Genomic DNA, 288,358 nt, shown 5'->3' on the forward strand with positions numbered 1-288,358 from the left:
TCCTAGCTATGTTGTTAAAAATTATTCTCTCTCTCTCTCTCTCTCTCTCTCTCTCTCACACACACACACACACACACACACACACACACACACACACACACACACACACACACACACACACACACACACACACACACACACACACACACACACACACACACACACACACACACATGCCTTGGGATAAATCTAGAACATCTACATGTTTTCCAAATACGTGTAGCTCAAGTAGTCAGAGGTAGTGGCTCCTAGAAGATAAAACAACACTCCTAGCCATTGAAGAAGCCCAAATGCATCCAATGCTAGGACACTCTGCATTCTTGGATCCCCAATTAAGGTCTTGTATTCACCATTACAAGAAAAGGACCCAATTTGAATTTTTGCTTCAATTGCTACATCACCACCATAACCTGCATATAAATATCTATCCATCGTTTACACGTTGTTGGAAAAGGCTGGATTTGCACACACACATACACACATAGGTTGTTCGACATCCAATTTTGACTATTACAGGTCATTGGGAAAGGATGGAGTTGTATAGAATCTAAACTAATTGATGCAATTTTGGAAAGCTCTCTAACGCGACTATGGAAAGGAGGACAACCCAACTGGGACTCAGTAGCTCAATTTTGACTTTGATCCAACAGGCCATACAAATCAACCAAAAGGTGATGCGTGGAGGACCTCTCCTTCCTCTAGTTTTTCAAGCTCCATTATGGACAGTATAGATAGCGGACTATAGAATAATAGAAACAAACTATTGTGTACCTGAGTGCTCGAGAAAAACCTAGGTTTAGTGTAACCCCACCTACAAATTTTCTCGACTATATCTAACGCACCTTGGAGGCCCCTAGTATGTGACATACGGAAAGGGCTTGAAAGGGGGCTAGGAGTTGGAGACCAAGGCAAAGAAAGAAAGAGAGTGGATTGAGCACCAAGAAAAGGGACTGTGTGTGTGTGTGTATGTGTGTGTGTGTAAAATGGATCACACACTTGTAAGATTAATTTAATTTGAAGATTAGGACACCCTCAACAATCACTACAAGAGGTGCTAAAGCCTTGTGTTGCTGTAACGATGGAAATAAATTAGGACAAATGTATCCCTAGTGTCGCTAAGAGCGTCAAAAAGAAAACGCCACTATAAGCATTGCTATCTACATTGTACGACTCTGCAGATCCATAACAACAACGTGGCAGAGTCTTAAATAGTGATGTCTATAGCGATGCCTGAGAGTAAAAAAATTGTTGGAAGGGCAAACAATGCCCTACCACCTAATCAACCATATATATTGTACACAAAACAAAAGCATAGAATTGACCAAAGCAGTGTGAGGTGATAAAAACATAGAATTGACAAAAGCAGTGTTAATTGATAAAAACATAGAATTGACAAAATCATAGTAAATTGACAACAGCACTGTGGAATCAAACAATTCACAAAAAGTATTGTCGAACCAAATTACAATGTTGTTCACAATTTACAAAAACTGTAGGACCAAAAGTCATTATGAAAAACTGTAGAACCAATTTACATTTTTGTTCACAATCTACAAAATTTACGTATATACACCATCTACTAATATACATGCTCTATAGAAGTAAAAATAGCTAGTCCTAGCTAGGGCTAGTCTAATGTTGTATAATCCAACGTCTCATTGTGGGATCTCAGTTTTGGCATTCTCGGGTATTTTTTAACCCACTGTCGGCGTAGCTATATAGCGATGCCTATAGCGACACTGCTAGTATTAAGGGTCCCACAATGAGCATCACTAAGAATAAGAGGCTCTTGTAGTGAATTGGAGTAAAAAACCTAGATTTAGTATAATTTCACCCATAAATTTTGAGATTTACCTCTAATTTTTAAAAAACTTTTTTTTTTACTAGCATTACTCATTGAGTTGTAATGAATTAAAAACATAAAAAAATACAGTATCCCCATGCTCCAAAGAGCCATTGGTTGCAAAAAGAATAACAAATTTTTATTAGAAAAAAAATTTAACAACTTAGCATCAAAACCTTAAATTTCAAATTGACGATCAAAATATCTCAAAATCCAAATTTCAAAGAACCTAATTTAAAATTTATAGAATCTACATAGTGTACAAAATTTTAGTGCAAAAATCTTAAAATATAGTAAATTTGCCTTTAAATTTTTTGGAAAAAAATCATAATGCAGAATGGTCGAAAAATCCTTGGTCTAGTATAACCCCATCTATAGATTTTGAAATTTATCTTTAAATTCTAGATTTGAAGGTGAGGAAACCTATAAAGTATAGAGAAATTGAGTGTAAAAGACTTCAAATATAATAAAGTTGCCCCTAAAATTTCTCATACTTAAGTTTTGCAAGTTTTTGGGAGAAAGCACTATGCTTCAACTGATTTAGTGTAACCCCCCTTACAAAATTTTGAGATTTGTCTTAAAAATTCTAATTTGCATTTAAGCCCTCAAAAATACATAGGCTTAGTGTAATCCCACCTACTAATTCCAAGTCAACCCGAAGGTGAGGAAACCTACGAAGCTCAAAGAAATCTAGCATAAAAACCTTCAAAAATAGCAGAGAGTTGTGAAAGTTGCCTCCCATCGTTCAACTTTGTTCTTAGTTGAGGTCCGCTCCTGCTTTGGGCGTGTACACCTTCTATCTTGGATTCGATAGTTTGAACTTTCCCAAATATGTTAATTCTTGTTTTTTTTAATTCTCAATTCCATAGATATCGATGTCGATTGTCAGTTTCTGATTCTTGATTATAGATTTCGTCAATCGTCGCTTAAGTTGATTGCTGATTGTAAGACCAATGCTTATTCTCCCTCCCATGTCTCTCGTGTTGGTGTGAGTCTCTCTCTCTCTCTCTCTCTCTCTCTCTCTCTCTCTCTCTCTCTCTCTCTCTCTCACACACACACACACACACACACACACACACACACACACACACACACACACACACACACACACACACACACACAAAGACACACACACACACTCACATAGGATGTAGCGAATGGTGCTCTCTCTTACTCACACATACGTTCTCTCTCTCTCTCTCTCTCTCTCTCTCTCTCTCTCTCTCTCTCTCTCTCTCTCTCTCGTAAAGAGGGATCTGCGACCTATGAGGCCGAGTTACAATTGAAAATATGCTTTTGGAGTTGTAATGGATACCCATGGAAAGCGAGGGCTGGCATTGATGAGCTAACCAGCAAAGCCAAGGTTGTACTTCTTGTTGAAACTTGGGAGCATGATACACAAAGGATTAACGACTTGGAGGATTACAATGTACATTCATTGATGTGATCAAAGAATCTCAAGCAGCATATTGGATCTAGGAATAGCATGTCTGCACCAGAAATATTTGATGGTGATTGATACAAGACATGTAATCTCATGTGGATATTACGTTGCTCTAGTGCTGGGGAGGTTCCTTCTTATCCCATTTTATCCTGGGGCTACTGAAGTGCAGGCTGTAGATTCTAAGGATATCAATTATTTTCTTGTAGCCGGTTGCTTAGCACTAGGTTTTGTTTTGAGATTTATGCTATGTAGGGAAGATTTTTTTGTTATGTGGTCAGTAAGTTTACATGGCTAGCTTCCATTTGACTTTTTTGGACAATTGATGAAGTAACTTCACATCTTTTGGGTTGGTTCCATTGCCAAAACTTGAAGGACTTGACGGCCATTTCGTGTGCAAATTGACGAAGGCATACTTGATCTTGACAAAGTTCCCTAAATCAAGCTTGATGGTCAAGACATGTGCACAATTAACTGGAGCTACTTGAGTTTGGCGGGGTACACCATATAGGGTTTTCCATAATTAAGAGTGTTGGAGATACATCAAATATGGTTCAAAGATTTGTGATGGGGCAGCTACCACACAATAAAGTTAGACCATTGGTGACAGGAGTTAGAACTTTTTTTTTTGCATGTACTTACCAGTTATGTGAGCTTGATGGAAAAGAGCTTAAGATGCTTATAGCAGATGCAAATTGAAGACCGGTTGGCACATACCGTAGGTTGTGCAGGTTCAGAGGGGGCGGATGTTGTGATGCTCCACTTCCATGATGGGAAAAAGAGAAAAGGGATTCAGACAAAGTCTATTTGAAGCTTATACATTTATTGAGTAGTGACCAAGGCTCGATAATAAGAGGTAAGGTTCAATGCTAAATGTATGCCAGATGTGGTTTGTTTGGCAATGTTTGATTGATAAGTATGTCAAATGTGGTGTGATTTGGAAAGCACAAACGTTTTCAGGAACATTGATTATGAGATTATGCCAAATAGGGCAATAAGTGGTCAAGGAGAATCATGTTCGGAATGGCATCTCTTGTAGTGCATTGATAGCTGGGTATGCTTGATTGTAATTTAGCTCGGCACTAGTTTAGTCGATATACATGCCAAATCGAGCAACGGCAAGAGAGGGGGTGGCTTGGAAACTGGATCCGGGCAAAGTATGATTCCCTTGTGAAAGCACATAAAGTTATTAATGAGCTTTAAAGAAAATGTCATCCATTGGAACACGTTTATTGCCAATTGAATGAGAAGGGAAGGCCTTCTAAAAAATGCAATCACCTATACTTGCATCTTGAGGGCATGTGGAAATATCCAAGATATCGATATGGGAAATTAAATTCATGATGGTATTGTGAGTCATGGGTTGTTGAAAATGCATGGCAATGCTTGGTCGATATATATGCCAAGTATGGTGGCAACCAATGTCTGCCCACTATGGCAACCAGTGTGCCGCCCAAGGAAGCAATGACCACCCAAAGGCACAAAAAGGGTGGCCCCCCATTTAATAAAAGAGAGAGTTAATGTGAAAATAAAGTAAAAAAGGAAGAGAAGCAACAACGTAGGCAACGAACGACATAGAGAGGGGGAGAGAATTGCTTGCATTGGTCGATTATGACCTCAAAAGACCACGACCATGAAGCAAAAATCAAAGAACATGCCATGGCACTGCCGTTTGGCGCCAGGAGAGGAGGATTGGTGGAGGTTTGAGTTTGGCTTGCCACATCATCAAGAGGTTATGCCTGTCCTGCACCACCGCTAGTGGTAGGGAGGGGGCAATTTTGGCTAAATTTAGGACGTGGCAGATAATGCATGCAAAGGGAGGAGAATTCTATAAGAAGAAGTATAAGCTCCATATTAAAAAAAAAATCCTCTCTCAAATTTTGGGGCCATAGGCTTTTCATATCTCTCTCTTGACTGGAAGCTCCCATAATCAAGCTCATATAGTTAAAGAGCCATAGCCATTTCTCTCTTTCTCGTGGCTTCTAGAGTTGTAATCTCCTTCTCACCATCATAGCCGAGCTCCCATAGCCCTATGCTTTCATATCTTTCTCTCATCGACATTTTAACCAAACAATCATATCATAATCTCTCTCAATCACCTTTGTAATCCTAAACTACCATAATCAAGCCATGATGTTTTCATCTCTCGACAATAAAGAGAGAAACAAGGAGCACAAAAAGGGAGGCATAAAGAAGGACTGTAAGCAGGGAAATAAGAAGAGGATCGGGAGGAGAATTGAATTGAGGAGAAGAGAGCTCTTGGCAATTGCGGCAGAGGAGAGCTCCATTGTCATCAACACCATCATCATCAAGATCATCAATGTTTTTTTTCTATTAATCACAATGATAAATGAGGTTAACCTATTGTGAGGAGCTTAAACTCCTTAGCCCTAATGTAATCCAAGTTATGGTGTTGTTAGTGGATGCTTTGATTATTAATTAAGCTTTACTCATGATCTATTTATGCTCGTGGTGGTTGTTGAAGTTATCTATGTATGTTGTTCTCTCTCTCACACACACACATCTCTCACAGCCAGAGGCCTCGTGCCTTCCTGGCTCACCTTTCAAACACAAATCCCCCGACATTCTTGGTGAACCCGATGCGAAAGGAGACAAGGTGGGAGGTGAAGATGGAGATGCCAGAACAATTGATGCAACTTATTAAAGATTTAAATTCAAAAGGATTTGATGGGAACCAATGAGTTCCAGATGTGCTAAAAATGATGCAATTAGTTCAGGAATGTTTTCTCAAAGTGAAAGCCATGAAGATGAAAAAATAAATTGACGATGTGGTGGAGATGGCAATTTATGTCTTATGGGATCAATGTGGTGTTTTTCAAGGGCATAATCCAGATGGACTCCTTGAATGCTATAAAGTGGTTATGAAGACCCAAGGAGTTCCAGAAGATCTGATGATTGCAGCTTTTAAAGAAGTTGTAAGATCCGAGTTTAAAGATAAGGTTTGAGAGCTTGTAGAAACATATCCCACACATTGGGACTATTTTGCAGATCGATTTGTTCATGAAATTTCAAGGATTATTGAATTAGGAATGAAGAAAATTATTGAACAAAGCCAGATTGTCTTCACTAAAGCTGAAGGGGATCAAATGCAATTCCTCACCTACGATGAATTTTGGGAAACATTTTTGCAAGAAGTAAAGCCAAGGAAAATATGGCTTTTGAAGTAGCAAATTTAGTCTCAGAAGACCATATTTTGAGCAACCTAGCAAAGGTAAATAATGAATTTATTGTTGAAATAGAAATATATGAAAATTTCTCAAAGATCGCTCTCATGGAAGTTACCTCCAATAATGGTTCCGGTGAAGACGTAGACTGTACAACAAGCTAATGATCTTGGCATGAGATGTTCTCAAGGAGTTCATCAAGAAGATGAGCCTCTATAGGATACTAATGGATCTATCACAGCACTATAGTCGAGCAGGACAACAGGTTTACTGCAGATGATTGCATCATTAAAGCTATTATATACACAGTACTTGAAAAAGTGCAAGAGGTTCAATAGCCGCCACAGGATATTCTTGAGGGTATCCCTTCAGAGGGGCTGCCAAATAAACCTTTACAATGTTATAATGGGTTTTTAAGTAGCATGGATGCAGATGAGAAAGCAGAGCATGACATTGAAGAGTATGAAGACTGTCTAGATCATGTTGATTGTGAACATGTTATCTAGCGAAATTTTGCTTCTATACGTATGCATGGTTTGCATGAGGGGGCAACTCCTACGCTTTTGATGAATGCTAAGACTTTGAAGGGTGGTTATCTTAACGGTGTTATGGATGAAGATTTACAGGCTAAAGTTGTTGTGCATGATCAAGCTAGAATCCCAAGCAAATGTCTCCAATACTATAGGTACAGGTTGTTCAGAGATTTGTGACGGCTATGAAGCTAGAGGGGGTGATGATGCTAAATCATCATTGATACTACAAAAAGTGTGCAATTTTCTTCATTTCCTTGGACAATACACCAGTTATGGTTGGGTTTGGATGCTATTTCTAATGATGCTTATGTCAGTGATGTTTTTGATGCTAATAAAAGGGAGTCGATGTTCTTTAATGCTGACCGATAACGAGCAAAATCTGACAAAAGTTTATGGGATGTGGGTGTTGCGCTATGCTTCAGGTGATGCTCTAGTATATTGTGAGGCCCATCAATTCTATGTTCTCTTAATGGGATTTGATCCAGATACTAAGGATCTTCCAAAGGAGGTTCAATATGAATGGGTACTTTTGGGTACACATTGTAGTTCATTTTTATTTGATCTAGGAATAGCATGTCTGCACCAAAAATATTTTGATGGTGATTGATACCGGAAATATATGCTCATGTGAATATTATGTTGCTCGAGTGCTGGGGAAATTCCTTCTTATCCCACTTGATCCAGGAGGCTATTGAAATGCGGGTTGTAGATTCTAAGGATATCAGTTATTTTCTTGTAGGAGGTTGCTTAGCACTAGGTTTTGTTTTGAGATTTATGCTTTGTAGGGAAGAATTTGTTGTTTTATGGTTAGTAAGTTTGCATGGCTAGATTCCATTTGATTTCTTTGGACAATTGATGAACTTCACATCTTTTGGGTTGGCTCCATTATCGAAACTTGAAGCAAAGGACTTGACGCCATTCCTTGTGCAGACAGACTCAAGCATACTTGAGCATGACAGAGTTCCCTAAATCAAGGTTGATGGTCAAGACATGTGCACAATTAACTGGAGCTACTTGAGTTTGGCGGGGTTCACTATATAGAGTTTTCCATAATTTAGAGTGTTGGAGATACAGCAAATATGGTTCAAATATTTGTGATGGGGCAGCTACCAAATAATAAAGTTAGATCATTGGTGACAGGAATTAGATCTTTTTTTTTTGCATGTACTTACTAGCTATGTGAGCTTGATGGCAAAGAGCTTAAGGTGCTTATAGTAGATGCAAATTGAAGACCAATTGGCACATATCATATTTTGTGCAGGTTTAGAGGGCGTGGATGTCATGCTGCTTCGCTTCCATGATGGGAAAAGAGAAAAGGGATTTAGATAAAGTTTATTTGAAGCTTATACATTTATTGAGCAGTGATCAGGGCTCAAGAATAGGCAAGGTTCAATGCTAAATGTATGCCAGATGTGATGTGTTTGGTAGTGTTTGATTGATAAGTATGTCAAATGTGGTGTGCTTTGGAAATCACAAATGTTCTCAAGAGCATTGATTGCGACATTATGCCAAATAGGGCAATAAGTGGTCAAGGAGCATCCTGTCCAGAATGTCACCTCTTACAGTGCATTGATAGCTAGGTATGCTCGGTTGTAATTCAGCTCGTCACTAGTTTAGTCAACATACATGCCAAATAGGGCAATGGCAAGAGAGGGGATGGCTTGGCACTGGATCCGGGCAAAGTGTGGCTCCCTTGTGAAAGCACATAAAGTTATCAATGAGATTTAAAACAAATGTCATCCATTGGAACACGTTGATTGCCAATTGAATGAGAAGGGAATGCCATCTACAAAATGCAATCACCTATACTTGCATCTTGATGGCATTGTGGAACTTTCCAAGATATCAATATGGGCAATGAAATTCACGATGGTATTGTGAGTCATGGGCTGCTGAAAATGCAAGGCAATTCCCGGTCGATATATATGCCAAGTATGGTTGAAACCAATGGCCACCCAAGGAGGCAATGACCACCCAAGGCATAGAAAGGGTGGCTGTCCGTTTAATAAAAGAGAGAGTTAATGTGAAAATAAAGAAAAAAAGAAAGGGAAGCAACAACGCAGGCAATGAACGACATAGAGAGGGGGAGAGAATTGCACATAACGATCGCTAGGGGCCTCAAAAGACGACGACCATGAAGCAAAAAGCAAAGAACATGCCATGGCACTATCATTGGACACCAGTAGAGTAGGATTTGGTGGAGGTCGAAGTTCGGCTTGCTACGCCATCAAGAGGTTGTGCCCGCCATGCACTACGTAAGGCGCTAGTGGTAGGGAGGGGGAAATTTTGGCTAAATTTAGGACGTGGCAGATAATGCATGCAAAGGGAGGAGAAGTCTATAAGAATAAGTATAAGCTCCATATATTAAAAAACCCTCTCTCAGATTTTGGGGCCATAAGCTTTTCATATCTCTCTCTCTTGAGTGGAAGCTCACATAATTTAGCTCATATAATTGAAGAGCCATAACCATTTCTCTCTTTCTCGTGGCTTCTAAAGTTGTAATCTCCCTCTTACCATCATAGCCAAGCTCCCATAGCCCTGTTGGGGTAAAGGTGATGTGCCTCACCCCGGGCTGGGCGCCCAGTGCTCGGCCGCTCACTGACACTGACCACTCACACTAACCCTCATCTTATTCTTATGTACATATAGAGAATAAGGGGCTAGAGGGTATTGCCTCTGAGATCTCCACCACATATTGTCTCCCTTGCACCTCACACTCTCACGCTTGCAATCACCTCTCTCACACGCACGCTTCGCGCACCACACGTGCACTCTACAAGCCCTATGCTTTCATATCTTTCTCTCACCGACATTTTAACCAAACAATCATAGCATAATCTCTCTCAATCACCTTTGTAATCCTAAACTGCCATAATCAAGCCATGATGTTTTCATGTCTTGACAATAAAGAGAGAAACAAGGAGAGCTAAAAGGGAGGCATAAAGAAGGACTGTAAGCAGGGAAATAAGAAGAGGATCGAGAGGAGAATTGAATAGAGGAGGAGAGAGCTCTTGGCGATTGCGACAGATGAGAGCTCCATCGTCATCAACACCATCATCATCAAAATTATCAAAGTTTTTTTTCTATAATCACAGTGATAAATTAGATTAACCCATTGTGAGGAGATTAAACTCCTTAGCCCTAATGTATCCAAGTTATGGTGTTGTTAGCGGATGCTTTGATTATTAATTAAGCTTTGATCATGATCTATTTATGCTCGTGGTGGTGGTTGAAGTTATCTATGTACGTTGTTCTCTCTCTCACACACACATCTCTCACAGCCAGAGGCCTCGTGCCTTCCCGACTCACCTTTCAAACAAAAATCCCCCGACATTCTTGGTGAACCTGATGCGAAAGGAGACAAGGTGGGAGGTGAAGATGGAGATGCTTGAACAATTGGTGCAACTTATTGAAGATTCAAATTCAAAAGGATTTGATGGGAACCAATGAGTTCCAGATGTGCCAAAAATGATGTAATTAGTTCAGGAATGTTTTCTCAAAGTGAAAGCCTTGAAGATGAAGAAGTAAATTGACGACGAGGTGGAGATGGCACTTGATCCCGTATGGGAACAGTGTGGTGTTTTTCAAGGGCATGATCCAGATGGACTCTTTGCATGCTATAAAGTGGTTATGAAGGCCAGAGGAGTTCCATAAGATCCTATGATTGCAGATTTTGAAGAAGTTGTAACCTCCGAGTTTAAAGATAAGGTTAGAGAGCTTGCTGAAACATATCCCACACAGTGGGACTATTTTGCAGATGGATTTGTTCATGAAAGCTCAAGGATTATCGAATTGGAAATGAAGAAAATTATTGAACAAAGTCAGATTGTCTTCAGTAAAGCTGAAGGGGATCAAATGCAGTTCCTCAACTATGATGAGTTTTGGGAACACATTTCTGCAAGAAGTAAAGCCAAGGCAGATACGGATTTGGAAGTAGAAGATTTAGGCTCATATGACCATATTATGAGCAGCCTAGCAAAGGTAAACAATAAATTTAATGTTGAAATAGAAATAGATGAAATTGTTTTAAACATTGCTCGCATGGAAGGTACCTCCAATAATGGTTCCGATGAAGACATAGACTGCACATCAAGTGTTGCATAAGCTCATGACCTTGGCATGGGATTTTCTCAAGGAGTTCATCAAGAAGATGAGCCTCTACATGATACTAATGGATCTATCAGCACTATAACCAAGTGGGACAATAGGTTTATTACAGATGATTGCATCATATACACAATACTTGAAAAAGTGCAGGAGGTTCAATAGCCGACACAAGATATGCTTGAGGGTATCCCTTATGAGGGGGTTCCAGATGAACTTTGCAGTGTTATGTGTTGGAATTAGGGTTGCAGAGAAACACACACAGCTTGGAGAAGACGAAGGAAGCTCAAGGCACACAATAGAGAGTGTGTTACTTAGTGTGCAATGGAAAGATAGATAGCCCTAGAGTGATGGGCGTATATACAATGCACGGGGGAAAAAACCTCCTAAAGAGGGAAAAAATGCCCCGGCGGTCCTAGTGTGTTCACACACATCACTACCACATGTATATGGTAACAAATCCCCCCTGGAGTGATGCGGTGAACGAGAGCTGGCACATGAGTAAAGGGAAGTGCCATGCCCTGAGGACAGGATCAGTCCACAAAGGGGAGTAAGCCCAAAGCTTTGTGGAAAGCTTCAAGCTTCTCACGAGACAATGCCTTTGTGAAAAGATCTGCAAGGTTGTCCTGTGTTGGCACATAAGCCAAGCTGATCTCTCCTGCTGAGAGCCTCTCCCTGACATAGTGGTAATGCACCTCAATGTGCTTTGTGCGAGCATGAAAAACTGGGTTCCTCGCAACTGCCAATGCGCTCTGACTGTCAGTGTAGATAGTGTTGGCAGTGTCCTGTCCAACACCCAAGTCAGCCATAAGGCGTCTGAGCCATACACACTCAACCGTAGCTGTGAAGACTGCCCTGTACTCAGCCTCACAACTCGAAGTGGCCACAGTAGGTTGCTTCTTGCTCAACCATGATATACATGAACTGCCAAGCATGAAACAAAAACCACTTGTGGACACTCGCGTGTCAAAACAACCAGCCCAATCTGAGTCCAAAAAAGCATGTAAGTCTGGCGGCAATGATCCCCCCTTGGGATAAAACAAGCCAAGATGTAAAGTGCCACTAAGGTAGCGGAAAATCCTCTTGACAGCCTGCCAATGCTTAGACCCTGGGCTATGCATAAATCTGCTGACCTGCGAGACTGCAAATTGAATATCTGGCCTCGTGTTGCATACATAAATGAGGCAGCCAACAGCAGTTTGGTAAAGAGTGACATCAGCAGGATCGCCAGCATCATGTAGACTCAACTTCAAACCTGTTTCCATGGGAGTGGCAATAGGTTTGCAATCCTCAAGTCCAAACTTACATAGCAATGTCTCTATGTAACTTTTCTGACACAAGGCAATACCACCATCACACTGCTTAAACTGTATACCCAAGTAATGATGCAACAGCCCCAAATCTTTCATCTTGAAAGTAGCATTCAAATCAGCCTTAAATTCAGCAATATGTCTCTCATTTGGTCCAGTGATCAGCAAATCATCAACATAAAGAACCACAATGAGAAATACATCATCCTCACGCTTTACATACAATGTGCTTTCTGTTGGACTGTTACGAAAGCCTCGTTTAACCAAATGAGTGTCAGCTTTCTCATACCAAGCACGAGGAGATTGCTTCAACCCATACAAAGCCTTCTTACATTTGCACACTTTGTCCTCTTGTCCTTTTATGACAAAACCGCGAGGCTGCGTTACATAAACTTCCTCAAATATGTCACCATTCAAGAAAGCAGTAACAATGTCTGATTGATGTACATCCCAACCAAAATGAGCTGCCAATGCACATAGAAAACGCACAGTAGTCATACGACAAGTGGGAGCAAAAGTCTCTTCATAATCTATGCCTTTTTGTTGTGCATAACCCTTTGCAACAAGTCGAGCCTTATGGCGATCGATCTCACCATCCGGCTTGCGTTTCAACTTGTAAACCCACTTCGTACCAATGGCCTTTTTGCCAGGAGGCAAATCACATAAAGTCCATGTGTCATTCTCTATAAGTGCATCATATTCTGATTTCATGGCAGCAATCCAATTTTCTGAATTCTGTGCTTCATCAAAAGACAGAGGCTCCTCAACATCATGTAAACTAGACACAGCCAAAGCATAACAATCTGATGCATAAGATGCATGGCGAGAGCCTGAACGAGTACGACTAGATAAAGGTGCATCCAATTTACTGTCACGCAAAGTGTGCACCAGCCATTTTGGCATACCTCTAGCCTGCTCATTTTCAGCCCTTTCCTCATCAAGTACATCATGTACATCTGCATCAGTAATAGGCTGTTCTAAAACATTTTCAGAAACCCCCATAGGCTGTACATTTGCCTCATTGGAACTTACATTCGTATTTCCACCACTGAAAAGAGGCAACAAAGTGTCATAAATGTCCTGTGAGCTTACATTACTGTCTCTAGTACATGACAGCAAGGGTTGAACAGAATCTTCCACAAACACTACATCCCGTGAAACCAAAATACGTTTTGTTTGCGGATGATACAACCTGTAACCTTTGCTTTCAGCACTATAACCAACAAAAATACATTTGACAGCCTTATCATCCAATTTTCTGCGCTGCACTTGTGGCACCAAAGCATATGCCAAACAGCCAAAAACACGCATGTGCTCAATAGAAGGTTTTCTATCATGCCATGCTTCATATGGAGTAATAGACTGCAAAGCTTTCGTAGGACACCTGTTAAGTACATAAGTGGCACACATGATGGCCTCAAGCCAAAAAGAATGCGGCAAAGCTTGACTTTTGACCATACATCGTGCCATTTCCGTTAGTGACCTGTTTTTCCTCTCAGCAACACCATTTTGCTGAGGTGTATAAGGCACTGTACATTGGTGTTTTATCCCACGACTAGCCAGAAATGCATTAAATTCATGAGACATATACTCCCCCCCTCGATCGGAACGGAGGGTGCCCATAGTACATTTTGAGACATTTTCAGCCATAGCCAAAAATTGTTTGAAGCACATAAAAACTTCGGACTTCGCTTTAAGCGGAAATACCCACGCATGCCTGGAGTAATCATCAATGAAAGTCACGAAGTACAGGTAATTGCCCAAGGACGGAGTTTGCATGGGCCCACAAACGTCACTATGCACAAGCTGCAACCTGCATGTGGCCCTAACTGAACCATCCTTTGGAAACTTAGAACGCTGCATTTTACCCAGAATACAGCCTTCACAAACATGTTTGATAGGTGCTTCAAGAGGCGGCAAAGAAGCAACCATATCAGATTTCTGCAAACGCAGCAAACTGGCAAAATTCAGATGACCAAAACGTGCATGCCAAAGTTTTGCATCTGAAATAGCCCTTGAATCTGCAACAACATTTGCAAAATTTTGTCCACACTTGTCATACAAAGTGAGCTTATACAGCCCACGGCACAAAAGCCCAGATGCAACAATTTCATCACCAAAACTGAGATCATGAACTGTACATCTGTCATCCACAAATTTGACTACAAGTCCAAGTCTAGCAAGTGCGGATACAGACAAGAGATTCTTCTTGATCCCAGGTACATAAAGTGCATCAACAAGTGTGAAGGAACTGCCATTAGCAGCAGTGAGCACAATCTTTCCAACTCCCTGAACTGGATAAGAGGCGTTGTTGGCACAAGTGACTGAATTCCCATGAGGGACAGACTCGAGAGAGGTAAACAATTCACGATGTGAGGTAATGTGCTTTGTAGCACCACTGTCGAAATACCACACATGTGAATCTGCAGCAACTGACAAGCATGCATCATGGACAGCAGGATTGTAAGTGCACTCTGCGCTAAAAGCCCATTCTGCATCAACATCAGCATCACAATCTCCTTTCACAGAAGACTCAACAATGGCTGCATTTGTAGTGGAACCAGCATTTGCAGTGGAACCACCCTCTTTCTTCTTAGCCTCTTTGGCCTTCAACTTAGGACACGACTTGATCAAGTGATCATTGGCTTTACAATAATGGCAACGCATCTTCTTTTTGCCCTTATCACCAAAATTGCCAGACGAAGTGCTGCCAGCAGAAGCATTAGGAACAGAATTTTTGCCACTCGCAGCAGAACCATAAGAAGTGGCTGCATTACTGTTACCACCCTTTCTTTGAGAAGCAATAAAAGCCTGTTCAACTGCACGCTGCCTAGTCCTGTTTTTTCTAGAAAGTGACTCTTGCAACAGCAATGTGCATAATGCATCAAACTTGACAACTTCAGGATTTCCTTGGGTCATCAGTCTCCAAGTACTAGCAAAAGTCTGGTAGGAATCTGGTAAGGCATCAAGAACAGTCTGCACAAGGGAACTGTCAGAAATGACTTCACCTGCAGAAATGAGTTGCTCATTGATATCCTTGACACTAGCAAGGAAAGTGTCCATATCATCTTCCTCATGCATAATCTTCGACTCTAGCTCTTTACGCAGCAAAGCAATTTTAGCCTCATTGCGGCTTGCATAAAGACCTGCTAGAATATCCCAAGCCTGTTTTGCAGATTTTGCTGAACGGATGTGAGGAATAATGGTGCGCTTCACAGACAACGCAATCAATGCATGAGCCTGCGCATCCTTAACATCCCAACGAGCTTGTTCTGCTGTAGGCAAAACAACTCTAACAGCTGCAATCCTTGCAGCAAGACCTGCAACATCCTCAATATCGCCTACATCTTCAGAACCAGGACGTACATCAATGCCCTGCACAATGTTCCAGACACCTTTTGACACAAGAACATGTTGCATCATATAAGCCCACATAGGGTAGTTGTCCCCATCCAACCTGTCCTCAGCAGCAAACATCTTGAACACATCTGTGTTGTTGTTGTCAGCCATGGTAAATGCTGCACCTGATGTGAAAACTGCCCGAAAATAGGAGAAATGGAGCGGGAACAACTTGTGCTATATAGCACAAACCGTAGAAGACTATAAGGCACCTGTTATGCAGAAAACGGCACTGACAGAAAATCTGCACTAAATGACGAAATAACCTGTGCAGTACTGCCCGTAGTGGAAACAGAGGCCGAAATGAGCCCAAATCAAAAAATTCTGAGCAGACCAAGCTCTTCGAGCTCTCCCAAAATATTTGTCGACCTGCGAACGCTTGCCAAAGCTCACTGAAATCGGAGAAAGTGAGCAGGCGTGTGCTGGAGCAGCTGGCGATTAAGCCCGGGAGGACGTGACCTGCTCTGATACCAATTGTTGGAATTAGGGTTGCAGAGAAACACACACAGCTTGGAGAAGACGAAGGAAGCTCAAGGCACACAATAGAGAGTGTGTTACTTAGTGTGCAATGGAAAGATAGATAGCCCTAGAGTGATGGGCGTATATACAATGCACGGGGGGAAAAACCTCCTAAAGAGGGAAAAAATGCCCCGGCGGTCCTAGTGTGTTCACACACATCACTACCACATGTATATGGTAACATTATGATGGGTTGTTAAGTAGCATGGATGCAGATGAGGAAGCACAGCATGACATTGAAGAGTATGAAGATTGTCTAGATCATGCTGATTGTGAATAGGTTATCTAGGGAAATTTTGCTTCTATACTTATGTATGGGTTGCATGAGGCGGCAATTCCTACGCTTCTGATGAATGCTAAGGCTTTGAAGGGTAGTTTTCCTAACGGTGTTGTGGATGAAGATTTACAGGCTAAAGTTTTTTTCCATGATCAAGCTAGAATCCCAAGCACAAATGTCTCCAATACTATAGGTACAAATTGTTCAAAGACTTGTGACGGCTATGAAGCTAGAGGGGGTGATGATGCTAAATCATCATTGGTACTACAAAAAGTGCACAATTTTCTTCATTTCCTTAGACAATACACCAGCTATGGTTGGGTTTGGATGCTATTTCTAATGATGCTTATATCAGTGATGTTCTGGATGCTAAAAGGGAGTCGGTGTTCTCTAATGATTGTTGATAACGAGCGACATTTGACAAAAATGGGATTTGATCCAGGAGATACTAAGGATCTTCCAAACGAGGTTCAATACAAATGGGTACTTTTGGGTACACATTCTGGCTGCTTTTTATTGGATCCAGGAATAGCATGTCTGCACCAAAAATATTTGATGGTAATTGATACAAGAAATGTATGCTCATGTGGATATTATGTTGCTCAAGTGCTAGGAAAATTTGTTCTTATCCCATTTGATCCAGGGGGCAATAGAAATGCAAGCTGCAAATTCTAAGGATATCAGTCATTGTCTTGTAGCACGTTGCTTAGCACTAGGTTTTGTTTTGAGATTTATGCTATATAGGGAAGAAATTTTGGTTTTGTGGCTAGTAAATTTACATGGCTAGCTTCCATTTGACTTCTTTGGACAATTGATGAAGTAACCTCACATCTTTTGGGTTGGTTCCATTGATAAAACTTGATGTGAAGGACTTGACACCATTCCGTGTGCAAACAGACTAAGGCATACTTGCTAACCCACCGGCATCCACTTCTAGTAGTCATGGGCCGGGCTTGTCGGTCCAATAGGAAAAGGGGGGTAAGAGTGATCACCGATGAGAGGTGCACTCTAACTATTACATTCAAGGGTTAGTTGGCTAAGCATGTGCACCCAAGTGTGAATGGGCAAGCTCATATAAACTTCACCTAACCTAAAAATCACTCATTCTCTAATTTGTGCAATTGAGGAGTGCTCTTGCTCCATCTCCATCTTCTTCTTCATCTCCTTGTGTATGTGTGTGTGTGTGTGTGTGTGTGTGTGTGTGTGTGTGTGTGTGTGTGTGTGTGTGTGTGTGTGTGTGTGTGTGTTTAAGTACGAAAAATCCCCTCTTAATTGAACCATACCTAGACAATTGTATTAAATAACACTAATTTAAAAACAAGATATCATAAATCTTAATTATCATTTCATATACACCAATACATCATTCTGTATCTAATGGATAATACAATCATTTAGATCAAAAATTTGATCTTTGATCACTACAATAATATCTTAGTGTTGTATCTTATGTGCCCATCCTTTGGGATGAGATTCCACTACATCTACATGTAGAAGGATCCAGCTGGTACATTGGACGATCTTTCGTTACTGCTGCAGTTTTCGTTGTAATCGCAAGGAAAGAATCTCTTACCTGTCACCATCCAAGAAACACAAGCTTGTCAGAACTGGCATTACTTGGGAAGACAGGTGTCAACGACTCCCTCCCCTTGTTATTGGTGTCAAAATTTATAACAAAATCTAACACCATAACATAGATCAAATATTAAGTTTAAAGAGTGAGTCCTTAATTTACGATAATGTTTTCATCTTTTAATTCGGACAACATTTCCTTTGTATTTAGAACTAATTTTCAAAAGTGCAGTCCACTGCCATCTCATCCGAGACCCTCACGTGAGGATTAAGGCACTATAGAAAACCTTGGAGTATGTTCAAAGTACTAACACTAAATTCAAAAGTTATACATCTATTCAATCAAGGAGAGAATGTTTTCAACCTATCAAGCTCAAAGGTTTACGACATACATTTGTAACAAACCTGATTAGCTCGGAGAGACAACACATCAGTATTAACCATTAAAAAACCAGAATTTAATGAGTAGGTTTCTCGACAACATAGCCAAATTAACCATCTAAGCCTAATCTCTTGAAACTATTTTGACTGTAAATGAAGAAATGTAATATGCAATAAGCCTGCACAAATGTATCCCATCAGAAAGTCTAATGTATATTCTGTCTCTTCTTACTTCTATGTTATGAGGTGTTCTTATCAGCCAAAGTCCCCATATCAGGAGAATGTTAAGACTTTACCTACACATCTGTGTTATTCCATCTTGTTTATCGATCTCTAAAAAGTAGAAATTTGGGCATCATTTCCGTCGTACAACGGACAATTTCTCAAATATCCAATCTATGCCATCTCTGTTGAGACCCTCACATGAGGTTTAAGGATTTTCACAGCCAATCCAAAGCTAAAATATTCAAAGGTGAAACAATGTAACTATGTTACTTTCAAGTCACAAACCATCAAGCTAACACTCAAGTCAAAATGCTGAAGCTAACACTTATGCATAGCAATTACAATCTGTCAACATGTTTTTCACATTTTTTGTTAGGTTCAACACTAATGTAGTGTATACAAGATCCAATAAAGGATTATGTCTAGATTTGGTTTTTTGTAAGTGTGCACCTATCCAATTTTCAAAATTTTGCCAGCATCCTGTTTGCATTGTGATAGCTTTTTTTATAAAAAAATCCCAGTGTTTGCCATCTCTCCTCACATGAGGTTAACGGAGTCAAAAAAGGAAGAAAATCAAGTAACTTGCCAGCATCTTGTTTGCATTGTGATACTTTTTATAAAAAAAATCCAATGTTTGCCATTTCTTTTGAGACCCTCACATGAGGTTAACGGAGTCAAAAAAGGAAGAAAATCAAGTAGCTTCAATCAATACATCATGTCAAAATGTATGCAGTTTTATTCTTTCGAAGTAAATACCCTGCATTTGTTAAAACTTAACATTACCAATTCAACAATCATCTGATTGACTAATGAAAAAAGTTTATTGCCAAGATCTCCCAGCAAAAACCACTATGTCTAAATAACAATATTCAAGCATGCAAAATCTGCAAAAGCCATCGTGCATATGTTTATGTACAAGGCTATAGTATGCCAAAAAAACCCGACCAAATCATAAAAAATTAATCGTAGTAGATCTCTCATAATGAGCTTTAAACTAACAACAACAACTATATTTCCCAATATATACTGAGTAGGTGCCAATGCACCTACCTGCTTGATGAGGCATATGTTTCCCATGGTCGATGAAGCATGAGGGTTTGAAGCTTTTTAGTAGAGCCTGGTTGATCCACCAGCAATCATGTGTGTGCCTGATTGTGAACATACGAGGAGAGACCAGCCTTCCATGATGTTGTACACGGATCGCTCCCGATCAGTATAGGTTTTTTGACATTCAAGTGCTTGCCTCATATTGTGCAAGGGCGAGAGGGTGTGTGTGTATGTGTAAGCGCATGCATATCTGCTCGGCTCTAGCATAAGCGTGTGTGTGTGTGTGTAAGAGAGAGAGAGAGAGAGAGAGAGAGAGAGAGAGAGAGAGAGAGAGAGAGAGAAGAGCCATACAGGTTGTGTATGAAGTTACGATTCTCTGCAAAAAGGATGAGCCTTTTATGGAGTTTGATTCTCAACAGAGACTACTAAAGATCGTTGCACTTGCATGTGGTGCAAGTATAAAGACACTATATCACTAGTATTTGTAAATACCCTATTTTAAAAGGGGTTTGTGCTCACCACCTGTTTTTTGAAGTGCTGCCACATTGTGCGGGTCCTAGCCATGTGCTTGTGCCCCGTGTGGATGTATATAAAGTGTTCTTACTTGATTGCAGCTCCTTGCATAATGCCAGATTCCATATCAAGAGATCATAGTTGGATTGTAAATCATAGCAATTGGTAGCACGCATATGTGTGTGTGTGTGTGTGTAAGAATCTATTTATTGTTTCCAATGTTTTTGAGCTGAGAAGGGCGAGCACACCTTATGCAAGAACATGATGCTACTAGAAGGATGAGCATGCATAGCCAAGGACAAAACTTGCTCCTGGTAGGGCTTACAATATAGAGATGTGTGAGTTCCAATTTTTAATTCCTCCTTGCGAGCCATGTGAGAGTGTGTATGTGTGTGCAGATGCATGCACATAAGAAGTCAATGTGTCCTTGTTTTTATCTGCCAAGTGCTAAAAATTGCCTTATACAAGTAGGGTTGAAGGGGTAGGTGAGGTAGTTGCAATCAAAAATCACTTCTCATTGTAGGGGTATGTGCAAGCCAAATATACATAGTATAAATGACATCTAAGATTCACTTCCGAGTAAATGTGTGTGCACGTATAAGTACGAAGGATGAGGCTCTTTGCCCAAAAACAGACCAATTCTCTAAACCTTGAAAATTATGTGCATAGCCGAGGCCATTCTAAAAGATGTAGGCATGAACCCATGTCCAAGACTGACATTGGCCTAAAGCACCCAAGAGGGAGGCAGTCAGCCAAGGGTTAGCCAAAGAATTTTCTGCTAGATAAGTGTGTGTGTGTGTGTGTGTGTGTGTGTGTGTGTGAGAGAGAGAGAGAGAGAGAGAGAGAGAGAGAGAGAGAGAGAGAGAGAAAGAGAGAGAGAGAGAGAGAGAGAGTGATCGAGCATTGTGACGATGGCATAGCAGCGGCGAGGCGGTTGAGCGCGGCACAGCTGTAGCTCCTTCTTCTTCGCGGCGAGGAATCCTCCACGAAGGTGAGCATAGGGTGGTGAGTGACACACCCTTGCTCTCTTGAGCTTGCTAGATTAGTCTGGTTGTGTGCTTGCAGCCATTTGTGGCTTGCACATAGTGTACGACAAGTCCCTTGCATTGACACGTGCGACAGACGCACAAATTTTGGGAGCCACTGTCGGGGAAATACCCTGCATTAAGCTTGAGTAGCACTCTATGGTGCTTTGTGGTGCATTATGAAATGTAGGAAAGGTAGAGAAAGAAGGTGTATGGCTTGTTGAGAAGGATTTGGTTTTGCTATAGTGTACTATTTTTGTAATAAGGTGTTACAATATACTGTGTTTTCTGTTTATAAGGTGTTAGAATTAAGGTAGTAGAGTTATAATGTTAGTTCTGTAAGGTAAAGCATAGATCTGTTAGTTAATTAGTTGTTGTAGTATTGTGTTAGTGTGTAACAGTAGCTATGTTAGTTGTAAGTAGGTAGGTTAGGTGTGTGTACTCGTGTGCAGCGGCGCGGCCGCGGCGACCTTATCCAAAAAAATAAAAATAAAAATAATAAAGGTAGGACCGGGCTCAAAAATATTTCCGAGGCCCAAGCCCAAGTCCAATCCCAACCCCACGCACAGGCTCAGACCTCAATCTAAAATTACTTGTTTTAGCCTCACACGTCAGTAAAATTTGACCCTTTTGAGGACCAATGGAGCTTCGAGAAACTGAACGCTGTGCTATAAGCACACCACAACTTCCTGAGCAATACGCTCGTTTTGAGCTATCTAATCCAAAAACTGATCATTAAAAAATATTCAAAATAATTAAAAAATATCAAAAAACGAGTGAAAATGGGGTGCAAAATGCCTAAAAAATTAAGCCGTTAACCTTTGAGGTTATTTGTCGATGCTTGTAGGGTGCCAAAGGCACATGCATCTATGCTCTGCTCGTGTGCTAGAGATTGAGCAACTAGCAAGCATTTTAACTTATGCTAGTTCTCAATACCCATCTACCTTAGGCTCTAGGCCCTCAACGGGAACCCAAGGTAGTATTACTCAGGACCCGCATATTGCGTCCAGTGACTCTTCCTCTGACTATGATGTCATGGAGCGTTACCCAATGCCTAATTCTATTAGCTCAAGCCAAGACATGCATGCCACGGGCCCACGATCCAGGCCGAGAGTTCTTAGCCGCTTGAAGGAAACCTTATTAAAAGCCACTCGCTCCGAACATGGAGCTAACAATGTAAATGAGGGGGGTGGGGAAGTAAATTCTCCATTCATGACCAACGTAGATCCTATGCCAGAGTCTGCATGTAAATACTCCATTCACAGCACCCCCTGACTCTTTAGAGCTATTCCCCACCGAGGTTATATTACCTGATAGTAGAAGCCTTGCCGAAGTACAAGAAGTTGAGCGGTATATCATTACGACTAGGAAAAATAAAATTGAGAGCTTACGCAAGGCAGAGGAACGAAGAGAGTTAAAAATGAAAGCCCCTATGTCAATATCATTGCTAGGAGAGCAATCAAGTGCTCCTGAATTAGCGACCACTAAGGGTCACCCCATAGAGAGCCACATTGCATCTAGTCCAAAGGACATCCCTAGCACCTCAATCCTAGATGGAGCGTTCTTAAATGAGAACTGGGAGCATGAACTACAAACAAAACTCTAACCGACCTATAGATAGGTCACACATATCACGTGGGTTGGTTAGATGTGTACAATCCACAACGGGTGCTACTAGTGTGGAGGATCAACAACAAAGAGTTTGTGAGGTCATTCATAGGGTTATTGAGCTAGAGAGACAGAACAAGGGGATCCACATGCCTTCAATGGGTCTCATGAGATTCTTGGATACAGGGAAGGCTAAACAACCAACCTTATCGAAAATGGAGACTTCCTCAGTAAGTCCGATTGATCCTCCATATGTTGTTTCGCCAGGGGTCTCAGTGCAATCTGAGCCCTCAAGTGATAGCATTACTTTTCCAAGTCTAGCTCATCTTTCCCTTGATGACACCATGGCTACCATGAGGCACCCCAATGATGGGCATGCCAAGAAACACTCCATGGATCTCATTTGTTAGTAAAGCACCGCTACATGGAAGCTCAATGCCGACAAGCGCCTCTAAAAATTGTATCAATCGTATGCACCTATGGGTCCTTGTACTCATGTAATTCCTACCCCTCCCATTGTTTCAACAACCTATGCTCCACAACCATAACACCCAAGCTCTTATTTCCATGGGACCATACCGGCTAGCATTAGCATGTCACATCCGATGTTCGCTATGCCTAGGGCCACACATATGAACTTTGGGCTGCCACATGGCACAACATTGTACCAAACATGGAACCCAAGGGCTTCCTATGCACCAAGCCCAATGCCAATACCTACTCCACATGTAGTCTCTGGAGCAACTTCACCCACGGTCCCAACTCACTTAGGTGACCTGGCAACATTTGCTTAAGCTATCGATCGATCTATTGCTGAGAATATGCGTAACATGCCTGATAGAGAACCTAGAAGTAAGGCAGTACAAACAGCCAAGCTCACACAAAAATTTAGTGGAGTCGGGGATGTGAGAAAGCATATTGAAGTGTTTGAACAAATATGCGGTTCTCTAGGAGAACACAATGATCTGCATAAGAGTCATGATTTAAGCCTAACCTTAAGTGGGAAGGTAGGGGATTGGTATAGAACCCTAAGGGTGGAAGAAAAAATGATTTACCCTACTCTTAGGAGACTATTCTTGAAGGAATACATACAAGAGGGAGTGTTTTGGGGTGTAGCCTCTCAGCTCTAGAAAGCCCAACAAGAGGAAGGAGAGTCGATGAGAGACTTTATCGCTTAAAGCATTTGAATTCTCATTGTAATCCAAATACGTGCTTCAATAATAATCAATTGCTGGATAGATTCATTAGCGGATGATGACATGAGGATATCTACAATGGCCTAGTCATTAAAGGTATCACCACTTGGGAAGCAGTCACCACCAATGCGATCCAATTGGAGGATAATTTAATGATTCAAGGAGAAAGAGTGTCTGTTGAGCCTAAATCTATTAGCTCGCAAGCATGGGGGCATCAACCAATGACCCTAAAGCCTATTGCTAAGGAGCCAAAGATATCTGAGGTGACTTTAGAAAATCTCACCAAGGCCATTCAAGAGAGTCTTAGAGACAATCGTGCTCCACAAAACAATCATATGTATCCAAGAAGGGAGCAACAATGGTACTCAGTATGCTATGATCCGCATAATACCAGTGAATGCCCTACTTTTAGAGTAAAATTCAATGGGAATTGCAATGCCTGTGGGAGGTATGATAATCAAGATAAGGATTGCAATAGACCAGCCTTAGCATGGACAGACACACCTCAAGTGCCTGCATTGATGTCGGCCCCACCTCTTGAACAAACGTCACAACACATGGTCCCTAGGGCCCAAAATGTTGTTCAAACAACACCCTTACCATCTCCAGTGCTAGGACTGCAACCACCACATCCGAGAACCACTTCTGTGAATCAAGTGGGTTGTGAGTCATCTATTACTTGTTTGGAAGGCTGTGAGGAAGATATAGACCCTAATATTTCCTATGGATTGATGCGCTTGAAGAAAGTCCACAATACTATATGGAGGACTCTTGGGGACAAGTCAAACCTATCTATCAAGTAGTTTCCCTTGCTGCAAGAGGCCAAAATATCAATTACACTGCTAAGAGACCACCTCTTCAATGCTATGAGTGTGGAGGTCCACATCATGTGGCTGAGTGTCCTATTAGGCTACAAAAGAATGCCACACTAATGCAAACGAATCAAGCGAGCACGTCTACAATGTCGATACTCATGTGTAATTGATGTGGCATAGATCATTTGATTGCCCAATGTCCAAATAATCCAAATGCACCGAAGATCACGCCATTAAACTTAATTGAGGTTACCAAGGAGCCATACAAAATACACCTATGGTACTAGTAAATGTACTCACACAATAGATGCTCCAAAAACCAAATTATATTCTTGAAGAAAGAGACACGGCATCAATTGCCAAATCTCAAAAAAGGAAGAAAACACGAAGGAAGAGATCGCAAAAAGCAGCGAAGTCAGACCCCAATTCAAAGACCAACATAGGGACTGGTGACAACCCCGTATATATGAACGACACTGAAGAGGATTTTGATTCAGGTGAAACCATGGAGAGCAAAACGACCACTAGGAAAGAAACCAACAAGGAAGATCTTCCATGAGCCACAATGGCCAGGATCCAAGAAGAAGATACGAACTTATCCAAAGCCTACAAAGGAGATTGAGCGGGTCAAGAAATTGAGTTTGGTAGAAGATACCCAAAGGGATCTAGAGCCAACACCTAGGCATATCCAGATTACAGACACAATGTTCCCTATGCAACAACCTCAAAAAGTCCATAGACCCCTAGCCATACCTAGTGTCATCCAAGAAGAAAGTGACTTAAATTCATGGGAAAGTGGGCGTACTCACTTCTTGTTGGAAAGAATGTTTACAAACGGACTACCTGACCCTATCAAAGAAATGGAGATCCCATCTTCCCCACGTCAAGGGACTGAAGCCCAAAAGATGCCGTTAAATATTGCCAAATTGATGGATTTCATGGCTTCCGAAGTTGGAACCACTGTCATGTCCAAACTATATGGAGACCCTGAGCTATTCTTAGCTCTTCCAGCTTTCCTCAGTGGAGAACCGAAGGTTGGGCTACCAGAATTTGCACAAATGGATAGAGTTAGGGAGATGCCAATAGAGGAAGAACACTTAGATCGACAACCCAACCTAGATGAGAACCTTGTTGTAGAAATACATGTTAACAAGTTGGGACAATACTTTGAGGGCGATGAATCCAATGTGACCATACCAATCACTACCAAGGGATTAACTTTGAAGGGAATCCTTGATGGCGGCGGAGGGGTTAGCATCGTGGCTAAAAATTGTTGGGAAGCTATGGGAAGACCTCACCTTGGAACCACAACCATAGTAGTAAAGATGGCCAATGGGTCTATTGTTAAACCTATTGGGATGCTAGAAGACCTCAAGATAAAGATCTTTGGACATAAAATAAAGAATACCTTCATTGTTACGGATTTCGCCAAGCACACTATGGCATCTGAGATGATCTTAGGACGTCCTTTCATGAGGGAAGAAAAAATGGTCCATCACTGGTCTAAAAACCATGTCTACTTGCAATTCCAAGATTCTCTCATTTGAGTGGATCTTGTAACTGATCAAGCACATCCTTTAGGAAACAGGTTTATAATTGATTATAGATGTGACATGTGTGCGTATGTCGCACGTGTCAATGCAAGGAACTTGCCGATACACTGTGTGCGAGCCACAAATGGCTCCAATCACACAACAAACCTAAACTAGTAAGCTCAAAGATGGTGATGGTGTGTCACTCACCGCTCTACACTTGCTATCGTGGAGGAATCCTCGCCGCGAAGAAGAAGGAGCCGCCACCGCGCTCAACCACTTTGCCACCGCCATGCTGTTGTCCCAATCCTCGTTCGCACTCTCTCTCTCTCTCTCTCTCTCTCTCTCTCTCTCTCTCTCTCTCTCTCTCTCTCTCTCTCTCTCTCTCACGCATACACACATACACAAAGAGGTGAAGAAGAAGAAGATGGAGATGGAGCAAGAGCACTCTTCAATTGCACAAATGAAAGAATGAGGTTTTTTAGGTTTAGATTGACTTTTATATGGGCTTGCCCGTTCACATTTGGGCGCTCACAGTTAGCCAATCTTACCCAAACGTTATACGTTCATGTTTTAGAGTGCGCCTCTCATCGGCGATCACTCTTAACCATTCCTATTGGACCGACAAGCCCGGTACCTGACTCTACCAAGTAAATAGTACAACGTCTATCGTAGGTGATGGGGTGTTCGTGAGCCGTGAGGGTTAACATGCCCCCCTTCGTGATTTAGATTCCATCCTCGGAAGCTATTGAGTTGAAGCTCGTTCGTCGAGGTGGAAGAGCCTTTGCGATGAATGTCCTTAGCCTTCTTAAGTCACTGCAAAAATCAAACAACATTGGCACAGTAATTGCATTCTCATATACAATTAAAAAGCATATGCAATTGTAGGCAAACAATTTGATTGGTAACAAAATTTTAAACCATTTGTCAGCCATAAACATTAAATTACAATATAATCAAACACATAAACAGTTGTAAAGGTAAAAAATTAAACAAGTCTGGGGTCGCTAATTTAACGATCGAAAGGTACTAAAGATCGACTATTAATACCATGGGCAAGCTTCTCAATTTTCTCTGGTTAATTAAGTTGTTTAATCGCGAGAGCCAAGTATTTCATGTCCGAGGGCTGACTAGAGGCTATCCCTAGAAGACCTTGTAGTTAAGCTACGATAAAAGGAATTTCTCATGAAATCATCGCCTGACTGATTACCTTTTCTTTGACCCCCCAAAGTCTTTTCACAGTGATTCAATTTTGATGTGTATGCTTATTTTGTATGCCTTGGGTTTTTTGCTTTTCAAGGAAAAGCGCCCACACTGGGAACATCTAGGGCTCTAGTACCATAGGCGATACATGTGAGTGAAGTACCAAATCAAGCTGAGATTTCTCTTTCCGCTTTAGATTTTACATTGTGGCACTTTGATTTTTTTTTCCTGATTTGTTCGTTGTCAGTATTTTAATTTTGTAACTTTGTGGGGTCATATAACATTGTTACCCTCCCCAGGCTCATCACACTAGTAAACTCTCTTTATAATACTTAGGCTAAAGGTCAATATGGACTAAGCCCACTAGAAAGCCCTAGTACATTTCACACAATGCTGCCTAAATCGGACTAAGAACCTAAGTAACCATTGATTATTATGAAGGCATTCCCCATGGTATTAAGAGAAGATCTCTAACTTGGTCAAACTAGCTTAGTTGGACTGCTTGATTTTTAAACCTAGACAAGTGATTATGACAAAAATTACATTGAATTTAATGTTTGATATTAAACAAAGGCGCTGAATATTTTGTTACAAATCACAATCAAAGTAGACAAACATGGATGCACAAAAGATAAGGGGCAATGCTAATGGACAAGAAACACCTGTTTGGGTTGATAATTGCACTTGATTTGAAGAGTGGGTCAAGATAAAGATTCCATGAAGGTCCAAATCCTAACATTAGTAACACGCTCCTGTACACACTAGGAAACACAAAGAATACCTCTAGGAGGCACATCAGTGGGAAAAGGTACCAACACTTATTGAACACAATTAAAAAACATAAGGAACCCTAACCTAATTATTTGCACTCCCCTTAGAGAGTCAAGGGAATAGGATATTGTAGAGATTAGGGGGGAAACCCTAAGGCTAAACCCCTATCTTCGTCCTCGAGATAAACAAAGTCATCATCCATGAGACCATATGTGCCATCTGTGTAGTCATGTAAATCTTCTTCTTCATCATAGGTACCCATGTTTACTAACAAGGTCACTAGACACCTATAGTCATCTTGGTCAATAGGGTAGGCTTGTGCAATGGGAGAAATGCTCTCTACTAAGTATGGATCAGACGTGGTCAAGAGACGTATCAGCCATTCTAACTCCTCGAAATTCCTCTCACATGCTAGCGTACCTATCAAATCCCATTCATCGGCAAGCACCGAAAAGACCATGTGAAACATTTGTGAAAAGTAACGAGGGTACCTCTCACCCAAGGCAGGAGTGGATGACTTTAGCGTACTAGCCATATATGTGCATGCAAATAGATGATGGTTAGAGTGCAAATATTACAAGGGTCGTGTTCTTGTGCATAATGTGTTTTTATGATTTTGTGTTATGGCTCTTGCTCTTTTACTTTTTTATCTTGTTTTTGTGAGTATAAAGCTTTATATATACATCCCCTAAGATTGGGAGATTGAGAGGTCAGGGAGGAAGGTTGAGAGGGAAGCAAGTGAATGATGGATGTCAGCAAACACTCCCCCCTTCCTTCCTTGGGTAGATCATATCGTTTGAAATGTGCTCGTCACCCGTTGAAACCAATTGTTCCAATTGGTAATAGTTGAGGATTTTTGCCATTAGTTTTCTATTACCTTAGGTGCCTCGTCGAGTTGCAAGGGTGGTAAGGTACTCTCCCAGGATCGAACTTGAAGAGGTTCATCATCCACTCATGTCTAAAATTAACCGTCCATTCAATCATTTTAGGCTTGATAACTTGAAGATCTCCCGCTTTGCAAGTGGCCAACTTTTCAAGCACATTGTATACATACTCAATACTAAAAAAAGAGGGCATACATGGGAGTGGACCATAAACTGGCATTTTCCCAGTATTTGGTTATTCATATAGCTGCCTACAATGCATGTACATATCCACAAGACTCAAGTTACCAAAACTTTCAACCTGCTTGCCCCTCAAGTTTCTCCAAAATCTTCCATATGCAAGTTTTTTTTTTTGGACTTGAAAAAATTGTTATGTTACTTCCCATCTTCTTCTCTTCTTTTGAATCAATGCCTTCTATATATGCAAATGACCTTGATACTTTTGTTTGTTCAAAGTTGCATCAAGCTTTATCAAGGACTTTTGATTATCTTGACATTCCTCATCAAACCACCTTTTGTGTGATCTATCTTTGTTGATACCATGGACATGCTTTATGGAAAACCATTCTTCAGCACAAGAACAAATAAGATTCCCATTTAATTTCCAATGATATGTCATATTGAAGCTTTTTCATCCATAATTTTGCTCAACCATTTCAATGTACGTAGGTGCCCGTTTGGAATCCATACATAGTGATAACTTCTCTTCCCTTTGGTTGAGATTGTTATGCTTAGTTGCTTCCCCACATGCAAAGTCAATGCATAAGGTTCGATGATCTAATTTTAGGGTCCATTGGTCAAGTGTAAAACTCTTTATGCTATACATGATGGCTTTGAAGAGTAGCATATAGTCAGTTACACTATCCCCATTATGTTTTCTACATGTAAATCCATTTGTTCAACTCCACAAAGATAAACCATTGGCAATGAGCATAATCGTGCTATTACACATGTAAAAGTAACTAGAAAGAGAAAAACATTTGTGAGCGGTAACAGAAGTAGGAATGCACACAAAAATGGTTTATTGGTAATATGCATGGTAATCGGTGCGGCAATATATCTGTGACTATTATCGCATCTATTATCGTGCACATTACCCATATAATATCATTACAAACACCATATTAGAGAGTTTGACACTTTAGAGAAAATTTGGGACTCACCAATCTCCTGAAGATTTGGCCATATGGACAAATCTCAAACCATTGTTTAAGGAAAAAGCCTTTCACAAGGTAGAACTAAAGAAGCTCTTCCGAGCCATGCTCTCAAAAATTTGGTTGAGATTTGACCATGTGGTCAAATCTTAAGCTTGTTTTGAAAGTGGGAATTGGAAAATTCTTAAATTCATTAATATGGTGTTTGCACGGCTTTTCAAAAATAAAGATGGTGTTTTGGGCCACCCAATTTGAGTGTCTTTATTTTTCACCTACATGAAACACATGAAATATCAATTGTATTTTGAAAAGTGTAAAAGAAAAAATCAAACTTGAAAATTACAACCCATACCTTACCTTTATAAATTGAGGCAAAAAAGAAAAAACTTTAAAATTTTTACAAATGAAGTCAAATTTTCAATTGAGTTTTATATACAAAATATGAGGGTTTTTTGTGCCACATTTGCACTTGTAGAAGAGGAGTACATGAAAATATATATCTATCTTAATCCTCTTTGTTATCCTCATTGTCCTTGTCCTCAATTGCATACTTTGGATCTCTTTGACTCTACACCACTCAAAAATAAATTAGATAAATCAATAACCCAAATTAACTAGTAATACAATATTCATTGTTTACACTTATCGCTTGTAGAGTTCCGATCACTAAGTCAACTTGCTCACGAGAGATATGATGGTTTCTCAATACTTGACCATCTCTCTAGTTGGACTTCTCAAGGTGATGTTTGCCTAAGTTAACAATAACCCAGAAAGTTTCATAAGCTAAAACACCTTCTTATCCAAACTTGCACACTAGAAAATACCTTACATACTTATCTTTCCAAGCCGCTTTGCCTCCCGAACCATAGTGTGTGGGAGTTTGCATGGCTGAGCTTTGTGTTATTGACTATGGGATGAGCCCGTTGCATCTTGCTCGCTCTTTTCTTGCATTGGCCACTCCCACTCTGCATCTACCATTTTGCCACCATGATAGCTCATATCTAGATTTGCAACCTTGTTGGCTGCTGCACATTGTACACTTGGTTACTTGTTTTTTTTAAATGTTTTCATATACCCCACTAATCACTATGCCAAGAAACACTGATTGGGGACATTAAACAATAGAGCTTGCAACGCGTCCTCAATGTAGTGTGCATGACTGTGCACTTGTTCTTGGAATTATATATAACAATTCTCATACGTTGAGTGTATAAAAATCTGCAGGATGGCACCAAGATGCTCTGCCTTGTGCAATCCCAAAGTCAACCTCCCCACCATACTTTACCCTATAGGAGTGTCCATGCATGTTTGGCACGCACTTGTTAGTGTCCTCATTCTCTACTGCTAGAGTAGTATGCTTCAAAACAAGTGAGATCGTACCTTCTCCACCACCAAAACAAGCATCCCAATAGGAGCCCCGTGGCTCTGCCTATCGTGATGCTTGCTACCCTGGAGACGAGTGCCATTGTGCACTCCTATAAGAGACTTGTCGACCACCTATGGACTGCCAACGAGGCTCAAGCAAAGGAGGAGTCAAATGGAAAGGTGTGGAGCCCTATGATGCAAGGGGGGTGGGTCCCTATGATGGAAAGAGTGTTGGTCAATAAGAAGGTATGATAGAAGTTGGTGCCGTCCTTGCAAGAATATGGACGTATGGAGTCCCTCCCTGACTCCCTCATGGCGTAGTCTATTGTGAAAGATCATAGGCCGCAAGGTGATGTGGACTGTAGTGGCCAAACAATTCTTGCATCAAATGCGGGTACTCCTCACATAAGGATATTCCACGCTGCATATCCGGATCTACCACTAGTTGAGGAATCTTTGTAGATGCACGTGAATTTCTAAATGCCGTAAGAGAGCCATGTTTGCAAAAAAGTAAATATTTCTACGCTCATGCTAAAAAAAAACTAGCTATGTAGATAAACCTAAATCCATTGTAAACTAGCTATGTAGATAAACCTAAATCCATTGTTTAGATGTACCGCTTCAAAGCTCGGGTCCACTAGAGGTGATGTCCACCCTGGATGGACGCCCACCTGGGATGTGAACCATCCAAAGGAAGAGCGCGATGAATGCTTGCCACAAAATGGTCTCTCATCTGACATTTATAAGAGATACATTGGAAGTATTAGGACTTAGCCGATTTTTACTCTCCCTATACCTCATCTACATACCTCTACATGTCTACACCCAATTGTTAGCAGCTGGACACACTCAACAGAGAATAATTGCCTGGCGGGATACTAATTTACTTTGAAATCATTCCTTAATTGAGAAGAAACCGTCATTTCACCTTTGTAAATAGTGGGGCTTGCGGAAGCTTCCAAATCGTATCCCATTTTTGACATTTAGACTTAGTAAATGGTTAAATTGGAACATTAGGGTTTGAGATTGTAAGGTATTTATACCACTTTTGACCTTAATGCAAAGGACCTTTTGTCATTTTTCATAAGTTTGTCTGTGTGAGTTGAGCATACTCTGTGTACGAGAGAGAGTGAGAGTTTATCTTGATGCTATGCGCACACTAGTGGTTGGAATCGAGTGCGGAGAAGTGTAGCATGTTGCCCCCGGAGAGAGCTACACGTCAACACCTACATTGCGCGTGTACGGCTCGGCCTCGGGAGATTGACCCGCAAGCTATTTCTGGTGATTCGGTGAGCATATGATGTCTGTTTTTGCATTTCAACATACCCATGTGTTCACAATGAGTAGAGCTACGCATTAGGCATGCTAGTTTCAAAAACATCGACCTGTAAATTTTGACCAAACATCCTACGCGATTCTGCAACGGGTGTTTAGGGTTGGGGTTTTGGGTCAAGGACCTTAGGGAGAGCGACCTATTGGTGTTAATAGGATTTCCCTCAAGTTCTGTAGTGTTTCGAGAACGTTTGATGGGTATTTGGCTCTTGAAAGCATTGCAGGAAATCTCCTCTTGTGTACTCTTGAAGGCTGTAACTTAGACATTGGGTAGAGACCTCTGTAGGAAGTAGTCAACAGTCGGTTGAGTATAGGTTGACACCCTATGCTTGCTTCCACGCACCTGCTAGTGGAGCTTCATCCTTAGCTGAAAAATCTTGTTAGGTGAGTTCTCGTTGTGCTGACGTCCGTTGCGGCGTATCCGCCAACATTGGCGCCGCTGCCGGGGACAAAAACCCTAGGTACGTGATCGAGACTAGTCCTTGAGGATAAGGATTCTTTGGCTTGCCAGAGTCTTATTCTACATTTAGATAGGAATAGAGGGTGGTGGACTCTCTAGGTCTTAGGAGGAGTCTAGGGAGCGTGTGCCTGGCCTAGATCTTCTGACATAGGTAGTTTTAGGTATTAGTTAAGTTGTGGTGTAGAGAGTAGGAGTTAGGGTGGTAGAGGTGGTGAAAGGATAGCTTGAGAGTCCGGGGAGGCCAGGAAGCAATCGAGACACCAAAATCACCATCTCACATGATGTGTAGGAGTAGGGTAAGTAGGACATCATGATTTATGATCTGGAGCACTTCATGCATGTTATATTTGTTGTTAGGCTCATCAAAGAGCTGTAAAAGACGAAAAAGAGTGTTTAGAAGCTGAATTGAAGTTCAAAAGTTTCTGTGAGTATTTCTAAGAGAGCTGCAGAGCATAGGGAGTACTTCTGTCAGAAAAAATTTAAATTTTAAGATAGTAGACATCCTACACGTAGCATGTTTCCAAGGGGTTTCTGGCAGGGAATTTGGGGAAACTAAGGTCACTTGTGTGTTTAGAGGGTGGGTTTCACCCTAGTAACATATAGACTTGAGTGATTTTCCCTTATTGGATTGCCCAAAAGCTAAAAGGCGGACTTAGAAAACGTAAAAGTTCAAAAAAGGTTTAAATTGAGAGAAATTTGCATATTTTTGCACTTGTAAGGCATATTGGCACAAGCATGAGAGCATAGGGAAGGCAAAGTAGCACTTTAGTATGAGAAAAGGAGCAATAGACATCCTACGCATAGGATGTCTACAAGGTGTTCTGGTGAGAATTTTAAAAATTTGAGTTGACCAGTGTGTTTAGAAGGTAGCAATTACCCTATATTCATTTGGAAGGGGGAACTTGACCATATCTTGATAGGATAAGGCCAAAAGAAAGGAATTGCCAGACATCCTATCCAAATTGTGCCAAGGCATTATTTTAAGACCAAAACCATAGGATGTCTTCATGACCATGATCTACATGATTTATTGAGTGCATGATAAAGGTTTCATCTCAATTGGGTGAGAAAATTGGGTTTTAAGCAAACTTTAGCATTTTTTACTGAAAAAGCCTAGAATAGCTAAATTTGGGGTCTTTTGAAATCCAAACTAAAATCTAAGCATAGCATTGGGTTGCTGACATCAAGGGGAAGCTGTGGCTCAAGTTTGGAGTCAAACAGAGCACTTAGACATCCTACGCGTAGGATGTTCTCACAATGATTTAGCACTCCAAATCCAACTGTGAGCATACCAGAGTGATCAGCACCTTAAGAGGAGTCTGTGTTTTGAATTTGGAGCAATTTTCAGCAGTTAGATATGCTACGCGTAGTATGTCTAAGGCATGATGTTGAAGTCAAAATCTGACTGTGGACATAGAGTGATGTTCCAATTGACTTAACACTAGAATGGTAACCTAACAAGACATAAAAGTGTCCTTTCAAGGTTTTGGGAAAAAATTCCAAAACCATAGTAGATCCACTTATTTCGAAAAATCCTTTCATGAGCTTATAGTTCAATAACTACTACATATGGAAAAAATGAGAAACTTGTAATTTTTCTCAACCCTTGGTCACTACAAGCCTCCAAAGTTGATGGACCGATGCATTTTGCCCAAAACAGCAATTTCTTATGGTTGATTGCATATAAATAAGAGTGTGGATTTTTGTAGGACATGAGATAAAATGCCCCGTTAACTTCAATGGGTTGGTGACCAAAACATACGGTTGCTTTTACCTCACTATTTTTTTTTTGGGCAAAAAAAAAGGTACAAAAAAGTTGCATTTTTGTCATTCTGTGGACCTATCATCAAAGTTTCTATAGTCACGCTCAATACAGATACTGTATACATGTTTTCTTAGTTTCCTTTGGGCCTTTGGATTCAAAAGGAGCCATGGAGCATGTCAAAAGGGTAATGGATCTCTTACAATTGGAACCTTGGGGACAATGATAAAGTGCTAAATACAGCAAACATGAAAAAACTAGGTTTAGCATTATGACCTCTAGAAACCCATAGAAACTACTCAATATCTAGCCAAGTTTGTAGTCTATGATTAGATATGGTTACTACCTACAAAATACACACAATTGGCCTAAGAAACTAGCAATATTGAGAAAGTTATACTTGCTACTCTAAAATGTATCGTATTCTTCAGCAATCAAAAAACTCAACCATCATCATATACTATGCTATATAGCATATTAGGTCCCCCAAAACTCAAGGAAGATTAGCTTTATGTTATACATTACACTTATACAATCAAAATTGAATTTGGATATCAAGAAAGCCACCAAAAAAATCATAAAAGTGCTAATTTTGGCCAAAAAACACGATTATGCAATTCTTGTAAATTGGTCATAACTTTCAATTTCAACACTTAGCCTCCCTACAAGCATCAAAACATATTGAGAACTATGAAGGCCTAACCTCTAGCCATCTAAACCTCACAAACATGAAGTTTAGAGTGGTATAGTTGCCAATTTTTTTAAAAAAAAGCCAATTACAGGACCCGTTTTTTCACACAGTTTAGGTTCAAAAATGTTGTGCGAGAGTAAGGTTAATGGTGAGATCGATACTCAAAAAAAAAAGCTAAGTTTTTCTCAGATCATAAGGCAACTTTGTGGATATATAGCACCTAGAAATTCATTTTCATACTCTTCAAATAATTCAAGCAAAATGGTCACTTAACAGGACACAAAAGTGTCCAAGGACATAAAAGTGTCATGTTATCATTCTAGTGTTAAGAGTTCCAGAACTTCTTTCAAAAGTGAAATTGGACCTTGTTTGACCTTTTGATGGAGCAAAGACGGAATTAAGACTTTACCTCTATACTGACAAACACTCGGGTAAAGTACAGTTCCAGATTAGCAGACCTAATCAAGAACATCCGATGTGTATAGAGTACAATAGTGGTTGAGGTTCACCCTCCAGTTATACCAATCATTACTAAGACCATCTCTAGTGGTTAAATGCTTTGATTCGATTATCGAAATTAAACTCTTGTGTACAGGTATATTCAACGGCAAGGCAATAAGTTGTGTGGAAATTGATCCCTTGCTAGGTGAGTGGTTGGATTTGTGATAAATTTCATTGTTAAGTTTGATGAATTTAAGATCAGGAAGACACATTCCTAGAGACCAAAAAGTGGCAGGTGATCAAGGTAGCTTAGTTTCCACTGAGGAGAGTGTAACTCAGGCAAGGCTAGATCCATTAGCACCGATCGTTGAGGAGGGTAGTGATACTGACACTTCATCAGATAAGTCCTTCTTCATGATGGGTAGTCAACAGCCAAGAGATTTCTCCGGTGAAGGACCAATGCTAGGAGGAAGTACCTCTCAAAACCCTTTGAAAGATGCCAAGTTCACTATAATCTTCTTAGAAGGAACAAACTCTAGGGGAGCCCTAGTTTATTCTGACTATCGGGGACGCAAGTGTATTTGTATAGAGGAAAGACCTTCTCAGAGACTGGAGATAATTCGAGTCTCTGATGATGGAGATAGATTCCGAGACGAAAAGGGGAACCACTATCTGATAGTTAGTAACCCTGAGGATTACAACAAATATGGAGATAATGTGGCAAAAGGAAAAATGGTCTCAGAGGCTCAAGAGCCGCCTCCAAAAATTGATCGACCTGGAGCCCTTTTTATGTATGATAAAAAAACAACCAGGGTCTCTACCTATAATGAGAATGTGGGAATTTACAAGCATGAGAGCGAGGGAGTAGTCTCTTATTTTTGATGCAAAGAACCTTACCCAAATGAATTAAGCAAAGACAAGGTTCTTTACTTATTCTCTTATGAAATTGCTATGGGGAAGGCAACAGTTACAGAAACATCAACATATGTCCCCGAAGAAGTACCAAGGTCCACCTATACCCCTAGTAAGTCAACAAATCCATTTTCAGAAGAGTACGACGCAACATCACATTCTAATCCACAACAAACGTTCAACTACCAGAACCAACAAGCAACCCAACCGTCATTGCAGGCATGGTTTCAACAAAGTGCCACATTAGAACAAGACCAAAACAGACATGGTTATCCAGCCGCAAGAGGGTTAAGATATTTACAAGAACCACCACTCTATTCACAGTATCAAGGCGAGAGTAAGCCAAAAACTGAAGAGTCGACAGAGCCTCAAAGAAAACCCATAGAACGAGTTAGAAGATATGAACGACCTCTTGCAAGAACCATCAGAAATTATGGCTTAGGGGCACCTCTGGGAGAGGAACCCTCCCACTACCGAAGGCCAGAGGAGGTATATCGAGTAGGACGAGGAGAACCAATCATGAGATTTGTAGACCATCGTAGAATTAGACCTTCTCAGGTGCAAAAATGGGTAAACAAGAAATACATGGGAAACAGAGATCCTAGGGATCATGTACAGCCTTTGTGCGTGTAATTAGAGCTGAAGAAGTTTTGGACTTCCCTACTCAATTTGCAAGGTTTGGATTTACCCTAGAAGAGGATGCCGCTACTTGGTTTGACTCTGTGGAGCATAGAGATTTCGAGTCTATGGAGGAGGTTTTTGACGAGTTTATTGAGGAATTCTCACAAAGGGGGATAGCTCATAATACAGTCTCACAAATCCATAAATTCAAATAGAAAGAAGGGGAATCTATGCGAAAGGCAGCCCTACGACTAAAAAGATATGTGAAGTTTTTCCCTGTGGAAGACCTGCCAACTCAGTCCAGACTTATGATTATATTTATTCAAGAACTAAGGAACGCAGATCTCCAGAAGGACTTACATATGAAGAGGAGCACGACGTTAAATGAGTTAACTAAGGAGGCTCTTTACCTTGTAGACAATTGTGCTGTCTACAAGGAGGGTGAATTCAAGGATCTTGATGATAATTCATCCTCACAACAAAGTGGAAGCAAGTCCGCTAAGACAGCACCGAAAGGGGAAGTAGCTGTAAGCCAGGAGCAGCTTGTGGAGGAAGTGCTAAAAAAAATTAATATGTATGCCAAGCCTCGGGCTAAGCAGCCGAAGTGGTGTGCTATTGAACAAAAATGGACAAACCATGTGACGGAGGAATGTTATTATAACAAGGGATATGTGAGAGAGCGACCTTATGCTCCCCAAGCTCAGGTAGCATCTCCTCAACTTCCACCGATGCCTAGGTATCAAGCAGGCAACCTACCAGGACCTGTAGGTGTTGAAAGACCAGAACCAGTATTGGGGCAACAACCACCCCTACCAGGATTACGACCGGTCGGCATAAGACACACACCAATGGTAAGCGAACCAGAAGAGAAGGCTTTGGTACCTATGCATGCATATTACAAAGATTCCAATGGATATGCAGCAAATCCTGTCTATTATCCACCGGAAGAACCCCCTACGCCAGAACCTTAGAGCATGATTGGAAGTACAGGACCACCAACAGCTGCACAGGCAGCAGGAGAAGGAAGATACAGCTTGGATGAACGAACACTGTTTTTCATAGCCAACGAAGGCATGGGCGGGTAGAGGCATGTGTACCAACAAAAAGGAGCTCAAGGAGCACCTCAATAGCCTAAGGGACCCTGCTACAAGTGTGGTGAAGATCATTGGCTAAGGGATTGTCCTCACAATGAAATCATCAGAGTCAACGCGTATTGCACCGAGTGTGGAATTACTCATTTGATTCTTGATTGCCCTAAGAACCCGAGCAAAGGAGCAAAAACTACTTTGAGCATGCTGGAAGCAGTGCCTTCCAGTGGAGGGTCAAAAAACGAGACAGTAATACCTATTCAGGCAGTGACACGAGCACAAGCTCAACGAACGACAAAAAAACCCATAATTGAAGAGCCAAAGATCGATACCCCAAGTGCAGAAATGAAAAATTAGAGAAGCCCTTGGAAGGCTAGAAAGGCGCGTATGAAATCCAAGAGAGAACGAGAGCAAACGGCTCTATCCGAGGAGTTAAAACACACAAAGGATAGATTGGAGCGGTTAGAGGATCTAACTAGTTTAAGTTCACACGCTACTACAACAACCAAAGGAGCCAAGGAAATATTAGAACCCAAAAGTGCAGGATCAAGAGGATCAGCGCTGGTAGAAAAAGTAAATGAGCAGCTGGATGCAGTTTTAAAAGCATACGAAGCCAGACTCAAAAACAACCAAACCCAAGAGCAAAGGTGGATGACTTATCCATATGCAGAAATAGAAAAATAGAGGTTAGAAATGTGTTGAAAGATGATTGAAACAGCCCAATCCTTGATAGAAAATCCGCTTGGTAAACCTATAAGTTGGCACGAGGTACCAGCTCCAACCCCTATCAAACCAACTCTAGAGAAACAAGTAGACACGAAGAAGAGACTCACGACTGCCTCTGAGTCTAGGAGAGAACCTATCATAATTCCAAATACAACAGATGAGACAATTGATGGTTTCCAACCTAAAACATTGGTAGAAATGGGTAAGGATTGTAACAGTCTAGATGACCTGTGGAAGCAAATCCGGGAAGCAAATGAAGCTATCAGGGTGAACCACCAAATAAAGAGCACTAGAAAAGGAGGAAAATGAGATCTTACCTCCCATTGAAGAGTTTGAGGCAAGATCACAAATGAACTTTGATATGCATTCACAAGGGGGGGACCAGGGTTCAATTAGTTCAGGGCACAGCCAACCAGACTTGCTAAAAACTCTACCCTCCTACCTAGAGGAGTATGAAGCTAAGTCTGAGGTGAGAGCAATCCCATCTCAAAGACTTTCTTCCAACAGAGTGATGGATTCACAAGGGTTGATTGAGTTATTGTCCACTCCTGTGGCATGCACAATCACGTTAGCCGAACTCCTGAGGTTACGACCAAACATGTGGACCACTGTAGGCAAATGCTTAGAAAAAAATTTGGAGTAAAAGACCCTACCTTGAAGCTTCAAGAAGGGATCAGAGAATTGGACAAGCCTCAACTAAACACTAGGCCAATACCTTTAAACAAGGTTGGAGAATATTGCGAGGGAGAAGATGAAATACCACACTACCAGTAGAATTTCAAGGAGTAGTATCCAAAGCTATTCTTGACAGTGGAGTGGGAGTCACTATCGCCACCAAAGAAATCTAGAAAAAATGGGGAAAACCGGCTTTGAAAGCTACCATAATGAAATTGCAACTGGTAGATGGGTTCATGGAAAAGCCTCTAGGACTTTTAGAAAAAGTAATTGTCACCTCTTGCGGAATCGAGTATGAACATACATTTGCAATAGTTGATTTCGACAAAAAGAACAATTACGAGATCATCTTGGGAAGACCATTCATGAGACAATTAAACATGGTCCAGGATTGGGGTTACGACCACATATACCTCAGACGTGGGGAGACTACAACCAAAATATACCTAAAAGACCATAGTTACAAGGATGTGAACCAGACACCAGTGGAACAGTTTGATTTAGCTCCATTGACAGGGTCCGAACTCCCAGCATGGTTAGGGCAGGAAAAAGAGCTATGGATGTGCGGAGCTTCACATTGTGGGAGCTTAAAAAGAGAGGAATGCATCTTAGAAAGAGCTATTGAGGACAAGGATTACATTCCAGAACCTTTTCCCGAAGATTCCTTAGAACCTCTGGAATGGAAACACATACTAGCAACATTGGATGTCTGTACCATTACAGTTAGCCCAAAGACAAAATTTTGCGATAAGGAGGCTATTGTAAGATCTCCAAACCCGCCAACACCAAAGCGGGATGGTACCATTGACAGGTCTCTAGGCCTACTAAAGTCAAAGTCTTTAAACAAGAAAAATTCCAGGGAATTCACCCTTACCATTGGCAATGGTTTAGGTTTATAGCCCTAGAAGAGACCTAGTCTTGTCTCGCAGTGGAAACGGGACCCTTAAAAAAAATTTCCGGCCCTAAATCTTCATCCTTTAGATTAAGGTTTCCTTAGCCAACGCTTTTTTCCCTCTAACATATGTGAGGGCACAGCCGCTGGTGGATTCCTCGTCCAAGTGAAGAAGTTTCTAAACGTTTTAGTGCGCGGGAATGGATAGTTACCTGACTAATCAGGTCCACCCGTCCATGATTGACAACCTTAGTCAATCCCCACTTACCACCCCGCACTCACACATGATTCTATTGTTGTTTAATTACTACCACATTCTTTCCACAATTAAAATAATGATTCCTTTTTAACTTTTCAAACTGCATTTCCTTAAGACAACCTTTGAAAACAGCATTGAAGACATTCTTTCAGAAAACATACATCTTTAAACTTAAGACAAGGTACTGTCATTTTAAGGTATCACTGACCAGTACTAACTTGTCTCAAGACCACCTATACAAGGGTGAAAAACGGCACCCATTCCTTATTTATATAACCGGGGTGGAAAAAGTCTTCACCCAAAGTCCGGGCGCCCATACGCCAAAGCCAGTTGCCCATACAACCGGGCGGTTCCTCTAGGATAAACTTAAAAGTACTATCCATAAACATAAACAAGCACGGGGTAAAAACTCCACACGTGCAGAGGTAACCGACTCCTCCATGATGGTATCTCCATCATTACTCATTACCTGGAGTAAAATATTTTCAAGGAATCAGAGGTGTCTTGAGACAAGCTGTCTTAAGGATGGTCAAACATTTCCTTCCTATTTCAACCAGTAATAACCCAATCATTCCTTTCCTAATTACAATCATTGATCGTGGTTTCGTGGAAGTTACCTTCCATTTACAGCCAGTTTTTTCCTTCCTAACCTTACGGATGCAATGCTTAACTTAAAATGAACTCTAAAAACTATTAATGGCATAATTGAAATCCACCTGGGACTGGTCGTCCATCTGCTGCGGGGCAGATGCCCGTAGACTCTCCTCTGTTGGCCTATGGCTAGGCCCTGCTTCATGGTCATTACTTGCTTTGTTGCGTTTGTTACTAACATCTTCATCTTCTGTCAAAGGATTTCCTCGGGTTCTCTTGGGAGCCATTTCGGCAGCCGTTAGGGTTAATCAATTAGAGATTAAACTCTAATGATTTCTGCGTAGTGTTTCTCCCTAGATGAGAGAGAAATTCTCAAGGCTCCGAGTCTAACAAAATATGAAGAGAAAGGTCCTATTTATAGCTTTTTCTGGGCATCTGGCAGATTTTGGAAGCTTTCCCCTAGTCCAAGCAGCCCCCTAGCTTGAAATTTGCGCCATTTTCAGCCATCACTGCTCCTGGCAAGTTTCCCCAGCTTCCACACTCACCCCATACCTTCCAGAATTTGCCTGGTTGATTTTTGCAGATCTTTAATGATGAAATTTGGAATTTTCTATCTAACTCTAGAACCTTAGTGTAAAGAAATCTTTGCTAATGATTAATAATAAAACCATCCAATTTTTGTTATTAATTGAATTTCTATGGTAATTTTCCAGGACCCGTAACTATTCCCGTTTTTATCGGAATCAGATTCTGAAAACTTCTAAACATAGTAAAGCTCTGCTTATGATTCCAATAATACCAAAATTAATAATGTTTGGAGTCCTACAATAGTGTTTTCCATTAAGTTTTGCAAGCTAGTGAAATTTTTAAGGTTTCGAAAACTAGAAACCTTACAATCACCCCAACTTAATAATTTTGAGATGTCCTCATCTCAACCAAAATTGGGAAAATCCTTTGTGAAGGGATACTTCATCCTCCTAGGTGGCATCCTCGATAGGGGTAGTCCTTCCATTTGACTAAATTTTCTCTGATAACTCTGTTTCTTAGACTCCTTTCCCTGGTGTCGAGAATACAATCTGGTTGGAGTTCAAGAATTCCTTGCTTCTGCATTACAATTTGTTCGTCATCTAGAGTATGATTTGGATTTGGGATGTAAGGTTTTAGAAGACTGATATAGAAAACATTATGGACCTTGAGATGCTCAGGCAATTTTAGTTTATAAGCTTGATCACTGATTACTTTAATCACTTCATACGATCCACAATATCTGGGGCTTAGTTTTTTGTATTTTCCCAAGGATAGAGTGCTTCTTTTTGGCCGAACCCTTAGGAATACTTTATCTCCTTGTTTGAAAACTCGATCAGACCGGTTTTGATCAGCATACTGTTTTTGGCGATCCTTGGCTGCCTGAATGTCTTGCCTTATGGCTTTGGTTTGGGCTTCCATCTCCTCCAACATTTGCTTTGAAGCTTCTACCCTTGTAGTAGGGTCAGAAAAATTTAGGGGTGAGATACACTCATGTCCATAAACAGCATTGAACGGTGACATCCCAATGCTTTGATGAAAGGAAGAGTTATAGGCGAATTCCACCAGAGGAAGAAATTGGATCCATTTCCGGGGTTCCCTACCACAATAGGCTCTAAGGATGTCTTCAATGACTTGGTTTACTCTTTCTGTCTGGCCGTCTGTCTGGGGGTGATAGGATGTACTGAAACATAACTGAGTTCCTAAGGATTCAAATAAAGCTTTCCAGAATTTTGAAGTGAATTTTGCATCTCTGTCACTGACTATCCTCTTAGGAAGCCCGTGCAATCTGAAGATCTCTTTGATAAAGAGACGGTTTATGTCTGATGCAGTATAAGTTGTTTTTACAGGCATCAAGTGGGAGACTTTAGTCAACATATCCACTACCACCATAATGGAGTCGTAACCCCCTTGAACAGTGGGAAGGCCTGTTACAAAGTCCATGCTAATGAGTTCCCACTTCATCTGAGGAATGTCCAGCGGTTGAAGTTTTCCTGGCATCATTACTTGTTCAGCCTTAATCCTTTGACAGGAAAGACATTGTCTGATGTAGCGAAGTATATCTCCTTTCATTCCTGGCTAGAAATAGCTTTTCCTTATGGCATTAAGGGTCTTTGCATAGCCGGGATGGCCGGCAACTGGAGCATTATGTCCTTCATAAAGGATTAACTCCTTTAATGTTGGATTTTTAGGAATGTAAAGCCGATACTTATAATAGAGAAGCCCCTCTTCAAGTGAATAATCCTTGATTTTGTCTCTCTCTTTTTCTTTTGGGTCCTGCTGATTTATAACCTATAGAAGTTTTTGATAATCCTTATCTTCCAGGGAAGCTTCCTTAACCTTGTAGAGGATTGGATTGTCAACTGTGGAAATAGCCCCGAGAAAAACCTTACGGCTAAGAGCGTCAACAACCACATTCTCTTTCCCTGGTTTATACTTTATCTCAAAGTCATATTCCTGTAAAAGTTCAATCCATCTTCTCTGCCTCATGTTGAGTGTTGCTTGTGAGAAAATCCATTTTAAACTCTGATGATCGGTGATCAATTGAAATTTTCCTCCTAGAAGGTAGTGCCTCCAGAGTTTTAGAGCATGGATGACAGCTAGAAGTTCCAAATCATGAGTTGGATGATTCAACTCATGGATTCTTAATTTTCGCGAAGTAAAGGCGACTGGTCTACCTTCTTGGTTTAAGACTCCTCCTATAGCAAGACCGCTGGCATGTGTTACTACTTCAAACTCTTATGTGAAGTCAGGAAGTTTGAGTACGGGAGCTGATGTGAGATTTTGTTTTAGTTTGAAGAAACAATCTTCCTGTTCTTTCCCCTAGGTAAGTTTGGCTGACTTTTTAACTAGCTGTGTCAAGGGGGCGACGATAACTGCATAATCTTTGACAAAGATTCTATACCATCCTGTAATGCCCAAAAATCCTCTAATCTCATTGACTGTTTTGGGTTGTGGCCAGTCTATTATATCTTTAACCTTTGCGGGGTCTACTGAAATTCCTTCAGGGTTTATTATAAAACCAAGATAACTAACTTCTAGTGTGGAGAACACACATTTACTCATCTTGGCATATAACTGATGTTGGCGTAGAAGATGGAGTACTTTACGTACATGGTCTTCATGCTCTTTTTCATCCTTAGAATATACCAGGATATCATCGAAAAACACTAACACAAAATCATCCAGATATTCTCTGAATATATCCTGCATGAGACGGTTAAAAGTGGTTGGAGCATTCGTAAGACCAAAGGGCATCACTATGAATTCATAGTGCCCATAGCGGGTGTTGAAAGCAGTTTTGTAAATATCTGCCTCCTTAATCCGGATTTGGTGGTATCCTGATCTGAGATCAATTTTTGTGAATACCTTGGCTCCATGTTGCATTTTTTGCTAGTCGTAGGATAAAAGACCAATGTACAGTTCCGTATGCACCTCAACAAGATGGTGTTGCTGAAAGAAAAAACAAGTTGCTTATGGAAATGGCACAATCTATGGTTAAAAGTCAAGCTTTTCCACGTTCATTTTTGCCCTGAGGCTATCATGTGTGCCACTTATGTATTTAATTATTTCCTACAAAAGCTTTGCAATATATGACTCCTTATAAATCATGGCATGATAGAAAGTCGTCTATTGATCACATACACATTTTTGGTTGTTTGAGTTATACTTTGGTGCCTCAAAAGCAGCACAAAAATTTGGATGATAATGCTATCAAATGCATTTTTGTTGGTTACAGTACTGAAAGTAAAGGTTACAGGTTGTACCATCCACAAACAAAGTGTATCTTGGTTTCACAAGATGTGTTTGTAAAAGATTCTATTTAGCCCTTATTGACATGTACTAGAGACAATAATGTAAGCTCACAAGACATTTATGATAGTTTATTGCCTCTTTTCAGTGGTGGAAACTTGAATGTAAATTCCAATGAGGCAAATGTACAGCTTGTGGGGGTTAAAGAAAATGCTACGATCAATCTATTACTTTTGCAGATGTACATGATGTACTTGATGTGGAAAGGGCTAAGAATGAGTAGGCTAGAGGTACGCCAAAATCGTTCGTGCATACTTTGTATGATAGTAAATTGGATGCACCTTTATCTAGTCGTACCTTTCTAATGATGTTGAATGACATACCACATGCCATGAAAGCCTTAATCCATTTTAGGTGCCATGCATATAGGTCTTGCTTTTGGAACACTACGTGCAAATTTTGTGGTGTGGTTGGCCTACTTTGTACACTTGGACTCACTTCTAGTGATCCTTCGACACTTGAAATATGCACCTTTAAACACTAACCTCTTCACACTCGGGTACTTATGTTGCCATCTTCAATGCATGCATGCATCACAAAAGCATACCAAGTTTCTTCTTGCAAGGGTAGTTGGATCATGCGACTTGTGACCCAGGAAACCATGTAGAGAGAGAGAGAGATTTTGCCACGATAGCACAATTCCACTTGACTTCCCCCTTCACATCCTCCTCTTTAACCTCCCAAATCACACTGGCACATTCCCTTTCTTTTGAAGGATATGATGCAAGGAGAATTCAGGTTTTCACCATGCATCTTATGCATCAGATTGTTATGATTTGGTTGTTTCTAGTTTATGTGATGTTGACAAACAGAAGTCTATTGATGAAGCAAAGAATTCAAAAAACTGGATGGCCTCTCTGCAATCAAAGTATGATGCACTTATAGAAAATGGCATGTGGACTTTACGTGATTTTCCTCCTGGCAAAATGTCCATTGGTACAAAGTGGGTTTACAAGTTGAAACGTAAGCGAGATAGTTAAATTGATCGCTATAAGGCTTGACCCGTTGCAAAAGGTTATACACAGCAGATAGGCATAGGTTATGAAGAGACTTTTTGCTCTCACTTGTCATATGACTACTGTGTTTTCTCTATGTGCATTGACAACTCAATTTGGATGGGATGTACATCAATCAGATAATGTTATTGCTTTCTTGAATGGTGACATATTTGAGGAAGTCTATGTAACTTAGCCTCATGGTTTTGTCATTAAAAGGCAAGAAGATAAAGTATGAAAATGTAAGAAGGCTTTGTAAGCTAACACTCATTTGGTTAAACAAGGCTTTCATAATAATCCTACATAAAGAACTTTGTATGTAAAGCGTGAGGGCAAAGTACTTCTAATTGTTGTTCTATATGTGGATGATTTGCTGATGAGTCGCCCAAATGAGAAACATATTGTTGAATTTAAGGCTGATTTGAAAGTTACTTTCAGGATGAAATATTTGGGGTTGTTGCATCATTACTAGGGCATACAGTTAAGCAGTGTGATGGTGGTATTGCCTTGTGTCAAACAAGTTACACAGAGACATTTCTATGTCAGGTTGGACTTGAGGATTGCAAACCTATTTCCACTCCCATGGAAACAGGTTTGAAATTGAGGCTTCATGATGTTGGTGATCATGTCACCCTTGATGCCTTATTTATGTATGCAATACGAGCCCGAATATTCACTTTTGCAGTCTCACATGTCAACAAATTTATGCATAGCCCACAGTCTCATTGGTAGGTTGTCAAGAGGATTTTTGACTACTTGAGTGGCACTTTACATCTAGGCTTGTTTTATCCCAAGGGGGGATCATTGCCGCAAGATTTACATGCTTTTTCGGACTCGGATTGGGCTGGTTGTTATGACACACGAGTGTCCACGAGTGGTTTTTGTTTCATGCTCGAGGGTTCATGTATATTGTGGTTAAGCAAGAAGCATCCAATTGTGAGGCTGAGTACATGGTAGTCTTCACAGCTACAACTGAGTGTGTATGGCTCAAGCCCCTTATGGTTGATTTGGGTCTTGGACAAGACATTGCCAACATCATCTACACAGATAGTCAAAGTGCATTGGCAATTGCGAGGAACCTAGTTTTTTATTGTTGTGTGCCTTGAGCATCTTCGTCTTCTCCAAGCTATGTGTGTTTCCCTGCAACCCTATTTTCCAACATAATGCACTTCAGTCATTTCAGAATTGTGATGCACACAAAGAATTTCGTCCATACAATCTTCCTACATTTCATCATCCTCCGCTACTTCATTCTCTTATGTTGCATGCGCTTCTATGGCACCCAAAAATCCATTATTACCCTGTGGAGGTTCTTCTTGCACCCACTCTGAATAGGTACTTACATCAAAAAATCCATTCATAATGTTCTGTTCATACATACCACTATGTGCCAAGAAAACATCAACAACGGAATCCTCTTCTCTCAATTTTGGTAAAGAAGTATCAAGGATAGTATCTTCATATTTCTCTGTGACATTAGTATGTGAAAGCATGCCGTGAGCAACAATTATACATTCATTTATACCCTCAGGCACACCTTGTGTTATCTCCATGAATTTTTGTACTTCATCAATTCGTATAAATGGACTTATCTATGCAATTGTATTCAGCGAACCTGTTGTTCTATTTGGCCTCACATGCTTCTATGGAGCTAAAAGATCCAATAATATCCTATAAAGGCTTGTCTTGCACTCCTTGTGAACAATCCATGCAAAGGTCACTAGCATCACAATTTCTACCTTCATCTAAACCTTCGTTGGAACCAATGATGGAGGTAACTACCATGCGAGAAATCTTTGAAAAATTGAAATCAATTTTAGTTTTAGCATCAGATTACTTGTTTACATGTGTAAATTTTCCAAAACATGATCCTCTGGGACTAAATATGCTACTTCTAAATCTGCATATGCTTTAGCTTTACTTCTTGCATAAATTTGTTCCCAAAATTTATCATAGTTAAGTATGATCCCCATCACCTTTGCTAAACGTAATCTAGTTCTTCTTAGTAATCTGCTTTATTTCTAAGTCCATATACTAGTCACCCACCTATACAACTGATGCTTCAAATTTTGCCCAGCTATCCCCATACGTGCCAATAAGTTCTTGAACTTGATCGTGCCAATTTGGAGCTATTAATTGCTTAAATTCCTTGATCATTTACTCAATCAAAATCCCTGTAAGTTCCATCTCTAACCTCTAGCATACAAGGTAGCCTCTTTCCGCATAAACTTTATTTAAAGCTTCATCCACCGCTTTGCCCATTTCTGCTTACTTCATATGGGCTTCATCTACTTCTTGCATATTCACTAAACTGTACAAATTCTTTGAAATTTTTTTTAAACATGGGATCTTTAAAAACCTACCTAGTGGATTATCTCCTCACAATCTCTGCATGTACATGTCCATCCATATCAAAGTGCATATGTTGCTACTATTGCTGACAGAAAGCAACAAATAGCTCTATCATCTGCTGCAGTATCTGGTATGGCGGCATCGACATATTCTCAACCACGATATTTTCACCCCGACTTGTTTTGCGTCAGGTTCACCAAGGATAAGTTTTCATGCGGTGAGTCGAGTCAGCACTAGGCTGCTCACTGTGGAAAAAAGTGAGAGAGAAAATGCACAACACAAAGAAACTATGCACAACTAACACTTTGGGATGGAAATATATATTTCTATTGAATTTTGAAATTGAATACGAACTAAAATAGTGAATGCAACACTCTCTCTTATTTCTTACTTCATAACCGTGAGCAAAAGCGTGAGAAGTGATGCCTTTGGCAAATGAGAGCTCGAGAGAGGACGTCCTCATTGGCAAATGAGAGCTCAAGAGAGGACGTCCTCATTCTCTTCTCCCTTGCTCTTCCACTTTGCTTTAGCAATTACCTTTTTCTTCGTTTTCTCGTGCTATTTCTCTTGCTTGCTTTTCTTTGCTTATCCACTAATGCTCGTTAAAATCAATACCCTTTGACTCACCTTTAAAAATACCCTTTGCTAACTTGTTAACTCCTTGCTTGCTCCTTGCTTGTTAAAATTGCCTTGACTCCCCTTTAAAAATACCCTTTGCTAACTTGTTATCTCCTCACTTGCTCCTTGCTACAGCCCGATATCTCTTCGACTTGTTAAAATCTTCTCTTGACTGCCCAGAACAAACTCTCTTGTACTCTTTATGTCCTTGAAAGCTTGAAAGTTTGTTCGCTACCAATTCCCTCTTGACTCACCTAGTTAAGAAAATACCCCCTCCTCATAATCCTTTATCTCTTTTACAGCCTTTAATAGGTGTGTTTAATAGATTCATGGGTTGTTTTTAAATATTGTGATCGCGGGAAGTTACAATGATGATGTGTGTCTTTTCATCAAAATCCTCACTTCTAATGCTGATGAATAGCACCCAAAGTGCTTCGAGGCAAGCAAAAGAAAGCCTCCGATGGCGTTGACAACGAAATTCAAAATTTGTAGCACCGTCGGGGCCCAATGCAAGCAGTAGCCGATTTTCACTGAGGTTGCGTCCTGAACGGTGCTGATGACGCTCTTCTCCTAACAACCAATTCGTTGCTACTAAAAAACATTGCTGGCATTTTACACATACACTGCGTATCAAAAAACTTACAGGTTTACATTTTAAAAAAAGGGGTTTTATATCAAGAAACTTACAAATTCACATCGACAAATGGGGTTCTAAAATTTCTGGAAAAAACAAAATATAAGTTTTAAAGGAAGATGTGTCGTTCAGTTCATAAAAATATTTATGTGAAGAATGGTTATTTAAATGTTGTTGGAACTCGCATGATATAGAGGGTTTTTTTAACGTGGCAAAGAGAAAATGATAGGATAGAAGGTGCAACAAAATATTTCTTAGGTCATTAATGTTTAATGCAAAGAATTCCATATTTTCGAGAGTAAAGAATTATTCTCCCTTCTTTCAACAAGGGTTGCACATGCACGTGCACACACACAAGGGGGAAATCAATTCTAAACATAATGACTTTGCATTAAAAGTGTTTTCATGCCATGCCATTTATTCCAGGTCCCCCCCCCCCCCCCCCCCCCCGCGACACCCACCCACCCACCCACCCACCCACCCAATGTTGTAACTATCACCACCAAAAATTTGTGTGATGTGCTTTATTATGTGTTTAGCATAAGACAAATATTTAGGATGTTTGCACGTTTTATTGGGTGTTAAGTTGGCACATAGAAAATCTATCTTGCACGCTTGCTTTTGAGTGCTACATTAAGTGTTTAAGAAAGTGATGAAGATATGCCTTCCAAGGGCGTTGGGGGCATTTTGGACGTGATGACAATAATTCTCTGTAAAATTCTTTTACTTAAAACTGTTACAAATTCCTACTTGCCTCCAACATGATTCATTTTTGTTGTTAAGGATTCAATAGTGTAATTAAAAACCTTTTACTTAAGCCACATACTTCATGTTTTGGTATTCCCAAAGGAAGATACATTTATTCTCTATCATGAGTACTATGTTTTTATTGAATTGTGAGCACTCTTACAGATCGTGTACTCCACTTTCTCATTGACTTCTGTTCATAAAATGCTTTAGTGAGCCCATAAACATTCACAATCCTATGGATTTTTATTTTGAAAAGAAGAAATTGAGAGAACTATGATCTCTTGAATGTCTCGAGAGGCCGAGAGGATACTAAGGGGGGCATAATGGATGAAAGGACAGGATAGCTGCAAGGTAACAATTGTACGCTTTACAAGGTCTTAAGACTACGAAGCAAAAGGACCCAATTCCTCAACTAGGAGGAAACCCTCAAGAAGAATCAACTCCCACGCTAGAATTTGATCCATTCAACTATCGTGCAACAACCCAGGGGATCAATTGCTGAAAACTTACTGCACCATGTAAGTGCAAAGGAGGGGTTTTTTTTTTGCAAGACTTCAAAAGCATATAAGTTAGGGGCAAGAATATCTCTAACCAAATAAGGGAGCGGATTGAAGTATAAGATATGGGGTGGAGGTAGTGTAAGGTTGATGTATCGATAACACATGCTAACATAAGAAAAGACATTGACTAATACAACATCTCCTACATAATCACCATAGGTGTCACGAAAATGAACAAACGAGAATGGATTCCTAGCTAGATCTTACACAAGGCAGAAAATCTCAATCTTAGAAACTAGACCTCAAAAATTATGGCCGGGCATTCGACCCACAACACTTCAATGGTCCCTCATAACAACAATCGCAAAGTAGTTGCAGACTTGTGTGACATGGTTAAGAAAACCTTGTATTGATTTCAAATGGAAGGAAGACTCTTCTTCCGACCCGCCCAAGTAAAGAGACTATCATCCACACTCTTTTTGCAGATAGCCTCCTACAAAAGGTCCACCCCCAAGAAGCTATAGCATCTTCTTGTTTCCTAAAAAGTCTTCAAGATAAACAGTCTTTCAAAAATTCATAGTACAAAAAATATTGATCAGTATTGCTATAAATTTCAAGATTTTCATAGCACTAATTTCAAGATTTTCATAGCACTCAATCTAATAAAATCCCCTACTTGAAGATCAGAGTTCAGGGAAGCTCTTAACCATATTGCTTTTCCCCCAAGCTTTCCAGTCACTACAAGAGGCTTGGAAAAAAGAACACCCCGAAAAAATTGGTCGATGAAGCGGAAGTCTTGACACTAACACAAGGGCTTAAACGCCAGATCTCAAGGTCCAGTAAACTTCTGCTGATCACCAAATGCACCATAGCAATCTTTGTTGGAAAGAGGAAGTATTGGGTCGCACAGTGCAACAAACAGCATATAACTCTATGCAGCATAGTTCAAGCTTAAAGCACTTTCAATTTGGTGTCGTTTTTTCACAGGCTTTTAACCTTGCCAACCCCAATAGTTCAAAACCAAACCAAATTGCTCTCATTAAGAAAGCATCACCCCTCCCTAGATAAAGACTCAATTAGCATTTGAGATAAATGCAACCATAAGACTTGTTCAGCTGTCCAGTATAAGACTTGTTCAGCCCCAATTATGCAACCATAAGACTTGTTCATAAATGACAACAGGCTTACATTCATTCACACATTTTTGAAGTCCCACATCATACATTTTTGTCTCATCACTTCAGCATTAGCCGAAGCCAGAGTACATATATCTAAAACTGGCCTCATAAATAAGCTACAAAAATGGATAAGACACAAGACACATATAATTGGGGTTAACTTTTGCTTTGACCACAAACAAGACCTCTTTTTCTGTATGGCAATAAACAAGCCAGTATATTTGTTGTGATGGCATAAGGCATGCTAAGAAAACAGCAGATGATTTCTTTGAGCCCTCGATCGTTACGGCCACCGCCTTTGGCAGGAATGGTATTACATTGTTGCTACACCAGGATGGAGACAACATATATAAGGAGCCTTCTGTACACAGCTTGCGTCTCAAAATACAAGAAAATTTAAAAGTACAAAAACAAGAATCCCCCCGAATCCCTACCCCCCCCCCCACAAAAAAAAAAAAAAAGAGCAAAAAAAGCGAAAAAAAGTTTCTAAAAAAATGATCATCTGCAAATAGCCACACATGAGTAAGCAAATGCAAGGTTATTCCATATTTCAAGCTCATGGTCCCAGCATGCTACTGTCCATATTGGTTGAGACAGCAGGTGCATCCAGGAGAGGCTCCATTGCCTGCTGCACTGCTAGTCTCTGTATCTCTATCTCTTCCAAGACAACTTCCTGCGCATACTTACAAGTTCTTTCATCTGCAAATGCTAATGTCCACCTGCCATCTACCAAGCGCCTTGATCGAGGCCTCCCACCACTGCCAGCCCTGGGCATATCCGTGGTCGGTGGATGCGGAGATCGAATTCTCAAATGCAGCCACTTTGGGTGATCTCCATCCACTTTCGGCTACAAAAATTAGAGCCAAACAATTTGCAACTGTTAATGGACGTCGATCCCAGTGAAAATTAGCTTCACAAAACCTTCTTCATTTCAGAACAAGCCTTGACCAAAGGTTGAACCATACATTGGACCCTGCCAGGGCTGCAGTCACACGTATGATTCCTCTTCTTTGTTTGAGTGGAACATCTTCTGCCAGGAGCAACCATCCTCCCGTGCCTTTGGTGCAGGCAAGTAAATACACAGACCTCTCTTTTCCCTTCTCAAAGGCTATCCTGCACGGAACTGCGTCACCTGGAGCTGCACAATGGCCAAGAAGTGATGGTCTATGAGGCAAGTACAGATATGTACAAAAGGGATGTCTTGTCAGTACTTGACTACTTAATGGCGTGAACCATGGACCTAACATCATGCTCCTCATAACCTTCGTACTCTGCATACAGTGACTTCCAAACGTAGTAGCAATACTAAACATGTTAACATCTTCCATTTCTCCACCTTTCTTGTATGTCAGATTTAAGACAATTTTGTACACAATTTTTGATAGACAGATACTCTAAACCAAAAATCCTTCAATGATCATATATAAAGGGACAGTAACGCTTAGGGAGAGACACACAGAAAACCTCCTGGATTTTGGAGAGAGAGAGAGAGAGAGAGAGAGAGAGAGAGAGAGAGAGAGAGAGAGAGAGATTTTTAACGTCTGAGGCCGAAGTTGGCCGGCCTATGAGACAAATCAAGTATACAAGTGTGTATGTCTTCTGTCTATCGGAAAGACAAAATAGTTCAGACTGGTACAAAATAAAAGAGAGAAGGACGTCTGGTGGGTGATGAAATCTATGGGGATGTGTGGAGCACTAGTACTAGGGATATGTGCATGTCTATATGCTGAGGGTAGTACAACCATGCAAATGCATCAATCTAGCTGGCTCCATCTTGTGCTAATGGGGGGGGGGGGGGGGTAAAATGTAGTACATGGGAGGGTCGGGAGCAAGGGCTGCCCTGATGAACGCCTCTGGATGAGCCATTATTTGGGCTCGTCTCTCCTCGGCAGCTCGATGTGCTCGAGTCTGGATCTCCTCGATCTCTCTGCGGTAGAGTCATGGGGCCTGGCCTCTGGTAGCCCGCGGGCGTCGTCGTGCCCGGCTCGCCTCAGCCTGCTGAAGAGTCACTCCCCCCTGTGGGTCTGGGAGTGGAAGGGTGTAGCTCTCTGAAAGATGTGATTGTCCCCCCCCCCTGGGTTCTCTGTAGGTGGTTGTGGAAGTGTGTCACTATGCCTCTGTATCTCTAGCAAGTAGCGCCCCAGCTGTCTCTGATCTCGAGAGTGCATATGATATCTCGGAAGGTACTAGGTAGGCTGCCCTCTAAATAGGGGCTCGTATCGGCCTCTCATATCTGCATAAGCTCTGCATCTGCAAACAAAATGCTCCTGCTCTCCACTTCCTCTCTGCATACTCTACACACTCTTATCTCCATGGGAATGTCGTGAGCTCGCCCCACCTCGATCTCTAATCTGTGTGATGACACTCTGAGCTAACCAATTGCCACCAGTGAGCTGTGTGGCAAATAGGTGTCCATATAGCATGGTCGCTCTATGAACCCATCCTCCAATATGATAAGAAAATGATCTTTGCAGTCTAACATCTTCCGCCGGAGATGGGATGTGATCCAAGTCTATCTGATATAGAGCTGCCAGAGATCCTGTCGGATCACTATGTTTCTCACTTCATGAAAGATGAAGCTGGGGGAGTCGAGGTCGTACTGGAAAGGTGGCAAACTCTCCAGGTCAAGGCCGTGTGCTCCGAACCATGCTCTAATCTGTGTGTACCATGCTCTATCGTATCCGGTATCTGATATCTGTATAGCTGACTCAAATGCCAATCGTGTGAGTTTGTCGGTCGGGAGCTCTCGCACTCTCTGGACGAAGTAGACCATCTGGAAGAGTGCCTCCACTACCATGGGGGAGTGGCAAGCTCTGCCCTGATGATGTTTGGCGGCACTGTGTGCTTGCCTCGAAATAGGCGAGCAATCATATAGATCTGTGGTCTCTCAATCCGTTCCCATTGGCTATCTGTCAATCCGGGTGCCCACACTGCTACTACATACATCAGGGCTGGGGTGACTAGTGTGTCGAATAGCGAACCCTTTGTGCGAGGCTCCTGAAAGTGTGCCCAATGGCTGGTGAGTATCTCAGTGAGTGCCTATGCCATGGAGAAGGGCCCCTGTCTTCTAGTGAATGTGACTCCCAGGTAGATGTAGGAGGTGACCACCTCTATTGGTCCTCCTGCGACTGCTCTGGAGGTGTGGAAGATCATGAACTTGGTTTTCCCAAGATTCACTGTGAGTCCCCTTTTTGTGCAAAACTCATCCAAAGCACTCAGATGGCTCTGTAGACCCTTTGGTGACTCTGAAGTCAGTAAAATGTCACTAGCATGTAGAATAATGTGGATTGTGATACATGCTAGGTCTGCTCCTGCCCCTCCTGCTCGTAGGACGTAGTTGGAGATCTTGTCACAAGACGGGCACCACGTGCCAATAGAAAAGAATAGACTGAAGAGACTTTTAGGACTTCAATAATAACTGAACTGAAAGAGAGAGCACATGCGACACACAGTGGCGAAATTCCACCCTAGAGAGTACTGGCCCCAAACCTTGGCGCCCCTTTCGGTATTTCTTCATATTACTTGAGCTTGGTACAATGCCGGTACTCACGCTCTGCATCTTCACCCAAAAGTGTGTCAGAGAATGAGCCCTCTGCACATATTTAAAGGCCCTTGGCCTTGAAAAGCAGCTACATGAAAAGCATTCAAACTCAAAAGCATCTGGTCCAAAAGCAATGGCCAAAAGTTGTCAATGCGTTTTGCGGAAATCCATACAAATGCCACGTCATCAGGTCAACGTGAAATCCGGAAATCCGTACAGGCTACCATATCAACATGTCAACGCAAAATTCAGGCGTCCGTATTAGCTGCCACATCATCAATTTTTACGCTATTTTTTTGTTTGTGTGAGGATCCAGCTTTATTTTAATGCCTTTATGTTACTTCGATCCCATCTGACGGGGTCCCATGAGTTAGTGGAAACTCTTCTTTAAAAATAGGCCACATGGCAAGTCTTTATAAGTTGGTAAAACTTCTTCTAATGCTACTTCTTAGGATTTAGGCCCCTCGGCCGGGATTTGCATGTTGGCTCCGTTCTTCAGTGACTTGACGCGTCAGCAGTTTGTGACAGATCTCGTAGATGTAGAGTCCGAAGAGGGTTCGGGAGAGGGGGCATCCTTGCTTAACACCATTGGTGCTAGCAATAGACTTTGACATACCGCCTGGGCAACGAACTCTCCCAGTCACTCTCTAATAGAGAGCGCAGATCGCCCATATCATCTCCGAAGATATCCACAAACTTTGGAGTCGTCGAAAGAGCCTCTCCCGTGGGATGATGTCAAACGCTTTGCGGAAATCCACAAAGCAGCAGTAAAGCCTCTTCTTCCGCACCTTTGCCCCATCAATGAGGGAGCGCAGAACGAAGATATGGTTGATAGTAGAGAAGGTCCGCCTGAACCCTGCTTGGCCAAGAGCCCGTAGGCCCTCAGTCTCCCCGTAAGAACTAAGCTCAGCCTCAAGAAGTGCCCATATAGCTTGGCCATTGTATGCCCGATCATGATAGTCCTGTACTTCCCTGGGTGCAAAATGTCTCCAATCTTGTGGATTGATACAATGGTGTGTCTAGTCCACTCCTCTAGGAAGCCCTCCCCTATAGCCCAGTTGAATGCATGTGCAATCAACGGGACTATCGTGGTGGCTGCATAAATGAGGTGCTCACTCTGTAAACTTGTATGGTCTGACGATCGGCGGTGCTATAGTTAGTGGATGGCCTTCTTGACCATCTCCGTTGTGAAGGAGGAAGAGCTCGCGGATCGAGGCCCGAGAGGTTGTGGAATCGGAGGTTGGTTCGGCACCTCATAGAGTTTCTCTACGTAGTCGTGCTATACATGTGGATCCTCAATGGGGGTAGTCGGTCGTTGCTCCTGGAGGGTGCGCCATGTTGTGGCATTGTCCATGCTCATGAACAAGTGATATAGCTCTAGCTCATGTGCCTCTTCGAAAGCTCAAACCTCGCCGCTTTCGAGGTGTGAGTGTCTTCATCTAGCATCTCGCCTCTCGATCAGAGGTCTCTCCAAGAGTCAACCGTGCACGCAGCGAGCGGTAGAGATCTCTGCACTCATCATCGTACCGATGATTCTGAGGCATGGGCCCGGGGGGGGGGGGGAAGTGTGGCTTGTATGGGTGGTGTGGGAAAGAGCTGATGGCTGATGTTTGAAGAACAAATGTGATATGAGAGGCAAGCATAGGTAGTGGTGTAAACGGGTGGAGCAGGAGTCATCCCTTCTCGCCCTCTGCCAAGTATAAGGGGGCTAGCTCATGTGTCAAATGGATCGTGGTGTGTGGGATGTGGTGTCGCCAGTGAAGGAGAGTGCAAGATAGGTGTGGTCGGTTCCAATTGGTATGGATGGAATGGTGAAAGAGCTCTCTAGGTCCGATGATATAACCCACACTGCCCCCCCCCGGTATGGATGGAATGGTGAAAGAGCTCTCTAGGTCCGATGATGTAACCCACACTGCTCCCCTCCCGGCTACAAATCCATGTCATATGCATGTCAGTCCTCTTGAAGTAGGCCATTGTGACATCCTGTTATAAAGAACGAGGCAGTGATGGGAGCCTAATTTGAGCAAATGATGGCCGTCCTCTGTAGTGCGAGCTATCTGCTGACTCTCTCTCGGTGGCCTCCTCTTGTATGGCGAATAGTGCCACTGGGTCATCTGTGTCGTATGTCTCACACCGATTCCTACCTGTCCTGGCGTTGAAGTCTCCCAAAAGGAAGACTTCTAAAACGGGCCCATAGGGTGGTAGACTTTGGCTTTCACCCGAAACTTTGCTTTAGACTTCAGGACACAGAGAAACTTTGCAAATAAAACTTGTAACTGTCACATGACACATTCAACCCTATGTTTCCGTGGACAAGCTACAGCATGATCAGGGTTCAGTCAGTCCAGTCAGTCTAGATTAGAAGTGATCTGGAACTTTTGTGAGTCTATTTGTAGACCGTGCATGCCCAGTCACTTAGTGTAGATGCATATCCTTTGGTCGCACACAGCATGATCATAAGCATTCCCATCAGAATCCATCAGAATCAATCAGGGGAATTTTCCAATGCATTTAGCCTATTTTACCTATTTTTGGCAATTTTCACTTATTGATTTAAGTGACTTTCCGACAAAAGTAGGTAGGGCAATTTTGCTAAGTTTGTATATAAGTAAACTAGAGCTAGCACTATTTGGCAGAAGAGGCAACAGGAGCCAAGCTCAGCAAGCAACTTCTCATCAAGACCTTGGCGGTTTCCCCCACCAAGCAAGAAGAAACAGAACCTCCCCTAGCGTTTTCTCCAACAAGCCTTACCTAGCATTTTGCATCAGCATCCATCGCCAGAAGAAGCTCAAACACAGCTAGCGTTTTTGCAGAGAAATGCAGCCCTAGCGTTTTTTAAGATCTCAGCCTTTGCAGATTTTAGCCTTCGCCGATTTCAACAGTAGAAAGACCAGCAAGATTCAGCCCTAGAAGAGTAGCAGATTCAGCCCGGAAAGACCATCAGTATTCAGCCTTGAAGAACCTCAGTTTTCAGCCCTAAATCTGCAGAGTTTCAGCGACAAAGACCATCAAAAAACAGCCCCAAAATCAGAGTTTTACGACTAGCCGCAGATTTCAGCCCATACAACAACCTGTTGGCCCCAAAAATTGGCGCCCCTTTCGGTATTTCTTTATTCTTATTGCAAAAACAACTCTCACCAAGCTGCCCAAACCTGTCCATGGCTGTAATTCCGGGTTTTTGACCCAATCTCGCCAGCATAAAGGTGCAAAACCCCTGTAAGTCAAAAGTACACGTCAAGGACACTTTCCCTCGCGGTTTGTAAGCTTCCCAGTGAGCTGCAGGTCAATTTCAGCGTGCTGTAATTCCCTATTTTGTCATTGTCAGGTGCCCACAGCCTTGTTTACGCATCCCAAGGCTTACCCGAGGCTCCCCTGGCATTGTCCTGCAGTTTAGGTGCGAAATCCTAAACCTGCAAAAAAACACAACAGGCTGTAATTCTCTGTTTTGGATCATTTTGGGCGGAGCGAGCCTACGCGTGTCTCGGGTGCTCCCGCACACAATGGAACAGTTCCCCTTTGAAACGGACGAGTTTTCGCAATCCTCCGCGATGGAACTGTGCGTACCTGTGGGGAATTAGCAATCAGCTAATCCGATTCCTATTCAGAAGGCTCTTGCCTTGGCAAACGTGCATAAAACCCCCAAAATTGTACATGGTCATCTGAGGAGCCCAACTAGTGGGGCCTCACAATATATGCTAAGCGGAGAGAGAGATGCACGAGAGCAAATCATCGTGCTACATAGAGCAAGGAAGAAGGCAAGCTTTCCATTAAAGCTTCATCACTTGCACCAACTACTCACACACACACTATAGCACCTATGGGCAAAAATCAGCCCCCTCTCTCAAAATGGGCGCCCCTAGCTGGGGTGAGCTTGGCATGTGCACCTAGAGCCGCCAAGTGTCCACTTTGCCTCTTTTAAGTTAATTTCCTAGTACCCACCAACTTATAAGTGTAGCGAGGGACCTAAATGACTTTGAACTGAGCCTAGAAACCCTTTTACTGCTGGGATTTCAATGTCGACTAGCCCGACCATCTCGCGACAACCTGCCCTTCCCGATTGCGGGTGAAACTCTCAGCCATCGGCCATTTCATACTCGCCACACAATGTCCGTCCATTTGTGACTTCAAAAAGAGGGTCCCAAAAATCAAATAAAAATCATTGGAAAGAAACCAACTAAGGCTAGCAGTTGCCACGTCCTCGTGACAGCTTCCCCTAGTGTAGAGTACTCCATAATCTCATCTGACAAGCATGTGTATGGGGATAGTCTCTCCTCCCTCTGTTGTCTCTGTGGTACCAAACCTGGAGCCTGAGGGGGCGAAGTAGAAGAGGGCGATGTATATAGTCCTAGCCTGTGATAGCTCAAAACGGATCCAACGGTAACCGGCCTGTGGGTCTCGTGCAACAATCTGTATCCAGCTCCGAAACCCCTATCTGACGAGTATAGCCACCCCTCTTGACCCTCATGTGGTGTGCTGGCGGGTGCTCTCTCGATGTGAGGACTCCCACTGAAAGGCCTGAATCTTTGGTAGACTCTCGTCTGGACTCTCATGTGTCTCTGTCAGAAGAATGATGTCCCGTCCTCTCATCACCTCCTCAAGTCTCTCTGGGTGTGTCCATAGATCCCCGTTGCACTTCCAAACCGCGAGGTGGATCTCTTCATGTGTCCCATAGTCCGCGAGTCCCTATGCGATGGTCCTGCCATCAATGATGACCCTACCATCTCGGTATACCACCTTCTTTCCCCCCTTCTTTGCGAGCTTTCTTGACTCTAGGCATGCATGCTCGGCGGTGGTCCTGTTGCCTCTTGGTGAGGTCGTCGTCACATTAGATAGGGGGCCCCTCGAGCGCTCTCAGGATGACCCTCTTTCGGACGAAGGATGTTCGAGACTCCTCAGAGGTGAATTGGAGGATGAGGGCTCTTTTTTGTGGATCTTTGCCGGCTCTCCAAGCTTTGGAGAAGGGCGGCTCCTCGTCTTCTTTGTACCCAAGCTTCATGCATAGGGCTTTCCCATCACTCTCGGGTGTGGACCCCTCCTCATCTTTGATGCCAGTCACTCGTACATTGAGGCGGCGGTCTTGTCGCATCTTCTCTTCCTCAATGGTTGTGTATGATGAACACTTCATCTATTTGGGCTTCCACTTTTGCCTCCTTTTTTATGTTCTTGACTACTTCAACCCATCCTTCCTTGGTAGCCTCCAATTTGTCATCGATGCTTGCCATGAGAGCTTTGGTGATCTCCTCTTTGAGGGCTTCCTTGGCTTCCACTTTAATCTCTCCTTCTTCGGGAGGAGGGATGCGATAGAAGCATAGAGGAGGTCGATTTGCTCCTTAAGCTCTTCCTTTTCTTTCTTCCATTCTTCTTTCTCCTTCTCCCTCTTCTCCTCCCACTTCTCCTCCTTCCATGCTTCCTTCTCCTTGGCCAAGCCTTCAACCTCTTTCTCAAGCTTGTATGACCGATTAGTGAAGGCATCAAGGGTATCCGCGATGTAGGACGTCATCTTATCATCCGGCTTCTTCATCTCCAACGGCTTGGTCGTCTCCTTCTTCGAAGCGTTCTTCGGCATGTCGGCACTTTTGGGTGGGGGGTGGGGGGGGTTTGCTGGCGTAGAAGGGCAACAAGGGGGTAGTGTGCAGGTGCAACAGCAACAGCAAACAGCACGGCAGTGTAGCGCGCAGAGGGTTGCAGCACACACACACACACACACACACACACATAGAGAGAGAGAGAGAGAGAGAGAGAGAGAGAGAGAGAGAGAGAGAGAGATGATGAAATGAAATGAAATGAAACGAAATGTAATATTAACATCTTCAAAAGGCGAAAATGACCTATGAGACCAAAAGGTTACATGTGGTGAATCTAACACCAGGTCTGGGTACAAAAAGTACAAAGAACTGGAAAGAAAATAGTGGGTAGGGGTAGGGTGAAAGTTGATACAAAGGGAAGACAAAGTGTGAGCTGATACAATGGAGCTCTCTGACAGTTGAGGCAGCATATACATATACATCAGTATCCGAGACAGCTCCTATGTTGCGCCAGTATGGTATGGATCCTCTGTCGCAATCTGCGTCGATATCGAGAGGGCCCTCTCATCCGTGGGCGACGGGACCGCCCCAACTCTATCGCCTGATCAAGCAGTATGCCTCTGGTGCCCCTGGTGCCTCTGGTGTTGTTAGGTTGTGGGGGCTGCTCAAACACCTTTGTCTGTGACTGAAAGAAATCTGTGATCTTCCGTTGTCGCTGGATCTCTCATTCTGCCCCTCTTCAAGAGGTCCTCTCTGTGTATGCGAATCTCCAGTAAGTATAATCCGAGGCATCTCTGATCCTTATATCTCATGACTCTAGAAAGTGGCCCAAAACCCTCTCTGAATAGACAGTGAAAACCGCCTCGAGAGAAGAAGAAAAAAAGAGTATTGGGATTCGATACTTGATCTTTTTCGCGCTCGCTGCTGCTACCCGCACCACCCCTCGCCATCGCTGCATTCTCTGTCCTCGCGTAGCCTCTTCTAGCCCCACCTCTTGCGTGCAGCCATCCTGCCCGCCCCAGCGTGTTGTGCCCTGCACGTAACCCCCCGCCAGGCCTCGGCGTGCCCCCCCCCCCCCCCCCCCCCCCCCCCCCCCACCCTGCCCAGCACCTACACGTTGCTCTCCCGTCCAACACGTGCCCGCTGCCCCGCACTCTGCTCACTGTCGCCCCTTGCCCCCTGTTTCTCTTCATTGCCCACCTGCCCCGCCTCTATTCTGGTGGGCTGTTTACAGCCTAACGACGATGGTCTCGACACACTCGCCAAGCCTCACTCTGCTTCGCCTCGATAGTGAGGTTTCTTTGACATTACCCGTCGAAGCTTCTCAGAGGGTTGTCTTCACTCGGCCCCTTTTCATCATAGTAGCAAACACAGATGGAGGCTCATGCTCCACCCTAGAGGGACACTCAAGAAGCCCCCTCGCCCGACCTTGCAGAGCCCACCATCCGACTTGCTCTTTCGCCAACAGAGCAAGCGAGCCTCGCAGCAGAGGTGGAGCGCCTCTAGGCGACCTCCATCATCTGCAAGATCATCGGCACCCGCCCTGGCAAAGGAGAGGTGCGTGATCTCCTCTAGGTCCGCCTTTTAGCAGAGGTGGACAAGATCCTCGACGTTCAGCTTTTCCGGCATGGCTATTACCAGATAGAGTTTGAGACTTCCGAGATGGAGTCCAAGGTCATTGCGATGAGCCCCCTGGCCATCCGAGCAGTTTGAGCTCATTTTTGACAGTGGCGCCATGGTTTCGAACCAGCTACCAACGTTCTTGTCAAGGATGCAGACCTTCCCATCTCAGTTTGCTTCCCCGGCCTGAGGAGAGAGTACCTTCCACTCCTATCCAGGATAGGTTCAGAGATTGGGACTGTTCTGGAGACACCTTGCACGGCAGCCTCTCTAGCTGCCAAGGCAGTTGGCATTCCCACAGTACGTGTTTTGGTTCGGGACACCCACACCCTCCCGAAGGTCATTCTAATACCTCGGGTGAGTGGTGGTTGGCTCTGCCAGAGCGTGGAGTATTCGAGCCTCCCGAATCAGTGTTTCATTTGTCGTCAAATGGGCCATCTTGCAAAGGCCTGTCCACGGAGGAGGCCTCGACCTTCACCTCAGGTTCAGCCCCAACCTCCTAGGGCTGGCCAACAGCAACAGACCTAGTCACAAGGTACTCAGGCAGACTCACCCTCCAGGCTTGGGGCTCGGGTAGAGAAGGGTTGACAGCAGGTCCGTGGTAGACGTCGACAGGGGCCACCACGTCAGCCTCTCCCTCCAGGTGGTCGCTAGGCTCTAGGTGAGTAGCAGTGGGTTCCCACAGGGAACCGTTTAGACCCTCTTCAGCAAGAAAGGTCCCAACTCCACCCTCCACCTCAACCTCACCTTCAACAGTCCCTCTCCCCCCCCCCCCCCCCCCCCCCCGGCCTCGCCCCTCTCCTTTTGCCGCTCCTCGCCCCTCCACTCCTCCATCTCCCACTAGCCCCCCTGCTTCCACATCTCCTCCCGTTCCCACCCTGCAGCCGACCCATGGGGTAGGACCTTCCTTGGCTGCTAGGACTCCGGAGATCTCTTGGCAGCGCTTTTGCCACGAGTCACTTGGCGAGAGAGGGACGGCCCTTCTTGTGTACGAAAGTCAATGCGGGCTAGGAAGATTCTCGCAAATGACTCCACTTTAGGCAATGAGTTTCGGTGCTTCTCACTCCTAAGGCTTTGAAAAGGCTCAAGAAGATGAAGGTCAAAGAGTGCTTCTATCCAAAGCTTCCCACTAAATATTATGGTCCTTTTAACAGGTTGGAGGCAATAAAATACGTGCCTTAACCGTGAGATTTACCTTCCAGTCAAAGGATTAACCTCGCCATGGATGCAAAGTGGATGGCTGAGAGTGACTGCCCAAAAGTTCACCGGAAGTGCTGCATACCATGAGGGCTTTCCATAGAGCCAAACGTTTTTGGGGCTATGGCCAGTACAGGTCAGTAGGATCTGGAGCACCACCTCTTCCTCAAGAGGGGAGCCACAAAAGGGGACAACGAAACAGGATCGCATTTTCCAGATCTGTAATTGAAATACTACACTTGTACGTGCATTTTCCATTGATGAGATTTGAAGGCAATACCATTGCCTCGTCCAGAAGGGATTCAGACCTACTATGAAGGGTCATGGAGTTTTAGGATCAGAGATGCCTTCAGGTTCATCAAGCTTGAGCATAGCTATCTACGAGATATCATCCTGAAAGAAAAATCATTGTGTCAAAGAAACCTTGACTAACACAATTCATAGCCAGCAATTCCATGTCTACTCCTACAGCTACTACGCCTCCCCCGGGAGCAATTCACATGAATTGCCACGCTCTTGGGGAGTCACCTTGAACAAACCATCATACTATGTCGAGGGAGGCAGTCCAATGCTAGGACCATGTCCCCCAGGCATCCAGCATTGACTGATCAAGGCAATTACAAACTAGGCATTAATCAAAAGAGGCACCATGAAAGACCCTTCGAGGCCTCATGACAGAGATACTGAACTGAGCAGATCACACCAGTCAGTGGACCAGTCACACACTAGGTGCTTTGAATCCATTATCTCACGTTATACACTTCTCATTAACAACTATTATTTTGAACTTGTAGGCCCCTTTATCCTTTTGCGTACATGAATATAACTTCCTTTTGTTTCTACAAAGAGTAGAAAACCATCCGACACCTTCAGTAGAGAAACAGTTGCATCCAATACAACTTGCACAGACATATAAAGTTCCAGTGTTTGTCATAGTTCCTAACGCATTGGTCACAACTGCACACTTACTCAAATCTATCTCCATGTCTCGTTTGACTACTGTTAGCTGAATACCAGACCTCCCTGTCTTTGGCCTTGCAGCCGGTTCATTGGGCTGATTCAGGTTTGGAACATCTGGTATTGAACCTTCCACCACCAGAGTTCGAAGCTGATGAAGGATGACAAAAACCTGAGAGATACAAAACTCAGCCCCAGCATGCAGAGAGCTTGAAATCAAAATGCAAAATCTGAAAGAGTACCTTCACACTTGCTTGCATCCTCTCTCCGATATGAGACGAGGAAGTCTCACCTGGCAGATTATAGCAAAATTAATTAACAAGCCCTGTTATCAAAGTCATAAGAAAACATAACAAGAAACAAAGCCTACCACTTGGAAATGTAACTGCAGGACTTGGCCAGAGCACAAAAGAGGTATCCTTTTTCAAAGCTGACGTTTCTGATGCTGCTAGTCATAAAAACAGAAAACTACTCAGTAACTGTAACGTCATACGTCAAAAAAAAAAATACCAGTAAGCTTCAGATAGCAAAACATAAACCTTTCTTGCAAATCTTCCACTCTTCAACCATTAATGTTGGAACTAAGTCACACCAACAGTCTTTTACTTCAGCCATAAGATCCTCTTGAGCTGCTGTGTATGCTTTCTGCCAAATGTTATGAAGAATCTTGATCAGACGTTTCGTAAGGATTGAAAGGTAATTCTAATTTGCCATCAATCTGTTGACAAGCTGCCAAAATCAACATTAAGAACCTATGCCGAGAAAATGAAACTCACACTGAGCATACAGAGATGATAATCACGTAGTTTCTGCTCATGATAGGGTAAAAGCTGGCGTAACAACCAGCCTGTATGCCACAAAGCTTCTGCACAAGGAGGGGGCCTACGACAGAGGAGCCTCATCAAAGCATCCAAAACCTGAAAGTAGGTCTTAAATGAGACGCCGACGTACAAACGAAACAAACCATGAGTCCACAAAAAAATAGCTTCACTAGGAAGGTCTTAAAACATGCCTGATACCTGTTCCTCCTTGGACTCAGCTGACCAGCTCCAGTCCCAGTAGCAGGTTCACAACTATGAATCTAACAACAGGTTCAAAAAAATTTGAAGCATGTAAATTTTTTGTTTCACAGACAGAAAAAGTCTTGTATGAATTATGACCAAACTGGACATAGCAATGAAAAATAAGACACTTACATGATTTGTATTTGAGGATGATGGACTATGATCATTATCAGCCCTACAAATCAATTCTGCAGCCCCTTGCTGCTTCCTTGGCTACAAAACAGCCCAAATTTTGAGATGAAAATTTTGACAAAAATAGCTTGTGCCCCCATCTTAAAGGAAATAACCAGATAATCAATCAATTGCCATGTGTCACTTTTTTACATCTTTGTTTAACATTACTATCAATCATCGTACAAAATGCACTAATGCATAATGACTAACTTCTGCCAGTGCTCAATCATGATGGGGGCAGAATTGCTGCTCAGCTGAATCTCACTAGAGTCATTTTTGGGCTGCAACTCTAGAGTTGTCGTTTCTGCATTCTTATCCTTCCCAGCTTGGTAGAGGTGCGCAGTCTAGCAGCCAACCTGAGCGCTTGGAAGATTAGCCCTTTGGCCTTTTGGTCATATGTGGACACCCCTGTACCTGGCCCCTCTGTAAATCTGTCCACCGAGAACCTCAAAAACTAGTCTCTACAGTAACAGCATCTTCAGCAGAAGGTGCTGGCTGGTCCGCTTATTCTGTGTGACGATGTGAGGTGCGTGAAGGTTATACTGGAAAGGGGGGCAAGTGGTCTATGTCACGACCATATTGAGTGAATTACTGTCTCATTTCTGCATCCTATGATCCCCTCTACACTCTGTACGAGCTGTCTAGATGCCTCAAAATCCTATTACTCTCCCGAATTTTGTATAGAAGCCCTTGAACTTCCAGGTACATAAGGCGGTGGAACTGGTTGCATTATTCATGTAGTTCAGAAACTATTGAGATTCAGCAAGTGCGGTAAATTGCCTTAAGAATGCTTGGAAAGCAACTTCTGTAGTTCGTTGACGAGACACCTTGTGTAGTCTTCACACCTCAGTTGTAAATCTGTAAGTAGGACGGGCTAGCTTCGTGAAAAAGGAAACTGTTATGCTCTCTAATACCACTTAAACGAGGCTGCACCATGTGCCAACGGAAAAACCACTGGAACACACTTCAGAAACCGCAAACTCAAATTCCGAACACTTTTAGATCCAACCCTGAAGAGGGGAGTTTCCCTTCAGAGAGTGTTCGCCCCCAAATAGGTGCCCATGCCAGTATTTCTTTAATGTAACAATAACTATTAGATTACAACTGGAGTCTGCGAGACCACTCACCCAATATGATACAACTGAGGCAATCCACATTTTCAGATATTTAGGCAGTGAGCCCAAAAGCAACTTAAAAGTTAACCTTTACTAGTGCTTAAGAGCACTAAATTCATCTGATATCTTAAACTGATGCTCAAAAATCATCCGACAGCACCTATTACAATAATCTCGCGCCCAACAACACAATGTAGCACAAAAAATCAGCCATGTCACAAGATCCATGAGTGGTTTCACCTATGTCACAGGGACGGCACCACGTGCCAATGGAAAAGAACAGACTGAACAACTTTAAGCCCTTCAAATAACAACTAAACTAAAAGAGATGCACGACAGGAGACTTGAGTAGCAGAGTTCCACCCCAAGAGAGCACTGGCCCCAAACGTTGGCGCCCCTTTCGGTAGTTCTTTATATTGCTTGAATTCAGTACAACTCCAATGGCTCTGCTCTGCATCCCCCATGGGTAGACTCCCAAAGTGAGAGCCCATGGGTCATATTTAAAGGCCCTTGGCCTCTAAAAACAGTGTAATGAAAAGCGGTCAAACTCAAAAGCTTATGGTCCAAAAGTAACCAACACCAATTGCGAAAATCCATACAGCTGCCACGTTAGAAGCTGCAACGTAAAACACGGAATTCCGTACTTTCTACCACGTCAACGGGGGTTCCGTACAACTGCAAGTCATCAGTTTCTATGCAAGAGATTGTCTGTGTGTGTGTGTGTGTGGGCTGCTTTACTTTAGGCCCCATCAAATGGGAACCATAAGTTGGTTGGAACTTCTGATGCTGCTACTTCTCTCAGGGTTTAGGCCCCTCGACCGAATCTGCACGTTGGCTCCGTTCTTCAGTGGCTTGACATGCCAACAGTTTGTGACATCCCCCCTTCTTGATAAAAGTAATCGTCCGTGATTACAGCATATCTGCAAAACAACTCAAGTTAATCAAAAAATTCCAAGGGTCATTTATGTTGATATACTTGCAATGCCCACCTCTCTCAGTTTTGGCACCACAATATATGTTGCACAGTTTGTAAGGCCCCCATATGAGGAGAAGCCATTATTGCACATATATTTGGATTTGGAGGATTCCAGCTTTGCACGCTAATGAGATCTTTATTTGTGATCGTGGATGGTACGGAATATTCCTTTTCACCGAAATATCTTGGCTACATGGCAACCGGAAGACAATCGGAAAACGGCCGTCCGGTGGCCGGTGGTCTTTAGCTGATGGCAGGATTTTAACAGTCGGTGACAAAATTCTAGGCGGACTCGTCTACCCAAAAGCGGCTACATATGGGCGCATGGGAGAGTCTTACTTGGTGTAAGGTGCAGCGGAATGAATGTTTGAACTTTGCTCGAGATGAGTGCCCTGAACTGTGCTCAAGGTTCCTTTTGTTCTTATGGCAGGGAAAGCCTTCCGTTCTAAATGAGGGAGTGCTATGATCACAGACAAAGTGAATGGACACTGTGTGTGCAAGTGTATGAGACTGAGAGATAGAGAGAGAAGAGAATACGACACCAGAGACGTTGTAAAACCCTCCTCCGAAGGCCGCACTCTCGTCGGCGAGAGTGGTCTACTACTGATTACACAAACTGGTACAATGTGGATGCATGTGACTGATGCAAGTCTAGGTTAGGTCGATGACGACGATGGAAATGGCGAGACCGACGCTATGGCTGAAATCTACTACTCTTTATCTGTTGTCCCAAAAACGCTAATGGCTGAGTTTGCTAAGACCAAAAACGCTACTGTGGGCTGAATTCTACCTGCTGAAAATCTGCTGTTGTGGGCGATCAAAGCATGCTGAAAAACGCTGGATACTGTGGACTCACTGCTGAAAATCTGATGGTTCTTTAGGGCTGGAATCTACTGGTCTTTGTCTGCTGAAAACGCCAGGGTTGAGGGCGATCCTGATAAACGTCAGCAAAGGGGGTAGTCTATGGCGATAGTTCCTTGGAGGGAAAACGCTAGGGGCTGGGACTGCCTAGCGATGAAGCTAGGATGAAAAACGCTGGGGCTGAGGCTGCAAATCTGGAAACGCTAGGGCTTCTAGCAACAGATTTGCTGAGCTTGATGACCATGATCTGCTAAGTGTTGGAAACGCCAATGCTTGGGATCTGTGGTGAAGGTTGCTTGCATGAAAAACACTAGGGACTAAAGTTCTTGCATGGAGGCGAAAAACGCCACCAAGAGAGGTTCTTGCTGAGAAGTTGCCTGTTGAGCGATGGAGCTCCTACTGCCTCTTCTGCCAGAAAGTGCTAGTCTAAGTTTGCTTATATACAAACTTACTCAATTTGCCCTACCTACTTTCCAACAAAAGTCACTTAAAAATAATAAGGGAAAAATGTCAAAAATAGGTAAAATAGGCTAAATGCACTGGAAAATTCCCCTGAAGGATTCTGATGGATTCTCATGGGAATGCTTATGATCATGTTGTGTGTAACCAGAGGATATGCATCTATACTAAGTGTCTGGGCATGCACGGTCTGCGAACAGACTCACAAAAGTGCCAAATCACTTCTAATCTAGACTGACTGGACTGACGGAACCCTTGTTATGCTGTAGCTTGTCCACGGACACATAGGGTTGGATGCGTCACGTGACACCCCCTCCTTTGCAAAGTGAGGTACTGGTACCGAACTGTATGGCGTCGAAGGAGATCGCCAATAGCATCCGGAGTCCTGAAAGGGACTCTTCGCCGGCCCACTCTGATGTGTGGGTCGTCCGGTAGTTGAACTTCATAAAGGTCTGCAACGCTTGCTTCTTTGGGCCGCGCCGAAAGCGACACAAAGTCTCATGTGGCTCCTTCAATGCTTTAACTTCGTCTAGAGGCCTCCTTCGTTCGTCTTCAAGAATCTCCATGGCTGAAAATTCCTGAAACCATTTCCAACACAAAACCATGAACATACCTATTCCATGTAAAGTGACTGGAAAAAATCTCATGTTCCTCAAAGGCTCTGCATGCAATGTAGATGAACAAATCGACGGAGTGCCAAACGGTTCACCACACACACACAAACAATGAGATCAAATCTTTCTCTTCTAATCTAAATCAATCAACTGTGGCAAAACACAATGGAAATGCCCATGCTTGGTGCTCATTCTTTCTTGTGCTCTTTCTACAACTGTGTCATGCCAAGAAAGAGACATGGAATGTGACTTCCTTGAATGCATACTTTTCAGCTTTTCATGAACAATCCGCATACATTCGTGCTCATTCATGAGTGAAACGTGCTCAACGTACAATATGTCATGCCTAAGAAAAGGGATCACATAAAGACGCTGACTAAAATATAGGAAACGATCACGAATGTAACACTCGTACAATGCGTGCTGACTAATCATGCGAACACATAATACTTCCTCAGGGTTCTTTGGACCTAGGCTCGAGAGCCAAGATCGGTTCTTCTTGAGGGGGTTCTTTGAACCTCGACTCAAGAGCCAAGATCGGTTCTTCGTGATTGATTGAATCTGTAATGAGGTTAGCTTCACTAGAGAAAGCATCCACTAACACATCCTCCTTGTGAACAATCACGTCATCGTCATGCAAATCATCATGCTTGTGAGAAATCACATCTTGATCATGCAAATCATCATGCTTGTCAGTGTCATCCAAATCATCATGCTCATCATTATCATGCAAATCATGTATGTCATGCTTGGGAGAAGAAGAGATTGAGAGAGTCTCCTTCTCCTGAATCCGTTCAATCTTCGCCTGCACATTAGCAATGAGAGAAGGAGAATGAACAACTTCCTCTCCACGAATGACAATGGAGAGCCACTTTTGGCATTGAGAGTGAACGTATTTTCCGCCCAATCAATGAGAGGGTTATACTCACGAAACCATCGAATGCCCAAAATCATATCACATCTTGAGAGAGAAGAGACAAAAAAATTTCTAAGGAAAGCAACTTGTTGAACTGTGAACAACACACCAAGACACTCTTTCGTGATGAGAGAGTCCATACTAGGAGCAAAGCCAAAGACCTCGAGAGGAGATTTCTGACTAAATTCTAGGCGGGCTTTCTCAACATGAGAGGAACTGATCACATCATGCATACTACCTGGGTCAAACAATATGACAAAACGTTGCCCCGTCATATGACCATAACATTTAATGAGAATCATCAATGGGAGGGTCAGGAGAAACTTGGGGCACCCTTGTGTTATCATTAATTGCATTGACAGAGGAAGTGGGTTCTATGGATTCTTTAGATTCATTCGATTCAAGCTTAGGACATGTTCTTTTTATGTGACCCTTAATGTGACAATGAAAACAACGACCTTCCTCAGAATAAATGATGTGCTCTTCCGACGTGATGTATCCTCCTAAAATTCCTTGTGCTACCTTTTCATCTCGAGTGAGCTTAGGTTTAGCAATTGTGTTAGCCTTACCCTTAGGTTCACTTTGAGAGTTCTTTTCTGAGAGACTATTGGAAGATTGGTTAGAAGAGTTACCGTTCTTACCGTTCAGAGGGTTTTGAGAAGTCGGAGAGGTACTTGTAGACGTCTTGTTCTCCTTAGGCTTTCCCTTGTTGTGTTTCATCTCCTGTGCGAGAGCAATCGCTACCGCCTTGTTGAGATCGATTGGATCGAGCACCTCGACATCGTACTTCATATACTCGTCCAATCCGTAAAGGAATGCCTCTTTGCGCTCATCATCCGACTTGCATAATTGGGTACCTAGCTACTAACACGATTAGAAAAAGACATAACCGGCATACCACTTTGTTTGAGAGCGTACCAAATCGTCCTTCAATCGTGCGAGGTACTGAGGTGGCATAAACCACGCCTTGAGCTTGTCTTGGAAATCAGCCGAATGGAAGGAAAGGGGCGTGAATTAGTCGGCTTCCTCTAGGTGCGCAGTTAACTGTGCCTCTTGCCATGCGTGGTACCAATTGATGGCATCACCGGTAAGGTACATAGCTGCCGTCAAAACCTTGCTATTTCCTGTCTTCTTAGTTGTCGCAAAATAAGGATTAAATTGATGCAACCAAGAATGAATAACCGTAACATCCATCTTACCATCATACTTACTGAAAGTCAATTTCTTTGTGACTGGGTTGTTGGAGTCCGAATCTCGGCTTGCGCCACTTGATGAACTACCAACCTCTTTGGCTGGTTCAGACTTCGAGGCAAGTACTTGTCGAACCAATTCTTGCGTGCGGAGGTCTCGTTGAGCCTCACGCTCGGTCTCCAAGGCCGCTCTTTGAACCTCACGATCGACCTCCAAGGCCACTCGTCTTGCTTCGGCTTCCTCCTTTCTTTGTGCTTTTCTTTCTTTTCGTTCGTCGCGCTCGTGTTCCAAAGCAAGGTGAGTCGCTTCTTGCTGTGCCAGCGCAACGCGAGTCGCTTCTTGATTCACTTCTTGTTATTGTGCCATTATGTCCATCATCGACTTGACCATCGCCTCCATAGGATATGGTACAACTCGTTGCGTGGATGGAGAAGGGGGAGGGTCGGGAAAAACTCCTCGTGGGGAAAACTCTTCTTCGCCACTCTCATGCTCATCACCTGTATGCGAAGTATCCATTCCGCTTCGGGTGATGACCATGCATTGTGATCTTGGGTTCTTAAATTCACGAGGAACTTGGATTCTTGTGGGTCTTGGGATTTTGGGTTCTTGAGGGTCTTGAGATCTTGAGGTTCTTGGATTCTTGAGGGTCTTGAGGTTTTCTTTCGCTTGCAATCTGTATTTGAGAAGGATCTTCTCTTCACCCGAGTTCTGCTCTTTTCCGCGGGCGCACCCCTTGGCGGCCTTGCGCTCACACCAAGGTTGCTTTTTTCCACCTCACGTCCATTGGCCAGCCGCTAAGTGCACAGTCCACTCTCAATGAGTGAAAAGAGGCACAAAGGGATGCTGGACAAGCCCTTCTTTCCTGGGATTCCTATCACTCTTCAAAAACACGATTAGGAATCAACACGCCCAAGAGAACTTGGGTTCGTGAGACCGCAACAAGCAAAAAATTCTTCTGATTCTTGTGGTTCTTTCCTTGAGTGATATAGAACACTGCCAAAGCTCTGATACCAATGTAAGGTGCAACAGAATGAATGTTTGAACTTTGCTCAAGATGAGTGCTCCGAACTGTGCTCAAGGTTCTTTTTGTTCTTATGGAAATGTGAGCCTTCCGTTCTTAATGAGAGAGTGCTATGATCACACACAAAGTGAACGGACACTGCGTGCAAGTGTATGAGACTGAGAGATAGAGAGAGAAGAGAATACGGCACCAGAGACGACGTAAAACCCTCCTCCGAAGGCCCCACTCTCGTCGGCGAGAGTGGTCTACTATTGATTGCACAAACTGGTACAAAGTGGATGCATGTGACTGATGCAAGTCTAGGTTAGGTCGATGACGACGATGGAAATGGTGAGACCGACGCTATGGCTGAAATCTGCTACTCTTTATCTGCTGTCCCAAAAACGCTAATGGCTGAATTTTGCTAAGACCAAAAACGCTGCTGTGGGCTGAATTCTACCTGCTGAAAATCTGCTGTTTTGGGGCGATCAAAGCATGCTGAAAAACGCTGGATCTGTGGACTCACTACTGAAAATCTGATGGTTCTTTAGGGCTGGAATCTGCTGGTCTTTGTCTGCTGAAAACGCCAGGGTTGAGGGCGATCCTGATATGCTGAAAACGCCAGCAAAGGGGGTAGTCTATGGCGATAGTTCCTTGGAGGAAAAACGCTAGGGGCTGGGACTGCCTGGCGATGAAGCTAGGATGAAAAACGCTAGGGCTAACGCTGCAAATCTGGAAACGCTAGGGCTTCTGGCGACAGATTTGCTGAGCTTGATGACGATGGTCTGCTGAGTGCCGGAAACGCCAATGCTTGGGATCTGTGGCGAAGGTTGCTTGCATGAAAAACGCTAGGGACTAAAGTTCTTGCTTGGAGGAGAAAAAATGCCACCAAGAGAGGTTCTTGCTGAGAAGTTGCGTGTTGAGCGATGGAGCTCCTACTACCTCTTCTGCCAGAAAGTGCTAGTCTAGGTTTGCTTATATACAAACTTACTCAATTTTCCCTACCTACTTTCCAACAAAAGTCACTTAAAAATAATAAGTGAAAAACGTCAAAAGTAGGTAAAATAGGCTAAATGCACTAGAAAATTCCTCTGAAGGATTCTGATGAATTTTGATGGGAATGCTTATGATCATGCTGTGTGCAACCAGAGGATATGCATCTATACTAAGTGTCTGAGCATGCACGGTCTGCGAACAGACTCACAAAAGTGCCAGATCACTTCTAATCTAGACTGACTGGACTGACGGAACCCTTGTTATGTTGTAGCTTGTCCACGGACACATAGGGTTGGATGTATCACGTGACACTTGGACTTGGCTATCTAAGGGTGACTACACATGGGCGTTTAGAGGCTCCCTTACATCTATATAAGGAGGCTCTCCATGAGTATTTTAAGCACTACACACTAGAGGTGTGCACACTTGACACACACACGCACATCCTTGTTGAAGGATTGTTAGCCCCTTGTATTTCCTACTTGCTCTAGCTATCTAAATCGCCATCTAAGCTCTACCTTGAGAGAGCATGGGTGGATGACGCCATCAATTTGTAATAGTGTGCTAATCTAAAGGTTTTGATTTGCCACTAACCTACTTTGCATCATATCTCTCTATACTCTCCTTGCTACTAGATCCTTATTGTATTTGAGGGACAATCAGTTTTCTCATTCCAAATTTTGAAGTCGATAACGAGGTTCTATGGATCTAGATCGACGACAATGACGACGACGAAGACGACGAGGAGGCTACAGCTGAATGCCGGAATCTGCTAGCAGTGTCGATGGTAAGGGTCTGCAACCATGACGAGGCTAGGGCTGGGATATACAAGTGCTCCAAACTGAAAAACGTTGGCTGAAAAACGCTGATCATGAAGGTTAAAAACGTTGTTCTGCTACCAATGCATCAGGGCTTATTAATAAAATGGCTTAAGAGGCGGTTCACATGCAGTAAAATGCCTATATGCTGAATATTGTCCTGTGCAAGAGAGGGTATGCAACTATGATCGACCTGGACATGCACATCCTGCTAGAGGCTCAGAAAGTGCCAAGCTAGGTCCTAAGCTAGACGACTGATGCTAGACTGTAGCAGAAACATGTCCACGAAGCGCAAGTCAAGTCCGCACATGACATCCCCCCTTGTTGAAGGTGAGGCACAACTGCCGAACTTCTGTTCATTGATTCTTTCTGGACTTCTGATGTTGATTGCTTCTGATGCCTATAAATGCATCACAAATGAACTCCTCCAAACTAGAGGATATTGCGGATGTAGATCTGGTGCGATGTAAACACCAACCAAACGAGTTACCAAGTAGCCTTACTATTGTCGCAGAATACCAGCCTTCGTGTTAGCTCTACCTTGCGAGCAAGTACTACCACCCGAATAGTCCTGTCCTGAAAACATTGCGGGTGAAGCTGAAAAGTAAGGGTGCTTGGAGGTATTTCCAAGGGTTTCTTGTCAACAGAAGTCCATCCAGACTACATGGATGCCATTGGCCAATGCAGAAGAGGGTTAGGGATCCTGTCTCCAACTCCTTCAATAGCCGCATCAGAGGCAAGTAAATCTTGGTACTCAAGATCTTGGTTTTCGTGTATCCGATGTCGATCTTCCTTCAAAGACATGGCAATGAAGATGGGAGCTAATAAGTCCATGGTCGAGACTCGAAGATTCTTCAGGGAAAAAAATTGAGAGAGGTGCTTTGGATTCTTTGGGTTCTTGGTGGTTCTTTAGTTCTTGAGTTCTTGAGGTTCTTGGTTCTTTCCTTGGGTTCACGAAGCCGAAGCACGCACAGAGCTTTGATACCAATGTCAGGTGCAGCGGAAGTGTTTTAAGGATTTAGCTAGGATCTAATACTCCGCACAAACGCAAGGGACACTTTACTTCACTTGAAAGAACTGAAGAAAGAGAGAGACACGAGAGATAGCGAGAGAGAGAGAGAGAGAGAGAGAGAGAGAGAGAGAGAGAGAGAGAGAGAGAGAGAGAGAACATCGAATGTCGGGTCCAAAACCCACAAAGAGCCCCTTGCTCTATTGCCAAAGCAAGTACTTTCTTTATTCTTGGACAATGCTAATACAATGACTAAATGCTCAGATGTTGATGCTACAAGGTACTGATGCTACTGAAGGTACTACACGTACTGAGAGGTTCTATGTCGACGTGATGGGTACTACGTGATGGGTACTGTTGGGTCTATGTCGACAACGATGATGACGACAACGAGGAAATAATGGAGTCTATGTCGACAACAGTGATGTCGACGACGAGAAACTGATGGGGTCTATGTCGACGACGAGGTATTGATGGGGTCTTTGTGGACGACAATGATGTTGACGACGAGGTTCTGTGGATCTATGTCGGCGAAGATGATGGCGATGACGAGGTTCTTGATGGGTCTGTGTCGACGACGAGGTACTGATGGGTCTGTGTCGATGACAATGATGTCGACGACAAGGTACTGACGTCTATGTCGACGACGACGAGGTCTATGTCGACAACGATTGTCGACAACGAGGTTCCTTGGATCTAGGTCGCAAAGAATGACGATGATGTCGACGACGACGCCACGGCTGAATGTTGAATCTACTAGCGCTGTCACAAGAGGGGCACCACATGCCAATAGAAGAGAACAGATTGAACAGACTTTTAGCACTTCATTAACAACTGAACTGAGAGAGAAAATGAAATGAAATGAAATGATATATTAACGTCTACAAGAGGCCAAAATGACCTATGAGACCAACTGATTACAATGATGAGTCTAGTACCAAGTCTGGGTACAAACAAGAAAACTACAAACAAAGAAATGATAGGAGTGCTACCGAGAGAGAGAGAGAGAGACGACACGCAACACGGAGGGCGGAATTCCACTCCAGAGAGTATTGGCCCCAAACCTTGGTGCCCCTTTCGATATTTCTTTATATTGCATCAACACAGTACAAGCCGGTACTCCAGCCTCTGCACCTTCTCCAGGAAGCATGTCAGAGAATGAGCCCTAGCCTCATATTTAAAGGCCCTTGGCCTGAAAAGCAATTACAGTGAAAAGCTTCAAACTAAAAAGCAACTGTCCCAAAAGCATTGTCAACGCGTTTTGCCACGTCAGCATTGTCACGTCACAACTGCCACGTCAGCATTGTTAGCGCGTTTTGCGGAAATCTGCCACGTCAGCACTTTCAACGAAAAATCTGGGTTGTCCGTACGACTGCCACGTCATCAATTTATGGGCAGGTATGTGTGTGTGAGGGTCCAGCTTCATTATAATTCCTTTGTCACTTGGGCCCCATCGGACGGGGTCCCCATAAGTTGGTAGGACTTCTTCTTCTGTTGTTACTTGTTCTTCTTAGGGTTTAGACCCTTTGGCCAGGACCTACAAGTCGGCTCTGTTCTTCAGTGGCTTGACACGTCAGCAATTCGTAACATCCCCCCTTCTTGAAAGAAAGTAATCGTCCACGATTACAGCATATCTGCAAAACAACTCAAGTTAGCTCAAATATTTCCGAGGGACGATCCGAGGGACAATCAGTTTGCTCTTTTTTTTTTTTTTGTTAAGGAGTTGGCTTCTCCTTTCGGTTCTATCAAGGAGTTCGCTTCTCCTTTCGACTCTTTTGATCAAGGAGTTGGCTTCTCCTTTTGTCCAGATCGGAACTCTTGATATTCCGGCGTAGTAAAATTAGCCATCACACCCAGACCGCACTGATCTTCCACGGATGTCTTGATGCACTAAAATTACATACCCAAACAATCTCATCCAATTAGGAAGATTCAGCGGTTGGCACATCACAATGCAACACAAATGCTCACATATGTATATGTTACAAGACAACAAACAGCTACTCAACGACTACCTCGTTGTCACAAAGTGATGACGTGGCGGACAGAAGAAACCCTAATTTCTGCCAAAAACCATAAAAATCCTGCAAACCCTAATTTTTGCCAGAAACCCTAATTTCCGGAAATCGCGGAGGCTGAAATTTTTATTTTATTTTTTTATTTTTTTAAAAAAAAATTTGGAAAATGATGAGCGACGCAAATTTCACTTTTTCTCTACTTAAATGAGAAAGAGAGAGAGAATGCTTTTGCTTTCATGTTTTGACTCTCTGTGAGAGAGAGAGAGAGCAATTGCTTTTGATTTGAAGCTTTTGGGGCTCTGCTTTTGGGCATCCCTTGTAACCTTTAAATTAGTGGTGAGGGCCTCACTTCTCAGAGCATCTGGACGTAGAGTCTGAGAGTGAAACCCTAACCGCTCTCTTGTACTTTGATGATTGATTAATATAAAAAGAAATACCGAAAGGGGCGCCAGTCTTTGGGGCCAATATCTCTAGGCACGGAACTCCGCCGGGCCAGTGCAAATCTATTGTGATTTGTGAATTGTTTTGAAGTGGCTATTTGGTGCTGTCGCGGTTGATTCTTGACTTGGAGTGTCCAAGTCTGTTACACTCGTCACTCCCCCCGCAAATAACCTAAAAAGTCTGGGTGCGGTCTTGATGCAAGAAGGCCATGTCATAGCTTACGAGAACCGTTTGTTCTCTAGGCCGGAGATGAGAGCACAGATCTATGGGAAAGAGCTTTTGGCGGTTATCCACGCTCTTACTCAGTGGCGGCATTACCTACTCGGAGCGGATTTTACTGTCTTTACAGACCATCAGAGTTTGCGCTACTTCTTGTCACACAAGTAGCTTTCGGAAAAGCAGATGCGGTGGGTGAACATCTTGTCACAGTTCCACTTCCGGATTGTCCATGTGCAGGGACAGAAGAATGTGGTGGCAGATGCTTTGTCTCGAAAACCGTTGGTTCTGGCTATTTCCGCGATACATCATAGGAGCTTCGAGGATATGGTCAATCAGTATGCCACAGATACAGATTTTGCTGATATTTTCACACGGATACGAGATGGGGAGACAGTAGCGGGATACTCCCTTCGGGAAGGCTACTTGATGAAAAAGACTATGTTGTGCGTTACACAACCGTTGAGGGAAAAGCTTATGACTGATTGCCACTGTCCACCTTTTACGGGTCACCGCGGCATTGCTACCACCATGAAAGGGGTAGAGAGATATTTCTTTTGGCGGAGACTGAAGAAGGATGTGGAAGAGTTTGTGCGCAGTTGCTTGGTATGCCAGAAGGTCAAGTTTGACAGGCATAAGGGACAGGGATTGTTACAGCCTTTACCCATTCCCACCCGCCCCTGGGAAAATATTGAAATGGATTTCATTTTTTTGATCTCCCGAGAATACAGAATGATCACGATGATTTTCCGATTACATGGCACGTCTGAGACGATTCTCTCCGACAGAGACCCCAGATTTATGACTTGGTTTTGGAAGGCAATTTGGGAGAACATTGGCACGCAGTTGCAATTCTCGTCATCGTTCCACTTGCAGACTGACGGGCAATTTGAGATTGCCAATTAAGTGATTTTAGATTTATTGAACTCTTGTATCTCGGATCAGAAGACTCAATGGGAAAAGAACTTACCTTTGGTGGAATTTGCCTATAGTAACACGATATACTCTTCGACGGGGAAGACGCCATGTGAGATTGTTGAAAGTGCTGCGAAGGTTCCATCCTTCCTGAGCACGAAAGATTAGAAATTTGAAGCGGATGAATATTCGCAAGATTTGGATACGGCTTTTACCAAGGTTCGCGAGACTTTGCAGGAGTCTCAAGAACGACAGAAAAAGGCAGCGGATCGCCATCGTCGCAACTTGAAACTGAAGGAGGATGATTGGGTGCTCTTACTTTTGAGAAGGCACGCCTAAGAAAGAAGAAGGGAAAGAAGAGGCTTTTTCCAAAGCTTAGTATGTGATACTACGGACCTTTCCAGATTACTGACAAGATAAATGATGTCTCCTTCCGATTGAAACTGCCAGATACTTGGAGGATTCACAATGCATTGCATGTGAGTCTCTTGAACCCTGTTAAGGGTGATGTGCCTGATGATGGGGAGCCTGATGAGCAACCCAAAGGGGAAGAAAACGAGGAGATCCTTGTTCCTGAATAGATTTTGGCACATAATGATATGAAGAATAAGGGTAAAGTCCGAAGGCGGTTCTTGGTTAAGTTCAAGAACTTTCCTGCATTTGATGCGAAGTGGATGGAGGAGGAGGACCTAGCAGATACTCCTCGGATTGTGAAACTTTACCTCGATGTTTTGGTTTAGCATAGTCTACTCCAAACGGAACCCAGAACTCAGCTTGGCCGAAGCTCTGGTGCAGTGGGATGTCAATCAGTATGCCACAGATACAGATTTTGCTGATATTTTCACACGGATACGAGATGGGGAGACAGTAGCGGGATACTCCCTTCGGGAAGGCTACTTGATGAAAAAGACTATGTTGTGCGTTACACAACCGTTGAGGGAAAAGCTTATGACTGATTGCCACTGTCCACCTTTTACGGGTCACCGCGGCATTGCTACCACCATGAAAGGGGTAGAGAGATATTTCTTTTGGAGGAAACTCATGAGGCTGTGGAAGAGTTTGTGCGCAGTTGCTTGGTATGCCAGAAGTTCAAGTTTGACAGGCATAAGGCACAGGGATTGTTAGAGCCTTTACCCATACCCACCCACCCCTCGGAAAATATTGAAATGGATTTCATTTTTTTGATCTCCCGAGAATACAGAATGATCACGATGATTTTCCGATTACATGGCACGTCTGAGACGATTCTCTCCGACAGACACCCCAGATTTCTTGGTTTTGGAAGGCAATTTGGGAGAACATTGGCACGCAGTTGCAATTCTCGTCATCGTTCCACTTGCAGACTGACGGGCAATTTGAGATTGCCAATTAAGTGATTTTAGATTTATTGAACTCTTGTATCTCGGATCAGAAGACTCAATGGGAAAAGAACTTACCTTTGGTGGAATTTGCCTATAGTAACACGATATACTCTTCGACGGGGAAGACGCCATGTGAGATTGTTGAAAGTGCTGCGAAGGTTCCATCCTTCCTGAGCACGAAAGATTAGAAATTTGAAGCGGATGAATATTCGCAAGATTTGGATACGGCTTTTGCCAAGGTTCGCGAGACTTTGCAGGAGTCCCAAGAACGACAGAAAAAGGCAGCGGATCGCCATCGTCGCGACTGGAAACTGAAGGAGGATGATTGGGTGCTCTTACTTTTGAGAAGGCACGCCTAAGAAAGAAAAAGGGAAAGGAGAGGCTTTTTCCAAAGCTTAGTATGTGATACTACGGACCTTTCCAGATTACTGACAAGATAAATGATGTCTCCTTCCGATTGAAACTGCCAGATACTTTGAGGATTCACAATGCATTGCATGTGAGTCTCTTGAAACTTGTTAAGGATGATGTGCCTGATGATGGGGAGCCTGATGAGCAACCCAAAGTGGAAGAAAACGAGGAGATCCTTGTTCGTGAACAGATTTTGGCACATAATGATACGAAGAAAGGTAAAGTCCGAAGGCGGGTTCTTGGTTAAGTTCAAGAACTTTCCTGCATTTGATGCGAAGTGGATGGAGGAGGAGGACCTAGCAGATACTCCTCGGATTGTGAAACTTTACCTCGATGTTTTGGTTTAGCATAGTCTACTCCAAACGGAACCCAGAAATTCAGCTTGGCCGAAGATCTGGTGCAGTGGGATGCACAAGAGGGGAGTTACTCCGCTCCTTTGTCAATAGATGCCTTGATTTTGATACTAAAGTCACTGATGTCTCTTTGAGCTTCAAGGATACTGAGAGCTGACAGTATTTTGCTCGATGACTTTATGAAATGGAATTCTTGATTATGATACTGATTTGTTCTGGACTTCTTGTGAGTGCAGGAACTGATAGACGAAATGACTGCAGCATTTTGGTTTACTTGATCTCGAATAGACATGGTTGCAATAGGGGTTAGTCAATCGGACATCGATGAGGTCCCGATTGGACCTAGATGTGATTGCTAGCTACATTGCCGATAAATCATGGTCTAAGATCCGAATGAATGTTGAATGTCATGTGATGTCCTGTGATGTCTGGTGATGTCCTGTGATGTCGTGTGATGTGACTGTCGATTTTGTACATGTGCTAGATGTGTGTTCCTAGTACGTAGGTACTAACAGTCAGTGTCTGCTAAGACGGTTTATGGCTTTTGTTGGTTTTGCAGGCGTAATCGCGGTCGATTACAATGCTTTTAAGAGGGGGGTATGTCACAAAGTGATGACGTGGCGGATAGCAAAAACCCTAATTTCTGCCAAAAACCCTAAAATTTCTGCAAACCCTAATTTCTGCCAGAAACCCTAATTTCCGGAAATCGCGGAGGCTGAAATTTATTTTTTATTTTTATTTTTTTTTAATTTGGAAAATGATGAGCAACGCAAATTTCGCTTTTTCTCTACTTAAATGAGAAAGAGAGAGAGAGAATGCTTTTGCTTTCATGTTTTGACTCTCTGTGAGAGAGAGAGAGCAATTGCTTTTGATTTGAAGCTTTTGGGGCTCTGCTTTTGGGCATCCCTTGTAACCTTTAAATTAGTGGTGAGGGCCTCACTTCTCAGAGCATCTGGACGCAAAGTCTGAGAGTGAAACCCTAACCGCTCTCTTGTACTTTGATGATTGATTAATATAAAAAGAAATACCGAAAGGGGCGCCAGTCTTTGGAGCCAATATCTCTAGGCACGGAATTCCGCCGGGCTAGTGCAAATCTATTGTGATTTGTGAATTGTTTTGAAGTGGTTATTTGGTGCTGTCGCGGTTGATTCTTGACTTGGAGTGTCCAAGTCTGTTACACTCGTCACTCCCCCCGCAAATAACCTAAAAAGGTCCGAGCCATGAGCTCAGAGGACTGTACAACCAAACGCTCCCCAGACAGTAGTCTGCGTCGCTTGGAGGTTCAAGCATACAACCAAACGCTCCCCAAACATCGGCCTGCCTCGTTCGGAGGTTTTTTAGCATACAACGAAACGCTCCCCAGGCATTGGCTTGCATCGTTCCGAGGTTTTGAAACATACAACAAAACGCTCCCCAAGCATCGGCTTGTGTCGTTCCGAGGTTCAAACAATACCAAAATAGTATTTCTCACTACTCCACCCGGGAGTAAAATCACCAATCAATAAAACCAGTATTAAAACTAGAGTCAAACATTTCAAATGGGCACTAAAAACAGGTTCAAAACAGATACCATCCATTTCAAACAAATTTCAAACAGGATCACCAACAAGTTCTCAAACTTAATAAGAAATCTCGACATCAACCGAGCTCGAAAAGTCGACTGACTTTCCATCCTCAAACCTACAACAAGAATTAGGGTTAGGCTCCTTCCATAAGGTCGTAGCCGACCGCAGCATGGTCCATCAGCTCTTGGACAGGCACTGTTCCTCTGGCGACAATGGTAGTCCCAAGACATAGTAATCACACTGGACCAAGGTTATCAGCTCGAGAAGAGACACCTACTAAGAGATGTCTAGAGATTTCAAGTTATAATCTACTAGAGTTTCCATGGCAAGCATTTCAGGATACCCCACTCTTCCAGAAGTTGCACTCCGAAGGAAGATGTCAGTAACCATATAATTTCCGGCAAAAATTTCCTTGAAAGCTTGCCAATGTCCTTGGAGTGTGCGGCTTGGTAGCTATAGACATCCATCACTGTAAGGCACTCCATCGGAGAAAAACCAACAGCTCGAAACAAATCTTGGATCCTTCTCTTGCAAGTGATCTTTTTGGCTTATGCCCTGTAAGACATGAATGATGAAGACAGGAGCGCGCCCGATGCGCGATGAAGTAAGGGTGGGAGTGGCTAATAAGTCCGGGGTCGGGGCACGAAGCTTCTTCAAATAAAATTCCAATATGTCTTTGGTTTGCTCTGTCTGCTCTTTTGTAGGACCGGAATGCTTTCAGAAAAGCACACGCCTAATGCTCTGATACCATTGTCACAAGACGGACACCACCTGCCAATACAAAAGAACAGACTGAACAAACTTTAGCACTTCAATAACAACTGAACTGAGAGAGAGAGAGAGAGAGAGAGAGAGATGACACGGAGTGGCGAAATTCCACCCCAGAGAGTATTGGCGCCAAACCTTGGCGCCCCTTTCGGTATTTCTTTATATTGCATCAACACACTACAAGCCAGTACTCCAGACTCTGCACCTTCTCCAGGAAGCATGCCAGAGAATGAGCCCTAGCCTCATATTTAAAGGCCCTTGGCCTGAAAAGCAATTACAGTGAAAATCTTCAAACTTATAAGCAACTGGTCCAAAAGCAATGCCCAAAATTTGCCAACACCTTTTGCGGAAATCCGTACAACTGCCACGTCAACACTGTCATCGTGTACTGCCGAAATTTGCCACGTCAGCACTATCAACGGAAAATCCAGGTTGTCCGTACAACTGCCACGTCATCAGTTTCTACGCAATTGTGTGTGTGAGGGTCCAGCTTTATTTTAATTCCTTAGTCACTTGGGCCCTATCGGACAGGGTCCCCATAAGTTGGTAGGACTTCTTCTTCTGTTGTTGCTTGTTCTTCTTAGGGTTTAGGCCCTTTGGCCGGGACCTGCAAGTCGGCTCCGTTCTTCAGTGGCTTGACATGTCAGCAGTTTGTGACAAGCAGTGTCGATGGTCAGGGGTCCGCAACCACGATGAGGCTAGGGCTAGGATCTGCAAGCGCTCCAAACTGAAAAACACTGGCTGTCTGGCTGAAAGACGCTGATCGTGAAGGCTGGAAACGTTGGTCTTCTATTGATGAAAAACTCTAGGCATCAGGGCTTAAAACACTGATGGAGAAAGGGGTTGAACCGTTGGTGCTGGCCTCCGTTCCCAAATCTGCAGACTCTCCTTCTGGTTGCTGCCTCTTCTGCTATCTAGCGGCTGTATTTATAAGTTCTTTAGCCATTTGTCCTACCTACATTCCAACAAGAGTAAATGAAAAGTCACTTATTAATAAAATGGCTTAAGAGGCCGTTCACACGCGGTAAAATGTCTAAATGCTGAAATGTTGTCATCTGCAAGAGAGGCTAAGCAACTATGACCAGCCTAGACATGCACGTCCTGCTAGAGGCTAACAAAGTGCCAGGCTAGGTCCTAAGCTAGACGAGAGACGCTAGACTGTAGCAAAAACATGTCCACATAGCGCAAGTGAATTGCGCAAGTGACATCCCCCCCTGTTGAAGGTGAGGCACAACTGCCAAACTTCTATTCGTGGATTCTTTTTGGACTACTGATGTTGACTGCTTCTAATGCTTGTGGATGCATCACCAATGAAAAGCCTCCAAATTGGTGGATACTGCGGATGTCCATACGGACATAGACACAGCAGTTTCCATCGTCATCGTCGACATAAAACCTCTCAGTACCCATAGTACCTTCAGTAGCATTAGTACCTAGTAGCATCAGCTTCTCAACATTCAGTCATTGTATCAGCATTGTGCAAGAATAAAGAGACTTGCTATGGTCACAGAGCAAGGGGGCCCTTGAGGGTTTGGGACCCGACATTCGGTGGCATCACTTCTCTCTCTCTCTCTCTCTCTCTCTCTCTCTCTCTCTCTCTCTCTCTCTCTCTCTCTCTCTCTCTCTCTCTCCAGTTCAGTTCTTTCAAGTGAAGTAAAGTGTCCCTTGTGTTTGTGCAAAGTACTAGATCCGAGCCATTGGTATCAGAGCTCTATGCATGCTTCGGCCTGGTGAACTAAAGGGAAGAACCAAGAACCTCAAGAACTCAAGAGCCACCAAGAACCCAAAGAACCCCTCTCAGTTTTTTTTCCTCAAGAATCTTCGAGTCTCCCATCTTCATTGCCATGTCTTTGAAGGAAGATCGATATCGGATACATAAAAACCCAAATCTTGAGTACAAAGATCTACTTGTCTCTGATGCAGATATGGAAGGGGTTGGAGACAGGATCCCTAACTCTCTTCTGCATTTGCATTTGTATTCGCATGTAGCGTGCATCCACTTCCGCCGACAAGAAACCCTTGGAAATACCTCCGGGCACCCTTACCTTTCAACTTCACCGGCAATGTTTTCACGAGAGGACTATGTGGGTGGTGGTACTTGCTCGCAAGGCACAGTCAACACAAAGGCTGGTATTCTGCGGCAGAAGTAAGGCTACCTGATAATTGACGCCGATGATGACAACGAGGAGGTACTAATAGAACGACAGTGATGCCAACGAGGAGGTACAAATGGGGTCTATGTCGACGCTGATGATGTTGACGACGAGGTTATGTGGATAAGTGTTCTCTTGGGGTGCAATTCCGCCATTCCCAACGTCTCTCTCTCTCTCTCTCTCTCTCTCTCTCTCTCTCTCTCTCTCTCTCTCTCTCTCTTCAATTGTTATTTTAATAGCTTAAAGTTGGTCAGTCTGTTCTTTTCCATTGGCATGTGGTGCTCGTTTCCGTGACAGTTACAATGATCATGATTCTCATCTAAGATCTCAATGGGGATAGTGATGTGAATGTTCAGTGATTGTCATCTTCATGCAAGTGTTGGCTATATGTGGTCTAGTACGTCGGTGCTAAGAGTCAATGTCTACCCAACTAGTTTTTGTCCTGTGTTTGTTTTGCAGGCGTAATCGAGGGCGATTACAATTCTTTCAACAAGGGGGTATGTCACAAAGTGATGATGTGACATGGCCTAAATCCTAGCAGAAGAGGCAAAAGAAGTTTTACCAACTTGCATGTTCCTATCAAGGGACCCAAAGGGGTTAAGATTTAAAAACTAATCAACCTGTTACCTAACTTATGGAACCCGACCGAGGGACCTAAAACCTTTTTAAATAAACCATGGACCCAAAATTAGGTAGACCCGGCTGACGTGGCAGTACTACACAGATTTCCGTATTTGCCGTGTTGACTGTTGAATGACATTATACGGATGCCAGTGTTTTATTTTACGGAATTGGCTAGCAGTGCTAACTTTTGGGTTTGAGAGCTTTTGAGGACCAGAGCTTTTCATGTAACTACTTTTGAATTGGCTAGGGGCCTTTATAAGTGCGCCACGGCCTCCTCTTCTAGCAGATTTGCTTGGGAGCACAGCAGAGAGAGAGAGAGAAGACCCTCAGACATTGTTTTTGTTGAAGCATAATAATAAAGACATACCGAAAAGGGGCGTCAATCTTTGGGGGCAGTACCTCTAGGCACAAAACTCCGCCGTGCCGTGTTGTCTCTCTCTCAGTTTTGTTCAGTTATTTCAGTTTCTGTCATGTGCGTTGCATTAGATCATTGGCTCGGGGTGTCCAAGTCTATTACACAAGACCTCCCTGGAAGCTCTAATTTAGTACTCCCCATGGTCCTTACTCTTGACTTCCCTTAGTAGGTTTCTTGATGATGCCAAATGCCTCTTCTCAATCATCTTCATCGTTGCTTGTTATCTCTACTTTGTTCCTCATCAGGTCCATGGTTGCACATGCTGCTAGTTGGTGGGCTTTCACCCGACATTGAGCAGCAGCTACCTTTGGCAGCGCTGATACTACTGATGGCTATCTGGTTATCTTGGATTTAGAGTATAGCGGTTGGAATCACTTTTAGTGGGAAGTACCTATCTTTCACAGGCAGTTGTCATCCTCTCACTTTTTACTCTCTTTAGGTTTTCCCATGGCCTTTTTAGTTCATTCAGTTTTCAGTTTTTATCCATGGGCTCGTTGTATATGGCCTGTCAGATGTCACCTTCAGACATGCTTTGTACTTCCGTCATGAACTTACCCTCAGAACCAGTACAATTTGGGTGTTCGAAGGGAGAAGAGAAGAAGAAGAAGAGAATTTTGACGTCGTAGGAAACTATCCCAAGTGACCTTAAAGATCTATCCGACGAGGAGAGTTGAACTCAAGACCTCTTATTCAAGAGGGAAATGGCATAACCAATTTACCACACTTGGGTGATAGAAAGGTTATACCATTTTCCTCTTCTTATTAGCGCGCGCACACACACACCCGAGAAGAAGAGAATTTTAACGTCAACGTCTTCAAAAGGCCAAAATGACCTATGAGACCAAACTGATACAATCCTAGTGGATTTAATCCAATGTCTGGGTACGACAATAAAAAAACTTAAAATAAACTAATTCATCAATGCTTAGAACTAACTTTCGAGATTTGAAACAAAAGAAAGTCCAAAATCAAAGAGGCAAGCACAGCACCTACATACAACTGTGTATGAGCGCACATGCACACGCACACATATGTATACAAGTGCGTCCGGTATGAACAAAGACTAACCAGGGAAAAGGAGGGGGTCAAAGGTGGACATGCTTTAATTCACAGCGAGAGGATGGAACGTGCACAAAAACATGCAAGCTCAACTTTATTGAAGTCGAAAGGATGGAACAAGCAAAACTCACCATCACAAAAGACACTGCCATGCTATCTAAATCCACATGATCTTCGCCTTCCATGACTGGTAGGGGTGAGAACAGCACCTCATCATCAGCATTGTTACCCACCAAAGCTTGCTGCGAACCAAAAACTCCACTTTCACACAAAATGCAACCATGTGCTACAAAAAACTAGAACCTTGATGACAACTGAGAAAGCAAAGCTCTATAACCATGGAGAAGAAAAAATAATTCAAAATAACAATTCGCGATACCAGGCATTATAAATAGTAACACCCAGTGAAGTAAAACTACCAGAAGCAGTTTCTTGTACCGCTTTCGTTGAGGAAGAATCCCTAGAGCATCCAGCAGTGTTTCGTTTAAAACTGCTCGTTTGAAATAGAAACAATCAATTCTTTGTACATTAACTTACAAGAAACAGCAAAAAGATGACACATATGTTATCCTTTGCAAACCTCACCTTTGTTCTGAAGCATGGCAACTAGTACATTCAAAGAGGCTAAAACGAGCTTGTCATTTTCGCAGAAAAGGTAAGAAAGCAGCAACTCTCTGCATAGTAGAATCAAACGTTATGGTAAACTAAATTGAATGTAAAAATAGGCCAGAAAACCACCATAATAGAATAAAAAGCCTAACAAAAAGAAAAGCTGGTATGGTAAATACGTTGAAATGAACGTATAAACACCTTGAGCTTTCATAAATTATCTTCTCCTCTTTAATTTGAGGTGTTGAATCTGCTGCGATCAGTTGCACATCAGAAACCATTCCATCTCTGCTGCAACTTTTCTTAAGTAGCTCTAACCCAATCCTATTGACCAAATCTCTTTGCTTCACTACTTGCAAGATGCAAGAAAGCAAATACAAGGATGACAACTCTCTGCTTTGCATTTCCTGAAAAAACCAGCCCACTAATGCATTGCTCTTTGACCTGTGACGAAAATACCAAAGCATACGCAGAGCTTACAGTCTCATGAGCAGGACGAAGAGAAGGTATCAAAACAGGAATCACAAGCAGATCCAGAATGTGTTGGGTCATCAATCTGCTAAGCTCTGCAATATCCGCATTGATGATGTCATTGCAATAGAAAAGAAGGTCTCCTGTCTCTGCGACGGCTTCCTCCAGCTTGGCCATAATTGGCAAAGAATCAGGATTTCTGAGAAAAAAATATTAGTGAAGCAATCAGTGTGACAAAAAAATCCAGTAGATAAGAAAAAACTGCAACAAGGCACGAAGGGAATCCTAACTTGGCAGCTTCTGTGACAAGGTCAACAACTCGAAAGGTTTGCTGCCTCAAGGACGTCACCAGCTCCAGAAAATAACCAACTAAATCAGGACTCATGATAAATGCCCGAATGGCTTTGTCATCAACTGCAGGTACAAACTTATGCAAACATCAATTGCATGGATTTAACATCTCTGCTTCTCTCCTAGAATTCTGGAAAAACTATCATTCACAATCAAAATGGCATACTGTTGTATATATGCAGAGTAAGTGTTCGAACAGCGATTCGCACCATACTCTCTTCATGGCGAGCAAATTTGATTGCCTCTGTGTACAAAGGAAAGCTCACTACTTCTTCCTGCATCAAAAACGAAGGTGAGAAAAAAGCACAATTATCTTTATCAAGTTCACGAAACTCGAGAAAAGCTTAGCCATACATTATCTGTTTTCACAAAAAATGAGACTGTGTTGGTATCAAGCTTTGTGCTTATAGTCCTGCATGCAATCATGTCACTGAAATTTTGACGCTTGACAACAATCACAATTCTCAAAAAGGTAAGACCTTAAGATTTGTAACCTCAAGAAGGATATAAAGTAAGCAACCAACTCCTCGTTTTGAAAGTCAAAGGGGAACGTAATGACATTATTAAGGTACTCATTGCTGAACAGATAATCTGCATCCAGTTATCAAAATTTCAGTGGCATGAACTTGGGCATACAATTGACCAGCGTCTAAAGAATGCCAACTTACAGATCGCTTGCTCGCTGCGCATGCTCTGCAGTAATATGTTTAATGTCTGCAGCAGCTGAACAGTCACACTTACACTTCTGGAGTTTTTCAAAATTCGTATAAATTGAGCCATCACCTGTTTCTCCATGAAAAGCCTATAACACAGACCCAAGAAAACAAAGAAGAATTGACTACCACGTTTTAAGACAAACTTGTAACAAAATTCTAGTCAAAACCAAAACTTTAGTAAATCAAAGCTTACTCAAAAAACGATGGATCATGTTGATCTCCCCAGATCAAGAGTTCTGCCATTGACCTAAGCGTTTCAATAACAAAATCCTGAGAAAGTGACAAAAACAATATTCGTCAAGGCAATATTTACACTCTACCACAATAAAATAACCCATATCACCAAGATAAATCAAATTTACTTCCATCCACTCTATTTGAGACTACAATAGCCCCACTAACATCATCAATGCCCCATCAGGTGCGTACTCCTATGGACTTCCATCTCCACTTGCGGGAGGCTGCCTTGTGTATCATCCCCACTTTGATGCTCTCCATCAAAAGTCTCCTATTTTGAGATCTCCATTGTTGGCTGCAGCACAGCCTTTGTTTTAAAACTTGTGGCAAGAGGGTAATCCCCTTAGGGCTGTTAATTCGTTCAACCCTTTTTCATAGCAGGTATCTCCTATAATTTTCACAAGGAGTCTGTAACTGACTTGGACACTCCCAGTCAAGAATCAACCGCGATAGCACCAAATAACCACTTCAAAACAATTCACAGATCACAAAAGATTTGCACTGGCCCGGCGGAGTTCCGTGCCTAGAGATATTGGCCCCAAAGACAGGCGCCCCTTTCGTTATTTCTTTTTATATTAATCAGTTCAAAGTACAAGAGAGTGGGTCGGGATTCACTCTCAGACTCTGCGTCCAGATGCTCTGAGAAGTGAAGCCCTCACCACTTATTTAAAGATACAAGGGATGCCCAAAAGCAGAGCCCCAAAACCTTTTAAAATAAACAGCATTAGTTCTCTCTCTCTTAGAGAGTCTTTTCTCTTTTTTTTATAAAAAAAAGCAAAATTCGCGTCGCTCATCATTTTATTTTTTTTAAGTTTTTTATTTTTTTTCTTAAAAGCCTCTGCGATTTCCAGAAATTAGGGTTTTTTGGCAAAAATTAGGGTTTGCAAGAATTTTAGGGTTTCTGTTATCCGCCACGTCATCACTTTGTGACATACCCCCCTCTTGAAAGCAATGTAATCAACCGCGATTACGCCTGCAAAACCGACAAAAGCCATAAACCATCTTAGCAGACACTGACTGTTAGTACCTACGTACTAGGGATACACATCGAGCACATGTACCAAATCGACAGTCACATCACACGACATCACAGGACATCACCAGACATCACAGGACATCACATGACATTCAACATTCATTCGGATCTTAGACCATGATTTATCGGCAATGTAGCTAGCAATCACATCTAGGTCCAATCGGGACCTCATCGATGTCCGATTGACTAACCCCTATTGCAACCATGTCTATTCGAGATCAAGTAAACCAAAATGCTGCAGTCATTTCGTCTATCAGTTCCTGCACTCACAAGAAGTCCAGAACAAATCAGTATCATAATCAAGAATTCCATTTCATAAAGTCATCGAGCAAAATACTGTCAGCTCTCAGTATCCTTGAAGCTCAAAGAGACATCAGTGACTTTAGTATCAAAATCAAGGCATCTATTGACAAAGGAGCGGAGTAACTCCCCTCTTGTGCATCCCACTGCACCAGATCTTCGGCCAAGCTGAATTTCTGGGTTCCGTTTGGAGTAGACTATGCTAAACCAAAACATCGAGGTAAAGTTTCACAATCCGAGGAGTATCTGCTAGGTCCTCCTCCTCCATCCACTTCGCATCAAATGCAGGAAAGTTCTTGAACTTAACCAAGAACCCGCCTTCGGACTTTACCTTTCTTCGTATCGTTATGTGCCAAAATCTGTTCACGAACAAGGATCTCCTCATTTTCTTCCACTTCGGGTTGCTCATCAGGCTCCCCATCATCAGGCACATCATCCTTAACAAGTTTCAAGAGACTCACATGCAATGCATTGTGAATCCTCCAAGTATCTGGCAGTTTCAATCGGAAGGAGACATCATTTATCTTGTCAGTGATCTGGAAAGGTCCGTAGTATCGCATACTACGCTTTGGAAAAAAGCCTCTCTTTTCCCTTTTTCTTTCGTAGGCGTGCCTTCTCAAAACGTAAGAGCACCCAATCATCCTCCGTAAATTTCAAGTCGCGACGATGGCGATCCGCTGCCTTTTTCTGTCATTCTTGAGACTCCTACAAAGTCTCGCGAACCTTGGCAATAGCCGTATCCAAATCTCGCGAATATTCATCCACTTCAAATATCTAATCTTTCGTGCTCAGGAAGGATGGAACCTTCGCAGCACTTTCAACAATCTCACATGGCGTCTTCCCCGTCGAAGAGTGTATCGTGTTATTGTAGGCAAATTCCAAAAAAGGTAAGTTCTTTTCCCATTGAGTCTTCTGATCCGAGATACAAGACTTCAATAAATCTAAAACCATTGAATTGGCAATCTCAGATTGCCCGTCAGTCTGCAAGTGGAACGATGACGAGAACTGCAACCGCATGCCAATGTTCTCCCAAATTGCCTTCCAAAACAAACGCATAAATCTGGGGTCTCTGTCGGAGACAATCGTCTCAGACGGGCCATGTAATCGGAAAATCATCATGATCATTCTGTGTAATCGGGAGATCAAAAATGAAATTCATTTCAATACTTTCCGAGGGGCGGGTGGGTATGGGTAAAAGGGTGTAAGAATCCCTGTGTCTTATGCCTGTCAAACTTGACCTTCTGGCATACTGCGCACAACTCTTCCACGTCCTTTTTGAGTCACGGCCAAAAGAAGTATCTCTCTACCCCTTTCATGGTGGTAGCAATGCCGCGGTGACCCGTAAAAGGTGGACAGTGGCATTCAGTCATAACCTTTTCCCTCAACGGCTGTGTAACGCACAACATAGTCTTTCTCATCAAGTAGCCTTCCCGAAGAGAGTATCCCGCTACTGTCTCCCCATCCCGTATCCGTGTGAAAATATCTGCAAAAACTGTATCTGTGGCATACTGATCGACCATATCCTCGAAGCTCCTATGGTCTATCGCGGAAATACCCAGAACCAACGGTTTCTGAGACAAAGCATCTGCCACCACATTCTTCTGTCCCTGCACATGGACAATCTAGAAGAGGAACTGTGACAAGATGTTCGCCCACCGCATCTGCTTTTCCGAAAGCTGCTTCTGTGACAAGAAGTAGCGCAAACTCTGATGGTCTGTAAAGACAGTAAAATCCGCTCCGAGTAGGTAATGCCGCCACTGAGTAAGAGCATGGATAACCGCCAAAAGCTCTTTCTCATAGATCTGTGCTGTCATCTCCGGCCTAGAGAACAAACGGCTCTCGTAAGCTATGACATGGCCTTCTTCCATCAAAACCGCACCCAGACTACGACCACAAGCATCACAATATACTTCAAATGACTTCTGCAAGTCCGGCAAAGTCAAAATAGGTCCCGTAGTCAATTTCTCTTTCAATGTCCGACAAGCAGTCACCTCTGTGGGTCTCCACGAAAAAGGTACTCCTTTCTGTGTCAAGGTATGCAAAGGGGAAGCAACCTCTGCAAACTTTCGTATGAACCGCCTGTAGTACGAACACAATCCCAAGAAGCTTCTAACTTCATGGACATTCCTCAAATCAGGCCAATCACGGATAGTCTCTATCTTGGCCGGGTCCATTTGCACTCTTGCTGCTGCTGACACAATGTGTCCCAAAAAGTGTATCTCTGGTTGCAAAAATTCACTTTTTTTTGCATTAATCACTAACGTGTGATCTCGTAATGCCTGAAAGACTTGAAGCAGATGATCTTTGTGTTCTACCTCATTCTTGGAGAAAACAATGATGTCGTCAAAGAAGGTGTCAACAAATAGCCTGTACTCTCGAAAAATCCTGTCCATCATCCGGTTAAATGTCGCAGGAGCATTGGTTAAGCCAAAAGGCATCACCAAAAACTCAAATAACCCAAAAGTCGTCCAAAAAGCTGTCTTGTAGACATCTCTCAGCGCTATCCTGATCTGATGATATCCACTCTTCAAGTCAATCCTGCTAAAGCACGAGGATCCCTGTAACCTGTCGAGTATATCATCGATCCTAGGAATCGAAAATCTGTTCTTGATGGTGATTTCGTTGAGAGTGCTATAATCGATGCACATTCTCCAAGATCCGTCTTTCTTCAAAACGAACAACACTGGAGAGCAATACGGTGAAGTACTAGGCTGGACAAGACCCTTTTCCAAGAGGTCTTTCACTGAGTTCATAATCTTTTCATTCTGTACTCGGCTCACACGGTAAGGTGGCCGATTCGGTGGCGTGCTTCCAGGTATCAGATCAATGGTTTGATCTTCAGGCCCTCTAAAAAGCAATCGGCATGAGTGTGGAGAAAAATCTTGGCGTTCTTTTGATCAAGTCAAAACATATTCAATCTTTATCCATCGTTCAGTTCTCTCCCAAAAGAATGAGTAAGAAACTGAAGTTCATCAAGTACAATCTCTAAGCCCTTCATTTATCAAAGTCGCTTTCTCGGCCCGGTAGTCAACCACGTCGTAGTTCTTGTGGTACCAAGGGATCCTGAGTAGAACGTCACTTGCGTGCCCTAAACACCCCCGGCATTGCAAACGAAGTTTGCCAATGCTCTGTGTAATGGCAACATCCCATCCGGGTGCCAGTCGAACTACCTCCGCCTGTGGCGTCAGTCTGTCGGGCGTAATTCCAAATCGAGCCGCCAATTCCAAGTGAAAAGAAGTTGACCTTGGCTCCTTCAAAAGAGCTTCCTGATCCTTCACTTTGCCCCAAGAGCGGCAAAGTTTGTACTTCCATTCATTAGATTCGGTGCAGGTTCCACGCCATGTGCTACCAGTTTTGCTTTTCTATCTGCCTTTTCTGCCACGTTCCTCAGCTGCTCTCGAACTCTCAAGCCTGTCGTCGTCTTTATCATTATGTTCTTTCTGTGCCTTTTTAGGACACTTCGCGGAGATATGTCCATGTTCCCCGCATCCAAAGCACTTCCCCTCTCTGATGAAGCGAGCTCTCTCCTCGGGAGTAAGCTTGGGTCGTGCATCCTTTTTCTCTGGGTTGCTCTTTTTCTTTCTACTTTCATTCCCAGAAGTCTGTTCGGCTCGTTGTGTCATGGCCTCATCTGTGGGGTAGGTCAGACTGCCAGAGTGAATGGCAAAGCCCCGCTTCGCATGACTCATCAACTCCTAAATAGAAGCTGACTTCTGTTCCAAGCAATGATCTTGGATCTCTGTAGGTAGACCCAAGGTAAACCGCTCAATCTGTTCTCTGAACGAGATCTTCTTAAATGAAGAGGCGGGTAGAAAAGAAGTCCAGAATCTTTCACAGTAAGAATTCATTGTATCGCTCTTGGTCATCCGGAGATGGTTCCAAGCTGCTCGTATATCTAGCTCATCAACCAAGAAGAAATAAAAAGCCTCTTGAATTTCAGCCATGTAACTGGCACAGTCTTGCTTAATAGAAGCGTGGACCACCAAGTACGAGCATTCCCCTTAAAGTAAGAGGCAGCTCTCCGAATCTTGGAGTGCTCAGAATAGCGTCCTCCCGCAAAAGCGATGTCAAACTGCTGTATAAAAGACAAAGCCTTCGAAGCATCTAAGTATCCTGAAAAAGTATCAAACTTGATCGAGTGGCCACCTTCCTTAAACTCTCGGACTTTCTTGCTTTTATCTTCGAGAAAGTCATACTGGTTGGCTTTGTAAAAATTCTTCTTGTTCGCATAAAAGTTTCCGTTGTCAGAGTCTGAACTGTCCGTAGACGAGTCCTCTCTAGAAGTGTCACTCACTGGGCAAGACTTAGACTTCCTTGCCTTTCTCTTGCCCTTTCCGAAGCGTTGTTTCTTGCTTCGCTTTTTGCTTTTCCTGTCTTCTTCGCTCAAGTCTGAAGAGCTAGAAGAACTGTCAGAAGAAGAAGAAGAAGAAGACCTGGGTAAGCCTTCAAACTTGACACGCTTCTTCAGTTTCTTTGCCTTGTCCAATGTCGACCGACGACCCAAATATCCCGGGAAGTCAGTGCCTTTATTTTGCTTTTTGCCGTGCTTTTTGTCTTTCTTTAGCACGTCGAAAAGCTGAGCAATCCGTGCATCAACCACGTTGTCCAGTTCCTTCTCCGTATATTTCTTGGAGGCAGAAGGTTTCTTGAGAGCGGGTTTCGGGAGTGGTGTTGTGGTTCTCTGCCACTCCGTCTGTACCTCTTCCAAAGAGGTCTGGTTCATATATTTTGCCATCTTCGGGTCCTTGGCAAAATTGAGCATCATCTTTGTTGCATCACCAATCAATTGACGACGCTCCATCTCTCTTTGCTCCGCTTGAGTAGGCCGAGGCGGGCCATACTCTCTGTCTGAATCTTCGTTGTGATCCCAGCCTGCATCTCCAGATGCAGAGGGAGTCGACTGATCATTGCCTGAAGCCATAGGTGCAACGGAAAAAAAAAATCGAGGATCGGATTTCCCGTAGAAGAGAAATCGGTTGTGCTCCGATACCACTGTAACTGACTTGGACACTCCAAGTCAAGAATCAACCGCGACAGCACCAAATAACCACTTCAAAACAATTCACAGATCACAAAAGATTTGCACTGGCCCGGCGGAGTTCCATGCCTAGAGATATTGGCCCCAAAGACTGGCGCCCCTTTCGGTATTTCTTTTTATATTAATCAGTTCAAAGTACAGGAGAGTGGGTCGGGATTCACTCTCAGACTCTGCGTCCAGATGCTCTGAGAAGTGAAGCCCTCACCACTTATTTAAAGATACAAGGGATGCCCAAAAGCAGAGCCCCAAAAGCTTTTAAAATAAAAAGCATCAGTTCTCTCTCTCTCTCTTAGAGAGTCTTTTCTCTTTTTTTATAAAAAAAAACAAAATTCGCGTCGCTCATCATTTCATTTTTTAAAAAAAAGTTTTTTTTTTTCTTAAAAGCCTCTGCGATTTCCAGAAATTAGGGTTTTTTGGCAAAAATTAGGTTTGCAGGAATTTTAGGGTTTCTGGCAGAAATTAGGGTTTCTGCTGTCCGCCACGTCATCACTTTGTGACAGAGTCGCTCTCTCATTTTCTCTGCATTCCTCTCTTCCCCCTCTCAATTCTTGTTGTCACAAAGTGCATGACCGTTCTGTCAAAGGTGGCAACGGAAGATGCAATGAAGACAAGAACTGGCTCGTGATCCGGTGGGTACCTCGACTCCGATCTAGAACACCTGCAATGCCAAATACATGAACAAGGCACATCTGTGGAGAAGAGAGATCACTGAGGTAGAAAGAGACCGGAAATCTAAGAATGAGAGAGAGAGAGAGATCTGGGAAAGGCTCTCCATGCTGATAACAATCTACTCATACAAGTGACCAAACGTGCCCCGGCATAGAACTGACATGCCCAATGGATGGACCCGAGGTACACACAATTGCGACTGCTACTGACAGTGCCAACTGCTCTTGCACACGAGACCATTGATACGGTCTCCACATGGGCATCACCCACAACATGCTCTGTGAGCATAGATCTGGTGCATCTCCTCTTGGCTAGATCTAGATGTGGATCTAGATCTCGGTCGAGGAAACCTGCCACTACATGGTCGCAAGGGCCACTGCTAGGTTGCCTTCAGATGGTAATGCACCGTAGAGATGATCTCCGAGCACTGCTACTGCTGCCCACTAAAAATGCTAGGGCTGAGTGCTGCCCTCTGGCCGGGAGAAAAAAACGCTGGGCTGCATGGGAAAAACGCCAGGGTTTCATGCGCCCTGTGCCCACTGCACCTCCTAGGGCTGCCCCCTAGGGGCACCCTGTGCTCCCCCAAAGCTTGCACACACTGCTCTCCCCATGTGCTGCTACCCTCACCTATATACCCAACAAGGGTCAGGTCGGCCAGCAAGCCAGCCATCACGATCAGGTAATAAATGGGGAGATAGGGAAAATGTCACAAGACGGGCACCACGGGCCAATAGAAAAGAACAGACTGAACAAACTTTTAGCACTTCAATAACAACTGAACTGAGAGAGAGAAAGAGAGACGACACGTGACATGGAGTGGCGGAATTCCACCCCAGAGAGTATTGGCCCCAAACCTTGGTGCCCCTTTCGGTATTTCTTTATATTGCATCAACACAGTACAAGCTGGTACTCCAGATCTGCACCTTCTCCGGGAAGCATGCCAGAGAATGAGCCCATGGCCTCATATTTAAAGGCCCTAGGCCCCAAAAGCAGTTCACATGAAAAGCCTTCAAACTCAAAAGCTTCTCGTCCAAAAGCAATGCCAAAAAGTTGCCAGCGTAAATCATGGAATTCCCTACAACTGCCACGTCAGCAGTCAGCACAAAACGCGAAAATCCGTACAATCTGCCACGTCATCATGTCAGTGCAATTTTCGGGTTTATTTTTCGTACAGATGCCACGTCATCAGCTGCTACGCAAGTCTTTCAGTGTGTGTGTGTGTGTGTGTGTGGGTCCTGCTTTATTTTTGTCCTTTATGTCACTTGGGTCCCATCAGACGGGGTCCCATAAGTTGGTAAGACTTCTTCTTTTCTTATGTTGTTGCTTGCTCTTCTTAGGGTTTAGGCCCCTCGACAGTGATCTGAAGGTTTGCTCTGTTCTTCACTGACTTGACACATTAGCAGTTTGTGACATCTCCCCTTCTTGGAAGAGAGTAATTGTCTGCGATTACAGCATATCTACAAAACAACTGAAGTTAGCTCAAAAGTTTCCAAGGGACAATCAATTTGCTCTTTTTTTTTTTTTTGTTAAGGAGTTAGCTTCTTCTCTTCACTCTTTTGTTAAGGAGTTAGCTTCTCCTTTCGGCTCTATTGTTAAGGAGTTGGCTTCTCCTTTCTGCTCTTTTGTTAAGGAGTTGGCTTCTCCTTTCATCCAGATTGGAACTCTTGATATTCCAACGTAGTAAAATTAGCCATCACACCCAGACCGTACTGATCTTCCCACGGGTGTGTTGATGCACTTAGATTACATACACAGGCAATCTCATCCAATTAGGAATATTCAGTAGTTGGCACATCACAAATCAACACAAATGCTCACATATGCCTGTTACAAGATACAACAAACAGCGTCGCTGAGCACTCCCCCGAGACAAACGATCTACGGAATGAAGCTACTCAACGACTACCTCGTCACTCCCCCCACAAATAACCTAAAAAGGTCCGGGCCATGAGCTCAGAGGACGGTACAACCAAACGCTCCCCAGACTGCAGTCTGCGGTCGCTTGGAGGCTCAAGCATACAACCGAATGCTCCCCAGACATCAGCCTGCATCATTCGGAGGTTTTCTAGCATACAACGGAATGCTCCCCAAACATCGGCCTGCGTCATTCCGAGGTTCAAACAATAACAAAACAGTATTTCTCACTTCTCCACCCAAGAGTAAAATCAGCATTCAATGAAACCAGTATTAAAACCAGAGTCAAACATTTCAAATCGGCACCAAAACAGGTTCAAAACAGATACCATCCATTTCAAACAAATTCCAAACAGTATCAACAAACAACGTCAAACAAAACTCGAACTTAAAAAGCAATCTCGACATCAGCCAAGCTCGAAAAGTTGACTGACTTTCCATCCTGAAACCTGCACCAAAAATTAGAATTAGATTTCTTCCATAAGGTCGTAGCCGAGCACAGCATGGTCCATCAGCTCTTGGACAGACAGTGTCCCTCTGGCGGCGATGGTAGTCCCAAGACATAGCAATCACACCGAACCTCCAACGTTTTTAGCTCGAAAAGAGACACCTACTGAGAGATATCAAGAAATTTCAAGTTATAATATGCTAGGGTGTCCATGGCAAGCATTTCAGGATACGCCACTCTACCAAAAGTTGCACTCCGGAGGAAGATGTTAACCATATAACTTCGGGCAACAATTTTCTTGAAAGCTTGCCAAGTCCTTCGAGTGTGCGGCTTGGTAGCTATAGACAACAACACCTGCATGGCACTGCTTTTGAGAAAAATAGTGACTCGAAACAAATCTTGGATCCTTCTCTTGCAAGTGATCTTTATGGCTTATGCCCTGTAAGACATGAGCGGTGAAGACGGGAGCGCGCCCGATGTGCGATGTATGAAGGGTGGGAGTAACTAATAAGTCCAGGGTCGGGACCCGAAGATACTTCAAATAAAATTCGACTGCACTTTAGGAAGCACCGGTTTGCTATGTCTCTTTTGTAGGACCAATATGCTTTCAGAAGAGCAACAGACTGAACAGACTTTTAGCACTTCAATAACAACTGAACTGAGAGAGAGAGAGAGAGAGAGAGAGAGAGAGAGAGAGAGAGAAAAGAGAGAGAGAGAGAGAGAGAGAGAGAGAGAGAGAGAGATGACACACGACATGAAGTGGCAGAATTCCACCGAGAGAGTATTGGCCCCAAACCTTGGCGCCCCTTTCGATATTTCTTTATATTGCATCAACACATTACAAGCCGGTACTCCAGACTCTGCACCTTCTCCAGGAAGCATGTCAGAGAATGAGCCCATGGCCTCATATTTAAGGGCCCTAGGCCCCAAAAGCAGTTTACATGAAAAGCCTTCAAACTCAAAACCTTCTAGTCCAAAAGCAATGCCAAAAAGCTGCCAGCATAAATTACAGAATTCCGTACAACTGCCATGTCAGCAATCAACGCAAAACGCGGAAATCCGTACAGTCTGCCACGTCATCATGTCAGCGCAATTTCCGGGTTTTTTTCCCGTACAGTTGCCACGTCATCAACTACTACACAAGTCTTTCAGTGTGTGTGTGTGTGGGTCCTGCTTTATTTTAGTTCTTTATGTCACTTGGGCCCCATCGAACGGGGTCCCATAAGTTGGTAGGACTACTTCTGCTATTGCTTGCTCTTCTTAGAGTTTAGGCCCCTCGGCCGTGATCTAAAGGTTTGCTCTGTTCTTCACTGACTTGACACGTCAGTAGCTTGTGACAGAAAAATAAGGTGGAAAGGCAGCAGATGCCCAGGGAAAAATACCAGCAGAGATGGGAAAAATACTCCCACCTGCAGAAGCCTAATGCCCATGGAACCGAGCCAAAACCCAAGGATAAGCATGACTAGACACAACCCGACACAACAAACCTACCTCACACTGGCCCGGCAGAGCCACAAAACAACCCTCACTCCCTAATACATGTCCCTGGGGAAACTGGGACCGACTGGATGAATCCATGAACTCTAGCACCCCCCTCAGCTCCTAGAAAGGAAGTCAAACCAGGGAGTTGGAGTGAGCAATCTGCAATTGTAAAGAGAGCATTTCGCGGACGAGGATATCTGCTACAAAACTGTGGGGTCGAATCAATACACATCCTTTCTATCATCCAACCACTACCCCCAAAAGACGTCCAGGAAGTACAATGTTGTGTGCTGAAAGTAAATCGAGCTCTATCAAGAATCTCAACCCTCCAACTAATTCGCAAGTCGCACAACAAGCATCTGTAGAAAGTACTGCTGCTAACCGCTCCAAGAGTATGCATCAAAATTGAGGGTAAAGGCATAAACTGCGGGTATCCGAATCATTTTCCAACTCTAAAGTGCTCCACCCTATAGGAAAGAGTCGAAAATATCAAGGCCACTAAGGAACTACATGTCCGATGACGGAGATCCAAAGAACTGCACCAACCACCATATAAAATGATGAACTGCAAACTGTATCTTAAGAAACTTCATCGGAACTGAGGGTGAAACGGTAACTGATCGTCAACTGTCTAGAACACATCTTGAGGGAGTATCACCCCATTCTCAGAGTGAATCGAAAACAAACATCCAGAAAGAAACACACATCAATATTGAGAATGCAGCTGAAACAGCGAGATCAAAAGACCCTACATCCAAGCTCTGCAAGAGAAGGACAAGGTGCTATAGAAAGCCTCCAAATAGACTGTCAATCCTCTCCGCTGCACAAGGAACCACAAGAATTATATGGAAGTAGTGTGCACAAATTGACTCCCAAGATAGCTCCATATCCCCCTCTGAAGAGAGAACACCCGAACCATGGATAACTGTCATAATTCTCCAACAGTCTCTACCTATGTAGTTGGATCACCCGTGGTAGGTGAATCCAAAAGAAAAAATAATATACGTGTGGAACCTGGAACCAAATCTGGAAGAACCAAGAAATTTGTCTTCCAATCATGAAGAATGCTAGAGCTAACTGTAATTGGTTCCTAGTCCAAGGACCACTATCCACTTGTACAAAAGATAACATGTCAATTTAAGAATAAGGGAAGCAGGTGTGTCCTATATATTACAATCTCCAAGGATCAACCTGGAAGACGAGGCATAGGAACTACTACTCATGCACTGGGAAGTGTCAGAAAGTGATGACGTGGCATGACCATCTGGCAAAGAAATGGCCAAGTGGACAAGAGAAACTAAGTGGACTAACTTGAAGAGTTTATGAAGCACCGGCTGTGGAGCTCGAAACCTAAAAGACAAAAGCTTGAACCCTGAAAGGGACTTCCGTAAAATGCGTTGGCATGCTGACGTTGTAACCAACTTGAATTCGAGACGACACGGCCCGGCATAGTTCCGTGCCCAGAGGTATTGGCCCCAAACTTCAAAGACAGGCGCCCCTTTCGGTATTTCTTTTATATTAATGCTTGATCAAAGTTACAACTCCCACGGGTCCTCGGCTCTCAAACTTTGCTTTCAGATGATCTAAAGAGTGAGGCCCCTAGGGCTCTTTTATTCTTCCAAGGGATGCCAAAAGCAGAGCCCAAAAGCAATCAAACTCAAAAGCAATTGATTCTTAAAGCAATGGTCCCAAAAGCAACTGTTTCCAAAATCTCCAAGCAAAAAGCACCATCGCAATTTGCGGAAATCCGTACAGGCTGCCACGTCAATACTGTCAGCGCAAAATCAGGGGACTCTGTACAACCTGCCACGTCAATGTCCGTATCCGTACAGAATTGCTTGCGTGGCGGACTATTCCATTCGGGATAGCTACTTGATGAAGAAAACCATGTTGTTCATTATACAACCGTTGAGGGAAAAGGTTCTAACAGAATGCCACTGTCCGCCTTTTACAATGACCGCGGCATGGCTACCACCTTGAAAGGGGTAGAGAGATACTTCTTTTGGCCGAGACTCAAGAAGGATGTGGACGAGTTTGTACGCAGTTGCTTGGTATGCCAAAAGGTCAAGTTTGACAGGCATAAAGCACACGGATTGGTACAGCCTTTTTATCCATACCCACCCACCCCTGGGAAAGTATTGCAATGGATTTCATCTCTCGAGACCACAGCGTGGACACGGCTGTTTATTGCCCAGGTCTTCAGATTACATGGCATGCCTGAGACGATTGTCTCTGACAAGGACCCCAGGTTCACGAGTTTGTTTCGTACGGCTATTTGGGAGAACATAGGCACACGGTTGCAATTCTCGTCATCGTTCCACCCGCAGACTGACGGGCAATCAATGATTGCTAATTCATTAGTATTGGATTTGTTGAAGTCTTCTTTGTTGAATCAGAAGACTACTTGGGAAAGGTTTTTACCTTTGGTGGAATATGCCTACAGAAACACGATTAACTCTTTGATGGAGAAGGTGCCATTTGAGATTCTTGAATTTGCTATGAAGGTTCTGATGAGCGCGAGGCGGTGTGTGCAAGTGAAAGAGCACGCGAGAGTGTGCGGGGTGTGTGCTTTGCAGAGGAGGCAGAGGCTTGCAGATAGGTAGCGCTAACAGAACGATGGAGCAGAGAGAGAGAGCGCTCATTTTTTCTCAACGGGATAAGTGAGTGAGTTAATTAAAACTCGCTTACCCTTTATTATTTGTATAGGACCAATTTATAAGTTAGTGGCCAAGTTCAATGTGAACTTGGCCAAAGGTTAGTAACCTTTAAAATATACATTAAAGGGGGCCATTTGGGCCTTTAACCCAACAACCTCCCACTTAAAGGCATAAATGGCTCCTTTAAGCTACGTGACTCCCACCATCTCTATGCATAGATGATGTTGTGCTTTGGGTAAGCACTTAGTGAGAGCATCTGTTGGATTTTGTGATGTATGGCCCTTAACCAATGTAATAAGGCCATCCTCAAGCACTTCACGTATGAAGTGATACCGCACATCAATATGCTTTGTGTGTGCATGAAACATGGCGTTCTTTGCCAGACATATGGCACTCTGGCTATCACAACCAAGCATAGGTGCCTTGGCAGGCAAACCAAACTCACTGCATAGGCGTGCTAACCAAATAGCTTCTTTGGAAGCCTCAGTAGCTGAAATATATTCAGCCTCTGTCGTAGACAATGCAACAATCTTTTGCAATCTAGGATACCATGAAACAGCACCTCCCGCAAGAGTAAATACATAGCCACTTGTGGATTTTCGTGTATCCACATCACCAGCCATGTCACAGTCACAAAATCCCTTTAATTCCATTGGTCCCTTACCATAGCAGAGGCATTTGTTTTTAGTCCCTTTCAAGTACCTCATAATGGACTTCACTGCATCCCAATGCAACCTGCCTGGATTAGCCATAAACCGGCTCACAACTCCCACTGCATGGGTTATGTCAGGCCTAGTAGCAACCATAACATACATAAGTGAACCACAAGCTGAAGCATAAGGCACACTTTGCATGTCATTGGCTTCTTCCTTTGACTTAGTACAATCATCCTTGGAGATTTTGACATATGGCTATAATGGCACACCAAGAGGCTTTGCTTCAACCATGTTAAATCTGTCCAGCACCTTTTCAATGTACTTTTCTTGCGACAAAGACAATAGGCGCTTGTCTCTTTGCCGTGTAACACGCACTCCAAGTATATGTTCAGTTGCCCCAAGGTCTTTCATTGAAAACGCAGATTTCAGCTGCCCTTTAAGAGCATCAACAGTGCTTCTTTTCTTTGCAGCTATCAACATATCGTCTACATAGAGCACAAGAATGATAGGGCTGCCATCCTCACCACGTTTGGTATACAAACAATGGTCTGCATGGCTTCTTTTGTAACCATGTTTAAGCATGAAGCGATCAAACTTCTTGTACCACTGTCTACATGACAGTTTCAGCCCATACAAGCTTCTATTGAGCATACATACCAAATGTTCCTTGCCAGGGATGATAAAACCCTCGGGTTGCTTCATGTAAAGCTCTTCTTCCACATTACCATGCAAGAAAGCGGTATGTACATCCATTTGGTCCATTTCCAAATCAAGAGCAGCCACGATGGCAAACAATACACGCAACGTGGTCATATTCACAACAGGAGAGAACAGTTCCTGAAAGTCTATGCCCTTGGTTTGTACATATCCCTTTGCAACAAGCCTTGCCTTATACTTGGGTTTTGCATCAACAGTCTTGATTTTATACACCCATTTGTTAGGAATAGCCTTCCTTCCTTTGGGCAATTCAACCAAATCCCAAGTATGATTAGCATGCAAAGCTTTAATCTCTTCTTGCATAGCAAGCTCCCACTTGTCGTTGTGCTCACATGTCTTTGCCTCTTTATACGTAAGAGGCTCTCCCTCATCTGTCAACATAATGTAATGCAAAGAGGGGTCATATCGACTCACAGGCCGTCTTTGACGAGTAGACCGCCTCACCCAATGATCCACATTATCCGGCAATGGGTTTGCATCAGGTGGCACGATAAAATCATCGACAATGGGCTGTTGTACATCATTTTCAGCATGGTTTCTTGGCTGCAAATGCCCTTCAGGAGCCACAATTTGCTGTCCAACATCATCTAGCTCAAACACCACTCGATCATCTACATTTTCAGCCATTTGTGGTGCATCCTGAGGGTCAAAAATAGGCTTAACAGGTGGCTGGTCATGCTGAAATTTCACCCTTTTATGGTCATGCTTTGAGGCACAATTGTTTTGAAGCAGCCTTGCCTCATTAAAAACAACATCCCGGCTGCGTACAACCCTTTTGAGCTGAGGTAACCAAATCCTGTAACCCATTTCGCCTTCTTCACCATATCCCATGAAGAGGCCTTTAATGGACTTCGCATCTAGTTTACTCCTCAACTCAGGTCTAACATGCACAAAAGCTTCACAACCAAAAATACGTAAGTGATAATATGAAGCAGGCTTGCCAGACCAAACCTCTTCAAGGATGTCACCTATCAAAGACATGTGAGGGGATCGATTGCATATATGCACTGCAGTTTTCAAAGCTTCTGTCCAAAATCCATGAGAGAGATTAGTTGTGGACAGCATGCATCTCACCCTCTCACAAAGTGTCCTATTGAATCTTTCAGCCACACCATTAGAAGAGGGGTTGTATGGCACAGTAAGCTCCCTCTTAATGCCCAAATTTTCACAAAACTTGTTAAATTCAGCACTTGTGTACTCCCCCCCATTGTCTGTACGCAAGCATTTTAGCTTTCTACCTGTTTGGGTGGTCACAAATGCATGAAATCTCTTAAACGCAGCAAAGGATTCATCCTTAGACTTAAGCAAATAAACCCAAATTTTCCTAGAATGATCATCAACAAAGGAGACAAAATAACATGCACCACCCATAGACTTAGTAGGCATGCTACATACATCAGAATGTACAAGATCAAGCACACAAGATTTACGAGAGACACCAGAGTAATAAGAACGCTTTACTTGCTTGCCATATTGACATTCATTACAAAAGTCAAGCTTTGTGCCTTTAGCATCAAGCTTGTTCAAAGTACAAAGCTTAGAAAGGCCCTTTGGGCTCATATGGCCAAGCCTCTTGTGCCACAACTCCATGTGAGAGTTAATTTCAACCAATGCAATAAACTTGCTCAACACGGCCTTTCCATGCATGCAGTAAAGTGTCCCTTTCTTTGTGCCCTTTACAATCAGCCTTGAGCCTTTGATCATTTTCCATGATCCTCTCTCAAACAAGATGCTGTAACCATACATATCCATCTGACCAACAGAAGCAGACTCTTCTTGATTCCTGGCACATATCTAACATCATGCAAGACAAGCTCATTTGTGCCATCTATGGAGAGATGCACAGTGCCAATACCCTCAATGGAACATGCATGATTGTTTCCAAGGTATACATGGCCACGCTTGCCTACATCAAAAGTAGAGAAACACTCCTTGATAGGAGTCACATGAAATGAAGCACCGGAATCAACAATCCAAGTCTGGGACAATGCATCATTGACAGTCAACAAAGCATCAATAAGATCACTCTTGGTGATCTGCATGTCTTGTGAATGAACATTTAGAGAGGCATCAAAGTCATAAGCATCATCATCTGACAAAGTGGCACACAAGATGTCCTCTACATCTGACAGCTCCTCAATCACGACACTAGAAGCCACATTGGCCTTCTCTTTGTCCTTTGAGCTATCCTGTGCATCTGCCTTGACTTCCTTCTTCTCTTTCTTTTTGTCTCCGCCATTCTTTTTCCTTTCTAACTCAGCTTTACAGTACCTGCAATCGGGTTTCTTGTGACCTTTCCTACCACATTGATAGCAAGTCACATCACCCTTGCCTTTGCTGGCATTTCCCCTTTCTTTACTCTTACTCTTACTCCTTTGTGCATAAACATTCTTCTTTTCTGTCCTGCCTCTAACCATGTTGGCAAAGCTGCCTCCCTCTCCACTTGCTTTCCTCCTGATTTCTTCATTCAAGATAGAACCCCTAACACCATCAAAGTTCAAATTGGGGTTATTGGACAACGAAACCACCAAAGTTTCCCATGACTCAGGTAAGGTCATAAGCAAGAAGATAGCTTTCAGCTTATCATCAAAAGGAGGCAAGCCAGAATCCTGTAACTGCGACAAAGTACCTGCGAACAATGACAAGTGCTCTGCCGCGCTCTTGGACTCATCTAGTTGCATGCCAACAAGTTTTCGCATCAAGTGCACCTGGTTGACAGGCGTTGTATTTTAATTTTTCATACATTCCCTTTAACTTCTCCCACACATCAAAAGCAGTCGTGAGACCTTTCACATCAATGACGATCTCATCGGTCATGGCCATTTTAATGTATGTAACGGCCTTCCTGTTCATGCTAACCCATGCTTCATCCGTCATATTCTGTGGCTTTACCTGTTCAAGTGCCCCTTCGCAATCCTTAAGAAATAGGATTCCCTGAATCCTGTCTTTCCAAAGATCAAAACCTGTTCCATCGAACCTCCTAATCTCGAAGAGGTTCTTCACATCCGAAGAAGATGAGGCCATAGTTGCACGAAATAAGAGGGATAATACGCTGAATTTTTGGGCAAAATGCACAAAAATCGGGGTATAGCCTCACAGAGATGTGCACTACAACTCCAAATGGTCACAGGAGCAATTTGGGGCAAAATAGGTCGATTTGGACACAAAAATCAATTTCTGAAATTTATGCGCAGGAAATTTCAGCGAGCGAATTTGTGCTCGAAAACAACAAATTTAGTTGTTTTTAGCCTCACAGGACATACATAAAGCTAATACATAGCCTTTAGAAGCATGTAAGAGCAAAAGCCCCAATTTGTAGCATCAAAATTGCATGAAATTGAGACACAAATGGTCATACATTGCCAAAATTTGTCAAATGTGCGTGGATTGCATCAATTTGCACTTCCCCCAATGTAATCGCACCATAAAAACACTTGCAAAAAGCTGCGCAAATCTGGAATTTGTTTAAAACACCTGTTTTAGGGCTTGTTTTTCGGCAATTTCAGTGTTTTCAGGTAGCGGGGACTTAGTAAAAGTATTCCCACACCTTAATACATCATTTGCAAAACCTTTATTTTGCTGTCATAACCTGTAATTTGCTGTTTTTGACCTAATTTCAACCTGTTTTGGGTCAATTTGGGTTGTCGGGAGCTCTCTAGTGTCCCGGGATGAGTCCTTTGGCGACGAAATTGCAAAATTTGGCGTGAAAGTTGACCTTCTTGGCTGAAATTCAGCGTTTGCAGGTTTGGGGGCAAACCCTAATCATGCTCTGATACCAATTGATGAGCACACGGCGGTGTGTGCAAGTGAAAGAGCACGCGAGAGTGTGCGGGGTGTGTGCTCTGCAGAGGAGGCAGAAGCTTGCAGATAGGTAGCGCTAGCAGAACGATGGAGCAGAGAGAGAGAGCGCTCATTTTTTCTCAAGGAGATAAGTGAGTGAGTTAATTAAAACTCACTTACCCTTTATTATTTGTATAGGACCCATTTATAAGTTAGTGGCCAAGTTCAATGTGAACTTGGCAAAAGGTTAGTAACCTTTAAAATATACATTAAAGGGGGCCATTTGGGCCTTTAACCCAACAGGTTCCACCCTTTCTTAGCACGAAAGATAAGATTTTTCTTTAAAGCCGAGCAGTTCACGAGGGAGTTGGTCTGGAAGGCTTTGCAGAAATTTTACGAAAGACAGGAAAAGGCAGCAGATCGCCATTGACACGATTTGAAATTGAAGGAGAATGATTGGGTGCTCTTACATTATGGGAAGGCACTCTCGAGAAAGAAAAAAAGGGAAAGGAGCGGCTTCTTTGAAAGATTAGCATAAGATAGTGTGGATCTTTCCAGATTTTCCAAAAAGCTAAATGATATCTCCTTTGAACTAAAGCTGCTAGAATACTTGGAGGATCCACAATGTTTTTCATGTGAGTCTCTTAAAGCCTTTTGAAGGCGATGTACCCGATGATGGGAAGCCAGATGTGCAACCCGAATTGGACGAAAACGAGCAGATACTCGTTCCCGAACAGAAATTGGCACAGAAAGAAAGTAAGAAGGTAAAGCGAACTGATGGTTCTTGGTTGAATTCAGGACCTACTTTGCATTGGATGTGAAGCAAATGGAGGAGGAAGACCTAGTAGATATTCCTCGGAATGTGAATCTTTATCTTGAAGCTTTTGGTTTAGCATAGTCTACTCCAAATGGAACCCAGAATTCAGCTTGGCCGTAGATCTGGTGCAGTGGGTTTGCACAAGAGGGGAGTTACTCCGCTCCTTTGTCAACAGATGCCTCGATTTTTTAATATTAGAGTCACTGATGTCTCTTTGAGCTTAAGGGATACTAAGAGCTAACACTATTCTGCTGGATGACTCTATGAAATGGAATTCCGGAATATGAAACTGATTTGTTCTTGACTTGTTTTTAAGTGCAAGAACTGATAGACGAAACGATTGCAGCATTTTGGTCTAAATGATCTCGAATAGACATGGTTGCAATAGGGGTTAGTCAATCGGGCATCTATGAGGTCCCAAATGAATCTAGATGCGATTGCTAGCTACATTGCCAATAAATCATGGTCTAAGATCCGAAGGAATGTTGAATGTCATGCGATGTCTGTGATGTCTAGTGATGTCCTGTGACGTTGTGTGATGTGACTGTCGATTGGTACATGTGCTAGATGTGTGGTCCTAGTGCGTAGGTACTAACAGTCAGTGTGTGCTAAGACAGTTTATGGCTTCTATCTGTTTTGCAGGCGTAATCGAGGGCGATTACAATGCTTTCAAGAGGGGTGTATGTCACTAACTGGCGACATACACAGAAAGGAGTCCCTTTCTCGTGGGGACCCATAGAGGTGACTGCCTTTCAGACATTGAAAGAGAAATTGACTACAGGACTAGTTTTGAATTTGCCGGATTTGCAAAAGTCATTTGAAGTATATTGTGATGCTTGTGGTCGTAGTCTGGGTGCGGTCTTAATGCAAGAAGGCCATGTCATTGCCTACGAGAGCCGATTGTTCTCAAGGCCGGAATTGACAGCACAGATTTATGGGAAAGAGCTTTTGGCGGTTATCCATGCTCTTACTTAGTGGCGACATTACCTACTTGGAGCCGATCACCAGAGTTTACGCTACTTCTTGTCACAGAAGCAGCTATCGAAAAAGCAGATGCGGTGGGCGAACATCTTGTCACAGTTTCACTTCGAGATTCTCCATGTTCAGGGACAGAAGAGCTTGGTGGCAGATGCTTTGTCTTGGAAGCCGTTGGTTTTGGCTATTTCCACGATACATCATAGGAGCTTCGAGGAATGGTCGACTAATATGCCACAGATCCAAATTTTGCAGATATTTTCACTCGGATACGGGAGGGGGAGACATTAGCGGGATATTCCATTCGGGATGGCTACTTGATGAGAAAAACCATGTTGTGCGTTACATAGCCGTTGAGGGATTAGGTTCTAACCGAATGCCACTGTCCACCTTTTATGGGTCACCGTGGCATTGCTACCACCTTGAGAGGTGTGGAGAGATACTTCTTTTGGCCGAGACTCAAGAAGGACGTGGACGATTTTGTACGCAGTTGCTTGGTATGCCAGAAGGTCAAGTTTGACAAGCATAAAGAACAGGGATTGTTACAGCCTTTACCCATATCCACCCGCCCCTGGGAAAGTATTGCAATGGATTTCATTTTTGATCTCCCAAGAACACAGAGTGGGCACGATGGTATCTAGACTGTTATTGACAGATTTAGCAAGCAAGCTCATTTCATTCCAGTGAAGAAGACAGTCAAGTCAGATCACTTAGCGAGACTGTTTGTGGCCCAGATCTTCGGATTACATGGCATGCCTGAGACAATTGTCTCCGACAGAGACCCCAGATTTACGAGTTTGTTTTGGAGGGCTATTTGGGAGAACATTGGCACGCGGTTGCAGTTCTCGTCATTGTTCCACCCGCAGACTGACGGTCAATCAAAGATTGTTAATTCATTGGTACTAGATTTATTAAAGTCTTACATTTCCAATCAGAAGACTCAATGGAAAAAGTATTTACCTTTGGTGGAATTGGCCTACAATAACACGATACACTCTTTGACGGGGAAGGCGCCATTTGAGATTATTGAAGGTGCTACGAAGGTTCCACCCTTCCTAAGCACGAAAGATAAGATTTTTGAAGCTGACGAGTATACACGAGACTTGGACATGGCTGTTGCCAAGGTTCGGGAGGCTTTGCAGAAATCTCAAGAAAGACACAAAAAGGCAGCAAATCGACATCCTCGCGATTTGAAATTAAAGGAGAACGATTGGGTGCTCTTACGTTTTGAGAAGGTACGCCTAAGAAAGAAAAAGGGAAAGATGCGGCTTTTTCCAAAGCTTATCATGAGATACTATGGACCTTTCCAGATTTCTGAAAAGACAAATGATGTCTTCTTTAGACTGAAGCTGCCCGATACTTGGAGGATTCACAATGCTTTTCATGTGAGTCTCCTGAAGCCTTTTAAAGGCGATGTGCCCGATGATGGGGAGCCTGATGAGCAACCCGAAGTGGAGGAAAACGAGAAGATACTCATTCCAGAACAGATTTTGGCACATAAAGATAGAAAGGTAAAAGGTAAAATGATAAGGCGGTTCTTGGTTAAATTCAAGAACTATCCCGCATTGGATGCGAAGTGGATGGAGTAGGAGGACCTGGCAGATTGTGAACCTTTACCTTGAAGCATTTGGTTTAGCATAGTCTATTCCGAATTGAACCCCGAACTCAGCTAGGCGGAATTTGGTGCAGTGGATATGCACAAGAAGGGAGTCGCTCCACTCCTTTGTCAACAAATTGCCCCGATTTTTTATACTAAAGTCACTGATGTCTCTTTGCGTTTCAAGGATACTGTGAGCTGACAATATTTTATTGTATGACTTTATGAATTGGAATTCCCGATAATATGATATTGTTTTGTTGTGTCTGAGTAGAACTGCCACGTCATCAATTTGTGACATACCCCCCTCCTAAAAGATTTGTAATCGCCCTTGATTACGCCTGCAAAACAGACAGAGGCCATAAGCCAGTTCAATAGACACTGACTCTAAGTACCGACGCACTAGATACGACACCTCTAGTACTTGTACAAAGATGACGGTCACATCATTGCACATGCCATGACTGTCGGCAATGTATTTAGTAATCGCATCTAGATCCATCCTGGACCTCACTAATGTTGGATTAACTAATCCCATATTGCGATCATGTCTATAGAGATTTTCAACTCAAGCACTGGCGTATGCAAGTAGTCATTCGCCTCAAGCACTGTCGTGTGCGAGAATCATTTGCCTCGCACTGTCGTGTGCGAGAATCCATCACCAAGTTCATACTGGACAGAGTGGTCTAATCATTCAATTCCAGTTGTGTGGCGAACTCATCCCGAAGGAACTCTTGATGCACGTACGACAGTTCCATTGAATCGGTCATGATTTAATATTCATTATCAGGTTCATTCGAGAGCCTCACTGCTCCAAAATCATCATTCATCATCATCTCATTCTTGTTCTTGTTATCTATTCACAAATAGCAAGACCTTCCATAAAACATTAGTTTCATTCAAAATTCATGATATTTATCGGGTTCATTCTGGAGCAGTCATTACTCCCCGTTGCATTCATTATCATCGATTTCACCTATTATCTACACACAACTAGCAAGTCCTTACAGACAACAAATCATCTTTGGAAATTCCTATTTCAAAGTTCTTCATTCACACACTTAGTTCATACTGAACACAGTGTTTCAATCATCTAGTCATCTCATCCGTCCAAAAGTCTTGATGCACCTAGATCCCTGTGTAGCCATCTCATCCCGTAGGAACTCTTGATGTGCTCACCACAGTGTCCAGTCATCTCATTCATATGGGAATCTTGATGCACTAGAATCATTCAACATGCATCATCATTATGGGGACCCCGTCCGATGGGGCCCCAGTGACATAAAGGATTAAAATAAAGCAGGACCCCCGCACACACACACACACACACACACAAACTGAAGACATGGCAGATTTTCAAAAATTGCGTTGGCATGATGATGTGGCAGGCTGTACGGATTTTCGCGTTTTGTGTTGGTTGATGACGTGGCAACTGTACGGATTTTTGTAAATTACGTTAGCAGCTTTTTGGCATTGATTTTGGACCAGAAGCTTCTGAGTTTTGAAGGCTTTTCACTGTAACTGCTTTTCAGGCCAAGGGCCTTTAAATATGAGGTAGGGCTCATTCTCTGGCATGCTTCCTGAAGAAGGTGCAGAAGGTGCAGAGTCTGGAGTACCGGCTTGTACTGTGTTGATGCAATATAAAGAAATACCGAAAGGAGGGCCAAGATTTGGGGCCAATACTCTCTATGGTGGAATTCCGCCACTCCGTGTCGCGTGTCGTCTCTCTCTCTCAATTCTGTTTTTATTGAAGTGCTAAAAGTTTGTTCAGTCTGTTCTTTTCTATTGGCACGTGGTGCCCGTTTTGTGACAGTAACTCTTCAGGTGTTTCGCAAATCTCGGGTCCCTAGAGTACTTCATCAATCTTTTCACACCCATGTCAACCTGCAGTTCACGCTTGTAGTTCGCTCTAACGAACTTCTCCACCAAAAAAAACTTTGCCCAAATCTTCATTCTTTTCTTTAGTTCCCGGGCCTGATTTCAACTGGGAGGTGTTATCTTTGTCAAATTCTCCACGATAACCCATGTGTAAACTGGGATTTGGCTTTGTGTCATGTAAGACAGAGCGATGAAGACGGGAGCGCGCCCGATGCGCAATGAAGTAAGGGTGGGAGTGGCTAATAAGTCCGGGGTCGGGACACGTAGATTTGTAACAAACTTGGACACTGCAAGTCAAGATTCCACCGCGACACAACATAGATTCACTTCGAAACAGTTCACAGTTCACAATTGATTCGACACGGTCCGGCGGAGTTCCGTGCCTAGAGATATTGGCCCCAAAGACTGGTGCCCCTTTCCGTATTTCTTTTTGTATTAATCTGAGTTCCAAGTACAAGGGAGTGGGAGGGTTCTCACTCTCAGACTCTGCGTCCACATACTCTGAGAAGTGGGAGCCCAAGCCACTTATTTATTTGTTACAAGGGATCCGAAAAGCAGAGCCCCAAAAGCTGCCATATTTTAAAATCATTAGAAATAAAGCAACTACTCAAAAGCTCTCTCTCTCTCTCTCAAGCATTGCATAGGGGTTTGCGTAGCCAAAAAGATGAATCTCCGTATAGCTTTTTGCCACGTCAGCACTCCGTAAAATAAGCCGCAAATCACGCCGTAAATCACGGGGGTCCGTACATGCCACGTCAGCACTACAGCGCGAAATCCGGATTCTGCCAAGGTATGTGTGTACTGCTGGCCATGCTACGTCACCGGTTTGTGACATACCCCCCTCTTGAAAGCATTGTAATCGCCCTCGATTACTCCTGCAAAACAGACAGAGGCCATAAATTGTCTTAGCAGACACTCACTCTTAGTACCGACGCACTAGAAAAACACATCTAGCAGTTGTACCGATCGACAGTCACATCACAGGAGATCACAGGACATCACTTGACATCATAAACATCATATGACAAATCGCATTCAAAAATTCATTCGGATCTCAGACCATGATTAATGGGCAACGTATTTAGCAATCGCATCTAGATCCACTCGGGAGCTTATAGATGCCCGATTTACTAATCCTTATTGCAATCACGTCTATCTATATCTTTCAAACTAAAATGCTACAATCATTTCATCTATCAGTTCCTGCACTTAGACAAGTCAAGAGGAGATATGCCGAGTTTCCCCGCATCCAAAGCACTTCCCCTCCTTTATGTAGAGAGCCCTCTCTTGAGGGGTAAGCTTGGATCGTGCATCTGTCTTTTCTGGGTTGCTCTCTCTCTTTCTACTTTCATTTGTCGAAGTCTATTCAGCTCTTTGTGTCATGATCTCATCTGTGGGGTAGGTCAAACTGCCAGAGTGAATGGCAAAACCCCGTTTCGCATGACAACTCCTGAATGGAAACTGACTTCTGTTCTAAGCAGTGATCTCGGATCTCTGTCGAAAGACCCAAGGTAAACAGCTCAATCTGTTCTTTAAACGAGATCTTCCTAAATGAAGAGGCAGGTAGAAAAGATCCATAATCTCTCGCAATAAGCGTCCACTGTATCCTTCTTTGTCATCCGAAGATGGTTCCAAGTAGCTTGTATATCACGTTCATACTCTTGAGTCAGCCAAGAAGAAATAAAAAGCCTTTTGAATTTCAGCCATTTAACTGGCGCAGTCTTGTTTAATAGAAGCATGGACCACCAAGTTCGAGCATTCCCCTTAAAGTAAGAGGCAGCTATCCGAATCTTAGAGTGCTCTGAGTAACGCCCTAATGGGGTCCCAACCAACTCTCTCAAGGGCTATCATCAAATACGAATTAAACTGGAGGACGTTTCTGAAGTGGGTTTCCATACGCATTAAGATCATTATGAATTTTTGGTCTTACCTTTTGTTTTGACCAACGCTTCAACTACATTTCAGCAAATGATGAATGTTTTGCTAAGACAGTTTCTAGGTGACTTCGTTGTTGTATTTCTCGATGACATCTTGACTTACAACCGGTGTTTGTCCAAGCATCTTACACATATGCACGCTATTCTCGAGATACTGAAAGATGAAAAGCTTTATGCTAAAGCCTCTAAGTGCGAATTCATCAAGAAAGAGCTTATGTATTTGGGTCATATTATTACTCGCGACGGAATTCACATTGACCCCGAAAAGCAGGATAAAGTACGAAATTGGCCCATTTAGAAGAATATACGCCAAGTAAATCCTTTCTAGGCTTTACTAGATTCTTTCATAAATTTATCAAGGATTACTCTAAAGTTGTTGCTCCGCTTACGCAACTCTTAGAAGGAGGGGTGAAAGGACCAAAGATTTCGAGATCTCACCGTAAAGATAATCCCCCTATTGTCTGGAATGAGGGTATCGACGAGAGCTTTCGGACACTAAAGAACTTGGTGACTACTGCCGCAATATTGCATATTGTAGATCCTTGCAAGCCTTTTGTAGTTAAGCGGATGCTAGTGATTATGCGATTGGTGCAGCGCTAGGATGGACATCCTGTTGCGTTTGAAAGTATGCATTATTCAACGTATGAAAAAGAGCTTTGTGATCCACGCTTTGAGTTGCATGGACAGATCATCACTCTTTGCACTATGTCACTCTTTGCGCTATGTCTGCAATCAGGGTGACTTCAAAGGCCGTAAGGCTAGATGGGTTGAGCTTATGCAAGAGTTTAACTTTTAGATCCGTTACAGAAAAGGATCCAACAACCGAATTGCTGATGCATTCAGCCGGATTCCCGAGGTTAATGCCTTGTCTATGGCTGAAATCTCGACGGATTTCTATCTCTTTCTCCAAGGGTGTCACGTGACACATCCAACCCTATGTGTCCGTGGACAAGCTACAACATGACCAGGGTTCAGTTCAGTTCAGTCAAGTCAGTCTAGAATAGGAAGTGATCTGGCACTTTTGTGAGTCTGTTCGCACACCGTGCATGTCCAGACACTTAGATTAGATGCATATCCTCTGGTTGCACACAGCATGACCATCAGATTCCCATCAGATCCCATCAAGAGCATTTTTACAATGCATAGACCTATTTTCCCTATTTTTGACATTTTTCACTTATTATTTTTAAGTGACTTTTGTTGGAAAGTAGGTAGGGAATTTTTGCTAAGTTTGTATAAATAAAAACCTAATGCTAGCACTTTCTGGCAGAAGAGGCAGCAGGAGCATTGCTCACAGGCAACTTCTCAGCAGGACCCCAAGGACTTCTAGCGTTTTTTCTCCAAGCAGCTTGGCTAGCGTTTTTGGACAAGACCACAGCAGATCAACCAGCGTTTTGCTTTTGCATCAGCTTGGCGACAAGACTACAGCAGGTCAGCCTAGCGTTTTGCATTGCAAGGCCACCGGTGGCAGCAGAAGACAGTTTTCAGCCCTAGCATTTTTGGTTGCAGGTCAGCCTTAGCGTTTTGCAATTCCATCGCGACAGATTCAACCCTAGAACCAGCATTTTCAGTTATCAGCAGTCAGACGTCGCACAACAAGTCTCGAACCTCGCAGATCTCAATTCCAGCAGCAGATCCTCGCCGCGCGGTCAGATCCAGCGAAGTTTGCAGATTCAGCCCGGAAAACGCAGATTTCAGCATCTGCATTTTCAACGCGTCGTCGTCGCATCGTCATCATCGACATCGTCACCGACATAGAGTCAGAATTCAGCACATAAAGATTTGCAGATTTTAGCTGTTCGCCCTTTCAGATTTCAACCCGCCTCGTCGTCGTCCTCATCGTTGTCGACATAGTCGGCAAGTCCAAGCATTATAGAGATTTGTGCAATCATAAGTAGACCGCTCTCGCCATAGAGAGTCAGGCCTTCGAAGGAGGTTTTGACAACATCTCTGGTGTCATATTCTCTTCTCTCTCTATCTCTCGGTCTCATGCACCGTCATTTACAGTGTCCATTCACTTTGTTTGTGTCCATTGCACTCTCTCACTAAAGGAACAGAAGGCTCTTCCTTCCGTAAGTAAAAGGAATCCTTGAGCACAGTTCGGAGCACTCATCTTGAGCAAAGTTCAGCATTCATTCCACTGCACCTTACATTGGTATCAGAGCTTTGGCAGTGTTCTGTATCACTCAAGGAAAGAACCACAAGAACCACAAAAATTTTTTCCCTTGTTGAGGTCGCACGAACCCAAGTTCGCTTGGACGTGTCGATTCCTAATCGTGTTTTTGAAGAGTGACAGGAAACCCAAGAAAGAAGGGCTTGTCCAACCTCCCCTTGTGGCTCTTTTCACTCATTGAGAGTGGATCGTGCACTTAGCGGCCAGCCAATCGACGTGAGGTGGGAAAAAGCAACCTTGGAGTGAGCGAATGTAACAAACTTGGACACTCCAAGTCAAGAATCAACCGCGACAGCACCAAATAACCACTTCAAAACAATTCACAGATCACAATAGATTTGCACTGGCCCGGCGGAGTTCCGTGCCTAGAGATATTGGCCCCAAAGACTGGCGCCCCTTTTGGTATTTCTTTTTGTATTAATCAATCATCAAAGTACAAGAGAGCGGTTAGGGTTTCACTCTCAGACTCTGCGTCCAGATGCTCTGAGAAGTGAGGCCCTCACCACTAATTTAAAGGTTACAAGGGATGCCCAAAAGCAGAGCCCCAAAAGCTTTCAAAGTCAAAAGCATCAGTTCTCTCTCTCTCTTAGAGAGTCTTTTCTCTTTTTTTTTTAAAAAGCAAAAGCAAAATTCGCGTCGCTCATCATTTTCCCAAAAAAAAAAAAACAAAAAAAAAATAATCTACCTCCACGATTTCCGGAATTTAGGGTTTTTGGCAAAAATTAGGGTTTGCAAGAATTTTAGGGTTTCTGGCAGAAATTAGGGTTTCTGCTGTCCGCCACGTCATCACGTTGTGACATACCCCCCTCTTGAAAGCATTGTAATCGACCGCGATTACGCCTGCAAAACCGACAAAAGCCATAAACCGTCTTAGCAGACACTGACTGTTAGTACCTACGTACTAGGAACGCACATCTAGCACATGTACAAAATCGACAGTCACATCACACGACATCACAGGACATCACTAGAAATCACAGGACATCACATGACATTCAACATTCATTCGGATCTTAGACCATGATTTATCGGCAATGTAGCTAGCAATCACATCTAGGTCCAATCGGGACCTCATCGATGTCCGATTGACTAACCCCTATTGCAACCATGTCTATTCGAGATCAATCAGACCAAAATGCTGCAGTCATTTCGCTATCAGTTCCTGCACTCACAAGAAGTCAAGAACAAATCAGTATCATAATCAGGAATTCCATTTCATAAAGTCATCCAGCAGAATACTGTCAACTCTCAGTATCCCTGAAGCTCAAAGAGACATCAGTGACTTTAGTATCAAAATCGAGGCATCTGTTGACAAAGGAGTGGAGTAACTCCCCTCTTGTGCATCCCACTGCACCAGATCTTCGGCCAAGCTGAGTTCTGGGTTCCGTTTGGAGTAGACTATGCTAAACCAAAACATCGAGGTAAAGTTTCACAATCCGAGGAGTATCTGCTAGGTCCTCCTCCTCCATCCACTTCGCATCAAATGCAGGAAAGTTCTTGAACTTAACCAAGAACCGCCTTCGGACTTTACCCTTATTCTTCGTATCATTATGTGCCAAAATCTATTCAGGAACAAGGATCTCCTCGTTTTCTTCCCCTTTGGGTTGCTCATCAGGCTCCCCATCATCAGGCACATCACCCTTAACAGGGTTCAAGAGACTCACATGCAATGCATTGTGAATCCTCCAAGTATCTGGCAGTTTCAATCGGAAGGAGACATCATTTATCTTGTCAGTAATCTGGAAAGGTCCATAGTATCACATACTAAGCTTTGGAAAAAGCCTCTCCTTTCCCTTCTTCTTTCTTAGGCGTGCCTTCTCAAAAGTAAGAGCACCCAATCATCCTCCTTCAGTTTCAAGTTGCGACGATGGCGATCCGCTGCCTTTTTCTGTCGTTCTTGAGACTCCTGCAAAGTCTCGCGAACCTTGGCAAAAGCCGTATCCAAATCTTGCGAATATTCATCCGCTTCAAATTTCTAATCTTTCGTGCTCATGAAGGATGGAACCTTCGCAGCAGTTTCAACAATCTCTCATGGCGTCTTCCCCGTCGAAGAGTGTATCGTGTTATTGTAGGCAAATTCCACCAAAGGTAAGTTCTTTTCCCATTGAGTCTTCTGATGCGAGATACAAGACTTCAATAAATCTAAAATCACTGAATTGGCAATCTCAAATTGCCCGTCAGTCTGCAAGTGGAACGATGACGAGAACTGCAACCGCGTCCCAATGTTCTCCCAAATTGCCTTCCAAAACAAACTCATAAATCTAGGGTCTCTGTCGGAGACAATCGTCTCAGGCGTGCCATGTAATCGGAAAATCATCGTGATCATTTTGTATTCTCGGGAGATCAAAAAAAATGAAATCCATTTCAATATTTTCCCAGGGGCGGGTGGGAATGGGTAAAGGCTGTAACAATCCCTGTCCCTTATGCCTGTCAAACTTGACCTTCTGGCATACCAAGCAACTGCGCACAAACTCTTCCACATCCTTCTTCAGTCTCCGCCAAAAGAAATCTCTCTCTACCCCTTTCATGGTGGTAGCAATGCCGCGGTGACCTGTAAAAGGTGGACAGTCGCAATCAGTCATAACCTTTTCCCTCAACGGCTGTGTAACGCACAACATTGTCTTTTTCATCAAGTAGCTTTCCCGAAGGGAGTATCCAGCTACTGTCTCCCCATCCCGTATCCGTGTGAAAATATCTGCAAAATCTGTATCTGTGGCACATTGATCGACCATATCCTCGAAGCTTCTATGATGTATCGCAGAAATAGCCAGAACCAACGGTTTTCGAGACAAAGCATCTGCCACCACATTCTTCTGTCCTTGCACATGGACAATCTGGAAGTGGAACTGTGACAAGATGTTCGCCCACCGCATCTGTTTTTCCGAAAGCTGCTTCTGTGACAAGTAGCGCAAACTCTGATGGTCTGTAAAGACAGTAAAATCCGCTCCGAGTAGGTTATGCCGCCACTGAGTAAGAGCATGGATAACCGCCAAAAGCTCTTTCTCATAGATCTGTGCTGTCATCTCCGGCCTAGAGAACAAACGGCTCTCGTAAGCTATGACATGGCCTTCTTGCATCAAGACCGCACCCAGACTACGACCACAAGCATCACAAAATACTTCAAATGACTTCTGCAAGTCCGACAAAGTCAAATCTGGTCCTGTAGTCAATTTCTTTTTCAATGTCCGAAAGGCAGTCACCTCTGTGGGTCCCCACGAAAAACGTACTCCTTTCTGTGTCAAGGTATGCAAAGGGGAAGCAACCTCTGCAAACTTTCGTATGAACCGCCTGTAGTATGAACACAGTCCCAAGAAGCTTCTAACTTCATGGACATTCCTCCAATCGGGCCAATCACGGATAGTCACTATCTTGGCCGGGTTCATTTGCACTCCTGCTGTTGACACAATGTGTCCCAAAAAATGTATCTCTGGTAGGAGAAATTCACTTTTCTTAGCATTAATCACTAACTTGTGATCTCGTAATGCCTGAAAGACCTGAAGCAGATGATCTCTGTGTTCTGCCTCATTCTTGGAGAAAACAATGATGTCGTCAAAGAAAGTGCCAACAAATAGCCTGTACTCTCGAAAAATCCTATCCATCATCCAGTTAAATGTCGCAGGAGCATTGGTTAAGCCAAAAGGCATCACCAAAAACTCAAATAACCCAAAAGTCGTCCGAAAAGCTGTCTTGTAGACGTCTCCCGGTGCTATTCTGATCTGATGATATCCACTCTTCAAGTCAATCCTGCTAAAGCACGAGGATCCCTGTAACCTGTCGAGTATATCATCAATCCTAGGAATCGGAAATCTGTTCTTGATGGTGATTTCGTTGAGTGTGCTATAATCGATGCACATTCTCCAAGATCCGTCTTTCTTCAAAACCAACAACACTGGAGAGCAATACGGTGAAGTGCTAGGCTGGACAAGACCCTTTTCCAAGAGGTCTTTCACTGAGTTCATAATCTTTTCATTCTGTACTCGGCTCACACGATAAGGTGGCCGATTCGGTGGCGTGCTTCCAGATATCAGATCAATGGTATGATCTTCAGGTCCTCTCAAAAGTAATCGGCATGAGCGTGGAGAAAAAAAAATCTTGGCGTTCTTTTCTTCAGGTCAAAACATTTTCAACTTTTATCCATCATTCAGTTCTCCCAAAAGAATGAGTAAGAAAACTGAAGTTCATCAAGTACAATCTCTAAGCCCTTCATTTATCAAAGTCGCTTTCTCGGCCCGGTAGTCAACCACGGCGTAGTTCTTGCGGTACCAAGGGATCCCGAGTAGAACGTCACTCACGTGCCCTAAACACCCCTGTCATTGCAAACGAAGTTTGCCAATGCTCGATGTAATGGCAACATCCCATCCGGGTGCCAGTCGAACTACCTCCACCTGTGGCGTCAGTCTGTCGGGCGTAGTTCCAAATCGAGCCGCCAATTCCAAGTGAAAAGAAGTTGGCCTTGGCTCCTTCCAAAGAGCTTCCTGATCCTTCGCTTTGCCCCGAAAGCGACAAAGTTTGTACTTTCATTCATTAGATTCGGTGCAGGTCCCACGCCATGTGGTACCAGTTCTGCTTTTCTATCTACCTTTTCTGCCACATTCCTCAGCTGCTCTCGAACTCTCAGACTTGTCGTCGTCTTTATCATTCTGTTCTTTCTGTGCCTTATCAGGGCACTTCGCGGAAATATGTCCATGTTCCCCGCATCCAAAGCACCTCCCCTCTCTGATGAAGCGAGCTCTCTCCTCAGGAGTAAGCTTGGGTCGTGCATCCTTTTTTTTCCTCTGGATTGCTCTTTTTCATTCTACTTTCATTCCCAGAAGTCTGTTCGGCTCGTTGTGTCATGGCCTCATCTGTGGGGTAGGTCAGACTGCAAGAGTGAATGGCAAAGCCCCGCTTCGCATGACTCATCAACTCCTGAATAGAAGCTGACTTCTGTTCCAAGCAGTGATTTCGGATCTCTGTAGGTAGACCCAAGGTAAACCGCTCAATCTGTTCTCTGAACGAGATCTTCTTGAATGAAGAGGCGGGTAGAAAAGAGTTCCAGAATCTTTCACAATAAGCATTGATTGTATCTTTCTTGGTCATCCGGAGATGGTTCCAAGCAGCTCGTATATCTCGTTCAAACTCTTGCGTCAACCAAGAAGAAATAAAAAGCCTCTTGAATTTCAGCCATGTAACTGGCACAGTCTTGCTTAATAGAAGCGTGGACCACCAAGTACGAGCATTCCCCTCAGAGTAAGAGGCAGCTCTCCGAATCTTGGAGTGCTCTGAATAGCGTCCTCCCGCGAAAGCGATGTCAAACTGCTGTATAAAAGACAAAGCCTTCGAAGCATCTGAGTATCCTGAAAAGTATCAAACTTGATCGAGTGGCCACCTTCCTTAAACTCTCGGACTTTCTTGCTGTTATCTTCGAGAAAGTCATACTGGTTGGCTTTGTAAAAATTCTTCTTGTTCGCATAAAACTTTCCGTCATCGGAATCTGAGCTGTCTGTAGACGAGTCCTCAGTAGAACTGTCAGTCTCTGGGCGAGATGTAGCCTTCTTTGCCTTTTTCTTGCCCGTTCCGAAGCTTTGTGTCTTGCTTCGCTTTTTGCTTTTTTTCTGTCTTCTTCGCTCTAATCCGAGGAGCTAGAAGAACTGTCAGAAGAAGAAGAAGAAGAACTGGGTACTCCTTCAAATCGAACACGCTTCTTCCGTTTCTTTGCTTTGTCGAATGTCGACTAACGACCCAAATATCCCGGGAAGTCAGTACCTTTGTTCTGCTTTTTGCCGTGCTTTTTGCCTTTCTTTTGCACGTCGAAAAGCTGAGCAATCCGTGCATCAACCACGTTCTCCAGTTCCTTCTCCGTATATTTCTTGGAGGCAGAAGGTTTCTTGAGAGCGGGTTTCGGGAGTGGTGTTGTGGTTCTCTGCCACTCCATCTGTACCTCTTTCAAAGAGGTCTGGTTCATATATTTTACCATCTTCGGGTCCTTGGCAAAATTGAGCATCATCTTTGTTGCATCGCCAATCAATTGACGACGCTCCATCTCTGTTTGCTCCGCCTTAGTAGGCCGAGGCGGGCCATACTCTCTGTCTGAATCTTCGTTGTGATCCCAGCCCGCATCTCCAGATGCAGAGGGAGTCGACTGATCATTGCCTGAAGCCATAGGTGCCGCGGAAAAAAAATTCGGGGATCGGATTTCCCATAGAAGAGAAATCGGCCGTGCTCTGATACCACTGTAACAGACTTGGACACTCCAAGTCAAGAATCAACCGCGACAGCACCAAATAACCACTTCAAAACAATTCACAGATCACAATAGATTTGCACTGGCCCGGCGGAGTTCCGTGCCTAGAGATATTGGCCCCAAAGACTGGCGCCCCTTTCGGTATTTCTTTTTGTATTAATCAATCATCAAAGTACAAGAGAGCGGTTAGGGTTTCACTCTCAGACTCTGCGTCCAGATGCTCTGAGAAGTGAGGCCCTCACCACTAATTTAAAGGTTACAAGGGATGCCCAAAAGCAGAGCCCCAAAAGCTTTCAAAATCAAAAGCATCAGTTCTCTCTCTCTCTTAGAGAGTCTTTTCTCTTTTTTTTTTTTAAAAGCAAAAGCAAAATTCGCGTCGCTCATCATTTTCCCAAAAAAAAAAAAAAAAAAAAAAAATCATCTGCCTCCGCGATTTCCGGAATTTAGGGTTTTTGGCAAAAATTAGGGTTTGCAGGAATTTTAGGGTTTCTGGCAGAAATTAGGGTTTCTGTTGTCCGCCACGTCATCACTTTGTGACAGCGAAAGGCCGCCAAGGGGTGCGCCCGCGGAAAAGAGTAGAACTCGGGTGAAGAGAAGATCCTTCTCGAACACAGATTGCAAGCTAAAGAAGAACTCAAGACCCTCAAGACCCGCAAGAACCCAAGTTCCTCGTGAACTTAAGAACCCAAGAACCAAGACCCGCAAGAACCCAAGTTCCTCGTGAACTTAAGAACCCAAGACTTCAGTGGATGGTCATCACTCGAAGCGGAATGAATACTTCGCTTGGAAGTGATGAGCATGAGAGACGCGAAGAAGAATTTTCCCCACCAGGAGGTTTTTCCGACCCTCCCCCTTCCTCATCTACGCCAAGGATTGCACTAACGCCTATGGAGGAGTTGGAGCAGATGTTTATGAAAAGAAAGTTAAAACGCGAAGCAAGAAGAGTAGAAAGAAAAGCAGAAACGGATCGTAAACGCGCAGAAAGAAAAGCAGAAAGAGAAGCATAGAGAAAGGCAGCCATAGAGCGTGAGCATGAGCAAGCGCGACACATGCAAGAGTTCTTGCGACTCTTTTCAATTGTGCAAGCGCAGTTTGAGCAGAATCAGGAGAAGGAGACTCTCTCAATCTCGTCTTCTCCAAAGCATGACACACAGGATTTGCATGATGATAAGCATGATGAATTGCATGATAATGATACGCATGATGATTTGAATGACAATGACAAGCATGATGATTTGCATGATGATCAAGATGTGATTTGTCACAAGCATGATGATTTGCATAAAGATGACGTGATTGTTCACAAGGATGATGAGTTAGTTGATGCTTTTTCTAGCGATGCTAACCTCGTTGCAGATTCGATCAATCACGAAGGATCAATCTTGGCTCTCGAGCCTAGGTCTCAAGAACCCTCACAGGAAGTATTATGTGTTCGAATGATTAGTCAGCACGTATTGTTCGAGCGTTTCATTCGTGATCGTTTCCTGTATTTTAGTCAGCGTTTTTATGTGATCCCTTTTCCTAGGCATGACATATTGTACGTTGAGCACGTTTCTCTCATGAATGAGCACGGATGTATGCGGATTATTCATGAAAAGCTGAAAAGTATGCATTCAAGGAAGTCACATTCCATGTCTCTTCCTTGGCACGACACAGTTGTAGCAAGAGCACAAGCAAGTATGAGCACCAAGCATAGGCATTTCCGTTGTGAATTGCCACAGTTGATTGATTTAAATCAGAAGAGAAAGATTCGATCTCATTGTTTGCATCTGTGTGATGAATGGTTTGGCACTCAGTCTCTATGTTCATCTACATTGCATGCACAGTCTTTAGAGAAGACAAGATTTTTTCCAGTCACTTTACATGGAATGGGTTTGTTCATGCCTTTGTGTTGAAAGGGGTTTCACGAATTTTCAGCCTCGGAGATTCTTGAAGAAGAAAGAAGCATGACTCTAGATGAAGTTGAAGCATTGAAGGAGCCACAGAAGACTTTGTGTCATTTTCAGCGCGGAGCAAAGAAGCAAGCGTTGCAGACCTTTATGAAGTTCAAGTATCACACAACCCACACATTAGAGTGGGCCAACGAAGAGTCCCTTCCAGGATTCCGGATGCTATTGGCGATCTCCCTGGACGCCATACAGTTCGGTACCAGTACCTCACTTTGAAAAGGAGAGGATGTCACGTGACACATCCAACCCTCTGTGTCCATGGACAAGCTACAACATGACCAGGGTTCAGTTCAGTCAAGTCAGTCTAGAATAGGAAGTGATCTGGCACTTTTGTGAGTTTGTTCGCAGACCGTGCATGTCCAGACACTTAGATTAGATGCATATCCTCTAGTTGCACACAACTTGACCATCAGATCCCATCAAGAGCATTTTTACAGTGCATAGACCTATTTTTGACACTTTTAACTTATTATTTTTAAGTGACTTTTCTTGGAAAGAAGGTAGGGCAATTTTGCTAAGTTTGTATAAATAAAAACCTAGCGCTAGCACTTTCTGGCAGAAGAGGCAGTAGGAGCATTGCTCACAGGCAACTTCTTAACAGGACCCAGGACTTCTAGCGTTTTTGCTCCACAGCAGCTTGGCTAGCGTTTTTGGACAAGACCATAGCAGATCAACCAGCGTTTTGCTTTTGCATCAGCTTGGTGACAAGACTACAGCAGATCAGCCTAGCGTTTTGCATTGCAAGGCCACCGGCAGCAACAGAAGAAGTTTTCAGCCCTAGCGTTTTGGTTGTAGATCAGCCCTAGCGTTTTGCAATTCCATCGCGACAGATTCAGCCCTAGAACCAGCATTTTCAGTTTTCAGCAGTCTAACATCGCAGAACAAGACCCGAACCTCACAGATCTCACCTTCCCGCAGTAGATCCTCGCCGCACGCTTAGATCGAGCAAAGTTTGAAGATTCAGCCCGGAAAACGCAGATTTCAGCATCTGCGTTTTCAGCGCGTCGTCGTCGCATCATCATCATCGACATCATCACCGACATAGAGTCAGAATTCAGCAGATAAAGATTTTCAGATTTCAGCCCTTAGCGTTTTCAGATGTCAGATCGTCTTGTCGTCATCCTCATCGTCATCGACATCGTCGGCAAGTCCAAGCATTGTAGAGATTTGTGCAATCATAAGTAGACCTCTCTTGCCATAGAGAGTGGGGCCTTCGAAGGAGGGTTTGACAACATCTCTGGTGTCGTATTCTCTTCTCTCTCTGTCACAAGGACGTGGCAATTGCTAACCTTAGTTGTTGGTTTCTTTCCAATGATTTTTGCTTAATTTTTGAGACCCTCTTTTTGAAGTTGCAAATGGTCAGACATTGTATGGCCAATGTGAACGGTAGTTTCACCCGCAGACGGGAAGTTGGTCGGCACTGGAACTCGTAAAGTAAAAGGATGTCTAGGCTCAGTTCAAGATCATGTAGGTCCCCTCGTCGCACTTAGCAAGGGGGTGGATACTAGGAAGCGAACTCAATAAAGGCATTGGGATCACCAACAGAAAATATCCGACAATTGGGTCACATTGCACTTTTGGATGCAGTCCCAATGAGGATAGATGGTCAGATGACCAGTGGGAGCCCAACGGAAGCATCTCCTAAAATTTAGGGAACTGCTATTTTGGGCCGTGAAATGTGTTCGCGTCATTACCTTCGGTATGACCAGGGGAACATTTTATTACTCTGTTGCAAAGTCAACTAATGCACCAGTTGAGAGATTTTTAAGCGAGAAGCCCAATGCGAGGAAATTGCATGTATGAGTGCCAAGTGGCACTTTTTGGTCAATTTACCAAGTTTGGGAGAACAGAACTCGTGACTGACTTTTTGGAGCAGTTTTGGAGGCTGATAACTCTGATTTTCAGCCATTCCTCTGCATTTTTGAGCTTCCCATGGCTTAACCTAGGTCCACAGAGCTCATTTTCAGCATTGGAAGGCATCAGATGCGTGTTTGCAGGGCTGTTTTGCTGCGTTTTCAGCGATACGCAGGTTTTGGCAGCCATGGAAATCTTCCCCTTTTTGCATCTATTTGTTCACAGATGCATTACAGGTCAAGGGCAGCAGAGGGGGCGCTCGATTTATGCTGGGGGGGATGCTTCATTGAGAACCTGTCACAGGTTAAGAGCTATGGAGTGCTTTCTTTCCCTCTCATGTACAGTGTGGTGCTAAGAGTGATGCCCTGAACGCTACACACTGCTCTCTCTCCCCCCTACATGCAGTTATGTGATGCCCCACAAGAGGGCTCTTCATTTGCCTGATGTACAGCTGTGTGGGTTCATGCTTTTGTGCTGAGGCAAGAGCCTCCTTGAGCAGGAACAGGGGTAGCTAACTGCTACTCCAAAGCAGGTACCGGTGAGGGTCATAACCTCACCGTACAGGTGCATTTTCAGCGCTGTGTATGCGCTGTAAATTGACTGTTTTTCAGCCATACGGACGCCAGAACCATTGGGAATAGTGCCCCACTGGCAGAGGACAGTTAGGGGACTGTTTGGGGCTGAAAACAGGGCAAAAACCAGTAAATACAGCATGCTGAATTTACTATTTTTGGACAAGAATCAGAGGGTTTATGCCAGTGGAAGAGAGTTCCGGCAGGGGAATTGGATTCGCGCAAGTTTTGGGGCTGTTATGCTACCGAAATTTGGCTAAAGCAAGTGGTATCTAGCTTGATACAGATAAAGGATTCCCAGGACTCTTCTTTGTAATTTACCCTCCTAAAGAATAAAGAAATACCGAGAGGGGCGCCAATTTTGGGGTCTACAAGTTGTCGGCGTCTGCTTGGGGCATTCTAGCTTCCGAGCCGTGTACGTATTCAAGTGTTAATTCCTGTAGCAGGTTTCCTTTGCACGTTCTCTGTGTGTGTGTCTAAAGTAAAGAATTTCGGGTGAGAGCCAAAGCCTACCGCCCCACCACGGGCCGGTTTCACTCTCTATCTCTCAGTCTCATGCACCATCGTTCACAGTGTCCATTCATTTTGTTTGTGTCCATTGCACTCTCTCACTAAAGGAACGGAAGGCTCTCCCTTCCGTAAGTAAAAGGAATCCTTGAGCACAGTTCGGAGCACTCATCTTCAGCAAAGTTCAACATTCATTCCGCTGCACCTTACAGAGGGCTATGTTGTTCCGATAGCTATTTTGGCAAGATATGGAACGACGTCAAAGTGGGGTGTTGCTAAATTGGCTTTATCTACCAGAAAAATAATTCTAAACGAATTATTGGATTTATAAGTGAGAGGGTTTTCTCGCTTGGAACAAAAGGAAAAATAATTCTAAATGAATTATTGGAATTTTAAGTGAGAGGGTTTTTCTCACTAGAGACATCCGAGTACAGAGTATTCCTGGTGCGTCATTCAAAGTAATGACAAGAGCACTGTGAACAGGAATATCTGTAAGGCCACCAAGAACGGGTACTTCTGATGCGTCACATCGGATGGGTGACAGGGAGCATCGGAAAGAAGTATCCGACCATCCGGGAACGGACATCTCTGATGCGTCATAGGATAGGTGACATAGAGCATCGTGAAGGAGATTGTACCGTAAGTTCGCTAGGAAAGGACTAGGTGATGGGTATTCCTGATGCGTCACAAGGTGGGTGACGGGTACATCAAAAAGGGAATATCCATAGTCGGGAGGAAATTCCAAACTGTGTTAGAATTGTGCACAAGGAAAAGCAAGCACTTGAATGAAGATGGGTTCAGAGGAAACTTTGAGGAAAAACAGATGCTTTTTGAGAAAGCGGGATTGCTTTTCTGGAAAGCAGATGCTTTCCCGCGAGGAAGTTTATGTTTGCATTGCAATTGTGCATGTGATTGCATCCAAGGACGCCTGGGAAGTGCTGTGAAAGCATTGTTTTTAACTTATAAGGTTTTATTGAGTTTTTGGGCAGGTTCAGACTATTTTTAAAATACGCCAGCCGCCCACTTAATAAGTGGGCAGCCATCTGATAAATAAGGCAACAGATCAGCCAACGTTTTCTCTCTCTCTTTTTCTGGCAGAACGGGAAAAAAAAATGAAAAAAAAAAAATTGTAAAAAAAAAAAAAGGCCGCGATCTCTACGCGAGCAACTATTCGTGCCCGTGGCTAGGAGCTATAAAAGCATCACATGCCCTCACTCAGAGGGGAGGACCAATCTTTGCAACGAGGAGATGCTACTGCAGATTTCAGCCATAAAGAAGACGCTGCCAGTGATGCCCATGGCTGCCCCAAGTGTACCAGATGTCGCCAAGACCTAGTGCGCGAGTTCCCTCGCGAAGAAGTGCCTACGAAGCGTGTTTCCATCGCGACAAGTTGCTGTTTTTCTCTGTTTTCAGCCCATAAACATCGTAGACGGGGCTGATTTACGAGAAGGAACCCGAGAACACACCTCTTTTGTGTGTAGGATTGGAAGAGAGGATTTTTCTATGTAAAGATCTCTTCCGGCGAATTGCTTTTCGAGAACGGAGTTGCGTTTCGAGCGTCGAGACTTTGAAGGTAACGTTTTTCATGTTATGATCTTTGAGTATTTGATTGCAGGAGTACTTCCTCTTCGTGAGGGAGTAGAAGGAGAGGAAGGCATGAGCCTCTGCAGGAGAAAAGCGCTCTGAGGAACTAGAGCCAGATCAGCCCAAGGGTTTCGTACTCGAGTTTGGGAAGAAGATCCACGGATCGGAGAGAGGTAATCTCTCAAGTTGCGATCCGGAAGTTGGGATTCCCAAGTAAGGACTTCGTGTCCGGGAAAGCAGAGTTGTTTTGCGGGAAGAGGACTCTAGAAAGAGAGTTAGAAAGAGTTGCAGGGATGTCATGCCCTGAGTCTGGAAGGTGAGATCCAGAGGCGAGAACCTTGGTTCTCAAGGATTTGGAATAAGGAACGGAAGTTCCTTGGAATAGGGTTTTGCCCTAGGAATCGGAAGCTGAGGCTTCCGGGAACCATCAAGTCTTATTCTAGAACGAACGTGGTAATACGTTCGGTTCAAGTGCTTGTATGGACTTCTCCTCAGTAATAAAGATACTATTACGGGGGGGAACCAGCCCATCTTCTGGTCCCCAGTACTGTGTCGATCTTCTCACTCTCTATCTCTCTCTCTATTTATTTCTCTCTATATCCTCTGGCTTCAGTAATAAGTGATAAATCCTATTTATCCGAATGTATTTTATATTGTTATGCGCTCCCGTTTGTGACAGTGGTATCAGAGCATGGTCTCCTCTCTTTCTCTGTAAAGGAGGACGACTCTGGGAAGATACGGGAAGAAGCCATGACAAGCCAAGAGAGAAGTAAGCAGGCGGAACCCTAAGTCCTGCAAGGAAAAGCTCGCAGAGTTGGAATTTTTTAATTTTTTTTTCTCTCTGCAAGAAGTCGACACAAGGCTTGGGATTCTCTGAGAAGGCGACAAGAGCATGATGCTCAAGAACCTAGAGAATCCAAGGAGCGGAATGCTCAAGATTCTTCAGAATCCAGAAAATATCCATGAACGTCAATCCAGAACTATAGCCAAGAAATCCCGTCATATCGGGAAGGATATGAAGAAGGTCTCTAGACCTAGGAACACTCCAGTCAAGTTTGATACTTTTGACGGAAGGGAAGATGTCCTGAAAGCTACTGCTTTTATTCGACAGTTTGAAGTTGCCTTTGCAAACGGCAATTTTTGAGAAGTGTCGAAGGTGAGGCATGTGACCAAACACCTCAAGGGGATTGCAAGTACTTGGTGGTATACCAAAGCTCTGCAAGGAACTTACAACAAGACTTGGATTCAATTCAAGGCTGAATTTTTTGACAAATTTTTTTCCTCTATGCTTTGAAGAAGGCATCCAAGAAGATTGGGATCGGTTTGCCCAATAGGAACACGAGTGAGTCAAAGCAAGTAGTGGTTCACTCTTGCCAAGGTAGCTCCATTCTTGATCCTCTCTGAGGAAGGAAAGATGAACAAATTTAACGAAGGACTTTTGCCCGAATTTGTAAACCCATCTGCAAGATACTTTGCAGCAGATGGTGAAGTCAGCAATACAAAGCTGAAAGTGTACACCTTAGTGTACATAGAATCCAATCCCCGTGGTGGGACGGGAAACATTGAACACAGAAAGTTTGGAGTAAGGGAATTCAATCTAACTCTTGAGTTCTTAAATAGAAGACCCTCGAACTTTAAGTGAGAGAGCAGGTTTTCAATCAAAGTTACATCTTTGAGGAAATCATAAAGTGCATTGTGCTTGTTTGCTCTTTTGCACAAGATATGGTTATGTCTAACCTGGACTACCACTCTCGAGTGTTTATGAGAACAGGATCAAACTGAACCATTGTTTTGTCTTCTGAGATGAATTGGTTTGCTTAACTAGCCGAAAGGTCAACTATTGATCTGGTATCCGGTAATTCTCGAACAGATTACCTGCTACTGTGGGTAGGAAATTATGAAGGAAACATTCTGAGCTTTCAAGCAAAGAAAAGCTTTCATGAAGCTTGAGTACTCTTTAAGCCCACACCCCCTACACGGTAAGGGAAGATATGGTAGTGCTTTTTGCACAAGTGAATGAACACTCTTTAGGAGGGAAGGAACAAGCGACGACTACGGCCTGTGCTTGAGGAATCTAAGGATTAAAATCCTAGATTATTTGATGAGCGGGTTTTGCTCTAAGATCGAGCCAAGTGATCGTCAAGTTGAGCGTCTTCGCTCTAAGGATCTTACGAAGGGAAGGTAATTTCCCAGGTTCACCGAAACTTTAACACAGCTTAAGCATTATGTACACTTTTGAGTACATGGATAACACACGAAGATGCAGACCTATGCCAGGGAACTGGACGAGAGTTTGTTATACTCTCTTGAGCACCTTTTTGCGCCCAAGAATATTCCGACACGAGAATCTCTATTTGAGATGTGTTCGGTAGAAGGAATTTGAGTTTCTCTACGGAGAAGAGGTTTTCCGATGGTCGTTGATCATTGAGTACGCTATGTGCCTTCACCATTACAGTAGCAACTTTTGGTTGCGGTATATGTTTCTCCATGAGAAGGTCAAGTAGCATTTACACGCTGCTGGAATAAATTCGAACTATTATGTTCGTAAGAATATAGCTCGCCAACCGTTTCAAAATAGTAAGAATTACAAATGGGAGAATATCCCTGAGAATCAAAGAGGGTTCGCTCTATTGTGAACCGGGTTTGAACGTACGTTCAGAAAATGCTATGGCTAGAATCCTATCTGCCTGAGATTTTGCAAATCGTCATTGATGCTCGCAAGGTGAATCATTTTTTATGATTTTGTAGAGAAGAGACGCTAATGGGCGTCGGGAAATCACTGCTGGTGGTAATAACTCGCAGGAGGAAAAGATTGGAAGGAAGTGCCGCCGTGCACAAAGAATCTTCGGATTGGAACCGTCCGCCTACATTGAGTGACGGCCCGGAACAAGAACCTTCTTTAAGGTGATCACAAACTTTGTTTGTGAAGAAAGACATCGAGCTTAATGCTCTATGACTTTGGCATTCCCTATGTGGGAGGACACAAGAGGTTTAATACCCTCTAGACTAACAACGCAGGATTATGCGCAAGGACAGATACCTAGATTGATTTCTAGGAGGATTATTCTTTTCGGATTGAGAAGGTGGAATTGAGTTAACAGACTCTGGAATGAGGAAACTTCCGATCTGTTGGAAAGACGCGAATGACGAGTTCTTCCACGGCTCGTAAGTTTGATGATTGGTGAAGGATATCCTCAAGAGGAAGGACATGAATCGGTAAGCTAAGTATTGAATTATTAAATTTTTGAATTTTTGTTTAATTTAATTTTTAAGTTCTCTTTTGAGAAGGACTAGCTCAACTCACCATTGAGCAAGATCTGGAATATTTCCGGTTTCTCCCCGGGAGTTCAGTTGGACCTCTACAGTTGAGGACAACTGTTTATAAGTGAGAGGGATGTTGCTAAATTGGCTTTATCTATCAAAAAAATAATTCTAAACGAATTATTGGATTTATAAGTGAGAGGGTTTTCTCGCTTGGAACAAAAGGAAAAATAATTCTAAATGAATTATTGGAATTTTAAGTGAGATGGTTTTTCTCACTGGAGACATCCGAGTACAGAGTATTCCTAGTGCGTCATTCAAAGTAATGACGGGAGCACTGTGAACGGGAATATCTGTAAGGCCACCAAGAACGGGTACTTCTGATGCGTCACATCGGATGGGTGACAGGGAGCATCGGAAAGAAGTATCCGACCATCCGAGAACGAACATCTCTGATGCGTCATAGGATGGGTGACATAGAGCATCGTGAAGGAGATTGTACCGTAAGTTCGGTAGGAAAGGACTAGGTGATGGGTATTCCTGATGCGTCACAAGGTGGGCGACGGGTACATCAAAAAGGGAATATCCATAGTCGGGAGGAAATTCCAAACTGTGTTAGAATTGTGCACGAGGAAAAGCAAGCACTTGAATGAAGATGGGTTCAGAGGAAACTTTGAGGAAAAACAGATGCTTTTTGAGAAAGTGGGATTGCTTTTCCGGAAAGCAGATGCTTTCCCGCGAGGAAGTTTATGTTTGCATTGCAATTGTGCGTGTGATTGCATCCAGGGACGCCTGGGAAGTGCTGTGAAAGCATTGTTTTTAACTTATAAGGTTTCATTGACTTTTTGGGCAGGTTCAGACTATTTTTAAAATTCGCCGGCCGCCCACTTAATAAGTGGGCAGCCATCTGATAAATAAGGCAACAGATCAGCCAACGTTTTCTCTCTCTCTTTTTCTGGCAGAACGGGAAAAAAAAATGAAAAAAAGATTATTGAAAAAAAAAAAAAAAAAAGGGCCGCGATCTCTATGCGAGCAACTATTCGTGCCCGTGGCTAGGAGCTATAAAAGCATCACATGCCCTCACTCAGAGGGGAGGACCAATCTTTGCAACGAGGAGATGCTACTGCAGATTTCAGCCATAAAGAAGACGCTGCCAGTGATGCCCATGGCTGCCCCAAGTGTACCAGATGTCGCCAAGACCTAGTGCGCGAGTTCCCTCGCGAAGAAGTGCCTACGAAGCGTGTTTCCATCGCGACAAGTTGCTGTTTTTCTCTGTTTTCAGCCCATAAACGTCGTAGACGGGGCTGATTTACGAGAAGGAACCCGAGAACACACCTCTTTTGTGTGTAGGATTGGAAGAGAGGATTTTTCTATGTAAAGATCTCTTCCGGCGAATTGCTTTTCGAGAACGGAGTTGCGTTTCGAGCGTCGAGACTTTGAAGGTAACGTTTTTCATGTTATGATCTTTGAGTATTTGATTGCAGGTGTACTTCCTCTTCGTGAGAGAGTAGAAGCAGAGGAAGGCATGAGCCTCTGCAGGAGAAAAGCGCTCTAAGGAACTAGAGCCAGATCAGCCCAAGGGTTTCGTACTCGAGTTTGGGAAGAAGATCCACGGATCGGAGAGAGGTAATCTCTCACGTTGCGATCCGGAAGTTGGGATTCCCAAGTAAGGACTTCGTGTCCGGGAAAGCAGAGTTGTTCTGCGGGAAGAGGACTCTAGAAAGAGAGTTAGAAAGAGTTGCAGGGATGTCATGCCCTGAGTCTGGAAGGTGAGATCCAGAGGCGAGAACCTTGGTTCTCAAGGATTTGGAATAAGGAACGGAAGTTCCTTGGAATAGGGTTTTGCCCTAGGAATCGGAAGCTGAGGCTTCCGGGAACCATTAAGTCTTATTCTAGAACGAACGTGGTAATACGTTCGGTTCAAGTGCTTGTATAGACTTCTCCTCAGTAATAAAGATACTATTACGGGGGGGGACCAGCCCATCTTCTGGTCCCCAGTACTGTGTCGATCTTCTCACTCTCTCTCTCTCTCTCTATTTATTTCTCTCTATATCCTCTGGCTTCAGTAATAAGTGATAAATCCTATTTATCCGAATGTATTTTATATTGTTATGCGCTCCCGTTTGTGACATGGGGCATGACTCGCATACAAGCTTAGGTAATCCGGAGACCCAAGTGAGTCGTGCGAGAGAGTTGAGACGGCGACGATATTCCATTATAGGTGGACTATTATTTAGAAATGGAAAATTTTGCGTGTTGAAATCCAAGAGGTTCGGCAAAGGATTTTGTTCAAATGCCATGATATTCCTAGCGTTGGCACCCAAGCATCCAAAGAACTTTAGCATTGGTCGACCGATATTTCTACTGGCCAAGGATGCGCTCTTACATAGAGAGCTATGTGAAGAGATGCACTCAATGTTAGGTCAATAAGACAAAGCGCTCACCTTAGGAAAGCTGGCTTGCAACATCCATTGGATATCCCTGATGCAAAGTGGCAGAGTATTTCTATCCGCTTACAGGAGAGGGGATCTGGTCTAAGACACTGTCGGGATGGGCGTCCGGTGTCCGAACGAACGTAGTGTGAACACGGCCATTATGACCGGCCACTTTTATATAAGGGAGGCCAAGGCCTCATTTGTAGTTAACAACCCCCATTAGCAAGGATGCTCGGTCTTACAGATGCACGCCTACGTCCTTGGACGTTAGCCCCAGCATGGACGTGCTGTCGGATGGTGGCTATGGTCGGGTGGTTCGTTCGAGCGTGTCTATAGGCCGTCCGTGTCACAAATTGCTGACGTGTCAAGCCACTAAAGAACAGAGCCCACTTGCAGATTTCGGCTGAGGGGACTAAACCCTAGAAGAAGCAGAAGGATCAAAAGAAATTTCACAAACACACAGAATTGCATAAAGACTGATGATGTGGTAGAGCTGTACGGAATCCCGCATTTTACGCTAACATGATGACATGGCAACCATGGTGCCCGTCCCGGATTTCGCGCTGACAGGTGCTGACGTGGCAGTGTACGGATATCCACGTTTTGCACTGACATATGCTCACGTGGCACAGTACAGATTTCCGTAATTTACGTTGGGCAGCTTTTGGACAAGATGCTTTTGGACCAGTTGCTTTTGAGTTTGAAAAATTTTCATGTAATTGCTTTTTATGGCCAAGGGCCATTAAATATGAGCCAAGGGCTCATTCTCTGGCATGCTTCAGTACGAAGGTGCAGAGGGTGGAGTACCGGCATTGTACTGAGTTCAAGTAATATAAAGAAATACCGAAAGGGAAGCCAAGTCTGTTCTTTTCCGTTGGCACGTGGTGCCCGTCCCATGACAATGGTATCAGAGCTTCAGGCATGTGCACTATACTTTTCTCAAAGCATGCCAGACCTACCACAGAGCAAACAGAGAACTTTGGTGCGTTCAAAGTTTACTCGAAATTCCACTAAAGAATCTTCATGTCCCGACCCCAGACTTATTAGTCACTCCCACCCTCACTTCATAGCGCATCGGACACGCTCCCGTCTTCATCGCTCTGTCTTACAGGGAATAAGCCATAAAGATCACTTGCAAGAAAAGGATCCAAGATTTGTTTAGAGCTGCTGTTTTTCTCAGATGTAGTGCCATGTAGTGGTGGAAGTCTATAGATACCATGCAGCATGCTCCAAGGACTAGGAGTTATATGGTTTCTAGCAGCTTCTAGCAGAGTGGGGTATCCTGAAATGCTTGCCACACAAAATCTAGCAGATTACAACTTGCAATCTTTAGACGTATCTTAGCAAGTGTCTCTTATTGATAACCTTGGAGGTCCAGTGTGATTGCTATGTCTTGCGACTACCATCACTACTACAGGAGCACTGTCTGTCCAAGAGCTTACGGACCATGGTGCAGTCGGCTACAACTTTATGAAAGAAATCTAACCCTAATCTTGGTGCAGGTTTCGGGATGAAAAGCAAGTCGTCTCTTCGAGCTCGACTGATGTCGAGATTGCTTTTTAAGTTTTTTTTGAGAATTTGTTTGGTGATCCTGTTTGGAATTTGTTTGAAATGGATGGTATTTGTTTTGAACCTCTCTTGGTGCCGATTTGAAATGTGACTCGTTTTAATATTAGTTTCAATGATTGGTGATTTTACTCCCCGGTGGAGTAGTGAGAAATGTTGTTTTCGTATTATTTGAACCTTGGAACAACGCAACGGGATGTTTGGGGAGCCTTTCGTTGTATACTTAAAAACCTCGGAACGACGCAGACACGATGTCTGGGGAGCATTCCGTTGTATGCTGGAAAACCTCCGAACGACGCAAACGGGATGTCTGGGTGCATTTTGGTTGTATGCTTGAATCTCCAAGCGACGTAAGTTGCGGTCTGGGGAGCGTTTGGTTGTACTAGTCCTCTGGACTCATGGCGCGGGCCTTTTTAGGTTATTTGCAGGGAGAGTGACGAGGTAGTCCTTGAGTAGCTTCATACTACAAACCGTCTATCTCGCATGAGTGCTCAACGGCGTTGTTCATTGTCTTGCAACATGCATATGTGAGCATTTGTGTTACATTGTGATGTGCCAACCACTGGATATTCCTTATTGGATGAGATAATTATGGAATTCAACGACCCACGATATCAAGAGTTCCGATTTGGAATGAGACTCCTTATTGGATGAGATATTTCTAGGAAGTCAACGACCCAGGATATCAAGAGTTCCGATATGGAATGAAACTCCTTATTGAATGAGATTCTTCTGAGAAGCCAACGGCCCAGGAAATCAAGAGCTCCGATTTGGAATGAGAAAATTGATTGTTCGTCGGAATTTTTTGAGCTAACTTGAGTTGTTTTGCAGATATGCTGTAATCGCAGACGACTACTTTCTTTCAAGGAGGAGGGATGTCACAAATTACTGACGTGTCAAGCCACTAAAGAACGAAGCCCACTTGCAGATCCCGGTTGAGGGGACTAAACCCTAGCGGAAGCAGAAGCATCAGGAGAAGTCTCACCAACACACAGGCTTGCGTAAAGGCTGATGACGTGGTAGAGCTATACGGAATCCCGCATTTTACGCTAACATGATGACGTGGCAACCATGGTGCCCGTCCCAGAATTCGCGCTGACAGGTGCTGACGTGGCAATGTACGGATCTTCGCGTGTTGCGCAGACGTACTGACGTGGCACAGTATGGATATTCGTAATTTGCGTTGGGCAGCTTTTGGACAAGATGCTTTTGGATAAGTTGCTTTTGAGTTTGAAAGATTTTCATGTAATTGCTTTTTTATGGCCAAGGGCCTTTAAATATGAGCCAAGGACTCATTCTCTGGCATGCTTCAATACAAAGGTGCAGAGGGTGGAGTACCGGCATTATACTGAGTTCAAGTAATATAAAGAAATACCGAAAGGGGCGCCAAGTCTGTTCTTTTCCGTTGGCACGCTTTTGGACCAATTGCTTTTGAGTTCGAAAGATTTTCATGTAATTGCTTTTTATGGCCAAGGGCCTTTAAATATGAGCCAAGGGCTCATTCTCTGGCATGCTTCAGTACGAAGGTGCAGAGAGTGGAGTATCGACATTGTATTGAGTTCAAGTAATATAAAGAAATACCGAAAGGGGCACCAAGTCTGTCCTTTTCCCTGACATCCGTGTAGCCGGGAGATCCTCTCTGAGTGTTCGTTTCAATCAAGTAATAAAGAAGTACCACGAGGGGTACCTCACTTAGGGGCCAATATATCTAGGTGGAGCACTACGCTCCACCGTGTCGATTCATTACCTTGTCAATGAATTGCCGGCTACAATGGTATCAACGATTCAGTCAATTCTTCTCCTACGGAAGAAGATTCAATCCAACTTTTTGCAGTAGACGTGTCACAAGGTGATGATGTGGAAATCTCACTGAAGAGGGGAACTGTTATAAAGAAGCAAAACAACAAGATCATGCTGATGTGGCACTATACGGCCAACCTGCAAATGCGGAACTATATAGATGCTCCGCAAATTGCGTAAACAGCCCTTTGGGTGTTAGCTTTTCACATGTGAAGCTTTTGACGGCCAAGCTTTTCATATCTGATGCTTTGAGGGGTGAGAGATGAAAGTTGTGCATATGCTCTACGATTTTTTCCTAATGTGTTTGTGCTTTTTGCAAGTATAAATGTGCTACATTCTTGAAGACATTCTTCATTAATTGCTAAACAACATACTTGTAGCATGAGGCTCTACAGAAGACCGTGCTGTCTTTTCAAGCAGCAAATGGATAAACCATAATATAATTCATATGTTGGCCTCTATCAACTAAGATTAAAGACACTTGAGCTATATTCCGTTCTTGAGGGTATAAGAAGTTTCTGCTGCTTTAACTTGGCATCACAATGTGGTACACTTTTGTAATCTTTTTGCCATATCAGAGATTGGTCCTACATTTTTACTTTGTCTAATAAAGTATCTTATCTCTTGATGCATCATGTGGTTTAAAAGGAATTTTTTCCCATAATCTCATTGTATATTTTTAGAGCTTTTCTCATATTTCTTGTATATGGACCTATGGTCAATTTTATGTAATGCAAAGGGTGCAAGTCCCACTTTTTGCTCCCGAAAAAAAAAAAATACACGTGTATTTGTGCACACATGATAGAGAGACGAACCGACTGAAAAAGAATGAGGGGGGGGAAATGATTGTACACCATTGGGAACACTTGGAGACATGTAAGACCAAAATAAAATGTACATGTACTTTGTGTGTGTGTGTGTGTGTGTGTGTGTGGGTGTGTGTGTGTGAATGAGAAAGACAGAGAGAGGTATGTGGTGTGTGTACATGGGTGGTGGGTGCCTCTGTGTGTGTGTGTGTGTGTGTGTGTGTGTGTGTGTGTGTGTGTGTGTGTGAGAGAGAGAGAGAGAGAGATAACAAACCTTGTTGGAATCATTTATAATTGTAGCTCTTTGAAGTTGCTCATACAAATACCTGAACACACGATTTACATCTTAGCGCAGATGTTCAGCCATAACAAGAGGACATTCACACACATACACGCACACACCCAAACAAACTTACTTCAATTCTTCGAGAGAGAAGCGCTCCCTAGAACGCCAAAAGCTCCACATGGCTGCTTCTTCTCCCTATAAGCAAGGATCGTTGTGTAACATACTCAATGATGCAAGTTCCTTTGAGCATAAGAGCTCCAAGACACTTGTTAGCATCCTTGTTTCCACTTTCATGTTGTAGTAAATGCTAGCTTGTTAGTCTAAGCTGCCAAAAAAAAAAAAGGGGGATGAAATTCAATTCTGTTAGAAAATTCACAATTTGACATCAGGTAGACTTCAGAGCTTGTACAAAACAACAATCACAAATCCCAAGAAATCTGCCTAAAGAAAAAGAGGTTAGTACTACTCTGACGCTAATGCTCACCAATTGATCAAATAGAAACATGCAGCCAAGGGGAGCCATTGGTGCTCAACCGTGGTGATTGTTTTGATAAAAGTTAAAACACAAGCTTGCGTGACCCGCCTACGGCGGGTCTCGCTTGCTCTTACCAACGGGCCAATCCTGTGTAGTTTCTCAAGCTCACTCACCACATTGTTTGTCTTGCCAAATCACCTTGATAAATAGAAAATAACCCTCATTGAAGATGTATATGTATGTGTGCATGTCTATCTTTATACATCTCCCCACGACATGCATCACGTTCTCCCCATGCTTGAAAAGACCACCGGTTGCCTTGTGTCAAGCAAGAGGGAGTTTAGTGTAATCCCACCAACAAAGTTTTAATTAACCTCTATAATTTAGATTTGAAGGTGAGCAAATTTACAAAGTTTAAAGAAACAAGGTATAAAAACTTTCAAATACATGCAATATAACTCAAACTTTGCCTCTTGAGATTATCTACGTTTTTAGAAAAGGCGAGTCACTACTCTTTGGAAGAAAGGAAGCAGAAGGAAGAAGGTGGATATTACCACAACTTCAAGAAGAGAGATTGGCTAGATTGCTACTTTGTGTCAATTTGTGTCGATATCAACCACCTATAAGAATGTAATGCGGGCTTTGTACGAAAACATCATGACGCAAGAAGAGAGAAAGTCTATGGGCTTTCAAGCATTGCACGTTGCAAAGCTCTCTACAATTCTGCCTCACTCAATAGAGGAACTTCAGTTTTTTAAGGCCCCAAAAGCAGTTTCCAGTAAAAAGCATCTGGTCCAAAAGCAAAGACAAAAAGCTGCCAGCATAATTTACGAAAATCCCTACAGCCTGCCACGTCATCAGCCAACGCAAAACGCGGAAATCCGTACAGCCTGCCACATCATCAGTCAGCGTAATTTCCGAAACTTCCGTACAACTGCCACGTCATCAGTCTTGCGTGAGTGTGTGTCCTGCTTTTATTTTAATCCATTTTTGTCACTGGGGCCCCATCGAACGGGGTCCCCATAAGTTGGTAGGACTTCTTCTTCTTCTGCTACTTGTTCTTCTTAGGGTTTAGGCCCCTCGGCCGGCATCTATAAGTTGGCTCCATTCTTTAGGATTTGACACGTCAGCAGTTTGTTACGTCTCCCCTTCTTGAAAGAGAGTAATCATCCGCGATTACAGCATATCTGCAAAACAACTCAAGTTAGCTCAAAAATTTCCGAGGGTCATTCCGAGGGACAATTAGTTTGCTGTCACAAGACGGGCACCACCTGCCAATAGAAAAGAACAGACTGAACAGACTTTTAGCACTTCAATAACAACTGAACTGAAAGAGAGAGACGACACGCGACACGGAGTGTGGCAGAATTCGCGGAATTCCACCCCAAAGAGTAATGGCCCCAAACCTTGGAGCCCCTTTCGATATTTCTTTATATTGCATCAACACAATACAAGCCGATACTCAAGGAAGCATGCCAGAGAATGAGCCCTAACCTCATATTTAAAGGTCCTAGGCCCCAAAAGTAGTTTTACTTGAAAAGCCTTCGAACTCAACATCTTCTGGTCCAAAAGCAATGCCAAAAAGCTGCCATCGTAAATCACGGAAATCCGTACAGCTTGCCACGTCATCAACCAACGCAAAACACGAAAATCCGTACAACATGCCACGTCATCAGCCAGCGTGATTTTCGAAAATCTGCCACGTCATCAGCAGCTACGCAATTTCTAATGTGCGTGTGTGTGGGTCCTGCTTTATTTCCTTTATGTCACTTGGGGCCCCATGGGACAGGGTCCCCATAAGTTGGTAGGACTTCTTCTTCTGTTACTTGTTCTTCTTAGGGTTTAGGCCCCTGGGCCGGCATCTGTAAGTTGGCTCCATTCTTTAGGGTTTGACACGTCAGCAGTTTGTTACATTTCCCCTTCTTGAAAGAGAGTAATCATCCGCGATTACAACATATCTGCGAAACAACTCAAGTTAGCTCAAAAATTTCCGAGGGTCATTCCAAGGGACAATCAGTTTGCTCTTTTTGTTAAGGAGTTAGCTTCTCCTTTTGGATCTTTTGATTAAGGAGTTGGCTTCTCCTTTCGTCCAAATTGGAGCTCTTGATATTCCGGCGTAGTAAAATTAGCCATCACACCCAAACCGCACTGATCTTCCACGGGTGTCTTGATGCACTAAAATTACATACCCAGGCAATTCATCCAATTAGGAATATTCAGTGGTTGGCACATCACAATGCAACACAAATGCTCACATATGCATGTTACAAGACAGAAACATAAAGTCGCCGATGAATACTCCTCCCGCATAACCTAACAAAGTCTGGGCCGGGAGATATTCAACGACTCCCTCATCACTCCTCTTGCATAACCTAAAAAGGTCCGGGCCGGGAGATATAGAGGCCCTTTTACAACCAAACGCCCCCCAGACCGCAGCATGCGTCGTTTGGAGGTGCTGAGAGTAACCACTGCTCAGACTTCTTAATACTCCTCCCACATAACCATCCAGGTCCGGGCCGGGAGTCACAACAACAATTATTTTACAAGCATACAACCAAACGCTTTCCAGACATCTCGTCTGCGTCGTTCGGAGGTTCAAACAATAGCAAAACAACATTTCTCACTACTCCACCCGGGAGTAAAATCGCCAATCATTGAAACCAGAGTCAAACATTTCAAATCGGCACCAAGACAAGTTCAAAACAGATACCATCCATTTCAAACAAATTTCCAAACAATACTTTCTATCTATAAAGAAAAAAAAAACAAGTAGAGAGTTCATTCGAGGTTTTGTTCGGACAACCGAACTTTGAGGACGACTGGCTTGTCCTTGTGCATCATGGTGATGGTTCGGTTCCGAACCTGGAGAGTCGCATCATTCTTGTCGTGCCAAGGCATGCCCAAGAGAACGTCGCAATTGCCCAACTTCATGATGTGGAAATCAGCTTTTCCATGCTAATTTTGAATAGTCAATGGAAGAGCACCAATGAGCGGTACCACTTTTTGAGTTTGCTCTGTGGCTAGCTCAACTTCAATTTCTCCACCCTCTGCATCATAATCAAAGTGCATCTGCTTTAAGAATTCTAGATGAATGAAGTTCTCTGTAGCTCCGGGGTCAAAGAAAATAAGGGCTTTGAAGCCATTGACTTTGCCATATGCTCGACACAATTCATTTGTACTTTCAAGGCGTATGCCATAAATATCAGGAACTAGTCCGATAGCGGGTCTAGCTCTCTTAGCAGAAGGTGGCGCTGGGGTTCTGTCGACCGTTGGTGCGGGCGTCGGCTCCTCTGGTCTATCAGTGCGTTTGGGACAATTAGAATGATTATGCCCTGTTTGAAAGCATCCAAAGCATCGGCCTTCTTGTAGTAAGGTGTCTCGTTGTTGAAGCGTCAAACAAGGCCTTTGTGGTTGACTTTCACGAGACTCTCGAGAATTTGTTCTTTGTTGGCGAGAGTTGTGGTTCGTGGCCGGAGATTCTTCTATGGTAAACTCCAACTTTCCCTTCATCAGTTTGTAGCCGACCGCGGCATGGTCTATAAGTTCTTGCATGGTAGAGACTTGCTTGGATAGACAATATTCCTGCAATGGTGATGGTAGTCCAATGGTGTATCGCTCGCATTGGGCCTCCAAGGGAACAGATCTAAAGGACACCGGAAAGTACAAGTCGAGAAACCTTTGGTTATATTCATCCATGGTTTCGGTGGCAAGCATTTTCAAGTTGCCCCATTCTGCCAAAATGCGGACTTCAAACATAGAAGTCACGTAACTACGTGCAAAAACTGTCTTGAAAGCTTGCCATGTCCTTGGAGCATGCGGTTGTGTCGCGATTGAACTCCACCATTGCATAGCATTATCTTGCTGCTCGAGAAATCTTGGATTCTTCTGTATAGTTCCCTAAAGCATAGATGTTGTCGAATTGCTGTAGGAACTACAATGCTTTCTTGCAATCTTTCACCCTGGAAAAAGTGAAAAATTTGACTGTCGTGCCACCATCTTTGAAATCTTTGGGTTGGTTAGGCGCATATCCCGGGTATGGATAATAAGGGTATCCATATGGGCTCCAACCATTGTAGCCTGGTGGCAATGGCGGTGGCAAAAGCAGTTGCATTGGATTAGGGTCAGATGGCTGCACCATATTCCTGAAAACTCCCCCAATCGAAAAAGACGGCTGAGAAATTTGCCAGTTGAAAGCTCTCGTACTTTCTGATGTCAGAGGAGGAGGTACCACCTGGGGGCATCAAAGGGGGTAACATTTAGTTCAAAAATTGTTGAAAACTGTAAGGTGCAGCGGAATGAATATTTGCGCTTTGCTCAAGATGAGTGCTCCGAACTGTGCTCAAGGTCCCTTTTGTTCTTATGGAAGAAAGAGCCTTCCGTTCTTAATGAGAGAATGCTATGATCACAAACAAAGTGAATGGACACTGTGAGTGCAAGTGTATGAGACTGAGAGATAGAGAGAAAAGAGAGATACGACACCAGAGACGTTGTAAAACCCTCCTCCGAAGGCCCCACTCTCGTCGGTGAGAGTGGTCTACTTATGATTGCACAATCTGGTACAAATGGAATGCATGAGACTGATGCAAGTCTAGGCTATGTCGGCGATGTCGACGGTGATGACGAAGTCGACCTAAGGGCTGAAATCTGCAATCTTTCTACTGCTGTCCAAAAACGCTATGGGCTGAAATCTGCGACTAGTCCAAAAACACTGATTTGGGGGCTGTTTTCGGTGGGTTTTTGACGCTGAAAATCTGCAGGTTTAAGGCTGTAAATTGAGGTGTCTAAAGGCTGAAAACTGAGGGTCTTTCCTGCTGAATTTTGTTACTTCCTTATGGTATGGTCTTGATGGTCCCTTTAGGATGCAAGCACTGCATGCACCGGATCTGCAAGGCTGAGAATGGAATCCAAAAACGCTGATTTGTTATGCTCCAAAAACGCTAGACCTGCTGGTTTCCAAAACGCTAGGGAGCTTGTCAAAAACGGCAGATCTGATGCTCGCTAGGGCAATGACCTTCTTGCTGGAGAACGCTAGGCTGAGATGTTGTTGGCGATGGGAATCTGATGCAGAAACGCTAAGGAAGGGGGTGCTTGAGGGGTTCTTGCTCCTTGGAGGGGAAAGTCCACCAAGGTTCTTGTGAGAAGTTGCCTGCTGAGCTTGGCTCCTGTTGCCTCTTCTGCCATTTAGTGCTAACTTTGGTTTGCTTATATATTTTCTTACCCAAATTGCCCTACCTACTTTTGTTGGAAAGTCGCTTAAATTAATAAGTGAAAAATGTCAAAAATAGGGAAAATACGCTAAATGCACTGGAAAATTCCCTCGATGGAATCTGATGGGAATACTGATGATCATGCTGTGTGCAACCAGAGGATATGCATCTATACTAAGTGACTGGGCATGCACGGTCTACGAATAGACTCACAAAAGTGCCAGATCACTTCTAATCTAGACTGACTGGACTGACTGAACCCTGATCATGCTGTAGCTTGTCCACGGACAAATAGGGTTGGATGTGTCACATGACAAAAACTTTGCAGCATCGGAAGATTCTGCTGAGGATGCTGCGAAAGAATGTCGTGGAGTTCGTTGAGCAAAAACTGTAAATATTCTCCTGAATCCATGAATTTTAAGTCTTGGGTTCTTTATGGCTTATGCCATGTAAGACACAACGATGAAGACGGGAGCGCGCCCGATGCGCGATGAAGTAAGGGTGGGAGTGGCTAATAGTCCGGGTTGGAGGGCGAAGATACCTCGAATAAAGCTCCGTCTGCTCTTATGTGGGACCGGTATGCTTTCAGAAAAGCACACGCCTGATGCTCGGATACCATTGTCACAAGACGGGAACCACGTGCCAATAGAAAAGACCAAACTGAACTGACTTTTAGCACTTCAATAACAACTGAACTGAAAGAGAGAGACGACACGAGACACGGAGCGGCGGAATTCCACCCCAGAGAGTATTGGCCCCAAACCTTGGCGCCCCTTTCGGTATTTCTTTATATGGCATCAACTCAATACAAGCCAGTATTCCAGACTCTGCACCTTCTCCAGGAAGAATGCCAAAGAATGAGCCCTAACCTCATATTTAAAGGCTAGCCCCAAAAGCAATTTTACTTGAAAAGCCTTCAAACTCGAAAGCTTCTAGTCCAAAAGCAATGCCAAAAAGCTGCCAACGTAAATCACGGAAATCCGACCAACGCAAAACGCGAAAATCCGTACAGCATGCCACGTCATCAGCCAACGTGATTTTCGAAAATCTGCCACGTCATCAGGAGCTACGCAATTTCTGATGTGTGCGTGTGTGTGGGTCCTGCTTTATTTCCTTTATGTCACTTGGGGCCCATCGGACGGGGTCCCCATAAGTTGGTAGGACTTCTTCTTCTATTACTTGTTCTTCTTAGGGTTTAGGCCCCTCGGCCGGCATCTGTAAGTTGGCTCCATTCTTTAGGCTTTGACACGTCAACAGTTTGTTACATTTGCTCTTTTTGTTAAGGAGTTAGCTTCTCCTTTCGGCTCTTTTGATCAAGGGTTAGCCGCTCCTTTCGTCCAGATCTGAACTCTTGATATTCGGGCGTAGTAAAATTAGCCATCACACCCAGATCGTACTGATCTTCCACGGGTGTCTTGATGCACTAAAATTACATACCCAGGCAATCTCATCCAATTAGGAATATTCAGTGGTCGGCACATCACAATGCAACACAAATGCTCACATATGCATATTACAAGACATGGAAACAGAAAGCCGCTCATGAACATTCCCCCCCGCAAATAACCATCCAGGTCCGGGTCATGAGCTGTTCAACGACTCCCTCATCACTCCTCCCACAAATAACCTAAAAAGGTCCGGGCCATGAGATATAGAGGCCTTTTACAACCAAACGCCCCCCAAACCGCAGCCTGCGTCGTTTGGAGGTGCTGAGAGTAGCCACTACTCAAACTTTTTAATACTCCCCCCGTGAAACCCCTTGTAAATAACCACAAGGGTCGAGGCCATGAGTAAAAACAGCACTTTTCAATCATTCAATACTCCCCCCGTACATAACCACAAGGGTCCGGGCCATGAGTATGAACAAGCATTCTCAAACATTATTTCTCACTACTTCACCGGGGAGTAACAATCACCAATCATTGAAACCAGTATCAAAACCAAATTCAAACAATTCAAATCGGCACCAAGACAGGTTCAAAACAGATACCATCCATTTCAAACAAATTTGAAACAAGATTATCAGACAAGTTCTCAAACAGATTTCAAACTTAAAAAGCAATCTTGACATCAGTCAAGCTCAAAAAGTCGATTGGCTTTCCATCTTGAAACCTGCACCAAAAAATTAGGGTTAGGTTCATTCCATGAGGTCGTAGCCGAGCACAGCATGGTCCATCACCTTTTGGACAGAGAGTGTTTTCGTTGGCGACGATGGTAGTCCCAAGATAGCAATCGCACTGAATCTCCAAGGTCATCAACTTGTGAAGAGACATCTACAGAGAGATGTTGAGAAATTTCAAGTTATAATTTGCTAGGGTTTCCATGGCAAGCATTTCAAGATACCCGAGTCTGCCAAAAGTTGCACTCCGAAGGAAGATGTCAGAAACCATATAACTTCGGGCAAAATTTTTCTTGAAAGCTTGCCAAGTACTTGGAGTATGCTACTTGGTAGCTACCAACATCTGCATGGCATTGCCTCTGAGAAAAACAGCAGCTCGAAATAAATCTTGGATCCTTATCTTGTAAGTGATCTTAATGGCTTATGCCCTATAAGACATGAGCGGTGAAGATGGGAGCGCGCCCGATGCGCGATGAAGTAAGGGTGGGAGTGGCTAGTAAGTCCGGGTTAGAGGGCGAAGATATCTCAAATAAAATTCCAATAGCTCTGTCTACTCTTTTGTAGGACTGGTATGCTTTCAGAAAAGCACACACCTGATACTCTGACACAAGACGGGCACCACGTGCCAATAGAAAAGAACAGATTGAACAGACTTTTAGCACTTCAATAACAATTGAACTGAGAGAGAGAGAGAGAGAGAGAGAGAACACGCGACACGGTGGCGGAATTCCACCCCAGTGAGTATTGGCCCCACCTTGGCGCCCCTTTCGGTATTTCTTTATATTGCATCAACTCAGTACAAGCCGGTACTCCAGACTCTGCACCTTCTCCAGGAAGCATGCCAGAGAATGAACCCTAACCTCATATTTAAAGGCCCTAGGCCCCAAAAGCAGTTTACAGTAAAAAGCCTTCAAACTCAAAAGCATATGGTCCAAAAGCAAAGCCAAAAAGCTGTCAGCGTAATTTACGAAAATCCGTACAGCCTACCACGTCATCAACCAGCGTAATTTCCTGAACTTCCGTACAACTACCACGTCATCAGCTTTGCGTGAGTGTGTGTGTCCTGCTTTTATTTTAATCCCTTTTTGTCACTGGGGCCCCATCGGAAGGGGTCCCCATAAGTTGGTAGGACTTCTTCTTCTTCTGCTACTTGTTCTTCTTAGGGTTTAGGCCCCTCGGCCGACATCTGTAAGTTGGCTCCATTCTTTAGGATTTGACACGTCAGCAGTTTGTTACAAAAGTAAGAAAAGCCAAATTGGATTGTGAGCGCGAAGAAAGACAAGCGGACTTTGATCGCGAGAACAAAGCAAGAAAAGCAATGAGCGACCAACACATGACAGAGTTGTTGCGACTTTTTTGTAATGTGTAGGCACAGATTGAACAGAATCAGGAGAAGGAGACTCTCTTAGTCTTTTCTTCTCCAAAGAATGACACACAGGATTTGCATGATAATGATAAGCGAGATGATAAGCATGATGATTTGCATGATCAAGATGTGATTATTCACGAGCATGATGATTTGCAGGATAATGATGTAATTGTTCACAAGGATGAAGGGTTACAAGATGATGGGTTAGTTGATACTTTGTCTAGTGAAGCTAACCTCATTGCAGATTCGACCAATCATGAAGAACCGATCTTGGCTCTCGAGTCGAGGTCCAAAGAACCCCCACAAGAAGTATTCTGTGTTCGAATGATTAGTCACCGCGCATTGTTCGAGTGTTTCATTCGTGATGCTTTCCTGTATTTTAGTCACCCTCCTTATATGATCCCTTTTCACAGGCATGCCATATTGTACATTGAACACGATTCACTCATGAATGAGCACGGATGTATGCGGATGATTCATGAAAAGATGAAATGTTTGCACCCAAGGAATTCACATTCCACGTCTCTTCCTTGGCATGACATAGTTTCAGAAAGAGCACAAGAAAAATTGAGCATCAAGCATCAGCATTTCCATTGTGTTTTGCCACAGTTGATTGATTTAGATCGGAAAGTCGAGATTCGACCCCATTGTTTGCGTGTGTTTGATGAACGGTTTGGCACTTCGTCACTATGTTCATCTATATTGCATGCACAGTTTTTTCGAAGGAATAGTTTTTTTCCAGTCACTTTACATGGAATGGGTATGTTCATGTTTTTTGTGTTAGAAGTGGTTTCAGGAATTTTCATCCTTGGAGATTCTTGAAGAAGGTAGACGCATGACTCTAGACGAAGTTGACGCATTGAAGAAGCCTCAGATGACTGTCGCTTTCGGCGCGGCCCATAGTAGCAAGCGTTGCAGACCTTTATGAAGTTCAAGTATCGCATGACCCACGCATCAGAGTGGGCCGGCGAAGAGTATTTCCGAGGATTTCAAACGCTGTTGGCGATCTCCCTCGACACCATACGGTTCGGTACCAGTACCTCACTTTGAAAAGGAGGGGATGTCACATGCACATCCAACACTATGTGTACGTGGACAAGCTACTTCATGACATGGGTTCAGTTCAGTTAGATTAGGAAGTGATCTGGCACTTTTGTGAGTCTGTTCGCAGACCGTGCATGTCTAGACACTTAGAGTAGATGCATATCCTCTGATTGCACGCAACATGATCATCAGATTTCCATTAGAACCCATCAGGAGCATTTTTACCGTGCATAGACATATTTTCCCTATTTTTTTCCACTTATTATTTTTAAGTGACTTTTGTTGGGAACTGGGTAGGGCAATTTTACCAAGCAAGTACTTAAGAAACCTAGCGCTAGCACTTTCTGGCAGAAGAGGCAGCAGGAACTTTGCGTTCAACAGGCATCTTCTCAGCAAGACCACCTTCCCGCAACAGACCTAGAGTTTTCAGCCCATCTGAAAGCCTAGCGTTTTTGCATGACAGATCAACCCTGGCGTTTGCATTGCAGATCAGCCCTAGCGTTAGCAGATTTACACAACAAATCGGCCATAGCGTTATCAGATTTCCACAACAGATCAGAATTCAGCCCTAGCGTTTTTGCATCAACATGACCACTTAGCGTTTTGCAATATCTTCGGGCCCCGGCTTGGCCCCGGATTATTAGCCACTCCCACCCTTCATACATCGCGCATCGGGCATGCTCCCATCTTCACCGCTCATGTCTTACAGGGCATAAGCCAAAAAGATCACTTGCAAAAGAAGGATCCAAGATTTGTTTCGAGTCACTGTTTTTCTCAAAAGCAGTGCCATGCAGATGTTGATGTCTATAGCTACCAAGCCGCACACTTCCAAGGACTTGGCAAGCTTTCAAGAAAAATTTTGCCCGAAGCAGTGCCATGCAGATGTTGATGTCTATAGCTACCAAGCCGCACACTTCCAAGGACTTGGCAAGCTTTCAAGAAAAATTTTGCCCGAAGTTATATGGTTTCTGACATCTTCCTTCGGAGTGCAACTTCTGGAAGAGTGGGGTATCCTGAAATGCTTGCCATGGAAACCCTAGCAGATTCCAACTTGAAATTTCTCGACATCTCTCAATAGATGTCTCTTCACGAGCAGATGACCTTGGAGGTCCAGTGCGATTGCTATCTTGGGACTACCATCGCCGCCAAAGAAACACTGTCTGTCCAAGAGCTGATAGACCATGCTGTGCTCGGCTACGACATTATCGAATGAACCTAACCCTAATTTTTTATGTAGGTTTCAAGATGAAAAATGAGTCAACTTTTCGAGCTCGACTGATGTCGAGATTGCTTTTTAAGTTTGAACTCTGTTAGAGAACTTGTTTGGTGATCCTATTTGGAATTTGTTTGAAATGGATGGTAGCTGTTTTGAACCTGTTTTGGTGCCAATTTGAAATGTTTGACTCTGGTTTTAATACCGGTTTCAATGATTGGTGATTTTACTCCCGGGCCGGGTGAAGTAGTGAGAAATGATGTTTGAGAATGCTTGTTCATACTCATGGCCCGGACCCTTGTGGTTATTTGCGGAGGGAGTATTGAATGATTGAAAAGTGTTGTTTTTACTCATGGCCCGGACCCTTGTGGTTATTTACGGGGGGAGTATTGTTGTTGTGACTCCCAGCCAAGACCTGGATGGTTATACGGGAGGAGTATTAAGAAGTCTGAGCAGTGGTTACTCTCAGCACCTCCAAACGACGTAGGCTGCGTTCTGAGGGGCGTTTGGTTGTAAAAGGCCTCTATATCTCCCGGCCCGGACCTTTTTAGGTTATGTGGGAGGAGTGATGAGAAAGTCATTGAATATTTCCCGGCCCGGACCTTGTTAGGTTATACGGGAGGAGTGTTCATCGACAGCTTTATGTTTCTATGTCTTGTAACATGCATATGTGAGCATTTGTGTTGCTTTGTGATGTGCAGACCACTGAATTATTCCTCATTGGATGAGATTGCCTGGGTATGTAAATTTAGTGCATCAAGACACTCGTGGAAGATCAGTGTGGTCTGGGTGTGATGGCTAATTTTACTACGCCGGAATATCGAGAGTTCCGATCTGGACGAAAGGAGAAGCCAACTCCTTGATCAAAAGAGCCAAACGGAGAAGCTAACTCCTTAACCAAACGAGCAAACTAATTGTCCCTCGGAAATTTTTGAGCTAGCTTGAGTTGTTTTGCAGATATGCTATAATCGCGGACAATTACTCACTTTCAAGAAGGGGAGATGTCACAAACTGCTAACGTGTCAAAGCCTTGAAGAATGGAGCCAACTTGGAGATCCTGGCCAAGGGGACTAAACCCTAAGAACAAGTAGTAGACGAAGAAGTCCTATCAACTTATGGGGACCCCGTCCGATGGGGCCCCAAAGACATAAAAGACATTAAAATAAAGCAAGACCCACACAAAGACTTGCGCAACTGATGACGTGGCATTTGTACAAAAAATCTGAAAATTGCGCTGACATGATGACGTGGTAGACTGTACAAATTTACGCGTTTTGCGTTGGCAGTTATACGGAATTCCGTGATTTCCGTTGACAGCCTTTTAGCATTGCTCTTGGACCAGAAGCTTTTGAGTTTGAAGGCTTTTCATGTAAACTGCTTTCATAGGCCAAGGGTCTTTAAATATGGGCTAAGGGCTCATTCTTTGGCATGCTTCCTGGAGAAGGTGCAGAGTCTGGAGTACTGGCTTGTATTTTGATGATGCAATATAAAGAAATACAAAAAGAGGCACCAAGGTTTGGGGCCAATACTCTCTGGGGTGGAATTCACGTGTCGTCTCTCTCTCTCAGTTCAGTTGTTATTGAAGTGCTAAAAGTCTGTTCAGTCTGTTCTTTTCTACTGGCACGTAGTGCCCGTCTTGTGACACCTACGACGTTAAAATTCTCTTCTTCTTCTTCTTCTTCTTCTTCTTCTCACACACACACACACTAATCTCTCTCTCTCTCTCTCTCTCTCTCTCTCTCTCTCTCTCTCTCTCTCTCTCTCTCTCTCTCTCGCATGGCTACAACTTCATCTCACCTTTTCACCTTCAGCTCCTGACCCTTGCACGCATACCTTCCGGCTCATGAAGCCTAGCTCTCGCCTATTGTTTTCCGGCTCTTGACGGTGCCTTGTAAAAGCAATTTCGCATTTAGCGCCACATGGCACCACCTAAATTCCCTTCTCTGTAATAGAGTAAATAGATGCAACTAAGATTACTCGGGACAAGGAGAGCAAAAAGAAAAGAGAGAAAAGAACAAACTATCTTGGCTCAACCAGCAAGGTAAACAAAAGAACAACAGGGTAAACAAAACCTTTGAACAAACCACACAAGACAAAAATACAAATAGACCTATGTAAGTATTAGATGGGTGCCTCTGAAAAGGTTAAAATGAAAAGAAAATACAAAGCTACTATCACAAACTGGTGACGTGGCTGCTGCCCACTACACACATACCCGCCTTGCCCTGCTGTCTGATGACGTAGCTGTCCTGCCCTACTCCTGAAAACAGTCCAGCACACACACACCCCGCTGTAATGCTGACGTGGCAAGCAGCATACGGACCCTGCCGGATTTTGCGGCGCAGTGTACGAAAATGCTCACGTGGAACCGTACGGAAAAGCAGATGCGTGGGGTCTGTTTTTGGCTACGCAGTGCGTGAGAAAAAAAAAAGCTACGCAATGGCCTGCTTTAATTTACGCGAGAGAGAGAGAGAGAGAGAGAGAGAGAGAGAGAGAGAGAGAGAGTCCAGAATAAGCCCAGATTCACCCTTGAAGGAAAGTGCAAGGTATAGACCCATGGTAGTCAATCACAAGACAATATAACCATCAGCTTCATCAAGCATAGTATTGACTAGATACCATGACATCCCCACTAACATCGTCAGTGCCCAATAGTGGGTGTAGAACTAGGTACTAACATATGCTCCTCAACACAACACACGCCACACGCACACACACACACGAGCATACATCAACACAAAGTTCAGCGTACTGAGACTTGCTTTATTTTCTGAAGAGATTTTGATTTACCAGCTTTTGGGCTCTGCTTTTGGCATCCCTTGTAACCTTTAAATAAGTGGGCGGGCTTCCCACTTCTCAGAGCATCTGGATGCAGAGTCTGAGAGTGAGAGCCTCCCACTCGCTTGTACTTTTGCAACAGATTAATACAAAAAGAAATACCGAAAGGGGCACCAGTCTTTGGGGCCAATATCTCTAGGCACGGAACTCCGCGGGGCCAGTGTCGGATCAATTGTGAAATGTGAACTATTTTGAAGTGTGTTCTTGTGGTGTCGCGGTAGATTCTCGACTTGGAGTGTCCAAGTCTGTTACAAAAAGGAGTCCCTTTCTCGTGGGGACCCACAGAGGTGGCTTCCTTTCAAACATTAAAAGAGAAATTGACTACAGGACCAGTTTTGACTTTGTCGGACACTTGCAGAAGTCATTTGAAGTATATTGTGATGCTAGTGGTCATAGTCTAGGTGCAGTCTTAATGCAAGAAGGCCATGTCATTGCCTACGAGAGCCGACTGATCTCAAGGCTGGAATTGAGAGCACAGGTTCATGAGAAAGAGCTTTTGGCGGTTATCCATGCTCTTACTCAGTGGCGGCATTACCTACTCAGAGCAGATTTTACTGTCTTCACAGACCATCAGAGTTTACGCTACTTCTTGTCACATAAGCAGCTATCGGAAAAGCAAATGCGGTGGGCGAACATCTTGTCACAGTTTCACTTCCAAATTGTCCATGTGCAAGGACAGAAGAATTTGGTGGCGGATGCTTTGTCTCGGAAGCCGTTGGTTCTGGCTATTTCCGCGATACATCATAGGAGCTTCGAGGATATGGTCGATCAGTATGCCACGGATACAGATTTTGCAGACAATTTCACACGGATACGGGACGGGGAGACAGTCGCGGATATTCCATTCGGGATGGCTACTTGATGAGGAAAACCATGTTGTGCGTTACACAACCGATTGAGGGAAAAGGTTATGACCGAATGCCACTGTCCACCTTTTACGAGTCACCGCGGCATTGCTACCACCTTGAAAGGGGTAGAGAGATACTTCTTTCGGCCGAGACTCAAAAAGGATGTGGACTAGTTTGTACGCAGTTGCTTGGTATGCCAGAAGGTCAAGTTTGACAGGCATAAAGCACAGGGATTGTTACAGCCTTTGCCCATACCCACCCGCCCCTGGGAAAGTATTGCAATGGAATTTTTTTTTATCTCCCGAGAACACAGAGTGGTCACGATGGTATCTGGACCGTTATTGACAGATTTAGCAAGCACGCTCATTTCATTCCAGTGAAGAAAACAATCAAGCCGGATCACTTAGCGCGACTGTTTGTGGCCTAGATCTTCAGACACATGGCATGCCTGAGACGATTGTCTCCGACAGGGACCCCAAATTCACGAGTTTGTGATGTGGCTGTTGCCCGGTACACACATACCCACCCACCTTGCCCTACTATCTGATGATGTGGCTGTCCTGCCCTACTGCTGAAAACAGTCCAGCACACACACCCACCCCGATGTAATGTTGACGTGGCAGGCAGCGTAGCAGACCTTGCCGGATTTTGCGGCGCGGTATATGGAAATGCTCACGTGGCAACGTACGAAAATGCAGATGCGTAGGGTCTGTTTTTGGCTACGCATTGCGTGAGAAAAAAAGCAACGCAATGGCCTGCTTTAATTTACGCAAGAGAGAGAGAGAGAGAGAGACTTGCTTTATTTTCTGAAGAGCTTTTGATTTACCAGCTTTTGGGCTCTGCTTTTGGCATCCCTTGTAACCTTTAAATAAGTGGGCGGGCTTCCCACTTCTTAGAGCATCTGGACGTAGAGTCGAGGAGTGAGAGCCTCCCACTCGCTTGTACTTTTGCAACAGATTAATACAAAAAGAAATACCGAAAGGGGCGCCAGTCTTTGGGGCCAATATCTCTAGGCACAGAACTCCGCTGGGCCAGTGTCGAATCAATTGTGAACTGTGAACTGTATTGAAGTGTGTTCTTGCGGTGTCGCGGTAGATTCTCGACTTTGTGTCCCAAGTCTGTTACAACTACTGGTATAGTTAAAGATGGATCATGGAACACCATGAGGGTTGAACAAGTACAAGGCTAAAGCAGAGAATTTATACAATCGTGACGATAAAATGTAAGGGTTGGAGCTACAAGGTGGGCTGAACCAGCCTGTAAGTAAGGGCGTTGATCAAAATCTTTGTTGGTACAATGGTATGTGCGCAGTAGCCACAACATCGTGCTAATGTACAATTGTGCACTGAAACCACCCATAGCCACTAGACTCAAAATGCATCAAGATGCAACTTGGAACGGAACTCATATAAATATGCAAAAACTACTCACAATTGAAAAAAAAAACATAAAGATTGCATTAGAACGTATCTTATGCTAGCCTACAAACAACCTTAAACATTCTAAGCTCCAAGACGGTATACCATACCAAAAATGTAATAGGCTTACTGCAAACAACTGAACTAAACTGAAAAGAGAGGAAGAAAGAGAAGAGGAGAGTCGACATGGAACGGTGGATTTCCGTCCCCAGATGCACTAGCCCCAAAGACTCGCGCCCCTTCTGATATTTCTTTGTCATAGCTTCACAAGGTACAATGTCCGAGGGTCCTCTCTCCGTGATTGCTCCCAAGCTAATCTGCCTCAGAGAGAAGCCCTGGGAACTCTTACAAACAGTACAAGGGATGCCCAAAAGCTACTAAACCAAAAGCACTTGGTATCAAAAGCATCTACTCCCAAAATCTCATGCAAATCTGCTAAAAACCAGTTAAGAGTAATTTTCGGAAATCAGCTTGCCAAGTCCGCAAGTCAGCACGATTTATAAAAATCAGCCCCAGATCTTCATGTTTTTACTCTTTAGGTTTAAGGCCCCTCAGCCAGTGCTCTTCAAGGTTAGGTTTTTAAAACCAGAACTTCCTATCCTACCACGTCAGCATCTCCACGCAATTTGAGTCCTTGCTTTATTTATTAAGCCTCAGCCAAGTCCTGCAAGTAAGGAGGGTTAGTCTTTTAACCCTAACCCCCTTTATGGGCCACTCCACCAAATCCTGAAAGTTTGGCACAACTTCTTCAGCTTCTTTTCACTAGGGTTCACGTCCCTTGGCCAGTTCCTATCTAGGCCATGCCACGTCATCACATTGTGACATGAATAGATTCATGAATCATAACCATAACTTGAAAGCATGGAACTAGCTGGCTAAAATTTTGTGGGCGCCCAAAGGTTGGAGTATGCATATCAAGATTCATCTACAATGAAGCCTAGCAGAAAGCAAAAGTATACTATAAAAATTGAAAACCTCTAGACAACTGGATACTTGAAGATAACACCCTTATAGCAGCTTAAGTAGCAAATAGAAAAGTCAAATATTATCTTCCTATCTAAACCAGCTAAGCAGCAACCCCTAGCCATCAGCCAGAATTGATGACCAACATACTCGAGCTAACTATCCACTTGATGAGCACAGCATTTAAATGTTAAATGTGCAAATCGGTAAGTTGTTCAGGGACGTGTGGATGCAGAAAGATCACTTTGCTTACCAAGGGTATCACATAGAAGATCAGACTATGGGCGCAATGCAAGCAGGTGGCTCTGCCAACAATCATCTAAGGGCCCACTGGAATCACGTGCTTACAGCCATGTTAAAACTGACAGGCATGCTTACCCAATTCGGCGTTGATCACATCCTCTCTCTCTCTCTCTCTCTCTCTCTCTCTCTCTCTCTCTCTCTCTCTCTCTCTCTCTCTCTCTCTACACACACACAAAACGGATCATGTGCAACAAACACAGCACGAGGAGGTGAATATAGGGAGCTATAAGACAAGATAGACAGACCTGTAGATGGCAGACGCGGATGGCGATGGTGGCGATCTGCTTCTCCGTCTTCTCCTTCTGTCTTGTGAGAGACATGTGTAGCAGTGTTCCCGAAGAACAATTTTTTTCTAAACGGATGCTTTTTTTAACGAAATTATGGCTGTCCTTAAGAAGCAGGCTCTTTTATTATTATTAGTTCCTGATCTTTGGTGCACTTCTCATTGCTCTATCAAAAACCTTTCAAAAATGTACAATTTTGCTTCTCTCTTATATAATTCACCCGGCTTTTAAACTTTCTAATTTGATTTATTGATTGTGAGGTATGCCAATTTTTTGGCAAATGAAAAGCTCCCATAGCACTACTTTCCATATTATGGACCTGAGTATCAAAAATTGGTCTTGATTTACATTCAGCACTCCATGGAAACTTTGCCAATGCATCGTTCTCGTCACAGCAATCCAAATTTACCTCTTATTTCAGGCAACCCACCGAGGGAAGGTTTGTTGTACAAACATATTTTCACCTACATCTGTGTCTCAAGTGAAGGTATTGCATAAAGGGGAGGTTTGTTGTAGGCACATGTTGTTACTTACACCCTCGTTGTCAAAATTTCTTGAAGTGTTGGTATTTCTTCAAGTGAAGGCATTACACCTCTTTCTCCTACACCTTATTAAAATAGCTTTTTAGGAGGAGGAATCTCCTTCCTTTAAGGAGAGCATGACACCCTCATGAGGAGGAAGCCCACATCTCTAGAGTGTTAGCCTTGAGAGCCCACTTTAGGGGAGAGTTGTTGTGCATAAATGAGCACATGTAGGCCAACTTTAGACAAAAGGGTAACATCATACATTAATCTTGAAGATGTCTCTTAAACTCCCCCCCCCTCCGGGCCCCTTTCTGTCTTTGTCTATCTCTCTCTTCGTAGCTCTTTTATTGTGTATTTCTTGGCTTGGCTTTTAAAGGATCTAGACTACATACACACACACAATCTTCTTTGTATGATTATTTTTTGTTTTGGAGGTTTGCCATGGCCTCCATTGTTGCAATGGTATCAGAGTAAGTTATAGTGCTATGGAATGGAGAGGTGCTCCCCCAAATACTTCGAATCAATAGCTATGCTCCTCTTTTTCCTTCACAAAATACAATTCTTTTTGGACTACATAAGTAGTTCTTGATAAAGGGTTGGATTTGAGTACAATTCTATGGACCATTGGATAAAGCTTGCAAATTGCCACGTGGCAAGCTATTGATAATAAACTTTTTTTATATTATTTCTTTTAGGCCCTTGTGAGAGGGTGTTGACATTTGTATACCCTTTAAATAGCTTTATGTAGGCCATAGTGAATTTTCACCTTGGTTATTATATGATAACAATACATGAAGAAAACAACATATCACTAAAGACTCGATGCCTAGCAAAGGGCTAAATGGAGACCGTTGCGAGACCTATGGAGGAAGGCGACTCGGGATTCTTAACCCTGACACTCATGTAGAGACCCAGTGTACCAAGTTTGTGGTTACACTTGCAAATCAAGACCAGGCTTGGGCTATTATGGCTAAGGCTATGATTGAAAGCTCTAAATTACGCTCGAAAGGTGGCTAGTGAAAAGGGCTTGAAGTGTACGACAAGCTTCTTGCCCCTGGTTCCGCCATCCTGAAACTTGGGGATTTGACTGGCAAGCTCACTCAATAGGGCAACAGAGTCCTTGGAATGGAGAGAGTTGTCAAGACATTTTCACAATTCTATAACTCACTGGTCCCCTTCGCTCTCTAAGGTTGGAAGCATCCTTTTGACCCCTTTTTAGAGGGAAGTTTCTAGGAAGATTAATAATGAAGGTATTTAACGTCTAAGCCAGCTTTGGGATTACATCAATTATAACTTGAAAGGAACAAACCAACTAGCTCTCCATTATAATCTCAATGGCATTGAAAGATTATTGATCAATAGAGCCTTAGAACGGCTTAACAAGTGGTGTTTGTTGAACTGTGGATCCAAGTTCGAGTGGAAAGCTTGGCAGTGCCCGAAGAACAGACTTTTCCTTAAACCTCAAACTTAGGAAGTGTACTTAGCACTTATGTATTTGGAGGATTGGTTCTCTCTGTTTAACAAGCAGTGGGGCAAGCACTGGCCAGAGTCGAGATGGGAGACAATTGTGAAGAACATATGGTGCCCACAATGGCCGCATGGGATGAAGGTCTTTATATGGAAGGTTTTATGGGGAGCCTTTGTCGACTAGGGTGAAGGTTTTCACCAGGGGAATTGGTCCAGATAGATGTGCGCAATGCAGAACAGCTAGTGAAGACCTCCCTCACCTATTCAAGGAGTGCTCGGCGATTTGTGGCATGGCAGGGAAGATTTGCAAAGGGTTCAAAAGACTCTTGCTTTCGAATGTGAAACCGGCAACAATTACCATACGTTCTGCCCAATTAGTTGTGTATCTTGGTTGCACCATAAGATTGAAGATTAGAATAGGATTCTTCAAGAACGATCTCTTCTTGGGAGGGAAGGTTTTCAACAACCAAGCACTGCTTATCGCAACGCAAATCGTGAGATTTGTTACTTCAAATATATTTGGAAGATAAGGAACTATCGGATTTTTATAGAATGCCATGAAAATTGCTAAGTTTACGTAGATAATCTAAGAAAGCGGGAGGGGCAATCATCACCATTGGGAAATAGGGTAACTTTGACGAGTGGAAAAGGGCCTTGGACGCCACAATGACTAACGTGCATGGATAAAGGTTTGGGTTCACTCCTTATCATTATATCATTAGGTAGCTCCCTAATGATGGGCTTGCTTGAGTAAAGGTATGGGCTCATCCCTTGTCATGGGGTGGATCCCCTATCAGACGATGTAACTATGACCCCTCAAAGTTATCATGAGCATGGTAGAAACTTGTAATTGTTTGGTTATGATAATATAATCTACTCACAATTGTGTGTTTTGCAAAAAACAAAGAAGTATGTAAGGGGTAGTTTGTAACTTACGATACAATATTGATAATTTGAAGGTGTCTAGACTCCTTGTACTGAAGTAAGCTTTTTGGCTTGTAGAAGGCCATAGGGGGTGGTGGAACAAATGGTGCAATTTTTTAGTGTAGAGATTACCAATGGTGGGCATGTGTTCTCTTTGGTAAAAGGAAGGTATTGTAAAGATCATCATTGTAACTTGGCCTCTTCGTTTAAGGCTCATTTGACTTCTTTTTTTGACTTGTTAAAACAAGCCATGGAGGCCAAGTATGAAAGGTAGTACATCTCCTAGTGTTGGACATGTGTTCCTCGAGTGCGGCTTAACAGTACTAAAGACTATTTCATTTTCGAAAGGGTGGGGTCTAGACTTTAAGAGTTATCACCAAGGTTCCATTCACTTTTTGGAGCTTTCTTTGGTTTTACTTTAGTAAAACAGATATATATAAATAAACACACATTCCTTCACAGCTTCTATGTTTTTTTTTGCGATATGATGCTTCGTATCACCTAGTTCTTTGGGATTGTGCCCACACACCCTCACCTGCATGTTCTTTGTAATTTTTTATTTTTCCTAAGTTCACATGGCATAGTTTACTTTTTCTTCCATTGCTTAGATTTAGAATTGTGAAAATTATAAAGGGTAGAGTTGGAAGTTCAAAGACTCTTTTTGAGAGGCTTCCATGTTCTACCATGCCTATGTGATCTTCACCTTGTTTTGTCTTTGTTTAGTTTGTAAATGGATCCCTTTATTTAATAAATTAATGACTTCCTTTGCAACTTTTTGGTCTAAAATGTACTTTCTTAGTTATAAATCGTTCTTTCATTTAAGTGCCTCAAAAATTTCTATTCAACTTCTGGTTTTAATATGCAAATGTTAGCATTCACTTGTTACTTTATCCCAACATGTATCATCATTAGGGATTACGCTTAGATCTTCCTAAATTTGATAAAATAGTGAAATAACATTTTAAAGGGGAAACTCATATATACAGACCACAAGTAATACTTGATGAGGAGAATGTTGCAAGAAGGAAAACGCCATTAATTGGTGCCATATTCATTAAAAATTATTGTTGTTAATTTAGAGTTTCACACAAAATTACTTAGGCTCATCATTCCTTAGAAAATTTTCTACAATCATGTGATCAATGTCATTCAATCATACTTTGAACTCACTTCAATGTCGATATTAACTCTAGAATCCCACATTATATTGAAATAATCACATTGATTTCTTTAAATAGTTTAGTTGACATCTATTTCAAAAAACAACAAACTAAAACTTCAAATTGGTCCAAATTGTTGGAGATAGGGTTGCAGGGAAGCACACACAACTTGGAGAAAATGAAGCGGCTCAAGGCAAACAACAGAGAGTAGTAATACTTAGGAAAGATAAGTTAGCCCTAGAGTGATGGGCGTATATACAATGCACAGGGGGGAAAACCTCTTAATGAGGGAAAAAATGCCTCGGCGGTCCTAAGTGTGTTTACACACATCACTACCACATATGTATGGTGACAAATGGTGACAAATCCTTCCTCCTGGGAGTGATGTGGTGAACGAGAGCTAGCACATAGCGTATAGGGAAGTGCCATGCCATGAGTGCATGATCAATCCACAAAGGGGAGTAAGCCCAAAGCTTTGTGAAAAGCTTCGAACTTCTCACGAGGCAATTCCTTTGTGAGAACAGATTTGCAAGGTTGTCCTGTGTTGGCACATAAGCCAAGCTGATCTCTCCTACTGAGAGTCTCTCCCTGGTAATGCACCTCAATGTGCTTTGTGTGAGCATGAAAAACTAGGCTCCTCGCAACTACCAATGCACTCTGACTTTCAATGTGGATGATGTTGGTAGTGTCCTGTCCAACACCCTAATCAGCAATAAGGCGTGTGAGCCATACACATTCAACCATAGTTGTGAAAATTGCCATGTACTACTCAACCTCAAAACTAGAAGTGGCCATAGTAGGTTACTTCTTGTTCAATCATGATATGCATGAACTGCCCTGCATGAAACAAAAACCACTTGTGGACCCTCGTGTGTCAAAACAATCAGAGCGGTCTAAGTCCAAAAAAGTATGTAAATCTGGCAACAATGATTCCCCCTTGGGATAAAACAACCCAAGATACAGAGTGCCACTCAAGTAGCAAAAAATCCTATTGACAGCTTGTCAATACTTAGACGCTGGGCTATGCATCGATCTGCTGACATGTGAGACTGTAAAATGAATATCTAACCTTGTGTTGCATACATAAATAAGGCATCCAGCATCAGTTGGTAAAGAGTGACATTGGTAGGATCACCAACATCATGAAAAATCAATTTCAAACTTCTTTCCATGGGAGTAGGAATAGGTTTGCAGTCTCAAGTCCAAGCTTACATAGCAATGTATCTATGTAACTTGTCTGACACAAGGCTATACCACCATCACATTGCTTAAATTGTATACCCAAGTAATGATGCAACAACCCCAAGTCTTTCATCTTGAAATTAGCATTCAAAATAGCCTTAAATTCAATAGTATGTGTCTCATTTGGACCAGTGATCAGCAAATCATCCACGTATAGAACAACGATGAGAAGTACATCACCCTCACGCTTTACATACGAAGTGCTTTCTGTTGGACTATAAAATGAAAGCCTCATTTAACCAAATGAGTGCCATATTTCTCATACCAAGCACCCCCCAAGCATGAGGAGATTGCTCTAGCCCATACAAAGCTTTCTTACATTTTCACACTTTATCTTCTTGCCCTTTAATGACAAAAATGGGAGGTTGCGCTACATAAACTTCCTCATATATGTTACCATTCAAGAAATCAGTAACAATATCTGATTGATGTACATCCCATCCAAAATGAGCTACCAATGCACACAAAAAACGCACAATACTCATACGACAAGTGGGAGCAAAAGTCTCTTCATAATCTATGTCTTTTTGTTGTGCATAACTTTTTGCAAAATTTCACCACTTGACTTAAGTTTCAACTTGTAAATCCACTTTGTACCAATGTCCTTTTTGCCAAGAGGCAATCACATAAAGTCCATGTGTCATTTCTAAAAGTGCATCATATTCTGATTGCATGTCAATCATCCCAATTTCTTAATTCTATGCTTTATCAAGAGATAGAGGTTCCTATACATCACATAAACTAGAAACAGCCAAAGCATTGCAATTTGATGAATAAGATGCATGGCGAGAAGCTAAACAAGTATGATTAGATAAAGGTGCATCCAATTTATTGTCACGCAAAGTATGCACGAGCCATTTTAGTATACCTCTAGCATGCTTATTCTTAGTCATTTCCACATCAAGTACATCATGTACATCTGCATCAGTAATAGGCTGATCTATAACATTTTTAAAAACCCCCATAGACTCTACATTTTCCTGATTCAAATTTACATTCAAATTTCCACCACTGAAAAGTGGCAACAAACTGTCATAAATGTCCTATGAGCTTACATTAGTGTCTCTAGTACATGACAACAAGGGCTGAACAGAATCTTCCACAAACACAACATCCCGTGACACCAAGATACGTTTCATTTGTGAATGGTATAACCTGTAACCTTTGCTTTTAGAACTGTAACCAACAAAGATGTATTTAATAGTCTTATCATCCAAATTTTTGCGCAACGTTTATGGCACCAAAGCATAAGCCAAACAACCAAAAACGCGCATGTGATCAATAAATTTCTTTTTATCCCGCCATGCTTCATAAGGAGTCATAGACTGCAAAGTTTTTGTAGGACACTCGTTAAGTACATAAGTGGCACACATAATAGCCTTAAGCTAAAATAAACGTGGCAAAGCTTGAATTTTGACCATACATCGTGCCATTTCTATAAGAAACCTGTTTTTTCTTTCAACAACACCATTTTACTGAGGTTATATGGCACTGTACATTGGTGTTTTATCCCACGGCTAGCGAGAAATGCATTAAACTCATGAGACATATACTCCCCCCCTTGATCTAAACGGAGGGTGCCCATAGTACATTTAGAGACATGTTCAACAATCGTTAGGAATTGCTTGAAGCACATAAATAGTTTGGACTTAGCTTTAAGCGGATATACCTATGCATGCCTAGAGTAATCATCAATGAAAGTCAAGAAGTAAAGGTAATTGCCCAAGGACGGAGTTTGCATGGGACCACAAACATCATTATGCACAAGCTACAATTTCCATGTAGCCCTAACCAAACCATCCTTTGGAAACTTTGAACTTCAATACAGCCTTCACAAACACGCTTCAGAGGTTCTTAAAGAGGCGGCAATGAAGCAACCATATTAGTTTTTTGCAAACGTAGCAAACTGGCAAAATTCAGATGCCCAAAACGTGCATGCCAATGTTTTGCATCTGAAAGAGTCTTTGAATCCACAAGTGCATTTGCAAAATTTTGCCCACACTTGTCATACAAAGTGAGCTTATATAGCTCACAACATAAAATGCTAGATGCAACAATTTCATCACAAAAACTGAGATCATGAACTGTACATCTGTCATCCACAAATTTCACAACAAGACCAAGTCTAGCAAGCTCCCTTGATCGGATGAGAGGTATTGTTGGCACAAGTGACTGTATTCTCATGAGGGACATCCTTGAGAGAGGTAAACAAGTCACAATGATAGGTAATGTGCTTTGTAGTACCATTGTCAAAGTACCACACATGAGAATCTTCAGCAAGTGACATACAAGCATCATGGACAGAAGGATCATAAGTGCAGTCAGCACTTAATACCCACTCTCACAATCTCCTTTCATAGGAGTTTCATAGAATATTCTACAATTGTTGCACTTGTAGTGCAACTAGCCTCTTTCTTCTTAGCCTCTTTTGCCTTCAATTTATGACACTACTTAATCAAGTGATCATTGGCCTTGCAATAATGGCAACGCATCTTCTTTTTGCCCTTTTCACCAGAATTCCCAAGCAAAGTGCTGCCAAAAAAAGCATTAGGAATAGGTTCTTTAGCACTCACAGAAGAACCATGAGAAGTGGCTACATTGTTGTTACCACTTTTTCTTTGAGCGGCAATAAAGGCATGTTCAACTGCACCATGTTCTTTCTTGATAGTGACTCTTGCAACAACAATCTACATAATGCATCAAACTTGACAACATCAAGATTTCCTCGGGTCGTAATTCTCCAAGTACTAGCAAAAGTCTGGTAAGAACCTACGAAAGCATCAAGAATAGTTTGCACAAGGAAATTGTGAGAAATGACTTCGCTTGCAGAAATAAGTTGCTCATTAATATCCCTTAATACCAGTAAGGAAAGTTTCCATTTCATCTTCCTCATGCATAAGCTTGGACTCCAGCTCTTTATGCAGCAATGGAATTTTAGCCTCATTGTGACTTGCATAAAGACCAACCAGAATATCCCAAGCCTGTTTTGCAGATTTACCTGAACGAATGTGAGGAGTAATAGTGTGCTTCACAGATAATGCAATCAATGCATGGGCTTGCACATCTCTAGCATCCCAATGAGCCTGCTCAGCCATAGGCAAAACAACTCTAGCAGCGGTAATCTTGCCATCAAAACTAGCAACATCCTCAGTATCGCCTGTATCCACATAGCTAGGACATATATCAATGGCATGCACAACATTCCAAACACCCTTTGACACATGTTGCATCATGTAAGCCCACATCGGGTAATTTCCCCCATCCAACTTATCCTCAACAACAAACATCTTGAACACATTTGTGTTATTGTCAGCCATGGCGATTGCCTAAACTTGATGTGAAAACTTCTCAAAAAGAGGAGCAACAAAGCGGGATTGGCGCGTGCTATACAGCACAACCCAAAGAAGACTTTAAGGGATCTATTATGCAAAAAACAACACTAATAGAAATTTTGCACAAAAGGACAAAATTGACATCATAGTACTGCATGTAGTGGAAACAGAGGCCAAAATGAGCCCGAATGGAAAATCTGAGCAGACCGAGCTCATTGAACATGTTCGAAGTATTTGTCAACCTGATGGCACTCCCCAAAGCTCACCAAAATATGAGAAAGTGAGCAGGTGTGTGCTAGCCATGTTGGCGATTAAGCCCAAGAGCACAAAACCTGCTCTGATACCAATTCTTGGAATAGGGTTGCAAGGAAACACACATAGCTTGGAGAAGATAAATAAGCTCAAGGTACACAACAAAGAGAAGTAGTACTTAGTGTGCAATGGAAAGATAAGTTATCCCTAGAGTGATGGACGTATATACAATGCACATGGGAAAAAACCTCTTAATGAGGGGAAAAATGCATTGGCGGTCCTAAGTGTGTTCACACACATCACTACCACATATGTATGGTAACACAAATTTGGTCAACAAGAAACTTCTCCATGATTTTATCACTAAAGCAAACTTGATCTATTAGTCAACTTTTGCCTTATATCTATCACTTCCCTTATCATAGACTCTCTCTACAACCTTCCAAAATACATGTTGTAAATAAATAAAGTGATAACTTCTACAAACACAACCCTCGTCTACTTTTGTATTGCACTTCCCTAACATGCCATGGTGATCATCTTGTTTTTTTGGCTGGCGTTTTTCTATTTCAAAGAACCTAATTTAGCTATCTAAGTACCAATCAATATGAAAAGCAAGAATTTGATATTTTTTTTTCCAGTATAATGTCTTTCTTTTTATATCATAGAGTGCAGTCACTTATAACAAGCATAAAGATACAAATTAGGAAATAGCTCATAGTTAGTTATTATTGGAGCTTATTATGTACATATGTTCATATAGAATTGGGCCTATTTGAAATAAAGATAAGTGAAGAAGGGACCTTAGAAGGGACTTTAGATCTACTTTTTTTTCCGTATATGTTGCTTATCTATACACCGTCAGTGGTTGTCTCTTAACAAATAGCCTTATTACTTATACATGCTACATTGTCTTCTTAACTCGCTCACTTTATTCCATTTGATGAGGTCACTTTTATTGTGATTCTTAATTCATTGATTATATTATATGTTATGATGTCATTGTTTTTTTTTAAAGTTGATGGCATTTTGTGGTCTTGGCTTTGAAGGGTTTATAGCTATTTCAACTTTTATTATTTTAGGTGAAGATAAGTACAACATGTGTGCTTCTAACATGGGTATAAGAAATATACATATCATTCTCAAGGTAATGGACACATAACAGTAATATACAATTTCTTTGGAGATAAACACTTGGATAAGTCGTTATATATATATATATTTATTTAAAAAGTGTTATTTATAAAAGTTTTGGATGAAGATGTTGGAAATATGGCTTAGAAATTTACACAAAGATGGAGAAGATAAAGGGGAAGTTCAAACACACAATACTCAAAGTAGTATTACTTAGTGTGCTAATACAAAGATAAAGCTTATTTTAGTGTGATCTCCATGTATAGAATTTTGGGTTGGAACGGGGTGGGGGGACCTCCTAGCAAGGGAAAAAAGTGCCTCGACAGGCCTAAGTGTTTTCACACACGTCACTATCATAATATGGTAACAAATCCCCCTTGTGAGTGATGCTAGCACTCACGTATAGGGACATTTCAAACCCTTTGTGATCAATCTACCATCTCTAAGTCACTATGCAAGCCTTGCATGCACACTGTCGTCTCTTTATTTTTACACCCACCCACTTTGGACCTATACTCCCTGGTCTGAGACACAATGTCAACAGAGTATCATCAATTATGACCATAACCTTGGCAAAAGGTACTTGCACATGAGGCTACATTGAACGCAAAGGAACAATACATATGTTGTGGTGATGGTAGACATGATAACAAAAGTGCACAGGACAATCGTCACAATGGAAAAAATTGCACATGCAATGATGTATGATGAAGATTTGGGTATACGCTTTGCATTACAACAATGATGAATACAAAGACACACACTCTCACTCCCTCTCTTTTTACGAAAGCCTGATGGTTCATTTCAACAAGTTGTCATGACACACACAAAGTGTTCTCACTTTCTAGGTGACCTATTGGCTAGTAAGAGCAACCCATGCTACTCAAATTTTAGTTGTCATTTGAGAAATTGGTTCACAAAAAACAACACAAATTCCATGAGGCATATGTCAAAGCAGTATTTTTAGATGCATAGGGGCTTTGTTGGAGTGAAGGGCTGATAGTGGCTATCCATGACTTGCTGCAGGCGGAAGGATAGCGAACCTGCAAATATCCCAAATCTACGTACTAACATGACTAAATAAAAAACGTTGCATACCTGATACACCAGCTTTGCACATAATCAAGCAATACACAATAAGTGAGAGACAGAGAACGAGAGAGTGTAGGAGAGCGCGTGAAGTGCATCTCCTAAAGCAGAGTGCTACACTGGCACAACGATTGAGAAGAGAGGAGAGGAGAGAAGAATGGTCATAGGCACTGGGTGCAATCTCCCCCCGTGCAAGAGTGAGCATGTCCCTCTTGCACGTATTTTACTAGAAAAGTTCATGCTAGAAAATGAGGTACATCAGTTTGGACTTGGGCATAAAATAGTCATGGTTCGTAAAGATTTCAATATAACAATAAATAGCTGTCTACATATCAACTTATAAATGAACCATAAAATACTAATGATTGCCACGAAATCCAATGGTGGCAGTTTTATTCCGAATAACTGCTATCACCTTATTTTCCAACACCTACCAGTCTCACTGATCTGCTCACACAACACACGACAAGTGATCATACTCCACAGTTCAAATCAACATTGCAATGCTTCATCAAAATATCAAATATTTCACAATAAATTATTAAAATATGAACTCCATCACATACCCCGGGATTGAAAGACAATTGTCCTTAATTGTTACCAAAACAAAACTAGCAACAGTGGTTACCAGCCATTGGTATAGTGGTCTAGTAATTGGTGCTGCCTAAACCGGCGGATCTACACCAATGGACGTGCTGCATAAATTGGCAAATTTTCACTAATGTTGCTTAGATCGACGAGTTTGCATTTAATTTCGTGCTGCCTAAATCGACGAATCTGCACTAATGCTGCCTAGATCGGCAAATCTGCATTTTAAGTTGGTGTTGCCTAAATCGACGAATCTACACTAGTGCTACCTAAACCAACAAATCAGCACTTGAAAGACAGGCACTACCTAAATCGACAAATCTGTGTTTGTAGGTGTGTGATATGCAAGTGTCAAGTGATGGTAGTGCAGACACAACGATTGTTCAAAAATCCATTGACACTCTTCCAAAGAATGATTTTTATATTTTACCAAATATCTTATGTACTGGTTTCCTCTGTGGATAGTGGTCATGTCATGATCTAAAATTATTTCGGGAATCAGAATTTCTTCGTCGTCCTCAGTTAAGGGGGGGTCAAATGTGGAAGGAGTATCGAGAATAGGTCCCTTATGTGGTCTCAACAAACTAACTTGGAAGGAGTTGTGTATTTTCCAATGTGAGGGAATGCCCAAGCAGAACGCATTGTCATTGATCTTTTGAAGGATTTTGAATGGGCCATAAAATCTAGGGGCCAATTTTACTTTGGGATGTTTTTCTACGCTTTTCAAGCATCGTTTTTCTATTCTAAGCCAAACAAGGTCGTTTTCTTTAAAAGGTGCAGGTCTTCCTTTCTTCTTGGCTTGTGTAGTGTATCTTTGTTGTGTTTGTTTTTAATGCAAGTTGTGGCTTCTTGTAAAATGTGTGTGGTGTCTCTTGCTAAAGCGTCAGCCGTAGGAACATCAGTGCTAATAGTGGATACAGGGACAAGGAGTCTCTTCCCATAGACAATTTCAAAGGGTGCATGGTTTGTGGAGGAGTGAGGAGTGTTATTGTAAGAAAATTGAAGCATAGGGAGGTGTTGGTCCCAGTTTGCAGTATTTTCAATGGTATAAGATCTAAGGAGGTCCATAATGGTGTTGTTCGTGGCTTCTATTTGACCATTACTTTCAGGGTGAAATGCAGATGTGAAATCCATTGTAGAGCCTAAGTTTTTGGCTAGGGCAACCAAAAAGTGATTGCAGAAGCGGCCATCTCGGTTAGAGAGAATGACCTTGGGGAAGCCATGATAGGAAAGATGGTTTTGAGGAAAAGGTTTGCATCCTGTGATGCGGACAATGTCTTTTTGCAAGGTACAAAGTATGCTTGTTTGCTAAAACGGCCAACTATGGTCCATAACGTATCATTGTGTGAGGATGTGGTGGGAAGTCCTGTGATAAAATCCATGGAGATTTGTTCCCAAGGGCCAGCAAGATAGGGAGGGGCATTAAAAGACCATAAGACTTACCATGATGACGTTTAACTCTTTGACAAATCAATGAAGATGTTTAATGGCCTGTTGGTCCGTCTTGATTAGAACTTCAAAGCCCATAAGATAGTGTTTCCAAATGTCTAGAGCATGGACTACTGATAGTAGTTCTTTATCATATGTGTTGTATTTGGTTTCAGATGGTTTGAGTTTTGACTTTCAAAGGCACGTGGTGATCATTTTGCATTAAGACTGCGCCTAACCTGAGCCACTAGCATCTGTAACAACTACAAAGAAGGGTTGTGTGAAGTCGGGCATTTGTAAAATGAGGGCATGTGTGAGGAGATATTTGAGAGTGTCAAATGACTTTTGTTGTGTGGGACCCCAATTGAATGGTACTTTTTGACAAAGCAAAGTGGTCATCGGTGATGCAATGTGTGAGAAGTTTTTGACAAATTTCGACAGAAGCGTGCTAAGCCTAGAAAGGATTTGATGTCATGTATAGATTTGGGGGTAGGCCATCTTTTAATAGTGTCAATCTTTTGAGAGTTGACGGATATGCCTGTTTCAGAGATGATGTGGTCTGAATAATCAATGTGAGTTTGGAAAAATATACTTTTGTCAGAATTTGCAAACAAGTACTCACATAATAAGCTCAAAGACAATATGCAGGTGATTTTGTGCTCGTGCTCACCACGATTGAAAATCAAGATGTCGTCAAAGAACACAATAACAAAGTCTTGATAATCAAGAAATATTTTGTTCATCATCCTAGCAAATGTAGCAGGTGCATTTGTGAGACCAAACGGTAAAACAATAAACTCATAATGACCAGACTGTGTACGAAATGCAGTTTCAAAAATGTCATAAGGATGCATACGGATCTGATGGTATCTTGATTTTAGGTTGACTTTGCTAAAAAAATTGGCTCCTCATAGGCGATCTAGGAGGTCGTCTATACGTGGAATAGGATAGCGGTTTTTGATAGTGACCTTGTTTAATGCTTGGTAGTCTACGCACATGCAAAAAGTGTTGTTTTTCTTTTGGACTATAAGAACTGGGGCACCAAAAGGGGATGCACTAGGACGAATGAGGCCCTTGTCTAGGAGTTCGGTGATTTGTTTTTGTTGCTGGTGCAAGGGACTATGTCTATATGGTGCTCTGTGTGGAGGCTGTGAGCCTGGAAAAATTTCAATTTTATTACCTAATTCACCTCAAGGGGGTGGGAGGGAAGGGGGGTAATCATCCACAAAGCAATCATTATACTATGAGAGAAAATCATTATGTGTGTGAGAGATGAATGATTGTGTATGCTCCACTTTAGTAACAAATATCATATATGCTTTGTCATCCTTTCGTAGTGCACATTTTGCTTGTGTGTGTGATATCAAGGGGAACATAGCAAGTGATGCATCAACACTAAGCGAAATAGATTTGGCATTGAAAGTAAAATTCATTGTGTGTGTGTGATAATTAATTTGTAGATTATGTTGGTGATGGAAAGGCATGCCCAAGATGATGTTGGTGGATTGCAATGGTGCAGTTAAAAAATCACGTTGTTTGTATAATCACCAATAGTAACTGCGAGAGATTTAATTTCACGTGTGCCATTGTGCCTAGTTCTTTGATATGCACATTTTACTTTGTATGCAGATGATGTGGTGGTTAAATTCAATTTTCTAACCAATTTTTGAGAAATAAAATTGTGTGAACTACCATCATCGTGTAAAATAGACACACTTGAATCTCAAATTTTGCCCGCCTGACGGAGCAAGGCATGAATTGAAATTGGCTTACCTGGTACATAAGGTGGTGTTGTAGCTGTCCAATCAGCCATGGCACCGTCAGGGGTTCTAATTTGTCTTCAATGTTGTGTATTTGAGTTGTGGGTTGGCGGGGTCCGGGGTGGGCGATTGTTGGTGCAGTGGGCTTCAACATGGCCGTATTGGTAGCACTTGAAGCACCAAACACCATTGCGATGTGCAAGGGTATTGGGATGATGACGTGTGTTTGAATTTTGAGGTGCAGTGTGTGTGGGTGTAATGATGGAATTCTGTTGTGGGCGATGATTATTTTGGTGACTACGAGGAAAAGGGGGTCGACGATTTTGTGTGTAATTGTTTTTGCAAGGTTTTGAAGTATACCTATGAAATCGTTAACATTGCGATTGCGATTTTGATTGTTGTTACCCCATTGACAGCGGGGTTGAAAAGTGGGACGGCTGGGATTGGGCGTGTTGCGTACTTCATGTATGATAGAGTTGATTTCTTTCTCAACATCGTAGGCCAAGGAGATAGCTTTATAAAGAGACATCGATTTGAGAGAATTGAGCTTAGACTGTATGCCATTGGGGAGGCCATCTTCATATTTGCATTAGAGAGCGTCTACATGCACTTCTACCACCATATAGAGGAGTAGAAGGTGCTCCCAGAAACGATCACTGTAATGGGAAACATTATCATCTTGCATCCATGAAAACTTGGCTCAGGCAGGACGGGCGTAAAGACTGAATTGAGAGGGCAAAAAAGAATCTTTTACCCACTTTTGAAAGCCTTCCCAAGTTGATGGTTGTTCTGCTGTTTTGCGAAGCACTCTCCATAAGAGTGAAGCTTAACCAAAAAGGTGATTAGTAGCACATTTAATTGTATCTTTTTCAATAAAAGATTCGGCAGCAAAATAATCGTCGAATTGAGTAAACCAAGATAGCACTATTTTACCAATTTTGCGAACATCGAACTTGAGAAACGTGAAAGATTTTTGACTTATCTTTACGTCTTTGCTGGATTGTTGAGCTTCAAATGTGGCCTTCAAAATTTTGATCATACGTTCATCTTCATTGTCGTCTTCGCATGCTCTTTTTTGGTCCATTGCTACAAGGCGTTTACTTGAAATGTTTAATTCTTATTGCAACAAGAATACTTGTTGCTCTAGGGTTGGTGGCGGGAGAGGTGAATCTATAGTCCAATCAGAAGGGTTAATGGCGCCATTCGTGTCCATAACAAGGGGGAAAATTAATAATCAAGTTGATCTATTGCAAATCACGATCCAAATTTGAGAGTTTTTGTCGAATAAATTCGACGATATTGCTGCCACGTTGTCTGATGGAGTAAAAAGGCTCGTAAGCCCGCCACCAAGTGCCTTGGAGCTCCCTGTATTGAATCACATACGCGATGTTGTTGATGTAGAACCGTTGTAATTTTGTGAAGAGTTGTTGGTGTAGGGGTTGACAATCGATTACTGGTTGCTTATGGATGTGACATATTGGAGCTCTAATGTACGCGCGATAAGCAGGCCGAGATTAACGAAGAGCGTAGCTATTGCTGATGGCAATCAAGAGAGATGGAGTTCGTGAAGATTCAAGGCAAATGTTTTGTGAGCATAGCAAGGGGGTGTGTGTGTACAAATGCTTGAGTCATCATGAGGTTGTGTGTGTGTGCACAATTGCTTCACCATCACCATGTGTGTGTGTGTGCAGTTCCCTTAAGCCAGGTATCTGAGAAGTAAAAAGTGAGATGAGTTCCCTTTTGTTTTTCCCAAGGGTTATGTGTTTCTTAATGAAAGTAAAAAAATGAAGTGGTAAGGTTTCTAGTTTTTGAAACGAATGTGTGGGTAAAAGGGAAAAAATAAATTTAAAATTTTGATTTTAGTGGTGGTTAAAGAATTTTTGACGGTAGAATAAAAAAAGAGAGGGTGAATTAAAAAAAAACTTACAGCTGCATGTCAGTAGCGCCAAACTGTGTGATTTTGGTGGTTGCAGGCGGATGCGGAGTTGGTAGAGGATTGGTAGCTATGTAGAGAGAGAGAGAGAGAGAGAGAGAGAGAGAGAGAGAGAGAGAGAGAGAGAGAGAGAGAGAGAGAGAGAGAGAGAGAGAGAGAGAGAGAGAGAGTTGGTAGAGGATTGGTAGCTATGTAGAGAGAGAGAGAGAGAGAGAGAGAGAGAGAGAGAGAGAGAGAGAGAGAGTAGTGGGGTAAAAGGTTCTGCATGCAATAGTTACGCACCACAGCCTACAAGTCAAAATGTGTGTGTGTGTGTGTGTGTGGGTGTGTGGGCGAGCGGCTTGCGATGATTGGAGCCAAAACTAACTTAGGCTAAAGGTAATAAAAGAAATGGATGGCATAGAATTGGCGGCACCAGGTGTGCTCAGGTGTCTGAGGGCATCGTCATAGCAAAGATTGGGGTGGAGCAAGAATGGCATGCTAGGGTTGTGGGCATACATCACGTGCCATAGGGTCTGCACAAACATCGACATACTCCTGTGCGCCCGCCCCTTTTTTTGTAGCACTTTGATTCTCCCCTCGTGTTGTAGGCTCCCATGAAGGGAAGGGAGAGAACTATGAAGATCTTCTGATCTATGAGGGTGTTTTAATCCTCTCTTCCACCAACTTCTTCTTCTTCTCCCTTCGTCAAACACTAACATACACTGGGAATTATTCCTAGGATATTAGAATTGTTGCTTCTTCCCTACACATGCATACACAAACATACATATGTCTATATATAGATAAGATCCAATTGAGTGATTTCGTTAATTGTATGCATCGGCACTACCATATTAATGAGTTATAACAATATGATGAGAAATTAATTGCTATAACAGAATAATATTTAAGATTTTTACTTACGTAAAATATCATTATTCTTGTTGTCCTATGATGCTTTTTTTCTCATCACATATACATTAGAGATTACCATTAACATATCTCAAAATTTATTGGAGATATATAGCATTAGGAAAGGATTAACAACCTATAGAGAACAAAATAAAACAATACAATTGCACTTATTTCTGATATACAACCGCGAAGACCTATGCCGCTCAGAAGTAAATTCTGCACTTCGGGTGTTTGTTTTGTTACCAAGAATAGCACCTGGCTCTGATACCACTGCTCTGCAGACAAAAGGATAGCGAACCTATAAAATGTCCCAAATCTACGTACTAACATGAATAAATAAAAAATGTTGCATACCTAATACACCAACTTTGCACATAATCAAGCGATACACAATAAGTGAGAGACAGAGAACAAGTGAATGTAGGAGAGCGCATGCAAGTGCACCTCCTAAAGCAGAGTGCTACACTGGCATGACAAGAGATTAGAGAGGAGAGGAGAGAAGAATGGTCATAGGCGTTGGGTGCAATCTCCTCCCGTGCAAGAGTGAGCATGTCCCTCTTGCATGTATTTTATTTATTGAAAAGTTCATGCTAAAAAATGAGTTACATCAGTTCCCACTTGTATATAAAATAGTCATGGCTCGTAAAGAGCTCAATATAACAATAAATAGCTGTCTACATATGAACTTATAAATGAACTATAAAACACTAAGGATTGCCACGAAATCCAATGGTGGCAGTTTTATTCCGAATAACTGTTATCGCCTTATTGTCCAGCACGTGCCAGCCACTGATCTGCTCACACAAGACCTGACAAGTGATCATATTTCACAGTTCAAATCAACATTGCATTGCTTCATCAAAATATCAAATATTTCACAATTAAATCATCAAAATATCAGTTCCATTACATGACTAACCCTACACTAACTCACTCAATAATAACTCCTCTTCTTATATAGACAATAAAGGAATCGTTAGGCACTCTCTCTTAATAGTGTTGTTCCACCCCGTTGGTCTTTTCTCTTCCCTCTTCGTAAGCACGCATCAAGTACGAACACTTTCAATTGGTATTAGATCTCATGCATGGTGTGGTGCGATGGCTTTCAACTTGACGACTTGGGTTACACGACAACCTTTGGGAATGGTTCATGGATGATTAGGAAGGGAAATATTGTGATTCTTGGAGGGCATAAACATGGTACCTTGTACTCCATGTATGTGTCGTGTGTAAAAGAGGACTGTATATCCATAGGTAACCTTCTATCTAATGAGTTGTGGCCTAGCCGGTGTTGGGCAAAAGAAAACGAGGGACACCTCTATAGCTTTATAGCCCAAGAACGTTCAAAACTCAACCTCAACACCAAAAAATATACCAAAACTACTCTTAGGAAACCCCAACCAAACGGCCTATGCTCCCTTGGGAATTTACAAGCACACACCCACCCAAAGGACCATATCACATAGGAGCAAAACCCTATCAAAGCACGGATTTGTAGCACATACCAACCAATACATATGAAGACAAGGGACTCCGCTTTCACATTTGAACATTGAAAACCCACAATTTCAACATCAAATCCACAATTCATAGACCCAAGTCGGCAAGCTGATATGTGCCATTTAAAAATATGTTCAAGACCAAGAAAGGACCTTTCCACTTGATTGAAACTTCTTTTGAACAGCTTACTATTGTAAGGAAGCACCATGCCACCCTTCTTGATGTCTTTGTCCTTCACCTTGTCATTTGCTTTTGCCTGATTGCTCTTTAAAACCTGCTCATAATGCTCAAACTCGGGAGGGTCACATAGAAGTATATGTGCCTATCACATGCATTCAGAAGTAGGGATTATTTTCTACCAATTTCACATTTTCACATATAGAAGGGGATTGTTAAAAGGATCTTGGAAACAAATTTACACATTGCATAGAAAAAAGGTCCCTTTTATTCATTAAAAACTCACAGCTAAGGGGTTTTATAAATAGGCCGCCTTGAATGCATGTGACATATAGGTTTTACATACAGTGAACCCCCCGCGTGCTAAAAAACAAGCAACCTATCCAATTGTATACATTGCAAATATAGAAGCCTCTCCTTGGGTGCATCATTAGGCTCTTCTTCAAGCTTTAGCATCAACTTCAAAGCTGGTAACTCCACCTCAATAGGAAGTAAAGACTCTTTGCCAAAAACTAGATGGAAGGGAGAGAAACTAGTACCTAATTTGATGGCAGTCCTATAAGCCCATAGAGCACAAGGTAGCTCTAAATCCCAAGTCTTCACATTGTTTCTTGTCATCTTTGTAAGCATCTTTATGAGTTCTCCATTAAACCTCTCATTCATTCCATTGCACATGAATCTTCTCACATAGATAATCCACTAGCTCTCCCTTGAAACCTGGACACTTGTCAGAAAGTAACTCCAATGGCATCCCAATTTGCAGGAAATATCTTCATATACAAATTGGGAAACATCTTTACTCATGATTTTCTTAACAACTTTGGCTTCGACCCACCTGGATAGATAGTCAATAGCAATAAGTATGTAACATTTGCCTCTAGTTGTCATAGGTAGAGGACATATTACATCAATACCCCACTTCTCAAACACATCATAAGCCACAATGGTGCCTCTAATTTTCTATTTGAGAACCCTATTTGCCCTGATTTGGAACTCTTTACAAGACTTGCACCAATGTTTGAAAATAATTTAAATGTGATAAAATCCTCTCAAAAAACTTAGTGATGACTTCATACAATTTTGGATGGTAGGACATTGATGACAACCGATAAGTTCTTTGACACTTGTAATACGTATTCAAGGCTAGCAAATCCTGTTAACTTGTTTACATGGATGTAGGTGAGGACTCTATCTTTATTTAGGGTCTTTTTGGCTTAAAGCTGCACTGCCATTGGTGCACCTAAGCCTTTTTCAATTATAGATACCACTTCTTGACTATCCCAACCTGATTCTTGCTTAATACATGCAAATTCAATCACCCATGAGGTGTTTAGGGCTTTGGGATTGCGTTCAACAAAATTCTAGAGCTTTCATCTCTTCAATTTGTGTTGTTAGAAGTGCGATTAGCGAGTTGTATTGATCAAAAGCTCTTCTAAAGAAGAAGATATATATTAATACAAGCCCTCAAGAGGGGGGGTTGGCTCCAAAATGTCCAGCCCTCAACTAGCGTCGAATTCTCTTTCTCTCTCTTTCAGTTTTAGCCCATGTATGGGGTGTGATTTGAATCCAAGTTAATGCTTGCTTTGCAATTGGCATGCTCTATGCTACGCAATTGCTTAACTATTAAAATTAATTGTCAATTTTTTGTTGCTCTTATACCAATTCTCTGACAATGGTATCATAGCATATCTAGGCTATTTCTTTCTTTTTGAAGAAAGGATGGTACTAGGATTGGGTATGAAGAGTTGAGCCTTTTAATTAACCATTTTAAGTGAGTATTGGGATCTATCAACCCGTGCATTGTGCACCTTTAAGCCCTTGGGAGCTGTCGTATTCATAGTGGATCCTTATGGGGTATGGGGTCGTTACCTTTGGTTTTACCATTATTGAGTATATAGAAAGCTCGAAAGGATTTTGGTCACTCAAGACAGAATATGTTATGACCCTACTCTCTACTTTGATTAACTAAGAGAATTTAAACTATGTGAGTGTAAGATCCAAAGAGATTTATTTTAATTCACAAAGGGAATAACTATGATTATTCATGCAAAAAAATTATCTCTGACAAGGAACTTATGATTCACAAATCACCATCACCATGTCCGATCACAATCAAGAAGAGAAGAGAGTGATTGACTTTACTAGTTTGGATTTACACAATGCCACTACCACTCATGCTGGAGTTTGGGCAGTTGAATTTGTTGCATGTAGGTTGCAAGGGGCTATGGAAAATCCTGCTTTGTAGGCTATGGTCCAACTCGGGGTGGTCACTTAATAATTATGTCACTATCACGTGAGTGCAAAAAAAGGGGTTATTAAATTTAATTTTTTTTCACATTTTCACATATAGAATGGTACTATAAAATGGGCTTAAGAAAAAAATTTACACATTGAATAGGAAATGGGTGTATTTTATTTTTCTAAAATTCACAAGTAAGGAGTTTTTTTAATATACAAAATTTATACATAGTGACCCCCCTCGAGTGGTTGTAAAGAAACTTCAAAAAGAGGAAATTCTATGGAGCAAAAGTAACACTCATCTGCTACAAGAAGATGAAGAGGCCCTCAATGTGAGGTGAAGGGAAAGCAGAAACACAAAGATATAAGAGAGAAATCTCCTGTGAATGAAGAAGATAGCCCTGTGTCATTTGATGCAGATGTACACCCTAGGAGACGTGGAAGAACTCCCTCACCATCATCTCCTTTTGGGAGGAGATTTTCAAGCTCTCATTCCTCTCGTGGCTTAGAGGAGAGCCTTAACAGAAGTAGAGAAAGAAGAATCCATCCAACTCTTTGTTATGGGGAGTTCCTCCTATTTAGACAACAATTCTCTCAAGGCATGCAAATGAAGAAACCATCGATGCTCTCATGCAGCCTAGAAGAGATCATCTTGCCTAAGAAAGTTGAAGGAAGGGTGTAAAAGCATAACCTTCCTTCTAGAGTGAGCATTTTTTTAATATTCCTTGGATGCCATATTTTAGGAAAAAAGATGGCTCATGAAGTGATTGGAGCGAGCTATTTGATGAGAGTTTTTTTTAAAATAAATTTTTATCTAGCTCTCTCTCTCTCTTTGTGTGTGTGTGTGTGCATGTCTCTCATCTTTTTTATTGTTATCTAGCTCTCTCTCTCTCTCTCTCTCTCTCTCTCTCAAGTGTGTGTGTGTGTTTGTGCTAATAAAGAGAGAAAAATGGTATAACCTTTCTATCACCCCAAGTGTGATGGATTGGTTATGCAATTTCCCTCTTAAATAACAAGTCTTGAGTTCAACTCTCCTCGTTGAATAAATCTTTAACGTCTCTTGGGATAGTTTCCTATGATGTTAAAATGCTCTTCTTCTTCTTCTTCTTCTCTCTTCCTCCCTCCCCCCCCCCCCGTCTCTCTCTCTCTCTCTCTCTCTCTCTCTCTCTATATATATATATATATATGTGTGTGTGTGTGTGTGTGTGTGTATGTATATGTGTGTATATGTGTATATGTGTGTGTGTGTGTGTGTATATATATATATATATATACACACACACACACACACACACACACACACACACACACATATATATATATATATATGTCCACACACACACACATATATATACATACACACACACACACACACATATATATACACACACACATACACACACATACATACATACATATATATATATATATATATATATATATATATATATATATATACATACACACACACACACACACACACACACACACACATATACATGTACATATATATATACACACCGCACACACATATACATACATATATACACACCACACACACACACACACACACATACATGTACATATATACACACATATACATATACATATACATATACATACATATATATATATATATATATATATATATATATATATATATATATATATATATATATATACACACACACACACACACACACACACACACACACACACACACATATACATATACATATATATACATATCCTTATACATATATATACATATACATACACATATACGTATACACACATATATATAAGCTCACTCCAAAGCTCGCTCAAAAAGCTCACTCGAAACCTCAACTTATGATGGGCAAGTCTATGCTCCAAGGGAGAATCTCCGAAGACTTCGAAAACATGTCAAGTTGCTATCGTGAAGCAATTCTTATTTAGTGGGGCTTCCGACCAAGTGCTTATGGTGTGGTGAAGCCTAAACTTGATGATGGGGGGAACATGCAAAAATATGTGGAGAAGTTTTAAGTTCTACATCTCAAAGCTACGATGTACAAACACATCAACTTGAAGCATAATCGATAAATTTGTGTTGGGCTCCCTAAATGTTGGAGAGACTATATCAATGCACAAAGACCCCATACCATTTTAGAGGTTATCCACCATTAAATGGTAGCCTCTAGCATGAATTTTCAAGATTTGACAAGGGTTCAAAGATGAAGAATGGGAGCAACAAGCCGTAGAAGAATGGTAAAACCAAAATCAAAATGTTTGTACCAAAAGTGGGAAGCCTAAAGTCAAGTCTGGTTATCAAGCCCAGAATCAGATATAGAGTATTATTGTAAATATAACATGTTTTTTAAAATGCGACAAACAAGACCACTCTTACTATGCATGCCCTCAAAAGCATACAAAGGAGGAACCCCCTAGATCTGTAGTGGTATCTATTTAAGAAGAGGGTGATCTTCCACCTAGAAGTCCCTTATGCTATGCATGGGGCAAAGTGAGAGAGCACAATGCACTCATCATCTTTGATTCTAGTTCCACACACAACTATATATCTATGGGATTGGCACAAAAGCTAGGGATGCATGCTCATGAGATGAGACAAACATATGCTATTGAAGGACCCTTTGAAGGCTCATGCACTCTAGTCACACCTTTGATTGGAAAGCTAAGGCTTCACATGCAAGCATATGTATACAAATGATTTTCTCGTTTCTCTACTCAAGAATGAGGATGTGTTGCTTGGAGCACCTTGGTTCACAAAGAACATCTCAAGGCAGTGTTTCAAGCATTTCAATAGAATAAGCTATTTATTAATCACAAGAAGAGTGAATTATTGTTAGAAGATATTCAATATTTAGGCCATATTATCTCAAAGGATGGTATCAATATGGATCCGCAAAAGCTTGAGGTGATAAGAGAACAACAAGTGCTCATACCATAGAAGATTCATTGCAAAATTCTCTACCATAGCAAGACCAAGCTACCCTCTTATTGGTTAATCCATAATGCATTCCATGCAAGTCTAGTAAAGGGCTACAAGGGTGATCCTCCACAAGAGCGAGTAGTAGAAGATCCTTCAAAATTTGAAGGGGCTGAAGAGATATTGCAACCCAAGCATATTTTTGCCATGTAGACAAGGTGCTACTCAATGGGAAGGTACTACATAAGTATCTCATTTAGCTTGAAAACTATCCTTTTGAAGCTACTAAATGGATACAACAACCACAATTGAAGGATAGTATATCACTTGTAGACACCTACAATGAATTGCAAACAAACCCCTACGCTTGTTACATTGATGTATTCAAAGAAAATGCAATGAAGAATGTCATAATTCTCTCTTTTGTAATCTGTTGTTTTAAGTTCTTCACTAATGTTTAAATGTCATGTATACCAAAATTAGCGAGTGGACTTGCAATCTACTATGGAAAGGTGCTATTGCTAAATGGGTAGACACACTTGTGGCCGATTTTCTCCCAAGTGCCAAGTAGATTGGTCATCTACTTTTGAATGATGTCAAATATGCTAAACGTGGATCCTAAGCAAAAATCCAATGGACCAAAGAGATCTCTCTTGAATAGAAGCATAGTCAAGGATGACCATGATCTAAGGTCAGGTGGGTAATGTCACCAAATTTCATTTTTGGTCAACTTAAATGATTTTATCTTTCTAGAATAAAATAAAAATAGTAGAAAATCCAATTATGTACAAGGGCAAAGGAATGTGTTCACGAACTAGAGAGTTCTAGAATTTGAATGCAGTTTTTAAAAGTGCTGTCGAAATTCAAAAAGGGTTCAAATGAGACTTTGTTGGACTAGTATAGTAAGTTTCTATGGTCGTAATGGGTCTCCAATGCTTCCAAAAGCAAGCTAAATGGCCAATTGGAAAGCGAGAAGAGGGAAAATGGTGTGTGGGCATGGGGGACAGGATGTGTGGGGTGGCCAAGAGGTGTGAAGGAAAAAAAAAAGGCACCCTTTTCTCATGCAAGGCCATTTGGCCACATGCTCCTCTTCCCAAAGTGCAACTAGCCATGCAACTAGTCCTAGAATAGCTAGAGGACTCTCTCTCTCTCTCTCTCTCTCTCTCTCTCTCTCTCTCTCTCTCTCTCTCTCTCTCTCTCTCTCTCTCTCTCTCTCTCTCTCTCTCTCAAGTACAAACTTTATTTTTTTTGCAAATCCTGAATCCTCATCACTTGTAAACATCGGGTACCCTTTTGTGTAGTTAGAAGTGCAATTAACAAGTTGTATTGATCAAAAGCTCTTCTAAAGAAGAAGAGTTATTTTAATACAAGTCCTTTTGGAGGGGGCAACTCCAAAAATTTTGGTCCTCAATTGGTGTTTCTCTCTCTCTCTCTCTCTCTCTCTCTCTCTCTCTCTCTCTCTCTCTCTCTCTCTCTCTCTCTCTCAGTCTCAGTTTCAATACATGCGTGTGATATGTGATTTTAATTTAAGTTAATGCTTGCTTTGCAATTGTCATGTTCAAACATGCTTAATGTTACACAATTGATTAATTATTCTACTTAATGTTTGCTTTGCAATTGTCATGCTTGAATATGCTTAATGTTACATAATTGATTAATTATTCTAATTAATCAATTGGTTATTATTCAAATTAATCAATTGATTAGTTATTTTAATTAAATTGAAATTCTTGCTGCACTTTAACACCTATTCTCTGACACATTTGAGGAGTTTGCCTTAGATTCAATGAAAACTTAGAAGACTAGCGATGCACCTTCCACTAGCAATTCTCCAATTGATATGACAAAGAGTAACAGTTAGCCATTGAGACAATCTAGTAGATCCTCATATCCACTTGAGCAATTTTAGCGTGAGTTGGACTATGTCATGCTGAATGACTACGGTGAGCCATCTTGTTACAAACAAGCCATGCACATGATGACAAGGTAAAGTGGGAGCATGCCATGCATTCAGAGTACAATATGATAGTCAATAACGAGACATGGGACATAGTTGAGTTGCCAAAAGGCAAGCATGCCTTACCTTGCATATGGGTTTTTCGGAAGAAGTTTACATTTGAGGAACCTAAGCCTAAGTACAAGGCTAGATTGGTTGCTAAGGGGTTGAGGTAGCAGAAGGGAGTTAAGTTTGATGAAATTTTCTCGCCTTGGTCAAGATGACTACATTGTGTACAATGCTTGGACTAGTAGCCATTGAGGGCTTGGATCTTATCCACATGGATATGAAGCTTGTCTTTCTTCACGGGGATCTTGAGGAGGATGTTCGCAATATTTTAAAAGGATTCAAGAGGTTCATTTCTTGTATACACGGAAACTTAGTGATCATTTGCTACTTATTCTCATCCTATATGTAGATGACATATAAGATGCTTTTATACAGTCCCAATATTTTAGAGGGATTCAAGAGGGCCATTGCTTGTATACATGGAAATTTAGTGATCATTTTCTACTTATTCTCATCTTATATGTAGATGACATGCTAATTGGCATGAAAGTCAAATGAGGAGATTACCACATTGAAGAAAATGCTGAGCAAAAACTTTGCTATGAAGGATTTAATGGAACCAAATCATTTTCTTGGTATGCAAATCAACATAGGAACAATAATATTCTTTGACTTGTCTTCGAATCTTACATCCACAAGGTCTTGTTGTGTTTCAATCTACAGAGGGAGGAAGGTAGTGATTACCCACTACCATCATATTTAAAATGAAGCAAGGAATATTCTTCCATGTCAGATGTTGAGAGATAATAAATTAAAAGTGTACCATATCTTTAGATGTAGACAATCTCACGTATGCTATGGTAGCTACTAAGCTATAAATTGCATTTGCATTGGGAGAGGTTAGTCGATATATAGTAGATCCTGACAAGAAACATTCGATACCAATGAAACGTATCCTCAAGTACTTGAAGGATACAATGAGCAAGTGCTTACTCTTTGATAATAGCGATGCATCTATTGTTGGCTACATGGATGTGGATTATGTGGGTTGCAAAAATAGTAGGAGGTCTACATCTGGCTCTATATTCATATTTACAAGAGGATGGAGGTCATCTCTCCACCTCTAGAGGTTGAGTACATTGCATTGTTAGATGCCAACAAGGAAGCTATATGGTTGGAACTTCTAGTGGGAGACTTAGACATTCAACAGGTTTTGATTTTGCATTGTGATAGTTAGAGTGGCATTGCTTTGGCAAAGAATCTCGTGTTTCACTTTAAGTCAAAGTACATTGAGGTGAGGTATCATCTCATCCAGGATGTGTTGATGGATAAGTGGTTGGAGCTTATCAATGTCCACACTCATGAATGCTCTTACAAGAGCATGACCATGGAGCGATTTGCACGTTTCATCGAGTTAATGGGTGTAGGATGAACATGGTTGCTCAAAGAGTGAAGCTATCGTGCTTCACAATTGTATGTACCAACTTTAGTCATAGCCAATTATGACCACATTGTCCTTCTAAGGGGGAGATTGAAGGCCCATAGTGGCCACCCATGACTAATCCTACATTAACTAACTCATTGATAATTCTCCTTCTTATATAGACAATAAAGGAACATTTAGATTTGCTAGTGATTGCAAAAGGTACCCAAAAGTGGTATGGTTTACCCTATGAAAATTTCTCATGTACAAGACGGTAGTGTCTCTATCAGTTTGTAGACATGTAGAAAGATGTGACATGCATCTTGCATGGATAAGCTCCATGACACTATGCACAACATGTCTGTGGATTTTGTGGATACAGAAGTAGAGCAAGAGTGCTCTCATGAGTCATAGTAGGTTGTTGAGTTAGAGATGATGGATATGGAGTTCTTTGATGTGCTCATGCTAGAAGCTGACATGGTTATACCAAGGCATGTGCATCATCCTATGGATGAGAGGGAGGAGGTCCTTTAGGAGTTAGACTTGACACATCCCATGACTAGTTCTGATGGTGATGATGCAAAAAGCATTGAGGTTTCTAGGTTAGCCAAGATTACCCAGTTATCTTTAGATTTCAAGAGTTTCATGTACCACCTCTTAGTGTCAAGACCCGATATAGTAGTTGTATTGGGAGATTTTGTAGTTGGTCTTAGTCTATCATGCGATGACTGACACCAGCTTGATGCATCATGGAACTATGCAAGCGATCCCACAAATTCTGGAAGTGGAGGATGCTCTCATCATGGAAATCCCATCTGCTCTTGTCAAAAAGCAACTCGTCAAGTTGACTAAATCTCTTAATATTCGGATTCATGGGCAGAGTGCCTGCCAAAGCTGAACTTGTCAATTGGCTCCATAGTCCCAATGTCTGTGTGTAACCAATGCTCAATACCTAGCTATAGACTTTTTTCCAGTGCAATTCAATAATGAGGAGGTGGTGGCCAAAGTTTTGGCTAGAAGCCCGCTATTTGTCAATCCATCACGTTTGTGTGCTCCCTTGGAATCCCTCATTCAAATCCCTTGATGCATTTCAAAACATGTGTTTGGTATGGGTGGAATTCATCAGCCTCCTTATGTGGCTAAGAAGAAACTTAAAAGACTTGGCAATGGTGCTAGGTACCCATATATTTGTACCATCAAATATAGTAGTAAGCACTATTGCCAATAAGGTGTGTATCTGGTGGGATGCCAATCTTGTTGTGAACGTGGGTGCTGGTCTCAAGGTCATCCCTTTGAACTTTGGCACCTTCTTTGGGACGTGCTTCAAGTGTAACAAATTTAAGCACTTTGCAAAATCATGTTCAACTACTTTAGTAACATCCCCAATCTCAATTGCTTGTGAAAAAGTCATGCCTGCAATGGGTCAAATGGATATTAAAGAGGAGACTCCACAAAAGGGTATTGAGAAGGCACATGAAGATGGGCAACCTAATTCTGACAAGGTAACCCTAGGGAACATGGAGAAACCCGCCAAAATTCATTTTAGCAACACTAAGGCCACCCATGGGTACCATTTCATGTCCACTTCCCCCAAAAACCTGTCATCTCCTATGGTTCAAAAGATTGTTCTGTCTCCCACATTTAGAAAGAAAGAAGAAGGATGGCACCAAGTATCTAACATATCATGCAAGCATTTCAAATCCTACATGCGAGTGGCAGGGCAAATAAAAGATGCCTCTCTAGATATTCTCAAAACCCCCATTCTCTTGTGATAATATCTTTGAGGTTCTTTGGGATGCTAACCCAAAAAATCTCAAAGTTATTGAGGGAAATGGGATTGGTCTTATTTAGGAAGGCAACACAAAAGAAGGCAGGTAAGAAGAGTTCCTAGAGGTGGAGGAGTTTGTACCTCTCTCTCAATAATGGAAGAGCTTGTACTCCATTCATGTCATGTGAAGGGGGTTAACACCCAAAAAAAGAGCTTCCTTTTTTGGGAGAAAGTCAGAAAAGACAAGGGCATTAACTATTGGGCTATCTAGGAACATCACTTGGATGCGGCTAGCAAAAGATGGCAAGCAGTGGGGACAAAGTTGGTCTTCTACAAAGAAGGTGCTAATGGGTACAATGGCATCATTGTGGATAGAGATCTACATCCAAAAGTTTGATCAATCATCCCTCTGAGAGAGCTCTAGGAGTTAAGGTAAAGTGGAAAGATCAATGTATATGGACCTTGCTTGGTGAAGGAAAGAGCTAAGCTTTGGGAGCAGCTGAAAGGCATCCAAGTTGAAGGTGAATGGCTCTTGGTGTGAGACTTTAATATAGTGGAGAAGAGAAGGGAGAAAACTAGTGCATCAAACATGTTAGCTGAATCTGAAAGATCCAAATGGACCTTGCTCAGTGAAGGAACATATATGGACCTTGCTCGGTGAAGGAAAGAACTGAGCTTTGGGAGTAGCTGAAAGGCATCCAAGCTGAAGGGGAATGGATCCTAGTGGGAGAATTTAATATGGTGGAGAAGAGAAGGGACAAAATTGATGCATCAAACATGTTAGGTGGATCTGAAAGATCCAAATGGCCAAGTCTTTGTGCAAAATGGGCATTGGTGGACATGTGAGAGGTAGGCCCATGGAGAAACATGCCTGGGTTCACATAAACTAGCCTACAATATGTCAGTATGACATCTCGGCTGGAGTGTTGCTACTACTCTCATCAAGCCGATTGGATACTTTCATGGTTTAAACTGCAGATGGTAAGTTCATAGTGTCTGTTGGATCACCTACCATTAAGCATAAAATTAGGAAAAAAACCAAAGGAGATGATCATTGCTCCTACGGGTCTAAGAAGTTACTTTTGACAGGGGTCACCTCTTTAAAGACCCACTCTTCAAAAGCATGGGCCTCAAAGCTTTGAGCAAGATTTGGGGATTTGAGAAGCCCTAGGGCCTGGGATATTTTTTCCAAGAACATGCAAAAGCAATCAAAATTGCATGCCCTAGAAGAAAGAAATTCCAGGAGGAATGTCTTAATAGCTCGCTCATGAAGTGGAGCTTCTAACCATCAAAAAATAGGAAGGGTTTTCCTCGGAGGGTGAGCAAAAAAGATGGCTTGAAGCTAAAGTGGACTTAATCAATCACCAAATAAAGGAGGTGAGGAAGACCAGAATTCTACCCAAAGAAACCTTTTTCCAACCCTAGGAGGCCAACCAGGCACGCTTCTTTAGGACCCTCAAAGTCAAAAGAAATTGGTGCCTAGTCTACTTGCTCACAGATGTGGATGGAAATGCTATCAAGGATCTTAATGAAATGGCTCAGTTAATGCTTAACCACTTGCCATAGATTATAGGCCAACCTGAGGTCCGCTTGCTTGAAATGGACAATGTTAGATCTAATCTTCTTGGGAGCATTATAAAAATGATATACCACTCTGAAGCCAATCTCCTCAAGAAGGTGGCGTACACTTAGGACGAATGCTCTCTTGTGCTACAAGCCTTAGACAAAGAGAGGTCCTCTGGTTGGGATGGATTGACTACTAAGCGCTTCAAAGAATTTTGGGACGATCTTAAGTCCCCAACTATGCAAATGGAATTTACTGCTTTCAACTGAAGCATTGGTGCCCCATAATGATGATGTTAGTACCGTATAAAACTATTGCCAGAATTGTATCCCTCAAGCTTTGTTCCCTCCTAGACAAAGTCCTTACTCCCCACCAACATGGATTTATCAAGGGAAGGTCAATCTATGCTACCATTTTGGTAGTAATGGTTGGCATTAAATTGGCTACCTTGAGTAATTAAGAGTGTATTGCTACAGAGCCTATGATAGGATCACATGTTTTTTCATCAAAGATGTCAAGAAATCACTAGGCTTTGGGCCGCGGATGTGCCGACTAGTCAGCACCCTTGGTGCTGGTAGCCAATCGGAGCTCCTTTTTCATGAGAGAATTGTGGGAGAATTTGACATCAAAATATCGATAAAAACAAGGCTAGCCACTTGCCTCTCTAATGTTCGCCATTGGATCCCATCTCCTAGTAACATTACTTGAAGACAATGTTGCTAAAGGGGAGATTCAAGGGCTAACTTTGCATAGCAACCACCAAATTTTGGCAAAGCTTTTTGCAGATGACTCCCTGATTTTCCTCAAAGTGTGCCCTCAAGTTATCAAGAAGGATTTGGAAATCATGCATACATATGCCTCTGTGTCACAATCTCTTAGTAAGCCAAGTGGCAGACAACCTTTATGATAACCTACCCCGTCCAACTGTCCAACCAAAAAAGAGCTAGATGTTTATACTGATTTTTTGTACCCGACCATGTGAATGCAAATAGTGTATTACATCATCTCGTCCAAAAAACTAATATCGAACAGGTTCATCAATGGTATGTAACCGGGCCATATTTCCCCAAAGTCCCCAACATTTATAAAAACATGCAACATCAGCGTGCTGATGGGCAAAAAAGACCCCAATATTCACTAAGACGACCCAAACGGTGGGCTTGACCAGGGTTTTTTAAGCGACAGTCACCACGATTCCAAGTTTTAAGCGACAGTACCAAGTGTAAGAACCAATATACATCCGGGGTATTACCCCCATCCCAAAGCTCCACTATGTACCGACATGTTACTTACCATCAGAGTTTTGCATTGTCAAGCCAAGCGGCAGTTAACATACACTTCTCTCCAACATCAGTGTGAAAAAAAAATCCCTTTATATATACTTAGCCAACCCAAAACGGTGGGCTTTACTAGGCTTAAAAAGCAATAGTGGTCAAGATGCCATGCTTAAGTGACAATTCTCACTCAAAAAATTAGTACACACCAGGGGTATACCCCCATCCCAAAACTTTTTGATGAACAGTATGCGCCATCAGGTTACTTATCACCACAATTTGCCAAGCCAAGAAACTTAAATAAATATAAATAAATAAATAAATAAATAAATAAATATAAATATAAATATAAATATAAATATAAATATAAATATAAATATAAATATAAATATAAATATAAATATAAATATAAATATAAATATAAATATAAATATAAATATAAATATAAATATATATACCTTCTATTCAAAAAAACCAGTCAACAAGTTAACGCAGTGTAGCGTCGCATCAAAATTTACTGTGTAAAGCGGCCATCCTTATTATGCCAAACCCAAACTTTAAGGATCACCTTCATTCAAACCATATAATTATGAAGCTTTTACTAAAAAAATCGAAACCCAGTAGAGGGGTCAGAGCTTTTTTTTTCAATAATCATTCATCCTTATGTACTGTCATGTAAAGCAAACCCATTCGGTGGGCCGTATCAGGCATTCAGTGAAGGTGATCAAGGTACCATAGCTTGGTTATGTTTGCACTTTAAACAAGAAAGAAAACCAAGTTCAATAAACAGTGACAAACCAGGGTTGGTTGAGCTACAAGCTCCATGTTTGGTGTAGCAATGAGTAACAAAAACCAACACACAATCCTAACTCTCAAGTAAAAACACACCCAAAGCTAAGTCATGGGCAGAAAGCACCCTCACCTCTTTAAATAGAGGAGGGGGAGACCACCATTACTCCTCACATGCGTAGAATCCTCCCAAGTACTGAGTATAGCATGCCCCTTCTGGGGAATCGACAATATGCAGCCGCCTCAGTAGTGGTCTGGCTCAGTGGAGCAAATTTACCATAGCGCCTTACGACAGGGTAGGTGAGGCTCAGTAGAGAGATCCATGTTTTTTTACTTGCCAGCTAATGCTTAAGTGACAGTTATTAGCCTATAAGGGTTCCATCCCATGGTAGATTTAAACTAAGTTTATCTTAAAAAAGTTGTAGGTTTTACAATGTAGCTATCTACCTAGGGTGACAACATTAGGGTTTAGTAAAGTATTTTCTAATATGTTGAAGACTCAAAAGCAAGTAGCAAGTGTGTGTGTGTTTGTGCACGCGCACACGTGCTAAAAGGACAATGGAAATTTGTGCATCCCCATCCAACCTCTCTCTATATAACCCTTGGCCTAGAGACACCTGAACTGCATACATAGCTTAGGGTCGTGCCCCTTGGTCCTACCATTGCCTTGACATTACTCCCCCCGGGAAGAATGTTGTCCTCAAAAACAAAAGTGGCCTATTTCTTGAACTATACCATGATAATTAGGAATATGTTGAGGGTCATATAGTTGAGTGACAGCAACAAGAATATCTCACAATGCCTAAGAGGTAATTAGATGGATGACTAGTTTTCAAACTTTCTAACGGTTGTCAAACATGTAGAAATAGCTCTCCTTGACTTTTTGTGAAAGTGACTCACCGATGTTTCTCATCAATATTTTGTGTTTGTTCTATGCTTATCAAACATTTTGATGAGCAATGTGAAGCACATCCATATGGACCTAAATAAAGTCCTTGACTTGCTAAATCTTCTCCGTAGTCAACCCCAGCATAAATGGTGATCTAGGTTGAAAACCATACATAAGCATGAAAGGACTAAACCTAGTCGTAACATGCTTTGCACTTTATAAACAAACTCCAAAATAGGAAGATAATCTTCCCAATCGGATTGATTCTTGATTACAAGTGCTCTTAGCATATCCTCTAGCCTTTGAGTCATACGTTCAATCTGCTTGTTTTTCTTGCGATCTTGATCTTGTTTTATTGAGCTTATACATGTTTGTTTGGTAAGTTAGAGAGCACTTTAAAGATATAAAGTTGTAACATGTGCTCCAAAGCTAAAGAGAAAGAGCTTTAAAACAAGAATAACATGTTTTTTTCTTGGTACTTGAGAGAGAAAGTATGCTTTATGCACACTAGCCTTAGAAAGAAGATTTTTATTTTTATTTTTGTGTCAAACTCACAATTGTGAGCGAGTATATTATAGTGCCACACTAGCCTTAGAGAGAAGACTTTTTACACACATTCTATAAAGAGAATGTAGTTGGTTAGTCATTCTAGCTCTTGTGAGATGTGCACAAAACAACCCAAGTTACATGATACATGTCTATCTTATCTCAAGACATGTAGTCAATCAAGCACTTATCTCAAGACATGTCTACATGATACATGTCTATCTAATCTGAAGAGATCTAGTCAACTAAATATATAGTTGTATAAATTTATTGTTGAGAACATCACATTTGTAAATCCACAAAGCTTTCTCCAAATCTTCCATCCAAATCTAGAAATAAAAGGTATACTTGTTTTTCATTAAAGATCTAGAATTGTATTAAAAAAATGTATTCCTCAAACCTAATAAAAAAAAATTCCAAAACTTACAATGGTGAGTAGATTATATTAGGATAACCAAAAAATGACAAATATTTGCCATGCTCGCGAAGAGCCATGACTTCTTCAAGGGGTCAAAGATACATCTTCTGATAGGGGAGCCACCCCATGATAATGAAAGATCCCACACCTTTATCCATGCAACTCAGTCATTGTGGCACCCATGGCCCTATTCCACTCATCAGAGTTCATATGTTTCTCCATGGCGATGAGTGCCCCTTGCTTTCTTGAAATATCTCCATGAACTTAGGCATTTCTATGGTGTTCTCAAAGATCCGACAGTTCCTTGCCTTCCAAACATGTTTGAAGTCATAGAATCTCATGATTTGTGGTGCGATGCAAAGCTCTTGGCTCTTGAACACCTTCCCTCCCAAGAAGAAATCATTCTTGAAGAACCCTATTTTCTAGGTCTTTTGAATCCATTTGCAAATCTTTCCCCCTATGCCACAGATCAGTGGACACTCCTTTAAAAGGTGAGGGAGGTCTTTACTAGCTGTTTTGCATTGTGAGCATCTATCCGGGCCAAATCCCCTGGTGAGAACTTTCACCGCAGTTGGCATGGCTCCCTATAACACCTTCCATAAGAAGACCTTCATCCTGTGCGACCATAGTGGATGCCAGATGTTCTTCACGACTGTCTCCCATATTGACTCCGATCAACCTAGGAAGAATCAATCCTTCAAGGCCATAAGGGTGAGGTATACATCCTTGGTTTGTGGTTTCAAGAAATGTCTGTTCTTGGGCCATGCCATGCTTTCCACACAAACTTGGATTCACAGTTTGGAAAACCCCACCTGTTAAGCCGTTCTATGGCTCTATTGATCAATAACCTTTTTATCCCCTTGAGGTTAAGCTCAAAATCCAATTGGTTTGTCCCTTCCAGCTACAACTACTATAGTCCCATAGTTGGCCTAGATGTCTAATACCTTTGCTATTAATCTTTTTGGCAAACTCCCTCCAGAAAGGGGGTCAAAAGAATGATTTTAGCCTTAGAAATCCAACGGGACCAGTGATTATAAAATTGTAAAAATACCTTGACAGCTCTCCCCACTCCAAGGACTTTGTTGCTCTGTTGGATTTCCAAGTGAGCTTGCCAGTCATACCCCCAAGTTTCACGATGGCCCATCGAGGGGCAAGCATCTTGTTGGGCCCTTTCCACTAGCCACCTTGAGAGCATAATTTGGAGTTTTCCAGCACGGCCTTAAACATAATATCCCAAACTTGGTCTTGATTTGCAATTGCTACCACAAACTTGGCACACTGGTTCTCTACATGAGTGCAAGGGTTAAGAATATCGAGACTGCCTTGCTCCACAGGTCTTGCGGCTGTCTTCCACTTAGCCCACTACCAAGGCATCGAGTCTTTAGTCTTGTTCTTCCATAGAAATCTTTTCACTTGTTTCAAGAACTCTTTCCAGTTGCATTTGGCTAGCTTAACCAATGGACCATTAAATGGTAAATAAGGGAGCATAAATGAATTGATTACCTTTGCTCAAAAAGGGAAGAAGCATATACTCCCATCTTTGCATCTTGCTTCTTTCCTTCTCCATAACCCATAGTAATCTTTGCTCGTGAGTTACGCCCACCCCAGAGGGGTTCCCAAGGGTTGGAATATCTTCCCTTTTGACAGTAGCTCCCCAGTCCACGTTGATAGATCAAATGAGTCACTCTCTCTCTCTCTCTCTCTCTCACACACACACACACACACACACACACACACACACACACACACACACACACACACACACACACACACACACACGCACACACGCATGCGCACACGTGTGTGTGTGCGCACACACACACACACACACACACACACACACACACACACACACACACACACACACACACACACACACGCAGACACACACATATCAATTTTATGAGATGGACATGGATAACAACTTGTATAGTCCATTGATACCTGTAAAACATATCCAAGGCTAACATATCTGTTGTCTTGTTTGGATGGATGCAGGTAAGGACTCTATCTTATCTTGGAAGTTTTTTTAGCTTAAAGCAGTTGTCCACACATGATTACACATACACCTACTGCAGGGGAATTACTTATGATATCTGTATACTGGAATGATGCTTCATTCTTATAAGCATTGTACAAAAATAATTCTAAGACATAGTTGTTTTTGTACTTATCATTTCCCTTTCTCTGGAGCCATCTGTTTTTTGAATGTAAAAGCTCAATTATGTGTTATTATTTATGTTAAAATAGCTACACACATGTCCTAAACATAAGATTTTTCCATTTTTATGGGGAAACTGGGACGCTTGCTTTAGAAACTAGTTTTGAAACTTGGTTCTAAGTTAGACCCACAGCTTGTAATCCCTTGATTGGTTGGTTGGTGTTAGGTGGTCCTTCATAGAATAATTTTCTGGTTTCCTGCTCACGGCTATCATAGTCTCTGACTTTGCCGGTTTAAGTATTGCATGCTCAATCTACAAGACTAATCATATCTATATATTTCCTTTTAGGAGCACAAACACTTTAGAATGACAGACTGCATGAAAGTAAATTACAACCCAAAGAATCATACAAGGATTCTAGAGCAGATTAAGTTTTACCTAAAAGACCATACTCCAAAAAGGCCTTAGCAGTTAGAACTCGATCCTTCCTGGCTAGAAAAGCCAAAAATTGTGCTACTTACTACAAAAAGTAGTCATAGCCTCACTAACTTTTTTGTATATTGCAGTCCCTTGCTCTCTTACAAGACTTGGAATTATCCTCTGAACCCCTTTCTATGGCAGCATCTCTTGTCCTCAGATGCATTAGCAGCTTGGATGCTTTCCAACTAATATATGATTCGGCTCTTACCTCAGGCAAAAAGATGTCTATTTTGCACATATTATCTTTCAATGATTGCGTCAAAATTTTGGCTACCTTAAACAAGGATTCCAAAGATGGTGTTAATCTTATTTCCTAGTACATAGCTCAACTTCCTATACTTTCTGTACAATATCAGCATGAGCTTGCCTATTCTCATCTTCAGGAGCTGATCTGTCTAACTTTTTGAAAAAACTATGCGGCCTCAATCCTTCTTTTATTAGCACCCCAGCTACTCCAGCTATCCCTCAAACGGGTGATATCTTTTGTAGAGATAGTGCAACCCTAGAAGCCGTCAAAGAATTTCAAAGTAACCTTTGCTCCTTCAATGACTCTAACCTCTTAGAAATGGTACCAAAACTCTCCAAAGTCTTTCCTTTCCTACCTATTAGGCAGATTGAAATTAAATCGTTTGGGGTTGACCATCAGCTCTGGGTCTTACCTAACAAATCCTTTCTAGCACCAATTCTTAGTGGAACACGGGTCTACCTTGCTAATCTCGCTGCCTCTACTGTACGAGATTGCAAACTCAAAATTTTGAAAGGTGGACAGTTCCTCGATAAAGGAGAACTCATTAAAGCCCCCTTCAACCTCAACCTCATCGATCATTCCATATGCCCTTCCAATACAGGCCTCTACATTCGTACAAAGGGGAACATGGAGTTTGCCAAAAGTAACCCAAATCTCTACACAAAATCCATTTGGAATGTTTTTTGACCCTATGTCAAATGTGACTGCAAGTTTCTTGACCCTAAAGCTTCATGCAAATCCAGCATCATGTGGTTTGACCATGCCATTTGGTTTATTCTCAACCATCTTGACTTGCTCTTCCTTGGAGAACTAGTGGACTTCCATCTCTCTCTTATTTGTTCTTGGTTAGGTGGCCAAGAACAAATAAGGTTTGACCATGCCATTTGGTTTATTCTTAACCATCTTGAACGGCTCTTCCCTGTGTGCGCGTATGTCGCACGTGTCAATGCAAGGAACTTGCCGATACACCACGTGCGAGCCACAAATGGCTCCAAGCACACAACAATCCTAAACTAGTAAGCTCAAAGAAGGCGATGGCGTGTCACTCACCGCTCTACGCTTGCTTCGTGGAGGATTCCTCGCCGCGAAGAAGAAGGAGCAGCCACTTCGCCGCGCTCAACCGCTTTGCCGCCACCGTGCTGCCGTCGCAATGCTCGATCGCACTCTCTCTCTCTCTCATGCACACACACACACACACACACACACACACACACACACACACACACACACACACACACACACACACACACACACACACACACACAAGGAGATGAAGAAGAAGAAGATGGAGATGGAGCAAGAGCACTCTTCTATTGCACAAATGAGAGAATGAGTGAATTTTAGGTTTAGTTGACTTTTATATGAGCTTGCCCCATTCACACTCGGGCGCCCATGCTTAGCCAACTAATCCCTTGAATGTTCCAGTTAGAGTGCGCCTCTCATCGGTGATCACTCTTACCCTTTTTCTATTGGACCGACAAGCCCGGTACCTGACTCTACCAAATAAATAATACAATGTCCGCCGTAGGTTACAACGTCCATCGTAGGTGATAGGGTGTCCGTGAGCCGTGAGGGTTAACATGCCCCCCTTCCCGATGTAGATTCCGTCCTCGGAAGCTATTGAGTTGAAGCTCATTCGTCGAGGTGGAAGAGCATTTGAAATGAATGTCCTTAGCCTTCTTCAGTCACTGCAAAATCAAACAACATTGGCATAGTAATTGCATTCTCATAAGCGATTAGAAAGCATATGCAGTTTTAGGCAGACAAATTGATTGGTAACAGAATTTTAAACAATTTGTCAGCAATAAAGATTACATTGCAATATAATCAAATGCATAAATAGATGTAAAGGTAAAAAATGAAACAAGTCTGGGGTCGTTAATTTAACGGTCGAAAGGCACTTAAGATCGACTATTAATACCATGGGTAAGCTTCTTAATTTTCTCTGGTCAATTAAGTTGTTTAATCGCGAGAGCCAAGTATTTTATGTTCGAGGGCTGACTAGAGGCTATACCTAGAAGACCTTGTAGTTAAGCTACGATAAAAGGAATTTCTCATGAAATCATCGCCTGACTGATTACCTTTTCTTTGACCCCCCAAAGTCTTTTCACAGTGATTCCATTTTGATGTGTGTGCTTATTTTGTATGCCTTGGGTTTTTTGCTTTTCAAGGAAAAGCGCCCACAATGGGAACCTCTAGGGCTCTAGTACCATAGGCGATACATGTGAGTGAAGTACCAAATCAAGCTGAGATTTCTCTTCCAGCTTAAGATTTTACATTGTGGCACTTTGGTTTTTTGTTTGTTCGTTTTTAGCATTTTAATTTTGCAACTTTTGGGGGGTCATATAACACTTTTACACCTCCCTAGGCTCATCACACTAGTAAACTCCCTTTATAATACTTAAGCTAAAGGTCAATAGGGACTAAGCCCCCTAGAAAGCCCTAGTACATTTCACACAATGCTACCTAAATCGGATTAAGAACCTAAGTAACCATTGATTATTAGGAAGGCATTCCCCATTGTATTAAGAGAAGATCTCTAACACCTAGCTTGGTCAAACTATCTTAGTCGGACTGCTTAATTTTTAAACCTAAACAAGTGATTATGACAAAAAATTACATTGAATTAAATGTTTGATACTAAGCAAATGCGATGAATATTATGCTACCAATCACAATCAAAGCATACAAACATGAATGCAAAAAAGATAAGGGGTAATGCTAATGGACAAGAAACACTTGTTTGCGTTGATAATTGCGCTTGATTTGAAAAGTGGATGAGAGAAAGATCCCATGAAGGTCCAAATCCTAACCACAGCAACACGTTCCTGTACACACAAGGAAACACAAAGAATACCTCTAGGAGGCACATCAGTGGGAAGAAAGAACTTTGCTAATCACTCAACTCTAAAATAGAAACACTCCTATCATACTAATCCTACCTACCCTCCATCACTCGAGTGATGAGGATCAAAGGTGTTTGATGACATAGGTTTCTGTTTCACTGTACCGGATGTGACTGTGTAGGTCTGGGTCAATGTTTTGACTTTTATTGTGCATACTCGTTTGCTAATTGCTCTTGCTCTTTATTATTTTTGTTTTTTGTGAGTATAAGGCTTTATATATACATTCCCTAAGATTGGGAGATTGAGAGGTCAGGGAGGAAGGTTGAGAGGGAAGCAAGTGAATGATGGATGTCAGCAAACACTCACCCCTTCCTTGGGTAGATCATACCTTTTGGAATAATGTCGTCACCTTTTGAAACCAATTGTTCCAGTTGGTAATAGGTGAGGATTTTTGCAAGTAGTTTTCTATTACCTTAGGTGCCTCATCGAGTTGCAAGGGTGGTAAGGTACTCTCCCATGATTTTATTTGCAACATTGTTGTAGGTGGTGAACTTACAACGGGAGGTGCAAACTCTTTCTTGCTTGTATGGATATGTACAATGGTAGGTGGAGGTTGTGTTGAAGCTTCTATTTCCGTATAGGAACTACATGAAGAGCAAGAAGCTTCATTTGATTTCCCTGTTCCTGAGTTAGGTGGAACAAATCGTTCTTTCTTCGGTACCCAAACTAGCTCTGGAGCAGGTGTATAGCATTCCGTGATTTTTTTCTTTCCGCGATCGTTGATTCATTTTGGAGCTACAAGATTGGGCTCACATGGGTCAGGTGACCGGTAAGAACACAATCTACGTTTTGGCACCCAGATTTGATCATTTCCTTGATAGTAGCCTTGCGCTTCCAATAGTCGTTTAGGAATCCAACACCACGTTTTCTTACATTTCTTGGAGCGAGTGGAATGTTTCTTACAAGGCTTCTGTTTTTTAGCACTAGTTATGGTCTCTAAAGAAGCTTTAGGGACCCATTTGTATGTTTTCTTCGTTATATTAGGATGAGTATTGTCAGAAGCTATATGCATTGCTTGTAGCATATTTAAGGGTACATGCATATCATTCCCCTCAGGTGTTACCCATGTTGTCCCCCTATTTCCCCAAGTGTCTATGGTTGATGCTAGGTGGACCCAATCCACATTGTCCGACTCAGTCATCCCAGGTAGTACATCCATATAAGGAGAATCTTCCCCAACATCAGTGTCCGCTTTACATGTGTAACAATACTGCAATGGGGCCGAGTGAACTGTGGTGTCAGGTCTATGATCAATTATAAACCTGTTTCCTAAAGGATGTGCTCGACAGTTCACAAGATCCACTTGAATGACAGAATCTTGGAGCTGCAGGTAGACATGGTTTTTGGACCAGTCATGCACCATTTTTACTTCCCTCATGAAAGGACGTCCGAAGATCATCTCCGATGCCATAGTGTGTTTGGAAAAATCCATAACAATAAAGGTAATCCTTATTTTATGTCCAAAGACCTTGATCTTGAGATCTTCTAGCATCCCAATAGGTTTAACAATAGACCCATTGGCCATCTTCACTACTATGGCTGTGGTTGCAAGGTGAGGTCTTCCCATAGTTTCCCATCAATTTTTAGTCACAATGCTAACCCCAGCGGCACCATCAAGGATTCCCTTCATAGTTAATCCCTTAGTAGTGATTGGTATAGTCGCATTAGATTCATCACCCTCAAAGTATTGTCCCAACTTGTTAACAGGTATTTCTATCACAAGGTTCTCATCTAGGTTGGGTTGTGGATCTAAGTGTTCCTCCTCTATTGGCATCTCCCCAGCTCCATCCATCTGTGCAAATTGTGGTAGCCCAAAATTCAGTTCTCCATTGAGGAAGGCTTGAAGAGCTGAGACTAGCTCAGGGTCTTTATATAGTTTGGACATGATGGTGGTTCTAACTTCTGAAGACATGAAATCCATCAATTTGGGAATGTTTAACAACACCTTTTGGCCTTGAGTCCCTTGACGTGGGGAAGATGGGATCTCCATTTCTTCGATAGGATCAGGTAGCCCTCTGTAAACATTCTTTCCATCAAGAAGTGAGTACGCCCACTTTCCATAACTTTAAGTCACTTTCTTCTTGGATGACACTAGGTATGGCTAAGGGTCTATGGTCTTGGTGAGGTTGTTGTTGCGTAGGGAACACGGTGTCTGTAATTTGGATCTTCCTAGGTGCTGGTTCTAGATCCCTTTGGGTATCTTCCACCAAACTCCTTAATTCCTTGACTCACTCAATCTCCTCTGTAGGGTTTGGATAAGTTCCTATCTTCTTTTTGGATCCTGGCCATTGTGGCTCATAAAGATCTTCCTTGTTGGTTTCTATGTTAGTGGTCGTTTTGGTCTCCATGGTTTAACCTGAATTAGAATCTTCTTCAGCGTCGTTCATATATACGGGGTCGTCACCAGTCCTTATGTTGGTCTTTGAACTAGGGTCTGACTTCGCTGCTTTTTGCGATCTCTTTCTTCGTGTTTTCTTCTTTTTTTGAGATTGTGCAATTGATGCCGTGTCTCTTTCCTCAAGAATATAATTTTGTTTTTGGAGCATCGATTGTGTGAGTACGTTTACTGATACCACGGGTGTACTTGGTGATGGCTCCTCGATAACTTCAATCAAGTTTAATGGCGTGATCTTCGGTGCATATGGATTATTTGGACATTGGGCAATCAAATGATCTATGCCACATCGATTACACATGAGTATCGGCATTGTAGACGTGCTGGCTTGATTGGTTTGCATTAGTGTGGCATTCTTTTGTAGCCTAATATGACACTCGGCTACACGATGTGGACCTCCACACTCATAGCAATGAAGAGGTGGTCTCTTAGCAGTGTTATTAATATTTTGGCCTCTTGCCGCAAGAGCAACTACTTGATATACAGGTTTGACTTGTCCCCAATAGTCCTCCATGTAGTATTGTGGACTTTCTTCAAGCACATCCATCCCATAGGCGACATTAGGATCTATATCTTCCTCACAGCCTTCCAAACAAGAAATAGATGACTCACAACCCACTTGATTCACAGAAGTGATTCTCTGATGTGGTGGTTGCGGTCCTAGCACTGGAGGTGGTAAGGGTGTTGTTTGAACAACATTTTGGGCCCTAGGGACCATGTGTTGTGCTGTTTGTTCAAGAGGTGGGGCCGACATCACTGCAGGCACTCGAGGTGTGTCTGTCCATGCTAAGGTTGGTCTATTGGCCATCACACGCTTAAATACTATGCAATCCTTAGCTTGATGACCATACCTTCCACATGCATTGCAGTTCCCATTGAATTTTACTCTAAAAGTAGGGCATTCACTGATACTATGCGGTCCATAGCATATTGAGCACCATTGCTGCTCCCTTCTTGGATACATATGATTGTTTTGCGGAGCACGATTGTCTTTAAGACTCTCTTGAATAGCCTTGGTGAGATCTACTAAAGTCATCTCAGATATCTTTGGCTCCTTAGCAATAGGCTTTAGGGTCATTGGCTGATGCCCTGATGCTTGCGAGCTAATAGATTTAGTCTCAACAGACACTCTTTCTCCTTGAATCATTAAATTATCCTCCAATTGGATCGCATTGGTGGTGACTGCTTCCCAAGTGGTGATACCTCTAATGACTAGGCCATTGTAGATATCCTCATGTCGTAATCCCCTAATGAATCTATCAAGCAATTGGTTATTGTTGAAGTGCTCATTTGGATTACAATGAGAATTCAAATGCTTCAAGCGACTTATAAAGTCTCTCACCGACTCTCCTTCCTCTCGTTGGGCTTTCTAGAGTTGAGAGGCTACACCCCAAAGCACTCCCTCTCGTATGTATTCTTTTAAGAACAGTCTCCTAAGAGTAGGGTAAATCGTTTTTTCTTCCACCCTTAGGGTTCTATACCAATCCCCAACCTTTCCACTTAAGGTTAGGCTTAAAACATTGCTCTTATGTAGGTCATTGCGTTCTCCTAGAGAATCGCATATTTGTTCAAACACTTCGATATGCTTTCTCACATCCCTGTCTCCACTTAATTTTTGTGTGAGCTTGGCTATTTGTACTGCCTTACTTCTAGGCTCTCTATTAGGCGCGTTATGCATATTCTCAGCAATAGATCGACCAATAGCTTGAGCAAATGTTGCCAAGTCAACTAAGTGAGCAGGCACCGTGGGTGAAGGCGCTCCAAAGACTACATGTGGAGTAGGTATTGGCATCGGGCTTGGCGCATAGGAAGCCCTTGGGTTCCACGTTGGGTACGATGTTGTGCCATGTGGTGGTCCAAAGTTCATATGTGTGACCCTAGGCATAGCAGACGTCGGATGTGGCATGCTAATGCTAGCCGGTATAGTCCCATGGAAATAAGAACTTGGGTGTTGTGGTTGTGGAGCATAGGTAGTTGAAACAATGGGAGGGGTAGGGACTACATGAGTATGAGGACCCATGGGTGTATACGATTGGTACACACTTGTAGGTACTGTTGCAGTCATTGAGCTACCATGTAGTGGTGCTTTACTAACAAATGAGGTCCATGGCGTGTTTCTTGGCATGCCCATCATTGGGGTATGCATGGTAGCTGTGGTGTCATCAAGGGAAAGATGAGCTAGACTTGGAAAGGTGAAGGTATCACTTGTGGGCTCAGATTGCACTGAAACCCTTGGAGAAACAACATATGGAGGATCCATCGAACTTACCGAGGGAGTCTCCATTTGCGATAAGGTCGGTTGTTTAGCCTTTCCTGTATCCAAGAATCTCACGAGACCCGTTGAAGGCATGTTGATCCCCTTGTTCTGTCTCTCTAACTTAATCACCCTATGGATGACCTCACAAACTCTTTGTTGTTGATCCTCCACACTAGTAGCACCCATTGTGAATTGTAGGACATCTAACCAACCCACGTGATATGTGTGACCTGTGTATAGATCGGTTAGAGTTTCTATTTGTAGTTCGTACTCCCAGTTCTCATTTAAGAATACTCCATCTAGGATTGAGGTGCTAGGGGTGTCCTTTGAGCTAGATGCAATGTTGCTTTCTAGGGGTTGGCCCTTAGCGGTTGCTAAGTCAGGAGCACTCGATTGCTCTCCTAGCAAAGATATTGACATAGGCCCTTTCGATTTTAACTCTCTTCGTTGCTCTGCCTTGGGTAAGCTCTCAATTTCCTTTTCCCTCGCTGCAAGGATATATCGCTCAACCTCTTGCACTTCGGCAAGGCTTCTACCATTGGGTAATATGACCTCGGAGGGAAATAACTCTAAAGAGTCAAGAGGTGCAGTGAATGAAGTATTCACGTGCAGATTCTCTAACGGTATAGAGTCTATGTTTGTCAGGAATGGAGAATTTACTTCCCCACCCCCCTCATTTACATCATTAGCTCCATGTTCGGAGCGAGTGGCTCTACTAAAGGTTTTCTTCAGGCGACTAAGCACGCTCGGTCCGGACCGAGGACCCATGGCATGCATGTCTTGGCTTGATCTATCGGGATTAGGCATTGGGAAACCCTCCATGATGTCGTAGTCAGAGGAAGAGTCACTAGCCGCTATGTTCGGGTCTTGGTTTGTACTACCTTGGGTCCCCGCTAAGGACCCGGAACATAAAGTAGGTGGATATTGAGAACTCGCGTAAGTCAAAATTCTTTCTAGTTGTTCCGTCTCTAGCACACAACCAGAGCACAGATGCATGTGCCTTTGGCACCCTACAAGCATTGATGAATAACCTCGAAGGTTAATCGCTTACCTTTTTTAAGCGTCCCTTTTCACTCGTGTTTTTTACGTTTTTTATGTTTTCTAATGTTTGTTTTTTTGATTAAAGTATGTGATAGCTCGAAACAAGCATAATACTTAGAGGGTCGCTGTGTGCTTTACAGCACAATTTTCGGGCATCTGAAGTTCCGTTGGTCCTTAAAAAATCGATTTTTAGCTACGTGTGGAGCTAAAATTCGTAATTGTAAAAGGGGATAGATGTCTAAGCCTAAGCGTGAGCTTGGGCTTGGGTCTGGGAGATATTCCCAATCCCGGTCCTACCTTTAATTTTTTTTAAATTTATTATTATTATTATTATTTTTTTAAAAGGATAAGGTCGCCGCGGCCTGCGCGAGAGCACACACACACACACACTCTATCTACCTACTTCTAACTAATACACCTACTGTTACACACTAACACACTCTATTAACTCTCATAGATCTACTTCCTACTTACTGTACACAGAAAACTAACAACTTTAATGCACAGAGAATAAACACAGTACTTTTGAAAACTCCATTAACAAAGAAAACTAACAACCTTAATATACAGAGAATAAACATAGTACCTTTGAAAACTCCATTAACAGAAAAAACACACAGTATAACACCAAATCCTTCTTCTTAACACACACACACACTCGTTCCTTACCTTTCCTACAATAGAAATTGCACCACAAAAGAAGCACAGAGTGCCATTCAAGCTTAGTGTATGGCATTCCCCGACAGCGGCGCCAAAAATGTGCACGTATGTCGCATGTGTCAATGCAAGGAACTTGCCGATACACTGCATGCAAGCCACAAATGGCTCTAAGCACACAACAAGCCTAAACTAGTACCTCAAAGAAGGCGATGGTGTGTCACTCACCGCTCTACGCTTGCTTCGTGGAGGATTCCTCACCGCGAAGAAGAAGGAGCCGCCACTTCACCGCGCTCAACCTCTTTTCCGCCGCCGTGCCGTTGTCGCAATGCTCGATCGCACTCTCTCTCTCTCTCTCACGCATACACACACACACACACACACACACACACACACACACACACACACACACACACACACACAAGGAGATGATGAAGAAGAAGATGGAGATGGAGCAAGAGCACTCTTCTATTGCATAAATGAGAGAATGAGTGAATTTTAGGTTTAGTTGACTTTTATATGAGCTCGCCCCATTCACACTTGGGCGCCCATGCTTAGCCAACTAATCCCTTGAATGTTCCAGTTAGAGTGCGCCTCTCATCGGCGATCACTCTTACCCTTTTCCTATTGGACCGACAAGCCCGGTACCTGACTCTACCAAATAAATAATACAATGTCCTCTGTAGGTTACAACGTCCGTCGTAGGTGATAGGGTGTCCGTGAGCCGTGAGGGTTAACACCCTGAAAAACTAGTGGACTTTCATCTCTCCCTTATTTGTTCTTGGTTAGGTGGCCAAGCTGAACAGATAGTAATTGCTCAAATTGCTTTCAACATCTTTCGAGGGCTAATGTTGGATATCTTGAAAGAACTAAAGTCTGATGAACCTGGGTGTATTGATGAAGATGACTCCCTTTCATTGAAAAGACCCATTCCCCTTGCTACTCCCAACTCTTTTACTTCTTTTTTGACACCTAGCTCTTCCTCTAATTGACGAAAATCTCGTAGCTACACTAGGGGAAGAGGCAGGAACACTCCAATCACGAACTTTCTTGATTTATAATCATTGATGAACATGCAGGTTACTGTGAGCCCATGTGGAAGGCAATTTCTCAACAAAAAAGCTCCAAGCCAAGACTTTATTTACATACATTGTCTCTTTTGAATGAGCTTCTCGATTGGATACACCCTAAAACACTATTTTGTGAGTGCTTTGACCTACTTTTTGGAAACCACAAATTACTTGACAATGTACTTATTGGCCGGAAATATCAACAACTTATCAAGAATCTTGTAAACAACAATGTTTTTTTAGACATAATTCAATTCTTGAATGTATCTACAATCAGTTTGTCACATTTTGCAAAGACTTTGTTACATATGGTATGCATGTTGATACTTGTGATCTTAGCATCATTGAAAATATCAAAGTCCATAAAATCTTGGCTTAATCACATACCTAACTTTCCCTTATCGGCTCTACTGAGCTGCTTAACCGACCTTGTCAGCTCTCTCCAACTGGAGAAGACAGTCCTATTGGACTTAACCAAAGTGGTGGAAGAATGTTTTTTCTAAAAAATCTCACAAATACCTAGAGAATGGTTATCTACAGATAGCTCTTGGATAACATAGTAACGTGCGCATGAATTTCAAAATTTATCAAGGAATTGGTTCATAGTAGGGTTGGATAAAAGCTCTAATTGTCCCACTCTTATTTGCAAAAACTTAGCTTTGAAAGCATCACAATCCCGGGTATTTGGGAAGGAATTCACAAAAATCAATATATCTCTACAAGAGGTTACCAATAACATCTCAAGACACTTAGATAATTTGGGTTATTCTCTTTCGGATACTAAACTTCCAGTACTTTTTCCTACCTATAAAATTCATAAACTTAAATCCAAATGGATATCTGATGCCTCGAATGGCATCTTTATGTATGTCACCAAAGATATCACTCTTTGTCTTGACCTTATACTAGGAGAGTTTGAACTAGTTTGTGCCCCTAAACAAAAAGTCTGCTATAACTTTCTACAAATAAAATACAACCCCTTCTGGATAACAAAAAACTCTACAAAGGTTTCTCTTAACCTCCCTAAATAGATTTTTCATCTTTTTTCAGCAGATATTACTCAGTGTTATGAGAATATTTCCATAGAAGGAGATCTTGAGCTTAAAGATGTCCTCTCACAAGTTATTAAACTTGCTTTTATTAATGCTAGAAAGAAGGGTTTCTTCTACATTTTTCTTTCCAAGAAACCTAGATGGATAAAAAAGACACACTCTTCCCACCCATTACACTTTAATAAAGAGAAGCCATGTCTTTATATATCATGGTTACTTTGTAAATGCACCATTCTCTCTGGAGGAAACTGTTTTAACCAAAGCCTTGCATCCCCATGGGCTTCTCCTGCTCTTCACTTATGTGTACCATATACCTTGCCTTCTTTGAATACAAATGGTTTCTCAGAGCCATGGGAGAAAAAAGTGATAAACTTTCACTATCCAGACACATTTACAGGCATATGGATGATGTAATGAGCATCAACAATAAGTTTTTTTTTAGAATAGATCAGTCAGATATATCCTAAATGCTTAAAAAAAGATCCAACTTCTATACAAGGGTTCACTACATCCAATGGGTTTTTTTGCACCTCAGTACAATTTCTTCACTTTTCTATTTTTCTTTATATACCTTTTGTTGGATACTATGACAAAAAATTTCTATAGAAAAGGGATCTCCTAAACCTTCCACCCTTTGAGTTCATAAAAAGGAATAGTAATAGACCCCACAAAGAGGCTCTTAACACTTGTATCAGCCTGCTTTACTTAATCATCTACTCCTCCTCCAACTACCTCCTTGCTTGGGAAGATATCAAGCTACTTATAAAAAAGTATTGCCTTAATGGCTTCAATAGATGAGACATAATTGATAAAATTCTATTATCACTTACTCAACATGACTGGCTTGGGTTACACTTCAACCATAATATTCTCATCTCTTTAATAAAGTAGTAGGCCCATTCACAATGGGCCTACTATCGACCCATTGTGTTTGGTGCCTGGGACAGGGCGGGTACACACACACACACACACACACACACACACACACACACACACACACACACACACACACACACACACACACACACACACACACACACACACACACACACACACACACACACACACACACACACACACACACACACAGAGTTTGTTGCTTGCTTTTGAGTTTTTAGCATATTAGAAAATACTTTACTAAACCGTAATGTTGTCACCCTGTGTAGATAGATACATTGTAAAACCTACAAGTTTTTAAAGATACACGAAGTTTAAATCTACCATGGGATGGAACCCTTATAGGCTAATAACTGCCACTTAAGCATTAGCTGGCAAGTAAAAAAACATGGGTCTCTCTACCGAGCCTCACCTACCCTGCCGTGACGCTATAGTAAATTTGCTCCACTGAGCCGGCGGACCACTACTGAGGCGACTGCATATTGTCGATTCCCCAGAAGGGGCATGCTATACTCAATACTTGGGAGGATTCTACACACATCAGGAGTAATGGTGGTCTCCCCTCCTCTATTTAAAGAGGTGAGGGCGCTTTTGCCCCCCGACTTAGCTTTGGGTGTGTTTTTACTTGAGAGTTAGGACTGTGTGTTGGTTTTCGTTACTACTGCTACACCAAACATGGAGCTTGTAGCTCAACCAACCCAGGTTTGTCACTGTTTATTGAACTTTGTTTTCTTTCTTGTTTAAATTGCAAACATAACCAGGCTATGGTATCTTGATCACCTTCACTGAATGCCTGATAAGGCCCACCGAATGGGTTTGCTTTACTTGACAGTATATAAGGATGAATGATTTTTTTAATAAAAAATTCTCCAACCTCTCTATTGGGTTTCGATTTTTTTAGTAAAAGCTACATAATTATATGGTTTGAATGAAGGTGATCCTTAAAATTTGGGGTTTGTGATAATAAATATGGCCGCTTTACACAATAAAATTTTGATGCGATGTTACTCTGCGTTAACTAGTTCACTGGTTTTTTTGAATAGGAGGTATATATATATATATACATATAATTTGCTTGGCTTGGCAAATTCTGGTGATAAGTAACCTGATGGTGCATACTATTCATCAAAAAGTTTTGGGATGGGGGGTATACCCCTGGTGTGTACTAATTTTTTGAGTGAGAACTATTACTTAAGCATGGTGTCTTGACCACTATTGCTTAAAGCTTGGTAAAGCCCACCATTTTGGGTTGGCTAAGTATTTATGAAGGGGTTTTTTCTGCGCACTGATGTTGGAGAGAAGTGTATGTTAACTGCCGCTTAGCTTGACAATGCAAAACTCTGATGGTAAGTAAACTATCAGTACATAGTGGAGTTTTGGGATGGGGGGTATACCCCGGATGTATATTGGTTCTTACACTTGGTACTGTCACTTAAGACTTGGCATCATGATGATTGTTGCTTAAAAAACTTGGTAAAGCCCACTATTTGGGTCAGCTTAGTGAATATTGGGGTCTTTTTTTCCCATATGCACGCTGATGTTGCATGTTATTATAAATGTTGGGGACTTTGGGGGAATATGGTCCGTTTACATACCATTGCTAACCTGTTCGATATTAGTTGTTTGGATGAGATGATGCAATACACTATTTGCATTCACATGGTCGGCTACCAAAAATCAGTATAAACATCTAACTCTTTTTTTTTGTTTGACAGTTTGTTAACCCTCATGGCTCACGGACACCCTTTCACCTACAAGAGATGCCGTATTATTTATTTAGTAGAGTCAGGGACCGGGCTTGTCGGTCCAATAGAAAAAGGGTAGAGTGATTGCCGATGAGAGGCGCACTCTAGTAGGAACATTTATGGGTTAGTTGGCTAAGTATGGGCGCCCAAGTGTGAATGGGGCGAGTTCATATAAAAGTCACCTAAACCTAAAAATTCTCATTCTTTCATTTGTGCAATTGAAGAGTGCTCTTGCTCCATCTCCATCTTCTTCTTGTTCATCTCCTTGTGTGTGTGTGTGTGTGTATGCATGAGAGAGAGAGAGAGAGAGAGAGAGAGAGAGAGAGAGAGGGAGAGAGAGTGTGTGTGTGTGATCGAGCATTGCGATGACGACATGGCGGGGACGAAGCAGTTGAGCGCGGCATGGCGGTAGCTCCTTCTTCTTCACGGCAAGGGATCCTCCACAAAGGCGAGCGTAGGGCGGTCATTGACACACCCTTGCTCTCTTGAGCTTGCTAGATTAGTCTAGTTGTGTGCTTGGAGCCATTTGTGGCTCGCACATAGTGTATCGGCAAGTCCCTTGCATTGACACGTGGGACAGACGTGCACATTTTTGGCGTCGTAGTCGGGGAATGCCTTGCATTAAGCTTGAGTAGCACTCTATGTTACTTTGTGGTGCATTTTCAAATGTAGGAAAGGTAGAGAAGGAAGATGTGTGTGTTGAGAAGGAGTTTGTTTTGCTGCTGTGTATTTTTTTTGTTAATAAGGTATTGAAAGGTACTGTGTTTTTTCTATTCATAAGGTGTTTTCTTTGTGATAAGGTGTTATGATTAAGGTAGTAGATAAATAATGTTAGTTCTGTGTAAAGTACAGTAAGTAGTTATGTTAGCTAATGAGTTACTGTAGTAGTGTGTTAGTGTGTAATAGTAGCTGTATTAGTTGTAAGTAGGTAGGCTAGGTGTATGTATGCTCGTGTACACAGCGCGGCCGCGACGACCTTATCCCAAAAAAAATATATTTTTAAAACAATTTTAAAGGTAGGACCGGGATCGAGAATATCCCCCAGACATAAGCCCAAGCCCACGCTTATGCTCACGCCTCGGTCCTTCTTTAAAATTACGTATTTTAGCCTCACGCTTAGGTAAAAATTGACCTTTTTGAGGATCAACGGAGCTTCAGGTAACCGAACACTATGCTGTAAAGCACACCACAATCCCCTGCGTGATAGCTCATTTCAAGCTATCACATGCTCTAATCCAAAAACCAATCATTGAAAAACATAAAAAAACGAGTAAAAATGGACGCCTAAAAAAGTAAGCGGTTAACCTTCGAGGTTATTCGCTGACGCTTGTAGGAGGCACATGCATCTGCGCTCTGGTCGTGTGCTAGAGGCTGAGCAACTAGAGAGCAGTTCGACTTACGGGAGTTCTCAATATCCACCTACCTTAGGTTCCCGACCCTCAGCGGGGACCCAAGGTAGTACAAACCAAGACCCAAACATAGTGGCTAGTGAGTCTTCCTCTGACTACGATGTCATGGAGGGTTTCCCAATGCCTAATCCCGATAGCTCAATCCAAGACATGCATGCCATGGGTCCACGGTCCGGATTGAGCGTGCTTAGCCGCTTGAAGGAAACCTTTAGTAGAGCCACTTGCTCTGAACATGGAGCTATAGCTAACGATGTAAATGAGGGGGGTGAGGAAGTAAATTTGCCATTCATGACCAACGTAGACCCTATACTCTTAGAGAGTGTGTACGTGAATACTCCATTCACTGCATCCCCTGACTCTTCAAAGCTATTTCCCTCCAAGGTTATATTACCTGATGGTAGAAGCCTTGCCGAAGTGCAAGAGGTTGAGCGATATATCATTGCGGCTAGGGAAAAGAAAATTGAGAGCTTACGCAAGGCGAAGCAACAAAGAGAGTTAAAAGCAAAAACTTCTCTGTCAATATCCTTGCTAGGAGAGCAATTGAGTGCTCCTGACTTAGCAACCACTAAGGGTCAACCCATAGAGAGCCACATTGCATCTAGTTCCAAGGACACCCCTAGCACCTCAAGCCTAGATGGAGCGTTCCTCTATGAGAACTGGGAGTACGAACTACAAACAAAAACTCTAACCGACCTATACACAGGTCACACCTATCACGTGTGTTGGTTAGATGTCCTACAATCCACAACGGGTGCTACTAGTGTGGAGGATCAACAACAAAGAGTTTGTGAGGTCATCCAAAGGGTTATTGAGATAGAGAGACAAAACAAGGGGATCCACATGCCTTCAACGGGTCTCATGAGATTCTTGGATATATGGAAGGCTAAACAACCAACCTTATTTGAAAATGGAGACTCCCTCGATAAGTCCGATAGATCCTCCATATGTGGTTTTGCCAGGGGTCTCAGTGCAATTGAGCCTACAAGTGATAGCTTTACTTTTCCAAGTCTAGCTCATCTTTCCCTTGATGACGCCACGGCTACCATGACTACCCCAACGATGGGCATGCCAAGAAACACGCCATGGACCTCATTTGTTAGTAAAGCACCGCTACATGGTAGCTCAATGCCTGCAACAGTACCTACAAGTGTGTACAAATTTTATATACCCATGGGTCCTCGTACTAATGTAGTCCCTACCCCTCCCATTGTTTCAACAACCTATGCACCATAACCACAACACCCAAGGTCTTATTTCCATGGGACTATACTGGCTAGCATTAGCATGTCACATCTGACGTCTGCTATGCCTAGGGCCACACATATGAACTTTGGGCCACAACATGGCACAACATTGTACCCAACGTGGAACCTAAGGGCTTCCTATGCGCCAAGCCCAATGCCAACACCTACTCCACATGTAGTCTTTGGAGTGCCTTCACCCACGATGCCTGCTCACTTAGGTGACTCTGGCAACATTTGCTCAAGCTATTGGTCGATCTATTGTTGAGAATATGCATAACACGCCTGATAGAGAGCCTACAAGTAAGGCAATACAAATAGCCAAGCTCGCACAAAAATTTAGTGGAGATGGGGATGTGAGAAATCATATAAAGTGTTTGAACAAATATGCGATTCTCTAGGAGAACACAATGACCTGCATAAGAGTAATGCTTTAAGCCTAACCTTAAGTGAAAAGGCTAGGGACTGGTATAGAACCCTAAGGGTGGAAGAAAAAACAAATTACCTACTCTTAGGAGACTATTCTTTAAAGAATACATACGAGAGGGAGTGCTTTGGGGTGTAGCCTTTCAACTCCAGAAAGCCCAACGAGAGGAAGGAGAGTCGGTGAGAGACTTTATTAGTCGCTTGAAGCATTTGAATTCTCGTTGTGATCCAAATGAGTGCTTCAATAATAATCAATTGCTTGTTAGATTCATTAGGGGATTACAACATGAGGATATCTACAATGGCCTAGTCAATAGAGGTACCCTTAAATATACTACAAGCAATGCATATAGCTTCTGACAAGACTCATCCTAATATAATGAAGAAAACACACAAGTGGGTCCCTAAAGCTTCTTTAGCGACCATAGCTAGTGCTAAAAAATAGAAGCCTTAAAAGAAACGTCCCACTCGCTCCAAGAAATGTAAGGAAATGTGGTGGTGGATTCCTAAACGGCTATTGGAAGCCCAAGGCTACTATCAAAGAAATGATAAAATCTGGGTGCCAAAACGTAGATTGTGTTCTTACCTGTCACCTGACCCATGTGCGCCCAATCCTGTAGCCCCAAAACAAATTGATGAAGTGGAAAGAGAAAAATCACAGAATGCTACACACCCGCTCCAGAGCTAGTTTGGGCACCAAAGAAAGAACTATTTGTTCCACCTAGCTCAGGAACAAGGAAGTGATCAATTGAAGCTTCTTGCTCTTTGTGTAGTTCCTATGCGGAAATAGAAGCTTTGACACAACCTCCACCCACCATTGTATATATCCATACAAACAAGGAAGAGTTGGCACCTCTCGTTATAAGTTCACCACCTACAACAACATTGTAAATAAAATCATGGGAGAGTACCTTACCACCCTTGCAACTAAATGAAACGCATATGGCGGTCAAAAACTATTAGTTAAAGCCTTCACCCACAACGACTTGGAACAATTAGTTTCAAAAGGTGACGAGATCATTCCAAAAGGTATGATCTACCCAAGGAAGGGGGGAGTGTTTGTTGACATCCATCATTCACTTGCTTCCCTCTCAACCTTCCTCCCCGACCTCTCAATCTCCAATCCTAGGGAATGTATATATAAAGCCTTATAATCACAATAACAAGACAAAAATAATAAAGAGCAAGAGCAATTAGCAAACGAGTATGCACAATAAAAGTCAAAACATTGACCCAAACCTACACATTCACATCCGGTACACTGAAACAGAAACCTATGTCATCAAACACCTTTGATCCTCATCACTCGAGTGATGGAGGGTAGGTAGGATTAGTGCGATAGGAGTGTTTTTGTTTTAGAGTTTAGTGATTAGCAAAGTTCTTTCTTCCCACTGATGTGCCTCATAGAGTTATTCTTTGTGTTTCCTCGTGTGTACATGAACGTGCTGTTGTTGTTAGGATTTGGACCTTCATGGGATCTTTCTCTTGTTCACTTTTCAAATCAAGCGCAATTATCAACACAAACAGGTGTTTCTTGTCCATTAACATTGCCCCTTATATTTTTTGCAACCTTGTTTTTCTGCTTTAAATGTAATTGGTAGCATAATTTCAGTGCATTTTTGCTTAGTATCAAACATTAAATTCAATGTCGTCTTTTGTCATAATCACTTGTCTAGGTTTAAAAATCAAGCAGTTTGACTAAGCTAGTTTGACCAAGCTAGGCGTTAGAGATCTTCTGTTAATACCACGGTGAATGCCTTCCTAATAATCTATGGTTACTTAGGTTCTTAATCCGATTTAGGCAGCATTGTGTGCAACGTACTAGGGCTTTCTAGTGGACTTAGTCCCTATTGACCTTTAGCTTAAGTATTATAAATGGAGTTTACTAATGTGATGAGCCTGGGAAGGGTAAGCGAGTTATATGACCCCCCAAAGTTACAAAATTAAAATGCTAAAAACGAACAAACAAAAAAATCAAAGTGCCACAATGTAAAATCTTAAGCTGGAAGAGAAATCTCAGCTTGATCTGGTACTCCACTTACATGTATCACCTATGGTACTAGAGCCCTAGAGGTTCCCAGTGTGGGCGCTTTTCCTTGAAAAGCAAAAAATCCAAGGCATACAAAATAAGCACGCACATCAAAATTGAATCACTGTGAAAAGACTTTGGAGGGTCAAAGAAAAGTAAATAAGTCAGGTGATGATTTCATGAGAATTCCTTTTATCATAGCTTAACTACGAGGTCTTCTAGGTATAGCCTCTAGTTAGCCTTCGAACGTGAAATACTTGGCTCTCGCGATTAAACAACTTAATTGACCAGAGAAAATTGAGAAGCTTACCCATGGTATTAATAGTTGACCTCTAGTGCCTTTTTATTGTTAAATTAGCAACCCCAACCTTGTTTAGTTTTTGACCGTCACAACAACTGTTTATGCGTTTAATTATATTACAATTTAATCTTTATTTCTAACAAATGGATTAAAATTCTGTTACCAATCAATTTGTCTGACTACAACTGCATATTCTTTTTAATTGTATATGAGAATGCAATTACTATGCCAATGTTGGTTGATTTTGGAGTGACTGAAGGAGGCTAAGGACACTCATATGAAAGGCTCTTCCACCTCGACAAACGAGCTTCAACTCAATAGCTTCCGAGGACGGAATCTACATCAAGAAGGGGGGCATGTTAACCCTCATGGCTCACGGACACCCTATCACATACGACAGACACAGTATTATTTATTTAGTAGAGTCAGGGACCGGGCTTGTCGGTCCAATAGAAAAAGGGTAGAGTGATTGCCGATGAGAGGCGCACTCTAATAGGAACATTCAAGGGTTAGTTGGCCAAGTATGGGCGCCCAAGTGTGAATGGGGCGAGTTCATAGAAAAGTCACCTAAACCTAAAAATATCTCATTCTTTCATTTGTGCAATTGAAGAGTGCTCTTGCTCCATCTCCATCTTCTTCTTTTTCATCTCCTTGTGTGTGTGTGTGTGTGTGTGTGTGTGTGTGTGTGTGTGTGTGTGAGAGAGAGAGAGAGAGAGAGAGAGAGAGAGAGAGAGAGAGAGAGAGAGAGAGAGAGAGAGAGAGAGAGAGAGGGAGTGTGTGCGATTAAGCATTGCGATGATGACATGTCGATGGCGAAGCGGTTGAGCGCGGCATGGCGGTAGCTCCTTCTTCTTCGCGGCGAGGAATCCTCCACGAAGGCGAGTGTAGGGCGGTGATTGACACACCCTTGCTCTCTTGAGCTTGCTAGATCAGTTTAGTTGTGTGCTTGGAGCCATTTGTGGCTTGCACACAGTGTATCATCAAGTCCCTTGCATTGACACGTACGACATACGTGTACACAATTGGAGGGCTAGGTTACCATAAAGGTTCTCTTCCACTTGGCTTGCTAAGAGATTGTGACTTATAAACTTGGGAAGGATTGGATTCCATATAAACATAAACATATCAATTCTAAATAAATAAAAACAAGTTTGAGCTCATAACGGTATTTTTAGGTTTCTTTACGGCTTCATGTGATGGAGCCTCATTAATTTGGCACTCAGAAAGTTGGTCAAAAAAAGAAAAAAAGGGGGAGCAAGCCACTTGGGGTAGAGGGGGTTATGGCCTTTTGATAAGAATGAAATACTAAATAAATTGTGGGATAATAAAACATTTTTTTAGTAGAAAAACAACATAAATACTTTGGACTAAGCTTGTAAGTTAAAAAAAGTTATGAGATGGACATGGATAACAATTGGTATAGTCCATTGATACTTGTAAAACACATCCAAGGCTAACATATCTGTTGTCTTATTTGGATGAATGTAGATAAGGACTCTATCTTATCCTGGAAGGCAGTTGTTTACACATGATTACACATACATCTACTGCAGGGCAAGTACTTCTGATATCTGTATACTGGAATGAGGCTTCATTCTTATAAGCATTGTACAAAATAATTCTAAGTCTGAGTTGTTTTTGTGCTTATCATTTCCCTTTCTCTGGAGCCAGCTGTCTTTTGAATGTAAAAGTTCAATTATGTATTATTATTTATGTTAAAACAGCTACACACATAGGCTCTAGCACACCACACCCACATTCTTCTTGGGGCAACTGTACATTATTTTTATAGTAATAAAAAAATATCTTTAATAGTGGATTTTTTGTAGAGCTAGCATCCTTAAGATTCAAGTGTGCACCTTTGAGCATTGATTCTATATATCACTATGGACATCTGCCACTTAGTGTCGAGCGTAGGTGTGTGTAAACAAGTTTGCTTTGATTGCTTTGATGTGCAGATGGTGGGAATTCAAAAAGGGGAGTAGCAATGTACCTTTTACCTCACGTGGTAGCTTGTTCTTTACTCTCTCCTCAAAGCTTTTCCTAAACCCTCTATGACCTTGCCAAAAGATTAAAGTTAGCCAATGTGAGAGTAATTTGCATATTATGTTTTCATAAAAGATACAAATCGATGCATTTCTTGTCCAATGATCTTTGTGTCCACAAAATAGAAAAAGACTAGAAATATGTACATCGTGGAGTTGACACCCTCCTCCACATTGTTAATAATACCATGGGGATGTTCCCACCCTTCCCCTCTCGTAGAACCAAAGCTCTGCTTATGTACATTGCGTCTTGAATTCACCACTTGGGGAATATGGGAGCATAACTTCAATCTTTGATAGTTATAGAATTTGGCAGCAGGTTAATTTGGCCGAGGTGCAATTCCCTTCATGGTTGCTCAATCTATGTCTAGTCCAGTCCCGCCTCTTTCCAATCTTGTATTTGAGTTTGTGAGGGAGTGAATTAGGGCTTCCCCTTATCAAAATGGTGTGTGGGATACAATTTAGAAGCTCTTAAATCTTTGCAAAATCAAAAAGTGGTCGCCGAGAAGGTGGAAGCTCATGTATTCCTTTCAACTCTTTGAAGTTATGACTATTTAGTTGGGGGCAAGGCTACATGATTCCATGAAAGAGGTTTGGGTTTTGAATGAGATTTGTGCATGGAGAGTTGAGGTTTCATGGATAAAATTTTAGTGTTTTTAATTGCTCTTTTTAATAGAAATTGGATGTGAATTGGTGATCCTTTCATCACAAACTCGCTTCTAAGAACAAGTAAATTCCAAGCACAATAGCAGAGAGGCTTTATGAATTTTTTGTCACGAACACTTGACTTTAAACCAGCTTCACAACCATAGTTTCCGCACCTTCGCTGCTAAAGCGCACACTTTTTGACATTTTTGGTAAACTCGATGTGAAGCCGGTGGGGTGGGATTTTTTGAATTGATCTACACACTTTGTTATCTCCATAAATGAAAATCCAAAGACACACAGGGGACACATTGATCTTGTAGTCATGCAAATGTTTCAAGAATTTGCCTTGTATATGCAGCAACAACAAGCGGTAGAAAGAAGCCATATTTCAATTACTAAAGCACTACAATCCATTGTGAAGAGAACTGACTAGTTGAATGGCAAGGACATCACAAAGCATCTATAAAGAAAATGGAATTGAACCGAGTGTGAGGAAGACATGGTCAAAGTTTTGAGCTAGTTTGTGTCCCAGAGATTAGAGATCATATTAGGAAAATACAAAATGCTCATGGAAGAAATTGGGAGGAATTCAATTTTTCTCTAAAAGAAGACTACTTTCTGGAGGAATCTGAGAGGGTGACCAAAAGAAATTTCTTAGACTGGGTTGAAAATCATAAAGAAGGGATTTTTGCAACAGAGCTTCTCAGAGAGTTTGAGTGATGCTATGCTCCACTATCACAAACTAAACAAGCTTCCTTGAATAGAGAGAAGGTAGATCTCTTCCTACAAGAAACGGGAAAAAAAATGGACAAAAAATAGATCTTCTCTTGGAAGACAAAGATACAAAGCAAGGTGTGAAGACGGGGTGGAATGATGTACAAGATGCAGTCTCCCTATTGGGAAAAAGGTAGCCTAGAAGAGACAAGATAGTGGTGAACAACGGTACTCCACGTTTTGCCATTTTTGAAAGCCAACCAAAACCTTCTATTGTAGCTTCTAAGGATGATGGATCTATGCTTGAAGAACTTATGAAGGGTGTACATGGGCTGAAATTAAAGTTAGCAAGCTTGAAGGAAAAGGGAAAACATTTGGACAATCATAAAGTCAAAGACCTCAAAACAGAGAGGGGTTTGTAAATAGGTGCATATGGTGTGATGGCCCATACCATCTAAGAAGGGACTGTGAAAGATTCAAGATGACTTGGCAAGGATCTTGTCTTCTTCAAAGAGGGAAATATACATCTTAGTAAAACAGAAGAGCCCTTGGCAACCAACTTCAACAAAGGAGGGATGAAAAAGATAGTTGAGGACATGGCAACTAGTCATGCCATCTCAATGGTTAAAACAATAGCATTTGTCTTGAAGGATGGTCAAGTCATGCTCAAAGGATCAAAATTTATTGAAGACGTGAGTGAGGATGTTGAAGATGTCTGGTCATCTACGGTGGAGTTAGCCACAAAGCGAAAGCTAACTAAAGAGATCTTGCACGAAGTTGGAGATTGTAGTTGTCTTGAGATTGGGTGGAATGAACCTGTAGATGCCTTGTGAGTGCATGCCTATATTTTGAAAAGTGCCAAATCAATAAGGCATTTGCTAAAGAAAAACATAGGAGAGAAAATGGGGATGAAAGTCCCTCAAAGAGGGCTACTAGAGGTGGAGGAAGAAAGGATCCGGATCCCTCTCAAGACCCTATGTCAAGGGAACCTCCATCAAAAGAAGTACCAATGAGGGATATTGCACCAAAGGAAAGCAAGATAAAGAAAAGAGCAAAGGAAAAAGCCCATCATACAATCTACAATCAGATATTGAAGCTGCTATAGATTTTAAAGAAATTTCAGAGGAAAGGATCTTAAAAAGCAGATGGAGTTTACATTGGGAGAAGTCCTTGGCAGTGCAACATTGGGAGAAGTCCTCGGCATTGCAAAGAGAGAGTTTCACGAGGAAATCACTGACATCATAAGAAGAAAATAACAAGCTTTAATAAAGTCTATCCAATCGGAGGCTGAAGAGAGTGCTTCAAAGACAAAAGTGATACAAGTACAACAAAAGGATAAGATGAGAATGTTGTAAGCTGCTATGAGTATTTGCGTGGCAGAAATAGGCATGTTAAGTTTGAAGATGAAAATGAAGAGGAAGCCATTCATAAGAGCCACTATCCTAGAAACCAGTGGGCAAGGGCTACAACAAGAACCTTGGTTAAGGTGGGAGATCTCGAGGAGCCTTATGTGGCCTTGATAGACCATGGTTCAGAGATTAACCTCATTCCAAGAGTCTCTATATGAAGAGAAAGTGGCCAATTAATATTGACCATGGGTGGATGATCAGGGTTGCAAACAACTCATCCAAGGATCTCTATGGTGCTTGTCCAAATGTCAATTTAACTATAGGGGATGTGAAAAGTGAGCAAAATTTCTTTGTTCAAGAGATGTCAAGCTATCCTCTAATTCTTGGACAACCATACATCATTGCAATGCAAATGGAGACAAAAGTACTCGATGATGGATCTACCTACACCAAGGTCACAATCAAAGATGAAAAATGAGTTGTTCAATCCTTGGCAAATTGTGTTGACCATGAGAGAAATCGTGATAGCTTAAGGGACCATTCTCTACAAAACCAAGCAAGGAGTTTTGAGATCAAAGGGAGATGAGGGGTTTTGGTCGAGTACCATTGTAAAGTGAGAGCACAGTGGTACAGGAAAAAAAATGTTCTTACTTGATCCAAAGAGGAATGAAGCTTTTTGTACAGGTGCCCTAGTAGCAAAGAATGGATCAGTATCTTTTACAATGCTTCGAGAATTAAAGAAAGGAAAAGAAAAACATATAAATATTTTACAAAGAAAATAAAAAAACCATGATTTACTAGATGAGGATGAGTACATTTCAAGTGCTTTTCAAGAGGTTTCTTTTGTAGACACTATGGGTGATCTCAATGCTATAGCAGGTTCTAGTTGTCAATATGGAAATGACATGCTAAAAGTAGCTTCTATGGACATTTATAAAATCATTGAAGCTTTCAAAGATGAGGAGTGCCTCAATGTGCAAAAAGATCTAGAAGTGAGAGTGGAGACAAAGTACAAGACTGTAGCAAGGAAGGTGAAACCTGTGGCACTACCTTTGCTTACAGTTTGCAAGGGAAAGATGGAGATGACTTCTTTGCATCCTTCTTTGCATCCTACTCTCCAAGATCCAAAAAGAATTGGGCACAAGTTTACAAAAGAGTCATTGAAGATGTAAAAAGCTGGAAGCAATGAGTCCTTAACAGAGGTTGAAAGGAAATTCTTTGAACAGATGCTCTCCAAACATGGAAAAGCTTTTGCATTTGAGTCGCATGAGATAGGGTGTGTCGATCCTTCTATTGTCAAACCAATGGTAATATTCACTGTACCTCACGTGCCTTGGAATCTATGCCCAATTCTAGTGCCAAAACATTATTGCCAAAGCTTATAGACTTACTAATGAAAAGATAAAGATGGGGATTTTGGAGCCTTTGTGTGTTCCATACTTAAGAATATGGTTCACTGTACCAAAAACAATTTAGAGATCTATGATTCATTCAAGACATGCAACTTGTCAACAAAGTCACAATCACGAATATGGGTACATGGTCAATTGTAGACGAGTTTGGCATTTGCTGGAAGGGCAATATATTCTATGGGGTTTTTGTAAGTTAGGTTATGATCACCTCCAACTAGCAATGGAAAGTAGGGACTTGACTACCATGAGGACATCCTTGGGTTTGGTAAGGATGTGCATCTTACCGCATGGAGCAACCAACTCGGTTGCGCACATGATGAATGGTATGAAGAAAGTCCTACGTGACTTCATATCTCAAATTACAATGCACTTTTCTTGATGATGTGCCAATCAAATAATACGACATAGCCAAAAAAGATGAGGCTTTAGATTCAAGGAGGTGTTGCAGATATGTGGCAAACCACATCAATGATTGTGACAAAATTTTAACAAGGATGGAAGAAGTGAACCTTACCTTATTTGGGCAAAAGTTAGTGTTTGGGGTTGAAGAAAATATTCATTGTGGGGCATCTTTGCAGTCCTCATGGCTGCCAACCTTGTCCAACTAAAGTGGATGCAATACAGACGATGAAAGAATCGTGCATAAGTATCACGTAGGTGAGATGATTTTTAGGCATATGTGTCTTCTATCTCATATGGATTCCACATTATGCACATGTCGGAGATCCTCTTTATCAATTGCTAAGGAAAAACCAAAGGTTTCAATGGAACAATGTACATGTAAAAACTATGAGAAAGGTGAAGCAATTGCTGCTGTCTTCACCAGCTTTGAGGAGGGTCAATTATGAGTGTGGAAGACCAATGATAGTGACAGTGGACACTAGTCCAATAGAAATAGGGTGGGCAATAGGACAAGATGATGAAGAGAAACATAGGTATGTGGTGAAGTTTGGGGCCAAGGTTCTAAGCTCTCACCAAAGAGCATATCCATAGGTAAAAAGGGAGTTATGGGGAGTGGTTACAACATTAAAGTGTGAGAAAGAGTACTTGATTGTAGCATTTGTAGTTGTGGAAACTGATTGCTTACCAATTCTAGGGATGATTGCAAGTTGTTCTACTCCTAACATTGCTATGATTAGGTGGATTGATTATATAAAATCCTTGAACCCAGAATTTAGTCACATTATAGGAAAAGATAATCTAATGGCAGATATGCTTTCAAGGGCAAGGTATGAAAATGAGGATGATATGATTGATGAGGGAGAAGATGCGGGCACAAACTTTTACACAACTTCTCATGCAAAATGTGATGATATACTTTTGCCAAAGTAAAAGAAAGATATTGGTGGAAAGGCATGTATAAGGATGTAGCATATTTTGTGGATTCTTGTGGCACATGACAAATGTATTCTAATGTACACCATCATGATGGATTGCATCCTATCTACCCATTATCCATGCACTACAAATCACTTTTTGATCTAGTCACAATGACTTTAAAACTTTGGCAAATAAGATACTTGGTACTTGCACAAGAAGACTTGACAAATAAAGTGGAAGGGCATGCATGGAGGACAAAAACTACATAAGCTGTCTGTAAATTTTTCTTGAAGATGTAATTTGCAGCTACGATTGTGTGGGAAAGATAGTTGCTAATAGAGGTGAGTTAGATGCAGATGAAGCAAGAGATTTCTTCACAAGAATTGGTATCAAGCTAGCCTTGACTTGTGCTTATAATCTAGAGAGAAATGAAAAAAGTGAAAGAGGAAATCTTCTTATCATCAAAGCTTTGGCTAAGGCATGTAAAGGTAAAATGTGTAAATGGCCAAGGTTTCTATTATATGCTTTATGGCCGGACTGTACAATTCATAGCTCATTGACTGGTTACATGCGTGCTAAATTGCCTTGACTTGTGCTTATAATCCAGAGAGAAATGGAAAAAGTGAAAGAGGAAATCCTCCTATCATCAAAGTTTTGGCTAAGGCATGCAAAGGTAAAATGCATGAATGGCCATGCAAGGTTTCTATTATATGATTTATGGCCCGACTGTACAATTCATAGCTCATTGACTGGTTACATGCGTGCTAAATTGATGTATGACTAGAAGCCAGTCATGTCAATTGAGGATGTCGTTCCTACTTGGAACATGATACCTTGGGAAGATGGTATAAGCAGGGAAAATCTACTTGCATTGCACATAAGACAATTGGAAAGAAGACATGAAGACATAGAGATTGCAAAATCTTGATTGAAGGATGCAAGACTAAAGAATAAAGATAGGTTTGATAAAACACATAGGCTTTGACCAAAGCCTATTAAAGAGGGTGATTAGGTCCTACTGTACAATAACAACCTTGACAACGAGCATACCACACAAAGAAAGTTTGCAATAAGGTGGTTTGGGCCATATGTCATCAAACATGTGCATAGAAATGCTACATATACCTTGAGCAAGCTCAATGGAGTAGAGCTCAAAATTCCCATAGCAGGCAAAATAATCAAGATGTTAAGAGGAGACATGATAATGATCCATTTGATTCACAACAAAATGGAGACGATGAACCTAATGACATTTCCATGGATGAGGATGGAGAAGCAAAGGATGGTTTCCCATACTTTGCAAAAAATGAAAATGACATCCACATATTTGTTGACTTAGTGAAGATTAAACCTACATAACCTAACTGTTGACACATGTTGGAGGATGTGCAGGTTTAGAGGAGGTGGATGCCATGCTATGGCACGTGCACAAACATTCACCCCACTTTTGACACCTTTTAATGGATGGAAATAGAAGAAATCATGCACATATTGTGCTATATACCAAAGCGGCTACTAGGGTCACTATCTTGTACATATCCCTATGGAGAGTCATGGCCCTAGATGTGGCACCGTTGCATGTTTTCTTACTTGATGCCTAATTTAGGTTTGTGATGTAGATATTCTAAGTGTTTCATGGTGGAACCCTCATCTCGCCTATAAAGACTGATGTGGGCAAAAATTGTCGAAAATAGCAGCTAACAGACGTTATCGCAAAATTGCATGGAAAGTGACCCCACATGGAATATTGATGAAAAATAATGCATATCTATGATTTTTGTACTTATGCAAGTCATCCCACAAAATTAGGGATTTTTCTATCTCCTTTTGGGATTTTCACATAAAAAATGACATTTCTTGGATAAAAAATAAGCTGAAAATAACTAGTTTTGATCCAAAGTGGCAAAATGGCCCAAAAATTGACACATCAGATCATATTGCCACGGGTAGGAGAGAGAGGGATGCTTTTAAGTGAAAAATCTTGCAATTTTTCAATACAGTGCAACTCCCTTCATGGCTCCTCAATCTATGTGTAGTGCAGTCCCACGTCTTTGCAATCTTGTATTTGAGCTTGTGAGGGAGTGAATTAGGGTTTTGACTTATCAAAATGGTGTGTGGGATTCAATCTACAAAATAAAAAAATGGTCTCCCATGAAGGTGGAAGCCCGTGTATTCCTTTCAACTGTTTGAAGTTACGACCATGTAATTGGGGGCGAGGCTACATGATTCCATAAAAGAGGTTTGGGTTTTGAATGGGATTTGTGCTTGTATGAGAGTTGAGGTTTCATGGTTGAAAGTTTAGTGTCTTTAATTTATCCTTTTGCAAAAAATTAGATGTGAATTGGTGATCCTTTCATCACGAACTCGCTTCCAAGAGCAAGTAAATTACAAGCATAGTAGGAGAGAGGGTTTGTGACTATTTTATCATGAATGCTCTTAGACTTTAAACCATCATCAAGAAGAGGGTTGGTGATTTTCCATAAACAACTTTTCCCTACTAAAGTGCACAATTTTTGACACTTCTGGTAGATTTTTGTTGAAAATAGGGTTGCAAGGAAACACACACAGCTTGGAGAAGACGACGGCAGCTCATGGCACACAACATAGAGTAATATTAGTTGGTGTGCAATGGAAAGATAAGATAGCCCTAGAGTGACGGGTGTGTATACAATGCACGGGGGAAAAAACTTCGTGGTGAGGGAAAAAATGCCTTGATGGTCCTAAGTGTGTTCAAGTGTCTTGTCCAACACCCAAATCATCCATAAGCGGTGTCTGAGCCATACACACTCAACCATAGTTGTGAAGACTGCCCTGTACTTAGACTCACAATTGGAAGTGTCCACAATAGGTTACTTCTTGTTCAACCATGATATTCATGAATCGGCGAGCATGAAATAGAAACCAGTTATGGACACTCACATGTCAAAACAACCACTTATGGACACTCACATGTCAAAACAACCATAGTTGTGAAGACTGCCCTGTACTTAGACTCACAATTGGAAGTGTCCACAATAGATTACTTCTTGTTCAACCATGATATGCATAAATCGGCAAGCATGAAATAGAAACCACTCATGGACACTCACATGTCAAAACAACCAGCCCAATCTGAGTATGAAAAAGCATGTAAATTTGGTGGCAATGATCCCCCCTTGGGATAAAACAACCCAAGATATAAAGTGCCACTCAAGTAGCAAAAGATCCACTTGATAGCTTGCCAATGCTTAGACCCTATGCTATGCATAAATCTGCTGATCTGTGAGACTACAAACTGAATATCCAACCTCGTGTTGTATCCATAAATAAGGCATCCATGGTAAAGAGTGACATCGATAGGATCACCAACATCATGAAGATTCAACTTCAAACCTGTTTCCATGGGAGTGGAAATAGGCCAAGGCATCATATTTTGACTACCTGGCAGCCATCCAATTTTCTATAAGTGCATCATATTCTTATTGCATGGCAACTATCCAATTTTTTGCATTCTGTGCCTCATCAAAAGACAGAGGTTCCTGAACATCACATAAGCTAGAAACAGCCAAAGCAAAACAATTTGATGCATAAGATTCATGACGAGAACCTGAATGAGTATGACTACACAAAGGTGCATCCAAATTATTGTCATGCAAAGTATGCACCAGCCATTTTGGCATACCTCTAGCCTGCTCATTCTCACCCCTTTCCTCATCAAGTACATCATGTACATCTACATCAGTAACAGGCCAATTGTAACATTTTTAGAAACCCCCATAAGCTATATATTTGCCTCATTCAAATTTACATTGAAAATTTCACCACTAAAAAGAGGCACCAAGTTGTCATAAATGTTTTGTGAGCTTACATTACTATCTCTAATATATGACATCAAGGGTTGAACAGAATCTTCCACAAACACAACACATCTTGTGAAACCAATATATGCTTTGTTTGCGGATGGTACAACCTGTAACCTTTGCTTTCAGTACTGTAACCAATAGAACTGCATTTGATAGTCTTATCATCCAATTTTTTCCGTTGCATTCGTGGCACCAAAGCATAAGCCAAACAACCAAAAATGCGCATGTGATCAATAGAAGGCTTTCTATCATGCCATGCTTCATATGGAGTCTTAGACTGCAATGCTTTTGTAGGACACTTGTAAAGTACATAAGTGGCACACATGAGAGCCTCAATCCAAAATGAATGTGGAAAAGCTTGACTTTTGACCGTATATCATGCCATTTTTGTAAGCAACCTGTTTTCTCCTCTTAGCAACACCATTTTGCTGAGGTGCATGCAACACTGTACATTGGTGTTTTATCCCACGACTAGCAAGAAATGCATTAAATCAAGTGACATATACTCCCCCCTCAATCATAATGGAGGGTGCCCATAGTACATTTAGAGACATTTTCAGCCCTAGCAAAAAAGTACGTGAAGCACAAAAACACTTCTTCAGACTTTGCTTTAAGTGGATACACCCATGTATGCCTGGAGTAATCATCAATGAAAATCACTAAGTAAAGGTAATTGTTGAAGGAGGGAGTTTGCAAGGGCCCACAAATATCACTATGCACAAGCTGCAACCTGCATGTAGCCCTTACTAAACCATCCTTTGGAAATTTTGAATGTTGCATCTTACCCAAAATACAGCCTTCACAAACATGCTTCATAGGTGCTTCAAGAGGCAGCAAAGAAGCAACCATATCAGATTTTAGCAAACACAAAAAACTCGCAAAATTTAAATGTCCAAAACGTGCATGCCAAAGTTTTGTATCTGAAACAACCTTAGAATCCACAACTGCATTTGCAAAATTCTACCCACACTTTTCATACAAATTGAGCTTATACAGCCCACGACACAAAATGCTATATGCATCAATTTCATCATCAAAACCAAGATCATGAACTGTACATCTATCATCCACAAACTTGACAACAAGATCAAGTCTAGCAAGTGTAGAAATAGACAAAAGTTTTTTTTTAAAATCCCAGGTACATACAGTGCATAAACAAGTGTGAAAGAACTGCCACTTGCAGCAGTCACCACAATCTTTCCAACTCCCTTAGCTGGATAAGAGACATTTTTAACACATGTGACTACATTCCCATGAGAGGGACATCCTCTGAAGAGAGGTAAACAAGCCACGATGAGAGGTAAAGTGCTTTGTAGCACCACTGTCAAAGTATCACACATGAACATCTATAGAAAATGACAAACATGCATCATGGTGGATAGAAGGATCATTAGTGTACTCTGCATTAAAATCCCATTCTGCATCTACATCAGTATCACAATCTCCTTTCACATAAGATTCTACAATAGCTACACTTGTAGTTGAACATTCCTCTTTCTTCTTAGCCTCTTTTTCCTTCAATTTCAGACATTACTTGATCAAATGATCATTAGATTTATAATAATGGCAACACATCTTCTTTTTCCCTTTTCACCAGTATTACTAGACAAAGTGCTACCAACAAAACCATTAGGCACATGTGATTTACCAGTCACAAAAGATCCATGAGGAGTGGTTACATTGCTGTTATCACTTTTTCTTCAAGCAACAATAAAGGCCTATACAAATGCATACTATATAGCCCTTTTTTTTCTAGAAAGCGACCCTTACAACAACAATGTGCATAATGCATCAAACTTGACAACTTCAGGATTTCCTTAAGTCATAAGTCTCCAAGTACTAGCAAAAGTCTGGTAAGAATCTGGCAAAGCATCAAGAATAGTTTGCACAAGGGAACTGCGAGAAATGACTTCTCTTGTAGAAATAAGTTGCTCATTAATATCCCTAATACCAGCAAGGACAATGTCCATTTCATCTTCCTCATGCATAATGTTGGACTCCTGCTCTTTATGCAACAATGCAATTTTAGTCTCATTGCGACTTGCATAAAGACCAGCTAGAATATCCCAAGCCTGTTTTTCAAATTTAGCTGAACGAATGTGAGGAGTAATAGTGTGATTCACAGATAATGAAATCAATGCATGTGCCTACACATATCTAATATCCCAACGAGCCTACTCAGTCGTAGGTAAAACAACTCTAGTAGTAGTAATCTTGCCACCAAAACTAGCAACATCCTCAACATCGCATGTATCCATAGAACTAGGACGTGCATCATTCCAAACTCCCTTTGACACAAGAACATGTTGCATCATGTAAGCCCACATCAGGTAATTTTTCCCATCCAATTTATCCTCAACAGCAAACATCTTGAACACATCTATGCTATTGTCAGCCATGGCGATTGCCTGAACCTAATGTGAAAACTAGTCGAAAAGAGGAGCAACAAAGCGGGATTGACACGTCCTATATAGCACAACCCAAATAAGACTTTAAGGGACCTACTATGGAAAAAACAACACTGATAGAAATTTTGTACAAAAGGATAAAATCACCTCTACAATAATACTTGTAGTGGAAACAGAGGCCGAAATGAACCCGAATGGAAAATCTGAGCAAACCGATCTCTTTGAGCTTGTCCAAAGTATTTGTCAACCTGATGACACTCCCCAAGCTCACTGAAATATAAGAAAGTGACTCAAGTGTGTGGTAGCAATGCTGGCGACTAAGTACAAGAGGATGGAACCTGCTCTGATACCAATTCTTGAAAATAGGATTGTAGAGAAACACACACAGCTTGTAGAAGACGAAGGAAGTTCAAGGCACACAATAGAGAGTAGTATTACTTGGTGTGCAATGGAAAGATAAGACAGCCCTAGAGTGATGGGCGTATATATAACGCATGGGAAAAAAAAACTCCTAGTGAGGAAAACAATGCCGCGATGGTCCAAAGTGTGCTCACTTAGGACCTAAGTGGTAGTGATGTGTTCACACACATCACTACCACATGTATATGGTAACAATGTCGTGTTGTGACACATGCACAATGTGAAATGAAAACATTTACCCCACTTTTGACAGCTTTCGATGCATGAAAATAGCAGCAATCATGTACATATTGTGTTATATACTGAAACGGCTACTGCGATCGCTATCATGTACATAACTATCTGGAGAGTCGTGGCCCTAGATGTGGCACCGTTGCGTGTTTTCTTACTTGATTAGATGCCTAATTTGTTTTTGTGATGTACATATTCCAAACATTTCATGGTGGCACACTCATCTCGCCTATAAAGATTGATGCGGGAAAAAATTGCCAAAAATAGTAGCTACTAGGTTTCGTCGCAAAATTGCATGGAAAGTGATCCAAAATGGAATATTGATAAAATGACGCTTATCTATGCTTTTTATGCTTATGCGGGTGATTCCATAAATTTAGGGAATTTTTGGTCTTTGTTTGGGATTCTTCACGTTAAAAATAGGCTTTTTTTGGATAAAAAATAAGCTGAAAATAACCTAGTTTTGATCTAAAGTGGCAAAATGGTCCAAAATTTGACACATAAGCTCATACTGCTGCGGGGAGGTGAGAGAGGGCTTCTTTTAAGTGATAAAACCTGCAATTTTCCACTACAATGTAATTCCCTTCATGGTTGCTCAATCTATGTGTAGTGCAATCCCACCTCTTTGCAATCTTGTGTTTGAGGTTGTGAGGGTGTAAATTAGGGTTTCCCCTTATCAAAATGGTGTGTGGGATTCAATTTAGAAGCTCTTAAATCTCTAAAAAATCAAAGAATTCTCACTGAGAAGGTGGAAGCTCGTGTATTTCTTTCAACTCTTTGAAGTTATGACTATGTAATTGGGGGCGAGGCTACATGATTCCATAGAAGAGGTTTGGGTTCTGAATGGGATTTGTGCTTGTATGAGAGTTGAGGTTTCATGGCTGAAAGTTTAGTGTTTTTAATTGCTTTTTTTAATAAGAAAATTGGATGTGAATGGGTGATCCTTTCATCAAGAACTAGCTTCCAAGAACAAGTAAATTCCAAGCACAATAGAAGAGAGGGTTTGTGACTTCTTTTTTTTGTCACGAATGCTCTTTGACTTCAAACCATCTTTAGGAAGAGGGTTGGTGGTTTTCTATAACCCAATTCTCACAACGTGTTTGTGATTCTCATCACGAACTCTCACAACCATAGGTGAGTCACACCTTCCTAGCTAAACCGCACACATTTCGACTCCGTCGCGAGAAACATACCTTATTTCTCTGTGTTTGATCTTCATTGAAGACCTTGTGTGATATAGTGCTGAGGGTTATAGACCTTGATACATCACCGCAAAGTGGGGAGGGCAGATGTGACGTAGTGCTGAGGATAGCCCACCTTAAAATATTCACATGTGATCCTTGCCTCTTCACCTTTCATCTATGGGTAAGGTTCCTTTGCTTCTTGAGGTTCAACACGCCACTATGCATTTGAACTTCTCACGCCCAACACCTATCTTGTATCCATGCCTTCGGGGTCAGGAACTCATTCCTCTATTTCTCGAGCACAGAAGCAAAAGGAGGGAATAGGCACTCTGCTACCGCGTCTCGTTCGATGCGTTAGAGACAACAGACATCGTACATGCCCGGAAATTGGTAGCCATCTCCTCGTAGATTTTAATATGCTCAACCACATGCAACCACTCCATGGAGCTACTCATGTACCGCAAGGCACTTTACTCCTCAATTCCCATCAGAATGCTTGCGAGGAGCTCGAATCTGTAGACCTACATGCAAAAATTGGCAAGCTCACGCTCCATGTTTTGTTTCTCCAAGATGAAGTCTTGGTTGTCAAGAGAGAAATCACAACTTTGCAAAGTTTGTAGAAAGAACCAGAGTCCTACATTGATTCCTTTTGTGCCCGTGAGGAAGGCCTGTCCTTGGAGCTTGGTACGATCAAAGCAGCGATTGCTACTGCAAGGCATGCATTTGATGTGTATGAAGGCCGACTTGCCTCTCTGGAAGAACGTGTTTTTGATGATGTCTTTAGATACCAGATTAACCAGCATGCAAAGCGAGAGGGACAACAACTGTATGAGCTTAGACTCAACGCTACCTCTCTCGAAGAATGTGTTTTTGATGATGACTTTAGATACCAGCTTAACAACCAGCCAAAGTGAGAGGGACAACAACTGTATGAGCTTAGACTAAAGGCAACCATGAAGAATAAGATTGAGTCTCAGGTAGATGACCATCGAGGCGCTTGTGTTGCATCACCCATGGTGGAAAAAGATTGGAAGGAAAACATGGATCCATGTCTTTAGTAGAGCAAGTGTACTTTTGACCATACATCGTGCCATTTTTGTAAGCGTCCTTTTTTTCCCTCAGCAACACCATTTTGCTGAGGTATGTATGGCACTGCACATTGGCGTTTTTTCCCACGACTAGCCATAAATGCATTAAATTCATGTGACATATACTCTCCTCCCCCCATTGATCGGAACGGAGGGTGCCTATAGTATATTTAGAGACACTTTTAGCCATAGCCAAAAATTGCTTGAAGCACATAAACACTTTGGACGTCGCTTGAAGCAGATACACCCATGTACATGAAAGTCCTGAAGTGAAGGTAATTGCCCAAGGACGGGGTTTGCATGGACCCACGAACATCACTATGTACAAGCTGCAACCTGCATGTAGCCTTTAGTGAATCATCCTTTTGAAGTTCTGAATGTCATAAAATATAATATCTAACCTTACCAAATGATTTTCTCATATTAAACTGATCAGCTAATATGGGAACATAAAAGGGGAACACGAGTTAGGATATAGATATGTGCTTCTAGACCTATCTCAACAGCGGACCAAAAGGAGAAATGGTTGCATCTCAATAGGGATCCAAAAGAAAACTGGTCTACCAAAGAGCAATGTGCAATAAGTGCTTCTAGATTTACCTCAGCAAAAGGGACCAAGAGGAGAGATGGTTACATCTCAATAGGGGTCCAAAAGGATGTAGTTTATCAAAGAGCAACGTGCATCTAATGGAGCTTAAAAGACCTTAGGGTTAGCTTCATTAAAGACCTCCAAAAGTTAGTGTTAAAAAAGTCCTTTGACCTTAGGCAAGCTAGGGCTAACCTTGAGGTGGGAATCCTATCCAAGCATGAGATGCTAAGATGCTTAAAGTGGTTGTGGGAACTTTGCCCAAAGCTTGAGGTGATTTTTATGCTTAACTGACTAGGGTTCTTGAAGTGTTCAATTCAAAGATAAACTCTCAAGAGGCCTAAAAAGTTTTCATGCTCGATTGACTAAGTGCTTGAAGTATTCACTTCAAACCCAATGATTTAATAAGCATAAAAGACACATGTTCAAATGATCCTCCACATGTGGCCCTCATGATGTGCTTGAATCCTATTGGATAGGTTTTAAAGGGGTCCAATGAGAATTTAGATACATAAAAATAAATAATTAAGTTCCTTCTCTCAAAGAGGAAAAATAGGACACATGTCCAAATGAAATAATTAAATAATAAGAGAGAGAGAGAGAGAGAGAGAGAGGTGGACCAAGCATGAGAGGGGGGTATACTCTCCCCCACACACACACACACACACACACACACACACACACACACACACACACACACACACATTGTATCATTGTGTGGAGTGCAAAGTGCAAGAGCTCCATCTTCTTCTCCAAGCTTGTTGAGAAGTTGAGAGCCTACACCAACAATCTTGGCTATGGAATGAAAATCCAACCAAGAGCCATGCTTCAATGCTTAAGCTTTCCATCTTCTTCAACTTCATTACTATGCTATTATGCTATGCTAAGCAAGAAGAGTGATGATAAGTGAGAAACTATTTCTTTCTCCTACGAATGATTCTTCTTCCTCTTCCCTATCCTCATTCCCCACTATCTCTCTGCACCTTCGAAGGTGTGTGAGGCCTTGGAGCTGAGGCTTGGGATAATTAATGCTTTTTGAAAAGTTTATGTTATACTCGTGATGCATGAAGCTTTCCATCTTCATAGCATCACCAAGGTCACAAGGAACACAAAGATTGTATTGTACCAAGTCTCTCTTGATGGGAGATTCTATAATACAAACGCCTTTTGGAGGGGGGACCACGGCTCCAAGTAAATCCGGTTCTCAACTATTGTCATGATCTCTAATAATCTCTCTCTCTCTCTCTCTCTCTCTCTCTCTCGCAAAAGTATTGTTCATGCCAAGTTAATTAAGTACCGTGTTTATGTCGCTACCATCAATTAAGTTCACCCTCTTTGTTCTCAAAGTAATCTCACAATAATGCTCACTCTAATTCTCTTAATTTCGCTATTCTCATAGTTCATAGGCCATTTCCATTACATTGAACGCTACATCTTACCCAAAATACAACCTTCACAAACATGATTTACAGGTGCTTGAAGAGGTGGCAGAGAAGCAACCATATTAGATTTTTACAAATGCAGCAAATTGGAAAAATTTAGATGCCCAAAACGTGCATGCCAAAGTTTTGCATCTAAAACAGTTTTAGAATCCACAACTGCATTTGCAAAATTTTGCCCATACTTGTCATTCAAAGTAAGCTTATACATCTCACGACATAAAATACTAGATGGAACAATTTCATCACCAAAACTGAGATCATGGATTTTGTACATCTGTCATCCACAAATTTGACAACAAGACCAAGTCTAGCAAGTGCATATAGACGGAAGTTTCTTTTTTTTTCCATGTACATAAAGTGCATCAACAAGTGTGAAAGAACTATCATTTGTAGCAGTCAACACAATCTCTCCAACTCCCTTGATCGGATAAGAGGCATTGTTGGCACAAGTGACTGTATTCTCATGAGGGACATCCTCAAGAGAGGTAACAAGTCACGATGAGGGGTAATGTTATTTGTAGCACCACTGTCAAAGTACCACAGATGAGCATCTATAGCAACTAACGTACATGCATCATGGTGGACAGAAGGATTGTACTAAAAGCCCATTCTGCATCTACATCAGCATTACAATCTCCTTTCACAAAAAAATTTAAAATAGCTGCACTTATAGTGGAACCAACCTCTTTCTTCTTAGACTCTTTTGCCTTCATTTTCAGACAATGCTTGATCAATTGATCATTAGCTTTATAATAATGGCAATGCATCTTCTTTTCATCTTTTTCACCAGAATTACCAGACAAAGTGTTGCCAACAAAATCATTAGAAACATGTGATTTACCACTCACAGAAGAACCATGAGAAGTGGTTACATTGCTGTTACCACTTTTTCTTTGAACAACGATAAAGGCATGTTCAACTGCACGTTGTCTAGCCCTGCATTTTTCTTGAAAGTGACTCTTGCAACAATAATGTGTATTTTTATGCTTTTTATACTTATGCGAGTGATCCCATAACTTTAAGGGTTTTTTTGACTCCATTTGGGATTTTTCACATAAAAAATGACCTTTTTTGGGTAAAAAATAAGCTGAAAATGACCTAGTTTTGGTCCAAAATGAAAGGGCCCAAAAATTTAACACATCAGCTCATATTTCATGGGGAAGAGAGAGAGAGGGCTTCTTTTCAGTGAAAAAACTTGCAATTTTTCACTACCGTGCAATTTCCTTCATGGTTGCTCAATCTATGTGCAGTGCAGTCTGGCCTCTTCTCAATCTTGTATCTGAGCTTGTGAGGGAGTGAATTAGGGTTTCCCCTTATCAAAATGGTGTATGGGATTCAATAAAGAAGCTCTTAAATCTTTGCAAAATCAAAAAATGGTCGTCGAGAAGGTGGAAGCTCGTGTATTCCTTTCAATTGTTTGAAGTTGCAACTATGTAATTGGGGGCAAGGTTACATGATTCCATAAAAGAGGTTTGGGTTTTGAATGGGATTTGTGAGAGTTGAGGTTTCATGGCTGAAATTTTAGTGTTTTTAATTGCTCTTTGTAAGAAAAATTGGATGTGATTTGGTGATCCTTTCATCACAAACTCGCTTCCAAGAACAAACTAGAGTGCTTTGTTAGCCTACATGACTGCAAGTGGACAACAAATTGGTGGAACGGTACAAGCCTTCAAGGAGATTGCAATTAGAGAGAGAGCTTCCCTTTGGTAGCTGCATGTGTATGGAAATAAATGGAGAGCAAGGGCACTATTGTAATTACTATTTTGTTCTCATCGAAGCATTGAACGAGAGTATACATCAGTAAACAAGAACATAGAAGTGAAAGCTGAGAGAGAGAGAGAGAGAGAGAGAGAGAGAGAGAGAGAGAGAGAGAGAGAGAGAGAGAGAGAGAGAGAGAGAGAGAGAGAGAGAGAGAGAGAGAGAGAGAGAGAGAGCGTGCATGCGCTTATATTTGTTTTTCACAAATCTTGTTACCATAAGTGAGTAGAAGTCACTCATACATACAAGATTGTATTTACTATTTTTTTCTCATGGAAGCACTGAACAAGAGTATACATCCATAAAGAAGAACGTAGAAATGAAAGCTGTGTGTGTGTGTGTGTGTGTGTGTGTGTGTGTGTGTGAGAGAGAGAGAGAGAGAGAGAGAGAGAGAGAGAGAGAGAGAGAGAGAGAGAGAGAGAGAGAGAGAGAGAGAGAGAGAGAGAGCTTATTATTTGTTTTGCACAAATCTTGTTACCCTAAGTGAGTATAAGTCACTGAAATGATTTGATGTAGAGAGTATGCAAAAAAAATGTTGATGAATTAAGAACGAAATTAAGCAAGAGAGATTTGGGAAGACCTTGAAATGTAGCAGGCAATGACTGCTTTGCTATGCAATGGACAAAAGTTTTGTGGAAAAGAGGAGGAGGACAAGGTAACAACGCATATCAATGGGAGTTTTTGATGCAGGAACAGAGGGCTATATCGGTAAGATGCTCTTCAAAGTTGCACGTGTGGTTAATTGGTTGTAAGGAAAGTAGCATGAAACGAATTGTTTAGCTGACTGAAGGTGGTTGGGGACCACATTAGAGCAATTTAATTCTATAGTCTCGAGTAGGTCAAGCACGTCCGCAATCTGTGCAAACAACATACAATGGTGTTTTGTGGAGCAATTAGCCAGTACAGCGATGTCGATGGTGATTTGTCGACTGAGTGTATTCCAAGTGATGTAATGTGGATGCCATGGGGTAGCTGGTTGAACTGGCCATGGAATGAACTCACTCCATTTATGCATATAGTGTCTGAGCACCCGCTCTTGCAAATTTGGGTAAAGGTAGTATTGCAACTTATACATTGCAGTCTCAAATTCTGTCTACTGCTCAATCCGATCAGTTGAAATTGGCCTACCCATTTTGAATGGAAAAAGAAAAAGCATTTAAATCGAAGCAGTTGATAAGTTGTTATGTCTTTCATATTTTGAATGGAAACCAAAAGACATTGTTGTAGCCAATGATCAAAGTTACGTGACGAAGACAGTGAACAGAACAATGAAATAAATACAACAGAAGTTTCCAACTATATTTTCTTGTGTTTTTTCGAAAATGAAATTTTCTCAACCTAGGTGGAAGTCCAGAACAAACAACGTTATAGCCTAATGCAGTTGTTGTTTTGTGTTATTTAATATAGAAATATTCTAAGTTTCTAGCTTTATATTATTGGTAGTATTTGCTAAAGTGGTAATTTCAAAATTGTCCTCGCAAGGACTATGTGCATGCATGTCCACTCGCATTCTCTTTGAAGGATTGCATTTGTGCTAGCCAACGTGTTTATGGATGTTGTTTGTAACTCCGATATATCTCCTATCATTTTTCGTGCATCGTATACAGTAGACTATGTAGGGGTGGAAGAACGATGCTTGTCTCTGGTTGTTGATGAGTTTCTAGATCTGTAGTCCATGGGGATTGGTTAGGTCAGCAAAAAATGATGGTGCTAGGGAGAAATGAATGGAAGCTAGTGATACTTGTTATCCATACTTGCCTTGTTCATTGCAACTGGCTCGTATGGGGAGGATGGTTGGCCGTAACTTACTGCCTTGTGCTCGCTATAGTACCATGCTACCTTCTGGATTGTGATAGGTGGATTAGTTGTATCGTGCGTGTGGTTTGCCAAAGTCATGAAACTCTCCAAGATAGCGGCACAGTTTTCTTGAGTAGCTTTTGAAAGTTCGGCCAAATCAATGTTGTACCCAAACCGCAACTGCTCTATTGTATACAATGTAATTCCTTCAGTTTTTGTGTCGAGGAGTTGCTGTGCTTCAACATTACGCAACAGACTCTCATCTTCCTCGTACTGGATATCAAGCTCTTCAAGTATTTGCTTCATGAGACCAGCAGGATGTAGAAGCAAGCTGGTTAGAATGACAGATAGAAGGCATTATATTTTTCTTCTCTAATAGTACCTGTTCTCATCTTGTCTGTGTTTGGTGTGGCCATTGTTTGGTTTAGAGATTTATATCTTGTGTTGCACTTATTCATGAAGTTGCGACGCTCTTGAAAAGTATGGGACCCCTTAATGTACGCATGGTGTTTTTCGCCTGCTGAGTTAGACAATCTCATCTGCTTAGTCGTGAGGTAAAATCTCTTAGATTGTATCATGGGTTGCGTTTCCTTTGCATTGTTTGTGAATTGCTTGAAGAGCTGCACAATAAGATGAGTGATTGAATCACATGTGTATATATATATAGGCAGATGCAAGATCAGACAAGCGTGCAAAATATACCATGTTGTGATCCATTTTTTGATTCAGTTGCCCGCACATAGAAATAATTGTTTTGGTGATCTCTTACAGTATTTCTGAAGCATAAGCTATGATAATCATTTAAACACAAATGAATGAAGTGAGGAAGGAAAGAGCAGTAAATTTGCAAAAGGTGGATCAGAGTGAGCAGAGGTGATAGAGAAGATGTCTCAACAATGTTACATATTGAACATGACAAGTTGATAGAAGAAAAGATAAGCAATTGATCAAAAATTTCTGTTTTATATACAAGGCAGTTACAAGGCGACTCAATCAGTTTAATAGAAAGAGGAACTGATATTGAAGAGGGGGAAGGAAACTTTCACATTTAGATGGTGAAAAATCTAGATGGTGTGAACATCTTTGGCGTAGAGAGCTGCAGTAAATGTAGCAGTGTTCGCTCAGTAACGTGCGACAGGATCACGTACAGAAGGCCAGGGATGAAAACTTCTTTTACAATGAGCAAGATGTTTGTGTTGATTGTTGTGCCTTGGGACTTGTGTCCAATCATAGCATAGGTGAGAGCTATTGGGAATGTGGACTTATGGTACCAGTACCCATTGAATGTCCGCCTACTATGCTTTGACCGTTGAAGTGTAAGTTCCTGTTTGGATGTGTCCAATGTCACTTTGATTGCTTTGACACCACCATCTTCATCTTGGAGGATTTTGTCTACGCGACATAACGATCCATTGTCTGCTCCAATTGTTAAGTCTATGTTCTCTATTATCAGCACCTTTTCTCCTTCTGCTATTGTGTCAGTTGTGTGGAAGTCAAGATCTTCAAGCCATGCTTGGAGCTCAGGGATGTTGTGTGCATTCGTCTTGAGGCCGATTTGGATGATGTGACTACACCAATGGAAGCGTTCCAAGAGAAGGTTATTATAATATCAAACTTCACTCTTGTATGTGCAAATGATTGTCATGTTCCTATCCATGTGTTGTTCTATTTTATGTGGCTTTATGATGCGGTCACCGAGCTCAGTGTCAATCTCTTTCTTTGTGGGGAGCCTGACTCTTACTGTATTGAGGAACTCTATGAAAGAGATCTCTTTGGATGGCGCATGCATTGAGCAAGACATAATGTACATAGTAGCAGAGAACCAATAAGTGGAGCTTGTGATGTGGCACGAGTAGCACTGATCACTTTGATGCCTGCATACCGGAGGCAACTGCACTAAATCAATTAAAATAAGAAGACCTTTTTATCTTTGAATGGGTCTAGCAGTGTGCCGTTGGTAACATTCACAATTTGTCACACTATGAGATTGAGAGTTTGCTTTGTTAACATAGAAATCTCGTCTATGATAATCACGTTTGCTTCTTTAATACTAACATATCTATCATCAATTTTGGAGATTGACAGGGGATACTATTGTGTGCGCACTGGTATCTTGAATTGGTAATGGACATTTTTGCAATGCTACATAACCTCGTGGCTGCTACACCGGTGGAAGCAACGAGTGTGACAATTTTCCCTTGCATTATGAGTTGGCTTGTGATGTATCTTATGAGGAAGCTTTTGCCACCCCTAGGAGTGCGTCTGATCACATGTAGTCCACCCTTTGCTACTGTGAGCTTCTTGTAGATCTCTGCTTGCTCAGTTGTCAGTGACGAGTTTTGGACATTTTGAAGCTCGTTTAGAAGTGCAAAAATACAAAATGATGTGTCATGTTGCTCGTAGTCTGTTTGCACATCTGGAGATTGAAATGAGGTAGCCTTTATTGAGGATGTCTTTTGTAATATCATGTTGTGAAATTGGTGTGTTTGATCTGTCGTGAGCATATTTTGCTCTGTGATGTACATCTCAAGGTCCTCATCCGTCAGTATCAAATTTCTAAGTTTGCACTCAAGATAGTATGACCTGGACGTGTTCTCAGGTGAGAGCAGCTGGGATTCATTTCTGAAGGTGATGCTCTTTAGCAACACATTTTAAAAGAAAGCCTCCAGATGATGCCCTGGGTAAAAGTCTGTGAAATGGACCAGTCGGCGTTGCCGTTGCAGCGATTGGCCATGTGTATTCTCCTGTGAAAGACCTTTTTTCCTTTATTTTCCCTTCGTCACTATGTAATTCTTGTGGAAGTCTTAAAATGTAAGCTTCGCAAGAGTTTGTGGTTGTGCACAATATAGATCAATAGGGTGCAACACGACATTATTGTTGTGAGAAATGATTCATTGTCGTAGTGTCGAGGGTGATGAGTCAACATAGTGGATGCTATTGCTCTTTGAAATGACTGGCATTTGCAAACAATTTAATGCCACTTCTGTTGCTGAGATAGGTTTCGACAATAAAGAGGCTGAGATCAGCTTCAATTTCACAGTGTCGAGACTACCTAGGCCTAAGCACTCTGCATCTTTTGAGCGAATGTTGAGAAGGCCCATTGGTTCAGTTTTGAGTGCATACTTCAAGAGGTAGTAGGACAATGATGAATTGGTGACCCTTTTTATATTCATATCTTGTTTTAGGGAATAACTACTCCCCTGTTCATACTCACGAGCACAACACAGACAACATACTTATCATCCGATGACACGACTAACCCATAGGTGCACGTAGGCAATCTCGTTAGCTTGTCAGGCTGAGACCAATCTACACATACGCACTTTTATGATGCATCAATCACTAACCCTGGTAGAATGCAACCCATCCTATCCCTTAACTCTCACAACACAGTTTACACGTCCAATGAACTTAGAATCGCATCAAACTTACTAGGCACCATCCTCTCACTAGGACATACTTACCTATAAGTCTAATCTCACCAGATTTGAACCCTAGCTATCTCAAATGCTGTCGCGATAGACCAATAGGTCATAATCCAAAAGTGGGCGAAACTTAAGTTTATCAGTATCTATGTGTAGCTAATCTCTTTCTCATTCCATGAAGCACTTGATTATTGAAAACAGACACCGTTTGTGCTACTTACAAGCAAAACAAGCTCGAGGAAGAATCGATCACGATCAACTCGAAACGGCGAATGCGTGGCGTGGGCGCGTAGCTCTCGAAGAGACTATCGTGGTGGTGTGGTCGCGTCGTGAATCCGGTGAGGGAGAAGCGCGTAGCGAAGAGGATAAGACACACTCTCTCTCTCTCTCAGACTCGTACGACACATGATTAATTCAAATGTTATTAAAAAATGGTTCTAAGGTGACTTTTATACTTTAGTCACCTTAGCTCAAAAAATGTACATGGGGTTCTCTTGCTCATGATTACAAAAGTGGGAATAAATCTGAGTCCTGACTAACTGACTAATATTTACATAATCCAGACGAATGGATCAAACTGATAAGACGTCTTTGACATAAAAAATGGAATTTGATATGCTTTACAAATGGGCTCATTACAATAGTTGGACCAATGGGGCTCCAACACTCCACCCTTCCTAGTTCATGTCTACCATGACATGATCGTCTTTGTCTTTATTGTCGTTATCGCCTTTCTTGAGTGATTTGCTGTAGAAACGCATCATAGCGCATAGAGTCACTTGCCATTAATGGGACAAATATTTTTGACTTATACATGAAGAAGCCCGTGTAAAATGCTTCTTCAAATGTTTGGAGATGGTAGCTTGGCAAAAACATCAGCCGTTTGAAATAAGCATACAATACTGGCTCTGTCGGTGGCCCACTTAGATCGTATGATAATTATGAGATGCTTCTTTCAGTATTCATATACTATGATGTCCAGCTTTCTGAGAAGGCTGTGAGACAGGCCAAAAATGTGCGAGCTATTTTACATAGCATCTTGCAGGATAGGTCAGGAGAGCCTCCGAATTCTGCTATGGCGCCCTGTAGGGTTTTCACCATGTAAGAACCGGATATCCTCTCTCCCTCTGCTGGCCCTGGTATTACTGGATAATTCAGCCATGTCGGATTTTTGCTCTGTAGTGCTTTATGTTGGCTGTAGGTGTATGTTTGGGGAGTTGGGAAAAACGTTCTGTCATTCCTCAGCTCAGGCGGTGCGTTGACTAAGTGGATCACGTTATGTGGATGATCCAATAGCCATTGATGCCTCCACTTTGGCTGGCTGTCCACTATTCTGTTTTGCCGTTCCCTATCTTGTACTTCTCCTTCAAATACTGGCACTTGTTCTTCTTTTTCGAGCTGCCGTTGATGTGTTAGAGTCTCACACTTCAGCAGAGCATAAGGTAACATAGGCGCATTCCATTCTTGCCGTAGCTCTGCTGCTGTTTTGCCCGATCTGGAAAGCCCTTGTAGCAACTCCTTTTCGAGTTGGATAGCCTTGTACCATATCATTTCTGTTTGCTTTTCCATCTGCTTGGCTAGCCTCTGCTCTTCCATCTTCGTGACTGAATCTTCTTCTGTCTCTTGGTCTTTGGAGCCGGTTTGATCAGTCTGCGTATGTGCCTCCTGTTCATCTGAATCTTTGTCGTACTCATCTTGACCCCCATAAACTTTAGCGAGTCCAACCAAATTCGTTGTTACTGGCTCCATGTGCACTCGTCCCTATCCTTGGTGCTGCCCTGCACTTTGTAGACTTGCGATTTGTGCGGTCATTGTTCTACTATTGATTTGTAGAGCTTGAAATTCCATGTCTTTTTTAGCGGCCGACTCCTCTAACTGTTTTATCCTGATGTGCAGGTTTTCATTTTCTTCCCTGAGTGATTTGGAAACAATGCTTTCCATTTCACTGTCAGGAGCTGGTCCTTGTTGTTGTTCACTTTGCAAATCTGAAATTTGTCTTTGTAGTTCACCTTTTGCTCTAAGCGCACATTCAACAATCATTAAACGCTGTTTTCTTTCTAACTCCAGCTCCCTCTTTAGTGCAGCCACTTCTTCTTCTAGATGGACTCTTGGTTTTGTTGGTAGCGACGTTTTTTGCTTTTTAGCGCGTTCGATTTCTCTTGCTTGGATATCTGTTACTGCTCTTAAATCTTTGACTTCAATTTGTAAGTCCTCGATGACGACTTGCAAACTTGTGATGGTCTCTAGTGCATCTTGCTTTTCCTTTTCCAAATGTTGGATGTGTTCGTCTCTTTCACTGACATCTTCAAGGAACACGTTTATTGTATCTTCACATATGGCATTGAAGTCTTCCGATTCTTGTAAATTGTCCTTGAGAAGATTTACTGTGCCTTTGAGCCCCAATATTTCAATATCTTTGATGCTGATCAGCTTTAGAGTGTCTTCCCTTTGCTCTTGCAGTCTCTGAAATTCCTCATCAGTTTTTTGTAGCTTCATTTTGTTGGACCGGTTCTGATCAGCTAACCATTGATTGTGCAGTCTTGTTCGGTTTACTGTTGTCGCCATTGACTGCAAATCTTCATCTATAGTAGCTTCCAGCTCAATTTCTTGAGAGGAGGAAGCTTTATCTTTAGACTGATCCACCACCTTTTGCTTGCCTTTATCACTTTGTGATATGGTTCCAGTGTTTTGGCGTCTATCTGTTCCTTCTTCTTCTTCTTCCTCTTCTTCCTGTTCATTGGGCGGTGTGTGAACACTGTCATCTCGATGTGAGCTTTCTGAATGCGAAGTAGATTCAGTAGGTGGGCTAGATTGCCTCTCACTTGTATCCGGCCTTGGAGATGGCGGCGGTGTCTCCTGATCACATGAAGTCGGCCTTAGCTGATCTCTCAAAGTTTGGAGATCCTCCTCTTCTAGTAGCAGCTCTGGCTCATCCCTCGCATTTCTTTCTTGGATGTATTTCTCGAACCAGTCCAACTCAAAAGCTGGGTTGTTTCTATTCTTCGTTCTCAGTGTGAAAGTGCTACTAGACGGTTTCCAAGTGGTGCCTACATCGCCTCGTAGAGATCTTTCTAGAGCAAACCCTTCTAGCATCCTTTCCATCTTTGCTATCTTCTACAACCTGGTGTTTTTTTCCATTTCCGCTTTTCGCTTCTTTAGTCGGGCATCTTCCTCTTCAGTTCTTTTTTCTTCAGCCATCTTTTCTTGTGTACTTCTTGTCACTCTTTCTAGCTTGCATCCTCCAATGGTATTAATAGATGCCGGTACTTTCCTTTGTGATCCGTCTTCGCTATTTTCCCTTAATAGCAGCCAGTCGTTCTGATGAGGGGCAGGTGGCAACTGATCTGCCGCGCCTATGGCATGGTATATTACTCTGGTTAGGACTTCTCCTCCTGCAATGTAATTGGGTCTGTCCTGCCTTAGCTTTGTCATTTCTTCAAACAGATATGACGCGTGATCTATGTAGAACTCACGGGTCATTCCCATAGCCCATGTCAATGTGGTTGAGATGCTCCCGTGCGGTGTAGTGTATCTTGGTGGACTTTTTCTGTAGCTCAACAAACACTGACTGTAGATCTGTGTCAGCTCTCTTACTTCTGGGTTTGCTATGAGTTCGAAAGAAGGTAGTTTGGACTTTTGCAAGTAAACTGTGAGATTTTTCCTTCTTTCTCTCATGTTTGCTCCTTGATCTGACAGTTTCAATGCCTCTTTGATGATCTCTTTGGTGATCTGGATCTCCATCACTTCATTATCCATGCCTGCCACTCTGCAAGTTCCATCTTCTTGGAAAGTCTCTATTAGATGCTGTACCCTCTTGAAATCTATCCCTACTGGTGGTAGTGACACAAAGTTCCACAAGCCGACTTTTTTGAGCCATGACCTTTGCGGTGATCTTTTCAAGTAATTCTCTGCCTCCTTGGGAATCATCACTGTATCCACTAAGTTTCTTTTGTCATCCACATATGAACCTTGATATATCTGAAAGGCCGCTGCTTGTTGCACATCTGCAGGTATCCATGTGGCTGCTTGCTTTAAAGAATTGGGTAGAAGTGCATAGGGTGCTGCACCTTCCGCTGCCAGGTTCTTGCCTTTTCTTTTTCCCGAAGAAGCCTCCATAGATCCTGTCATCACAATTATCAATTAATGCACAAACATAGTACTACTCTCCTAAATTGATTACCACTTAATCATGCATCTAGATGAGCCTTCTTAATCCCAAGATTAGTTAAGATAAAATGTTAGCAGATAGACAAGTTCTTCCATTGTGCGACTTTGGCAGCCTTAAATTGATGTTGTTGGTGAAGGAGAACAAGTCCAGATGCCTTGAAACTTTGTGTGGTGTATTCTCTCATGGCATGTAAGGTCACTCCATAAGACAAAGCTCAAAATCTGTCCCTTTGCTACTTTTTCTTAGTCTATCGCGATAGACTGGCAATTTTTTTGATCTGGGTCCTTTTTTGCAGTTGTGACTCCACCACTTGGTTTCCCATACCTTGCACATGGTATGATCCCCTTTTCACCTCAAATGAATGTCAAGTGACCCCTTTTTGGATCAACTCCCAATTTTCCAGATTCCCTTCAGAGAGATGTTGGTCTATCTCCTTCATTTTGTGTTGTTTTGGGCTCAAACTTAGTGGGTGGTCATCTTGCATCATGTTGAAGACAGCTGCTAATTCAGATTTTTGATAAGATGGTCCCGTATCCCTCTGCTTGGTCTATCGCGATAGAATGGGACTTAGTGTCAGTTTGTCATTTTCTGGCTTTGTGACCATCTGTCTGCCTTCTCCCAGTTGATGCAAGGTTTCTTGACCCCTCACATGTAAATTTTACCTATCTGCCCTTGAGAATTTCTCTTCTGACTCTGAGTTGTCTGGATGTCTTTCTCAGCTTGCTATATGAGTCCATCTTGGCACCAAATTTGGTGTACTGCCTTCATTTGCTTCCCCAAGTCTAGCTTATAAAAATTTGAAAAGTCTTTCTGCCCAAAAATTGTTGCAGCAAGTCTATCGCGATAGACTGAGTATTTTGGCCAAATTAGATTTTTCTTGCACTTTGACTTGATATTGGTGGTTAACATTCCTTGTTAGCACCCCTCATGAAGCCAAAGTCAAAGATTCCCTTGTCTAAGTGTAAGTTCAAGTCTATCGCGATAGACTGAGCACTTTATCATTTTTACCAGTTTTGTGATGTTAGTTGACATTCATGGTGTTAATAGGCCCTCCTAGACACACACATCAAGTTTTAATCAATTTAGCGAAATGTACTCCTTGTTTGCAGCACTTAGCTGGTCGTGAAGTCGAAGTAGACCACTTAGGTGATAGTCGCGGTTCCTTTTGGTCTTTGTATGATTCCGGCTGTCTTCTACTTCCTTTTGACCTTCCATCCAAGCAGTCGGTTGTTGTTTTGGTGTTTGAAACACCAAGAACGACCATTTGGACGTCTTTCTGGCCTGTTGCCGGCATTTGCCCTAGTGGAAGAACTTTTTTCCTGAGTGGACACATTCCATCTCGTAGTTGACCTCCTTTGGATGTTCCTTGTTGAATTTGGTGTAATTTTGTCACTTGGTCGGCCCGTTAGAGTATCGTGACGCTTTGTGCGGTTTTTGTCAGATAGGGACTTTAGGCTCCGTTTTGACGAACTTTTTCATAATCTAACCCTTCAGTCGGTTTGTCGAGGTCATTGGCTTGCTGTCTATGAATTTTGGCTCATTTCCGATCACCTTGGTTTTGTCGCCCATTTGCAGGTCCTGCTAAATTAGGGTTTTCTGAGCGGCTTCCTTCACGCTTATCGAGGTCATAGGCTCGATCCCTAAGCTATTAGCATTGTGCCTTTCACTTTTGGTCCCATTTGGTGGCCTCTAGGTCTCCCTAACAACCATTCTACCGTATGTGTGCACAGGTTGTGATTGTGATGCCGGCTAGGTTTTGCGACTAACTGAAGTAAACAACACTTAGAGTCAGTGTTGACGAGCATACCTCTCATATCTGATGTCGATCTGGCGACCGTGCGCGATGGATGAGCTCGTGGAAGTCTCAACTGCTGTAGGGAGCTCTCTCTCTCTCACTATGGAAAATGACTCAAATGAGGGATTTCTAGCCTAGTCTCTCTATATTTAATCGAGACTCCGACACCAAATTTTCCCATCTTTTACCTGTGGCCATAAATTTTTGCGAGATGCGGTTTAGGCTCGCAAATTTCCTGATTTGGACTTCGGTTGCTCGAATTTTACCATTTTTGTAGATTTCTCCTTTTGGAGGTCCTTTCATGACGGTGGTCATTTTGCTCTGTCACCTTTGCAGTCCTTATTTTAGCTATGTCTTCTTTACCTTGCTCTGATCAGGCATCTCTTGTTTTGTGTTTCCATCTGGATTGCGGATTTTTTTCTATAATTTTTGCTAGAAAATGGCTAAAATAAAGCAAATAAATCCCAAAATAACCTGAAAATAGAAATTCTAACCTAGAAAAATACCAATGAGAAGCAAAACGCTTTGTAGCTCACTTTTCTCTTGTCTATGTACAATCTCGCTCACTATCGTCAACGTTGGCCTATTTTTTGTTGTTTTTAGACAATTTTTGGCCAGATTTGACTCTCTTTATAGTCTATACACATCCCTAGGGACTCATGAATGATGATTTGGTCCCCGATTTTGATTAATTACGAGGGCATATTATTTTTCCAAAAATCACACAATAAAACGCAAAAAATGGTTGAAAAATTGCTCGCAAACATTGCCCTCTAATATATGACATGATGAGTCCGCATTTGGAATGCCTCCCCCCCTCCTAGTCGGAGTCCTCCTGGACGACAAGGTATCGTCAAGGGTATGTGTTGTGCATGGGTTTGAACTCGTGCTAATGCAGGCCTTGTAATATAGCCCTATATGCATGTACGGTCAATGCATGTAGAAAGAATGTATGCAGTGCAAGAGGAAGGTATAAGCAATTCGCTTATTGGCATTTGTCGTCGAGGTTTCCTGTGGTATCTTGAATTGGCTGGTAGATTTTCTTTGCAAGAAGTAGTTGTAACTCCGCCGCCCGTTGTTTGATTGTTTTCCACTGGTTTTGAATTGGCGGATGTGGTTCCATTGAAGTCGCTATTGTCGTATCTGGTGGAACATTCTCTCTTGCTGCCTTGATGATTTGTGTCTGATACATCCTTGTAGTTTTCGTTGTTGATTCTGTTTGTTTCCCCGTGCTGTTTGTATGATGTTGGTTGACCTTGACGGTTGTAGATAGCTGCACGATTGTCATCTTTGTCCGCCCTTCTTTTGTTGTTGGCTCGTTTTGAATTGGCACTTTTGGCCTCCATACCAATATAGTCGGTTGCGTATTTGATAGATTGACCATGTTTCTTTGAAGTTTTGCTCGCTTTCGGTGTTGTGTCTGTTCTTCAAACTCCTCTTTTATAGGAATTAGGCTGTCGCGCCTTATCCACACTTTGTATTGCCGCTTTTGATGTAATTGTGCCTCGGTCAGCTCTGTACGCCGTACGCAAACTTGCCTGGTTCCCTGCATGGTTGCTGATTTTTGATAAGACGTTGCTGGACTTGTAAACTTTGTTTGTTGTTGGACAGATTTTTGCGGGCGTATTGACTTTTGTTTCCTCCTTGATATGAATTGGTTATATGATAAGAAGGGTTCTGAAAAGTTTTCCTTTCTGAACAGTGCCTCATTCATATCCAAATCAATGAATACCCTGTTAGCTTTCATCCATGACACTGCTAAGATACACGGAGTTGCTGACCTACTTGGTGGCAGTACATGGAATTTTGTAGTGTACAGGTGTGCCTGCACTGTGATTGGTATTATAATAGACCACATCGTGGTCACCTCATCACCCGCCGCTACTTTCAACCTGTGTGTCTCTGGAATCGTCTTCATTGGTCCAAGTTTCTGAAAGAGCTCAAAGCTGATGAAATTCATTTTTGCTCCAGTGTCAAGCAATGCATAGATTTCAACTTGTTTTGTGCCTGCATAAGCTTTTATGTAAGGACTACACCATGTATCTTCCAAGTCGTTGATGATGCTATCGTCCTGAGCCTGAAGGTCTGTCATGGTCTTTTCTAATTCGTTGCTTTGTATATCCGCTTCAATTGTTTGGGATGTTGAAAGAGGATATTCGTCAGTCATCATTGGGGTGACCATGTTTATTGTCCTGAGAAACTGCTTTCGTTTAGCAATCCGTTCCTTTGCTTCTTGTTGTGCCTGGTCTTAAATTCATTGTTGTTCCTGTCTATATGTTTTTCCATAATACAGTTGAAACAACATTTTCGGTGTTGAAGGGAGATGATATTTTTTTAAACGACACCCACTAATCCAGTTCGGCATTTCTTTTCCATCTAGTGTCGACAATTTTAGTGCTCCGCTGGACGATATTTCTTGGATCAAATAAGGTCCCATGCCCCTTTTCTTTATCTTTTTGGCATGCTGTTTAAGGGTGTATACTAAGACATAGTCGTCTATTTTAAAGTCCTTGTTCTTGACATGTTTTTCAAAAAACTCTTTCTGTTGTCTTTTTTTTGCATGGATGGCCGCTACAGCGTTGAGTCGTAACTCATCTAATTTTTCAAGGTCCTCTAACCGCTCTGAAAGTTCATGCCCCGTCCAGTCCAATTGTTTTGCTACCCTTAGTGTGGGGATCAAAAAGTCAATAGGCAATATTGCATTTAACCCATATACCATATTAAATGGTGTAGCATTGAGTGTTGTTTTATATGCAACTCGATAAGCCCACAATGCCGAATAGAGCATCTGATCCCAATCTGTTCTTGTTTCACTAACCAGTTTCGTAAGAACCGTGCACAATACTTTGTTGGTCGCTTCCGCTTGGCCATTGGCTTGTGGATGATAGGGTGCAGATTTGCGATGAATTACCATAAACTCATTTAAGAGATGTTGGATAACTTCATTTACAAAGTGTGTCCCTCTATCACTTACCAGCTCGATTGGAAGGCCATAACGTGTAAACACATATTCATATAAGAATTGTGCCGTGGTTCTAGCGTCTTCTTTCGTTGTGGCTTTTGCTTCCACCCATTTGGTCATGTAGTCCGTGGCCACTATGATATATTGTGCTTGTGAACGATACGTTGGTGGAGTTATAGGACCAACAAAGTCCAATCCCCATTTAGCGAATGCTCGAGCACTCATCATTGGTCTTAAAGGCATTTCGTCTCTTTTAACTAGTACCTTAGTGCGTTGACATTCATCACACCTTTTCACGAATTCTGCTGCGTCTTGAATCATGGTCGGCCACCAAATCCCTGCAACCATAATGATTTTTACGGTTCTCTCTGCTGAAAAATGACCACCTGCTATGCCTGCATGAGCCTGTTCCAATAATGGAAAGTAGTCATTTTCATGAGGAACTAATCTCAGCTGGTCATCAGTTCCTCTTTTATACAATTGGTCACTAATGATGGTATACCTATTCGCTTCGATTTGTAAAGCCTTTTGTCTGGCTTTAGACCAATCTCCTGGCAGCTCCTTATTAGTCAAATAATCCACAATAGCATGACTCCATGAGGGTGCTACTGTCACTTGGTATAATGTGGCATAATCCACAGTGGTATTGGATGTGCAAAAGTCGCATTTCTTGATGTAATTGGCTACATCGCCTGCCATTCCTGGCCAATACACTCCAAGTCTTCTTAATTGTGTATACATCATTTGATTTCCTCTATGGAATCCCCCTATTTGTGTGTGGGCCTCCTCTAGATACGCTTCGTACTCCTCTGGGCCTATACACAATCTTAGAATCCCATCGTTTCCATGATGGTACATTCTTCCCGCAAGTATTGTGTAATTTCGTGCTTGTCTAATGTCTTCCACCGTGTGTTTGTCGTCAAGATTCATTCCATATGTCAGCAACGGAATAATTTTCTCTGACCATTTTGGTACCATCTCTATATTAAACAGGTATGCGTCTTGGAGATCATCATCTACTCCGATAGCTTTTTCGCCATGTAGTAATCGAGAAAGGTGGTCTGCTCTTTGATGAGTTTTTCCTTTCTTAACCACTACCGTAAAATCAAACTCCAGCAACACAATGAACCATCTTACAATTCGTCCCATGTTGCAAGGTTTGTTTACTAAATAAGAGTGCCTGATGATCCACAAAGAATGTGAATTTGTTCGCGAGTAAGTAATGCCGAAATTTCTTTACGGCATATATCATACCCAATCCTTCTCTTTCAGTGGTAGTATAATTCTTTTCTGCACTGTTGAGTTGTCTACTAGAATAACTGATTGGAAAATCCGTCTTTCCCTTATCTGGTTGTGCTAGTATACAACCTATTGCAAATGCCGAAGCATCTACATGTACATGGAAGATCTTTGACCAATCTGGTGCTTTTAGAATTGGTGCAGATACCAATGCATCTTTTAATTTCTGGAATGACTCCTTACATTCATTTATCCAAATGAAGAGCGTGATTAAACTATACAAGGGTTTTGCTATTACAGCGTACATGTAGATAAAACGTCGATAGTATCCACAATGTCCCATAAATGATTGTACCTCTCGTACAATGTTTGGTCTTGGCAATTCTATGATCACCTTCACCTTGTCTTCATCAGTGGTAATTCCATTAGCCGACACTCTGTGGCCTAAGATTTTACCTTGTCGTACCATGAATACGCATTTTTCTGGGTTGAGGCAAATCCTATACGTTCTGCATTTTTCGAATACCTTTCTCATATGATCTATATGGTCTTCTCTCAATAGAGAATAGACACACAAGTCGTCCATGTAAATATCCAAGAATTTTCGCAAGTAATCTTTAAAAGCGTGTGTTATTAATCTCTGAAATGTGGCTGGAGCATTGGTCAAGCTAAATGGCATTACCCTAAACGCATATATGCCCCATTCTATTGCAAATGCTGTTTTGTATTGATCTTCTAATTTGACCCCCAATTGGTTATAACCAGAGAATCTGTCCATAAAGCTATAGGCTTGCTTGCCAGCCACTCGTTCTAGGACGTGTTCAGTGATAGGAAGAGGGTAGTTGTCTCTTATAGTTGCTGCGTTTACCTTCTTGAGATTTACACACACTCGTAATTTCCCGTTTTTCTTAGGTACCACCACTATCGGAGACACCCAGCCCGTGTGTTCTATCTCATAAATAAATTCAGCCTCCATAAGTTTGTCTATCTCCTCTTTTATCCTTTTGGCGAATGTCTCATTGTACCTGTATGGACGTTGTTTGCTTGGCTTTGCATCAGACTTCAGAGGGATTGAATGTTCACAAATGTTAGGATCCACTCCCTTCAAATCTCTGTACGACCAGACAAATACATCTCGAAATTCCTTAAGTGTTTTGATCAGTAAGTCCTCCTCTTCTCGACCTAGATCTGTGGCAATGTAAGCAGGTCGAGGATTTTCTCCTGGCTCTGCTAAGTCTATTTTCTTGGCGTTCTCTGGCCCGTCGTAGGACTCGTTTGATTTAGGCTCCCTCATTGGTTGCTGAACCACCAATCTTCTTTCCTGAATGGTGTACTTACAATAGTGAGGAGGTACATCTATCTTTTTACTCCCATCACTAGCGTTTGTTCCATCGCTACTTTCCATTTCAGTTGTCCATACATTTTTTATTTTTTGTTTCCACTCATTGTATCTTGTTTTCCGTTCAATTTTCGTCATAATTGGACTACCATAGACATTCGGTTTTTCTGTTGGAACTCTTTTTTTTGGTCTATTGGTTTTCTTAGGTTTCAACAGTCTGGACTTAAATCCTGAGTCTTCAGCAACCTTAAGAAATCTTCCTGACACTTTATCCTTAGCACAATCAACAGCATGAATGTTCATAAGGAAATGTGTCTTACCCTCAAACTCCAGCATGGTTGGTGTACTGATGTGGTGTCGTTTACTCTTGTATCTTTTTTGACGTCTCTCATTTTGGTTTGGGAAATTGTAGAAGACGTCATTGTCTTGATCTTGATTGTCGTCTCCCTCTGTATTTTCCGACTTCTCGTCATCCACGTTATCCTTGTTTTCACTTTGATCAGAAGAATCATAAAATTCTTCTCCTTCCTGCTTGATTTCTTTAGTGGGGATGTCCACATAGCCCACTATCTTAATCTCAAGTTTCGTTTCTGTTTTATGGATCCTCGTATTCTCAATATATACCTCGTCCTCGTCCTCCTCCACAATTTTTCTCAACATGTAGTATGGTATGATATCGTAGCCATTCTCATCACAAAATTTGGTGGGAGTGACTTCATTGATGCATACATCCAATGTAACTGAAATTTGAGACCATTCTAGGGGTTCGAGCTTCTCTTCAAGAAAAGGTTCTCGTATATAGGCATCATCTTCCAAGACCCTCTCTAGTGTCCTTTCATTGTGGTCAAATTCACTACATTGAGATGCCCCACACATCCATATCTCTTTTTTCTTACAAAGCCACGCTGGGACTTCTGATCCACTAATGGTGGCTGAGTCAAATTCTTCCACAAGGGTTCTCGTGACATCATGGTAGCTATGATTTTTCATGTTTACGCGTGTAGTAGTTTCAGCATGTCTTAGATACAAATAATCATACCCCCAGTCCTGCACCATTTTGAGTTGCCTCATGAACGGCCTACCAAGGATAATTTCATAGTTGTTCTTCTTGCTGAAATCTACTATGGTGAAGGTATGTTCGTACTCTATGCCACAGGAAGATACCACGATTGCCTCAAGCAATCCTATAGGCCTTTCTATGTGCCCATCCGCCAGTTGCAATTTCATTCTAGTTGTTCGTATTGCTGGTTTTCCCCATTTTTCCCATAGCAATTTGGTTGCAATGGCAATGCCAGCTCCACTATCAAGTATTGCCTTAGTTTCTATGCCATTATACTCAACTGGTAGGGTCGTGTTGCCGTCTTCACCCTCACAATACTCTCCTACCTTGTTGAGTGGCACTGGTCTAGTGTTGACTTTCTTCGGTTCTGTGTCATTAAGCTCGGTTTCGAAGAACTTAAGAGGCGTCCTTATGCAAAAATTTTCAAGACATTTGCCCACTTCCGTCCACATGCTTGGCCTAATTTTTAACAATTCTGCCAATGTGATTGTACACTTGACCGGAGTGGTCAACAAGTCTGTCAGGATTTTAGTGTCCAATTGATTTGAACCGCCTATTCTCTGAGAAGGTACTCTTCGAATTTCTGATCTTGCCTCATAGTCCCCCATATATGATGGCAAAGTTCTGAGAGATTGTGGTCTGCTATCTTCGGATGCAACTGAACCATTATCCCCTTGAAATGATTTAACGTCCAAATCCCATGGAGTCTTATTCAAGTTCAGCTCTGAAAAAGGCGTTGACTCGACTGTTTTTGTCTCATATTTTTCTTGAGCTTTTCGCACCGTTTCCCATAGCTCTTCAGGCCAATTTTCTTTCACAATAGGCGAATATGGTGGAAAATCTTTCAGTGATTCATCAGTGCTATTAGGTACGTCTTTTGCATTCTCTACATCCGGCAAGGATTTAATGTTTTCTATCTTGTCGGGTATCCTTTGTTCGGTTTTGTGAGGTGTTTCATGGTTTGGTGGTTTGATTACTCTATCTCCCGCTTCCATAGGTGGAGGCTCCAGTAAAGCTTGTGCAGTTTCAATCAGCTGTTTGCACATCTCTAGTCTCTGTTTTTCTATCTCTGGATATGGATATGTCATCCACCTTTGCTCTAGGGTCTGTCTGTTCTTCAATCTTGCTTAATATGCTTGCAAGATTGCATCTAAGGGTTCATTGATCTTATCTACCAATACCAACCCTCCTAAGCTTGCACTCTTTGGTCCTTCCATTGATTTTAGAGAGTCGGACTCTCTTTGTTGTTTAAGTTGTTCTCGAGCTATCGTTAGCTCAGCTTCTACATCTTTTTGTTTTCGCTCACGTCTAGCTTTCATTTTCGCTCTTCGTTCTTTCCAGGGATTATCACGACTGACACTAGACTTGTCAGTCTTGATTTATTCTTGATTTTCATCGTTACTCTTGGGCTGATTGTCATTTTTCCTTGCTTGGGCTCTCGTCAAGACCTTAATAGGAATCGGAGTTTCGTTTTCTGACCCTCCACTGGACGGTAGCGCTCCCAGCATATTCAAGGTAGTTTTTGCTCCTTTGCTCGGGTTTTTAGGGCAATCAGGGATCAAGTGAGTAATTCCACACTCCGTGCAATATGCGTTGACCCTAATGATTTAGTCATGAGGGCAATCCCTCAGCCAATGGTCTCCTCCACACTTGTAGCATGGTCATTTAGGCTGTTGAGGTGCTCCTGGAGCTCCTCTTTGTTGGTGCACAATTCTTTGCCCGCTCATGCCTCCGTTGGCTATGAACAACAGTGTTCTTTCATCCAGGCTATATTGTCCTTCTCCCGCTGCCTGTGCAGCAGTTGGTGGTCCTGTATTTCCTATCATGCTCCATGGTTCTGGTGTAGAGGGTTCGTCCTGTCGATAATAGACAGAGTTCGCCGCATATCCATTGGGCTCATCATAGTATGCATGCATAGGTACCAAAGCCTTCTCGTACGACTCAGTTACTGTGGGTGTGTATCTTATGCCGATTGGTCGTAATACTGGTAGGGGTGGTTGTTGTCCCAACACTAGTTGTGGTCTTTCTGCACCTACAGGTCTTGGTAGGTTGCCAGTCTGATATCTAGGCATCGGTTGGACTTGAGGAGATGTCGCCTGAGCTTGTGGAGCATATGGTCGTTCTCTCACATATCCCTTGTTATAATAACACTCCTCCGTTCCATGGTTTGTCCATTTTTGTTCAATCGCACACCATTTTGGTTGTTTAGCTTGTGGTTTGGAATACAAGTTAATCTTTTTAAGCACTTCCTCTACAAGCTGCTCTTGGCTTACCGCTACTTCCCCCTTCAGTGTTGTCTTAGCAGACTTGCTCCCGCTTTGTTGTGAGGAAGAATCATCGTCAAGATCCTTGAACTCACCCTCTTTGTAGACCGCACAATTTTCCACAAGGTATAGCGCTTCCTTGGTCAAATCATTCAACGTAGTGCTCCTTTTCATATGTAAGTCCTTTTGAAGATCTGCATTCCTTAGTCCTTGTATAAATATAAGCATAAGTCTGGACTGAGTTGGCAGTTCTTCCACAGGACAAAACTTAACATATCTTTTTAATCGGAGGGCGGCCTTTCGCACGGACTCTCCATCTTTATGTTTGAATTTATGGATTTGCGAGACGGTATTATGAGCTATCCCCCTTTGTGAGAATTCCTTGATAAATTCGTCAAACACTTCCTCCATCGACTCAAAGTCTCTTCGCTCCACCGAGTCAAACCATGTAGCCGCATCATCCTCTAAGGTTAAACCGAATCCTGCAAATTGGGTAGGAAAGTCTAGCACCTCTTCAGCTCTAATTACACGCACAAAGGCTGCTACATGATCTCTTGGATCCTTGCTTCCCATACATTTCTTGTTTATCCATTTTTGCACTTGAGAAGGTCTAATTCTACGATGGTCTCCAAATCTCATCATGGGATCTCCCCGTCCTAGTCGATATACCTCCTATGGTCTTATGTAGTGGCCAGGTTCTTCTCCCAATGGTGCTCCTAATCCATAATTTCTAACAGCTCTCGGGAGAGATGGTTCATCTCTCCGAACTGGTTCTCGGGGTGTTCTTCCAAGCTCAGTTGACCCCTGAGTCTTTGGCTTACTCTCTCCTTGATACTGTGCATAGAGTGGTGGTTCTTGTAAATCCCTTAACCCTCGTGCGGTTTGATAACCCTCTCGGGTTCGGTCTTGTTCTAATGTAGCACTCTGTCGAAGCCATGCCTGCAGTGATGGCTAGGTAGCTGGTTGGTCCTAGTAGTTGGTCGTCGGTGGCCGGGTAGAATGTGAGGTAGCATCATACTCTTCTGAAAAGGGATTAGTCGACTTGCTAGGAGAGTAGGTGGCTCTTGGTACCTCGTCGAGGCCATAGGTCGATGCTCCCGGAACTGTTGCCTTTTCAACCTCTTCTGGGAGAATACGTTTGTATTCTCGCCCGTATCTGTCAACAAAAACAATATCCTTCCCCATAACAGTTTCATAAGAAAATAAGTAAAGAACCTTGTCTTTGCTTAATTCATTCGGGTAGGGTTCCTTGCATTGAAAGTAAGAGACTATTCCTTCGCTTTCATGCTTGTAAATCCCTACATTCTCATTATAGGTTGGGACTCTGGTTGTTTTCTTATCATACATAAAAAGCGCTCCAGGTTGATCAATGTTAGGAGGCGGTTCTTGGGTTTCTGAAACCATTTTCCCTTTGGCCACGTTATCCCCATATCTGTTGTAATCCTCAGGGTTACTTACTATCAGATAGTGGTTTCCCTTTTTGTCTCTGAATCTGTCTCCATCATCATAGACTCGAATTATCTCTAGTCTCTGAGCCGGTCTTTCTTCAATACAGATACACTTGCGTCCCCGATAGTCAGAATAGACTAGGGCTCCCCTCGAGTTAGTTCCTTCCAAGAAGATTATAGTGAACTTGGTTTTGTTTAAAGGATGTAGGGAAGTGCTCCCCCTTGGCATTGGTCCTTCACCGTTGAAACCTACTGGCTGTTGACTCCCCATCATGAAGAAGGACTTTTCTGACGAAGTGTCAGTATCACTTCTCTCTTCAATGATTGGTGCCAATGGGTCTAGTCTCGTCTGAGTTACACTCTCTTCTGTGGACGTGGTGCTAACTTGACTTTTGACACTTTTAGCTCCCGACTTAACAAAGGCTCCTGACCTCAAATACATAAGAATGAAAGTTTTGTTGCAAACTTAAAGCTTACGTGGACTCCTTCTTCCTGTATAGCTTTGTGATTACCTCCTTCTGGGATCTACACAAGGATGGTTAGTCTGTTCACAAGTGTTTTCCCTGAATTACCAAAAATCTTTCAAGTATATACAACAACCACTTAGTCAGTCTTCCGGTGGTCCAATTTCAATGATGAAATGATGGCTGGGATCTATATAGAGATTATGTTCTAGCAGTATAGTCACAAAATGCAAAAAATGTCTGACTCACTACTTCCTTAGTCTATCGCGATAGACTGACAGTTTGCTCAGCACAAGTCAATTCAAAATTGTGACTTTACCCTTGGGTTCCAGTTACCCTCTATAGCCTATCGCTCAAGTTTTGTGAAGTTTGGACACTTGGGTTGGGTTTTGGTCCCCTTTTAGTATTTCAGTCAGAGCTTGATTCTCTATATGACCCTCAGATTGACCTTTAGTGATCTAAATGCCTTGAATTTTGGTGTGTCTGCTATTTAGACCCTGATAAAGCTCTCCCTAGGGAAAATTTGAAAGAAAAGTTCCCCAGCAGAAAGTTCCTTGGTCTATCGCGATAGACTGAGCTCTTTCTTCATTTTCATCTTTTTTCCAAACTTTTCCCCACAGTTAGTTTAGTCTCGCCTTGTGTAGTGCATTGACCAATTTTGGCACTGTTTGGACATCTGGTCAAAGACTTCTTGCCCTTGTCTATGAATCCAGACTCCAAACACCAGTTTTGAAGTTTTGGGGTCAAAATTGGTGTTCAAATTCACTCAATTTTTGTGAGTACCCTTGTATTGATGTGTTAAGCTTGTGGTGTAAGGGTTTTTTGCTTGTTGCTAGACAAACACCACCTTCACCAGTCTATCACGATAGACCAGACAGTGAGCAATAGGGACTCAATTTTTTGTCTGTTTTTGCATAGTCTTGTTCCCTGTGCCCATACAAGTCCTTCCTCCAAGTTTTGTGAAGTTTGGACTTATTTTGACCTCAAACTCAAGCACTTCAAAATTTCACTTTTCTCTGACAATTCACAACTCCATTGCACTTGAAGTGATGCAAATTTGATGACACTGCATCTTAAACTTGTGCACATCAGTCATACCTCATGACACAGTTAGTTTACCCTTGGCTAATGGTTATATCTCATCTTGGCCTCTTTTAGGTTCACTTAGTGTTTCCTTATGACAATCACCTGTTTTTTTTTTTTTCTTCTTTAGTTGGTTTTGGTCACAGTTTTTATGTTTTCTCGAGTGTTGAATCATAAATTTCAATGTCGACTCTTTTCACCCCTTTCAAGGGTATATGAGGTGGGTTTTGCTTTCAAGGCAAGCAAACAACCTTATTGTTTCTTCTTTTTGTTTGTTTTTTGCGGTTTTACAACGTTTTTCTACTCTATTTCTTCACAAGTATAACAAGCACTCAAAACCAAAAACCATAACTCCTCATTATCCTATTTAGCTGAATCTAACTAGTCGCAGACCCTCGTCAAGACATAGGCTTCCTGGATATCCACTAGCGTTTTTCTACTCTATTTCTTCACAAGTATAACAAGCACTCAAAACCAAAAACCATAACTCCTCATTATCCTATTTAACTAAATCTAACTAGTCGCAGACCCTCGGCAAGACACAGGCTTCCTGGCTATCCACTAGACCTCAGGATACTCTATCCTGGATCTTGTTCTAAAAGTTTAAGCTCTCTCTAGTCAAAACTAAAGTAAGCTAACCATCACACGAGTGACGTAGATCTCCCTACTTAAGGTCTTGTGTCCCCGGCAGCGGCGCCAATGTTTTAGGGCATAACTACTCCCCTGTTCATACTCACGAGCACGACACAGACAACATACTTATCATCCGATGACACGACTAACCCATAGGTGCACGTAGGCAATCTCGTTAGCTTGTCAGGCTGAGACCAACCTACACATACGCACTTTTATGATGCATCAATCACTAACCCTGGTAGAATGCAACCCACCCTATCCCTTAACTCTCACAACAAAGTTTACACGTCCAATGAACTCAGAATCGCATCAAACTTACTAGGCACCATCCTCTCACTAGGACATACTTACCTATAAGTCTAATCTCACCAGATTTGAACCCTAGCTATCTCGAATGCTGTCGCGATAGACCAACAGGTCATAATCCAAAAGTGGGAGAAACTTAAGTTTATCAGTATCTATGTGTAGCTAATCTCTTTCTCATTCCATGAAGCACTTGATTATTGAAAACAGACATCGTTTGTGCTACTTACAAGAAAAACAAGCTCGAGGAAGAATCGATTGCGATCAACTCGAAACGGCGAATGCGTGGCGTGGGCGCGTAGCTCTCGGAGAGACTATCGTGGTGGTGTGGTCGCGTCGTGAATCGGGTGAGGGAGAAGCGCGTAGCGAAGAGGATAAGACACACACTCTCTCTCTCTCTCTCTCAGACTCGTACGACACAGGATTAATTCAAATGTTATTCAAAAATGGTTCTAAGGTGACTTTTATACTTTAGTCACCTTAGCTCAAAAAATGTACATGGGGTTCTCTTGCTCATGATTACAAAAGTGGGAATAAATCTGAGTCCCGACTAACTGACTAATATTTACATAATCTAAACGAATGGATCAAACTGATAAGACGTCTTTGACATAAAAAATGGAATTTGATATGCTTTACAAATGGACTCATTACAACAGTTGGACCAATGGGGCTCCAACATGTGTGCACCCCATAGCAAGAGCAGCATAGGGTGGTAAGGTACAACATTTTTGTCTTCATGTTGGGGCCTGAAGTAGTGCCATTTGTGATTTTTTTCGTTGAAGACTGGGTTTGGATTTGGCTACACATGAAATGGAAACCCGTGTTTACATACGCCATCTCTTTGATCGTGGTAACAACTGGTACAACATTTGTAAGGTTGTTTCTTGAGTACGAGTTCTCGGAGCCGGCTTATTTATGGTGAAACCACAGAGCCAATTTCTATCGGGATGTATGCAGCTATTTTAGCAGATAGTTGCTCTTTGTCTTCTTCATGCATCCACAATATGACATGAGCATGCAATGATCCTCTATTTTGAACCTCATATCTAACCAAGTGGTGTTGCACATGGCCCAACACATCTTTTGCAAGTATGTATTTGGACAGAAGCATCTGGAACTTAGAGCAAAAGGTGAGGGCGCATTTGGCTGGGCAGTCTGTCCAAGTGAAGGAGGCATTTAACTGCTACGTAATTAGCTCAATCGTGGAAATCTCAGTCCATCTTGTGTCTGTGACCTCATCGACAGTGAAAGTCAAGAAGAAATCAGGCATTCCCCATTTGTCCACCATTGCCATGAGGTCCTTTAGGTTCTTGCGGTGCCATCGGAGTAGGAGCCTGGCATGGTGGATGGGGTGCTGTATCGAAGCACATGCCTCATAGTATCTTCATCAGTAGCTGTACGATTGGACCTCTTGTAGTTGTCAATGTCCTTTTGCAACAAGCTCGTGTGTGTATTGTTAGCCAGCATAAGTGCCTGCTTTAGTTGGTACATTACGAGAAGGTATGGCTTGTACAGGGTGTATAGAGTCACACGTATCTTTACATATATTTTGAAGTTGATTTTATTGGCCTTTCCTAAAAGGGAACACGAATGGAAATGCTGCTATCTCTATTGTGATGTCGTTTGCAGAGCTTGATGGGGCAGGTATGCCATTGGGCTTGAAAGTAACTGTTCTCTCAAGCAACTGTTGACGGCCACGGAGTTGCAGGGAAGCATATTTGTAAGAATCACTAGCGGTGAATGCTCTTCTCCTGGCTGATTCAACCATGTTTTCAATGATACCAAACATCAAACTTGTGTCAACCTGCACCATCAGTGCAAACGGTGCGTTGTCTCATTGTTGTTAAATGATCTTTCTCACACTATGTTGACTTAGTATGCAGAGGCCAACCTTCCTATTCAACCGTTCAACCATCGACATGTACTTCTGTAGTACAAAGTTGTTCTCGAGATTGAATGCAAGTATGTCCGCCACTTGTGATGTAGCTAGATCTTGCTCTGTGAAGGTTGTTCTATGCTCTTTACTCCATGATAGCAGAGGGCTATCCAACATTGAATGTCTGTCTAGTGTACCTCGTGCAATTTCTGTCACTGTTGAGATGGCATTGACAGATATGTCAATGACGCTCAATAGCTGTATGTGAAGTTGATTTCAATTCAATATGCTTCTTGTGTAGTCTGAAGGTAAGGGAACACAATATTTGCGAGGTGTACTTGTGTTCTCACAAGTGGAGCATTGCACCCATTGCGTTTTGTATTTGTGTAGCCTCTAAGCTGGATACCAATAGACTGGTAGAAAACATTGCAATCGATGTCTCGTCTGGAGCTTGAGTACAATTGAAAGAGGCACTTCTTTGGATGAAAACTACACCACAAACAAAGCATATGCTTAAAGGTCTAAAAGTGTGATATCTCGCTTTTGATCTGATGAGGTGTATCCTACGCTTTTGGTGATGGCCCATTCAAGGCTTAAGTCAAACTCAATCTGCATGATTCAATGCGATGAGAACCTTGTGATATTTACTTACTAGTCATGTCCAAGCAACGAACAATGCAAGCATTTGAAACAACCATGTACTTGGTGCTGGATTGTGCGGCTATGTGCTTTCGAGTTGGGAAGAGACAAGAGATAGCTGATTTCCCCAATGTCCCTTGCAAAGAATAAGTACGAAGCATTAAAAAAGTAATAGCACAATGTTGAAGGTTCTGAAAGTAATCTCATTATTTGTATGTGGTCTTTCATTCTTATGTTATAGAAAAGAAAAAAAACGCGCTAGTGTCCTCGCACGGGGGAGTTTGCACAGTCCTCCCCAATTTTTATAATACGAGGGAGCGTGCCATTCCCATGGAAGCATGCAATTTTCAGTGTGTTCTTTTTACCGTGTTCTTAGCGTTCAAGACTAGAATGTGACACTTCTTACTCATCGCACACTGAAATATGTCGTCGTTGCAAATGTAGAGGAGATGTGTCCAAGATTCTCTTGATCTGTTTACAATGAAACACGAGAGAGTTAGGGTTGTCAGAGGTTTGAATGGGATGTATGAAGAACATTGGAATAAAAAGCTGAATTACAATATTTAGTGGACTCCAAGAGGCGAAATTTCAGGCAGAAGCTCCTCAAGCATTTTTTTTGCTTTCTTAAGCGCACCACATTTGTCATACATATCGATCGAAGAACTGCCAAGCACAATATCTCCTCTCAATAGCCCCTCGCTAGAAATCTCATCACATTCCAAGCGATGACATGCAACGAACTGCTGCAAATTGTGACACTCTCTACAATGATGGGAGGATTTGTAGATCATGGAAAACTCTAATAACTCAAATGGGAAATGTCCGCGCGGCGGGGACTCTTTGATATGAAGCACCTCCCAGGATGATTTGATGCACCTTTGAATCCTTCTCAATGGGGGATTGCCGATAACCATCAATGGCTGGAATGCGCACCCGATGCGAGAGGAATGAAGGACTCAAAATGCAGAAACCCTCACTTTGCAGCTCCTGGAAACAATCCAAAGCTTCCTTGCCATGTCCATGCTGGTAGTACTATGCAATCAACGTGTTCCAATAGAGGACATCTTGAAGAGAATGCCCGCATGGTCTGTTTATGCTTTTGTGAGGGTACGACTAGAGAGAGAGAGTCCTTAATGTCAAGATAGCCTTTCAAAGACCAAATCATAGGTGATTTCATCCGGAGAGATGCCCTCACCTTGTATCTGCTGAGAACAGCCTAGAGTTTCCTGGCCCTTCTGCTGTTTCGTATATTCCGGGATCAGTGCGCTCCAAGAGTCGACATTCTAAATAGGAAGACTCTAATTAAATGGTCAATTCTAGGCTCTGACAACTACCCTCTGGGGGAGGGTCTTCCTGAGAATGGAGCAGGTGATCTATAGGCACATCTAGCTCTGTTTTGAGCTCCAAAAGCTGGTTGAAATCTGGCTGAGACTAAGGTTCCTCTTGGCTACTGCCGAAAGGGGTCCTTGGATGTTCCTTTCGTGTCAGATCTGCAGCAAACATCAGTGTGGATGATCTAAAACGCAGAGAGTGGCAACAATAAAGATGCAAGGGTGTCAGGTGACCTGGCTGCTCTTTGGGTGCAATCACTTTCACTAGCTGCTGCCTTTACTGGCAATATTCTTCCTCTAATTGTTCCACCCTTATGGCTACCCTATACCTCCTCATATGTGACTTGCAAGCCCTGCCAACGGCTCATCAGACCATGACTTGCACTCGTGGAACTATTCCTGGCCCTTCTGTTGTTCCGTATATTCCGGGATCAGTGTGCTCCAAGAGTCGACATTCTGTATGGGAAGACTCTAATCAAATGGTCAATTCTAGGCTCTGACAACCAACTGCCCTTTGGGAGGAGGCTCCTACTGGGAATGGTGCGGGTGATCTATAGGCACATCTAGTTCTGTTTTGAGCTCCAAAAGCTGGTTGAAATCTGGCTGTGAGACTAAGGTTTCTCTTGGCTATTGCCGAAAGGGGTCCTTGGATGCTCCTTTTGTGTCAGATCTGCAGCAAGCATCAATGTGGATGATCTAAAATGCAGAGAGTGGAAGAAATAAAGATGTTTGGATGTCAGGTGATCTGGCTGCTCTTTGGGTGCGATCACCTGCACTAGCTACTTCCTTTACTGGCAATAGTCTTCCTCTAATTGTTCGACCCTTATGGCTACCTCCTCATATCTGACTTGTAGGCCCTGCCAACGGCTCATCAGACAATGACTTGCACTCGTGGCAATAATCTCCGATGCCTTTCCCTCGACATTGAGCTGTCTGTCACTAATCCCCTCACACTCTCTGCTAAAAGTGCAAGCAGCTAGCACTGAAGCCCCTGGCTTTATTACTTCAAGATAACATCCATCATAAGCTTAGCGTCAGATTTTTGTGTAGCCTTCGCTTCAAACGATAGCATCAGCAAAAGAATGTGATGAATGGGCCAACAAAGGCAATGAGTTTTGGTGATTCAACTACAAATCAGACCAACTGATCATCGATTGAAATCTGATATCTTTTGCTTCAGTAGCACTAGTAGAACATACCTCTACCATGAGTTGATCGCACGAAATATCTGAGCTTTGGGAGTGCTCATCACGTCGGCAAGCATCCGAAGTATTCTCCAGCTTGATGATCTGCAAAATATTACCAAGGTTTTAAAGATCTTCGATACTCCTTTCTTGTTCTGTCCAGCTTGCTGCTACACGGGCATACTGCGCGAAAAAGAACTGGTGTGAATCTTGAGAATTAGGCATGGGATCTACTGTATATCATTTCCATGAACATTGAAGGATGGCCGAGGGCACAGGGTTGTTGAATCTGCATGAGCTATACTTGGAGTGGCATAATGCTGGTCATAACTAGTTGCACCTGCAGAAATGAGCTGAGTAAGGTAGTTGAAGCTGGACATACTGTTCAACTAGCCATGCCGGGTCTTGTTGCACATAAAGCTGCTCGATTGCTACGCGGGGAAGGCACAGAGGCTTCACTGCAAATGAAGGTCGATTCCAATATACCAATGAGGTAAACAATGAAATTGTCAACCTTCTTCTGCTGGAATGAATAGGGAGGAGCTTGGCCTACATACTCTATGCTACTGAAGAATGCTCTCGCCATGTCGACGAGGTAGAATTTTCTTCATGGCTCTTTTCTTTCATGTGAACATGTATAAGGTGCCAATACAACACCTAGATGGGCGTTGCCACTTCCAACACCATAGATGGGTGTTTCCACTCCCGGCACCATAGATCAGAGGATGAGTCGAAGTCAGTTGGGTCCGCGTTTGATGGTTCCATGAAAGCTCTGCGCGAACAAGTACTTCTAACTTTTGTCTCCATTGCTTTCTCTTTTACGACTTCATATGTGAGTAAAAGCTGCTAATTAACCTCCTAATAAGTTGCTTAAGCATAGGGTAAATGCGTACTATTTTGGAGCACAGAAGAAAACCATGGAAAGAGAAGGGTAATCTGTAGACCCACATCCAACAATGCTTGTTACTTCCTGCAATACTAGCTAGGACGAAGTCGCAGCCTCCTGTAGCAATTACTCCTGTGAGTATGTGTGTGCGGAAATTATGACGTGTTGCGATGATGGCTTTGGATGAAAGGAAGAGCGTCAAAAGATGCTACTAGCTTCATAGCCTTCTCTCTCTCTCTCTCTCTCTCTCTCTCTCTCTGACAATGGCTAGAGACAAACCTGTAGACAAAGCTCCAAGCTGCTTCTGGGAACCTGCGAACCGCTTGTGGAGAAGATCGAATTGCTGTTGAGAGCAACGCAGAATGCTTTTTTAATTTTATTCACTTGGCAGTTGGTAGCTTTTGACGGCGTAGTTTTTTTTAGAGCTTTTCATCGTAGTAGATATTTTTTAAAAGAGAGCAGCCACGTGAGTTAACGAGAGGCCAGGGATTTGAAATTGGCTCCTACGTTAACGAAATAATAAATTCCAAGCACAATAGGAGAGAAGGTCTGTGACTTTTTTGTCACGAACACTCTTAGACTTTAAACCAGCTTTAGGAAGAGAGTTGATAATTAACCATAACGCTTTTTCACAAAGTGTTTGTGATTCTCATCACGAACTTCACAACCATAAGTTTTGCAACTTCTCAGCTAAATCACACACAATCCTACATCGTCACTAAAAACGTACTCTATTTCTCTGCGTTTGATCGTCATTAAGACCCCGTGTGATATAGTGCTGACGGTTAGAGACCTTCGATCGCGTCACCCCAAGGTGGTGAGGGGTAGTGCTGAGGATAGCCCACCTTAAAATATGTCTGATCCTTGCCTCTTCACCTTCCAGCTATGGACGGTAGGGTTCCTTTGCTTCTTGAGGTTCGGCAGCCGAGCTCAATCGCCGCTATGCATTTGAGCTTCTCACGCCCTGCACCTATCTCGCGACCATGCCTTCCGGGGCAGGAACTCATAGCTCGGTGTCCCGGCCAGAGAAGGAGAAGGGCGGAATAGGCGCTCTGCTACCGCGGCTCGTTCGATGCGTCAGAGACAGCAGACATCGTACATGCCCGGCAATTGGTAACCATCTCCTCGCAGATTCTAAAATGCTCAATCACACGCAACCACTCCATGGAGCTCTTCATGTACCGCAAGGCGCTTTACTCCTCAATTCCCACCAGAATGCTTGCGAGGAGCTCGAATCTGTAGACCTGCATGCAGAAATTGGCAAGCTTACGCTCCATGTTTTGTCCCTCCAAGATGAAGTCTGCGTTCTCAAGAGGGAAATCGCTTTGCAAAGTTTGCAGAAAGAACCAGAGTACTACATTGATGCCTCTCGTGTCCGTGAGGAAGGCCTGTCCTTGGAGCTTGCGACGATCAAAGCAGAGATCGCTGCTGCAAGGCAGGCATTCGCTACATATGAAGGCCGTCTTGCCTCTCTGGAAGAACGTGTTTTTGATGATGTCTTTAGATACCAGCTTAGCCAGCAGGCAAGGCGAGAGGGACAACAGCTGTATGAGTTCGGACTCAAGGCAACCATGAAGAATAAGATTGAGTCTCGGGTAGATGACCAGCAAGGAGCTTGTGCTGCATCACCCATGGTGGAGAAAGATTGGAAGGAAAACATGGTCGAGGCCGTGTCTTTAGCAGAGCAAGTGGAGTCAATGGAGAAGACATTGGTGGATGGTCCACAAAACAGTGCATTCCTTCAAACCAGTTTGTCATGTTCGATGGAGATTGAGAAGAAGAGCGCTATGTACCCAAGAGAACTAGAGATGGAGGACGCTGAGGAAGCTGGCCATGAAAAAGAGAGAGTCAATAAGAAGAGTGTGAATGGGAAGGGGAAGTTTGCCACTCTTGTTGTGCATATGGTACAACAATTTGCTTAGTGGTGATGGATTTGAACAAGGTGAAGACTCACTTGGGCCTATTAAGACGGGAGAAACTAACATGTCCCATTGCATATTCTAGCCATTACATATTAGAGGGAGCTTTTGTAGCAAGAAGCCCTCAAAACCAAATTTGTAAGCCTCTCTCTCTTCTTCTCTAAGGCAGGTTTTAGTATGCCAACAATGTAGGGGGCGCTAATTTCCATGCTATTTTGTCGCACGCAAGGGTATGAGATAATAATGAGATTAAACTTCTTACTTTGATATATCAAAGAGGAGCATGCCCCCATTGACTTAAAGCAATGAGAGTAGGCAACCGTTGAAAAGAAATTCACCTTTTTTGCATGTTTGTCAAGCTAGACAGGAAATATATACTAGCATAGATCAATTTTTTGGACTACATAAGGCTTTGGTAAAGGATTGAATTTTGGGTGTAGTTGTGGGCCATTGGATAAAGCTTGCTGATTAGTGCCACACACCAACAATTTTTTTTCTTTTGTAGGCTTTTGTGAGAGGGTGTTGACATTTGTGCATTACTTCTCTCTTTAAAGAGGTGCATTGAGTACAGAGTCACTTTCTAATCCTCTTTCACTTTCTTTTTCAATTTGTTAAAATGCTTCCAAGTGTTTTTCAATCATTATTTTTTATGCATTTGAAATATATTATAATCTAAATAGTTTATTGTTGTACATGTTTTCAACAAATATAAAATTTTAGTGTCACTTTCTTGTTTTCTATGTGAGAAGCCTCTTATCATTAAATTCTTCTCAATAGCCTTACATAGGCCATAGTGAAAATTTACCTTGTTTTCTCTATGAGAAGCCTCTTATCATTAAATTCCTCTCAATAGCCTTAGCCTTAGTACGTGGGGAAAACATTTTTGACCTCTAAAGGCCTTGGTATCCATATGGATGAAGGTCGTTCAGTTCTTGTTGTTCGTCGATATGTGTCCTCAAGAGAGTCTTGAAGAGAATTGAAAAGAAAGAAACTATGTCCTTTCGAATGATCTTTCCCAAAAGCTGTATTTAGTTTTTCAAATTTTTTTGGAGGGGATGCAACAAATGATTTGAAATTTGAATATGAAATTTTATTAAATTTTTTGATTCTATTATGTACCATCAATCATTTTAAAATTAACTAAATTTCATAAGAGCATGGCACATTGTATATAGACAAAGCCACCCCTTTATATAGAATAAAAGTTTTTTGATTTTTCAATAGTAAGAAGCTTTCATTTTCTACACCCTTCACTTTTGCATTTTAAATAGAGTGTTTACTTTTTCTAAATCGTGGAGACCTAGCTAATCACTTTGAAATTAAGACATTTGATGAAGGCTTTGATTTTTTATTGTATCTAATAAGAACAAGAAAATACAAAGTTTTTTTTAGTCAAGGCAAAAAGAGTGATGCAAGTTAAGGGAATGCCGCTTGTACGTGCCAAAAATGGGTTAATGTGAAATTTTTATCTCATATTGTAAATGTTTTTTTTTGCAAAACTCACAATTGTGAGTAAATGATTTGTCGGCACTGCAAGAGGTTATGTACATTTGTGACGGTTGTAGCGGCGAAAACACAAAGGGTTATTTTTTCCTCGACGTCACTAAAAACGTCGCAACGAGAACGTCGCTATACGCACGGCAACAAGCATCGTTATAGTCGTCGCTATACGCGTCTCCCGGGGGATTCACTCTATATACAATATGGATGCCACCTGCGAGCGGACAACTTTGGTAAAACCCCTATATACAACTCATATTAGGGAATATGACCCCCCTTCTACGTTTATATGACAATCTATGAAGAAAAATATCATATCCCTATCTTACATATAAAATTTAGGTCTCACATGATCTAACAAAGAGTGTATAGCATAGTGACTGGCAATGTACTAAGGAACCACTTCTGTTGATAACTAGATATACCCTCAATGTGTCTTAGTTTGACTTTCAAACTATATGCATGATCAATCTAAACCCTGGCTACTCATCCAATTATGACCCATCCAAAGTTGGTGTAAATCAACCTTTGAACTGCTCCAAATCAGCCCTTATCTATGACCTGCTTGATACAAAATTTGATGTGTGACCCAATAAAAAACTTCCCCTAAATTCATCCGGGTTCTAGTGCACATTGGTGACCAATTATTACAAGTAATCAACCCGGGTTGTCCCCCCCCCCCCCCAATAAATATGATACCCCCTTTCCTTATTTTTAAGCTTGGGAGATAAACTATTGGGGGTCTGTTCCTAACTTATACACTTATATAACTTGTAAAAAAACCCCCCTCCCCTGCACTTACGTGGTGTGGTAAGTTTTCCAGGGTGAATCCCACGGGACACGTCTCTATATTGCGACACATATAGCGACGCCTGTTGCTGCGCGTATAGCGACGTTCACAGTTTTCAATTTGGCAACGCTTATAGCAACACTGCAGGACCTCAAATATAGGCGCTTATAGCGACATCGGAGAATAAATTTTTTTGGTGGTAGGGCAACCCATCAACCATATTGAACATAGTTTCCAGAATAAAGATGCAAAACTGACAAAACTATTTCAATGAAAGTGAATTGACAAAAGTAATACAATGAAAAAATTGTACACATCATAGGCAAAATCATTTGTTAAGCTTTGACCAAAATATAATAGTTACAACAGAAGTGTCTGGTTATTGGAAAAATATATCGTTGATTAATAGTTACAAAAATGACATATACATGTCATCTTATTATACATGCTATGAAAAAAGAAAACTAGGGCTATCTAGCTACGACTAGATTGACGTCGTCTAATCAAACGTCTTATCGCATCCAAGTGGCGTATCTGTCGAAATCTGTAAAAAAAAAAGACTTTCTGTAAGTATAAACATATAATTACAAAACAATCTATTTTTTAGCTTATCATTAAAATACAACAAATGTAAGAGAGTAAAGTTAAATACTAACCATGTCGGAGCGAGAACTAAGAATGTCCATAAGGACGTTTAAGCCCTTTCTGCCCATATACTCGTGCTCGTACGGTGTGGGATGGTGTCTTGTCATCGACTTCTGTTCAAAACATACAAAGAATATGTTATGTTAGAATTTAAAAGTACAATTATCCATATCTAACAAACCTAAAGGGCAATGCAGAAAGTCGGCCTCAAATGATGCCCACTCGTCGCTCCCCAAGTGGTGCGAGCTCCCTTATCTCTACTCGCGCTTTGGCTGCCTTCTTTTGTTGTTTTCACTCGTCAGGATTCTCGCGCACTGCTCGCTTTGCATTCTTTCAATCTTCTTTGGCCAGTCAATCTGGCATGTTACACCCATGTTTTATTGATTTTTGCACTTCAGAACGCTTGTGCTTGCAATATTCGCGCATCTGTACCTTCATCAGGTCTTCATTGAAGCGTTTATCTTGATTTGATACAAGAAACTCGTCATACGATAGCATGCTGATAAATCTATCTTTTAATCCATTTGGTACTTCACTCTAGATGTTTAGTATGTAGTGTCAAAAAACATGAGAGCAAAGGCCGTGCATGTACGAGATCACCTTCTTGCTGTCGTCATCCAAGATGATGCTGCCATTGATGTCAATGGAGTACGACAAGCCCTCTCGTCTGTGATGTATGCGCCTGGGTGTCTCTGTAGGGGTCTCGATGGACGTCTCCATGGGGGTACGGACGACAGGTGTCTCCACCGGAGTCTGGGCCCTGTAGCGAGGAGTGTCGACTGGGGTGACTTCCGGAGGAGTAACGAGTGGTGTGTAGCCAGGAACGGCCGATAGCCATGCAAAACCTAGAGTAGAGGGCGATGCCATAGCTGATATGGGGACGGGCAAAGAAGGGAAAGGTAAGGAGCCTCGATGACTACGAGACGGTGGTGAAGCATCAACAGTGCCATCTTCATAGAAATCGCCGTCACCACCACTAGAGAATCGGTGCCTAGAAGAGTGTAGATTGTCTAGTCAACACCGAAGTCTCCGAGCGCATTGATCTCTCTGAAGTAGAGGGAGACGTTGAAGGAGTGGAAGGACAAGAGGTGCTCCAGAGCGATAGCACTCCTTGTACCACCTCCTCTGCTCGAGGTCCAAGGAAGAAAGAAAGCGATCATCATCCATATCTGCATCAAATAAACAAAGATTAGATGTTAATGATGGATGGAGAAGAAAATTTGAAAAAATTATAATTTGATTAATCACAATTTAAATATCATAAATATAACATAGAGACAAGAATGGACAAAACTCCACGTGAATATAATATATATCTTAAAAAGGAGCAAAATGCTCAGATACAATGTTTATGGCTTTAAGAGATCTCTCTCTCATCCTCGCATAACTCAACAAACTCCCTATGTCTATATAGAGCTCTTCATTTAGGCAGATGTCCTCCGTTTTAATTTGTAGGTCCTCCGCATGCATCCCATAGAGAGTAGCAACGCCACTCTCATTTGGCACCACCTCAGTGGCTTTTGAATCAGCATCCTCTTTGATCTCCTCCACTGATGAAACTGTGATTGGCACATTGTAGCCCTCATACATCCGTGCATTATGAGGGGCTACTGCTATGACATACCACCAGCTTGGTGCAGACTTTGTAGGATGAAATACCACCTGCAAGAGCCACATAACTTAGATGAGTGCTTCCAAACCACCAATACTCTAAAGTTGGATATTAAATATCTACAGACTTACTTGTTTATAATGCTCGGGCAATACGGAAGTATCTCGAAGGTCTGTCCACCTTTTGGTTGAATCCACCTCAAGGAAACCTAACTCTCTTCTGCGCACAGTAGCGTTACGACCCTCCATGTTTATCTTGAATCATTGCACGTCGAACAAATCCACATAAAATCCTCTATAACCAATCCTCAAAATCTCTTGTAGTGTGCCAAAGTAAGTGAGCTCCGTCACCACAGGATCTGCAACAGCGGACCGTCGCCAACTAAATTGTTCGAATTTTGCCATGATTCCATAATCTTGTGTAAAATGCTTATTGTCGATCCTTTCCACCCTAAAATGTTGACCTTTACACCATGCTGCCGTGTATGACTTATACTACAACCAACAAAGATTATGAGTGGCCATCTAAACATCCCTTAAGCCACAAGTCGTACATTGCAAACTTACCTTGGTCTCACAACCTCAAGATTACTCCCACTCGTCCTCAGTCACTTGTTCTCCGCATTGTTGTGTGCTTTTCAATTGGTTGTGCAACCATCTTAAGCTCATGAATGTTGGTAGGCTCTCAAGACCTGCTGAATAATGGTTTAATGGTCGTCTTCCCCATCTCCACTCAATTCGTGCCCTTTGTCGTTCTTGCTTTGTATCCTCGTACTGTGAAATCCACTTTCCATCACTGGATTGTAAAGCATGCAAAATTGATTGATATTAGCCTCTAGATCTTTCGTCATTTTTTTTTCAACACCGAGATTGCACATGATAATCCGAGATATGTGCTCATCATCTATGGTTTGCCATAGCGTGTCTTGAGCACGATCAAATCCATCTAGCCAGTCTCCAATGTAAATTAGGGACTCTGATACCAGCCAACCCTCTATCATGCTACCCTCCGGACGTGCCTTCTGATGCACATATCCCTTGAGTGTTTTCATGAAACGTTCTTAAAAAAACATCCATCTTGAATGCGTTGTGCCTGCTATTTCCACCGCATCAACTATGTGAACAAGAAGATGCACTTGAATGATTAGCATGGTAGTAGGAAAGTTTTTCTCGAACATACATACAACCTATGCAGCATTTAGTTTGGTGGATGGCATGGAACCTACATAGATATCCTTTTGGGAGATCGATTGCACCAACTTCGCAAGTTTATAGATTGTGATACGGACGTCCAGAGAAAAACAACCCTCAATGACTAATGGTAAAATAAATTGCAAAACATGTTTAGCAATGGTATTAAAGTCCACACGGATATGCTACCCAATTCCCACTATAATATATTCCACTTCAAACATACCTGACACATTTTATGCTAGCCTTGTGACTTCAAAACGATAAGCTTTCCTTCTTTAGTAAAACACATTCAGAGAGAGTCCATTATGCCAATGGGTATCCGTGCAAATTGAATGATCACTTTTACTTTGCGTTCTTGGGCTCCTGTCAAAATTCATGGCGCTTTAGGGAATTTTATCGATCCATCGGGTGCTGCTGTCAGCGGCTAGATTGCTCCATACAATTCACATTTTTAAGGTTAACTCTGGCTCCTAAAGTATTTTTATTGCCGATGAGATGGTCCCACAACAGATTACCCACATTTTTGAATATGTGCATTGGATAGAGCAAGTGATTGATCATGAGTCTCGGCCAATATGGTAACTCGTACCATATAGAGAGTCTCTTCATCTCGGGGGGGCAAACCGTCATCACACATCTCCTTTTTCTCTAACCATGCTCAAGCAAACATCCTCAGTGGCTCTCTTCCCAAAAAACTGTCGTGTAACTCGTAATTCTCTGGAAGATGCGCTTAATTACCATCGTAGGTTTGCTGCTTCAATGAGGGCGCACGACGTGCATTAAGTCTAGGTCTACATGTGACACATGCTCTGTATCTGCTTGTTTAAAGCCCTGCATGTATACACATGCCAATAGATAAGCTTGACCAAAACAAAGATTTATAGTGTTTGAGTTTGAGTATATATCACCTAAGCATTCTGTTAGTCCGGGATAGTCATGCATGATCCACATTAAAATGCCTCTGATCAAAGCATTGTGTTGACCTGTGTGTCGGCTCATATTCACCACTTCTATGCCAATCCACAATTGTTATAGCTCTTCCAATAGTGGACAAAGATACACATCTATATTCTTCACTTTATACCGCCCTGGCACAATCAAGCTTAGAAACAGGTCCCCCTTCTTGGTAGTCAACTACGGGAAAATGTTGTAGTTGTGGATGATAATTGGCCATACACTGTAAGATGATGATCTTTGACCAAATGTATTTATGCCATCCATAGCCAAGTCAAGGCGCAGATTTTCAGCTTCCTTGGCAAAATCCAGCCATGTGTCGTCTATATGCTTCCAGGTTACGCAGTCTGCAAGAATCCGCAGCACACCATCTGAAGATCTATTCTCCTCGTGCCATGGTGCTAGGGCGGCCATGGAATTACATTCCAAGAAATTCTTGATGCGAGGAAGTAGAGGAAAGTGCCGCAAAACCTTCTGTGGAAGTTTTTATCCGTGGTGTCATAAAATCTAATATCTGACCAACCCAAATGATTTTCTCATATTAAACTGATCATCTATGTAGGAGAATAAATGGGAACAAGGGTTAGAATATAGACATGTGTTTATGTATCTGTCTCAACATGAGGCCAAGGTTAAAAGGGGTCCAAAATGAGAGATGGTATGTTAAAGAGCAATACTACCTAAAGGAGCTTAAAGAACGTAGGTTTAGCTTCATTAAAGACCTCCAAAATTTAGTGTTCAAAAGTCATTTGACCTTAGGCAAGCTAGGGCTGACCTTGAGGTGGGAATCCTAGCCAAGCATCAGATGCTTGTTGGCTTGCTAAGTGTTATTTGGAACCTTACCCAAAAGCTTGAGGTGTTTCTCACGTGCTTAAATGACTAAAGTTCTTGAAGTATTCAATTCAAAGATAACTCTCAAGAGACATGAACTTTTCCTTGCTTGATTGACTAAGTCCTTGAAGTATTCAATTCAACCAAATGACTTAATAAGCATAAAAGACACATGTTCAAATGATTCTCCACATGTGGCCCTCATGATGTGTTCGAATGCTATTGGATAGATTTTAAAGGGGTCGAATGAGAATTTAGATACATAAAAATAAATAATTAAGTTCTTTCCTTCAAAGAGGAAAAAGAGGACACATGTCCAAATGAATTAATAAAATAATACGAGAGAGAGAGAGAGAGAGAGAGAGAGAGAGAGAGAGAGAGAGAGAGAGAGAGAGAGAGAGAGAGAGGGGGGGGGGGGTATACTCTCCCACACACACACACACACACATTCTCTCATTGTGTGGAGTGCAAAGTGCAAGAGCTCCATCTCCATTCTCCAAGCTTGTTGAGAAGTGGAGAGCCTACAATGACACTCTTGGCTATGGAATGCAAATCCAACCAAGAGCCATACTTCAATGCTTAAGCTTTCCATCTTCTTTATCTTCATTACTATGCTGTTATGCTGTGCTAGAGTGATAATAATTGAGAAATTATTTCTTTCTCCTATGGAATGTTTCTTCTTCCTCTTCCCTATCCTCATTCCCTGCTAGCTCTCTCCACCTTCGAAGGTGTTTGAGGCCTTGGGACTGAGGCTTGGGATAGTTAATGCTTTTTGCAGATTTTAGGTTAAGCTCCTGATGCATGAAGCTTTCCATCTTCATAGCACCACCAAGGTCACAAGAAACACAAAGATTGTATTGTAACAAAGTCTCTCTTGATGGGAGAATCTATAATATAAACGCCTTTTGGAGGGGGGACCGCCGGCTCCAAGTAAATCTGGTCCTCAACTATTGTCATGTTCTTTAATACTCTCTCTCTTGCAAAATTCAAGTTAATTAAGTACTATGTTTATGTTGCTACCATCAATAAAGTTCACCCTCTATGTTCTCAAAGCGAACTCACAGAAATGTTCACCTTAATTCTCTTAATTCCGCTATTCTCAAAGTTCATAGGCCATGTTCATTACATTGGTATTAGAGCATTTGGTTTCTCTTTTCTTGCTTAAGAAGAGAGGTCCTTTACACTACAAGAGGCTATTCATATTAGCGACGCTCACACAGCGACGCTCAAAAAAAAATTTCCCGGCGTCGCTATGAGCGTCGCAAATTTCTTTGTAAATTTGCGACGCTCATAGCGACGCCCGCTGGGCTAAAAAAATAACCGAGCGCGCCCAAAAACTCAGATCTCAGATCTGAGTTTTTCGGCGCCCTCAAGCAAGGAGCAGGTAACGCTCTCCCTCTCTCTCTCTCTCTCTCTCTCTCTCTTTTTCTTCTCCACACACACACACACACACACACACACACACGAGGAGAGGAAGGAGAGCCAGGTATGCTCCTTCCCTCTCCTCATTCTCATGTTCCCTTCCCCTCTTTCTCTCTCTCTCACACACACACATACACACACACATAGTGTTTTTGGGAGAGAGAGAGAGAGAGAGAGAGAGAGAGAGAGAGAGAGAGAGAGAGAGAGAGAGAGAGTACAAACAAAAACAAAAACGCACACACACATACATAAACAAAGAATGCACACACACATTGAGAGAGGAAAAGAGAGAGAGAGCATGCATAAACAAAAAACACACGCATTGAGAGAGGAAAAGAGAGAGAGAACATGCATAAACAAAAAACGCACACATTGAGAGAGGAAAAGAGAGAGAAAACATGCATACGATCCAAAAAAACGCACACACATTGAGAGAGAAAGAGAGAGAAACTAATTTAACGTCGTAGGAAACTAATTAAAATTAAAAGACCTAAAGATCTAGCCGACGAGGAGTTGAACTCAAGACCTATTATTCAAGAGGGAAATGGCATAATCAATCTATCATACTTGGCATGGGTGATAGAAAGGTTATACCATTTATCTCTTTTTATTGGCACACACATCCACACACGCGCACACACACAAGAAGAAGAGAGTTATAACGTCGTAGGAAACTATCTTAAAAGACGTTAAAGATTAGGTTATATGTAGACTTACATTAAATTAGATTTAGGTTTATTTTTAACTAGATTTACGTTTATTTACGCTAGATTTAGATTTACGTTATATTAGATTAGATTTAGGTCTCCATAGACTGCGATGCCTGCATGAAGCGGGTGAAGAAAGCCCTCAATGGAATATAGGGTATTGCTGCCTTCACTCATGGTGGGCTCCGTCGATCCAAAATTAAGTACTGGTGAAATGTCTTCAGAAGATAGGGAAGAAGGTGGATCTTCAGGGCGGCAAGAGTCACTACATCCCCGACACAATGACCATCTAGACAACCTCTAGTCATTCAACAGTAACTTCAAAGTTAGTAACAAGAGCAAGAACGGTCTAAAGGGTCAATTTTTGTCGTCAGATGTGGATGGAGATGAGGCAGCGTCACCGCCGGAAGTTAACTCTCACATCTTTAGTGATGAGAATGCCAACTCTTGCCTAGTTATGTGAAAAATTATGTGTTAAATCAGTTTTAAGGTTCTTATAATCCCTGTTAGTTTAGTTCTTTGTTTTTAATATAACATAATTTACGTTAGATTTAGATTTATGTTATATTAGATTAGACTTAGGTTTATTTAGGTTTACCCACACACACACACACACACACACACACAAGAAGAAGAGAGTTTTAACGTCGTAGGAAACTATCCCAAAAGACGTTAAAGATGTAGACTTACGTTAAATTAGATTTAGGTTTATTTTTAGTTAGATTTACGTTTATTTAGATTTACGCTTATTTACGTTAGATCGAGTCCACGCAAGAATTACTTACGGTTTAGGGTTTAGAGTTAAACGAACAGTGAAAAGATCTACTGTGAAAAGATGTTAAGATGCTGTGAAGTGCTACAGCTAGAGAAGAGGCAAAGGGGTTTTGTCCACTACATGCAGTATCATGTAGACGTGGGTGTGTAGATTTCTTGTACCCACAAATATAGGTATTGACCAATAAAGACGAGATTATAACCCGGTGGTTCTGATCTCCGTGCACCTCTAGACCGAGGTGTGCGGGGATTGGACATGACTAGAGAATGTGAGGTAAAGAGAGAGAGAGAGAGAGAGAGAGAGAGAGAGAGAGAGAGAGAGAGAGAGAGAGAGAGAGAGAGAGACGAAGAATGCCAATAGAATATTAAATTTGTTGTCCAGGTTATAAGTTTTTTATCCTCATTATGAGTAGTGACGAGGATGTGGGACCGTCCAACCGAAACACCTATCTCTCAACGAGGGTCTTATGTCCTTGTAATCAATGCAAGTATGCTGTGCGACGGACAAGACGTGTTTCTTTGCAGCACGTTCGCGAATTTGGCGAGTTCGATCCATCTATTATAGATCGAGTTGTTGCCAATTATAACTCGTCGGACTCTGACGCTGGCCAACAAGCAGCAATCTTGCAACCCAATAGACGTGTTCGCAGGCGCTTTGGTTAAGCAGCATATGTGAGGCCACAAGATGTAGCCTCTGACAGCTCGGGGGATGATCATGTAGAGCACATTCCCAACGAGGCAATGTTTGAGCCCGAGATTGATGAAATGATCGAGACGATCATGGATTCAGAAAGGCTTATGTATGATGATATGAAAAGTGAAGCCGATACGCCATTGTATAATGGAGCACGTATGTCTAGATTGAAAGCACTCCTGGTTCTTCTCAACATGCAAGCAAAGTTTGGATGGAGTGACACTAGCGTCACAGCGCTTTTCAGGTGATCTATTACAATTAGTTTACTTTAATAAAACTCTAAATGTATAATGATCTGATAGATTTTTATACGACTGTATCATATTTTTATGTTGTGTAGATTGCTGAAAGAGCACATACTACCAGCTGACAATGTGATGCCAGATTCCCGAGATGAAGCAAGAAAGATTTTGCGAAACTTGGGGATGGATTACAATTCTATCCACGCTTGTCCTAATGACTGCATTCTTTTCAGAGGGGAATACATAGACATGGAGAAGTGTCCGAAATGTGATTCCGAAAGATATCGAGTAGATCTCCACGGGACAAAAATTCCACAAAAGGTTTTGCGACATTTCCCTCTGCTTCCTCGCATCAAGCATTTCTTCGAATGTAAGTCCATGGCCGCCCTAGCATCATGGCATGAGGAGAATAAATCTTCGGATGGTGTGCTACAAATTCCTGCAGATTGCGTAGCGTGGAAACATATAGATGGAACATGGTCGGATTTTGCCAGGGAAGCTCGAAATTTGCGCTTAGGCCTGGCTATGGATGGCGTAAATCCATTTGGTCAAAGATCAACATCTTACAGTGTATGGCCCGTTGTCATCGTCAACTACAACATTCCCCCCTGGTTGACTACGAAGAAGGGGCACCTATGGCTAAGCTTGATTGTGCCAGGGCGATATAAAGTGGGGAATATGGATGTGTATCTTCGTCCACTATTGGAAGAGCTACAACAATTGTGGATTGGCATAGAGGTGGTGGATATGAGCCGACACACACCAGCCACAGCATCGCCATCTACGCCAGGTTTTGCACGGCTGACTGTTCCTAGAAGCTACACACCTCTACCTACTCCGCCAGGAGCCACCCCTCTCGACACTCCTCGCTTCGGGGCCCAGACGCTGGTGGAGACACCTGACGTCCGTACCCCCATCGACACGCCACTAGAGACCCCTGCCGGGACACCCTGGTTCACGCGTCACCGGCCAGAGGGCTTGTCTTACTCCATCGACTTCAGCGGCGGCATCATCATGGATGATGACGGCAAGAAGGTGATCTCGCGCATGCGTGGTCTTTGCTCTCAGCTGTTTAGACACTACATACTAAACAAATGGAGTGAAGTACCAAGTGATTTAAAAAACAGAGTCATCAGCATACTTCATGATGAGTTTCCCGTTCCAACACCGGATCAGCGCTTCAATGAAGACCTGATGAAGATTCGAATGCGCGAATACTGCAAACACAAGCGTTCCGAAGTGCAAAAAGCAATCAAGAATGGGTGGAACAGGCCAGATTGGCTGGCCAAAGAAGATTGGAAGAATGCGAAGAAAGCAGCGCGCGAGAATCCCGACAAGTGGAAGCAACAAAAGGATGCAGCCAGAGCGCGAGTAGAGGCAGGGAGCTCGCACCACTTGGGGAGCGGTGGATGGGCATCATTTGAGGCCGATTTTGTAAGTGTTTTCACATTGCTCTTTATGTTCGATAGTTTAGGGTTTATGAGTTTTTTAATTCTAACATAATGAAATCTTTGTATGTTTTGACAGTGGTCGATGACAGGACGTGATCCCACACCGTACGAGCGCGAGTACGCAGGCAGGAAGGGCTTAAACGCCCTGATGGACATTCTCAGTTCTCGCGGCGGCATGGTTAGTATTAGGGTTTACTCTTTTTTATTTTTAGTATTGTTTTATAAATGTCGTTATATGTTTATACTTACTGAAAGCTGTCTTATTGTCTTTTTTTGCAGAATCCGACAGATACGCCGCTTGGACGCAATGAGACGTCTGACTAGACGACGTCAGTTTAGCCGTAGCTAGATAGCATTAGTTTAGGGTTTCTCATAGCTTATGTATCATGAGACGGATTTTATACGTCTTTTTGAACCATGTATATTATTACATTTGTCACCGCAGTTCCTTTTGCCAATCAATTCTTTATGCCTATGATGTTGTACAATTGTCATTATTACATTTGCCAATCAATTCATTTTGCCTATGATGTGTACAATTGTCAATTTTGCAAACAATGCGTCTTGTGGGTGACTATTTTGGGTCTATTATCTACCCTTGCACTTTTTTTAAAAAGTGAATCAAGTACAATATGGTTGATGGGTGGCAGGGCATTCAAATCAAGTACAATATGGTTGATGGGTGGCAGGGCATTCAATGCCCTGCCACCAAAAAAAAATTCTCTCGGGCGTCACTATAACCATCACTATTTATGGCTCTGTAGCGTCGCTATGAGCGTCGCTATAGTCTGCAGTGTAAACGTCGCTATAAGCGTCGCTATATGCGTCGTTATAAGCATCGCTATATAGAGACGCTCATAGCGACGCATATAGCGACGCTTATAGCGACGCATATAGCGACGCTTATAGCGACGCATATAGCGACGCTCGTAGCGACGGTTTTAGCGACGCTGGGGGTTATAAAAACCTAGTGTATTTCCGTCGCTAATAGCGTCACAAGAGCACACAACCTCTTGTAGTGTTAGTAGCCTATTAATGATTGACTTTGTTAATTATATTAGGGTAAGTGGGACTGGGATCTATTATCGGTTTTGTTGAGCCCACTATGTGGGATACAGTGCACACCTCGGGAGCTTTGGTCTTAATAATGGGGTCTTTTTAAACTTGCCTACAACTATACCATTATTGAGTCATAAGAAGTCCAAAAGGAGCTATCCCTCGACAATTTTTCTATGTTAGACCTACCCCACTACTCTCTATAATTAACCAATTCGAGCCGTGGGTGTAGATACTTAAGTGCTTATTTTCAAAGGCTAAGAGGAGTAGCAACTAAGGTTTTGAAATGCCAAAGGATACACTAAGTAAACACATAAGTATAATTAGCGTGGCTGACAATAACCAAGAGAGTAGAACGAACATTGTTAACTTTGATTTTGCACATGAAGGTGGTAATGATGATGCCCCCATGTTTATCAATTATCTTGTCACACTAGGTTGCATTAAGCTATGGACAATCCTACTTTGCAAGCCAAAGTTACCCAACAACTTTGTGCTTATGGGATTTCCCTTCCTCTCCAAGAGGAGAGAGAGTTTAGGAGGCCTCTTGACGAGACTCCCAAAAGAAGACTCTCTCCCATAAGAGAGGAGGAATCTAAATAATGAGAAAGAAGTGAATCCCTAAGTTCCTCTAAAGATGTGGCTCCATGAAGACGGCGGTCTAGACTATTGCCAACTCCTCCCAAGAGGAAATGGTCAACCCATAGTCCTTCTCCTTGTCACTCCGAAAGGGAAGAGATGAAACAAAGGAAGAAAAAGGCAGAAAGAGGTCACCCTCTTCTCCTTCTTCTTCACCTTCCTCCTCTTCCGACGAAAGCAATAGTTATTCTTATAGAGAATACAAGAGGAGAGGACATTGAAAAACTTACCCAGCATGGCGAAGGTCCCAAAAGCTCAAGAAATTCAAAGGGGAGGAAACAATATCTCTTTTCTCACCTATGATGGCACCTTTGATGCCACAGACAAAGTATTGGCCTTCATCCAACAATTTGATGTGGCCTTTAGAGACGAGGGCTTCACAGAGTCCTCCAAGCTACACCGTGTAGCTATGCACTTCCAAGAATCTGCTCGTCAATGGTGGGCTAACCTTTGTGGCAATGGCAAGGCCTCAAAGGCATGGAAAACTCTATGAGTTTCCATCATGAATCAATTCCTTACAAGTGATGCAAAGGACAAAGTACTTACCGAATGACGCAGTTTGAAGCTTCTCTCACATGAGTCTATTCACAAATATGTTGACAAGTTTTGGGATTTACATCTCAAGGCTACAGTCTTCCAAAAGATAGACTTTTCCAAGAAAAAGCAACAATTTTGTGCGGGATTACCTGAAGAAATGACCGAGTATGTCAACTTCCAATGACCTGGTTCTATCACCGAAGTAATCCACCACACCATGGTTGCTTCCCGCATCAATTTCTAACAAGGGGCTAGGAGGAATTTCAAACTCATGGAAAACAAAGACAAAAATGATGCAAAGGGGAAAACCAATGCCCAAAATTCTTCCCAAGGAACTTCCTACAACAACAACAACAACAATTGGTCCAAGGAGAAGGGAGTTTACAAAGGTAAAAACAAACTCTCTCATGAAGAGCTTGAAGCTTTTTGCAAGGACCATAAGTGTTTTAAGTGTGGGGAGCAAGGACATGGCTATCGTTCTTGCCCCAAGAAAAATGCTCGCAACGAGATTCCTAGGGCTTCCACCATCGAAGCTCCAAAAGAGGATGCTCATTATAAAGGATCATATCTCTCCTATGCTTGGGGAAAGGTAAGGGAGCATGATGCCTACATCTTGTTTGACCCTAGCTCTACTCACAACTTCATATCAATGGAGTTGCCCACCAAGTTGGGCATTCAAGCTCTCAAGATGGGAGATATTGTAAGGGCTGATAGAGCTTTCAAGAGACAGCAAGACTCCATTACTCCCTTGAGCTTCATGTCCAAAGCTATGTCGACAAAGAAGACTTTTTCATCTCTCCTCTCCACATGAGGATGCTATCCTAGGGGCGCTATGGTTTGATCGCATGGCTACCAACATGAAGTTCCCTAAAATCTACTTCACCTACAGGGGAAAGCACATGTATATCGATGCTAATGAGTCTGGTCGTACTATACCACTTGTAAATTCACCAACTTTTGATAAGTCAATGAAAAGCTCGATTTTTGCGTACATGATTTTTGTCAAAGAATCCACTAATGACGCTAATGGTTTATCAAATGAAAATCATAGGAATCAAGAAGAGTTAGACTTGTCTAACTTTCTAAAAGGATTCCAATATGTGTTCATCGATGATATCCCTATGGACTTGCCTCCAAAACGAGGGGATGATGACCATCGAATTGAGCTCCTATCAGGAAGCTCACCACCTAACATGCCTCCTTATCAACTTTCCCAAGCTCAACAAGAGGAGATTATGAGGCAAGTATAAGAATTGGTAGACAAAGAGATGGTGAGGCCTAGCTCCTCTCCCTTTTGTTCTCCAATTCTTTTAGTGCAAAAGAAAGATGGTACATATCGCATGTGTGTGGACTATCGTGCACTAAAGCATACCACTATCAAAACAAATTTCCAGTACCTCAGGTAGATGATTTGTTTGATAAGCTACAAGGATCTACCTACTTCAATAGGATTGGCCTTAAAAGTGGTTATCATCAAATAAGGGTAGTGGAGGAAGATATCCTAAAGACCGCATTTCGTACAACATTTGGTCTTTATGAATATCTAGTCATGCATTTTGGCTTGACCAACGTACTTGCCACATTCAATCATTCACTGGAGTGTTCTTTGATGATATCATCATCTACTCCAAATCCTTGGAGGAACTCAAGAAACATCTCCAAGTGATTTTTCAAGCATTGAGGGAGAACAAGCTTTCTCTCAACCAAAAGAAAAACGAATTTTTCCTTCAAGAGATTCAATACTTAGATCATATTATCTCTCAAGATGGTATCCGTATGGATCCATCAAAGTTAGAGGTAATAAAAGCATGGCTTAATCCAAGGAATCTACATGAGCTAAGAAGCTTTATTGGTATGTGTGCATACTATAGCCGCTTCATAGCAAAATTTTCTCAAATAGCAGGACTATTACATGACTTAACAAAGAAGAACGTTAAGTATTCATGGAATGCTAAGCAGTAAAAAGCTTTTGACAAGCTCAAAGAGAAGCTTACCTCTCAACCAGTCCTCATGCTTTCGGATCTCTCAAAGCCATTTGAGGTCCAATGTGATGCTTGTGGTGATTGCCTTGGAGCAGTCTTGCTTCAAGAAGGGCATGCCATAGCATATGAGAGCCGAAGGCTCAATACGGATGAACAAGTCTTGGGCATTTATAAGAAATAGCTTTTAGCTATTCTACATGTCCTAGACACATGAAAGCACTATTTATTTGGGACTCCATTCATTTTACAAACAGACCATCAAAGTCTCAAGTACTTCATGATGTAAACAAAGCTTTTTGACAAACAAATGAGGTGGGAAAATTTTATTTTGCAATTTAATTTTCATATTGCTCACATTGCTGGAAAGCACTATCAAGTGGCTGATGCACTATCACGACGACCAAAAGTTAATGTTGTGTCTATAGCAACTCACAATGATCTATCTTCTATGATAGATGAGTATGCTATTGAACTTGACTTTAAAGACATAATGTTAGAACTTGCTTTGGGAAAGAAAGAGGAACCATTCACCTTGCAGGATGGTTATCTTCTCCATGGCAATAGGCTAT

At 42.2% G+C, this 288,358-nt stretch overlaps 1 protein-coding gene and 1 pseudogene across 3 annotated transcripts; both read right to left on the reverse strand.

Moving 5' to 3' along the window:
* Positions 1-53,222: 53,222 nt before the first annotated feature.
* Positions 53,223-161,049, reverse strand: LOC147431246 (CLEC16A-like protein). Of its 3 annotated transcripts, XM_086493861.1 has the most exons (24): positions 160,892-161,049; positions 142,980-143,174; positions 142,838-142,889; positions 91,889-91,965; positions 91,763-91,781; positions 91,648-91,693; positions 91,474-91,570; positions 91,334-91,391; positions 91,146-91,254; positions 90,919-91,042; positions 90,638-90,827; positions 90,359-90,564; positions 90,134-90,222; positions 89,968-90,038; positions 89,680-89,790; positions 67,253-67,333; positions 67,069-67,137; positions 66,833-66,973; positions 66,596-66,701; positions 66,427-66,501; positions 66,299-66,348; positions 66,069-66,228; positions 54,182-54,354; positions 53,223-54,063 (listed from the first exon to the last, which is right to left on the reverse strand). In XM_086493861.1, exons 2-24 carry the CDS (start codon positions 143,027-143,029, stop codon positions 53,773-53,775), a joined length of 2,445 nt encoding a protein of 814 aa, XP_086349987.1. In that variant the 5' UTR covers positions 143,030-143,174; positions 160,892-161,049; the 3' UTR covers positions 53,223-53,772. The 3 variants fall into 3 exon arrangements, with proteins under 3 accessions (XP_086349987.1, XP_086349985.1, XP_086349986.1); XM_086493859.1 differs by having other exon boundaries at positions 91,648-91,781; XM_086493860.1 differs by having other exon boundaries at positions 91,648-91,781; positions 142,980-143,169; positions 160,892-161,029.
* A 113,204-nt stretch (positions 161,050-274,253) lies between these two features.
* Positions 274,254-277,347, reverse strand: LOC147431247 (uncharacterized; annotated as a pseudogene).
* Positions 277,348-288,358: the final 11,011 nt, after the last annotated feature.

The sequence above is a fragment of the Adiantum capillus-veneris genome, chromosome 21, assembly GCF_014529385.1.
Source record: "Adiantum capillus-veneris isolate H3 chromosome 21, ASM1452938v2, whole genome shotgun sequence".
NCBI lineage: Eukaryota > Viridiplantae > Streptophyta > Polypodiopsida > Polypodiales > Pteridaceae > Adiantum > Adiantum capillus-veneris.

Excerpts from the sequence above, each read along its gene's own strand:
- LOC147431246 (XM_086493859.1), bottom strand. The coding sequence starts at position 143,029 with ATGTGGAGCTTTTGGCGTTCTAGGGAGCGCTTCTCTCTCGAAGAATTG. Across the intron at positions 91,571-91,647 it reads GCGCAGCGAGCAAGCGATCT|ATTATCTGTTCAGCAATGAG; the intron begins GTAAGTTGGCAT and ends AACTGGATGCAG. Across the intron at positions 66,502-66,595 it reads GTGGAAGATTTGCAAGAAAG|CATCAGAAACGTCAGCTTTG; the intron begins GTTTATGTTTTG and ends TATGACTAGCAG.